At 53.7% G+C, this 254,393-nt stretch overlaps 6 protein-coding genes across 18 annotated transcripts; 3 read left to right on the top strand and 3 right to left on the bottom strand.

Moving 5' to 3' along the window:
• Positions 1-13,496: 13,496 nt before the first annotated feature.
• On the top strand, positions 13,497-24,678 carry P2RX4 (purinergic receptor P2X 4). Its single transcript, XM_004595391.3, has 12 exons — positions 13,497-13,753; positions 17,120-17,267; positions 19,069-19,140; positions 19,215-19,287; positions 19,537-19,633; positions 21,621-21,701; positions 21,794-21,935; positions 22,040-22,176; positions 23,440-23,530; positions 23,634-23,699; positions 23,917-24,012; positions 24,329-24,678. The coding sequence occupies exons 1-12, from the start codon at positions 13,620-13,622 to the stop codon at positions 24,353-24,355; spliced, it is 1,164 nt and encodes a 387-aa protein (XP_004595448.2). The 5' UTR covers positions 13,497-13,619; the 3' UTR covers positions 24,356-24,678.
• Positions 24,679-28,305: 3,627 nt separating this feature from the next.
• Positions 28,306-67,477, bottom strand: CAMKK2 (calcium/calmodulin dependent protein kinase kinase 2). 4 transcript variants are annotated; one of them, XM_058656448.1, is made up of 17 exons: positions 67,265-67,473; positions 55,189-55,718; positions 49,372-49,419; positions 48,652-48,705; positions 48,313-48,364; positions 47,330-47,463; positions 45,457-45,493; positions 41,545-41,566; positions 41,327-41,415; positions 40,226-40,425; positions 39,768-39,821; positions 37,754-37,827; positions 37,546-37,633; positions 36,413-36,541; positions 33,415-33,515; positions 33,002-33,044; positions 28,306-30,838 (listed from the first exon to the last, which is right to left on the bottom strand). In XM_058656448.1, exons 2-17 carry the CDS (start codon positions 55,657-55,659, stop codon positions 30,680-30,682), a joined length of 1,755 nt encoding a protein of 584 aa, XP_058512431.1. In that variant the 5' UTR covers positions 55,660-55,718; positions 67,265-67,473; the 3' UTR covers positions 28,306-30,679. The 4 variants fall into 4 exon arrangements, with proteins under 4 accessions (XP_058512431.1, XP_058512432.1, XP_058512433.1 ...); XM_058656449.1 differs by lacking the exon at positions 36,413-36,541 and having other exon boundaries at positions 67,265-67,477; XM_058656450.1 differs by lacking the exon at positions 33,002-33,044 and having other exon boundaries at positions 67,265-67,472.
• Positions 67,478-73,254: 5,777 nt separating this feature from the next.
• Positions 73,255-109,187, bottom strand: ANAPC5 (anaphase promoting complex subunit 5). Of its 3 annotated transcripts, none has more exons than XM_058656447.1 (17): positions 109,030-109,187; positions 97,497-97,576; positions 96,667-96,776; positions 95,409-95,586; positions 93,646-93,712; positions 91,345-91,446; positions 89,792-89,982; positions 84,899-84,980; positions 84,219-84,308; positions 82,602-82,783; positions 81,430-81,565; positions 78,303-78,377; positions 77,695-77,816; positions 77,175-77,282; positions 76,946-77,093; positions 74,099-74,261; positions 73,255-73,697 (listed from the first exon to the last, which is right to left on the bottom strand). In XM_058656447.1, exons 3-17 carry the CDS (start codon positions 96,764-96,766, stop codon positions 73,486-73,488), a joined length of 1,956 nt encoding a protein of 651 aa, XP_058512430.1. In that variant the 5' UTR covers positions 96,767-96,776; positions 97,497-97,576; positions 109,030-109,187; the 3' UTR covers positions 73,255-73,485. The 3 variants fall into 3 exon arrangements, with proteins under 3 accessions (XP_058512430.1, XP_004595369.2, XP_036352294.2); XM_004595312.3 differs by lacking the exon at positions 109,030-109,187 and adding an exon at positions 98,414-98,745; XM_036496401.2 differs by lacking the exon at positions 109,030-109,187 and adding an exon at positions 98,414-98,745 and having other exon boundaries at positions 82,602-82,744.
• A 359-nt stretch (positions 109,188-109,546) lies between these two features.
• On the top strand, positions 109,547-124,824 carry RNF34 (ring finger protein 34). Of its 3 annotated transcripts, none has more exons than XM_058656455.1 (6): positions 109,547-109,711; positions 117,201-117,419; positions 118,793-119,200; positions 121,195-121,299; positions 121,502-121,703; positions 124,625-124,824. In XM_058656455.1, the coding sequence occupies exons 1-6, from the start codon at positions 109,706-109,708 to the stop codon at positions 124,813-124,815; spliced, it is 1,131 nt and encodes a 376-aa protein (XP_058512438.1). In that variant the 5' UTR covers positions 109,547-109,705; the 3' UTR covers positions 124,816-124,824. The 3 variants fall into 3 exon arrangements, with proteins under 3 accessions (XP_058512438.1, XP_058512439.1, XP_058512440.1); XM_058656456.1 differs by lacking the exon at positions 109,547-109,711 and adding an exon at positions 109,714-109,829; XM_058656457.1 differs by lacking the exon at positions 109,547-109,711 and adding an exon at positions 110,331-110,397.
• A 2,814-nt stretch (positions 124,825-127,638) lies between these two features.
• On the bottom strand, positions 127,639-239,870 carry KDM2B (lysine demethylase 2B). 6 transcript variants are annotated; one of them, XM_058656440.1, is made up of 24 exons: positions 239,797-239,870; positions 232,693-232,879; positions 220,403-220,547; positions 217,643-217,721; positions 216,462-216,508; positions 195,069-195,247; positions 194,719-194,825; positions 185,407-185,500; positions 184,335-184,488; positions 177,476-177,591; positions 171,458-171,584; positions 169,163-169,635; positions 162,790-162,876; positions 142,836-143,060; positions 138,647-138,790; positions 137,844-137,930; positions 137,452-137,712; positions 137,224-137,337; positions 136,635-136,673; positions 135,815-136,494; positions 134,962-135,125; positions 134,712-134,873; positions 133,636-133,854; positions 127,640-127,884 (listed from the first exon to the last, which is right to left on the bottom strand). In XM_058656440.1, the coding sequence occupies exons 3-24, from the start codon at positions 220,413-220,415 to the stop codon at positions 127,703-127,705; spliced, it is 3,753 nt and encodes a 1,250-aa protein (XP_058512423.1). In that variant the 5' UTR covers positions 220,416-220,547; positions 232,693-232,879; positions 239,797-239,870; the 3' UTR covers positions 127,640-127,702. The 6 variants fall into 6 exon arrangements, with proteins under 6 accessions (XP_004595373.2, XP_004595374.2, XP_058512423.1 ...); XM_004595316.2 differs by lacking the exons at positions 232,693-232,879; positions 239,797-239,870 and adding an exon at positions 221,598-221,826 and having other exon boundaries at positions 127,639-127,884; XM_004595317.2 differs by lacking the exons at positions 232,693-232,879; positions 239,797-239,870 and adding an exon at positions 221,202-221,271 and having other exon boundaries at positions 127,639-127,884.
• A 201-nt stretch (positions 239,871-240,071) lies between these two features.
• Positions 240,072-252,107, top strand: ORAI1 (ORAI calcium release-activated calcium modulator 1). The gene is made up of 2 exons (XM_004595319.2): positions 240,072-240,607; positions 251,124-252,107. Exons 1-2 carry the CDS (start codon positions 240,311-240,313, stop codon positions 251,721-251,723), a joined length of 897 nt encoding a protein of 298 aa, XP_004595376.2. The 5' UTR covers positions 240,072-240,310; the 3' UTR covers positions 251,724-252,107.
• Positions 252,108-254,393: the final 2,286 nt, after the last annotated feature.

The raw sequence follows: 254,393 nt of genomic DNA, 5'->3' as shown, positions 1-254,393 counted from the left end.
CCATGCATTCCCAAAGTGCCTCAGGAGCCCAGGTCTCTATAGAACACTCTAGAAGGGCTGGCCAGTGCATTCCAGCCCACATCATAAGGCCATGACTGGAAGCAACTGTGCTGTGCTGCTCTGAACCAGGATGTGCCTGTCCCATCCTGTCCTTTGCGGCCAGCCCAGACGCAATGTCACCAGCAGCCCACATAGACCTCCTTCCTCTGTGCCCGCGGGCCATTGGGAAGCCGAGTTGCGGGTCAGAGGGCCCGGCTGACGAGCGCCTTCTCGTGGTGTTCCCTTGTTCAGTGCCGGAGCCCACTACTCAATTCTGTGACTGCCAAAGAACCTGTGAGTTCATATACACATTCCAACGTGGCCCAACTTTGACACACTGGAAAAGCCAGCAGCTTTCTAGGCCTGTACTGATGTCAGTCATGAACAGAATATAAAAATCACACACTTTACACATTTTACAACCATATTCTCTTGACCCGAGGTTCCATCTGGCCTCCAACTCAGGAAGCAAGCTAATGGTGCCAGACACAACTTCTATGCCCGTTACCTTTTCACAGACACGTCTGAAAAGTCGGTTCTGTGTGACTTTTCAGAACTGTACATGTTAAGCTCTCTGTGTTTCAGCTGAGGACTCTACGCTGTCACGCCAGGCACCTCATTCCTCATGTGCCTCTGTCGCGTGTGAGGGCTGGTTTAGAGTCAAGGTCAGAATTTAGGAATGACCGATAATCACTTTACTCCCCTTCCCTCCCGCACCTGCCCGGGCTGTTCCTGGCGACAGCTGCCTGTGTGACGTCAGACACTCCCACAACAACCATGTCTGCATTCTTGTTTTTTACATTGACTGCATGGAACAGCGACCCTGGCAGCGGCGGTCAGAGTCACTGTGCAGGAGCGGTTTTCTTGGACTTAGAGCCACTTCCTACCAGGATAACTGCCCAGGATTGGTGGCTTTGTCCCCGTTTCAGAAGAGGCCTTGCTTTCTGGCCATGGATTGGCTGCAGAACTGGCCGTGGACTTGCACTTCTCTCTTTAAAGAAACCAGTTTTTTTAAAAACCTTGATACTACTCACTTGGCAATGTTTTTGCTTAGCTCTGCTGTTTGGACAATTAAGAAAAAAAAAAAAAAACCTGATGGCTAACTTGCCTTCCTGTTCCCATTACTTCCTTTTTCCAGATGGTCTCCAAATCACGACTGACTCAGTCCCTGCACTTTCTTTCAACACGTACTCCCTGGAGGCCAATGAGAAACGAGGCAGCTGCTCTCAGGGCTGGGGGTGGGATATGAGGAGATGAACACAAATCAAGTAATCTGAGCAAATGTCAGCTCGCAACTTGGGATGCGCGCCGCGGAGAAGGCGGCAGCAGGTACCCTGGGAGCCTGTGACAGAGGAATGTCATCTATTCGAGTTGCTCAGAGAGGTTCCCCCTAAAGGAATACTTCAGCCACAATCCACACAGTAAGTCCCAGTAAACTGGGTAGACAGGGAAGGGAAGAATGTTCTAGGTGTGGTAGGTTAAGTCACCACTGGAGTGTCTGCCTTCCATAGCGGAGTGCCTGGTTCCAAGCCCAGCTACTTCACTTGCAGCTTCCCGAGAGGCACACAATGAGGTTTAAGTAGTTGGGTCCCTGCCACCCATGTGGGGGACCAGGATTTAACTCCTGGCTCAGCTCTGGCTGTTATGGGCATTTGAGGAGCACGCCAGCAGATGGAAGACCTTTGTCTTTGTCTTTCAAAGACATAAAAATGTAAAAAACAAGTACTTTCAAAAGCTAAAGATCCCTCTGCTTGCTGCGTCAAAGTGCACTAGGAGTAGCCGTAGGTGTTTTTCGTTTCCAGCTTTCCCTGCTGGGTGAAACATCTGCTCAGAATATGCACCACGCGGACTGATTCTCTTCTCTCAGTTCCTCGTGGGAAGTCACAAAAAGGAGGAACTTCCCGGCACCCTTTGGTTTTGAGAATAGCCCAGTCCCAAGGGGCAGCGGGCATGAAACCACTTGCCCAGCTTCAGGCTAAGGCTGGAGCAACAGCAATGGAGTGAGGCAGGTGTTTGTCCTAGCCGTCCAATCACCAGCTGGACCACCCACACCTCATATGGGCATGCCTCCGTGATGGAATCCATGCAGTAGGTGTGAATAACACGAAGGTGTGAAGAGAACAGCTCCCTGACTGGCAGGGCCCGGGGAGCTACCAGCTGCTTAGCAGGGCTAAGTGGATTCATCTCTGACCACCTTGACACAGTTTTCACCCCCCTTCGCATGGGCACTCAACCACCCCACTAAGAATTTTGTAATCTATTGAGGCATTGTCTGCCCCTGTGAGATGGCTTTTACAACCAATGTGAGCTTAAGAGTTAACGTTACTGAGGATGTCCTGGTGAGTGGGCCTTTAACTACACACAGGAGTATAATTAAGTCTGTGCTGTTTACCCATTGCCATAAAATCTGGCCCCAGATATTTAGCATGCTTTCTGGGGAATGGCTTGATAAGAGGAACCCTAAAAGTTATCCTGTTGCTGTGACCCTAAAGGTCATTCTGCTATGACAAAGAATATAGTTACTGTGACCCTAAAGGCCATCCTGCTATGACGAAGAATATAGCTACTGTAACCCTGAAGCCTATCCTGCTAAGGCAAAAAATATAGTTACTGTGGTCTTAAAGGTTAGCCTGTCCTTGCAATTCTTTAGAATATAGAAAATGTAGTTGTTTTAGTTGTTTTCATAAATTTTAGCTAGAGGAAATACAGGATGATTTCACTAATATCATAAAGATATATTTTTTGCTTGGCAGCGTGGCCTAGTGGCTAAGGTCCTCGCCTTGATCCCATATGGCCGCTGGTTCTAATCCCAGCAGCTCCACTTCCTCTCTGTCTCTCCTCCTCTCAGTATATCTGACTTTGTGATAAAAATAAAAAATAAATCTAAAAAAAAAAAAAAAAAAAAGATATATTTTTGATTATTGTTTGATCACTTATGAAGTTGTAGAGCCTGCAGTTGTAGAGGAATGTAATGTTTATAACCTTTTGTCTTAGATCTTCATGTTTTTTCTCTCTTGATGGATTTCTCCCATTTAGTGATAGATAAGTTGAATAAGAATTGTATTAGGAGTGTATTACTGCATAAGATGTGTTGTCTACTGAGAAACTCTTGGTTGCAACGGTGGAATGGATAATGCCTTGTCTAATACTGAAACAATTTGTAGAACTGTCTTTGGGAACACTCACTCATCCATTGTAGAGTTGAAACTTATATAGAGTAACTTAGCTCATTGCTAACTGCAATTCTTTCCGCCGTTTTTACCCTTGCTTTACTTGTTTGGTTAACAAACTGTGTGAGCTTACGGACCTATGGCCAACTAATGTCAATAACCCCGATCCCCATAGACCAAGGCCCCAGTCCTTTTAACTCATACGTAATTCAAGGTAGGGGTCTGGTTGACACAGATGGCGCCTAGGTTATAGCCCAGACCTGAGGAGAGCAGATGAAGACTGGCAAGCCAAGATAAGCAAGGAATGTGGAATCCTTCCTCAATCATTTCTCAAAAAGTTGTAAATTGTGCCCCCCTGAAGCTATGTCAATATGCCCCTAAGAAAAAACTTTGTACTGCTTCTGTATAAATAAAGCGGACAGCTTTCTCGCTGGGTCCACTACAATCAAGGAATCCTGGTGGTCTGTCTCCTTTCTTTCTCTCTTCACGCCTCATCCACGCACCCTTCCCGGGTTCCGGACTCAGCTGGAGCTGGACTCCGGCACCTCCGAATCCTGGCTCCACTGATCCTAGCATCCTGCTAAGGGGCACCATGGGGTGACGGCCCCTAAGCCCACCACCCTTGTAGGGGATCAGATGGAGTTCCTGGCTCCATCACAAGCACTGGGAGAGTCTCTCTCTCCTGTTACTGAAGATATTGATTAAAAATGAAAACAGAGCAACAGAGTGATTTCTGAGAGAGGCCAGGAATGTCCATCAGGGAAATGGCATTCACTTGGAATCCGAGTGCCAAGGAGCAGGCCGTGAGGAGCTGGAGGCAGGGCGGGCCTCTAGGAGAGAGGGCCAGCAGGAACTCAGTGAGGGAGGACATGCTCCAGCCGTGGGGCCCGGCAGCCAGTATGACTGGGACCTGCCTTCTGGGCCCATCTGGTGAGGGACACAGGCTGGGCCTTACTGCCTCACACTGTGTGTGGCCCCAAGTCATAGACCCATATCAGCAGGCACAGTCTTTGGGGCTTTAGACCATCCCCGAGATGTAAGTGGGTCCTTGAGAGAGAAAGGAACAGGGCACACAGGTAGGATGAAAAGAAGTGGCCCCCATAGCTGTAACAGCATAAGCCAGGCCTAGGAAGCCATGGGCATGACACCTGCTGACATCACACACCTGACTGGCTGCCAGACTCATGAAGATCCTCCCGGAGGTGACCAAGCGGAACTTTAAAGTTGACCTTAAGATGCAAGGTCAAGATGGACTGGTTCCTATGCTGAACAGGAACAAGAACAAAGCAAAGACTGAAACATGTCCCTGGGTCAGGTGGGAGGGGGTATCCCGGAGAACAGTCACCATTCAGATGCCCACGTGGCTCATTCTGAGGGACGCTGGGGGCCTACTTAGCTGGTGGAGGTCACAGAGAAAGGAAAGAACTCATAAAAATTCCTTTTGGTCTAACACGCTAAGGAGGCTGCTCAAATACATTATGATACAAGTATGGAACAGAAGAGTTTGTGGCTATTAAACTGGTGTTGTGGGGGCGAGTTAAGCCACGTCTTAGGATGCCAGTATCCCATTTGGGGTACAGGTTCAAGTTCCAGCTGCTCCATGTCCTAACCAGCTCCCTCTAATGCATGCTAGGAAGCAGTAGGTGTTTAGGTCATTGAGATCTAGATGGAGCTCCTGGTTCCTGGCTTCAGCCTGGACCAGCCCTGGTTATTGCAGGTATTTGTAGAGTGAACCAGCAGATAGAAGCAATTAGTCAATCTCACGATCTCTCTATTCCAAATAAATAAAACTTTATATATATAATATATTATATATAACAAAACTTAGAAAACATGAATACAGCGAGTTGGCAGTGTGGTACGGTAGGTTAAGCCACCCCTTGCAAGGTGGACATCCCATTTAGGTACCACTTTGGAGTCCTGGCTGCTCCAATTCCTATCCAGGACCCTGCTAATGTGCCTAGGAAAGGCTGTGGAAGACAGCCCAAGTCCTTGGGCCTCTTCCATCCACATGGGAGACCCCGATGACGTTCCAGGCTGCTGTCTTCAGCTTGGTCCAGCCCAGCCAGTGCAGAACCAGCAGATGAAAGCGTGCTCTCTCTTTAACTCAAATCTTTAAGAAGAGAGACAAACTTTGGGTGATGGGAGCATAGCCCTGTCACTTTTTTGTTCTGAGTCTCAGACATGCTCTTACAAATGCAGGTGAGCCCCCAGCGGGTGGACAGAAGCCTCCCTGCTGGCTCGCTCTGGCTGGAATCGAGGCCTTCACCTTGCATGAGGCATTCTCTCAGCCATCACCACACACTTTCTACTGTTTTCGTGAGAGACTACAGCCTAACTATTATACTCATGAAGGGTTTTTGTTTCTTTGTTTGAGTAATTTGAAAATGCACTAAATTCTTCAGGGTTGTAACTATCACATATGTCCAGGGAGAACTATACTTTATTTTCTTCAAACCCTGAATCTAAGAAATTGACTTAAATTGGAAAAAAACACTGAGCAGAGAATGGTCTCTGATTTGAGAAAATCACTACATAGACAGTAATGTAATCTGTGACACCTGACTTGTCAAAAAAAGGAAAATTTTTACCTGTTATACCTGTAGCTATTAAGTACAAACACATAACACATTTAGGGTTCCTTTTAACTAACCTACACATTGGGCCACAGCTCACATTGGTCCCCACCATTCGAGGGGGAGACCGAGATGGGGTTCGCGGCTCCTTGTTTGGGCCTGGGTCCCGCCAAGGCATTTGTCTCTCCTAACACTCTTCAAATAAATAAATCTTCAAAAATATTATTTTTACTTTGAGACAAAGCTCTCATCTATTGGTTTACTCTTTAAATGTCTGCAACTGCCAGGGCTGGGCCAAGGCTGAAGCCAGGAGCAGGAAACTCAGCCCAGGTCTCCCACAGGTGGCAGGCACCCCCATGTCTGAGCCATCAGCACTGCCTTTCCTCATGGGCGGGAAGCGAGTCAGGCACTGGACCCAGTGTTGGGATACAGATGTGGTGCAGATGTGGCTCCCTAACCACTAGGCCACAAGCCCCCAGATGCATTTTTCTAAAGATGTATTTATGTGTGTGTTTATGAAGCAGAGTGACAGAGAAACAGAGGTCTTCTACATGCTGTTTCACTCCCCACATGGCTGCAATAGCCCAAACTGAACCAGGCAAAAGCCAGGGACTGCAGCCAGGAACTCTGTCTGGGTCTCTTGCCTAAGTGGCAGAAACCCAAGTGCTTGGGCCCTCATCTGCTGCCTCCCTGGAGGATTAGCAGGCACCTGGATCAGAAATGGAGCAGACTCCACACCAAGCACTCCAATACAGAATGCAGGTATCCCAAGAGGAGGCTTAACCCACGTACTGCAAAACACACACCCTAAGCCCTCAAGAACCTTTACAGGGGGCCCAATACAATGGCTCAAAGACTAAATCCTCACCTTGAAAGCACCGGGATCCCAGATGGCCGTTGGTTTTTGTCCCAGCTGTTCCACTTCCCATCCAGCTCCCTGCTTATAGCCTGAGAAAGTAGTGGAGAATGGTCCAAGTCCTTGGGACCCTGCACCCACGTGGGAGACCCAGAAAAAGCTCCTGGCTCCTGGCTTCAGATCAGATCAGCTCTGGCCAATGCAGTCATCTGGGGAGTGAACCAGTGGATGGACGACCTTCTCTCCCTGCCTCTCCTTCCCTCTGTGAAACCTCCCTTTCGAGTAAAAATAAACAAATCTTTTTTAAAAAATTGCTTTTACATGCTACGATTAAATTTAAAAAGCAAAGTAAAACAAAAGACAATAGTTTGCTATTTTCTATAAGGACAGAGACCATATTTACATGGAATTGCTATATAGTGTTTGCAAGAAGAAACTCCAGAAGCATGAGACAAAACTGATAAAAATGGTAATCACTGGGTAAAAGAAGAGAACAGAATGGAGACATTGTAAGGATAGAAACAAGACTGTAAATTAAGATATAAACAGACGCTGTAAATTAATTTATTCACTTGACTGTGGGGTCACAAATATATGTTCAACAAATTAAGTCAAAAGAGATATCACTGCTGCTGATATCTTATACATTAAAATTTCAGTACAGTGAAATGCTTTTAAAAATACATGAGCGTTATTAGCTGCTGGCTGCCTCCTGTTCGGAGTAGTATCAGCCCTGGTTCCCACACTTTATCTCCCAGCCCTCCTGAGCCTCCTGCGTTCACAGCTTTCTCCCCTACACACCCTCTGGCTCACGCCACCTCCTGAAGGACATGCTCGCCAAGGCCCTTTTACGTCCTAGCAAAGGTGCTGGGCTTTCAAGACACAGGTACAGGAACAGGTCCCACTCACCTCCAAGAATCTCTCATTTCCTCTATATCCATCACCTATAATCCGTCTCCCCAGCCTCCACAAACACATCAAATGGGAGGAAACTTACAGGTCATACATCTGATAAGGGACTTGTGTCTAAAACAGAGAACACTTTCAACTTAAAAAAAAAAAAAAGATAAACTTGTGAAAGGTCTGAACAGACATTTCCTCAAAGAGGTAGATGGCCAACCAGCACTCACATCACTAACCATGACAAAAACACAAACATATATGAGTATACACACTCACATATATGCGTATGTGTAGACCTATGATAGTCCATGTGAATTTGGATCAGGGTAACAGATGATACTGAAAATATTCTTAAGGGGCATTGGGTCTGCCAGGGCTGAGATCCCCTGACCCAAGCAGAGTATGTGACCAGCACCTTGCCTGTCTCTTAAGAATCAGAGTACCCCAGCCCCACAACCATCCACAACAAGTTCGGTTGCAAAGCCATAATAGAACTGCCATCTATTCCTTGACTTTGCTATCAAGCTGTTCTTCAATTAGATGTTCTGTTTCTAGAAGAATATATAGCTGCACATTGGCACCATATGTGTCTGTCACTAAGTTAGGCAATGATGCATTTCACAGTGTGCACCTGCCAGGTAAGTGAAGCTTCCTTCTTTAAATGCCTGGACACGTGTTCTGAACCTTTTGCTTTTCCACTGCAAATATTCGTGAACAAAGTCTGTGACCCCATTCCACTGGCCTCCTGCAACTCAAGGTCACTGAAAAAAACACATCAGCCTCACCTATTCTCATCAAAGGCTGCTGCTGCCCCAAACTGGAGCTCCCAACTCTGGTTATTTGTTTAATAAACACGGACTTGTCCCAGAGGCCATTCACCTCTTTATTGCTGCTCTTTATGTGGTGGCCTCGGGCAGCGCCTCCCACTGGTGCCTTCATACGTTTCATGGCACTTCTCCGTCTCTGGTGACACAGTCCCTTTTCACTTGTTGGCTCCCAGTGCCACTGTGCAGTCTTTTCGATGCCAGGCTTCAGGAGGTTACTAGCCAAAGCCAAAATACACATATTTCTCAAGGTTATAAGAAAATCTCAAGGGCAGAGGTGAAGCCGGGAAAAGCCGGAAGGAGACCCTCGCCAGGAGCCCCAGTCTCAATCACCCATGCCTCGTGGCTGTTCCGCGTCCTTCTTTGGCCTCAGCACACACACTCACCTTCTCCCTCTCCCTGATGGCTACACTGACTTGGTTCCGGTCACTGACAAAGAACAAAGAGGGTTCTCTGGTTGACTGGGTTTGGGGCAGGTTTCCAACAGTGGCCCCAATCAGCCAACCCTCTCCTGACGACGTCACAGAGGAGAAAAATGGCAGCTAGGCCACTTCCGGGAGAACTATGCGCCTACAGGATGAGAAGTCAGATCAAGGAATCCAAAGTGCATGCCAGGAACAAACAAGTTTGGCCGTAATGTTCTGTGGGGTGTACTTTGGTTTTTCTGAGATCTCAGCTGTTTTCACTCTCTGGTTTATTAGGATTATCATTATTACTATCGAGGTATAATTCACATGCCATAAAATCTGCCCTTTTAAAATGTGCAACTCAGGGACTCTCAGCATAAACACATTGAATCACAAATGAATAGCTTCTACTACTGTTCACTTCCAGAACATTTTCCACCACCCCAAACGGGCACCCCATGCAGACTCATTAACAGCCCTTTCCCCCGGTCCTTAGCAACCAGTAATCTACTTTCATTTTCAAGACATTTGCCTACTCTGGAAATTTCCTATAAGAGGAGTCGTCATGGGCATAACATAGCTCAATTTTCATTCCAAGCTCTTGCCTCCACAGACAGAATTCAAGCAGAGGCATAAATACAGCACATAAGCGAGCGGAAGACAGATTTAGAAGTGAGGGAGGAAACATTCATTCCCGTGTGAACATGGCCAGCCCCACACAGAAAGATATTATCGTGAGTGGACAGGAGAACTCCCCGTGAGGACTGAACGTGGGAGGGGACCAGAGAAGGACCCCAAAGCAGGAGCTAGAAGCCAAAAAGGCTGTCCTCTGTGGAACGGCTCCCTTTATAGGTAGCAAGCGGTGCCCTAGTGGGATATATAAGCAGGGCAAAGTCTGGTAGGGGCTAGTGTGTGTCAAGCATTCTGGCACTTCCAGACGTGGTTTAACTTCCATGTGGTCACAACGGAGTTTCTTCCTTCCCAGCAAGCAGCAGGTGCATTATGGGAAAGTGGGCATACTAAACTGACTTCTAATGGGTACAGCTATAATGCAGACACACACAAAAATATGAAAAAATATGAAAAAAGTTCTCTTTCCCCCATGTCAGGATCATGCCTTTCTTCACTCAGCTACCGTTTTCAGGGCCCAGCCATGGTTCAGGAAGTAATGATGCTCCAGTGCTTTTCTTTGGGCGTGTGTGTGGCCCATAACACGGCACTGTAGGACCATCTACTAAGAGGTGGACATCTAGGTCTTTTCCACTCCAGAGGTTAGCGTGCTACAAACTTTCCCCATGTTCTCTGGAACACATACGAACGGAATTGCTAGGTCACATGGTAATTTAATGCTTGACATTTTGAGCCCGTTTTCAAAAGAGGGTATGTCATCCAGGACTCCAGTTTCTCTGCACCATTTGCCATCGTTTCAGGTGCCCATTCCCTGAAGTCAGAGAGACACAGAGAGAGCGCAAGAGAGAGCTCCATCGGCTGCTGCTTCACTCTCTAAATGTCTACACTGGCTGGGCTGGGCAGGGGCTGGCCAGGCGCTGGGCAGGACTAAAGCTGGGAGCCTGGCACTCAGGCCCAGGTCTCTGACGGAGCGCAGGCACAACGGAACCATTATTGCCACACCCAGGGTCTGAACTAGCAAGAGTCAGGAGACAGATCCATGACGCAACCCAGGACACCAACAACTCCAACAGCATCTTAACCACGAAGCTCAATGGCCACTCTCATCTTTCCTTTATTATTATTATAATCATGTTAATGGAGAAGAAATGCTATTTCATGGTAGTTTTTTTCCTTCCATGAAGACGAGTAGTATTGGCCATCTTTCTATTTCTTCATTGGTCATTTGTGTCTCCTCTTCGGAGAAATGTCTATTCAAATATTCTCATTTGGGGCCTGATTCAAGAGCTCAAGTGACTAATCCTCCCCTTCAAGCTCCAGTTCGTATCCTGGCAGCTTCACTTCTCTTCCAGCTCCCGGCCTGTGGCCTGGGAAAGCAGTCAAGGACAGCACAAAGCCTTGGGACCCTGGACCCGCATGGGAGACCTGGAGGAAGCACCTGGCTTCGGATCAGCTCAGCTCTGATTGTTGTAGCCACTTGGGGAGTGAGCCAGCAGATGTAGGATCTTTCTGTCTCCCTCTCTGCAAATCTGATCTGCCTTTCCAATAAAAATAAATAAAATCTTTTTAAAAACTCAAATATTTCAATTTTTAAATTGTCATTTTATGAGTTGTAACAGTAGTTAAGACATTCAAGACCCTGAACCCTTATCAGATTATGATTTGCAAAAACATTTTCCCATTCCGGAGTTGTCTTTTTACTTTATCTCAAACACAAAAGTTTCAGATTTTCACAAGAAGTACAACTAATCTTTTGCTGCTTATGCTTGAGATGTCAGACCCAGAATAATGAATGCTTCATCCACAGACACAAGCGCTGGCCCCGTGCTTCGCAATGAAGACCTTTCCCGTTTCAGACCTGCGATTTAGGTCTCTGATCCAACATGAGCTAACTTTCACAATTCAAAATGTTAAAAGTCCAATATTTGCCTTTTTAATATGGATATCCAACCATTCTAACTTTATTCAACTGTATGGGAACCTTTACTGGAGGCTTGTTCCTTTTAAAAACTGAATACCCAAGGCTATTGGTTAACTGACCATACTGTCAGGCATACTATAAACGAAAAACAGCTGAATGCGACTAAGACGCACGCTCTGAGAATCCTACTGCCTTCCCTTCTCTGTGAGGTTGCTCTGGGTGCTGGAGTGCATGTAACTGCCACAATGATCAAACTGTGCTCTTCGAGGATCTGCCGTTTACTATACCCCAAGTCTACCTCCGTATTTCCGTAGAAGAGAAACTAAAGGTAAAAGAGTAAGAGAAGGAGCTTTCTTTTCCTAATCCTGTTTCAGAATCAGCCTCTCTGCTAGGGTGTAATGTTATGCTATCAACTAATAATTAAGAAAACTGCCAGTCCTGACCTTGTTCTAAAATGAAGCCAACCACTTAAAATCAGGATTCTGAAGGCAGGCATCAACTCATTGCTGTGTGGTATCAGAATGAGCAAGGACCTAAAATGTGCTTTCATTTAAGATTTTTAAAAATTTTTATTGGAAAGTCAGATATACAGAGAGGAGGAAGAGACGAAAATCTTCCGCCCATTGATTCACTCCCCCAGGCGGCCACAATGGCCAGAGCTGAGCTGATCCGTAGCCAGGAGCCACGAACCTCTTCCGGGTCTACTGTGCGGGTGCAGGGTCCCAAGGCTTTGGGCCGTCCTCCACTGCTTTCCCAGGCTACAAGCAGGGAGCTGGATGGGAAGCATGGCCACCAGGAATAGAACTGTCACCCATATGGAATTCTGGCAGATGCACAGTGAGGACTTTAGCTGCTAGGCTACCACACCAGGCCCAATGTGCTTTCATTTTTTTAAACGATACATCGTTAAATCCCCTTCTGACAAGAGTTTAGGAATGAGGCTTTTGCTTTAAATATGGAATGTTAAACTTCCAATGGCACTAGGCCCCGCTGTCACAGCCATCTGCTCACCTCCACAGAGAACTCCATCAAGAACTCGTCCACACTCAGGAAAAATCCACTATATGAAGGAGTAGAAGTCCTCCTAACCTATCCGTGAGACCATTTTAGACTGTCCGATCCTCTACCCCAACTCCATTTCTAGAAGCAGACGCTACTTCCCACAAATTTTTTCAGATTATTATTCACCTTATTTATTTACGTAGGAAAAATAAGGTTGACTACCTCAGGAATCTCCCGGGGAGGATATGAACTAAAAGGCACATCCAAGATGATGGAGACCAGGACCATCAGCCACACAGCCCGAGACAGTCCATGAACAGGACCACTGTGGGCCTCGCCTTGCATGCACTGGGATCCCATACGGGTTCTAATCCCGGCTGCTCCACTTCCCATCCAGCTCCCTGCCTGTGGCCTGGGAAAGCAGTCGAGGGTGTCCCAAAGCCTTGGGACCCTGCATCTGCGTGGGAGACCCAGAAGAAGCTCCTGGCCCCTGGCTTCGGATCAGCTCAGCTCTGGCCAATGCAGACACCTGGGGAGTGAACGAGCAGATGGAAGATATTTCTGTCTCCTCTCTCCGCAATAAAAATAAATAAATCTTTAAAAATAATTCTTAAAAAAGATGAGCACTACGACAAAGCTGCAGGCACACGGAGAATAAGCAGTGGAAACCAGAACCACCAACTATCACTGCCCTGGGAACCACTGCCTGCACACAACACCTCAGGGAGCCAGAGGCCCGCCCGGTTCGCTCACTGGACAGATTCCGGCACGGGGGATGCACTCAACAGTTCAGCGCTTTTCATGAAATATACCCTCTGCCCCGAGAATCAAAAACTACGGGCGTTCAGTTTTCCCTACACTTGGAACTGTCCCCACTCTCCCCCTCAAGGGCCAGTGGGACCACGGGAACACCTCCCGGGGCCTGTCCCGAAGAAGTTTCTGGAAGCAGCCGGGCTCCAGCCCAAGGGTCTTGGGTCACCTGGTGCTGAGGTAGCCCTCTCCCCGTGAGGCGCGCCGCACCTCCTGAGGGGGCGGGAGCTGGCGTCGTCCGGTTCCCCTCAGCCCCACCCGCCCTCCTGAGCGCCCGCCTTCCCCGGCAGGGGTCACTGCCCCCCGGGCGGCGCCCTGCGGCCCACGGCCCCTTCCCCGGCAATGTCGCTCGTCGCTGAGGAGGAGCTGACGCACGCCCCGAGGCCCGCGCCGCCCGCTTCCGGGCCCTCCCCGGCGACGGCGGCGGAGCCGAGGCGGGGCGGCCGCGGCCAGCCGGGCTCAGAGCGCGAGGTCCCGGGCCATGGCGGGCTGCTGCGCCGCGCTGGCGGCCTTCCTGTTCGAGTACGACACGCCGCGCATCGTGCTCATTCGCAGCCGTAAAGTGGGGCTCATGAACCGCGGCGTGCAGCTGCTCATTCTGGCCTACGTCATCGGGTGAGCGTGGCCCCGGGCCCGCGCGGGGGTCCCTGGGGAGGAGCCTCGGCTCGGTTCTGGCTGGGGGACCCGACGCGCGCCCCCGCAGCGTGGCGTCTCTCACCTCGGTCGGGTGTCGCCGGGCTGAACTCAGGAGCGTTTCCGTCAGGCGACGACGCGCGACAAGGGGTCCCTCCTCCTTCGGGTCCGCGGCGCGCGCCTGCCCACTGGGCGCCCTCCAGGTGTGTCCACCAGGTGGCGACCTGAGACCGACATCCACGCCCCCCTTCTGCCTACGCACTGGGGTCTGAGCTATGCATCTATTCACCGTGGTCAGGTCGCTAACAGCTGTCCTTGCGATCCCCAGACCTGTGACCTGTGGCCCCCAGGCTGTAAGCCCTGAGCCGGGCTATGTCCTAGGGCAGGAAGCTGCTTCCATGCTGTGCTTTGAGGGACCGGCGCCTTTTCTGCCACACCTTCTGCCCACTCCACCGACACCGTGGCAGTGGGGGCGGCTGGTCCATGAGCGGCTCAATCTTGGCTCATCACTTCCCATGCTTGTGTCCTGCTGACAGCAAGGTTTGGGATTTCCACTTCATTCCTCTCGGGTCTCGGGCTTCCCTCATTTCCTTTGAGCTCCTTGACAACTCCAGATAACAGAGAGGTCGAACTTCCAGAAAGCACTTAAAATTCACTTCCTTTGTTTGGTGGGACGGAGGTGGGGTGCCTGCCTTAATCTAAGGGTTCCCCAGGCCGCTGCGGGCTCGCGGTGGTCTCACATAAATGTTTCATTTGAGTGGAACACACTTGTTTGCAGTTGAGCACAACCCCAGAGATCAATGTTAAGTTAGTGTCTGCAGCTGCTGAGCCTGACAGTTGTGTCAGTCCTGTGACCTTGGGCGGCTGGCCCCCACGCTGCACACTCACTGAAAAGGGCCCAGAATCCAGAAAATTCTAACTACCACCCCATCCCCTGCCAGAGCTTGCAATTCCTTGCTTCAGAGTATGGTCACCTCCCTAGGGGATTCTGGGAGCAGGGCTTCCCACACTCACCTGATGATGGAAGTATCAGCTGAGGAATTAGTTGAAGGGTCCCCCACTTTGGGGTGGAGCTTGGAATCCCCTCATGCTGCCCCCAGGGAATTTGTGTGTCTGTTGCTTAGGGCTCAGTACCTGTCAGCCCAGGGGCAGGTACCCACAATATGCCAAGACAGCTCTGCAGGATGGAGGTCAGGGCCGACCCCAGCCTTGGTCAGCAAGGAGGCGGCTTCTTGCTAGACTTGTTTTCATTGTTGCGAACCACTCAGCTAAACCAGGCTGGTGCGCACAGCTTGTTGCCATTGTCTTTGCATGGAAGAAACTTTTCACCTGACTTAGCATACCTGGAAGATTCTGGAATGGGAGTCAACTGTGTGTTGTGCCTTAGGGTAGCCCCACTCATGCATGCCTACTTGAACTTTCCTTCCCTTCACACCTGGGGTCTAAAAACACAGTCCAAGCACACACACACAACAGTGCTTTTTCGAATTCAAAACGTGCCTAAAATATCCTGGCTATACTGAGGTACATAAATTGGGCCATTAAAACCAGTTTTTTCTGGAGTGGTCGTTAGGATACAGCTTAGGGCACCTGTACGCCATGACGGAGTGCCCGGGCTCTAGTCCCAGCTTCACTCCTTACCCCAGCTTCCTGTTGGAGGACACGTGAGAGACAACAGGGATGGTTTGTGTACTTGAGTCTTGGATCGCGTTGTGGGCTCTCAGCTTTGGCCTGGCCCAGCCCAGCTGATCCAGGCAGTTTGGAGAGTAAACTAGCAGGTGGAATTTGGCTTTCTCTGTCCCTGTCGTCTCTCCTTCAGAAAAAGGCAGCGAGCCTGAGCTCTGCCTTCCAGCTGTCAGTCACAGGATGATGAAGTTTATCACATGATGGGGACAGCCTCTGGTTTAGCAACTTACTGTCTTTGGTGGTCAGCAGTGGCCTTCCTGCCCTCAGCTCTGGGGCCAGACCGCAGCTGCGTTCCTAGAAGAGCTCTGCAGGGGAAGCCCATCTGTGGACAGGCCTCAAGCTTGCACACTGCTCAGATCAGATCAATGCTACAACGAGAGACTAACACCAGGGCGTTTCCAAGGCTTGGCCTTACCTTAGTGGTAAGGGAGACAGAACTACAGTTTCTGGATTTTAGACATGATAATAGCTTCTTGTAGGTATTAACAGCTCCGCTGGTGTCACAGTCCACATACAGTAGTCACGTGCAGGCGCACACTGTTGCAAGCATCGGACATCCTCCTACATGTGGGCTGCAACATTTGGAACCAAAATGAATATTCTTGTAACTTTTCATTAGTTGGGGGTTTTTTTGGCACACTGACTCATGTAACCTCACAACAATCCTTTTTTTAACTTGAGGGACACACAATTTACCTCTGTTCAGTCATGTCCCGTCTGCCCACCACAGCTAAGGACCTGTGGGACGCACCCCAGGTTTGCCCTGTGGACGGCAGGAATTCGGTAACTTGGACATCACCTGCTGTCCCTGAGGTGGATGTCAGCAGGAAGCTGAAGTTGAAAATTGAAGCCAGGCCTCCACTGTGGGACACAGCGTGTGTCAGCCATCAGGCTGACCGCCCACCACCCACCCACTGTGAACTCCTGTTCTCTGAGCCGCAGGCAGGCTGAGCAGCGCGCTGTTGAGCAGTGAGGGTTGCAGGGGCATGGGTGGTAGAGCTCGGCCTGCCGGCTCCAGCCGTTGCTCCTGGGTCCCCACCTTTGTGCGATGACACTTCTAGATTTCTGATGATTTCAACTGGGGCAGACATCCCCACTTCAGAGGAGCAAAGCATACGTGTGGCCTGAATTGTTACGGGGAAAGAAGCCGCTACAGACTTTTCCTCAAAAGGCAGGAGTTCCTGTTCTGAAAGGAGGCAAGCATGGTGGGCAACTGGAACCTAAGGCTTGAGTCCCATTCCTGACCAGGCCCCTCACTAGCTGTGTGACCTTGGGCCAATGACTTAACCTCTCTGTGTGTCCTTTGTAAAATGGAGATAATAACCACCCCTCAAAGTGGTCAGATTAAATTTCCTAGCAAGAGGTTAGATCAGTGCCTGGAACCTAAAAATATGCAGATGGGATCTATTACCATAATTTTCCTTATCTCATTGAAAGCACCCAGGTATCTAACAATAACAATGGCATTGTGTGTGTGTGTAGGAGCTGCTCAGGGTGCAGACTGGTCCTCATCATCCCATTCCTCTCCCACAAACTACCTTACGGCCACCACCCCGCACTCGCGGAAAAAACAGAGCCCCAGGAGCGAAGCATCTCTGTGAAGCCGCCTAACCAGCAGACACTCCCGGCAGCAGCTCAGACACCTGCTTTGTTGTCTTCTAGGTGGGTGTTTGTGTGGGAAAAGGGCTACCAGGAAACAGACTCTGTGGTCAGCTCAGTGACCACCAAGGCCAAGGGCGTGGCTGTGACCAACACCTCTGAGCTGGGGTTCCGGATCTGGGATGTGGCCGACTATGTGATCCCCGCTCAGGTAGGCCTCCCCCGTGACGTCTGTCCCATTTGCAAGCTCTGCTTCTCTTTCTCGCCTGGACTTGGTGCACTCGATCTGTGATCAGCATGGCCTGTGGTCTGTCTCCTCCAGTGCCCTGAGTGACTGTCTAAGTCCCAGAAATTCCCAACATGTGCTTCTTTAGCTCTGACCCAGGCTGGCTCTGACACAGGAAACTTTGGCTGTGGACACGCTGGTCTGTCTCAAGCCCTGGGAAGAGTTCAGACGGAAATATCACCTTGCCATATTTTCTCTTTGCTTCCCTGGCTGACACCCACAAGGTAAATCTTTACAGACAGCTCAGAGTGTCAGCAGCTGCTAGAAACCAAAACCCAAACACGCAAGCGGGGGTGTATGTGGGAGTGCCTCAGCCCCGTAGCAAGGACACCTGCCTCTCCCACCACAGTCCCTCGCTTGACCCCAGCTCTGGCTCCTGCCCCAGCTTCCTGCTCATGTGCATCCTAGGAGGCAGTGGAGATGACCTAGGCACTGGGCTCCTGCCCATCCCGTGGGAGCCCTGGACCAGTTTCCCGGCTCCTGGTCTCAGCCCTGGCCTTTAGAGGTCTGTGGAGGGCGCACCAGCGAATAGCTCCACGTGTCTGTCCTGTCTGCCTGCCTGTCCCACGCAGAAGGAAACAGCAGATTCCACTGGGGACAAATGTAGAGGAAGTAACTAGCACCCGTCTGTAGTCCGTGACTGCACTGAGATCAACATTGATCTGTAACCATGGGAACAGCCATGCACGCAGAAATGCTGCTTCCCACAGCTCCTGTGGGCCAGGGTCGCAGCCATCTGCTGGCCTCTGTGCTCCTCCAGAGAGGGCGCGGTCAGCAGCCGGCATCTCCCTGGCTCATCTCCAGGCGGAAATTCCCCTGAGCCCAGGGTAGATAAGAGGCAGAAAACCACCAGACATGCGGGACTGTTCCCATCGAGCTCCAAGTGCCCGCAGCTGCCTTCCGTCGACATCAGATGAGCATGAGCCAGGGAGTGTGGGCACCTGGGACAGGAGGGCATCGGCAGGCTCCTGCAGGTGCCTCAAGGTGGCCCCAGGACCTTCCGCCCTGTGGCACCTGCCTCCCCGCTGGCTGATGCTTCCTGCTCTCCTCCTCTCTGTGTATGTGCTGGCCTGGACATTCCTTTTGAATTCCTTCTGGAACCACTCACAGTGCGGCCCTGGCATCTGGCTGTCCCCCAGCACAGTAACACCCAGGTACATCTCTGGTAGTGTGTGGCTGAATCATGTCCCCATTTTGTTTCTCCCTACCAGTCCACAGACACTCAGGCTCTGTCCACCTTTTGGCAAATATGCCAAGTATCACTGTGGACATTTGTACACAAGCATTTGAGTCCTTGCTTTCAATTGAGAGGACAGTAGGCTGATTAGGTTTTAAACTTGTCATATTAGGGGCTGGTGTTACGGCACGGCAAGTTAAGCTGCTGCATGTGATGCCAGCATCCTCTGTCACAACACTGGGTTGTGACAGGTTCTAATCCTGGGAGCTCCACTTCCAGTCCAGCTCCCTGCTAAGGAACCTGGGAAGGCAGCAGACAGCCCAAAGGAGATCCGGGACGGAGTCTCAGATGAAGCTCTGGGCTCCAGACTGTGGCTTGAGCCAGTCCCGGCCATTGCAGCCATTTGGGATATGAATCAGTGGCTAGATCCTCCTCTCTGTCTCGACCTTCTGCATAAATAAACCATTTTAAAAATTAAGTGGATGACTTTCTTTGCTCAACTCCTCAGAGGGGGACATGACCCTGTTCTGCTGTTTGTGCACCCTGCAGGAGGAGAATTCTCTCTTCATCATGACCAACATGATCATCACCGTGAACCAGACCCAGGGCACCTGTCCCGAGGTAGGTCCCATGCTGAGGGCAGGGCTGGCCACGTGGAACACCAGGTTCCCCTCCCACCATTATTCCTTTTCCAGATCCCAGACCAGAATACTCTGTGCAACTCGGATGCCACCTGCATTTCCGGCTCCACAGACACCCACAGCACTGGTAGGGGCAAGTGGCCCTGGCTGCAGGTGCCTGGCTCGGGGAGGGCAGCCTCTGAGACCATCTCAGCCACAGGGCTTCTGATGGTCTCCGCCTCCATGGCTTGAGTTGGTAAACAGAGGTATGGTCGGTTTCTGGGCACTTCTAGTCCCAGAACTAGACTTGTTGCAGGCTAGCTCCATAGGGCGCTTTGCTAAGGCAGAAAACAGGACTTCCTCCAGGGACCCAGTCCCCTCCCCTCCGACCCTGCAGGAGTCTCCACCGGCAGGTGTGTGCCGTTCAATGCATCTGTGAAGACGTGTGAGGTGGCAGCCTGGTGCCCAGTAGAGGACGACCGGCAGGTACCAAGGTGAGTCCTGCTCCAGGGAGCCAAGTGCCCCAAACGCTGGCCTTGGGAGGAGAGTGAGGCCTGTGTGTTGGGGCTTTCTAGATGCTCTCTGTGCCTGTGTGGAGTAGGACTGCACTGGGCTGCTGGTTCTCAGCCACAGAGCAGTGGCCGTCAGTGACCAGGCAAGCCATGGTGTTTGGCACAGCAGTAAGGGTGCAGGTGACTTCAGCCCATCTGTACACACACACACACAATACAGTGGGGGCAGGCCCTGGTTCAACTGACCATACACATGCATACACACGTGTACACAGGCCATGGTTCAGTGACCACAAACACAGCACACGCTGGGGGCAGTCATGGTTTGGCTGACCAGAAGACAGCCCCTGGCTCCATCTGGTCTGACCTCTGCCTCATCTTCCTCCCAGCCTCTGTACAGGACGCCAACAGAGCACCAGAACGCAACTCAAGGCTTCTGTCCCCCAAAAGTTGTCTCCTTTCCCAGTGTGTGGAGATTCTAGGCCTGTCCATCCTCGTGTCACGCTAGCCTCGTCCCTCCAACAGCTGCCACGGCTAGGCTGGTGGAGTCTGTGTCACCTTGGGCCTGGGTCCTTGCCCACCTCTAGAACCCACGACTTACAGGCCACAGTGACTGAACGGGAAGCATGTGGCTTCTGAAAATGAGTTCAGTTAGCAGGAGAAGGAAACAGAAATGCCGTGTGTCTGCCAGAGGGTGTTTTATAAAACACCGCAGGTGCAAGGCATGCCGGGATGGTGTTCTGTTTTCAGATGTGGCCCTATCTGTCACTCGCTGCCCTTGAGTGTGGTCTCCACCTTCAAGATCAACTCCCTAGAAGCTTCTCTGGGTTATGTGCTGGGTGGTATTTGGAGAACTTGTTGGCATACCCTGGGTGTGTTTCACTTGCTTCCTCTTCCTTGTGGCCGCGTCTCCCTGGACAGTGCCATTATGGACCTGATCCATCGGTGGATGAAGTCTATTTCCATCTGCGTTTGGCCACTTTAAGTGGAGGAAGACTTCCTGGCGCAACTTTGATGCCTTTCTCTCACCTGCCAATTTCTGTTTCTAGAAAAGAACAGGTCCCAGGTTGAGTACCTGGGACCTACAGTAACATCAGCTACAACTTTTAGTGACCTGGCCTTGCTTCCAGTTCACATATTTAAACAGTGACCTCTGGCTCGTGACAGTGTTCCTTTATGGTCAAGAGGGCATTTCACATCAAAATGAACATCCGTTAAAAAGTGAGGTGAACTTAAAGGTGGAAGGAAACAAATGGGCCCTCGGTGCATGTGACCCGTGGGCGAGGTGGACTATGATTCCACCTTAAGGAGAAGGAACAAGGAGCTGACTCATCCTGCAAGGTGCATGCTGAGGGGAGCAGCTGGCAGGCCAGCCGGCAGACTCCCACTCCCGAGAGGTCTGCCACAGACAGACCCACCGGGAGGGACCCACCAGGGGCTGGGGGACAGGGAGGGACCAGCCACGGCTCCCCGCAGGTGTGGGGCAATGACAGTATTTGGACATACACACCGTGAAAGTTCTAAATGTCACTGCATTGGTTCACTTGGAAATGATTAATCTTAATGTGACTTTCACCCTTTTTTTTTTCCAAGCTGATCTTAAAAGGGTAGCATATGCAAAACACAGATGGGAGGGCTCTGGTGCAGGAAATGACAACAGTGAGGCCAAGTTTGAACAATTCTGTGGGGGTGGGGAAGGGACAGACTCTGCTGCGCCCAGGGAGGACCTGCTCGAGGCACTGCCTGGGGACAGAGGTGGGCTCAGCCCCCCTTTCCCTTCCCGTGGGCCCAGGAAGGACATGGCAGGCTCAGCCTACTCCCCATCAACTGAGTGTTCCCATGGAGGGAATAAAGGACTCAGCTAGGGTTCACATTGCGACGAGATGACATCATTGGTCTCACGGAGGACATCACACAGTGAGTGTGTACATATTTGGGCTCTGGCTAACGTTATCCCTTCTGCCCCCAGGCCTGCTTTTTTAGGGGCTGCAGAAAACTTCACCCTTTTGGTGAAGAACAACATCTGGTATCCCAAATTCAACTTCAGCAAGTGAGTGGTGCCGGGGGTGGGCCCGCCTGCGCCCCAGAGACCCTCCTGGCTCCTCTCAGAGGCTGACTCCCCAACCCCTCCCCCTCCCTCAGGAGGAACATCCTTCCCAACGTCACCACCGCCTACCTCAAGTCGTGCACGTACAACGCACACACGGACCCCTTCTGCCCCATATTCCGTCTGGGCAAGATAGTGGAGGATGCGGGCCACAGCTTCCAAGACATGGCCGTGGAGGTAGGCGTGGGCCCCACTCGGGGCACGGTCCTGGGAGTGCCTCTGCCAGAGTAGGCCGGGACGGGCCCTGAGACGCGGCCGGGGCCATGCCGCTCACCCTGCAGGGAGGTATCATGGGCATCCAGATCAAGTGGGACTGCAACCTGGACCGCGCTGCGGCGCTCTGCCTGCCCCGGTACTCCTTCCGCCGCCTTGACACCCGGGACGTCGAGCACAACGTGTCTCCCGGCTACAATTTCAGGTGGGCCTAAGCCCGGGGCCTGCTGGGCATCATCAGGTGGGACACGGCAGAGGCTCGGCCGACTCCTCCATGTCTGCACCCCACTGAGACTAGCACTGGGGCAGCCCTTTACCAGAGTGCCGTGATGGGCAGGGCTGTGCCGCCCAACCCGGGGGCAGCTCCAGGGCCAGCTTCCGCCTGGCCTTGGCCCCTTTGGAGGAGAGGGTGCACTCGAGCCTGGCCCAGGTACAGCCTGCCCCAGCTTCCCAGGGTGCTGGGGTAAGGGTCAGGCTCAGCAGAGACCTCGCTTACTGTCAGATGGGTCTCCTGGGTGACAGATGGCCACAGAGCAGCAATTCATTCTGCCAGTTGTGAAGGCCACAGGCTTGACACCCACCCGAGGGGAGGACCCTGCCAGCCCCTCCTGCCTCTTGTGGTTCCTCAAGCAGTCCTGTGCACTCCCCTGTCCCCCAGCACACCGGACAGACTAGGGTCAGACTAGGTTGGGACCAACCCCAACCCTAAGCTAACTGGATACCAGCATTCTTCCTCTCCCCACCCCAAAATAAACACATCTGCAAAGACCCCAGTTGCAAATAAGGCCACAGTCACAGGTGGGCCACCATGGAAGCCCGGTAACGTGACGAGAGGCTGGGCTCGCAGGTCCTGGAGGGGCGTCTCTAGGGGCACTCTGCTGCCTGGCCCTCACAGTTAACCCAGCTCTGCCAGGGACACCCAGGGAGCCGCTGCGCTTTCTGCTATCCCGGTCTCCCTCTAGTGGTGACAAGTGGAATCCAGCCCGTGCTGTCCCTTCTGAACTGCTACACTGTGTCCTTGTGTGCCTGGTTAGCAGCTAGCACTACAAGTTCAAGGCCCATCCATGCAATGGCCTGTCTATGGCCAGGCAGTGGTGTGGGTGAGCCTGTTCATCCATTGCATGGGCCAGTGCCACCCACCACCTGCAGTGTAGTGCTGGTCAAGATTGCCTCGGGAGGCAGGTGGCTTGGCTGGCATGAGGAGGATATTCTGGGCAAGAGGCTCCCAGCTTGCCCCGTCTGACAGGAAGGCCTGGTGATGTCAGAGGGGGCAGGCAGAGGCCTGGCAGCTCTCTGATGTGTGGCTTGTTGGCCAGGAGAGAGGCTTGAGGTGGGTCTGTCCAGTGGCAGTCTGTCAGCCATCACCAGCCTTGCTGAGACTGGCCGAGTCCAACTGCATGGCCTTGCCCGGCTTGCCGTGTCCCATGCCCTCTCGGCTGTGCCACCTCCCCCCCCTCCCTGCCCCCAGGTTTGCCAAATACTACAGCGACCAAGGTCGCGAGTACCGCACGCTCATCAAGGCCTACGGCATCCGCTTTGACGTCATCGTATTCGGCAAGGTAGCCTCGCAGCCCTGACCAGCCCGTGTGGGGTGTGGGGTCTCTGCCTACCCTTCCCCTGCCCCCGCACACACTCTGTCTTCCTCTCCCCTGTGGCTCGCAGGCTGGGAAGTTTGACATCATCCCTACCATGATCAACATCGGCTCCGGCGTGGCGCTGCTGGGTGTGGTGAGCGGCGGGGGCGTTGGCTGTCCTTAGCAGGGCCCAGCTTGGCTCGGCGAGACCTTGGCTGCTTTCCCCAGCCTCCTGTCCCCTTTCACCTCCACTCCCACGGGCCCCCAAGAGCTCTTGGTGGCATGAGGTTCCTGGCTTCACAGGAAGGCACACACCCACACACGGGGTGGCGGCTGGCAGCTCCCAGGGCTCACCGTCCCCTTCCCGGCAGGCCACAGTGCTGTGTGACATCATTGTCCTCTACTGCATGAAGAAGAGATTCTACTATCGGGAGAAGAAGTACAAGTTTGTGGAGGACTACGAGCAGGTGTGTACCTCCCGTACTCCCAGCAGGCAGCAGGTCACCTCCTGTCGCCCTGGGGAGGGTCCCTGTCAACACAGTTATCACAGCCACCCCATCCCACCCCTGCATCTCCGGACCCCAGGCAGGTCGCAGGACTGCCACGGCAGTCTGCATCCACCGTGTGGCAGGGACGGTGGGGTGCCAGGCTGGCTGACCTCACCCCAGCAGCCACTCGGAGCCAGTCAGAGGAGCCATCCAGGTGTCCCTCCAGCAACGTGCCCTGCCTTGTCTGGCGGGAGCGGGTGCTAAGTGCACCTCCTCTGCTCTGAATCCCACACAGGGTCTGAACGGCAACACGGACCCCTGATGCTGGCCCCACAGCCCCCACCAAAGCACACTGCACAAAGGGAAGAAGGCGGCCGCATCACCCCATGGCAGGTTCCGGATCCTGCCACAGGCTCCATGCGTGCTCACAGGGGTCCCACTGCCCCTGATGGGTGTGAAGGATTCGGGCACGCTGACATGTTGGGCCCCTGCTGTGACCTCGGCTGGATCTCCTCTACTGTTCCTGTGTGCAGGGTTGAGATCAGGGCGCCTCTGTCCGTCTCTGGCCCCCTTCCAGACACCCAGCCCTCCACGGCAGCACGGGCAGCTCTCAGTGACTGCTGGGAAGACTCCCTGGGATGAGCACTAGCCTTGGCCTGCCTGAGCCATTCCCCTCCCCTGGCCTGGGACTTTGTTCTGACCCTCGGGAGGCAGGGTCATCATCTCTCCCTGCAGAAGAGCATGACTGAGATGGCTGAGGACCAAGCATTAAAATAAACGATTTTTTGGGCCCAGAGTGATAGCCTAGTGGCTAACGTCTTCGCCTTGCATGCACCTAAATCCCATATGGGTGCTGGTTCATTTCCTGGTTCCTCCACTTCCCATCCAGCTCCCTGCTTGTGGCCTGGGAAAGCAGTTGAGCACGGCCCAAAGCCTTGGGACCCTGCACCCAGGTGGGAGACCCCGAAGAAGCTCCTGGCTTCAGATTGGCCCAGCTCCAGCTATCGTGGCCACTTAGGGAGAGAACCAGCAGACAGAATATCTTCCTCTCTCTTTCCTCCTCTCTGTATATCTGACTTTCCTATTTAAAAAATAAATACATCTTTTAAAAAAATATTTTTAATCCCTATCTGTTATCTCATTGCATGTGCTAGAACTGTCCTTCCCACTTAAAAGTAGAATCTCTTCATTGTACTATAGCAGGTTAAGCGGCTGCCTGCAATGCCACATCCCATATGGGCACCAGTTCAAGTCCCTGCTGTTCTACTTCCAATCCAGCTCCATTCTAATCTGCCTGGAAAAGCAGTGGAGAGGAGGGTGGCCCAAATACCCGGGCCCCTAACACCCCCCTTGGGAGACACAGGGAATTCCGGTTTCTGACTTCAGCCTGGCCCAGCTCAGGCTGTCGTAGCCATCTTGGGAGTGAACCTGGTAGACGGGCGCTTGCTCTCGTCTCTGTAACCCAAACCTTCTAATCAAACAACTTCAATAGAATGGGAGTCACTTTGGCCAAACCTTAGCAGAACAGAGTCAGGAGGCCACGGAGGAGGAAGGAGTCCTTGTGCACGTTTGCCCCGTACCAACTGTCAACGGCCTGCCGCACCCTCAGGCCCGCCCCTAAGGTCCTTCCGGGGGGGGGCACACCCCTGCCAGTCCTGACCACAGCCTGCAGCTGGGGTGGCTTCTACGAGGCCCTCCTGGCAGCAGCTGGGCCATGTGCACTCCGGCCTCAAGCCCTGGACCAAGGGAGCTCCTTTCACTCCTTTGTGATTTCAGAGGTTTTCCTGATGGCGGGCTGGGTGCTTGACCAGCCACTCCACAGGCTGGCTGGGCCACCCGCAGCCCACACTGGAGTGCCCAGGTTCGAGTCTCAGCATCACTGCTAATCCAGCTCACAGCTCTGGCCTGGCCCAGTCCCAGCCACTGCCACTGCAAGAGTGTGGCAGGTGAACTGGCAAACATGAATGTGCTCTGCCCATCAACCAATAGCTTTCTTTAGGGTGATCTTCTCCCTTCACATGTCTGGATCGCAGCCCCTGACGCCTCACCAGGCTCTTTGCCCACCCCTCATCTCTCAAAAGCCTAAGAATCTTAACTTTCATCAGGCCACGCACCTGTGCAGTATTTTCTTGACATATGTGTTATCCTCTAGGTAACACAACTTTAGGTACCACGGAAGTGGCTCATCTTCTCCTCTCTCCCCAGAGTCTTCAACAAAAAGCAGGCCAATGTGAAATGTTAACTGAGCTATTTCTGGCCGCAACTTCACACTGACTTAATTCTATGTGAAGTGTTCAGGATTCCGCAAAGGGAAGCAGCCTGCCCCTCACCTCCACCGTGAATTCATTTCCAGGTACCTGGGAGAAAGTGTTCTGCTTCGCGGTTGGCACTGTGGAGTGGCAGGTTGAAGTCATCACTCTCAGTGTTGGTGTCAGGGGCACTGGTTCAAGTCCCGGCTGCTCCACTTCTGATGCTGTTCCCAGCTAATGGCCTGGGAAAGCAGTGGAAGATTGGGCTGCTGCACCTAGGTGGGAGACCTGGAAGAAACTCCTGACTTAAAACTGGCCCAGCCCATGGCAGCTCTCTACAGAGAGAACCAGTAGATGAAGATTCCTTCTATCTTTCCTCCTTCCTAACTCTGCCTTTCAAATAAACAAATAAGCAAACTTTGGTTGGAGGGAGACAAATGGCCACCTAACGGTAGTTTACCACAGCAGGGTAAGCCATGGCCTGCAATATCAGCATCCCACAATGGCTCCAGTAACCCCTGGATGCTCCACTTCCAATCCAGCTCCCTGCCAATGATCCTGGGAGAGTAACAGAGGATGGCTCAATGCCTTGGGCCCCTGCACCCACACTGGATACCTTATGGAATTCCAAGCTCCTGGCTTCAGCTGACCTGGCCCAGCCCTAGTCGGTAGATAGAAGGCTGGCCTCTCTCTCTCTCTCTCTCTGTAACTGCCTTTCTTTTAAATCACTAAAAGGAAAATAAAATGCTCACCTGAACACATGGGTCAGGTGGAGCTGGAATGTGCAGCCATGGCGATATGGCCAGCTGCTTTCCAGTTTTGTTGTGGGGGATATGAGGTCCTGGTGCACCCTGGAATGGAGAGCATCCTCACCAGGCAGGCACACAGTGTACCTGAAACTTTGGTCATAGACACACCAGCCTGCAGAGCCATAGGTGCTGTTATAGCACTCTCCTGGCAGGCTAAGGAGCGAGTCGCTGGCCCCCGCTGGAGCACAGCAGCCTCTGACCTCCTTCCCAAGTTCGCGCCTGAAGACCAGCTGGTGACAGACAGGTGCAGGGGGCACAGGGACAGAGAGCTCTCTTGCCTTCAGCTATGTCCCCACCAATCTCACACCCACAGAAAGGCTTTAGGGAGACTTAGACACCCCCATAGCTCCCACATGGCTACCCCTATATGCACTCCTTTCCACTTTCATTAGGTTTCTGGTGAGCTCTTGCAACAGGAACTCTCAGCTCCTGATGGCTGACAGCCACTACTAGGAGGATACGTTGGCACTGCTGTGGAGTGACTCTTTCACACCTGGGCAGCAACAGGAAGAATCAATTTTACAGCCAAGCAAGCGAGGCAATGGGCTGCGGTCACCCTGGAAGCGCAGGGAGCCCTTGGCCTCTGGCCTTGGAGAAGCCCTGGATGCAGACTTCCCAAAAACACCACTGACGTTCGGGGGCTTTGAAGACGAGTTCAAGCCCCAGACAACTGACTCTAAAACTCTTCTGAGCCTCAGTTCACCAGCCATGACCTGCAAAATGAGCACCACCCTGCAGCTGATGTGACCTGTGGCAAGCCTGGCCACTTCAGGTGCCACTCAGCTGTCCACTAGCATCTTGTAATGACATGTGACACTACCCCACCCCACCCGTGCACCAAGTGTGGGTTGAAAACACTTGAGAAGAAAAGCCTGTACAGACCCCCTTTTCTGGTCATCATTGCTAGAACAACACAGCGTATCAACCATTCACATGGCACTTCCACTGTAGCAGGCATATGGGGAGATAGGCACACATCCTGTGCACCTGATGGGTGCCATGGACTGCATTTCCGACCCACTCCTGAGGGCTGCTGACGACAGGCTGATCCGAGAACCACCCTCTGAGCTGCCAAGTGCTAGGATGCTCTCCAAGGAAGAGATCTGACGTGAGCTCCAAGGAAGAAAGTTCAGATGTGAACACCTGGCCCTGTGGTCAGGCTGCAGGACAAGAATCGATCAGCCACCAGCAACAAGAACCCCAGAGGCCGAGGCTTCGCGGAGTTTTGCCATCTGTTTATTTCAAGTTTACAGAGAAGCTGAAACGTCTGTGGAAAAACACCAAAGGCTTACGTTTAAGTTCATGTACTTTTAAGTGATAAATACACAGTATTTAACTTTTTACACCTGATCAAAGGAAAATGCATAGTAGAAAGGGTCGGCCACAGAACAGAAGCAGGGGGCGTCGCACGAACCACACACGGGGAGTGAGCAGCCCCACGACCCGCCGGCTCTGCAGCGCAAGGGGACGGGGAATCAACGACCTCCCAGCCTCCCCTAGCACCCTGGAAGGCAGCAGAGGTCGGGGTTTCTATGAAGGCCCCCTGGGAAGGTGGGAGGACAGGCCTAGCCCACACGACTGAATGCCCAGGTGCTCTGCTCCTGGAACTGAGCCCGGCTGCAAGGTCAAGGCCAGGTCCACAGCGGCAGACAGCCTCAGTCACCCTAAGGACCAGGAAGGGGCTCCACAGGGCTTTCTGGAAGCCCCTGGCAACCTGCAGGACGGACGGGGAGGGGGAGAGGAAAGGAGCAGAGGAAAAGCAAGGTGGGTGCAGGGTCTGCGCACCCTCGGAGGCCGCTGATGCCCAGTGGGTCCTGAGGCAAGCTCCCACCGGCTTCTCCCCTTTCCTCCCGGGCCTGACTGTAGCCGGTCTGTGCTTGTGCTCTGACGGTGGGAGCCACGGCTCTCCCTCCTTCCCGCAGCTTCCTTTGGCACTGGTGAAGACAAGCCATCAACACGCACCTCCCTCAATCCAGCCGCCTGACTGCTGGCTCCCCATGAGGGAAACCTCTAATGGAAGCCACTGTGGAGGGGGAGGTGGCAGTGCCTGTGCTATGGCCGTGCTGCAAATGCAAGGGGCTCTCCGGCCTGCACAGACAGAGTTCCCGAGTGTCTGGCTGCAAACTCCACGCAGTGCTTATTGCAAATCACCCAGACCTCACCGGCTGCGGGAGGAGTGAGCTCCCCACGCATCTGCAGGGCGCAGGGCAACAAGAGACAGTAGACAGTCAGCTGCCCCTGCCAGTCTGCCCGGTGGTGTGCCCCTCGCTCTCCAGATTCAGCACTCCATTCCTGTCTGCCTGTGCAACAGCAAAAAGAAATCTGGCTAAACTACAGGCAAGAACTTACTCCTCCACATCCCAAAGGGAAAAAAAGAAAAAACTAGGCAAGCCATGAGCACCTGGGATTCTGCAATGGGCTGGGGAGGGGTCCCAAGCTTCAGTCCCCAGCTACAAGTAATCAGGATCTGTTGAGCCCAGGCAGCGACACTGCATCACATGCTGAAACCAGTACAGGAAAACCAGGTCCTCCTCCCTCCCCCTTGGGTCTGACACTCACCAGCAAGGCGTCTGGAAGGTGTTACACCTGATCCTCCAACTAACTCCCCAGACACTGGCCAGAGGTCGAAAAGGCCAGTCCTTCCTTCGCACATTTTTGGCTACAAAGGGAACTGCCTGAGCCACGTCCTGGAGCAGCCTCGAGAATGCACAGGGCCTGGCCAAGCTAAGCTGCTGCTATGCAGGCCTGGGATCCCCGGCCAGGTGTGTGATCACGCAGAAGCCACCACCCGTGTTCTGGGAGGGCCCTGGCCTTCAGCCTGTGTAGGAGATGGACAGGATCTTGTTGTCCATGTCACGGTAAGCCATGTAATGTACATGGAGGTGTAGGGGCTTCACCCTGAAGTCTTTGTGATTGAACAAAAAATGATGTAACTGGAGCCCAGTCAACCCCCCGTGAGCCTATGCGGACTGCCTTTCACAAATAAATGCATCTTCCAGGCCCTTCGGCAAACCCACTTCAAGAAAAAACTAAACTTCAAACCTTTCCTGTGTTCCCAACCATGATCCTACCCATAAAAAACTGGCCAAGTCCTTGCAAATTAGTGGCAGCCAGCCTCCCTGCAGCTATGGAGGGCCAACCTCACTGCCTCCTGGAGCCCTCTGCCTCAGGGTTGGGGTCTGTCTGGAAGGCATGCGGAACCAACCACGATCTCCGTTCATGAAGTCACCTGCCACCCACCACACCATCTGATCCAGACATGGTTCTCAACTCACGGCACAAGGGGTTTTGGCATAAAAACACTTAAGAAAGCATACACTCCCATAGGCCCATGGGCTGGGAGCTGCGACTCCTTCCACCTGCCCATCCAGCCAGCCAGCAGCCAAGGCAGACATCTTGGAGCCCAGTCCCCCACCCCCACCCCACCCCACCTTTTTTTTTTTTTTGTCCTCTTTTAAAACAACAAAGAAAAGAATGGGGAACCAGAGATGACAGTCATGGACATGTGCCCTGGGTCCGGAGGGCATGCTACTCTGGACGTGCAGGGCATCGTGGCCACACATGCGAGGTCGAGTGATTCGGGGGCAACTACTGGGGCTCCATTGCCTCCTCGGGCCACAACGGGTGCATGTGAGCAGGGCAGTTGGGGGCCGAAGCCTCCCAGCTCCCCACACGGGGCCCGGGCACCTTCACAATCCGGGGGGCAGGTCGGTGCCCTGAAGGCTGTTGTCGTCGCTGCCTTGCTTCCTGCTCGGTAAACAGAAAAGTGGCATTAAGGCTCAGCGAGGAAGGCTGGACTCTGATCACCCGCCTGCCCCATGTGTGGGCAACTCGTGCCCAGTGGCGCTGCTCTGCGCCCCCGGCCACCTCACCCTGTCCCATCAGAATCAACCCTCTCAAGTGTCAGACCAGCATTTTCTGCCAAAATTCGCAAAGAATGATAAAAACAGGTGTACAGCTGGGGCTCACACCCCAAGGAGCAAAGGCAAGGAAGGTGGGGAGCTAGGGGAGTGGGGGGCTCCACCCAGGGGGTCCTGCCCTCTGAGGTTTCCCGACTCCACTTGTCTTGGGTCACTGGACCCTACATCCTGGAGGACAAGGCATCTGGGAGATGCTGGCCATGAGAAGTGACTGCCATCAGTGACTGGTGGTCACCCAGGCCCAAAGGCCAGCCAGCGCAGAAGGAGGGAGGACGAGGGTCCTTATGTCCCTGAAGAGCCCTGTACTGGTGTGCCCATGGCAGGTGGAGAGACAAAGGACAGCTCTGCAGGAGGGGCTGTGCCCCTTGTCGCCATCCAGCAGGTGCTCCCTTCCACGGGGACGCGGGGCTGCTGCTTGTCATCCCCTGGCCAGAGGGGAGCTGTCCCTGGTGGAGGGAAGCCCTGACAGCTGTGCAAGCTCCTCCCACAGCCACCGGGTATGGCTGCCATGGCAGGTGTGGGCATCACAAAACCGCAAGTCCACTGGGCTGCTCACAGGCCACAAGGGGGCCCTCGCAGTTTTGATCACGCGAGAAGAAAGAGAAAATAAACAACAGAGCTGCTCCTGGCTGGGCAGAGGCTGAGGCAAAGGCCAGCACTTTAGCTCTCCCTGGTACTGCCCACCTCACCGTGGGAAGCTCACCGCTCAGGCAGGGGGCCCCCCCTCCCCCAGTCACGTCTGGGAACAGGCTGATCTCAGGGAAGACCCCACCCCCGGGGGACTGACTGCTGCTTCCCCAACTCCACTCTGGAGGGCAAGGCCTCTCCCAGTGGCACAAGGGCAAGGGCTGCTCCCACGGGACCCTTGTATGGACAGCCAATGCACTCGGCCCCCAAAGGCAAATCCTAACCAACACCTGCACGCCAATGTCCACAGCTGCATCATCCGCCACGCTAGACGGGCGGGGGGAACCGTGTCTGTCCAATGGGGGATGCGTGGACACTCAGACAGACAGGGGTGGGGAGGGTGTTCTGTTTAAGAAGGACATAACTCAGCCACAGGAAACACACAGCGTGGACACATGCTACCATGTGGGTGGACCAGCGCGCACAACACCAAGTTAGGCAGCCAGGCACAAGGGGCCACGTGCTATACAGTTCCATGTGTGCTATGTCCAGGACAGGATACACATGTGTGTCCCATGTCAAGATGGGCAAACTCACAGAAAACCAAGAGTGAATTAAGTGGGTAGTGGGGAATGGGGTAGCTGGGAAGGGCTGGCTCAGGGGGTACTGGATCCTCTCAGATGAATGAGATTGATGGTGCTGACAGATGTGTGGCTGCTGTAAAACAGCTAAAACCCTGAGCCAGACGGCCCGTGTGTATGTGTGCGTGGGTGTCCCTGAGTGGTATTTCAGCTGAACCAGGCTACTTTGTGGAAAGTAAGGAATGTCTGCCTGGATTTCCCAGCCAAAGGTCAGGCTCTTGGGCTCAACTCTCTGCCATAGCCACTTGGGGGCACCACAGCACCTCCCAGTCTCCCAAGGACAAATGTGCTCTCAGTCCTAGGAAGTGTGGACAAGGTCAGTGGACACCTCCAGAAGGAGGCTGGCCTGTTGGGCGCTGCTTAGGTGGGAGGACTCCTGCATCTCGAGACCTGAGAGGGGCAACGGTGGCAGCAGGTGAACCTCGGCAGGGCGCCATGCCTGGTACATGGCCAGATTCTGTGCATTCAGCCGACGGGCAGTGCTGGGGCCTGGGACGTGCATGGAGAGGCGGGCAGAGCGCCATGCACCCACAGCCCGCCCACATGCACGACCGGCCCTGGGGAACTAAGCCTCTCGAGGCCCCTGGTTTGAGCCCTGAGTGCGGGGATCCCAGGTGGGCTGGACATAGTGACCTGGGCTGGCAACACACTCTCCCCCTGCTCTGCAGCCAGCCTAAGCCCCAGCCCCAGCAGAGGCCACGGCACAGGCAGATGGGCATTACCTTGGACTCAGACAGGGGCTCACACTCCCTGGGTGGCTTTTTGCTGGAGGGAAAAGGGAAGTTGAGAAGGGACCATTGGGAGCCACGGGATGCCCGCCCCATCTGGGAACACTCAGACCCCAGGTGGCAGGGGGACCCCTCCCCATACGGCCACCGCACAGCCAGAAACCCTCCAAGCACTGGAACCTTCATGTGTCGAGATGTTCTCCCGTGAGGATGCATGGCCCACAGGAGAAATAAAACCCCCCAATGCAAGGATGGGCTGAGCCCAGCCTGGGTGAAACCAAGTTCCACAATGTCCCCAGGGTGCCAGGCAGGTCCCTTCTGAGTCCCACCAGGGATGGCCCAGGCAGAGTGGCCCATCCGGACAGTCACTGCCTGCCCCCACCTCCAGTCTCCATGTGGACACTCACGTGATCAGGTTCCCAGGCGCCGACAGCGAGCGCTCCTCCCGCTTGCTGCCCTCAAATGGGTTCCCAAAGGAGCGCTTGCGGATCATGGTCTTCACCAGGATCTAGAGGGACGAGAGGGACAGCACTGAGGCTGACTGTCCTGTAACCTTGGTGCCAGGCACCACTTGCCTCTACCCTCTCCCCAGGCCCTGAGGAAACACACTTGGAAAGTTTCCAACCCACGCAGCCAAGGCCAGCCCTGAACCTGACTGGGCCACTCCCTTCCTCAGAACTGCCCATAGGTCCAGACTCCTCAGGCTCAGGCAGAAGGCCTGGGACCATCAAACCCCAGCTGGCTGCCCTGGCCCAGTGTGGCTCCTGGCCATTTCGTGCTCACGGCCACCTGAGCCATGACTAGCGGTGCCCTCCTGGCACAGCAGCCCGCATCAGCTTCACTGCTAGTGGACCCTGCTTATCCACCCCCAACTGAATCACAGTGTGGCCTTTGGGTTTTGCCTGCTGTCACTCAGCACCAACTCTGAGCTCCACCCACACACAGCTGTGCCAGGGCCCCATGCCTGCTAAGATCTCGCCATTCCTGCACCTACTCTCCCACTGATGGGCGCTGGTCAGAGCCTTGCTGCTACAGCCACCCCCACGCACACTGCAGTGCAAGTAGCTGACCACAGGAGACCTTCCCATCTCTCTTGCATACAGACTCGGGGTGGACTTTCTGGATCCCTGGTGACTCCCTGGGGAAGACCACAGGATGCACCAGGCAGATCTCTAAGGCAGGTGAACTGACCGTCACCTCCCAGTGCAAGAAGGAAACAGCTTCTGGGGCTGAGCTGACAGAAGATGGCCAGGTCTCAGAGGTAACAAACTGGCTCAGTGGGCTGACAGGTCCTTCTGAGTTTGGGAGACGCTGGCCTTGCCCATGTGCCCTGGGCTGGGGCTGCTGCCTGCCCGAGGCCGAGACAGTCCCTGGAACCACTGCTCAGCCCCTCTCCTCGGGCCAGCTTCTCCTTCATGCCCTCCCTTGTCTGGGCCCCTGGCTAGTTCCGGAGGTGGGGAGTGAACGAGGGTGATGCTTCTGGCCGCCGCTTTTAAGAAACACCAATTTATGGCCAAGTGACAGCAGCAAGGGCCATCAGCTGAAAAACTGTGTGTGGGGAGGGGTCCATGGAGGATGGGGGCTGGTCCCGGGAAGGCAGGCAGCACAGACACTGGCTACAGAGGGGACAGGCTGGGACTGGAAGACAGGGTGCTAAGCAGAAGGCAACGGCTAAAGATGGCTTCCCAGCATGTGGTTCCCCTGGCTACCTCTGGCAGGGTAAGAGCCAGCAGTTGGGTCAGTGCAGAACAAGGGGCCAGCATCTGAGAAGGGCTTTAACAACTGCCCAGGCAGAAACTGTACACTAAATCCAACAGAATCATCTGCTTCACAACAGTTACTCCTCTGTGGAGTGAATGCTACCTCCACCAACAAACAGCAGAAAAGACCACCGACTCAGAGGTCATGGAGCAGTGCCTGGTTCTCCAGCCCTTGGGGCTGGCTCTGGCTGGACTTTGCTCCTCTGTAACCCTTAGCCTGCCCTTGCTGGATGGCAAGCGTATACACAGGGCCTGGACATGTAGCTGTCTCCCACATCCCATGCCAGCCAGGCACCTGCCAGCCTGGCACCTGCCAGCCCCCTCTGCTCCAGCTGCTGCAAACTCCACCCTTGCAGGTAGGCACGTCCCAAGTTCTAGGACTCAAGACCCTTGTGGGGTCCTCCCTGCACCTTCCTTGCCCTGGTGTCAGCAGCCCTGGCTTTGCAAAAGCTTCTGGAGGACTCAGCTCCTTCCCACCAGAGGACAACAATGCAAACTGGGCATCCTCCTCTCTTAGCTGGGTATGTACCCCCACTTATCTCCCAGGATCCCTCCAGCAGGGGTGCACCCCACAGCCCCTCTTGTGCTGCAGGTGGCCTTGCCATGAGCTCCGGGTCCCTCACTCATCACCACAGCCCCTGCTCCCAGCACAAGCCTGAGAGATCACCCACATTACTGTAACAGCTACTCCCAAGGGTTGCAGGGGGAAGGGGAAGGGACACATTTCTTCAGGACAATACCCTCCTAGGCCTGCCAAAGATGACCCCACACCCAGGCTCACGCAGCCCCAGTGTAGGATGTGGGGCCGGAGGTGGGGGAGCACTGTTAGTGAGTCAAGCAGAGAAGGTCATGCAGAGACCCCAGGCGGAGGAGGAGGAGGAGGAGGAGGAGGAGGAGGAGGAAGATGGTGACAAAGGCCCTGGGTTCTGAAGGAGCAAGTGCTGGGGTGCAGGGAGTGGGGAACTGTGCAAAGCAGTGAGGGAGATGTCGGTGTCTGGGCTCCTGAAACACCATGCTGGGCACTTTATCGACAACTTCTCAGCTTTCTCCGGAGCCTGGGGCCCTGCCTGCCTGCCTACCTGCCAGGGGATGGCGCTCGCCAAATACACCCAGGCGTTCACAGTGGCCGGGGGTGGGGAAGTGGCCCGCAGGTCTGTCATCCTGGCGCCTCCTGGACTCACACGTCCTCCTGGGAAGGGGACTGGCAACAGGGCGATTCCTGGAGCCCCCAAGGTGAGGCCCAAGGACTCCCCATTCTAGCTGCCACTGCTTCCTTAGGAATGGGGTCAAAATTCCAGACCGGGTCAAATGTGAGAACAGCTAGACTTCTGCCTGGGACGTATTGAGGATCCAGCTGGGGGTGACTCCAGTTTTGTGACTCAGGCTCTGGCTCCTACCTCTGCCTCCTGTCAGCCCTTCTCTGTCCTGCCCCCCTCCCCCACATGCTCAGGGAGGTGGGGGCTCGGCAAAGTGGCTGCTCCCTCCCCACCTCCACTCCTGGGAACCTTAGACCTGGCTCAGAAGCAGGGGCCCCAGGCATGACGTGCCACTAAGTCCAGAGGCCCGGGCAGGCCCCAAGCGGCCACCTGTGTCCCAGCCCGGCGCTGGCCAGCCCTGCTCTCAGCTGCTGGTTCGCCCGCCTTACCACGGTCGCCAGGCTGGGAATGTGTTTGACCGAGTTCTCGACCTCCTCTTCGGTCACCTCCACCAATGTGCAGTTCTCATCCTCGGACGGCAACGGCTCGGCCCCGTGCCTCGTGACCCAGGGGTGCAGCTTCAACGAACAACAGGGAGGGGTGAGGGGCAGGCGGCACCTGCTCCCCAGAAGCCCTGGCAGCAAGCGGGGCTGAGGAGCGCATGCAGTATGCGGGGGAGAGGCATGGGCCTGTGGTCAGGCGGGCGAGAGAGCCAACAAAGGGCAGGTGAGAGGCGGGCAGAGAAGGCGGGAGCTCTGGGGCTGTGATGGGTGCAGGGCAGATTCTCTGTCCAGCCCCTGGAATCTGGCATTGGCCTCACCCTGCTGCGTGGGGAGTAGTGCTCCCTTGGCCACTATCCCTGGCCCCTGGAGGGCTCATCTCAGAGCAGGTGGCCTCTTCCCCACTTCACAGAGGGAAGCGGGCTGAGGGAGAGGACCCAGGCCAGGGTCTGCCACCCTTACCCCTAATTCACGACTCTCAGGAGTGCTACGCCCCTGCAGGTGGCCCCAATACCCCTGAGCCAGGTCCCAGAGCCGGATCTCTGCTCTCTGCAATTCTCAAAGGGTTGGATGTGTGCCTGAGGCCATCAGCAGGGCTGAGTGGGGGTAGGGATGTGGGGGTAGAGGAGTCGGGTAGGGGTGTGGAGTAGGGTCCCACCCTGCAGTGTTTCTGCAAGGAGGCGGAGCCGGCAAGGAGGGGCTGAGCTGCTTGCTGAGCTGCTTGCTGACTACCTCATGGCCATTTCCCAAAGGGCCTGGTCCACAGCTCCCACAGGGACCCAGAGGATTGGTGTGAGCCGAGAAGCCCCAGGTTTGTTGTGTCGGGAATGGACACCATTGGCCTAAGCCCAGGCCGCCCGCCAGCTGCTCAGGGATCCCACTCCCACAATCACAGTGAACACAACCCCCATATCCTCTTCCCCATCCCGTCGCCAGCAGCCAGGAGGGCTGCGGGGCCCAGCAGGATGTGGGTAGAGCTGCAGAGGCAGGGGTGTGGTGGGCCGAGCCAGATAATCCCAAGCACTGGACACAGACCTTGCTGCTGGTGCCGGAGCTTGGGCCCCACAGTGACCCCCAGGTACCTTGATTTCCGGCACTACGATCCGTGACTCGGGGTTCTTGTCCAGCATACGGGTGATCAAGTCCTTCAAGTCCTCAGCTATGTCGGGCCTAGGTGAGGCAGGGGACATGTATCATATCATGGGTTGAGGGTGGGGGTGGAGGGGACAGCTGCACAGGCTGCCAGAGCCTTGGGCAGGGACAGGACCGGGACAGGCGGGCCATACTTACTGGTCTGGGAACTGCAGGGCCTGGCTCTTGATCTTGCTGTGCAAGCACATGATGCGCTCGTCCATGAATGGGCACTGCCAAGAAAGGCCAGCGACAGCGCGGGCGTCAGCGGGCACCGCCACAGCTGCCCTTCAGGGTCTGCCTGTGCTGTGCCACTCCACATGGGTTGCAGGAGAAACTGACAGCTGGGCCCACAGGAAGTAGTTGCAGGGCCCTGGGCCAGCCCTGGCTACAGTGGCCATGGGGGTGGGGGTGAATCAGTGGATGGAAAATTCTCTGTCACTCTGCCCTTGAAATAAACCAATCTTTATTTTGTTTTTTAAGGCAGACTTTACAGAGAGAAAGAGGCAGAAAGAAACAACTTCCATCTGCTCATTCACTCTCGAAGTGGCCACTCAGCCCACAGCTGAGCTGATGCAAAGCCAGGAGCCAGGAGCTGCTTCTGGGTGTCCCACACAGGGGCATGGTCCAAAAGACTTGGTCCACCTCCTGCTTTCCTAGGCCATAGAGAGCTGGACTGAAAGTGGCACAGCCGGGACGTGAACCGGTGCCCATATGGGATGCCAGCACTATCATAGGGAGGATTAGCTTGCATGCCACTGCACTGGCCCCAAAATAAATCATTTTTTTTTAAAAGATTTATTTTATTTTTATTGGATAAAATATACAGAGAGGAGGAGTCGGAGATGAAAGATTTTCCATCTGATGATTCACTCTCCAAGTGACCACAATGGCTGGAGCTGAGCCGATATGAAGCCAGGAGCCAGAAGCCCCTTCCAGAACTCCCTCGCTTGGGACCTGCAGGGTCCCAAGGCTTTGGCCCATCTTCTGCTGCTTTCCCAGGCCACAAGTAGGGAGCTGGATGGGAAACAGGGCTGCTGGGATTAGAACTGGCACCCATATGGGATCCTGGCATGTGCAAGGCGAGTACTTTAGCCACTAGATTATTGCACTGGGTCCAAATCATTTTTTAAAAAATGAATAAAATGGAAGGAGGGAGGGATGGATGAGCGGGCCAGTACACTGTGAAGCCAGCACAGGTAACCACCAGTCACGTTGGAATCCAGCTGAGGGGCTGAGGGGACAACTCTCTGTCGTACACCTCAGTGTTTCCGAACCCAGTTTGTTGGCTGGCTTTGCGTGAGCCCAGTGGCTAAGCTTCCCTTGACCTGGAACATGCACTCACACACCTGCACTGTTCACATAACCAGACTGAGATTCAGAGTTAGAAAGTTCCCAATTGCTGGGGCTGGCACAATAGCTCAACTGGCCAATCTTCCACCTACAAGAGCAGGTATCCTGTGTTTTTTTGTGGGCGTTAGTTCATGTCCCAGCTGCTCCACTTCCTATCCAGCTCCCAGCTTGTGGTCTGGGAAAGCACACAAGGACAGTCCAAAGCCTTGGAACCCTGCACTCACATGGGAGACCCGGAAGAGGTCTGAGGCTTCTGGCTTCTGGCTTCAGATCGGCTCAGCTCTGGCCATTACAGCCACTTGGGAAGTGAACCAGTAGATAGATGATCTTTCTCTCTTTCCTTCTCTCAATAAATATGCCTTTCCAATATAAACAAATACATCTTTAAAAAGAAAAACAAACCCTGTTTGTTAATGCTACCCAAGCAAGAATAAAACAGCAAGCAGAAAGCACTCTCCAAATCAATGATGCCAAATGCAACCCTGCCCTGAGGGCACTTCAGAGAGAAGAGCAGCAAGCTCAGGGGAAGGAGTGCAAGTATCGATTAGCGATGTCTGCCTCGGGCTCAGGGATGGGTGGAGGTGCCATGTCCAAGGCCCTTGCCCAGACTGGATTATCAGCATTTTACAGTCTCCAGAGCTTCTGCCGATCTCTCTAACAGGTCCCTGTGCCACAGACAGGACTCCCATAATGCAGATGTGCACAGCAGAGGGAGCAGCCCTCCACTGTCAGATCTGTCTGCAGGAATAAAACAACAGGCCTTCCGGTTGGCTCGGGACCCCTGGGAGCAGTCGGGGGGAGGGACGCCCCACCCAGTTACCTGGCCGAAGACAAAGCAGTACAGAGTCACGCCCATGGCCCACACGTCCAAGGCCTGCAGAGAGGGGAGAGGGCTTCACGTGAGAGGTTGAGGGGCAGCAGAGGCACTGGCAACTCCTGCCTGCCCAGCATCTAATCCTCCAGCTTGCCCTGTCCCAGTCCTGGAGGGGGTGGGGCTGAGCCTGTCCACCAGCTTCCAGAGGGGCGCATAACCCGGGTCTAGCCAAAGATGATGCGACTTCCCCCAGCCCGTGAGTGACTCAAGGATGGACACATGACCCATACCAGGCCAAGGTCTCTGCTGGACCAGTTCAGGAATGGGCGTGCTCCTAGGGGGTCTAGAGCGGCTGGTTTCTGCCATGGAAGATACATTAAGGAAAACAGAACTGGAAGCCAGAGACAAATGGGTTCCCTGAGATCCAAGGGGTATTCCACAGGTGGCCAGGTGGCCGCACCCACCTTCCCAGAGAAGATCTTGCGGGTCTCGGAGAGCGACTCGGGCGCCATGAAGGCAGGCGTGCCCACAGTATTGGAGAGCAGTGCGTCGCTGCCCTTGAACTCGTTGCTTACACCAAAGTCGGCGATCTTGATGTGCCCGTCTTCTCCGACCAGCAGGTTGGAAGGTTTGATGTCCCGATGGATGATCTTCTGGTAGTGCACTGGCCGGGGAGTGGACACGGGCAGCAGAGAGGACACCGGGGAAGCCATGAGCACCTCTGCGGGGCCTCAGGCCTTTCCCCACACCCCCTCCTGCACAGCTGCTGGGCACCCACACGCTGCAAGGGGAAGTTCCCAATCCCATTCTCAAAAATGAACATGGAAACTCTACCGCCAGACCGTAACGCTACTGCCCACGTCCCAGGCGACAGCACACAGGAACTGGGGTGGTGGCGCTGGCTCCCAGCTAGCTAGGAGCCGGGAGACTCAAGGATCAGCGAGCCAACAACGGCCACACCAAGCTGGTCCGCCACAAAGCACACCTGGGCGCCAGCCTGCCTGGGCGTTAGCCAGCGGCTAGCAAAGGACAAGCCGCCATCTGGAAAACCCAGCTGGGATGAGGATGAGGACGATGAAGATGGTGGTTATTGGGCAGGAGAGTGCCCAGCGAGGGGCCCTGCCCTGCGTGCAGTGTCTCTCATTATCTCAGTGAGAGCCTCTCCAGAATCTGACACGACAGGAGCACAGGAGGCCAGATATTTACCAACCAGGAGAGAGGAAAACATCCGTCAGGCAATGAGAACTGCCTGCACGGCCGGCCCATCTCAGTCCCAGAGACATCCCTGACCCCCACTTCCCAGATGAGGAAACTTGAGTTCCAGGAGGCCAACAGCATTGTCGTTCCCCACCCCAATCCCAGGGCTGCTGGGTACAATCAGCCCTCTCAAGCAGGACCCCTCACCGTGCCTGGCACCCACAGCCAAGCCTAGGTGGAGGGTCAGCACTGCTGCTCTCCGTCGGGGGACAGCCCCAGGCTGGCTCTCTGCAGCCTCCCCCCACACGGCCTTTCTTCCTGCCCCGTCCTGCCGCTCCAAGGCTGGCCAGCCCCAGCGCCCTGCTTACGGTACTCGATGCCTTTGATCAGATCCTGGAAGTAGAACCGGGCCTGGTCTTCGGACAGCGGCTTGAGGGTGGGCACCTCCATCACAGGCCTACAGGGCCAATACCCGCGTGAAATGCAAGTGGATGCGGGCACGCGGCCCTGCCCTCTCTGGCCAGCGGGGCCAGTGGTGCCTCCCTTGACTTCGCTGCATCCCACGCACCGGGGGCTGCACACTCACCCTTGGTTGACCAGCTCGAAAACTGTAGAAAAGGCCAAGGGAAGGCCAACAGTTAATCTGGGGAACCAACCGGAAGCTCATCTGTCTCCCCCAGAAATGGCCCAAAGTGTGGAAATGGGCGTGGCAGCTCAGAGGAGCGACAGTCCAACCAGTCCTGGATACTCAAGGTCCTGCTTTGCCAAGTTCCCATCGAGAGTACAGGACCAGGGCCAGGGCAGGCTATGCTGTTCCTGGGACCCTGTTCAACACTGGCCACAGAAACCTTAGCAGAGGAGACGGGACCCCATCTCTGTTCCTGCCTCAGAGGTGCCAGGGTCTGACTCATGCTAACCTCTGGCCTCTGGCCACAGCCAGGTCCTCGAGCACACGCACAAGGCAGGGCAGCTCTGTAGCAGCTGCCGGCTGCGGCCAGGAGTTCCAGCCCTCCCTGCCTTGATTATTTCAGGCTGCCTGTATGTCCATACCTTCCTCCTATCCACCGTCCCACTGGCACCATAATTCACGCAGCATGAGGAAGCCAGCCCACCTGCTGCAACAGGCTGCTCTGTCCCTCCCTGGCACGGACATGGCTATGGTTGGGCAACAACACAGTTAGCACAGACAACCGCACCCCCTCATCAGCTGCCTCGGGAAGGGAGAACTCTGACCATGAACCTGCTGGCTTGGAGAGCTTGGGAAACCGTGCTTTTAACTTACGTCACACTCCCCAATCTTTTTTTTTTTTTTTTAAAGATTTTATTATTATTGGAAAGCCGGATATACAGAGAGGAGGAGAGACAGAGAGGAAGATCTTCCGTCCGATGTTTCACTCCCCAAGTGAGCCGCAACGGGCCGGTGCGCGCCAACCCGATGCCAGGACCAGGAACCTCTTCCAGGTCTCCCACACGGGTGCAGGGTCCCAATGCATTGGGCCGTCCTCGACTGCTTTCCCAGGCCACAAGCAGGGAGCTGGATGGGAAGTGGAGCTTCCGGCATTAGAACCGGCGCCCACATGGGATCCCGGGGCTTTCAAGGCGAGGACTTTAGCCGCTAGGCCACGCCGCCGGGCCCCCAATCTTCTTTTTAATTAACTTTAGCTTTACTTAAAGGCAGCAAGGCAGTCCCGGCACAGTAGCCTAACAGCCAAGTCCTCGCCTTGCACTTGCTAGGATCCCATATTGGCACTGGTTCATGGCCTGGCTGCTCCATTTCCCATCCAGCTTCCTGCTTGTGTCCTGGGAAAGCAGTAGAGGATGGCCCAAAACCTTGGGACCCTGCACCCACATGGGAGACCCGGAAGAGACTCTAGGCTTCTGGCTTCGGATCAGCTCAGCTCTGGTCATTGCAGTCACTTGGAGAATGAATCAATGGATGGAAGATCTTCCTCTCTCTCTCCTCCTCTCTGTATATCTGACTCTCCAGTAAAAAAAAAAAAAAAAAAGCAGTGAGGTACTGTCACAGATTTGCCACTTTCTGGTCCACTTCCCAGATGTCCACAGTGGTCACAACTGGGCGAAGCCAAACTCAGGAGCTAAGAACTCCATCCAGGTCTCCCATGTGGTTCTTAGGGGACCAATGACTGGAGTTATACCCTGCTGCCTCCTGCCACTTCCCAGGGTGCGTGTCAACATGGAGTCAGGGCTCAGCGTGGACTCTGGACTTGACCTCAGGCACTTGGATCTGGGTCACGGGCAGCCCAGCAGTGTCCTGCTAGGCCACACACCTACTACCCACCCCCAGCTCAGAGCTGAAGCCTAATTCTTACCAGGTGGAAACTCGGCACCCCGCCAGCCCTTGGCCCACTGTCCAGTCCAGCGCCTACTCACTGGGACATTCTCCCAGGAGCGATGCCACTGCCCAGCCCACACTCGTCCTAGCCAGCTTCTGGTTGCTCCTAGTGCTGTCCTCCTTCACCACCTTGCACAGCAACCTCTGGATGGACTCAACACATCCTGTAAACGCCGTCATGGGAGCGAGGCTGTCGCTGGGTCCTGCTGTAAGACAGTGTAGCGCCATGGTGTGCTCACAGCAGCGTTCAGTCCATCCTGGCATGACTACAGACACTTGAGGGATGCCTGGACGCCGTGGTGTCACTGGCCCCAGGAGGTTTGCGTCTGCCCTCAGAGCAGGCAGCCTGCGTGGCCACAGCCCTGCTAGGTGGCTCTGGACCACAGCCAGGCATTAGTCCGGAGAGAAGGGACGCAAGAGCAGCATCATAACCAGCCCGGTGAACAGCTGCACTGGCGGCACGCGCAGCAGCTGAGAGCCACACACTCAGCCAGGACGGTCCCTCCGACCCCAACAACTGGACACTCTGTGGTTTCTGCCCAGTTTGCCACATCTGCCCCAGATGCCGACCAACTAGCCCTCACGCCACATCAGTTCTTGTTTATGGAACGTTTTCTTTGAGTCGACTCCCTGCCAGTTTAAGGAACTGGTTACAGCTCCCCCATACAGCACTAAACCACAGCCAAGTAAAGCTTCAAAATGTCTTCCATGTACCCCACACCAAACCACCCCCTATGCCTCAAATGTCACAGTGCGGGTACATGGCATAATGATCAGAATTCACTTGGGACCCCTGCATTTCCTGAACCCCAGTCTGAGTCCCAGCTCTGCCCGGCTTCCTGTGAATGCCCCCGAGAGGTAGCAGGTGGCAGCGTAAGTTCTAGGAACCCTGACACCCTGTCGGAGACCAAGCTGGGGCTCTTGGATTCAGCCCAGACTGCTGCAAGAATCATGGCACTGTCATTCTGTCTCTCAGTCTCTTTTTGACTCTCAAATAAAAACAAATTCTTTCAATGATAACATTGTATAAAAAAAAAAAAAAACTGAGGGCCCGGCGGTGTGGCCTAGCGGCTAAAGTCCTCGCCTTGAAAGCCCCGGGATCCCATATGGGCGCCGGCAGCTCCACTCCCATCCAGCTCCCTGCTTGTGGCCTGGGAAAGCAGTTGAGGACGGCCCAATGCATTGGGACACTGCACCCGCATGGGAGACCCAGAAGAGGTTCCAGGTTCCCGGCTTCGGATCGGTGCGCACCGGCCGTTGCGGCTCACTTGGGGAGTGAAACATCGGAAGATCTTCCTCTCTGTCTCTCCTCCTCTGTGTATATCTGGCTGTAATAAAATGAATAAATCTTTTAAAAAAAAAACTGAGTTTCTATAACATTCACATTTTTATTAACCTTTCCGAATTTTGTCTAATTTTTATAGCAATATGTCTAGAGAGGACAGAAAGATCTTCCATCCATTGATTCACACTCACCAAGCAACACAACAGCCAGAGCTGGGAGCTAGGAGCTTCTGGATCTCCCACGAGTGCAGGGTCCCAAGGCATTGGGCCATCCTCAACTGCTTTCCCAGGCCGCAAGCAGGGAGCTGGATTGAAAGTGGAGCAGCCAGGACTCAAACTGGCACCATATCGGATACCTGTGTTGCAGGCATCGGCGCCCACGCTCAACTGTTACTCTTAAAAACCTTTAAAATGGGGCCAGCGTGATAGCCTAGTGGATAAAGTCTTTGCCTTGCATATGCCGGAAACCCATATAGGAGCTGGTTTGTATCCTAGCTGCCCCACTTCCCATCCAGCTCCCTGCTTGTGGCCTGGGAAAGCAGTGGAGGATGGCCCCAGTGCTTGGGCCCCTGCACCTACATGGGAGACCCAGAAGAAGCTCCTTGCTCCCAGCTTCGGACCAGCCAAGCTCCAGACATTGCTATCATTTGGGGACTGAACCAGTAGATCAAAGATCTCTGTCTCTCCTTCTCTTTGAAAATGCCTTTCAAATAAAATGAATTTAAAAAAAAAAAGAGTGTGGGCCACCCCAGATGCTCTAAGGGAACTAGCAGTATGTCCTCGTGTGTGGCCTTCTGCACGCTCACCATGGCACCCAGTGGACGGGAAGTCACCTGTGGAAGGTCGCCCAGGGCTCCTTACCCATGTACAGATGGTCCTCATTGGGGTCGTCCAGGACCTGGTAACATAGGCACGCCGAGGGGCCGGGCAGCAGCAGCGGCAGGAGGGAGAGAAAGAGCCGTGAGTAGGGAGGAGGCGCCGTCCACCTGCCTGCCTGCCCTCCCGCTGCTGCCCACAGGCCTGGGAGAAGCACCCAGGACTGAGATCTGCCCAGTCTAGGCCTCAAGGGCCCCCACAGCCCAGGAAAAACAGGCTAAAGCACCCAAAACTCAGGCAAGAAACCTGCTGTCTGCAGGTGGTGCTGGCCTCAACTACAGCGTGAAAATTCAAACTCGATCTGGACTCAAGCGCTCCAGGCAGGAAAGGCTGCCACCCCACTCAGGAAGGACAGCAACAGTACCGTGTCCTACTTGGCCGCCTCAGCGGTCCCCAGGGCTAGGGCACACAGCAGGTGCTCAAAAAACATGAGTAACCAACAGACAGGCCAGCATAGGACCTTGTTGGTTGGGGAGGTCAGAAGCCACAGGGTGCTGGGGACAAGGGAGACTGGCCTTCCCAGCCAGGTGCATCCACAGCACAAAAGTTCTGGGAAAGGGAGGCAGAGCCAGGCCAGGGCGGGCAGCCTGGGGCCTGGAGCCCTGCTCTACCCTATGGGGAAGTCAGACCCAAGGCCGAGCACCCCGGCTGCCTGTCTGCAGCCCTTGGCACACAGGGCTCCCTCCCCACCACCACATACTGTCTCCTTCTCCGAGGCGGCCTTCCCAGCCCCCATGGGGGAGCTGCTGCCCCACTCCACATTTGCAGGCCATAGGTACTACCTGGTGCTTCCAGAGGTCCCCCGGATCCTTTGGGGTAGTCCCCAGCAACACTGGTCTTTTCCATTTTCATTGTCTACCAACACAAGGGGACTTCCAGAGACTGCCAGACACGCGGAGTGGCCAACAGGTTGAGCACAGACATAGCTCCAAGAACCAGGAGTCATCAGAAAATTCAGCAAAACCTAAGCCCACATCACTCTTGTGCTTTTTCCGTTCCAAATATATTTTACATGAACATATATTACTTAGGGGACAGCACTGTGGCTTTAAGGGGTAAAGCTGCCACCTGCAACGCCTGCAGCCCACATGCGAGGCAGTTCAAGTCCCGGCTGCTCCACTTCCTATCCAGCTCCCTGCTTGTGGCCTGGGAAAGCAGCAGGAGATGGCCCAAGTCCTCGGAACCCTGCACCCACATGGGAGACCCGGAAGAAGCTCCTGGCTTCTGCCTGACCCAACTTTAGCCACTGCAGCCATTAAGGAGTGAAGCACTGGGTGGAAGATCTGTCTCTCCTTATAACTCAGCCTTCCAAACAAATAAATCTTTAATATACATACGTATATTATAACATTAACCAATAATAGGTTTACTGTTTTTAAATAAATTATCTCTAAGCTTTCGGCACCAATTCTGATGTGGTAAACATCACTCAAATAGAACCCACGAGAGCAAATGTGCTCTGTGGTCTCCCATGGGCCCCAGGAGCATGGAGGGGTCCTGAGAAGGGAAAGGCCGGCAACTCCGGGGGTGGTGGGGGGCGCCACCAAGCTCACTGACTGGCCACTGCTAGCAACACAGCACTACTAGAGTGCAACCCAGTGGCCACATGAAGTGGCGGCTGCTGCGGCTGCAGAGTCACTTGCATGTGTAGGAACACCAGCTTTAAGGGGACAGAACCAGGTGGAAAACGAGCCCCAGGAGGCTCAGCAACTCCAAGAGAGGCGTGGGCTAATGGGACAGCGGCGGAAGGGTCTGGGACAGGAACCCCAGAGCCCTGGGGGAGTCAAGCTGCCAGCTGACCCTGGCCCTGGAGCCCACAGGCCAGGGCGGACTGCCCTCCCGACGCCTGCCTCCTCACCTCCACCAGCTTCACCACGTTGGGGTGATCCAGCTTCTTGAGGATGGCGATTTCCTGGTAGACCTGTGCGATGGGGCCCTGCGGCTGGACGCAGCCCCCTGGTGCTGGCCGGGCACCTCGGGGCGGGGGGCGACCTGCAGCAGACACCAAGGGGGCCTCTCCTCAGCAGGGGATGGCTGCGCGTGCCACCAGAGAGGTAGGTCTTAGCAGGTCTGAAGCAAGGGACACAACCCAGGCTCCTTCTGGGCTGTTGAAAACTTGGGGAGGCCTTAGACTGGCGCTGGCATGCACAGCCTGGCCACTAATCTCCCCTTCTCCCCCTCTGCTACTTGTGGTCGTGGAGACAACAATGCATGACCCTGGCCCCTGGTCAGCAGATGCCTTGCTCTGGGCCTCCCAGCAGGCAAGGAGCAGCTGCTGATCATACCCCCTGTCCCACCGCCAGGCCAGGGCACTGCAGACCAGCAGCCTGAGCTGACAGGAAGTGAAGAGTGGTTTAGGAAGCAAAAGCAGAAGCAAATATCAAAAATGGTGAAGCCAAAACAGAGCGGCCCAAGCGTATGGCCTGGCCCGGACAGAGAAGCACAACAGGGGGGGATGCGGGCCTCTGGCACCAGCCCTCCGGGTCTCTGGCTGCAACTCCCAGCACGTTTCTGAGCAGTCACCATTGAACCCTGCATACCGCAGTGGTCCTGATACCCCCAGGAAGCAGGGCGACCGTCCCCTCCATCACCAGCACACGGCCACTGTAGTTCCCACCCCCGGGGTATGCGGCAGGAGTGGACGTGCCTAGTCACAAGTCACGTGGCAACCCGTCTTTAACTGTTAATGGGTCTGCACTCCTGGGTGGAATGTCTAAATGACCTCAACAAACATTTTGAAGCAAAAACAAAGGAAGTCTTGGAGGCCGGCACTGTCTGGGGGCTCTCGGTACGGGACGCCACCAAATGGGCTCTGCCTGTCCCCCGGCCTGTCACACTCACGCGGGAAGCCAGCCTGGCGGATCAGCTTCTTCTTGGACAGCACCTTCATGGCCTGCAAGAAGACAGAACCGATGAGGGACAGCGAAGGGAGAGCCCCTTCTGCACCAGGCCTGCCTGAGGCCCCGCCAACTACAGGCAGCCCCCCAGTGACCTGCAGGTGGGGCTCCCAGAGTCCCTGCAATCCTGAACTGCTTTCTCAAGATTCCCGGTCAGCTGTCAAACTCATGAGCCATGGGAGCTTCCCCCGTGTCCTTTGCCAGTCACAGAATGAGCGAGTCAGGGCTACAGGCAAGCAAGGGGCAGGCGGGAGCAGGGGAAGGGGACAGGGTGGGTACTCACGTAGTAGGTGTTGTCATCCTCATTGTAGGCCAGCTTGACCACGCCGTAGGAGCCCTGAGCAAGGGGAGAGGCCCAAGAAAATTACAAGCTGCACCACGATGACCCCAGCATGCAGGTTGCAAACCAATAAGTCACCGGTCAAACCTGCCCACTGACCGCATTAAACCAGACTCATAGCTTTTACAAAGGGGGAACTGCCAGCATGTAGACTGAGTTGACATAAAAATCCAGCCCCACAGCTGCTTTGGCGGAAGGGCCAAGGACCAGCTGCCCTGGCCTCACGGCCTCCCACTTCCCAAGCCTCAGGACAGCCGGTCCGCACCAGCCCCTGCTGCCCTACACGCAGCCCACCTCGCTCCACCGTGGTCACCCCGTGGGACACCTGCGGTGACACTGCTCTATGGCTAAGACAAAAGCAAAAGGAAGAGTCCTTCAGGTGGAAAAAGCCAGGCTGGAATAGGACCATCACCGGGACAACACTGGATTCCTCTGGAAGCTTGCTTGAATTTTTTTTGAAAATTCCCACCCACAGCAAAACGTTTGATGTTTTAGACACATTCAACAAAGTTGTTTCTGCTTTTGCAAACCCGAGATGGACAACAAAACTCTCCCCATCCGTGCTGTGGTCCGAGTGTCCTCATTGGCCACACCCGGCCCTGCAGGCCCTCCAGAACACCCGAGCCACCCAGAGGCAGAGGAGCAGTGGGCCCCGGCGTTTACCTTTCCAATCTCATCCTTGAGCGTGTACTGGTTCAGCTGCACGCAGTCCTGAAAGGCAAGCAAGACACACGGGATGACAGCGCTAACGCAGCAACTAGAGAAGTTTCGCATAAGCCACACCCACCCACAGCCAAGACTCAAACCCAAGAGGTCACTCCCATTCCCAGAAAGACCACCGACAGCCACCCTTGCCATGGTGACCACCCTGACCTGCTACGGCACTTCATCATAAATGTCATCAGGGATGGCGTTGTGGCGTAACGGGTCCCAGGCTGCTCCCTGCTAGTGCATGCGGGAAAGCAGCAGGTGGCACAGCACTCACAGCCTGTTAAGCTGCCCTCTGCAACACTGGGATCCCATATGAGCACCAGCTCAAGTCCCAGCTGCTCCACTTCCCATTCAGCTTCCTGCCTGTAGCCTGAAAAAGCAGAGGATGGGTCAAGTGCTTGGGATCCTGCACTTACACAAGACATCTGGAAGAACCTCCTGGTCCCTGGCTTAAGATCAGCCCAGGGCCTGATGTGGTAGCCTAGTGGCTAAAGTCCTCGTCTTGCATGCACCAAAATCCCATATGAGCGCGGGTTCATATCCCATCACTTCCCATCCAGCTCCCTGCTTGCGGCCTTGGAAAGCAGTGGAGGACGGCCCAAAGCCTTGGGACCTTGCGCCCTCGTGGGAGACCAAGGGGAGACTTTGGGCTCCTGGCTTCGGATCGCCTCAGCTCTAGCTATAGCGGCCACTTAGGGAGTGAACCAGTGGACAGAAGATCTTCCTCTGTCTCTCCTCCTCTCTGTATATCTGACTTTCCAATAAAAATATATAAATCTTAAAACAAAACAAAAGATAAAAGCTCAGCTATGTTATTGTTTTCATCTGGGAAGTGAAGCAGCAGATCTCCAAGTCTACCTTTCAAATAAAATTAAATATGTCTTTTTAAGTCTTCAAAATAGTAGTAAAAGTTCATAAAGAAGAAGAAGAAGAAGAAAAGGCAAGCCCCAGCCTGAGAGAAATAACTCACAATCACCTGTAAGCCAAAGGACTAGGATGGGGACAGGGAGCAGGACCAGGGCCAGGACCAACACCAGGGCCAGGACCAGGGCCAAGACCAGAACCAGGACTGGGGCCAGGGCCAGGACCAACACCAGGGCCAGGGCCAGGACCAGGACCAGGAATGGGACTGGGGCCAGGACCACGACTAGTACCACGACCAGTACCTATTATCTACAAAGAACCCTTATTACTCGCTAACCAGATAACCAGCCACTCAACTGAAACGCAGGCTGAAGATGGAAGAGACATTCTTCACACACACGAGTGGTCCAAACCCATGGAAAGCTGCTGAACCTCAATGCTCTCTCCACCTCTCAAACAAGCTGCCTGCCCCCACAAAAGAAAAAGAAATCAAAGAGAGGGTGTTTGGCCCAGAGTTTAAGACACCAGCTGAGGTGCCACACTACAACACTGGCTGAATGGCCAGTTGCTGCAGACATGAGGGAGCAAACCACTGGATGAGGGGCTGGCACTGTGGTACACCAGGTTAAGCCACCACCTGCAACACCCATACCCTTATCAGAGCCTCCACTTGAGTCTCTGTCTCACTCCCTCTCTGGCCCCTGCTAACATGCCTGGGAAGACAGAGGAAGACGCTTGGCCCCTGTACCCACAAGAGAGACTCAGGTGGAGTGCCAGAGAGTGCCAGGCTGCTGGCTTCAAACTGGCTCAGGGTGGACTACCACGGTCATTTGGGGAGTAACCCAACAGATGGACAGTATTTTTTTCTGTTGTTCTGTTTTTCAAACAAATACAACAAACACGGCATCTTCTGTTGCTTTCCCAGGCCCATGAGCAGGGAGCTGGATCAGAAGTGGAGCAGCCGGGACTTGAACCAGCGCCCATATCAGATGTTGGTGCTGCGGGCGGCAGCTTAACAGACTGCATGACAGAACCAGCCCGGAAGCTTGTTTGTTTTTGTTTTAAGATGCATCCATTTATTTTAAAAGCAGAGTTACACAGAGAAACAGAGAGAGATAGATATCTTTCATTCACTGAGTCACTCCCTAAAGAGGAGCTGGGTTAGTCCAAACCAAGTGACCAGGAGTCCTGAAGGTCTCGTACGTAGGTGTAATGGCTCAAGCACTCCGGCCATCTTCTGCCACTTTCCCAGGCCATCAATAGGGAACTGGATCGGAAGTGGAATATCTGGGACACAAGTCGGTGCCCATATGGGATGCCGGTACTGCAGGCAGTAGTTTAACGCACTATGCTATGCAGCAGCCCCAGCAGTTTCTTTACATACAGCTGCCACCCCTCAAGCAACGCAGCCATTCAACACGCACCTCCCTTATGTGCCAGCCACTCCGCTTCTAAGAGAAATGTGCTTACAAAGAGGCGCCTGAGTCAAAAACTGGAAGGGAACCAAACATCCACCCACAGGTGAACGTGAAAGCCAATGGTGACACCCCTGCCACGGGATGCCCCTGAGCAGCGGCAAGGAACAGCCTGACAGGCAACGGGGACCACCTGCAGGAAGCTGACTTACAAGAGCACGTGCTAAACAGGCCCACTTGCACAATTCCGGGACCGGCAAAGCAAGCTCCAGTGAGCACAGGAAGGCAAGTCACCGGTGGCCGGGGAAGAGGAAGTACGTGAGAGCAGGGTCGCTGTGCAAGGACTATCACGACAGAACTAGTCATGGTCTACACTCGAGAGACAAACAGTGCTTTAAACAACAACAACAAAAAAAACCTGAACCGTCTTGGGGCTGGCTCTGTGCCATAGCAGAGGAAGCTGCCACCAGCAAGGCCGGCATCCCATCCTGCGGCGCCTGTTCCAGCCTGATCTCTCCGCTCAGAGCCGGGAAAGCAGCAGCAGAACTGCCAAACCTGGATGGAGTCCCCGATTCCTGGATTTGGCCTGGCCCAGACACAACCAGCACAGCCACTGGGGGAGCGGACCAGCACGTGAAAACTGGATACTTCTCTCATTCTCTCTCTCTGTTTCATTTCAATTATTCTCCTACAAAGTTTAGGGGAAGTAAACCTGGAGCGGAAACATGACAAGGACCCAAAACTCCGTGTATCACAGACCAAGCCAGCGCTTCTCCTGCCGACTCCCTAGGCTGCTGCGTGCGCTCCAGTGGCCCACGCCTTCACAGCTTCCTCCCCAACTGGGTGCTGTGAGGAACCTCAGCAGGTGGGCCCCCTAACAGTAGCTCTCCCAAGAAGATTGTTGTGAAATCCTAGCTGGGCCACATCTGCTTTGCCAAATGGATTCCATCAAGGCCACAGCAACGGGAGCCTCCAGAAGGGGGGGAGGAACAACACCCTGCCCCAAGTCCTCTCTCCCTGAACTCAGGAATTAATCCAGTGTATACCAGGGGAGGGGAATCTTTTCTTTTTTTCTGCCAAAGGCCATTTGGATATTTACAAGATCATTACAGACCATGCAAAATGATCAATTTAAAAATTAGCCCTCTAGGTATCATGGCGCAGGAAGCCTGTGACACTGGCACTCCACACGGGCTTTAGTTCAAATCCTGGCTGTGCCACTTCCAACCCCGCTCCCTGCTAACAATCTGGGGGAGCAGAGGAAGACAGCTCAAGCGCTTAGGCCGCTGCACCCACAAGGAAGAGCCAGGTGAAGCCCCAGGTGCCTGTCTCGGCCTGGCCCCGCCCCGGCCACCACAGCCAGAGCCAACCAAGAGATGAGAGCACTCTCCACTCGGCCTTTCAAGTAAATACATATTAAAAAAAAAACAAAAAAACAAAAAAACCAGCATGCTGTAGACGTGCTGAAGCTTGAGTGCCACCTGTGATGCCTCGATAGGCAGAACACACGAGCCTTCCACAGCCTGAGAGCCACCCACTGCCCACACTAGGGTGCATACCTGCAGGTGTGGGCTCAGTAATACGCATCTCCAACAATGCAGAGTATCACCGTGAACGGGGGGGGCCAAGGGAGGCACCATAATGTCACACTGACTCCTGCCCCAAACTCCCTCTATTCTCAGCAAGGTTGCTGGGATGGCTCCCGGTCAGCACGTTGGTCTGCTCAGCCCCAGCACAGGCATCAGTGGCACAGACCCCTGCCCACACAGTGAGTGATAGGGTTGCCTGTACTCCCCTGAGACCCGGAGAGACCCCAAAGCACACCGGGAGAGGGGAGTGGGCTCCCAGAGACCCAGCCGCCTCTTAATCCATTCCCCTCAATGTTGCCAACTTCACCTCCCGAGAGGCCGATAACCAGGGCAGCCCCACATGCCACTGCCTCCAAGCTCAAGGCTGACGCCACAGCCCGGCTTTCAAAGCTCTCCATGGCCCTGACGTTGGCAGACTGCCTTTCCTTGCCCATGATGGAACCCTGCCAGGCTGCACAGCTGGCCGGGGGTTGCACTCTGGCTGAGGGTGCTGTAGGCAGGTGTTGGGTGCAGCTCCCAGCAAGGACTCACAGGGAGACAGAGGCTGCTGGTCCTCATCCCGCCTGCAGGCAGCTGAGAACCACATGGGGCCTGTATGGTCAGGCTGCAAGGGACTCTGCATGGACAAGCAGCCCAGGTCTGTGACAGTCCCTGCTGTTACTCCAAGCTGCCCCATCTTACAGCAACACAAACCCAAGCTGTCCCCCGCTGCCCACGGCCACCTGCCTGGGCCTGAGCCTGGGCCACGCCATACCACACCATGCCACACGGGCTCTCCATGCGGCCATCTCCACTTGCTTGGATTCTACCCGCCTGCAGAAGTGTAGCCCCTTTCGAAAGCGGACCCAATTGCAAGTTCTCTCCCAATTAAACTTAGCATTCATGCCTCCAACAGATGTCTCCTGGCTCCTGCTCTGCCCCAGGGACATAGGGACGGAGCTCACTTCTAGCTCAGGGGCCAGCACTGGCTCATAGCTGGCTAAGTTTCCACCTGCAGCACCAGTGTCCCATATTGGCCATGGTTTGAGTCCCAGCCACTCCACTTCCAACCCAGCTCCCTGCTCATGTGCCTGAGAAAGCAGCAGAGGGTGGTTTAAGTGCTTGGGCCCCTGCACCCTTGGGTGACCTGGAAGAAGCTTCTGGCTTCAGCTCGGTCCAGCCCTGGCCGTTGAAGAGGGAACCATTTAGAGATGAACCAACAAATGGGAGAGCTCTCTCTATAACTCTTCCAAACACAGTAAACCTTAAAGTAGCTGGGTGCAGAAAGGCAAGTAGCAAATAGCTGAACACACCCCCCCAGATAATCACACGTCAGTGCGCACTGCGGGGCAGCAGAGCCGCTGACCAGCAGGGGGGAGCTGCTTCCCAGGGTAGGATGCAAGGATCCGAGAGGAGGTGGTGACTGTTCTGGGATGTGCGTGTGCAGAGGTGGCAAGTTCCCAGGGGCCGGGGGAGGCTCTGAGCTGAAGGAACAGAACCCCAAGGAGAGAACGGGCTGTGGGTGGCCAAGGAACATGTGGAGGACGAGCACGGGCGGAGTTCTGTGAGCCGGCAGTAGCAGTAGAGCAGTGGCTGGGAGGGGCATGCTCAGCTTTAACCTGCTTGTAGATGCTCACGGCAGGAGCAAGAGGACTGACAAGCGCTGGATTCAGATGGCTGACGCCTTGCCAGGGCCCCGCCTCTGCACCTCTGGGCTGCAGCCTCCCACCCACCCTGGAGCTGTTCTGTCCACTCTCACACAGGCTGTCCCGCCCGCCCCAGGTGTCCCTAACTGGTCTGGCAGCGAACAGTAACCAAGTGACGACATGACCAGTCCCTCCCAGCACCACCTCAGTGCTGCACCTAAATCCCTCAGAGACCCTTCAAGGCCTGGAGGGCAGCCAGGGGCCCAGCTCACACACCTGCATGCCCGTGATGGAGACGTGGTGAGACTCCACTGTTGGCCGCCGGGGCAGCCGCGGCGAGGACTGCGGGGAGCTGGCGGGCGAGTAGGGCAGCGAGGGGTAGATGCAGCGTCCGTTCATGTCCAGGCTGCTGCTGGCTGCTGGACCTCCCTGAGACCGCTCCTGCAGGGATAGCTTGCGACCGCAGAGGTGGGGCCGGGTCTGAGACCCAGAGGGAGGACCTGATGAGGCCTCTGGGCCATTGGCCTCCAGCGGTCGGTCCTGGGCCAGGCTGAGGTCCTCAGCCCGGTTCGGTTCACACTCTGTGACCACAACGAAGGACTCCATGCCCAGGCAGATGCTCAGAGACGAGAGGCCTTGCAGGGCCTCACAGGGCTTCTGGCCTTCGGTGCTGCTGCCCCCGCCCCCCAGGGCATCCTGGAGGGCGGCCTGGTCACGGCTAGGCTGGCTAGAGACGCATGATGACATGATGTGTGTGCCAACAGCATCCGGGACTCCAGGGCACTCCCATCCGGCAGTGGCGGCACCTGTAAGCAGGGGAAGAAGGGTCAGTGGTGTCCACCCCAGGCCAGGGGGCCCACAAGGAAGGGAATACGTCTCCTCCCGGCCCAGGCTGATCTCATTCCTGTCCTGGATTGGCTCTCTGAGATCTCTCTACGGCAAAGCATACTCCGTACCCCCTTATTTGATTCTTTTAACTTGGGAGGCAGAGAGCGACAGTGAGCTCCAAACTGCCGATTCCCTCCCCCTGAAGCCCAGAAACTCAATCCAGGTGTCCCACGTGGATGGCAGGCAGTGAGCCATTGCAGCCGCTCCTCCTGGGGTTTACATGAGAGGAAGCTGGAGCCAGGAGCTGGAAGTAGGCACGACACCTGGACATTCCAAGAGCAGACCCAGGCCTCTTTACCACCAGGCCAAACGCTTGTCACCCTTGCCCTGCTGCCCCAGTACCTCATTGGTTTTTTTGTTTCTTTTCTTTCAGCTTTTTATTTAACAAGCAGAGCAACAGCCAGAAAGAGAGGTCTTCCATCTGCTGGCTCACTCTCTAAGTGCCCACCACCGCCAAAGCTGGGTCAGGCAAAGCCAAAAGCTGGGGACTTCATCCAGGTCTCCCTCGTGAGTGGCGGGAACCCAAGAACTCGAGGCAGCACCAGCTCCCAAGCAGGGTGCACGTCAGTGGCAGGACCTCGTGCCCCGCACTCCAGGGTGCCACAAAGATGTTCCAGGAAGTGCCTTCACCTGCTGTGTGCCCACGTCCAGCCTGGAGCCTCCTTAACTGAAAAGCATGGTCAAGATCCCCCCCCCCCAATTCCTCCTGAAACTAAGCCTGAGGACAACGCAGGGAGGGCACCCTGCCCCGGCTCTCCTGCTCTCTCTCCTTCCCTGGGCATCCCCAAGAACGTCCACTGGATCCTCGCCACGCTGGACAGTAGCAGAGATTTTAAAGATCCTGAAAGCCAAGCTGGTGCCTCCGGGCTGTGCTACTGCCCAAGATCCAGGCAGCACTTCACAGTCCATAAAACACCTTCCAGGGCGGGCACGCCAACGCCTCAAGGAGGGCTCCTGGGCTTCTCATCCAGCACCCTGGGAGACCCCACCCAAGGGGCTGCCTGCCTGCCAGCCACACAGAGATCCAAACAGAGAGCCAGGCTCTGGTTTTGGCTTAGCCCAGCCCCAGCTGCAACAGGGTTTTAGGGAGTGAATGGGCAGAGCAAAGCTCCCTCTTGCCCTCACTTTCAAATCAAATGAAAATACAGGCAAAAAAGCACATGGTGTCCAGGCTAGTACAAGCTCATCTGAGCTATGAGAGAGAGGGGGCGGAGGGCCCGGTGGCATGGCCTAGCGGCTAAAGTTCTCACCTTGAATGCACCGGGATCCCATACGGGCACCGGTTCATATCCCAGCAGCTCTGCTTCCCATCCAGCTCCCTGCTTGTGGCCTGAGAAAGCAGTCAAGGACGGAACAAAGCTTTGGGACCCTGCACCTGCATGGGAGACCCAGAAGGGCTTCTGGCTTCGGATCGGCGCAGCACTGGCTGTTGCGGTCACTTGGGGTGTGAATCATTGAATGGGAGATCTTCCTCTCTGTCTCTCCTCCTCTCTGTATATCTGACTTTGCAATAAAAATAAATAAATCTTAAAAGAGAGAGGAGCGGGCGTTGCTGCACAGGTTCCTTGCCACTTGGGAGGGCCTGCTTCCAGTCCCAGCTACAGCCTTTCCCGCACACCTACCTGCTGATGTGCCTGAGAAAGCCCAAGTCCCCAGGTCCCCATATCCACCAGAGAGACCTGTGCAAACACAGTTCCCGACTCCAGGCTTCCACCTGGCCCCGCCCTGCCTGAGCAAAGCACCTGGGGCATGAATTAATCCACAAGAGAACAATCTATTGGTCTCGCTCCACGGATCTTCCTTTCAAACAAAAAGCAAGCCAAACTATCAAATTATAAATGGCTCATTTTGTGCATTGCGAGCTTTTATCTCAACTGAGAAAGAATGAACACACGGCCTCAGACTGCCACTTCTTTCTGTCTCTGGGACAGAATATTAACCTTTGGAACTTGTGTTTGACAAATTCTGCTTGGACAAATGCCACAGGAACTGCTGAAATGCCAGTTCACCAGACAGCAGGAGGTCTCTCCATGCAGCTCCCAACACGGAGGGCCTCTGGAGCCAGGAAAACAGTGGGTGCTAGGCAGAGGACTGGTGGGTGCCAAACATGTCACAGGGATTCAGGGTGGCGGCGGCAGGGGGGACAGGTGGCCTGGCTCTCAGGAGCCCATCCTCCCAGAAGTTATTTCCAAAACATCCCACTGTGTCAAGCAATACATCAGGGAAAAATCCAGCGAAAAAAGCATTCAGAAGGAATGGCTGTCTCCTAGTCCGCACGGGGGTCCAATGACACACACGGATTCCAAGGTAAAAGAACCACAACACACCCACGCAGAATGCTTGGCCGCTTGCAGGTGGAAAGGGAGCAAAGGGCTCCGTGGTGGCAGTCCAGAGACTACTCCAGGGACCTGCACAGGCTCCTCCCCAGCTGTGGCCCCTGACGGACTGAACGCAGAGATGGCCAACACCTGTTCACCCGCATCCACTGCAGCAGCGTCGCGGTCAGCAAGGGGCAGAACCCATCTGACTGTCCACTGCCAGCTGACCACAAGTGTGAAAGTGGACAGAACTTCACCTCAAGCAGAAAAGTCAGGGCTCAAACCTGCACCTACAGGGATGCTAGCATCACTGACAGGGGCTTTACCTGCTATGCTACAATGCCAGCCCCCCAAAATGAAGTTTTCAAAGAAAAAAAGCAGGCTTAGAATGATAAGGCCTAAAATGCTACAGGACTGTACTGGGCAGGCAGTGGGGGAGGCCAGCATTGCAGCCCAGGGGGCTCAGCCACACCACTTGGGATACCAGTATCCTTCAATAGCACAGGTTCAAGTCCTTGCTGCTCCACTTCCAATCCAGCTCCCCGCTTAGCAGTCTGAGAAAGCAGGGGAAGATGGCCCCTGTGCCCATACAAGGGACCCAGACGGAGTTCCAGGCTCCTGACTTTGGCCTGGCCCAGTTCTAGACGTTATAGCTTTGTTAGGGACGAACCAGCAGATGCAAGCTCCATTTGTGTGTCTCCCCCTGCCTTTCAAATAAACCTTGCATACATATAGACAGGAGGGAGGAAGAGCAGTTCTACTGAAGGCTACAGTGTTCCATCTCAGCTCTTCCCCGTTGGGGAGGAAAAGCGGTGAACCCCGACACTCTCCAGGCCCCATCAGCCATGCCGTCCCTCCACCTCATCTTCCTGGAGTTTGGCAGTGAGGGTTCAGCTCAGCTTGCCTCACAGAAGGGCCTTAGCTTCTCCCAGCCTCCACTTTGTCTTCAGTGAAATGGGCGCGCCCACCCAAGGTCATGAGAATCATGTCTGGTACCAGTGAGATGCTAAAAAAGGAATTTTTCCAACAAATGTCTGCCAAGTGCCAATGACCAGTCAGGCTATGGTGCAGAAGGTTCCCAGGAGGGACCTACATCCTGCAGAGCTGGCCGGCTCGTGTGCATGGTGCACAGCCCTGGCCGGGTGGGCCAGCCTCCTTCAGGGAGGGGACCAGCCCCAGCCCCTGTCCTCCCTCCCAGCATTGCCTCTGACCCAGCGACAAGGGTTCCTGAAAAGACACTGACACTTGGCAGTCCCTGGGCAGCCGATACAGAATGCCTTCCTTCTCGCCCACAGAGCAACACCTGCTTATCGATCTCCGCTCCAGGCCAAGGACAGCGTGCTGCCCGCCCCAGCCAAGCTGCTTTTAATCAGTCTCCTTGGCAAGGTGGTATCTGCCTGGGCCTCCCCAGCGGGCTCAGAGCTGGGGCTGCTGAGTGTGGTGTGGGAAGGAAGGAAGGAAGGAAGGAAGGAGAGGAAGGAAGGAAGGAAGGAGACCCAGGGAGAAGCTCCCTCCTACCCCCCCGGCCCAACACGTTGAGGTCATGGCTCTGAACAGACCCCTAAGATCTGATGACCACAACCAACGCTTTCTCCGAGAAAAAAAAATCGTACACACATTCAGCACAAATATGATGACAGCTCTATTCACCTGAGCACTCCCAACACCAGACCCAGAGCAGAGTGCCCTGCCAGCTCATGGGACCCTCACCACATACGCCCTTTGCAGGGCACAAAGGAGGTAGGGTACCGAGAGTGACAGGCGCCATCCTGGGGTCCCAAAGCACCAGGACCTTTCGGCACAGCTGCTCCAGACTAGCCAAAATGCCAAGAGTCCTCGTGCCTGTGCCAGGCCTCTCCCTCCCAGCCCAGGCGGCTCGGGGTGGCCGCCAGGTCCTTCCGGGAGCAGATGGAGTCGGGAAGCCAGCCAGGAGGGAGGGCAGTGGGCCTGCCTCCACCCAGGCCTCAGGAAACATTTGCCCATCTTCTGGGAGCTGTTTCTAGCCTCACGTCTGCTGTTCACCAGATACACAGCCCCCCCACACAAAGAGCAGCCGTGCAGGGGGACACAGCAGGTGCCTGGGAACTACCTCAGACCCCAGCCCCACCCAGTGCAGGATGCCAAAGGCCCAGCCCCTACAGGACACTGGGGAGGGTCTGCGAAGGCTCCCTGGAGCCTGCAAAGGGCGGGACCGGCATCCACACCCACAGTGAGAGCCTGAGGAAAGGCACTCTCACACCAGCTCCTTCAAAACCAGCAAGGAGAGGGACCAGAGAGTCTTCTGGCGCAGGGCTCTGTGGAGGCGGCGAGGGCTTGGGAGGAAGCTGAAAAGGAGAGGCCCACTGTCATACCTGGAATATGACACATTTAAAGAGCATAATGATGGACTTAGGGTTGTTTTTGAAGAACTATATTACTGTAATAATACAGGGGAATCTAGTGGGGAGAGGACAGCTGGGGAGGGGAAGGGGAAATCCTCAAACCTATACAACTGTTATCATAAAACAAACGCAAACACACACAAAGGAAAGGCCAAAGCTACAGGAAACCTCCAGACTTTGCCAAAGGAACAGGGGCCCCCTTCCCCACAAACAGGCTAGGGTCCCATCCCTCCACACCCCTCTCTACCGCACTGGGCTGAGGAAGACAGGTATTTAAAGAGGTGATTATGTGCAAATGAGGTCATTAGGAAGGGCTCGGGTGTGCACCCAGCGTTCTCGCAGAAGGGGGAAAGTGGGACACCAACTCAGACACACACACGCAGGGCGTGTGACAGTGGGGGCAGACAGGGGACCACGGGTCTGCAAGCCAAGGATGACCAGGGTCACAGGCAGCCCCCTCCCCCCACAGGCGAGGAGAGAGACTGGGACAGACGCCCCTGTCTGAGCTCCTATCCTGATCCCATGTTGCAGCCGCCCGGGGATGACCCAGAGGCCAGGCCCGGGAGCAGCCGGCTGCGGCCAGGAGCCCCCCTACTCTCCGGACCTCAGCAATGAGGGCTGTGCTCCTGGTCTGGGGGCACTGGGACTGAGGGAATTGCAGACATCACCACTCCCTCCACACCCCATTCCTGCCACAAAGCAACAAGTCTTAGGCACCAGTGGCCACAGATGTATCACGCGCAGCCTCCATGACACTGGACACCATCCAAGGGAGACGCCAACGTCTCAGGGCCAGAATGGCCAGAAGAACTGGACGCCCTAAAAGCACTGGGCCTGCACGCTCTGCTCGGCAGAGTACACACAGCAGCTAGTACACCACCATCCTCCTCGCCCCTGCCCAGGTGCTCCCAGCGCCCAGGCCCACCTGGGATGGCACAGAAGATATGGCCTGTCCTGAGTCATGGGGTGTGGGCGTAATCACCTGCTCCAAACGTCAACATTTTATCAAAGGAAAAATGGCCCAAGATTTGCTCAAAGCCACACAGCGCTTCCAGGTGTGGCTCCAAGAGGTCTGAGTTTTTCAAACAGCAGGCCCAGCCTGGCAAAACCACAGGACATCCTCCAGCCTGAGACCTTGGCTCGTGTGCGAGAGGGCAGCGAGAGTCAGCGTAGCATCTCCAGGTACTGAGAAAGGACATGCATGGGACCCGGGCACGGATGTCCATCTCGCCTGATCACAGTGTGCCTCCCCCATGTGCCGTGATCTCCAGGTACTGAGAAGGTTCTAGGACATTGTCCCCACTCGATTAACACTGGCTGGAGGTCACTGTTTATCGCACCACCCACCCCGAGGCCCGTCAGAGGTCAGCAGCTCTCTTGAGCTGGCCTAGAATCCACGTTCCCTTTGTCTGATAACCACAGGCCAATTGACACAGTGGCCCGTGATCCATGTGTCTCAATCCCAGCCAGGCGGGCACCAACTGTTGGGTCTTACAATTGATCCAAATCTAGACACGTGACCTGGGTCAGCCCAGTGGGTCTTATTTATGCTAAGATTCTGAGTGTATCGGTGGAGGGGGAGTGTTGAGAAAGAACAAGCCTCTTTCTGTTGAACTCAGCTACAAGGACTCGCCCACAGAGACAGCAGGCAGGGCTGGTGAGAGCTTTGCCTCCTCCAAGGGAAGCCAATCCAAGACACAAAGGAGGCAACAAAGAAGTTGCAAATACTGCGTGGGCACCCGGACCCAGCCTTGTCTGACACCCACATACCCCGGAAGCACACCTATTAACTCCCACTTCTGCTAAAGCCAGTCTGTGATCAGCTTTGTCACTAACAACCAAGGATCCTGTCCTGCATATGGCTGCCTCAAAGCTACGGGACAGCCAAGCTTCTCCACCAGGCAACCTGAAGATGACTTCTCTGCGTCATCTGGGCCAAGCCTCCTGACACCTGCCGGTTGCCTGGCAACTCCCCACAGCCTTCACCTTGACAATCAGGTAGCAACGAACCTTCCAGGGCAGGGAGCGAGCTGCATTTTAAGATTGACTGATTCGAAAGGTAGACAGCATGAAGGAGAAACAGAGCGATCTATCCTCTGGTCTGAAGCCAGGAGCCAGAAGCTTCTTCTGGATCTCCCACACGAAGGCAAGGGCCCGAAGACCTGGTCTGTCCTCTGCTGCTTTCGCAGGATGTTAGCAGGGAGCTGGATGGGAAGTGGAACTGCTGGGAAAACCCCCAAAACAGATGTCAGAGCCATTTAAGCCACCGGCCAGCCTCTCTCTCTCTCTCTTTCTCTCTCTGTTACTGGTTTCTTTTTTTGTTGTTGTTGTTGTTGTATTTTTTTTAAAGATTTATTCATTTTATTACAAAGTCAGATATACAGAGAGGAGGAGAGACAGAGAGGAAGATCTTCCGTCCAATGATTCACTCCCCAAGTGAGCCACAACGGGCCGATGTGTGCCGATCCGATGCCGGGAACCACTGCCGGGTGCAGTGTCCCAATGCATTGGGCCGTCCTCAACTGCTTTCCCAGGTCACAAGCAGGGAGCTGGATGGGAAGTGGAGCTGCCGGGATTAGAACCGGCGCCCACATGGGATCCCGGGGCTTTCAAGGCGAGGACTTTAGCCACTAGGTCACGCCGCTGGGCCCCTTAATTGCCTTTCAAATGAAAAGAAGTAGACCTCTAAGGAAGGAAAGAAGAGAGGGAGGGAGAGGAGGACGGCCCTTCCCACAGCTGGGCATACGCAGCCAGGTGTGCACACCGAGGCAGGACACATGTGAGAGGGACAGCGGGTGTGTGCTGGCCGGGGAACTTGGAAACGAAAGGCAGCGATCAGCTCACCTTTGCTTCTTCCACCGAACCCCTTCCAAGCAAGGAAAGAGGCAGGCAAAGAAGCAGATATTGGGGCTGGCATGTGGCGTAGCAAGCTAATCCTCCACCCGCTGAGACTTGGGGAGAGGGCTGCCTTGCCCATCCCAGTCCTTTCCACATCTCTTCCCCGCCCTCCCGAGGCGGTGCCCACTCCCAAACCCTTCCCTCCCAGCGAAGACAAGGAGGACAGGGCAGAGTGAGGCACAGCTCAGCAGTCTCCCACCCCTGGACACAGGGAGCCAGAGAACTGGGAGAAACCTAAATAAAGTCTTCCTCCGCCTCCCCCTTGAAGGCACCACCTAGAACACTTGAGAAAACCCAAAGGAAAGGGAACTGCTCCCCGTCCAACCCACAGGTCAGCGCCCCACCTCTTGCGAGGCAGGGGAGCCCTCTCTTCCCCTTTTCCAGGTTGGGATTAACATTTTTATCTCAGCAACTCCCCCATATTTACAGAAGCTGCAGGGATAAAAAGAGACAACACAAAAATAGTTGCTCAGCAGTGCTGGGCTGGAGGCGGGGGCACGCTAGAATCTCTCCTTTTCCAAAGGAAATGGACGGAGGCAGGAGGATGCCAGATTGGCCCATCTCTTCCCAGAGCCCTCCCTCACCCCACCCTGACACTTGAGAAAGGCCCCGGAACTCCTTGGGGACCAGGACCAGGTCCCAGAATGCCTTGGGTCTCAGGGCAGGGCCAGCCAGTCACCAAAAAAGGGTCTGTCACACCCCCCCTCAATAAAAGAGGGTTGAGTGAATCAGAGATCCAAGGCCAGGAGTGGGTGAGCCTGGCACCCGGCCCTGCCGCATCCCTGCCCCCTCCCTGGGCCTCCCCCCAGCCCTTTCACCATAACAAGCCAGTGCACAAAACACAGCAAAACACAACCCCAGCTCTTCTCTATGCTGAAAATGTTTCGTAATTGGGCAAAATATAAGCAAATAAAAAATAAACCAGTGGCGATACAACAACAGGATAAAGATGTAGACATTGGCAACTAACAATCCTGTGCCCCCTTGGGTGCCAAATGCCCCTGGCTCTCCAGCATGGCGTGTGGGGGCCAATGGGGACATCAACGTACACATGAAATGTAGGAAATGTCCCTGGAGACCCTGAGCCTCCCACCATCCCCATCTACAAAGTGGGACCCTGCACGGCCAGGCATCGAGCACACACTCAGTCCACCGACGGGCCAGTGAGGGCCAAGGGGCCAGTGGTTCTGGGCTCCGTCCCAGCTCAGCCCCAAGGTGGCACAGCTCTCAGGGATTGGGGTGGCTCCACATGTGGCCCCAGGGCTGTGGCACTGACCAAGGAGCTCAGCTATGCTTGCTAGAGCCACATCTCACAAAATGTACATGAATAAAAATCGCAGCTAAGACCTCGGCACACCTGCAAGGAACGAACCTGAATGCCCCCTAGCCTGTCCCCAAGAAACCACACTCGCAAGAGAGCAAGAACCAGGAGCTAACTGGGGGTGGCGGAAGGGGGCAGCCAGAAGTCAGAAGCCAGGAGCTTCTTCTGGGTCTTCCACGTGGATCCAGGGACCCAACTATTGGCCCATCCTCTGCTGTTTTCCATCAGTAGGGAGCCAAACAGCAAGTGGAGCAGCAGGGGGCTTCAACCTGTAACCCACACGTGGCAGCTGGGCTCACTGGGCCACAGTGCCAGCTCCACTTCTGATCCAGCTTCCTGCTGGGAGGGAGCAGTGATGGCTCAGGTACTCGGGGACCCTGCCAGCCACGTGGGAGACAGGATGGGCCTGGCTGCCGGCATCAGAGCAGTGAAACAGCAGATAAAAGATCATTCTTTCTCCTCTTCAAATAAAAATTTTTATCTACTGAGGTTTATGTTCTGTGAACTTATAAAAACTTTAAACACACACACAAACACACACACACACACAATGTGGCCTCTGCCAGCACAGGGCCACCCAAGAGGCCCACCTCAGCCAAAATTGAGCCCTTCCATGCGGTGGGTTTACAGTTGGGCTAGGTGTCTTGGTCCCTACAGGAACAGGTGTGGCCCCCCACCCAGCCAGGCCTGCCCCTCCACCTAGGCCTTGAGGCCCCAGAAGGGAACCTGGGTTTCATCCACAGAGCTCCCTGAGCCAGGTCACATCCTCCTTCCCCTTCCCCGTCCCATGTCCATCTGGTGTCCCCTTCGAGACCCAGCACCAGTGACACTTATTCAGGGAGCACCCTGGATTCATGCTGGCCAGGAGGAATTCTCCAGCACTTCCACTGTCCTTCATTCCACCTACTCCTGGTGCTCCCCTCCAGGCCACCTAGGACGGAGGCAATTCTGCCAGGCCTGGCACAGGCTAGAGGACAGCCCAGCTCCTGGCCAGCACCATTCGGAGCCCCACCAAATCCCCTGCAAGCTTTTCCCAATGCTCATGGGGGGAGGTGGGTGCCTGAGAAGGACTGCCCGGCAACCAGCCTGGCTGGAAGGCAGGACAAGCCCAGGGCCCTCACCACCCCCAGAGGGCCTGCCCTCAGACACCGCTGGCTCAGGTGGCAGCTAGGGCCAGCATCCTGCTGCAACAAGTTACTAGAGCACAGACATCCCATGTGGGCTCCAGTTCGAGTTCTGACTGCTCCGCTTCCAATGCAGCTCTCTGCTAATGAACCAAGGAACACAGCAGAGGACGGGGCCAAGTCCTTGGGTCCCTGAAGCCAGCTCCAAGACCAGGAAGAAGCCTGTGGTTTCAGTCAGGCCTAGCTCCAGTGAACCAGTGAGTGGAAAATCTCCCCCTTGTAAATCTTGCAAATGCGGGGCACCCTTGCCAAGTCTCGACTGCCTGCTCTCTCTACACGGAGGTTTAGGCAGGACCTCTGATACTGCGTCTACACCGCAGGTACAGTGCATCCTGAAAGCAGGCTGAGGAGGACCTAAACACGCCCAGCCCACCGCCTGCGGCAGGAACACAGGTGCTACTGTCTCTCTGGAACAAAGGTGCACACCACTCACTTCCCACCCCCAGCACATCTCAGCTGAAAAGTTGCCTGAGGCGGAGGGGAGGGTTTCAGGTCCCACGCAACACCCCCCACACAGACCTCCCCCTGATGTCCCCACCCAAGCTCCCCCTCCACCCCACCCACCTCAACCTTGGAGAGGCGGAGGGCACTCAGGGCAGCCAGGGCTGACGGGCAAGGCTGTGATAACACCCTGCTGGCAGTGCAGGACGTGAGGTGCAACGAGTGGCACCCCAGGGCCCCAAGAACCAGCTCCAAGTCCGGACTGGGCCCAACATCCCAGAGCCGCACTTGGCAGGTGCCACGGAGAGCTCCTCGCCGCATTCCCAGCCTGCTGCAGCTGGAGGTAAATTTAGGTCAAAAGGACCAAGCCGGGGAGGCTTCTGGCTGACAGTGGCGAAAGGTGATCAGAGGAAACACGAGGGACCGCCCGGTGGCGGGGGTCCCCACACCTCCTAGGCTGGGGTCCTGTTGCCAGGTGTCCAAGTGGCCAGGGCCTGGGCTGGCCCCCGACCAGCAGGCGTGGGCCCCAACTCCCCTGCACGACCCGAGTTTCCCCGCCCGGTCAACGGCAGGGGCTGGGCCTACGCCGCCGCCGCCGCCTCCTTCTCCCAGACCCTTGTCAGTCCCCCGTCCCCGGGGACCTCCGCTCCAAACTATGGGACCGTCCGCGGCCACCCGGGCCGGCAGCAGTAAGGCCGGGGAGGATATGGCGAGGAGGCCGTGGGCGCCCCGCGGAGGACGAAGGGGCGCTGGGGAGGGGGATGCCGCAGCCCTCCACGTGGCGGGGCGTGGGGCGGCGCACGTGGGGGTCCCCTGAGGGAAGGACAGCCCGGGGCTTTGTCCGCCATCCTGGCGGAGACCGCTAGCCTCGAGAGAGCGAAGGCGCCGGCGCCCGTCCCCTCTCGGCCCCCGCCTGCTCACCTGAGCTCCGCGCTGCGCCCCCGGCTCCACTCGGCCGGTCTGGCTCGGCGGCCGCGCGCTCCTCTCCGCTACCCGGGGAGGGGCCGGGGCGGGAGGAGCGGCCGGAGGGCCCGGCTCGGGCGCGGCGCCGCCTCGGGCTGCGCGGGGATTGGCCGCGGCCGCCGGGAGCCCGCCACGCGCCGCTCCCTGCGCGCCCCCGCCGGCTCGGCCCCGCGCCGGGGCGGGGAGGGGAAGCGGGCGCCGGCGGGGCGCGGGGGAGGGCAGGGGAAGTGAGGCGCGGGCGGGCGGCGCCCAGACACCGGAGGCCGCGTCGCGGCTCTGCCCCCGCCCGGCCCGCGGCTGCGGGCGCGCACCTGCCGAGGGAGGGTGCCCCTGGGCGGGCGGGCGGCGCTCGCTTTGTTCCGCCGAACGCAGGGCGGCGCCTGGGGTCGGAAAGTTCCGCGTGCCGACTGGCAGCCCCGGGTCCGGGCGCGTTCGGGGCCGGCTTTAGAGGCTGCGGGTAGCGGTGTCTGCCCCTGTCACCTTCCCGCCGGGATGCGGCAAATTGCTTGGAACCCATTCAAGAGCTGACTTTTCCAGAAGACTGTGTGGGAGCTTGCTCCCCTTTGGGACGCCTAGGTGGGGATGCGCACTGCGAGGGGCCGGGGAAGTGGGGGAGCTGTGAGTCAGACCTGCCTGAGAAGCCCCCCCATGGGCTGGTCCCTGGCCCCTCCAAGAAGCCACTTGGAGCTTGGCAGCTGAGAATAGCCGCGCGACCCGTTTTATCAATCAGATGGCTCCAAGTCATGCTGCAGGGCGCGGACTGCCTTCTGTTGTCCCTCCAAGCAGGCCCGCGTGGGAGGCCTTCTGCAGTGTCCGTGAGCGCAATGGAAAGGCCTCCCTCCACCCTGGACTGGAATGCTTGTACTAGGACATCCCAAAACAGAATGTTGGGGCCGTGAGCAAGCTGCACAGTGCAGTGTACGGCACAACTGGTATTTATTAGTCAGCTGTCTTGCACGTCTTCAGCGGATTGCAGGAGCCCAAGCCCCGGGGCCCTCAGCTGCTGAACCAGACCCGTCAGCCGGGACACCAGACACCAGCAGCCCCTACACGGGACCTGACATCTTGGACAAGGGGTTTAACCCTTATGGCCCCCTACAACCCTCATAATTCGTGTTGCTCGGGAACCCAAGCTTCCATCCTGGTTGTTTGGAAGTAGGAGAGAATGAGGGCACATTCATTTCATGCCAGTGGACCAAAAGAAGGCGCAAGGGCAGAGAATCCAGGGACATAGGCAATATTGTAAAATGTTCCTTTTCCTTATTGTAAGTGACTGTAAAGCAACCTATAAAAATGTTACTGGTCGGGCCCGGCGGCGTGGCCTAGCGGCTAAAGTCCTCACCTTGAACGCCCCGGGATCCCATATGGGCGCCGGTTCTAATCCCGGCAGCTCCACTTCCCATCCAGCTCCCTGCTTGTGGCCTGGGAAAGCAGTCGAGGACGGCCCAATGCATTGGGACCCTGCACCCGCGTGGGAGACCCGGAAGAGGTTCCTGGTTCCCGGCATCGGATCGGCGCACATCGGCCCGTTGCGGCTCACTTGGGGAGTGAATCATTGGATGGAAGATCTTCCTCTCTGTCTCCTCCTCTGTGTATATCTGGCTGTGATAAAATGAATAAATCTTAAAAAAAAAAAAAAATGTTACTGGTCAGTTTGAGTGGTGGCTTCATAGTTCTGTATTCTCCTTTCTGTCCACTCCCAAAAAATGCACGTGGGGGCACTGATAAATCTTTAGGCACAAGTTAGCAACTGTCTTTTCTGTAAAGAGACAGCAAATATTTCACAGAGTGGCAAGCCATACCCTTTCCTTTTTTTTTTTTTTCCTCTTTCCTTTTTCTAAAACTTATTTCAAAGGTAGACAGACCTTCCATCTGCTGATTCATTCCCCAAACACCTGCAGCTGTGGTGGCTAAGTCAGGCCAGCGCCAAGCACCCAGACAATGGGGTCTCCCAAGAACTTAGCCCATCCTCTGCTGCCTGCCAAGGTGCACATTAGCAGGAAGCTGAACTTGGGAGTAGAACCGGGACGTGAACCCAGGCACTCTGCTACAATATGCAGACAGCCCACCTAACCACCGTGCCAACTGCCTGCCCCAGGCCACACTGTCTACTACAATTCTTCAACCTGCCACTCCATCAGCCACAAGCAACAGAATGGAACAGGCAGCGCAGTGTTTCAATAAAACTTTACAGTTGAATTTCATGTAATTCCCACACATCACAAAGTATTTTTGGTTTTTCATCAACTGCTTCAAAAGATAAAAAAAAATCACTTTAGCTAGCAGACCATATATTAGAAAAACAAGCAGGTGGTGGCCGGGTTTAGCCTACAGGCAATGAACAGCAGAGCAGTCCTGCTTTCTGAAGGTAACTAAAACGGCGTCTTGTCTTGCTGTTTGTAGAAACAGATACTCCTGCTTGTTTCCATCATGGTACTGCATTGTCCACGTTTATCACAGAAGCCTCCATGTACAATGATGACACACAGTGACGGCTGGTAGCAGGCATGGTGGGCACCCAGCCCTTTTCAGGGTGTTGGATTGAGCCCGACTACTGTGTTCCCATCCAGCTTCCAGTTCCTGAAGGTGCAAGGCAGCAGATGGTGGAGCAAGTGTTTGAGTCCCTGCCCCATGCCCCAAGCAGCTCCTGCCTACTGGCTGTGGCCTGGCCCAGGCCTGGCTGTTCTGGGCAACTAAAGAGTAAACCACAGGTGGTACTCTCTGCTTTGCCCTTCCATTCTTTTAAAAACAAATACATACATAAATCTGCCTTTAAAGCCAGTTAAGAAAGTGCCCATATGGAGCTGGCATGATGGCTCAACTAGCTAATCCTCCACCTGCAGGTGTAAGCATCCCATGTGGGCGCCGGTTCTAATCCCAGCTGCGCCACTTCCCATCCAGCTCCCTGTTTCTGGCCTGGGAAAGCAGTAGAGGATGCTCCAAAGCCTTGGGACCCTGCACCCACATGGGAGACCCGGAAGAAGCTCCTGGATTTGGATCAGCTCAGCTCTAGCCATTGCTGCCTCTTGGGGAGTGAAGCAGCAGATGGAAGATCTTCCTCTCTGTCTCCTTCTGCCTGTAAATCTGCCTTTCCAATAAAAATAAATAAAAGATTTGATTTATTTATTTGAAAGGCAAAATAACAGAGAGAGTTCATCCATCCACTGGTTCACTTTCCAAAGGATTAAGCTGAAGTCGGGAGCCTGGAGCTTCCCCTGGGCCATCCACGCAGGTGCAGGAGCCCAAGCACTTGAATATGGGATGTCGGTATCCCAAGTAACACCCTAAGCTAAGTCATGGAACCACAATGCCGACCTCTGGGTCTTCTTTTGAAGAAAACAGTCCAGTGGGGAGAAAAGGGGGGCCGGAGATCTCACGGTGAGGATGGCGGCATCGAGTTCCGCGTGGCTGCTGTCTTCCTTTCTGAGCTCTTCACTCACTGCCACGTTGCATGTGCCAGGCCTGAGCCACCCAGAGACACACAACTCTACACAGCTTCATTTGCTGGATCCTTCCCTGTGCCGCAGGACAGCAGAAAAATGCCGACCAAAAAAAGGCCTGAGAAGTTTCCCCTTCAACGGCCATGAGATGAATGGGTCTGTGAGTTCCAAACACAAACAACATCATAAAAGGAGAAGCTGGCAAGGCCCAGTGGAGGAGGCTCTTCGCTTGCCATTGGCTGCATGTGCCAGGAAGAACTGGGCTTTTGGAGCCTGGATTGCTGGCCTGCTCGGTGGGGGGGGGGGGGGGGGGGGGATGCGATGTAGCTTGCAAGCGTGAGAGGGGGCAGGTGTCGAGGCTCCCTGCACAGTGTCTGGCTCCCATGGGACACTGGCAGACAGCTAACATATTCAGTTAAGCGTTAGACAAACCAAAGAAGTCAGGCAGCTCCAGACTCATCAGGAGAGAGTCCCAGCTCTGTGTGACCCACCAGATGTATAGGACCTTCACACTCACTGCCTTGGGCCTCAGTTTGTCCCTCTGTTAAATGTAATAAAAGCCACTGCCTAGACTTTAGGATTGGTGAACAATACAGGGAAAGAGCTTATAACAGGGCTTTCTGCCAATGCTGGCTCTCTCCCCACGCACCCCATTGCTGGAAAGAAACAACCCACAGCCTACAGGATAAGCAATTTCCACCAATTTTCACCTCCTTGGAGGATCCATCCTCGAGGATTATGGTGGAGAACAAATGCCTAGTGTCGGAGAAGCTTCACTTCCCCGTTCACCCGCCCTCTTCCCGTGCAACTGGATCACTGGTTCTCACAGCCCTGAGTTAAATCACCCACAGTAACAGCCTCATGCAGTTACTGACTTTCAAGGACGTTAGCTGTCAGGCAGTTTCGGGGTCACTTTGATGATCCCACTTGTCCACAGCTCCCAGAAAAGATACAGGTGACACAGTCACAGATTTCCTCTGCCAGCTTCAGATCCAGGCTCTGCTCTGTGCCCAGGGACAAACAGCCACCTGAGAGCAGGGACTAGCAGGCAGACCTTGGGTTGCAGCTCAGCTTGCTGATGAGCAGCTAGTTCTAGGGGTGCAGCTGAGAGCAGGGATGGGCAGGCAGCTCTGGGGGTACTGCTGAGGATGGCAATGGCCAGGTAGCTTGGCAATTCTCAACTGTGCCAAGCTCTGTGCTCCCAAGGGCACCGGGACTTGGTTTCAGGCTCCGTTGTTGATGTTCTTATTTTTTTAAAAAAATGATTTATTTGGGGCCTGGCATGACAGTCTAACGACTAAAGTCCTCGCCTTGACCGTGCCAATATCCCACATGGGTGTTGGTTTGTATCCCAGCTGCTCCACTTCCCATCCAGCTCCCAGTTTGTGACCTAGGAAAGCAGTAGAGGACGGCCCAAAGTCTTGGGACCCTGCACCCACATGGGAGACCCAGTTTAAGCTCCTGATTCCTGGCTTTGGATCAGCTCAGCTCTAGCTTCTGTGGCTACTTGGGAAGTGAGCTAGTAGATGGAAGATCTTTCTGTGTCTCCTCTCTGTAAGTCTGATATGCCTTTCCAATATAAGTAAAACTTAAAAATAAAAATAGCTGATGATATAAGAAAGTCAGTCCTTTTTTGTGTGTGTGTGTGTGTTTTTTAAGATTTTTATTATTATTGGAAAGCCAGATATACAGAGAAGAGGAGAGACAGAGAGGAAGATCTTGCATCCGATGTTTCACTCCCCAGGTGAGCCGCAATGGGCCGGTACGCGCCAATCCAAAGCCGGGAACCAGGAACCTCTTACGGGTCTCCCACGCGGGTGCAGGGTCCCAATGCATTGGGCCGTCCTCGACTGCTTTCCCAGGCCACAAGCAGGGAGCTGGATGGGAAGTGGAGCTGCCGGGATTAGAACCGGCGCCCATATGGGATCCCGGGGCTTTCAAGGCGAGGACTTTAGCCGCTAGGCCACGCCGCCGGGCCCGAAAGTCAGTCCTTTCAAAGTGATAGAAATATGCTTGTACATTTCTTCTTTTCTGCATTAGAAAGGCAGCGAGATCTTCCGGCCGCTGTTTCAGTCCCCACATACCCCTAAGAGCCAGAGCTGGGAAGGCCAAAGCCAGCCTGGGGTCCCACGTACATTAGCCAGTGGTGCCTCAGCATGTGCACACTGCCAGGAAGCTGGTCAGAAACAGAATACCTGGGATTCAAACCAGGCTCCCTGAGGTGGGATGCTGGCACCCCAAGTGGTGACCTCGCCGCTGTGCTGAATGTCTTGTCACTGGTTCCAAAGCTTACTGATAGGAACCAATAGGTGTTGGTCCCACACACCCCAAGCACCATCTCAGCTCCTCAAAGCAGGAAACTTCCAAGGGAAGATGCGTATCCTGTGAAAGTGGGCACCATCCCCCAGGGACCCCTGGCTCCTCTGACGGCACCTGCCACACTCACGTGCTAATCACACTCCGGCCATGCTGAGAGTGCACCATTTCTAAGAAAAATTCTGGACCAACTTATTAGCCAAACAGCCTTTCATTAACAAACCGATGATGTCCCATGCGGCCACAAGGAGCAAAGAGGAAGAACAAGACAAGTGTGTCCTCAGAGCCACAAGGCGGACTGGCCAGAGGCACTTTACCAGCGAGGCAGACATGGTGTCACCAGCATGGTGCGTTCCCTGGAGGAAGCAGAGGAGCGAGTTCCAGGTCTGACGCTCTGCACAGCAGCCGGGTGGCACATTGGCGCTAGATGTGGTTGATCAAGGGCACGGCATGAGAGGGCAGCTCCTGGTGCAGCTGCCGGAAGAGCATGGCACAGCGGTTCCTCTCCTGTGTCTTTCCCAGCACGTGGTAAAGTCTGGCCTGGAAGTAATAGACGTCCCTAATGCGCTCTTTGCTGTCGACCTTGGCAAAATAGTTCTTGGCTTCATTCAGGTTCTCGATGGCGGCCTCCAGGGCTGGGGAAGGGAAACAGCACCTACAGTTACAGCAACACTCCACACCGTTCTCAAAACTTGGTATCTAACTGTAGTTGTTCAACCTTGTACTGGAAACTTCTGCATCCTTTCCTACTTGAGATGGAACCCACTAAAATGAGATTTTTTACCAAGGACCTACTCCATGGGGTTAAAATAACCAATGGTTGACACTCAACCCTCTGGTCAGGCAGAGATGCGAAAACACAGTAAATGCTGAACCAAAGTTTAAAATACACTTGTAAATAAATACATCATAAAATTAAAACCAAACCAAACCATATGCCCTGAACACTCAGAACCTCAATGCGTCCCCCAGCGTCATGTCCCTCCTCTCCAGGTCCTCACTTCCTGCACACCCACCACTTCCACACAGCTCCTACCTTCTGCTTTCTTCACTGGCTCGTAGGAACCTGCCGAAGCCACCTGGCACTTGGCCACGAGGAGCATGGCGCGGCCCTTGTCCAGGATGGCCCCGTCGGCCAGGATGGGCTCGATGGCCATGTGGAGGAGGGTCAGGGCCTGCTCTGGGATGCCGAGGAGGAGCTGAAAGAGAAGTGTGACAGCGCGCTACGTGCTCACAGGCACCACACTCCTAGAAAACAAGACTTCGACTGGGACGGGAGCGGGGGGCAGGGCTACACCATACTAGGAAAGGTTTCCGTCTTGACAGAGAGGCACAGTGTGCACCTCCTGAGATGGAGATTCCGAGGGGAGAACCAGCTGTGTTGGGGTCGCTGGGGAAGGGCGACCAGGGAGACCACAACGCAAAAGGATAAAAACAGAGAGTTAGAATGACATAGAAAAGAAAGGAGTCATGGAAAAATGAAGAAAACCTAAAAAGGGCTCCTTAGCCTAGTGGATAAGATGCCAATTACAGGGCCCAGCGCAATGGCTCTGTTGGCTAATCCTCCCCCTTCATGCTCCTGGATCCCATATGGGCACTGGTTCTAAACCTGGCTGCTCCACTTCTCATCCAGCTCCCTGTTTGTGGCCTGGGAAAGCAGTGGAGGATGGCCCAAAGCCTTGGGACCTTGTACCTGCGTGGGAGACCCAAAGGGAGATTCTAGCTCCTGGCTTCGGTTCAGCTTAGCTCTGGCTGTTGTGGCCATTTGGGAAAAAAGACGCCAATTACTATGCCCATGTAAGAGCTGACATTATGCACTGAGGATCACACTTATGCTCCCTGGGAAGGCAGGCGAAAATTGCTCAAGCGGGAGACCAGGATGCAGTTCCTGGCTCTTGGCTTTGGCATGTAGCAAGCACTTGGAGTGAACCAGCAGGTAGGCTCCGTCTCTGTCTCTTCCACAATGACATTCTACCTTTCAATAAATGAATAAATTATCAAACATTTAAAACAATGCTCATGTATGCTATTAGCTTGCTGGGTGCGGCCTGGCGGGTGGTGATAAGGACTGCAGTGACATGGCTCATGCCACTCCAGTCAGAGACCTGGATTCAATTCCCAGTTCTCAGCCTTGGGCCTGGCCCGGCTCCAGCCACTGACAGCTGTCAATCAACAGACCAGAATATTTCTGTCTCTTAAATAAAAATAAAAGAACTGAAGATAGGAAATACAGGAAACAGGTATCAAAAGTTTTTCCATGAATTAAATGTGCCAATAAGAGACAACGGCACAGTGGACTTAGAAATTATCCAAATGTGCTATCAACAAGACTCCGTTTAGACTAAAAGATACAAACAGGCAGAAACTCAACAAGAGAAAATGCTCTATCGAAACAGCAGCCCAAAGAGAGTACTAATGTTTACACTAACACTAAACAAAATGAAGTTTAAGTCAAAACTTGCTACAAAAAGGGCTGGCATGTGACATTATGGGTTAAGCTACTGCCTACAACGCCAGTAATCCCATGGGTGCCAGCCTGAACACAACTTCCAATCCAGCTCCCTGCCAATGCACCTGGGAAAGCAGTGGCAACTGGCTCAAGGATGGGGGCCAGCTCATGCTCTCCCTGTGTGGGAGAGTCGGAGTTACAAGTACCCAGTTTCAGCTTGGCCCAGATCCGGCGGCCATGGCCACCTGGGGAAATCACGTGCAGAAAGAAGATCTCTCTCCTTCTCTTTCTCCTTCCCCCATAACTTGGCCTTTAAAATTTTTCTTTTAAATCTTTGGAAGCAATAACAGTTGAATAGGACAGTTCAAAATTCCACTTTTCAATAATGGATAGAAAAAAACACATGACTAGCAAAGAAAACAGAAAATTTCAATGATATTACACACGAACTAAACCTAACAGGTATAATGCATGGGACCCAACAATATCAGAACACAAATTATTCCCAAGCACACATGGGACATTTTCCAGGACAGAGGAAAACATTAAGCAACAAAATCATATCCAAAAAATACAAGAAGAATGAATATGAATGATTTCTTTGACTACACTGAATGATATTAAAAATCAGTGCCACAAAGAAATTGGAAAATTCACAACGTAAGGAAATCCAGGAACACAGACTTAAATAACCAGTGGGTCAAAGACAGCATTATGAGAGAAAGTGCTCTTGGGTGTCTAGACAGCGGCTGTGAGACTAACGGTAGAGGCGGCGTCAGGCAGCGGCCACAACGCTCCACAGCACGCGCCCGGGCTCAGCTCGGCTCGGCTCGGCTCCTGCAAACGTGCGCTCTTGGGCAGCAGCTGACAAGCCTGTGCTTAGGGTTCTTCCACCCACACCAAGACCCTGTGCAAGCTGCAGATAGTGGCTTAATGCACTGCACCGCAACACTAGTCCCCAAAATAATTTTTATATTTATCATGTAATAGCCAGTTTAGAGAGTCTCTGCTTCGGTTAATCAATTCCATCAGTGAGTTAAAAATTGCCTCATCCGTTCAGTGGTGCTTACTGAAGGTCTGCAGAGCAGGTCCCACTAGCTTCCAGAGGACACGGTCCCCTCCTTCACAGCCTTCACTTGGAGCACAAAGAAAACACATCTGGCTTCCAGTGATGCCCCGGCTTGCTCAGTTCCTTGGTCACAAGGCTGCTCAGCTCAATTAAGCCACACTGTGTGCCAGGGTCCTCCCCGATGAGGCGCATGCCTGTCCTGGATACAGCCCAGGATAGCCAAGTCCCTGAGAGGCAGCACTCACCACCATCCCGACAGCTCTCTGCCTTGCAGGAGGGCATGACCCTACAGACTGCCTCGCGAGACTTCTCCATCATCCTCAAGACTGACTCCGTGTGTGTCCTCAAGACAGAGACCCACTTACCTGGGCAAAAGCCAAGTTGAGCACTGTTTCAGAGGCCAGGTACTGCAGCCGGTACTCCTTGGAGAGGGCCAGGGCGTGCAGGAGCAAGGGCATCGCGATGCTCGGGGAGGAGGAGCGCCAGTACAGGCCTGCCACCGACAGCAGCACGCTGGTCACAGGGGGTGGGGGAGAAATGGGCGTGAGCATCTCCACGGGCACCTGGCGGCGGCGCGTGCGCACGAGCCCTTACCTAATCACCATCTCCGTGTTCTTGAGCTTCTCGCAGTGACTCAGCAGCTTCTGCAGCAGCTTATGCGCCTCGGACATCTGGTTCTGAGCTTGCAACACGACCGCTTTCCTGCGACAGAACACACACACAGGGTCGGTCACACTGATGCTGCACATGTCCCTGAGCCTCAACCATTCTGAGGTGAGCATTTCTGCCTCTTCAATCAACTGGCAACACCCCAAGGAGAGAAACTACGCCTGATGTGTCTCCTCTGTTAAAGGAAACAAAACACACGCATGTCTGTTAAGCATGTTTAGGAAGTACATGCATGTGCAAGAAAGCCTGGAATTCTAGGCATCCGGATGTCTGTGATTATCTTAGAGAAATCTATTTTGTTTAGTATTTATAATTTCTTATTTACTAAAATAAACAAGAAAAATATTTTTCCTAAGCTAAAGGAAATAAACACATGTAAGAACATAATGAAGACATCGGAATGTGAGTTGGCTCGAGCTGGGCTGGAGTTTGCAGAGCTGCCTACCTGTACACGCCCTCCATGCTGTTGAGAGCTGTGATCCCTGTAACGAGCGAGTCGGCCAGATGGTATTTGCCATCATTCATTGCTCTGTCAAACTGTATTTTCTGCTCACACAGCATCCATAACTAGTATGAGAAAAAGTACAAAATGACAAATGCTCACGCTGTTAGTTTGTGGAGATGCGCAAGTGTCTTTACAGTAAGTCACATATTCTTTATGAGGCTTATAAAAAAAAAGTTTAAAATATCTCAAGTACGTAAAAAACCATGGAGAATAAAAGTGCAAATACATGCATGCCAGTGATCAAGTTCATCAACTCACACATGGCCTCTGTCCTGAGAACTAACAGCTACTACTGAAGTCCTCTGTAGCTCCCACTTCCCTTTGTTCAAGGTAAACAGGTGCTTATCATTCCTATTCATGCTTACAAAATATTTTTATCATATATGTACCTATCCTTAAACAAATCATGTTTTCCACCATTGGGTAAGTTATGCCACCTCTGACAAAGTCCTTTGTGGCTGGAGAACTCAGCAGAGACACCCCATGTTAGGCTGCAGTGAAGCCCTTCTTCTTAGCAACAAACCCGGTGCCCGGCAGAGGGAGCTCACCTGCGCATGCTGGGTGTTGGGGGGAAATCGCTCCTTCAGGTGCTTCAGCACTTCGGCAGCTGCAGCGAAACAGCCCTGAAACACAGAGACGGGATTCAGTGGGCACACTGTCCCCAGGTCCCCTCTGCTTCCCAGCAGGCCACCAGCCACGGTTCACCCGCTGCAGACCAGGGAACCTGCCATGCACTGAGCAGAGAGAGGCCAATTTCAAAGGGCCATTTTTTTAAAGTTTCTTATGAATTTTGTTCACTTTGAAAAATGACACATGCAACATGTTTACTCTGAAAACAATCTACAAAGTACACATAAACAAAAAAAGTGTTACTTATCAACCTACTGAAATTACTGCTCATGTTTTAACGTATATCTCCTTTTATGCACATAAATATTCCAAGATATACAAACTATTTTTATAAATTATGATGCTATATATCACGTACTAGACACTCAGCAAGAATTTTTTAAAAGATTTGTTTTTTTCTTTGAAAGGCAGAGTATCAGAGAGAGAGGGAGAGAAAGAGATCCTCCATCTGCTGATTCACTCCCTAGATGCCTGCAACAGCTGGATCTGGGCTGGCCAGGTCAAATGTGGAGTCGTGGATGGAGCTCCAGCCCCAGCTCGGCCTGGCCCAGCCCAGGCTGTTGTGGCCATCTGGAGAGGAAATCAGCAGATACAAGGTTTCTGTCATTCCTTTCAATCTGATTCTGCCTTTCAAGTAAATAAATAATCTTTTTTTTTTAATTAGAAAGTTAGATTTATAGAGAAGGAAAGATCTTCCATCCACCGGTTCACTCTCCAAATGGCCACAATGGTCAGAGCTGAGCTGATCCGAAGCCAGGAGCTTCTTCCTGGTCTACCATGCGGGTACAGGGTCCCAAAGCTTTGGGTCATCCTCGACTGCTTTCCCAGGCCACAGGCAGGGAGCTGGGAGGGAAGTGGGACAGCCAGGATATGCACCAGTGCCCATATGGGATCCCAGTGCGTGCAAGGTGAGGACTTTAGGCACTAGGCTACCACACTGGGTCCAATCAACTTCTTTAATTCCATTTTCCCACAGACATTTTTGAAGTTCCCTGGATAATGTTGGACTCAGGAGGAACAATTCTACTTCAAAAACCCACCAGGCGACACTTCCAACAGTTGATCTGTGTGGCCTGTTTACTTGATGTCAAGTTGTTGGAGGAGTCCCAGGTGGATCCCACTAGACACACAACTCACAGTGCACCAAACACCCCATGAGCCATGCAGCAGGTGAGGATAAGCTGTGACGCTAAAGACAGTTCTAGAGACCAGTGTTGAGGAGCCTGGAGGACAGCAAGCAGCAAGTCTGGTCGGTCTGCTGTTCTGACAAGCAGAAGCTTGGGTGGCACTTCGTGGGCATGGGAAACAAGCAGCTAACCAAGTGCAAGGGGAACTCACCAACCAAAGGCCACCACTCCCTCCACTTACACAACTACCTACAAGAGTTAATGGGGTCAGGGCCCGGCATGGTGGCCAAGAAGCTGAAGTCCTCGCCTTGAACGTGCCAGGATCCCATATGGGCGCCGGTTCTAATCCCGGCAGCTCCACTTCCCATCCAGCTCCCTGCTGTGGCCTGGGAGAGCAGTGGGGACAGCTGAAAGCCTTGGGACAGTGCACCAGCATGGGAGACCTGAAGGAAGTTCCTGGCTCCTGGCTCCAGATCGGCACAGCACTGGTCGTTGCGCTCACTTGCGGAGTGGATCATCAGATGAAAGATCTTCCTCTCTGTCTCTCCTCTTCTCTGTATATCCAACTTTGTAATAAAAATAAATAAATCTTTAAAAAAAAAAGAGTTAATGGGGCCAGCACTGTGGCAGAGCTGGAAAAGCTACCACCTGCAATTCTAGCAAACCAAAGGGTGCCAGTTCAACTCCCAGCTGCTCCAGCTCCCTGCTAACGCACCTGGGAAAGGCAGGGGGAAATGGCCCACTCACGTGGGAACCCTGGCTTTGGCCTGGCCCTTGTGGCCATTGGGAGTTGAACCACTGGATCAAAGATTTCATCACTCTCTTTCAATGAACAATAATAAACAAATGAATCTTTACCAAAAAAAAAAAAAAAAAAAGTCGTAAAATGCTAAACTATGTTCATTCAAGAAAACTATTTCTCTCTTTCTAAAAGGGAGGGAGGCAACAAGCCAGGTATCTTTTGGTGACATGGTAAGGAACACTGACTGTTAGGATGCAATCTAACAAGCACAGGAACCACAAAGAGGCCACGAGAAAACAGAGTCATCACGCATCCCTGCTTCCAAACAAAACATGGACTCCCAATGAAACTGCTGGACACATGCAGACAGTGGGACGCTGGCCTGACACTGTCTGTGCCAGCAATGTCGGGGCACACTTAGATAAGAGACTGATGGAATTATGACTCCTTATGAAGGACTGTACTATTGTAGCAACGAGGGGGAAATCTGTTGGAGGGTGGGAGTTTGGGGGGAAATCCCAGTCTATACAAAATTGTACCACAAAATTCAAAACAAAACAAACAAAAACACACACACACACAGATCCAGGACTGTGTTCCATGAGACGCAGAGTCAGAGAGAGAAAGGCTTAGACAACATTGGCTGATCTTCCCATCAGCTGGTTTACACCCCACGTGATCCCAATCGCCGTGACTAGGCCAGGCCTGAAGCCAGGAGGAGCCTGGCACTCCGTCCAGGTCTTCCCCTTTGGAAGCAGGGATCCAACCACTTGGGCCAGCAGGGAGCTTGATCTGGAGCAGTTGGGACTTGAACTGATGCCCCTATGAGTTGCCAGAATTACAAGCAGCGGGTTAACATGCTGGGCCACAACACCAGCCCTAATCATGCTACTTCAAAAAACAGCTTTCCTGGCTCTCTTCTCCTTAAAAGATATTTCTGGGTAAGATTAAAGTGTGGAGTCCTCAGCTATATGCGATTCCCTTTGCCCTTCTTGGGCCTCCACCAGACACGATGCTCACCGGGGCCGGAAGACGCCCACGCATGGCTGATTTGACAGGCACAGTGCCCCTGCGGCGGGGGGAGGGTGTCACTCTTCAGCCACCTGTAATCAACCAGACCCAGGCAAAGCAGGCCCAGTGCCTTTCACAAGCACAAGGCCTGGCCAGCCGCCTTACCTGTTCTGCGTGTAGCTCTGCAAGGTGGCAGAGCGCCACGGCAAATGACTCGGTGTTGTTTTGCTGCACGCCAGAATTCACCGACTCCAGGCTGTTCATGCTTAGCAACATCTGAGCTTGCTGCAGGGCCATGGTGCTGGGTGAGGAGAGGGAACAGGAGTCTCCCTCAGGCAGGAGTCGCTGGCTGCCCCGCAGCCACACCCTCCTGCTAACTTCAGTGGAAACGCACGGAAATCGACCCCTCTGCAGGCTTTGGCTTTGCGGAAGCAGCTGCTTCCCAAAGCCGGCTCTTGCCCTGACGACAGGGAGAGGGGAAAAGCCCAGGTGTGCAGCCCGCGAGGAATCAGGGAATGGTTATGACACGACCGGAGCGCCATGCTTCCAGACGCCCACCCCGCCCCCGCCCGCTCCCCTTGCAGTCACAGCATGTTAGTTAAGTTTTCACGGGCAAATTCAGACCCGATGCCATCCTGGCACCGGCTGCTCTGGCAATGAATGCAAGCAGTGACCAGTGTCTGCAGCTGTTTCAGAGCACACCGTGCCAAAAAATTATCTGAAATACAAAAACAAGACTGGTAAAATAGGCACGTCCTTTCATCACTGAATTCCTAGAAACAGTGGGGTGTCTAGGGAAGCACGAGGCAGCGGCAGGCCCCAGGGTTAAGTTCTGGTTCAGAAGTTTGCTCCCATGCTCAAGGTGGCTAACTGGACATATTGCAGAGAAAACACCTTGCTTAACCAAACAGCACCTTTCTTTAAACAGCAACAGTGGGGTCCAGGGGGTGCTTGGCTTGGACACCTGGACCACACCTCCTGCACACAGGAAGAGGGGTCCTTGTCCCGGAGCTGAGGGGCAGGGCGTGGGAGCCGTGAGCCCTCAAGTGCCAGTGCTGAGATCTGCTCAGGATCATGGGCAGGTCAGACACGTGAACCAGAAAGGAGATCACCCTCAGGCACCTCACGGGACAGCTGGGAGGAGCAAACCGAAACATGTGTGTGGGGGGAGCAGCCAGGTCCGTGCAGAATACAGAATGTGTTTATAACACAAAGCATTTGCTTGGAAGGCCCGCCTGAACTTGCACGAGGGGCAGTCCTTGCGTCTGACGTCTCAGAGCCGACTTTCCCGGTGCCTGCTCAGGGCCGCAGGTCCCCGCTGGGGCCTGGGAACTCACCTGCGCCCGTACAGCCTCCAGATGGCCGTTTTCTGGGCTATGCTGATGTCGATGAGCTCCGACAGGCTGTGCTTCCAGTGCAGGAGGTCGGAGGCCTTGAGGGCGTCCATCAGCTTGTTGGCCGTCTTCCCGGCGAAAGCTCTCTGTTGAACAAGGGACTGTATTCCCAGGGAGGCGAGGTACTAAGGGGACAGATATACCCACGACCCAAGATAGAGATTACATGACAGAATTTGTTTGCTCTTCAGAAATGTGGTGGATTTCACATTTCAGCACATGCACAAGTGACTACTTAAAAGGAAGGGACCTACAGCCTGACCTTAACCCTGACCCTCTGGGGCTGAAGGAGAAGCAGAGGGTGCATGGGAAAGCGCCAGGGCTCTGGCATCAGGGGGACCTAGACTCCAACACTGCCTCTGCTACTTACTGTGTGACTCAGGGCCAGTCCCTCAGCTTCTTAGCTAAGCCTCAGCTCCCCCACCTCAACAATGGGCATCAAACCTATCATAAAGAAGGGGCGAAACGATATATGTCAGACAGTGCTGGGCACAGCGTGGGACAGCAGACCAAAAAGGACACCCATCGTGACCAGCACAGCCTCTTTTGCTTGGCTGCTGGTGCAGTCGTTCAGGACGACAGCAGGAGACCAAGTCGGCCTCCATCCACTTCAGCAGTCTATCCATCAACTCCAAGGAGCCGGTTTTGTCATTATGCTAATTCGGCATGGGTAAGCTTCCTTTCCCAGAAGTGAATCACACAGACAAGCTACACCTTTAAAAAGCATCACACAGGAGACGCTTCAAAGTTGTGGGAAATGAAATGGTAAGCGGACTGTGGTGCAGGAGTTTTATTCTAGATCTATGCACCATTTTCTCATCATACACATCTCTTCCCGAACTTTCTGAAGACCTCCTCATGTTGAGACCCTCACTGAAGCCTGCAGACTCCCCGTGACAGACAGTGCGAGCCACGCCCCGTCTGCGGCCCGGTGGTCACCACGTCCATAGGTAATGAGGACTGTACCTCGGGTCCTCCTCTGTCGCTCAGAACAAGGACGGACACATCTGTCTGTCAGGTTTCCTGGCACGTCACTAACTGTTTAAACCAAGGATCAGCAAACTGGTCCTTTCGAGAGCCACTTGGTCTTGCAGGCCATGCTGCTTCCTGACGCACGTTCCTGCGGGCTGCTGCTTCTGCCCATCACTTAAAATGCAGAACCCATTCTTAGGCTGGCCGCCACACGTACGCAGGCAGCAGACCACACGCGCCTGTGCGGGGTCAAGTTTGCCAATCTCCGGTTTAAACACCAGCCTTTCTTACCACCTCTGAGAGCAGGTATGTGCTGGGTTAGTGTGGCTCAGTAAGCTAAAGAAAGGTCTCTTATCCAGTTGATAAATGGAGCATCCACAGATGTTATTAGGGTAAAGCGAGCAGAGAGAAACCTACTGAGCAGGGTCAAGTGGTTTCATTAGTAATGAAATCCAGTGAGACACCAGGAGTGAGCGCACACACGGAGGCGCCCGCTCTACAGCTAGCACTGGTCAGGACAGAGGCGGGGGGAGAAGACAGAGGCTCAGCGCCACGGACTCAACAATCTCACAGAAAGGCCAGCCTTACCGGTAACCCAAAATGCACTGCCTTCTTCACCGAGTGCTCCAGCAGGACATAGCTATCGGCTCTCTTCTGCCCCAGCACATAGAGCCAGCTCTGGCGAGAGACAATCACCAAAGGGCGTCATAACGGTGGCAGTGCCTCCACATTCCAGCCATGTCAGCGTGGCCCAAAGGAAGGACTAAGGGCAAAACACATCCTCTCAGATGCTGTCTCACCAGGTAGGAACCTCCGTGAGACCTGCCCAACACGGGAACTAGACCGAAATAATCGCGCCGTGGGCCTGCTTGGCCTGTGCAGGCTGTGCCTGGCAGGTGTCCACAGCACAGCAGATGCCCCACAGGAGAGTCTCGGGTGACGGTCGGGTAACGTATTTCTCTGATCTACTTGGACTGATGACCGTGCTTCCCAGGGCACTGTGCGCGGCACACACGGGGCTGTTCATGCCAAAGTCAGAGTATTTTGTGGCCTTTTCTAAAGGCAAGTTAAACATTTGTAGACAAGAATTGTCCCAAAGAAGAAGAGACATCATGATTTAAGATCAAAGATCCAATAAATCAGGGTTGTCCTTCCTGGTTTCCTGGTATACCTTCGCTGCGAAGGCCCTTAGATCCCGCTGTGACAGGGGCCTCCGAAGGCCAACTCAACCCATGAGGAAAGCTCCCGAGCCCAGAGGACGGCCTCACCAAACAGTGCTGGAGACACACGTGGTCGTTGGACTCCTGGGCAATCCTAATTGCCTCCTGCAGGGCGAGCTCTGCCTGTTGACTAACGACAGACTAAACATTAATATCCCATCAACAATCACAAACAAGCGCACGCACGGGCGGCGGAGGCCGCGGGGACACACTTCTGAGGCTGTCGCTACGGGGGACACATCCTCTCAGAGCTGAGCTGCAGCCCCAGCCAGGGAAACTCCCTACAGGGAAGACAGGACAAGCCCTTCCTAAGGCGAACCGCTATTCCAAGGGGCAGGAGTCGGCTTTGATCTGTGATCCTAAACGTTTATTCTGGTTGTTGCTGCTGAGTGGGGTGAAAAGATCTAAGCTGTTCATTTCATTCCCCATGGATTAGTTGTTTTCTGCATGCTTTTGTTTGTTCGCTTATTTGTTTTTAACCTGTATCACTTTTTCTGGTCTTAAAAAGTATTTTGGGGCCTGGCATGATAGCCTAGTGGCAAGAGTTCTCACCTTACAAGCCCAGGAACCCACATCCGTACCAGTTTGTGCCCCGGCAGCTCCACTTCCCTCCCAGCTCCCTGCTTGTGGCCTGGGAAAGCAGTCGAGGACAGTCCAGAGCCTTGGGACCCTGCTCCCACATGGGAGTCCCAGAAGAAGCTTCCGTCTCCTGGCTTCGGATCAGCTCAGCTCTGGCCGTTGTGGCCACTTGGGGAGTGAACCATCAGATGGAAGATCTTCCTCTCTGTCTTCCTCTCTATATATCTGACTTTCCAATAAAAATAAATAAAAAACTTTTAAAAATTATTTTGAAGATTCCTATTCTGAATTTTTTTCCAGACCATGTGGTTCCACCTCTGATTTTAACTTGGCCTCACTGATCTCTCATTTCTGAAAATACCCACCAAAATACTGCCTGTCCCTCAAGCTGCACTACTTACATATACACTCCCGGGTGTAACTCTCCATCACTTTGGGTACATTTTACACCCGCTGGGTCACAGGGTTAGTGTTGTGGCACAGCGTGTGAAGTCACAGCCTATAATGCCGGCGTCCCAAATGGGAACTTGTTGAAATCCGACCACTCCACTTCCATGCCAGCTCTGACAGTACATCTGGGAAAGCAGCAGAGGATGGCTATGTCCCTGCTCGCCCCCCCAGATGGAGTTCTAAGGCCTTGGCTTTGGCCTGGCCAAGCCCAGGCCACTGTGGCCATCTTAAGAGTGAGCCAGTGGAGGGAAACTGCCTCTCCCTCTCTCAGTAACTGCCTTTCAAATAAATGTATTTGAAAAGGAGTGAGGCGTCAGTGGGACCAGAAACTCTTGAGTGTTACCCAGAAACTAGACCCCTTTTTAACTGTTTTCTATTTCTTTCACTTCTGTATTTATGTTGAGAATCAAGCCATGCACTAGACTGAACCGCTTGAGGGCAGGCAGCACTTCCTCAGACAGCCTTAGCAAGCGTCAACTCATTTCACTTGATGAACATTTGACAGCCAATGGTAATTGCTAGGAAGCAGAGCTAGACTCTTAGCTTGCTAAAACCAGGCCAAAGAGCTTTGGGGAGAACTGTAGACGCAGTCTGCTGAAACGGGACTCAGCACACTACAGTTCTCCAGGCAGGAAGACAGGGTAGGTCACCAAGACAGAGTCCCCCGGGGAACATCGGTCCCTATCACTGCTATTCAGAAAACCCTCAGAGGAAAGCCTTCTGTGACAGGGCAACAAACGGGTGATACCATCTCAAGTGGATTAAAGGCCAGTGTTCTAACTGCCAGAGCAAAGACTGGCACCATGATGTAGCCAGCCAAAGCCTCTGTCTGTGACTAGCATCCCAAGTGGGTGCCAGCTCAAGTCCTGGCTGCTCCACTTCCAACCCAACCCCCTGCTAATGGTTTAAAATAACCAATTTTAAGACCAACAAATAAAAAAATGCCCGAGCATAGGGTCCAACTTTGTGGTTTAGTGAGTTAAGCAACCATTTGTGACATTGGCTTCTCATCTGAGTTGTTCTGTTTCCCAGCCAGCTCCCTACTATCGCATCTGCAGAAGCAGGGGAAACAGACCAAACACGTGGGCCTCTGCCACCCACATGGGCAACCCAGATGGAACTCCAGGCTTCTGGCTCCAGGCTGGCCCAATCCTGGACATTGGAGTCATTTTCAGAGTAAACCAGCAGATCGAAGATCTCTGTCTCTCCCACTTTCTGTAACTCTGCCTTTCAAACAAATTAATCTTAGGAAAAAAAAAAAAAAGAGCAGAAAGGCCTGCAGCCTCCATACAATGGCTTCACTCAGGGCAGGTCTAGGGCAAAGTCCTCAGCCGGCCTGTGCAAAGCCAAACGCTGGGCCCCTGCCGCCCGCAGCTCTGACCTCACTCTGCCTCCGCCTGCTTCCAGGACTCCGGCCCCACCTGCAGCTCACTGTCGGGGCACCTTCGCAGCTCATTCCTCCCATTTCCTGAAGAGCAGAGCCCAGGAGTGAGGCTGGCCTGCTACCTGACGTCTGCATACCTGGGGGATGCTGCCTGCGTCCCACGCTGCCGTCCCTCACCCTCACTCCTGCCTGTCTCTCACTGCCTGACACGCGAGAGCCACAGCTGCGCTCAGCCCTGCTCACCATCTCCCTCCCTCCCACTGGCAGCTCCACAATAGGATTTCTTCTCTTGTTCTACAATACTCTATCCCCCAGCATCTATAACAATGGCGAGTACACATGAGGCGTTCGACAGACGTCTGTCGACATTTTAAAGAATTCTCCACTGTCCTTTTGGCTTCAGACCCAGGACCAGAAACAAAGGCGCCTGGACCTGAGTCAGCCAGGAATTAGCTAGAACAACCACCTCTCCCCGCCTGCGTTCCAGGCCACTAGCTGCCTACCCGGGGACAGTACTGTAAACACAGAAACGACGGACATCTGGACACTCCAAAAGTTTCCAAACAGGGCAGTCAGTAATTTCTTAACGTGGAAGCAGGCTACTGGTGATTACAGAGGACACTGTTATTAGCTAAGAGTACATAAAAAAATGAAACACACTAATTAAGAATTTTTTTATAGCTGAGCAGAAAAAGTTAGCCACCACCACAGAACAGAGTCTGGGGGTGCTCTGAGCATCAGCAGGTGCAACCTATGGTCTGTGGCGCTGCTGGCCGAGCCGAGCACTCCCCAGCATCTCTCCGACAGACGCCTTCCCTCTGCTCTGCCCTCCGCCTCGGCTCACCAGCACTCGGCCTTCTCCAGCAGTCCACACCCTTTTCATGTGAACCTGCATCAAAGTATCAACTACAAGCCTTCCCCCAGCAGTTACTTGGTCTGGATTCTAATGTCTCAACATGCTGAGCCAGTGACCCACAGACAAGTTGTGGCTCGGACTACAGCCCTTCTAAAATCAAACTATCAGAAAACACAAGTCACTAGGTACTGCCTGGCCCACAGAGCAAGAGAATCTCATACAAACTTCAGACAGGGTACTTTCCTTAGTACTAGGGCAATCCAAGATGTGTATGGAACAGATGTGCTGGGGCAGGCCCCGGGCCCAAGGGCTGAGCTGCCCACAGCCCGCCTGGGAGGGCCTGGACTCCTGGCGTCAATGGCCTTCACACATGGACACAGGGAGGTGACAATGGCGAGTCCCACGACTCAGGGACTGGGCTTCCTGTCACCGATGAGATCTACCACCATGTTCCCGGCTCTGGCGGGGCCCTGCGCCAGCGATCTGGGGAGTGAACCATGGGATGGAAGCTCTTTCTCTCACTGTCTGCCTCTCCAACAACAAACAAACTATATACACACAGGTGTTTATTTTGGTGCCAAAATATGTCTGATGTCCATGCACAGGATGGCTATTTAGACAGTTCACAGAAAACGCATACTATGTAGAAACTAGGCATAGGCTTCAAAAAATGTCATGTAAAAAAACCTCGTTTTTAAAATCTATTTTTCAATTATTTATTTCCATTTTTATGGGAAGGGTAGGAAGACAGACATTTGTCTACTGGCTCATTCTCCAACCGCCTGCCACGGTGGGCTGGGTCAGACCAAAGCTAGAAGACAGCAACTCAGTCTGGCTCCTCAACGCCAGCAGCAGGGACCCACCCACTTGCCATCACCCGCCTGTCGGGGTGCCCATTAGTAGGAAACCAGAATCTGGAAGTGGAGCCAGAACTCAAACGTAGGCAATCCAGTATGGGATGTACCCCCTCAAGGGTCCTAACTATTGTGCCACATGCCCACTCCAATTCCCTTTTCCATTGACTTTTGAAAAATAGCCTCCTGGGCCCAGCTCCTCTAATCTGCTATGCCCACCTGGCAAGAAGCCATGGGAGGGGGGTGGAGACACGGGAACTCTGAAATGAGTACTTTGTGGCCTCTCACCTTTAGTCACATTATTACATCGTTTCCAAAACATCCTGCTGATTCCAAAGTCCTTTTTAAATCTACCTGCTTAACAAGTAACAATTTCTCACTTACCCTTCTTTACTAATTAAAAACACAGGATTGTCTAGCAACAAAATAAGCCAATGTTACCTCACTGAGCTCTACGGATAACACCAAAAGCAAAACTTCATCTTACAAAGGCACAACTTCTTTTTGTCTGTCAAATACTTAAAATAGATTTTGCATCCCCAATATCATCACCTCCCAAACATCCTTTTGGGACTCTCCGGCCTAATGAGCCCATTTCCTGTCATTCAGCCCTGCACCAAGACAGCAATGCTAAATAGTGACACCAGGGGGCGGCCTACTCAGGTAGATTAACTTTCCCTCTGGGAAAGTTACTGATGGCTGCAAGAGAAGGGTCTGCTTATTCTTCTTCCTTTTTCAACGAGACTTTACAAAAGGCATCTCAGTCAGGGGCAGAGTTAGTGTCCTCCACGTGCATCGAGGCACACCCGAGAACTTACTAGTGGCCGAAGCGGCAGTGCAGGGCAGCCAGGTTGAGAGCGGCGTATCTCAGGCTCCGGCCGTAGCCCTCCTCGCCGTTGCTTTTGCCCTCGGCCCCGGTGAGAATCAGGCGGTCGAAGTAGTGCAGGAGGCTGTGCGTGGAGCTGAAGACGTCCTGGACGCGCAGGTTGTTCAGGTAGCTGAGGTAATGCTAGGGCCAGAGACATGACAGGTATTCGAAGGGCCACACTCGCCCTCAGCCAAGGCTAGCAGAGTCCTGGCGTCTGCACGCATCCTCTGATAAGTAAGTGGTCGGGGCTGGGTTCACCTTTTCCCTACAGGCAGGCAGAAGGTGGGCTCGAGTCTAAAGCGCAAACAAGCCCCTTAGTGTCCACGTCCACTGTGCACCCAGGGGTGGTGGGAAAGGGCCCACTCGCCAGGATTCAGGGAACATGTCCAAGTTCAAATCCAAAGCCTTTACAACACACTGAGGCTACTTCTGGTTTATTATTTCATAGTAATAAATATTAATATAAGTTAACTATTTTCCTTTACTTTGCTGAATTAAAGCTGCATCTAAATGGGCAGATTCCAGGTGACACAAAGAAACATCATCGATAAGGAAAAAGGAGGACCTGGCGCAATAGCCTAACGGCTTAAGTCCTTGCCTTGCACGCACCAGGACCCCATATGGGCGCCGGTTCAAATCCCGGTAGCCCCGCTTCCCATCCAGCTCCCTGCTTGTGACCTGGGAAACCAGCGGGGACAGCCCAAAGCCTTGGGACCCTGCACCGGCGTGGGAGACCAAGAGGAGGTTCCTGGCTCCTGGCTTCAGATCAGCTCAGCTTCAGCCACTACAGCTGTTTGGAGAGTGAATCATCAGACAAAAGAGCTTCCTCCGGCTTTCCAATAATAATAAAATCTTAAAAAAAAAAAAAAAAAGAAAAATATCTTCTTTCTTTTTTTTTTATTGGAAAGTCAGATATACAGAGAGGAGGAGAGACAGAGAGGAAGCTGACAAAAGAGCTTCCTCCGGCTTTCCAATAATAATAAAATCTTAAAAAAAAAAAAAAAAGAAAAATATCTTCTTTTTTTTTTTTTTTATTGGAAAGTCAGATATACAGAGAGGAGGAGAGACAGAGAGGAAGCTCTTTTGTCTGATGATTCACTCTACAAACAGCTGTAGTGGCTGAAGCTGAGCTGATCTGAAGCCAGGAGCCAGGAACCTCCTCTTGGTCTCCCACGCCGGTGCAGGGTCCCAAGGCTTTGGGCTGTCCCCGCTGGTTTCCCAGGTCACAAGCAGGGAGCTGGATGGGAAGCGGGGCTACCGGGATTTGAACCGGCGCCCATATGGGGTCCTGGTGCGTGCAAGGCGAGGACTTTAGCCGCTAGGCCACGCTGCCGGGCCCAGAAGATATTTTTCAACCTCCCACGCAAGGTTCAGATTGCGAGAGAATAAAGGGAAACGTGAACAGAGCTCGGGGAGAGCGCACAGCCCAGCCGCTGTCTGCACTGAGGGTCCACACACAGCGGGCGGACCAGGCCAGCCTCGCCCGGCGCAGGGAGCACTCACCGCCTCTGCGAAGTCAGGATTGAACTTGAGCAGGTTGTTCAGCTCCTTCTGCAGCGAAGCTGGGGTGAGGGCTTTGGTCTCGTCATTCTTCAGCAGAGAAGCCTGCAATGGAAGATTGACAACTGTGACCGAAAACGGTCAGTGGACACATATACACCACGTGCTTCAAAAAAAGTCACAGAAAACTGAGAATTAAAGCCTAAGATATTTTGGTGCGAAAAAAACAAACAAACAAACAAAAAAAAACAAAAAAAAACTCACCTAAAATCCACACATACAAAAGGCCTTCAAGGGCCTAGCATGACAGTCTAGAGGCTAAATACTCACCCTGGTACACGCCACCATTCCAATTGGGCACTGGTTCGTATCCTGGCTACTCCACTTCCCATCCAGCTCCGTGCTTATTGTCTGGGAAAGCAGTCGAGGAGGCCCAAAGCCTTGGGACCCTGCACCCATGTGGGAGGCCCAGAAGAAGCTCCTGGCTCCTGGCTTCAGATCAGCTCAGCTCCAGCCCTTGCAGCCATTTGAGGAGTGAATTAAGATCTTTCTCTCTGTCTCTCTCCTCTCTGTTAAATTTGTCTTTCCAAAAATAAATTTTAAAAAGTATCCATTATGAAAAACTAATGCATGAATTTTCAAAATATTCTGCACCGAAATAAATGCATCTTGAAGTCTATTTTCCCATGAGCTGTGTAAGGTGTGCTTGACTCTCTTCCCTGGAGAGCGCCCCTCGGCACCCCAGGGCTCCGTCCCCTGCTAAGCACATTTCACTCCAATATGACATCGAGTAATAACAATTCCTAATTTTATTTTTAGTGCATTATATCAATACAGAAAATTCTAAGTGTAAAGTAAAGAAGACAATGTTTCTATCCTCACCACTGGCAGTAACACCGTGGGCACTTGGGTATGATTTTGTACCCATTTATGTGTGGCTACGTGTGAACATACAAGATCAGAATATATAATTTCACTTCCTTTTCTTCTCACTCAATACTATAAAATGTGTCTCACAAGTCTTTAAAATGGCTTCTAAAACATAAGTATTAATCCTTTCACTGTCAAATTTATTCCAAATAATTTTTTCTATTTCTTTGTCTACCTTTTAATTTGGTGAGAACTTGTTCTGACATGTGACATAAGGTCTTCTTCCACAGCTTTAATGTCGGGAAAGTCATTCCCCACCAGACAGTGTGTAAAAGTTAATATGTAGTTTCCTCAGTCTAATTATGGTTTTAAGTACTTACATTTAGCCCTTTCATCTGCCTGTAATGTGCTGAGGTGTGAGGGCGACTACAGAGCACCCCCCTGAGCCCCCTCCACAGGTGACCAGCTGAGCAGTGCCACTGGACGCCCCCTGCACGGGTGACCCACTGAGCAGACAGGCCTTGTCATCTCCCTGACACTAACCTACAGGAGTTGACTTCGTAACTTTGAAATAAATAAAGTCGGGCCCGGCGTGATAGCGTAGCAGTGAAAGTCGCCCATCTGCTGGTTCACTCCCCAGATTGGCTGCCACTATCAGGGCTGGGCCAGGCTGAAGCCAGGAGCCAGAAGCCTCCTCCAGCCATCCTCTTCTGCTTTCCCCCACGCACACCAGCAGGCAGCTGGGTCAGAAGTGGAGCAGCCAGGGCTTGAAGTGGTGCTCCTACCATCCCATCACTTTTATCTTAACATTACATCTTTATACAAAAATAAACCTAGTAAGACAAATCAAGGAATACTAGAAAAGTCGAACAGAAAATAAAATTCTGTACTGAAAATAACATAGGAAAAATAATATTCACTTTATGTCATCAAGAAAATGAAAAAAAAGAAAAAAAATGGCCCTAAAACAGCAACAGGATATGTCTGGAGCAAAGCACACTGTTGCTGAATCCACTGGGTCACTTCGCCAACGCCAGGTGCCTTAACTGCGGGCAGGGCCCCGGGCACCTGGGTCAGGAGCACACCAGGGCTCCCACCGTGTACTCTGACCTGGTGATGGGGCATCCTCATGATGACCTAATGACAGCACTAAGCACCCACCCCTCCAGCTGCCCTGACACACGCTGTGAGAAGCAAGAAGTGAGCCTTCTACGTGTGTGTGTGAGCTGCCAGGCACATACTACTGAGAGAAGAGCGCAGCTCGTCCGAGAAGCAAACACCTGCAGTGACGGGGAAGGACATGGCCGCACTTGCACTGTTGGTGAAGACGAGAGGAATAGAACGAGAGGCAACGGCGAGTCCTCCACCATCTACAAGGGGACAGGCACGTGCTGGGACACAGAGTGGCACAGGACAAACACAGGATTCACCTACCTGTTGAGAAAGAAAAAATTCTGCCTGCTTCTGGGATAGAGGCCCACTGCAAGCTTCCTCCTCTTCTCTAAGAAAAACAAAAACAGTAAAGAGTTACACCAGAATGAACCCAGTCATGCTTATTATATATACTTTCTTACCAGGATGCTCAAAATTGAAATTAATTCTCTCTTCGCAAACAGGCACCCTTCAAAGATGACTTCAAAAATGGAACTATCCTTTTTCTACAAGCTGCCAGGATTCCTGAGAAACAGAGATCCACCTCCTACTCTGAACAAGACACACTGTGGACTCCTCTCCCAGCACAAGTTAGCAGAATACTCCATTCCATGACCTGAACCTTCACATCATGTAACCCAGCTGCACTGGGATAATCTAAACTGTTTCCCTGATCACTGTTCCACCAGCTGACTCCTCTCTGCAAACTAAATGACAGTAACACTTTATCCTGATAATGTCTTTCTGGCTTATGCCTATTCTAATTAAGTACATATATATTTTTTTCTTTTAGAAGTACCGTCAAGATTATATATATATATTGGGCCCGGCGGCGTGGCCTAGCGGCTAAAGTCCTCGCCTTGAACGCCCCGGGATCCCATATGGGTGCCGGTTCTAATCCCGGCAGCTCCACTTCCCATCCAGCTCTCTGCTTGTGGCCTGGGAAAGCAGTCGAGGACAGTCCAATGCATTGGGACCCTGCACCCACGTGGGAGACCTGGAAGAGGTTCCTGGTTCCCGGCATCGGATCGGCGCACATCGGCCATTGCGGCTCACTTGGGGAGTGAATCATCGGATGGAAGATCTTCCTCTCTGTCTCTCCTCCTCTCTCTGTATATCTGACTTTGTAATAAAAATAAATCTTAAAAAAAAAAAAAAAAAAAAGCCCCGGGATCCCATATGGGCACCGGTTCTAATCCCAGCAGCTCCACTTCCCATCCAGCTCCCTGCTTGTGGCCTGGGAAAGCAGTCGAGGACGCCCAATGCATTGGGACCCTGCACCCGCGTGGGAGACCCGGAAGAGGTTCCAGGTTCCCGGCTTCAGATCGGCACGCATCGGCCCGTTGCGGCTCACTTGGGGAGTGAATCATCGGACGGAAGATCTTCCTCTCTGTCTCTCCTCCTCTGTGTATATCTGGCTGTAATAAAATGAATAAATCTTTAAAACAAAAAAAAAAGATTATATATATATGGTCAAACGATTTTTGACAAAGGTACCATGATCACTTATTCAATGAGAAAAGAACAGTCATTTCAAAAAAATGAAGCCAGGTAGAGGAAGATCCACATACAAAAGAATGAAGCTGGGGCCCAACGCAGTAGCCTAGTGTCCTCACCTTACACATGCTGGGAATGTATATGGGCACCAGCTCACATCCCAGCTGCCCCACTCCCCAGCCAGCTCCCTGCTTGTGGCCTGGGAAAGCAGTCGAGGACGGCCCAATGCTTTGGGACCCTACACCTGTGTGGGAGACCCGGAAGAGGTTCCTGGTTCCCGGCATCGGATTGGCGTGCACCGGCCGTTGCGGCTCACTTGAGGAGTGAGTCATCCGTCGGAAGATCTTCCTCTCTGTCTCTCCTCCTCTCTGTATATCTGACTTTGTAATAAAATAATAAATAATTCTTCAAAAAAAATAAATTAAAAAAATATATAAATCTTTTCAAACAAATCTTTCTCTGTAAATCTGCCTTTCCAAATAAAAATAAATAAATCTTAAAAAAAAAAGAAAACTTCAGAAGGATGCCACCCATTAAACCCAAGTCACCTCACAGACACATCAAGATCTTCTTTCTCCATTTTCCTTTCTCCGTCCTCCATATCTGTGTCCTCCACTGCCTTTCTCTCGGCGCTGTGGAAATACTGCTGAAGGGCAGCGTACAGCTTATACACTTGACTGAAGGAAAGCTTGCTGTAGGCCAAAATCATGTGACGCAGAAACAAGCCTGCAGAGGAGCAGCGGGGAGGCCGAGCGTGAGCGCAGGCGGGCTGAGTCTGCCCCTGCAGCGGCCATGTCCGCCTTCTGGAATGTTCTTCTGCCATCCTTCCCAAACCAAGACTCTATACTCGGAGCTGGGGCCTCCCAACCCCCCTGCACCACCTCTAGCCCTCACCACTGCCTGTCTTCTCTTCACGGCTCTTGACCCTGACACGACCTCCCATATTTGCTTCCTGCTTTCCATCTGAGCCCTGCACTGCATAATCTCCGTAGGACGGGCCACGTCTATCGTGTACATGCAAGGCCTGGCAGCCAGCAGATCCACACACTGAATGACATAAAAACTACCATGTAAAAATTAATAAAAAGAGCCAGAGGGACTGAAGGAATGTGGAAAGGCATGAAGCAAGCATCATGGATATCCTCCATATTTTACTCTCCTCTCTCCGCTGGTAGGCTGCTGGCCCTCCCCCCAAGCTGGGTAACGCAGGCATGAGATCCCGCGGACTCTGAGAAGCACCTGGGGAGCCCCAAACCCTGGGCCCACACCCTGACGCTGACTGGTGTGAGCGTAACACAAGGTGTTTTTTTGACAAGGCAGTGATTTTAATACGAAGCACATCGGCAACGTAATACAGACAAGCCACACACCCAACACCCCTGCCCTGCCAGCCGCACGCCAGAGTAACGACGGATGGCACTCAGCTGCCCACGCTAAGAGACATGCCGTTCCTCTTAGCAGAGTTACAAGGCCTGGCACAGTAGCCTAGTGACTAAATCCTAGTCTTGTAACCACCGGGATCCTATATGGTACCAGTTCATATCCCTACTGCTCCACTTCTCATCCAGCTCCCTGCCTGTGGCCTGGGAAAGCAATGAGCTCGGCCCAAAGCCTCGGGACCCTGCACCCGCATGGGAGACCCAGAAGAAGCTCCTGGCTCCCGGCTTCAGACTAGCTCAACTCCTACTGTTGCAGCCACTTGGGGAATAAAACAATGGACAGATCGTTCTCTTTGTCTCTCCTTCTCTCTGTAAATCTAACTTTCCAATAAAAATAATTTTTTTTTTTAAAGAAACAGTTCCATACCTACGACACTTGTTTTGTGAACTTCTGGCTCAGTCCCAGAAAAAGAATCCGAAAGGTCATCGAAAAATTGTTCCATATCCTTCAATTCACCTTCAGCCATCAGTTTGATTCTAACGGAGAAAATCCAGGTGTACAGTTTCAGATCTTTGAATATCCCCCCATATACATTGCCTATTCCTAAAGTCTAAGTCTGTTGTAAAGGTAATTTGTGGTGGGAAATAAAACAAAGTTAATAATCCTTATTTTTGAAAAGGATCATTGCTGTTTTCTTGATCATAAAATCTGTCAAAGACCTACATTGAGCAATAAATTTGGGAGTGGGGACTAGGAAATAGTAGGGGCAATGCAATGGCTCAATTGGCTCATCCTCCTTCTGCAAGTGCCAGCATCGCATGAGGGCAGAGGTTCATGTCCTGGCAGCTCCACTTCCCATCCAGCTCCCTGCTTGTGGCCTGGGAAAGCAGCTGAGGACGGCCCAGAGCCTTGGGACCCTGCACCCACGCAGGAGACCTGGAAGAAGCTCCTGGCTCCTGGCTTCAGATCAGCTCAGCTCTGGGTGTTGCAGCCACTTGGGGAGTGAACCAGTGGATGGAAAGTCTCTCTCTTCTGTGTATATTTACCTTTCCTATGAAACAAAATAAATCCTTTTTTTAAAAAAAACCTATTAAAGTATGCTTAACATCACCCACTTTCCAAAATAAACAGTACTACTGAAAAAAACAAAAAAACACCCTAGCACAGCAGGACGCAGATCTTTGCAGCACGCCCACACTGCCTCACGTTGCTCACTGCTCACAGCCTTCTCACACGCAGGGGAGGAGGCGGCTTACCTGATCTGCACTGAATTTGCCAGCTGAGGACAGCAGTCTTCAATTAACTTGTAGAGTTTGGACAGCGTGATATCTGGGCCCTGAATAAAAGACAAACAGAAAAATTACTTGTAAATCTTAAGGTGTTAGAGACTAACATTGAACGACCAGCCAGCATATGTATCAACGCTTTGCTCTACACAGGAAACCTGCAGTCTGGTAAGGCCCAGTACTGACCAGTGCCAGCGACACAGGAAGTCCCTTGTACAGAGAAAGGTGAGACCCGAATGGTTTAAGGAACTGGCCCAAGCGGCAGCTGCTGAGCCACGGAGCTGGGACCCAGGTCTCCAAACCCACAACATCTGTGAGACACTTATCAAGGCCCATGGTCAACCTCACATGGTGGTCACCACCGAGAAAGGCTCTCCAGCTCCGAGGACAATGTGCAGCCTCAATGGACAAAAGTCCTGAACACACGACTGTGCACTAACCACTCAACCAGTACACCCTGCCACCAGGCAGGGGCCTGCCAAGAACTGCGTCAGGGGACGCTGGTGTGAGGAGGCTGGCTGTCTGCATTTCTCACTTTCCTCCAAAGCGGGAAGAGGACATGCTGCACCCCGAGTTCCCCGCCCAGGACAGTGGGACCAGCCCGTCGCTGCACCCCGAGTTCCCCGCCCCAGGACAGTAGGACCAGCCCCTCGCTGCACCCCGAGTTCCCCGCCCCAGGACAGTGGGACCAGCTCCTCGCTGCACCCCGAGTTCCCCGCCCCAGGACAGTGGGACCAGCCCCTCGCTGCACCCCGAGTTCCCCGCCCCAGGACAGTGGGACCAGCCCCTCGCTGCACCCCGGGTTCCCAGCATCCCGCGGGCAGTGTTTCCGGAACCCCACTGCACCCTGCGTCCCCGGCCCCGCGAGCCCGGTCAGGCCCGTTCACCTGCAGCAGCGGCAGCAGCAGCTGGTTCAGCCGCCGCCGCTCCAGCAGGCTGATGGCGTCCTCGCCCGCGTGGCTCATCTCGCTCAGCAGCACCAGCACGGCGATCTTATAGGGCGTTACCCAGTCCTTGATGCCAAACACGCTGGCGTGCACCACGCCTTGGTTCATCATTGAGCTATAGTAGAGGCCTTCGTGGACGCTGGCCATGGCGGGACCGCCAGGCGCAGCGCCCACCGTCGCCTCAGCACATCTTGCCGGCCGCCCAATAACCCATCAATCCGTCCGGCCGCCCTGCGAGCCCGGGAAACTGGCACCCTCGCGGGCCGAGCCACACGCCGGCCAATCAGAAAAGGTTCCTTGACGCACGTGGGCGGGTTCGACCAATAGTAGCGTCCAGGAGTGAGAAGACGGGCGGGGCGACCGCGGGGCGCCAGAAGACTGAGTCCCTACAGAAACTCTTGTCGATCAAGAACGAGTTCCCCCGGCGACGTGGCCAGTGACCGGGTAACCCGGACAATCTGTGCTTGGAGCCGGAGCGTCCAAGCGGCTTCGCTTTTATACATTTAATTTGGAAAAAAAAAAAATCAGATCGAGCTTTACAACAGTTGTGCTTAAAAGCCGTGTGGTTGGGATCGGCGCCGCGGCGTAACACCTTAAGCTTCCGCCTGCGGAGTGGACATCCTCGATGGATCTCGGTTCGCGTCCCGGTTGCTCCAGTTCCCGTCCAGCTCCCTGCTCGTGGCCTGGGAGGACGACCTACGTGCTTGAGCCACTGCGGCTACAATGGGAGACCCGGAAGATGCTCCTCCTGCCTTCAGGGCCGCCTGCTATCCAAGCCTGGAAGGAATCATGCTATTAATTCCAGCACGTTCTCATCACACCCCCCCAGAACCCTGGGCCCCATGGTCAGTTACTGCCCATCCTCCCACCCCACACCACCCGATCTGTGGATCTCGCTCCGCACACTCCCTGGGAAAGGGGCTCCGTGGGTGACTGCCCATGAGGTTCCCCCACGCGGGGACATGACCGGTGGTTGTGTCTCTCTGGGCCCGGGCCCTTCCCTCCCACAGGCTGGCCACACCGGCAGGAATGGACAGATGGACACACACACACTTCTGTGTGAACACGTGTCCTCTTGGTTATAAACCTCCCGGGCCGTGTGGCGGCTGACGGTGCTTTCCAAAGCAGTTGCAGCATTTCCCGCGAGCCGCGAGGGGTGTGGACCCCGAGCCGGGTGGGCCCCAAGTCGGGTGGGCCCCGAGCCGGGTGGGCCCCGAGCAGGGTGGGCCCCACACACTCAGCGCTGCAGACGGAGGCAGACGGCCTGCCCTGGGAGCGTGGATTGTGCCGGGCCACGAAGGGACGCGGCGATTCCAGGGGTGTGGACGCTGAGCACAGGACGGCTGTGCTGCTGACGGCTGGCTCTCGCGTTCTGCTCACGGGATCCCCAGACCCCAAGTGTGGACATGGCCCCTGCTGCTCCAGCCGCAGAGGGAAAGGGCAGGGGCACATGTGGGGAGTGAACCAGTGCACGGGAGATTTCTGTCTCTCCTTCTCTCTGTAAATCTGATCTGCCTTGTGAATAAAATTAAATCTTTAGGGCCCGGAGCAGTAGCCAAGTGGCTAAAGTCCTTGCGTTACAAGCGCCAGGATTCCATATGGGCACCGGTTCGGTGTCCCAGTGGCCCTGCTTCCCATCCAGCTCCCTGCTTGTGGCCTGGGAAAGCAGGAGAGGACGGCCCAAAGCCTTCCCTGCACCTGCGTCGGAGACCCAGAAAGAGGGTCCTGGCTTTGGATCAGCTCAGCTTCAGCCGTTGGAGTGAATCATTGGACGGAAGATCTTCCTCTCTGTCTCTCCTCCTCTCTGGATATCTGACTTTCCAATGAAAATAAAATAAAACTTAAAAAATAAAATAAAAATAAATAAGTAAAATAAATTCTAAAAATAAAGAAGCGTGCTATTTTTTCTTTCTTGCAGAGATAAATGCAGGACTGGTCAAGGCAGCCTTCCTCATCTCTGCCTGCTTGGCTTGGTCGTCTGCCAGTTGACTTGCACTGTGCCTGTCTGGTTGGCTGTAAATGCATGTGAGCGTCAGCCTGTCTGCCTTGGATCACAAACCATCAAAAGGCAAGAGGCAGAGTTGGGCAAGTCTCTGTGTGAATCATTTACTATGACACTATGACACAGCACCGCTCGCGGCTAAGGGGTTTAATAGACACGTTCTTTATGCTCTTTGGGATGAAACTTGCTCCATTTACTGTCTCTGTAAAATCTTTCTTTCAAATAAAAATAACTAAATCTATGCAACTTTTACTTACTCTACTTGAGAGAGTTACAGAGAGGGGATGGAGAGACAGAGATCTTCCAACCACTGGTTCATTTTCCAAATGTCTGTGATGGCCAGAGATGAGCCTGGCTGAGACTGCGGTCCGCGAGCCTCCTCTGGGTCTCCCCTATAGGTGCATGGGCCCAAGGTCATGGGCCAGCCTCTGCTGCCTTCCTAAGCCACCAAGAGGGAGATGGGTTGAAAGTAGAGCAGCCAGGACTTGAGCCTGCAGCACGAGCAGAGGATTAGCCTATTTGCCACTGTGTTGGCCCCAGATTTTAAAAAGTGTTCATTTACTTATTTTTGTTTGACTTGAAAGGCGAAGAAGACGACTTCCATCTGCTGGTTTGCCCCCTAGATGCCCACCAGAGGCGCAGCTGGGCCAGGTCAAAGCCAGGAGCCAGATGCTCCCCCAGCACTCCCATGCAGGGGGCAGGGTGGACTTGAGTGCCTGAGCCTTCCCTACCTCCTCTCAGGGGTGCATTGGCAGGAAGTGGAAGTTAGCCCAAGGTGGGCATCTGGTACAGCCATTCCGATGTGGGATGTAGCTATCTTAGCTAGCACCATAACTGAAGGCCTCAACATCTGCTCCAGTTTCCATGTTTTCAACTAGTCCAAAATCTATTTTGTATTACATATGGAATAAATGTAAAATGCTCTTTCTCAATTTTTCTAAACTATGTGTAACTCCTTGGTATGGATGTGTGGTAGTTTGGGGTATTTCTGAGTTTGTCTGGGCACAATTCTGCAAAGTGGCGTCAAGCAGTCACCAGACACTCTTGGCCTTTGAAGTCTGGATTGACTTTCAACTTGGCATTAAAAAAAAAATTAGAGTTTTCCCAACCTGCCAGTAACAATGCATAAGCCTGAGAACCTAGAGTTGGCTTCTGGCTTCAGGCAGGTGCACCATCCTGAGCACGGTGGCCTCTGCTGAGGGGTTTGCGTGCAATAACCTGGAAGACTCACACTCCTTCCAGCTCCCAATTCTGAAATTCGGCAACAAATATTCATGAACTCAGCTTTGAATGCAGAATTTCTAGCCTGTGCTAAAACTGTGAGATCATCCTATGTCATTCTACGAGACAACCAGGAAAGACACGGGGCAGTGGCTGACTTAGAAAGATTCGCTCTGATTACTATATCTGTATTGGCAGGCATTCATACTGAGTGCACCAAATCCAGTGTCTGCTGCAAATAAGAAAGCACGCGATCGCTCTTACAGCCTAGGCAGGGCGGCTGAGCTGCCAGCAGCCGGGAAGCACTCACCTAGTGCGCCAAGTCTCCCAGCTTGAGCACTGCCAACCCTGCCTTTTTCATTCACATGTCACTGATTTAGTATCACATGTGTCTTTGTTGCTGGTGGCCTCAAAGTGACCCTCAGCACAAAGGCAGGCCTTTGGCGTGGTGGTTAAAGCAGCTGCTTGGGACCCAAGTTCTAACATACTGGAGTGCTTAGGGTCGTCATGGCTGGGCTAAAGGACACCCATGGAAAGCAACCGACCATCACCCAAGTAGTTGGGTCCTGGGAATCACGTGGGAGGTCTGGGTTGACTACCTGGATTTTTGTTTTATCTTTACCAACTTTTTTTTTTTTTTAGAAAGGTAGCGGGAGAAAGCAAGCAAGCTTCCATATGCTGTTTCAGTCACCAACAGCCAAGTCTGGACCCACACCTGCATCTCCCACGTGAGTCACAAAGATTCACGTCCTTGAGGCATCACCCGCTGTCTCCCAGGGTGTGTGTGAGCAGGAAGGGGAGTCATGAACCCACACACTCCGATACAGAGTAAGGGAGACCCAAGTGGCAGCTTTTGTTTTTAAATTGTTTCCCTTTTTTTCCTTTAATATATATTTCTTTTTATCTATGTAATAGGGCAAGAGAGAGGATAGAGAACCCTCCTTCCACTGGTTCACTCCGCACCCCACCCCAGACGCCTGCTTCAACTGGACCAAGCTGAAGTCAGGAGCTCAGAATTCCATCTAGGCCTCCCTGTGGGTGGTGGGGGCCATCTGCCATGCCTTCCCGGACACAGTAAGCTGCATGGGAAGTGGATATGGCCGTCTGTCATGGGCTGCTAATACTGGAAGGGACCGCTTCACCTGTTACACAACACTGGTCTCCACCCTTCCCTTTTCAATGTACCTATTTTTTTATTTGAAACGCAGAGTAACAGAGAGACGGAGGGAGGGAAGGAGGGAGAGAGAGAAAGGCTTCGATGCACTGGTTCACTCCCCAGATGGCCACAACAGTTGGAACTGGGTCAGGCTAAAGCTGAAAGCTTACAACTCCATCCTGGTCTCCCACATGGGTGCCAGGGACCCAAGGACTGGTCCTATCTTCTGCTGCTTTTGCAGGCACATAAGCAGGCAGCTGAACTGGAAATGGAACAGTCAGAACTCAAAATAGCACTGACATGGGACGCCAGTGTCACAGGATCCAACCAAGGACAAGTGGCTTTGGCCTGGCCCAGGCTCAGTGGCTACTGGCATTTGCAAAGTGAATCAGCACATGAGAGATCTCTGTCTATACGTTTTCAACCAAATAGTTTTAAAATTTTAAGGTGCTCTCATCATTTGACGACAGTATCGGCAACACAGCCATTTTCCATAGGATCGATCCTAGCCAAATCCAGCTTGTTCATCCCTATTTCTAAGTGCCAGTCCGTGGGCCTTCTACCCAAAGCATGTGGGCTATGAGAATAGGCAGTGCTTTCTTTGGCCAGAGCACCAAAGTGAGATTCTGAGTTCTGAAGAATACATTCTTTATCACTGTGCTGGAGGAGGTCAGAAGTTGTTCTCAGTCAGTTTTGGTTGGGACAATAAGAATGTGTGAGAAAGCGCATTACAAAGTCCGGAGGTGGGGAAACTTACTTTTATTTGACTAAAAAAAGACAAGCCCGGGCCCAGCGGCGTGGCCTAGCGGCTAAAGTCCTCGCCTTGAAAGCCCCGGGATCCCATATGGGCGCCGGTTCTAATCCCGGCAGCTCCACTTCCCATCCAGCTCCCTGCTTGTGGCCTGGGAAAGCAGTCGAGGATGGCCCAAAGCTTTGGGACCCTGCACCCGCATGGGAGACCCGGAAGAGGTTCCAGGTTCCCGGCTTCGGATCGGCGCACACCGGCCCATTGCGGCTCACTTGGGGAGTGAAACATCGGATGGAAGATCTTCCTCTCTGTCTCTCCTCCTCTGTGTATATCTGGCTGTAATAAAATTAATAAATCTTTAAAAAAATTTCATTAAAAAAAAAAAAAGACAAGCCCACTAGTGTCTTCCAACACAGGCAGGGTGAATACAATTACTTTGGAGCTGTGGGATTTGGTCTTAGAGAATGAGAGGGTGGAACATGTACTGTACTCCTCTCCCTTTAACAGTCTGGCCACTTGCGAAGGCTTGCATGGTGGCCCTCTGAGAGATCTGTCTCCCAAGAACCTGGGACTAGGACCTTCTTGGGAGAAAGGGGCTTTGCAGACGGAATCCAGTGAAGGGTATCAAGGTGAAGTTCACCCTGGATTATACAGGTGGGTCCCAAATCCAGACAGGAGTGTCATCCTGTGAGGAAAGAACAGACGCAGAGAAGGCTGTCTGCAGGCAGAGGCACAGTGACAAGTCCAGGAACTACCGACAGAGGCGAGGCAGGGGTCCGCTGGAGGCCCCGGGGGGAGCACAGCCCTGCCCACACTTGACTTCCAGACCTTGGGCCTCCAAAGCTTGGAGAAGATACTCCAGCTGCTCCAAGTCCCTGGCTTTGTGGCAATGTAAATACTGCAGTCCTGGGAAAGCAGTCCACCACTCTAACCCTGTCCTTTATCTCTGCAGTCTGGGTTCCATAAGGAGAGGGGCTGTGTTCCTTTTTATTTTGAAATATTTATTTTATTATTACTAATTTTGGGGGGATGGAAGGTAGATTTATAGAGACAGGGAGGGAGATAAAAATCTTTCATCTGCTGGTTCATTCCCCAAATGGCCCCACGGGCCAGTGCTGGGTTGGTTAGAAATTAGGAGCTTCTCCGGGTCTCCCATGCAGATGCAGGGTCCCAAGGTCCTGGGCTATCCTCGACTGCTTTCCCAGGCCACAAGCAGTGAGCTGGATGGGAAGTGGCACAGCTGGGACACAAGCCCTTACAGGATTCCAGACATGCAAGGTGAGAATTCAGCCACTGAGCCATTACACTAGGCCCTGTGTCTCGCTCTTTCCCACCTCCCCCCGCCCCCAAGTGAGTACTCAGGGATGTAAGGCCTGAATTGTAGGCTGCAATTGTCTGAGCCTGTACTCCACTTGGAGGAAGCTGACCTCCCAATTCCTGGTGGGTACGTTTACAAGACCCATGGAGAGGACCGACAGGAGCATAGACTTACTGGACAAGAATGAGCCAGTTCTGCAAGCTCTGCCTCTTCATTAGAACAGTAACACAGGTGAGTATAACACCATGAGGAGGCTAGGAGAGTTGGCAGTTCTCACTTTCATCACTGCCTCACTCTAAGCCTTGGGCAAGAGAGTGCCCTTCTGTGACTCACTTTACTAAGCCACAAAAGGAAGAAAGTCTTGTCCCCTTTCTGCTTACTAAGGAGGATGGGTGGCATTTTAAATGCTGCATCTTTAGAGAAATATCAACTAGTCCCCCCTTATTTGTTTTACTCTCTGGAACTGCGTGAAAGTTCTGCTGCCTTTTTCTTCCTTTTTTTTTTTTTAACTTTCAGGATTCTTCAAGCCTTAGTTAAGTCTCGGTTTTAAATCTCCAGTTCACAGTCACAATTTTTGGTGTGATGGCTCAAGAGGCTAATCCTCATCTTGCAAATGCTGAGATCCCATTCAGGTGCAGGTTTGTGTCCCGGCTGCTCCACTTCCAGCCAGCTCCCCACATGTGGCCTGTGAAAGCAGTTGAGGAAGACCTAAAGCTTTGGAATCCTGCACCCGCACAGGGGACCTGGAAGAAGCTCCTGGCTCCGGATCAACTCAGCTCCGGCCATTGTGGCCGTTTGGGGAGTGAAATAGCAGAAGGAAGAACTTTGTCTCTCCTTCTCTCTGTAAATCTGCCTTTCCTATTTTTTTTTGTCTAAATCTGCCTTTCTAAGACAAATAAATAAGTCTTTAAAACAAACAAGTCACTATCTTTTACAGATGGAGAAACTGAAGGCATAAGATTGTTTGTTCAAAGCGACAAAGTAATTCACCAGTAGAATTCCAGAAAGCTTCTGTGGGCCCAGGGCTAAGTGACTCTTGGGAGTCCCAACATCTGCAGCTGCAGAAATGGCTTTGTGAGGGCACTGAGGGTTAAACCGCTGACACTGTAGTAGATGTTGGATTGGAAGTGCAATAGCCAGGACCGTAAGTACTGCCCAATGTTGCAGGTGGTGGCTTGGTGTGCCAAGCCACAGTGCAGAACCTAACATAGTTATATTTAAAGTGACTGTAGCTCATCAGGCTAATCTTCCACCTGCTAGTGAGGCATATATATGGGCACTAGTTCGTGTCCTGGTTGCTACATTTGCCATCCAGTTCCCTGCTTATGACCTGGGAAAGTAGCAGAGGATGACTCAAGGCCTTGGGCCTCTGTATCAATTCACATGGGAAACTCAGAGGAGGCTCCTGGCCCCTAGCTTCAGATCAGCTTAGCCCCGGACTGATGTGGTCCTTTGGGGAGTGAACCAGCAGGTGGAATATCTTTCCCCGTCTCTCCTTCTCTCTGCAAATCTTCAAGTAAAAAGACAAATAAGACTTGGCCAATCAGATTCAACTCTCAGATATTTTTGTCTGGCTCACATCTAGGCAACCAAAACCATGCGCTAATCTAATGATGAAATGTAACTCAGCTGCAGATGGCTGGGGAGTGGGTAGAGACATACAAGAGCTGGAGATGAGACGAGAATAACAGACTGTAGAGTGCTGTTAAGATTGGGTGATGAATGCACGAAGGTTCATTATAGTATTCTATCTACTTCGTGTGTCTTTGAAATATTCCAAAGCAACAGTTTAGTGCTGTAAGTTGCTAACCAACTTTGCACAAAGTCCATACTGTCTTCCTCCCATTACTTGTGATCTCTGAGAGCCCATCAGTAGAACTGCAATTGCTGTCCTTTCATCTGATTGTTTTATGAATACACATGTTGCCAAGGGAAATATATTATACAGTAAAAAGTTTTAAAAATCTAGACAAACTTTTTCTTGAGAGGTTTTGAAATTATTAAATTGGTGACTGTAAATTCAATAAAGTAACTTTTTCAGGGATTAAAAGAACCTCAGAGAACAACCCACTACATCCTAAGCAAGCAGTTAAGCCACAACCACAACCAAGGATCCCATGTGTGGTCATCCCACTTTTTTGTCGCTGAAATACAGTATTAGGATGCCTTCATTATAAGTTGGCAAACACATCAAACTTTCTTGAGCCACAGTTGGCATAGTTAGCTCACAACTCAAAGAGGTTTCTCATCATGAAAAGTTTGAAACAAAGACAAATATTTGGTTGTGTAACGCACCCCTTATTAGAAGAGTATGATGGAGACCATCAATATGGCGGAGTGGGTTAAGCAGCATCCTGTCTGGGAGCACAGCTTCAAGTTGAGGCCATGCTGATTCCAACCCAGCTTCCTGCTAATACGCCTGGGAGGGCAACAAAGGGTGGAGAGTGGGCTGGACTCCTGCCACCCCCATTGGGAGGACTGGACGGCACTCCGGGCTCCTGGCTTCAGCCAGGCCCAGTCATGGCCATTCCACCCACCTGGGAAGTGCACCAGTGGGTGAAAAATTCTGTCTCTTCCTCTATTTGTCACTGTGCCTTTCAAACAAGCAAAACAAATCTTAAAAAAAGATGAACCAGCATGATAGCACTATGCCCTCTTTGTTTCGGCCATTTGAGGAGTGACCCAGCAGATGCAAGAGCTCCTTCTCTCCATCTAGCTCACTCTGCGACTCTTTTCAGCGAAAAAAATTTTTTTAAAATAAAGCACTATCAAGGAACATCACAAAAAAAGAGTTAATACAGTTGCAGAATGGGTCACCAGCAGGCATTTAAAGCAACCATGAGTAGCGAGAGATTTCAGCATTGGGGAACATTTTCTTTTAAAACAGCTTGGAAGAGTTACAGGGAGAGGGTGAAAGACGGAATCTTTGATTCACTGGTCCATTCCCCAGGTGGATGCAGCTGCTGGGCCTGCGTCACATCAGTCAGGAGAAGCGTCTTCCGAGTCTCTCACTTGGGTGCCGGGGTCCAAGCACGTGGGCCATCTTCCACGGCTCCCCAGGTGCATTAGCACAGAACTGGATCAGAAGTGGAACAGTTGAACACGAATCAGTACCTATGTAAAATGCTGGCATCAAACCGGTGGCTTTACTCACTGTGTCACAAAGCTGGCCTTGTCGGGAACATCTTTCTTATTTATTTTTCTTTATTTTAAATTTTGATTTATTTATCATACAATTCTGTATAGTCTGGATTCCCCTCCCTGTGGAAAACATCTTAAACAGTGTCATTTGGCGCAGCATGGCAGCCTAGTGGCTAAAGTCCTTGCTTTGCACATGCCCGAGTCACAAATGGGCGCCGGTTCTAATCCCGGCAACCCTGTTTCTCTTCTGAGGTGGGTGGGCATTGTGCTCAGCTGTTAAGAGCACCACCTGCAACACATTCGGGCTTGAGCCTGGGTTCAACTTCCCAGCCCAACTCCCTTCTAACGGGCACCCTGGGAGGACAGGAGAACTCGGTTATTTGGGTTCCTCCCTCCCATGTGGACTGGATTCCAGTCCTGGGCTTCAGCCTGGTGCAGCCCCGGCTGGTGGGGACATTTGGGGAGGAAAGCAGCAGATGGGAGCACTCTGTTTCTCTGCCTTTCAGAGAAATTAAAACAGACAACAATATTAAAATCCTTTTTTCTTCCAGGGAAGCCCGGCTGTTTCCTGACAGGTGAAAGGCTTTTTTGTTGTTGCTGTTTTTTTTTTTTTTTCCAAAGAAAACTGAGGACTCTCCTGGATGAGAAATTACATTATTTGTGCATCGTTTGCAGCAAGAAAAATAAGCTGGTGTATTAGTTCCACTTAGGAGAATGGCCCAGCTTTGTGATTTAATCACCTGACATAGTAAGTCTAAGAAGGACCTTAAGAAAAGTAATAACCACAAGTCTCACATTGAAATTTTTTACACCCCAGTTGAGTCACAGGTGAAGATGTGCCTGCACACCCACTGAGCGCCTCCCAGTGCAGCTGAGGACTTCGGCGCCTCAGTGCACAACCGTCATTTCTCTGCTCCAGAAACATCCATTCCAAGGACCCACGCGAGTTTTGTGTTTTTGGTTTTTTTACCTGAAATCTTCTAGTAAGCTAGGAGTTGGGTTATTTTTGCTGGCGCTTTAACGGGGTCGTCAGGACTTGAGAGCCCTCGGTTCCCCGAGTGTTTTCCACAAACCTCGTTTCTCGGGCGCGGCCGAGAGCGGGAAGCTGCCGCTCCCTGAGGGGATGCGGGCCAGGAGCGCGTGAGGGGCAGGCCCTGGCTCCGACGCTCCTGACGAAAGCTTGCAAACCACGCACGCGTCGACCTCCCGCTTCAGGGAGCCGAGGCTCTGCGGCAGCACGCATTTTGGGGAACACAGACTCCCCACTCGTGTCGCCCACCCGACAACGCGGCTGAGGAGACGGCCGCCCGCCACGCCACGCCACGCCCCGACCCTCCCGTTTCGCTTCTCTCAGCTTCGGCCGCGTCCACCCAGCGGCACCGAAGGTACCGCCCCCTTGCCGCCATCTCATTGGCTCCGGCGGCTAGCCCCCCGAGCGTCGACTCTCGATTGGCTGACTCGGCCGCCACTCGGCCTTCCTCTCTGGGGCGTGCGGCGAGCGTGTCCCCGCCCCTTACGTCCGGACGCTCGGTGGCCTCGGGAGGCTCCATCATCGCCGCCCAGAAAGGAAGGAGGTCAGCGGGGCGAGGGGCTGCTATGGTGCTGCGTTCCCCGGCGGAGCCGGCCGAGTCGGGGCGGTCGCGGCCATGAAGGTGAGAGGCCCGGGAAGCCGGGACAGGCCGTTGGTCGCCTGTCCTCGTTAGCTGGCGCGCCTCAGCGGTCCCCCCGCCACAGCACCCCGGAGACCTCCGCCGAAGCCGGGGAGCCGAGGTGTGGAGGGGGGTTCCTTAGCGCTTGTCTGGGTTCTCCTGACCGGCGCAGCGAAGGGAACCCGGGGTCCCGGCCCCTCTCCAGCTGCCATCGGCGGGAACGCGGAGTAGCGGGAGGGGGACGAGGCCGGCACCCCCCGCGCGCCTTCGCTTTGGGGTCTCCTCTCTCCGGGCTGGCTCCGCGCACCTCCTCCGGGGCCCGAGGCAGGAGCGCGGGGTGCTGGCCTCGGTCCAGCCTTTGCCGAGGCCGGGCCCTCTCCCGCCCTCGGGAGTCCTTGAACTACTGTCGGGAGCATCACGGGACCCCAGGGAAGGAGTGATGCGGGGAGGCGGGCTGACACTAGAGTGTGTGCATGTGTTTTTCTTGGGGGGGGGGGTCTCTACTCAGCAGGAGGGCTCTCTGTGGGCTTGGCATGGGGGGTTCGTGACCCAGGGTCGCTTGCGAGGAATTTGGCAGTTTGCAGTTTCTCCCCCTCCCGCCCCTCGGGTGGGAGTGTTGCTGGTGAGGTCAAGGGAAACGGGCCGATCCTTGCCTTTCCTCTCGGGGTCCCCCGCGGCCAGTGGAGGAGGTATGGCTTCGTTGGAATGAGGGTTGTAGGTGACACCTGCTTTACTCCAGGTGAAGAGGGGTGCCCGGTGTGGGTATGGGAGACAACTGAGCGGGCACCCTGACGGTTCACCGTGGGAGAGGGTGGTGTCGAGTGGCTAGAGAAATTGAGGAAATAATTTGTGGGATGTTTCTTGTGTGTCAGACGAGGGCGAGGGGATGAGAGAATTAATTCAGAATGCTCTTCTGTGCTGTGGGACAGAGACCTTGTAGGGGACAAGGGAGAATGTCTATGCAAGAAAAAAATGCAAAACCGGAGGTACTGGCAAGGGTGACTCTGGCTGCAGGGAGCAAGTCGCTTTTGAAGTGTGCCTGGAAATACGAGAATATTGTAAAAATTTGCTTTTTTAACTTTACAGTTATATAAGATTTTGTGTTAGAATATTGACTAAAATGTCTGGAAGTAGCTGCTTTTTAAAAGATGTATTTTATTTGAAAGAGTTACACAGAGAGGATGAGAGAGACCCTTCGTCCATTGGTTCATCCATTGGTTCACTTCCTCATGGCCCCCACAGCTGGGGTGCATGGCGTGAGTCAGGAACTTCTTCCAAGTCTCCAACATGGGTAGCAGGGGCCCAAACACTTGAGTCATCACCTGTTCGTGTCATGGCTGCTCCACTTTCCATCCAGCTCCCTGCTTGTGGCCTGGGAAAGCAGTCGAGGACGGCCCAAAGCCTTGGGACCCTGCACCTTCCTGGGCAACCCAGAAGAAGCTCCTGCCTTCTGATCAGCTCAGCTCCGGCCATAACTCAGAGTGCCAGTAGCTTTATTAATACTAAATTAATAGTGTCTTGAAGAAGCTGAAAAGTGAGGGAGGATTAGGGACAGAACCAGGGTTAATTTCTTCTTCTTTTTTTTTTATTGGAAAATCAGATATACAGAGAGAAGAGACAGAGAGAGCTTCTGTTTGTTGATCACTCTGCAAACGGTCGCAGCAGCCAGAGCTGAGCTGATCTGAAGCCGGGAGCCAGGAGCACTTCCAGGCCTCCCACCTGGGTGCAGGGCCCCAAAGTTTTGGGCCATCCTCCACTGCTTTCCCAGGCCACAAGCAGGGAGCTGGATGGAAAGTGGGGCAGACAGGATTAGAACCGGCACCCATATGGGATCCCAGCGTGTTCAAGGTGAGGACTTTAGCCACTAGACTACTGCGCTGGACCCCAGCGTTAATTTCTAAATGTTTTAAGAATGGACAAACTTTTGGATTTAAGTGGGAGATACTGCTAAGTTAGAGAAATAAATCCTAGTGATAGTTGGAAATTGGAGAAGGTAATATAATTTGCAGAATGAAGAGCTGAGTTGCTGTTCAGCTGTGTGAGCAGTGCTGCTTGCTTTAGTACTTCGTGGACCGGTGGGCATCAGCAGGCAGTGTGCAGGCTGCTTACCTGTTTCTTTAGGTTGGTTTGTACTGCAATTGTTCAGTTGCGGAGGTGCTTACTCCGACCTTACTGGGTCCAGATGTTTTGGAAAGCTGACATCTCAATGTTCTTACAAGCCAGTACTTCTTTGGGTGGAAGGAGGATTTAAAGGCTAAGTAATTACATAACCACATCTTCACTCCAGCCTAGGACCAGCTGACTTGAGGATATGTGTGGAAGGGTTTTTTTTTTTTTTAATTGTTTTGTTTGGAGACTGGTGTTTTGAAATAAGATTACCTCTCATCCATATAATTGTTTATCCTTGGAGCTGATTAACTCCCTGTAAGGCATTTTTTTTTTTTAATCCAAACTGTTGTCCTGTTTAGTTTAATGTTTGGTTTAATTTGGTTTGTCCTGTTCGGTTTAATGCTTCCTGTTCTCCCATATTTATATTGATTTCACCCTTAACTGTGCTAATCACATTTATCTTTCCAACCTCAAAATGGAATAGCAAGGAGACAGTAATTTACTAAATATAATTTCCTTTTCGTTTTTTTTTGTTTGTTTTTCCTATAAAAGTTTGAGCAGTGGTGGTAGGAGCCAAGTTCATTATATAAAAGAAAACCAAGAGATAAAGAAAGGGACATTTATGAGCTAAAACACCCACTGCTGTAAAAATCTATCATTGTGTCCAATATGTAGTTTTAATTTTTTAAAAAAGATTTATTATCTTACTTGAGTTACGGAGAAAGAGGAATAGACAGATCTTCCATCTGCTGGATTACTCCCCAGATGAGTGCAACAGCCAGAGCTGGGCCAGTCCAGAGCTGCGAGCCAGGACCTCTCGCTGGGTGTCCAGCATGAGTGCAGAGGCCCAAGGGCTTGAGCCATCCTCTGATGCTCTCCCAGGCTGAATTACAGACTTAAAGAGAACCATCTTCCATTAGTGGGTTCACTACCCATATAGCCATAACGGCCAGTGAGCCAGGAACTGTTTGGGTTTTCTCACACTATGGCTGGGTCCGAACATTTGGACTGTCTTCAGCTGCTTTGTCTAGAGCGCTGGCGGGGACCTGGGTTGGAAGTGGAGCAGCCAGGTCTTGAACTGGTGTGCACAAGAAATGCAGGTGTCACAGGCAGTGGCTTTACCCGTGACACCAGCCCCCCCATACTGCTTTTTAAAGATACACATTTGTTTTTGCACCTGATTAATATCCAAATAGCAATTAGAGAATTTTGGAGGTATTGCTAGATTTGCTGACTACCAGGGAAGGAATAACTCAGCTGAATATATAAAAAGAATTTAGATGGCCTTCCTTTCAGGGAACCAGTCACGGGCTTCCCTTCCCCATGCAGCAGACAGACGTGAAGGAGTGGGCGGCAGAGGAAGAAGAGCGCGGAAGAGACCAGGAAGGGGCTTTCTAACTCTCCTTGACACGGAAACCAAGACAGGGTTGCCTCGGGCCTTATTTGGTGGGGGGATATGGGTTTGTTCCCCTCATTGGTGCAATGGTGGCTTCACAGCCTGAGGAGCCCGCCAGAATTCCACCATCCATTCCGGGTTTGGTTGGAGGCAAACTCCTCCCTTCTCTGGTTACTGTGGTAGCCATCAGGTATAATTTCTTCCTTTGTCACGCCAGCCCTCCCTTTATTATTAAAGATTTATTTTTTATTGGAAAGGCACATATACAGAGAGAAGGAGGGACAGGGAGAAAGATCTACTGTCTGCTGGTTCTCTCCCCAAGGAGCCGCTGTGACTGAAGCTGAGTCGATCCGAAGCCAGGAGCTTCCTCCAGGTCTCCCATACGGGTGCAGGGTCCCAAGGCTTTGAGCCGTCCTTGACTGCTTTCCCAGGCCACAAGCAGGGAGCTGGATGGGAAGTGGAGCAGCCAGGATTAAAATCGGTGCCCATATGGGATCCCAGCACGTTCAAGGTAGGCTACTGTGCTGGGCCCTCTCCAGGCGCTTCTTAAACTTACTTGAAAACCAGTTACATTCCTATTGGTCCTTTGAATTGAGCACTCTGAAGTATTGTCACTACCCTTCGTCCCTGCTTGCCTCCTCTCTCAGCCTCAATACCTAAGCGAGTCCAAGAGTGCATGAGTTCACACACACCCAGACACTGAACCTTGAGGCAGCGTTGGAAAGTGGACACAGTCTGGGAGCGTGCTAAGCTCTGTGCTGCCGGCGTCCTGTGACAGTCCTGGATGCTCCACTGCTCCAGCTGCCTTCTTTCCGTATGGGAAAGCAGCAGAAAATATCTCAGGCGCTTCAGACCCTGCACCCTACACGTGAGAGACCCAGCAGCAGCTCCTGGCTTTGGGTGGGTCCAGCTCTGGCCTTTGCAACCATTTATGGAAGGAAGATATGTTTTTCTTTTCTAACTCTGCCTTTCAAAATAAAAAAATCTTAAAAGAAAGAAAATTGGCATTTTACAAGAAAAAGGACTAGGCTGTTGTTCTTGCCAAGAAAGGGATACAGTTCCTCCTGCTTTTGACGTAAGTGGTGTGGCCCGAGCAGGTGGTCCGTCCTGCTGGAAGCTCGCTTGCCCTCTGGCAAGTGATTTAGGTTTGTGGCCAGCATTTCTCCGCCCCGCCCTCTGCAGAGGGCAGGGAATTCATTCTCCTGAGGGCACAGTGCAGGGGAGCCACAGGGAAAACAGAACTTGGTAGTGTTGGTTTTTGTGAGAGAACTGCACATGTCAGGCTCAGTACTTTCTGGAACCTTCTCAGTCCTTCTCTAGGTGGGGAGAGCATTCTGGTCTCCCCTCCACCAAACCGCCCTGAAGCAGCTGTGTTGGGGAGTGGTGATGCATTATTAAGATCAGGCTAGTTGGCTGCAAAGCTACAGGCCTGAAGTCTGTTCCCTAATCGGTGTTAAATGAAAAAGCAAACATTAAAATGTCCTTTGACTTCTTTTTTTTTTTAAAGATTTATTTATTTATTTTTTAATACAAAATCAGATATACAGAGAGGAGGAGAGACAGAGAGGAAGATCTTCCATCTGATGATTCACTCCCCAAGTGAGTGCAACGGCTGGTGCTGTGCCGATCCGAAGCCAGGAACCAGGAACCTCTTCCAGGTCTCCCACACGGGTGCAGGGTCCCAATGCATTGGGCCATCCTCAGCTGCTTTGGATGGAAAGTGGAGCTGCCGGGATTAGAACCGGTGCCCATATGGGGTCCCAGCGCGTTCAAGGCGAGGACTTTAGCTGCTAGGCCACTCCGCCGGGCCCGTCCTTTGACTTCTAACACGCCTCTTTGGAACCAAGGCATACTGTTAACTCAGGGAACTTAATGCAAATTACAAAGCCAAAGGCTCTAACTACACTTGCTGGAAACTGGCTGTGCTGGAAAACCATGAAGGAAACACAGTGATTGGGGAACTGCGCTGCAGTCAGGACTGGCAAAATGGAAAAACACCTGCTTTCTTAAAGACATTGCTTGAAAGCACTCAGTAGAGAATCTTCCATCCACTGGTCACTGGCTCACATCCCAATGGCCAAGGTAGCCCGGGTTGGACTAGCCTGAAGCCAGGACCGAGGAGCCTCTTCTGGGTCTCCCCAGCGGTGCAGGGCCCGAGCACTCGGGCTGTCTTGCATTGTTTTCCTAGATGCATTAGCAGGAAGGTAGATGCCAACTAGAGCAGCCGCAGCTCCACATGGTTCTCATCTGGGATGCCAGCGCTGCAGACAGCAGCTTTACCTGCTACTCCACAGTGCCGGCCCCCAAATCACTTTTTAAAAAGCCAAAACCAACCCCTTCACCATTCCAGACAAAAATGTGATTCTGTGACACAATATTTGGTGTTAATTCAGCCCTACATTTTTGTGGTTAACCAAAGACAGCAGCAGAATGAAGACTCTGGGAAAAAACAAAACAAAACAAACAAAAAAACTAGGTTGCAGCCTCATTAGGATCTGTGAATTTAATTTGGCCAGTCTTCCAGAAGAGAACTCTCCCGCTGAGGGGATGCTCTTCCAGTGTGACGATACTCTGAGAGCAGCATTTGGAACACTAACCTTAACGCTTCAGAACTCAGGAACAGGGAACCCCAGAAACCAGTGTTATTTGAAGTATTTTTCTTACCAGCCTAACGTATGTTATCTTTTCTCAAGATGTTGTAAGTATCCCCTGTGCCAGACATTTGAAAATACAAGAAAATCATTTTTTTTTTCCAGTTATTTCGAAACTACCAGCTCCTGGCTTTGGATTGCCTCAGCTCTGGCCATTGAGGCAGTTTGGGGAGTGAACAAACAGATGGAAGATCTTCCTCTCCTCTTTGTCTCTCTCTAGCTCTGTTTGTCCAGTAAAAAGTCAGTTAAAAAAATTGCTTTGGTATCTGAAGAAACATTGGTTGCGTATTCCCGTTTAAGAAATGTTTGAGTGGGCCCAGTGCTATAGCCTAGTGGCTAAATCCTTGCCTTGCACACAGCAGGATTCCGTATGGGCACCAGTTCTAAACCTGGCGTCCCCACTTCCATCCAGCTGCCTGCTGGTGGCCTGGGAAAGCAGTAAAGGACGGCCCAAAGCCTTGGGACCCTGCACCTGCATGGGAGACCTGGAAAAAGCTCCTGGCTCCCAACTGGCTCACTTCACCCATTATGGCCACTTGGGGAGTGAATCAGCAGACGGAAGATCTCTCTTTTTCCTTTGTAAATCTGTCTTTCCCATGGAAAAAAATGACTTCAAAACATAACTTTTGTTTAAAAGGGGGGCACCACTGTGGCATAGTGGGTTAAGCCAGTGCTCACATGCTGCACGAGCATCAGTTTAAGAGCTTGCTGCCCGATTTCTTTTTTTTTTTTAAAGATTTATTTTATTTTTATTACAAAGTCAGATGTACTGAGAGGAGGAGAGAGAGAGAGGAAGTGGAGCTGCCGCGATTAGAACCAGCAGCCATATGGGATCAAGGCGAGGACCTTAGCCACTAGGCCACACTGCCGAGCCCTTGCTGCCCGATTTCTAATCCAGTTCTCTGTTGCTGCACCTGTGAAAGTTCGAGAAGATGGCCCAAGTGCTTGGACTTTTGGCTTTGGCTGGGCACAGACCTGGCCATTGCAGCCACCTGGGGAATGAACCTGTGGATACAAGATGTGTGTGTGTGTGTCAAAGAAATCTTAAGAGATAACAAACTTAAAGAGAAACAGAATGAGCTCCCACCTTCTGGTTCATTCTGCAGTTGTTCACAATAGCTAGAGCTAGGCCCCAGCCAGGAAGCCCGAGTTCAGTTTAGATCTTTCCTGTGGGTGGCAGGGACCCAGCTCCCCGAGCCCTCCCGTCTCCCAGCGTCTCCCAGCGTGTGCAGCAGCGGGAAGCTTGTGTTGTATGTGAGCACCCCGCAGGGTGTGACCTGCTGCGCCCAGCGCCTATGCTGCCCTCTCCAAACCGACACTTGTATTCTTTTTGCAGGCGGGGGCCACGTCTATGTGGGCTTCATGCTGTGGGTTGCTGAATGAAGTCATGGGGACTGGAGCTGTGAGGGGCCAGCAGTCGGGATTCGCAGGAGGTACCGGTCCATTTCGATTTACAACAAACCCTGATTTTTCCGCCTACCCACCAGCAGCCGCAGAAGGACCTACTATAGTTTGCAAAGCCTGTGGACTTTCATTTTCAGTGTTTAGAAAGAAGGTGAGTTCGATGAAATGTACATAAAAGACATGGATCAGAACTCTTGTTGGAGGGTTATTTTGAAGAGTTAATGGATTTTCAGTTTGTATTAAAAACCCGAAGTTCAGGGCCTGGTGCAGTAGCCTGGTGACTAAAGTCCTTGCCTTGCATGTCTCAGGATCCCATATGGGTGCCCGTTTGTGATTTGGTGGCCCCACTTTCCATCCAGCTCCCTGCTTGTGACCTGGGAAAGCAGCCGAGGACCACCCAAAACCTTGGGACCCTGTACCCACGTGGGAGACCCAGAAGAATCTCCTGGCTTCGGATTGGCTCGGCTTGGCTCTGGCCGTTGCAGTCACTTGGGGAGTGAATCAGCAGGCAGAGGATCTTCCTCTGTCTCTCCTATTCTCTGTATATCTGACTTTCCAATAAAAATAAATCTTTAAAAAACAATTCCAAGTTCAGTCTCGTTAAACATTTTCCCCTTTGTAAAAGTACTGAGAGGATTCCGCCCATGTGTCCCGAGTGGACACGGCGTTCCTCAGTGCGCTCAGGCGCTGCCTTCTCCTGGATCTGGCTGCTCAGTACCTGTTTCATCTCTCCCTGATAAAATTTGTGTTTTGAAACAAGATTTAGTTAGCTGGCAGTTTTATTCAGAGATGATTACTGAGTATTTTATGATCTCAAGTTTCAAAATAAAAATTATCTCTGCCCAGGTTCTTAACTCTACAATGAAAAGCTGAGTATAAAAAGATAACTACAGCTCACACATTCAACATAAAACACTGATTTTTCATTGGGACAGAAAGTCATTCGTAGAACCACCTTATCACTAGGCCATCTTGTCATCTTCGATAGTCACTTCAGTCCTTTAAATACTTAAGGGAGAGAATGTTAGCTTGTGGTTAAAGGGCATCAACAAGTGACCACGTTGTGTCCGCCTGGTTGTGACCAAGTCCTGCATCCCTGGGGTCATCTAACTGCTCAGTGCCCTCGAGACCTGCTGTCTTTCTTTGTCCCTGTCAGGCTGTTCTCTTCCTCTTTAAATGGGGAAGTTGTTCACAGGAAGAGAACGAGCTGCTCCCTGTGGTCCCGTCAGCTGTGCTCTGCTAATTACATGTTTGTGCCAAGGGGTGGGAAGGCTTTAATTCATTCCCGCAGGGTGTGTGTGTTTCCTGAAGCACTGTATTTCCACTTGTGTGACTCCACACTGCCTCGGGGTGCATGTTTGCCTGTCCATGGCTTCTGGAACACGGAGATGCCCATGCGTGCACTTGGGTGCCCTGGAGAGCTTCACAGAGAAACAGCATTTAAATTGTAACAGAGGACAAAGGAACATGATTGTTTCCAGCAGGGCCCATCTCTTCCTCTCATCGGGTGCTCTTTCCTTCCAGCACGTGTGCTGTGACTGCAAGAAAGACTTCTGCTCCGTTTGTTCAGTCCTGCAAGAAAACCTGCGTCGATGCTCTACCTGTCACTTACTGCAGGAGACAGCCTTTCAGCGCCCCCAATTGATGCGCCTGAAGGTGAAGGACCTGCGGCAGTACCTCACGCTCAGGAACATTCCGACGGACACTTGTCGCGAGAAAGAAGACCTGGTGGACCTGGTTCTGTGCCATCAGGGACTGAGCTCCGACAACCACCTGGACACAGGCAGTCTGGACTCGACGCGGTCCCAGGCGTCTAGCTTTTTTACACACTCGTTTTTTTCAAACTCTACACCCCCCTCTGCTACTGTGTCTTCGTTTCAGGGAGAGCTCATGGACGGAGACGGGGCCTCCAGGTCAGAGACGCTGGCACAGGTATGAGGGTGATTAATCACCGAGGGTCTGGCACACTTTCTCGTGGCCATATATGGGGGCACTTTAGCACTGATGACTTCAGTTAAGTGAGCGGTTCTCACTTCCAGCTTGACTTGGCCCTGGCAAGCTGTCCCGGGCTTTGATCTCAGGGCTTCTGTGCCAGGGAACCTCAGAGTCCACTGAAGGATCCAGAAATACTTCATCAGTCTCTTAACCTCAGTTGAAATGACGACTGAAAAAGGAGCATCTCCACGTTTGTGGGACTGCTTGTACAATATCAGTGACCATGAAAGAGTAGGTGGCTGGGCTCCCCCAGCTGTATAAGGACCTTGGTCTGGGTCCTGTCTCCCCTCCAGTGCAGCGGGGAGGCAGCAGGTGGTGGTTCGAGGGCTGGCGTTTGTCACCAGCATGTAGGAGGCGAACCAACAGACAGGTAGGTGTCCTCTCCTGCTGTCAAGTTGTCTTTCCAGTGCATTCAACAACTCCTAGAATGTTCTTGTCACATACTGGAATGCCAGTTTGAGTCCGGCCACTCTGCCTCCTACCCAGCTCCCTGCTGTTGCATCTGGGGAAAGAGTGGAAAACGGCTGAAATACTCAGTCCTCTGCTCCCCACGAGGGAGACCCAGATGGGATTCCTGGCTCCAGTCTTAAGGCTGCTCCATCCCTGTCTGTCGTGAGCATCTGAGAGTGACAAATCAGTAGTGTGAGTTAACCTAGCACACAGTTACTTACTACTTATAATTGCAGTATTTCAGGGCTACCATTATGATGTAACAGATTAAGCTAGTGCTTGCCCAAAGAGTGCCAGTTCAGGTCTTTCCATTCAGCTCCCCATTAGTGTCCCTGGCAAAGCAGTGAGAGGTGGCCTGAGAGCTTGGACCCCAACCCCACGTGGGAGGCCGAGGAGTTTCTGGCTCCTGTTAGTTCAGTCCCCAAAGGGCCCCAAGAGCCACAGGGGTACAGCAGCCCACACACTTGCTGCATCATTTCTTGCCTCCCAGGTGTGTGAGCAAGAGCCAGGACTGGAAGGAGAGCTGCTTGAACTCTTAAGTGGCACTCCAGTGTGAGATGCCTGCCCTGCCCATGGTGGCTTCACCTGTGCCACAGTGCTGGTTCTTAAAGACCTGTGCAGCGGATGCCTGCCAAGGAGTGAGCTGAGCTGTTTGATACTGGGGACTGACCTAGGCTGTCGTTGGGTTATGAACAAAATACAGTCAAAAGAGGTAACAAAAAAAAAAGCTGCAAACTGAAGCTGAAGAATTTTTGAAACTAGAGCTAGCTTGAGACATCAGTGAGGCAGCCTAGAAAGCACGATTGTCTGTTAAGCCGGGCACCCCAGGCACTTGGGCAGGTTTTAGCCCTGCATTCATGAGGCCTCAGTGACCCAGCCATTTGTACGTCCCTGGATGAGGTGTAATATTTTACAAATTCATGCATTCAGGAATTTGTCACGAGATAACTTTATGGGAATTAAAAAAACTTTGAAGACTTATTTTTATTGGAAAGTCAGATACACAGAGAAGAGGAGAGACAGAGAGGAAGATCTTCTGTCCAATGATTCACTCCCCAAGTGGCTGCAACAGCTGGAGCTGAGGCGATCTGAAGTCAGGAGCCAGGAGCTTCTTCTGGGTCTCCCGTGCAGGTACAGGGTCCCAAGGCTTTGGGCTGTCTTCGACTGCTTTCCCAGGCCAGAAACAGGGAGCTGCATGGGAAGTGGGGCTGTTGGGACACGAAACAGCGACCATATGGGATCCTGGCGTGTGCAAGGTGAGGACATTAGCCACTATGCTATTGTGCCGGGCCCGAAAATGAATTCTTTATGCAATCACGTAGGGCCTAGCTGTTCAGGAGGGACAGCTAGCTGTGGCATCCGAAGAAGCTGTGGCATGTCCTGAGCCTGGGTCGTGTCCTGGTGAGGTTTCATTTAAGGCTTTCCTCTGCTGATAAACGCGGCTTGCTACTGAAGACCAAGAGGATGCATTGTGTGTGCAGGTACAAAGTGAAACGGCTTCAGCCAACACAGAAGATGATGATGAAGACGAAGATGACGAGGACGAGGATGATGACGACGAAGACGAAGAAAACTTGGAGGAGCAGGTGAGACCTGTGAAATTGGCTTGCTCTGACTTGTCAGTCTGGCAGGAAGGGAAGGTTTCCTTGTGAGCTTCCTCTCAATTCAAAAACAAAAACCTTCCGGTCTGAATGCAGGCTAGTCCCTGGGAACCCTTCCGGGCGCGTGGGGCCCAGGGGCTGTGTGCACTGGTGGGCGCAGAGGTGATGGTCGTTCTTGTGATTGCAGACCCCTGCGCTTTGTAAGAAGAGAGTCAGGGCCTCGCTGTCGGACCTGTCCAGCCTCGAGGAGGTGGAAGGGATGAGTGTGCGCCAGCTCAAGGAAATCCTGGCTCGGAACTTTGTCAACTATTCCGGCTGCTGTGAGAAGTGGGAGCTGGTAGAGAAAGTAAACCGCTTATACAAAGAGAATGAAGAAAACCAAAAGTCATGTAGGTTCTTTTTTCCCCTATTTTCCCTCCTGTTTTTCGCTTCCACAAAGCGAACCATTTTGTCTCCAAATTTATTAAAATTTGCTTGAGGGGTAGGGAAGGATCTGGTTCACTTCCCAGATGCCTGCAACAGCTAGGGTTGAGCCAGACCAAAGCCAGAGACTTAATCCAGGTCTCCACGGTCTGCTCTAGTGGTAGTAGGAAGCTAGCCAGCAGCTGGAGTACTGGACCCAGGTCCTCCACGGAGGGCCTTGGGCACCGCGACAGAGGGAGAGTGAGCGTGTGAAAGCCAGACAAGGACCTAGAGGCCTTCATCTGCTGGCATGCTCTCCACGGTGCTGGGTAAGGCTGAGGGGCCTTCCAACTCTATCTGGGTCTCGTACATGCATAGCAGGGCCCAAGCACTGTGCTGCCATCTGCCGTCTCGGCTCTAACGGCACTCCAGCAGAGGGTTAATGCACTGCACTGCTGTGCTGAGCGTCTCTCTTCGGCTTCTGATCATGTAGGATTGAGTTAGGACCCTTCTCAGCTGTTCACCCTGTGATGTTTGCTCTGAGACCGCCAAGGGCATGTGAGTTAATTATTTGTTCAGTTTGATTTTTCTTACTGTATTTGTTGGAATCCTAATGAAACTCGTTGTCTGAAAAGGGCTTGTTTCTAAGTAACTCCTCTGCCAGACAAGTTACTTGGTTATCTGCAGGGTGGCTTCTGAACCCTAACAGTGGGGAAGGTTGCCACAGCCTGTTAAGTAGTTCTTAGCATCAAGTATTCTAGGTTTTGGTGAATCTATTTTTTAAAAAAAGATTTACTTATTTTTATTGGAAAGGCAGGTATACAGAGAGGAGGAGAGACAGAAAGATCTTCCATTTGCTGGTTCACTCCCCAAGTGGCTGCAACGGCAAGAGCTGAGCTGATCCAAAGCCTGGAGCCAGGAGCTTCTTTAGGGTCTCGCACACAGGTGCAGGGTCCCAAGGCTTTGGGCCATGCTCCACTGCTTTCCCAGGCCACAAGCAGGGAGCTGGATGGGAAGTGCAGCCGGTGTATGAACCAGCACCCGTATGGGATCCTGGCAGATGCAAGGTGCGGACTTCAGCCACTAGGTTACTGTGCTGGGACCGTGAACCTACTTTTTAAACAACAACTTCTTTATTAGTAAGCTGTGGCACAAAAATACTCTCGTAGCTGTTAACAGTGCAAACCCATAGTGTTTATGGGCAAAACAAAATTCATTAGCTTCCAGACTGGTGACATGCTCTTGTCTAAACTTAAACAGTCTTTTATCATTAACTTTTATTATCTTGAATTTTTTCTTGCTTTGTAAAGGTTATTTTAAAGGTGAGGAAATGACAGGCACATGTGGGCCACATCCAGGGACCATGAGTAAGGGGGGGAAGGTGGCAGAGAGAAGTTTGTACTTTCATCTTGGATCTTGGGGAACAGAGTGCCTCTCTGCTGCCTGGCCAAGTTTTCTTTGGAAGCTGGATTTAGGGGTTCTTGGGTTGCTTGCACGTCCAGTGGCAACAGACCACATGCCCACAGATACCTTTCAGATGGCTAGTGTGTGCCCCAGCTGCTCTGATTCAGCTTCCTGCTGATGGATCCCAGGGGGCAGCAGGTAGTGGCTTGTGTCCCTCCTTGCAGCCCATGGGGGATGCCTGATGTTGACTTTAGGCTCCTGGCCCACCCCTGTCTATGCCAGGCTTGGGGGAATGAGCCAGCAGATGCAAGAGCTGTTACTGTGTCTCCTTTCCCTGTTGTTCTGGCTTGCAAGTACATGAAAAATAAACACAAAGCCATTAAGTGTTTTTAAAATGCTGGTTATCGGGCCCAGTGCGGTACCCAGTGGCTAGAGTTCTCGCCTTGCACGTGCTGCTGCCCATGTGGGAGACCCAGATAGAAATCTTGGCTCCTGGTTTTGGCCTGGCCCAGCTTCAGTCTGTTGCAAGCATTGAGGAAGGTGAACCAGTGGATGCAAGAAATCTAAAAATAAAGTTAGCTAGGCTCTTGCAACTCTCCCTCTGCACAGGGAGAATTGTGCTAATCCACACAACTCCCTAATTTATTTAGAAAGAAAGAAAGAGCTTGGACCCACGCCCGCCCTGCCTTCACCTCAAGCCGCTTCTAGCACAGCTCCACAAGTCCTTCCCTGCTCGTGTCTTGGCTCCTTTCCCTGGGTCGCACTGCAGTCATGAGCCTGGCACTGCATGACTCTCACCAGATGGCTGGTGGGGAAGTTCTCCTTGAATCTGGAGCGTGCTGGTCCCTCCAAGTGGATCCCACTCCCGTGCTCCTCAGGATTGCCAGCAATCCCCACAGGCCTGTAGAAACGGAAGCTTCGGGTGTCTCTCTCCCTCCCCTTGTGGGAGGCACCCCACCTCCCGGCTCTTCGGAGGTGCTTTCCCCTTCCTCTCCCTTCCCTGCTCGCCTGGTCCCTTCGCAAATAAATTTATCTGTCTGCAACAGAAAAAAAAAAAAAAAGAAAAAAGAAACGGAAGCTTCACAGACCATAGCTCTGGTCAGATCTCGGCCCAAGATGAACTTTAAACTCATTCTTTGCCATTGTTGCTCAGAGCAGGATCTCCTTAGAACCTAAATCTGGGCCACAGGGCGAGGAAGGCAGTTCTTGAGGGAGACAGACTCCAACAGGGACATGGATGAGATGCTACTAGGGCTGGGGTGCGTGTCGGGCACTGCAGTTACCCCAGGCTGTGACCCGCCAGGTCACCGCGGAAGTAGAAGTTCTCCTGATCACAGACAGCTCGTATACAAAATCCTAAGAGAGTGGCAGCATTTGTTGGCCAACTCTAGGCTAAGGACTTACTTACTGCTTGTCCTTCACCTGGCAGTTTGGGGCCTGTAGCAGGTCTGGGCCAGTGGGTGGGCCGATGGGTCTGCAGCCCCAGCTCGTGGTTGCCTTCCAGATGGCGAGCGGCTGCAGCTGCAGGACGAAGAGGACGACAGCCTGTGCCGGATCTGCATGGACGCCGTCATCGACTGTGTGCTGCTGGAGTGCGGGCACATGGTCACGTGCACCAAGTGCGGCAAGCGCATGAGTGAGTGTCCCATCTGCCGGCAGTATGTGGTGCGAGCCGTACACGTGTTCAAGTCCTGAGGCGGGGGCGCTCCCAACTGGATCCCCAGCACTTCAGTGCGCAGAGGGGATTGGGAATTTCCCGTTCAAAGGCTGAAGCTGTTTCTGAACTGGGAGGAGAAATGCTCACCCTAGGTTGTGGATACTGGTCAGCGCCGTAAGCTTCCTGGGGTCTGCCCGCGTTTGTCAGGCATCCCCAGGACTTGATGGGGCGTAGCATCAGCCACTGCTTTCGCTGGAGGATATCCTGTTCTCTTGTTGGACTGAAACCACTTGGAGATTTGGAACTCTGTGCTGTTGGAATGAGGTCACCGTCCACAAGTGGCCAGCACGGAACATGCCTGAGTGGCGGCCACTGTGCTCGTGGATTGAGTCATGTGTATTTAAGAAGCTGTATTTGATGAATGTAAGTTTCCACATTGTTGCTATTTCTGCAGTTAAACATAATTGGGAACAACTGACATTCTGTAGTCAGCTGCCAGGGCCTTAGACTAAACATGTCCATTTTTGTTCAGGTACAGCTTTTATAGTCAGGGCTGCATCCAGCTTCTTCCTTTAGAAGTGTGTGTGTGCTAAATTCTTTATTAATGTGTAAGCAATTTACACTGTTTTGTATGGTGAAGGTGTATTTTAAGTGCTACCTGCTAGCTAATTTCAACTTTAGAAATAAAATTAGATTAAAACTGTTCTTTGTCTTCTCGTTCCTGGTTGGATCAGATGAACGGAAGGTTTCTGCCGTCTGGTCTAGCACCGTGATGTCAGGTAACGATGAGGGGGGAGCACTGTGATGTCACATTTAAGCCTAAAGAGGGGCTGCGTGCAGCAGGCTGTCTGCTTTGCCCAGAGGCCGTCCTGGAAGCAGCAGCCTAAGCCAGATACAGGCAGCCATGTCAGAGTCTGAACCTTATCCATGTGACAAAGTTTCCTTTAGGAACCCCTCAACATGCGAAACTGGAGGCCTCAGCTCTCAGCTTATGTCAGGATGTGCCTTCAGCAGGAAACCAGCTGAAGGCCACACTGCTTGCAGGTAGCGATGCTCATCAGCGCCTCACAGCGGCGACTCTGCAGTAAGGCGAGCGCATCCTCAGGTGCCCAGGATCGGCCTGTCCAATCAAGGGCCTCGGGACAGCCTGGAGTGCTGGGAGTGCTGGGAGTTCAGGGCCAGCCTGTGAGCTGGCACCTCAGGGTCCTGGCTGCTCTCTGACCTGTAGAGCCAGGGCTGGCTGCCCATGGCCTCAGCCGAGCATCTCTCCTCTTGCGCCTGCCTGCACAGCTCATGACGCCAGAAACTTAACATTTCCTCCCAACCTGCTCACTCGTAGTCAGAAGTCTTTAGACTCCAGCCAGCAGGTGGTAGTAAGCAAACCTAAAGAGAAGCCAAGGAACTGCTGCTAATTTCTCTAAATCGGGAAACTCAGTTTTAATTTTACATAGCCTCAGCTTGGAACAGTTTAGTATTTCCTCTTGGTTTGCTGAAAAGCACAGTTGCGCTCAAGGTAGCTCCAGGGAAGAGGAGACTGGGGAGCACTGTGTGAGGTAAGCCACGTTCCGTTAAGCCAAGCACAGTGTGACTCAGTGGTTGCTTGTTACATTCTGGGGTGCTGCTTGCAGGCTCACATGTCTGCTCCGACTCAGAAGTGAATAAACAGGCATAGTTCTGGATTCCACTGTTTCTACTTTGCACGGGTAGGGGAGAGAAGGCGAAGACCTAAACAGCTGTCAGCAGGGGTGGCTGTCCCACGGGCCCAGTGATCTAGTTACCTCTCACTGCTGTCTGCCTGCCACGTGGGGAAGCTTGTCTTGCAGGACCAGGCCTTCTCACGCTACCTCCAGCACACAGTCCTCACCCTCAGGTGCGGCACAGCCAGTGAGGGCCCCAGCTAACCTGCCTGCCACACCATGAGCCCACCCCCCGCTCCTATGGCGCAGTCCTTTCTGTGGCCATGTTAGCTGCGTGCCACCCACCTCGTGCTTTCCTGGAACAAAGACCCTCACACTCTGCTTTTGTACAATTGTTTATACAAATTCAACAAAGGTAAAACCGCGCCAGGGAAGGTCTAGGAAACACCACCGTACAACAATGGCACTTATGAGAGCAGAACCTTACGACTAGGAGTAGCCATGGTACAAACCTACACGAGGACCCACCCCCGACTTGTGGGGGCAGTCTGGGGAGGCGATGTGGGAGCTTAACATCTTTACTCACTGGCGGGGCACACCCTCCCGCGTGCACAAGGGCACGTCGGGAGTTCCACGGAGGAAACTTGGCTCAGTGTCCACCTCTGACTATAATTTACATGAATCCACAACATGCTCAGGTGACAACGTACGACGGAGGCTCCCCGCTTCCAGCTCCACATGCTTTGACCTGGAAGGTCTCGGCCCACTGTCAGATCTGGGCACGTTGGTGGGCGGGTTGTGTTGATAAAGTACAGGTCAAGTTCTACCTTAAGGACACTGGGAAAACTGGTCATCTCCGAACAATAAAAACACTGGTGTGCATTCAAACCTTGCATAAATAACTTTTAAACAATTTGTACAAAAATAGTTCTGCATAATGTCCGATGTAAGAAAATCAAAACAAAAGGTGTCGAGACGGCAGCAGACGCGGCTGTGGTCCACTGGAGGCTGCCCTTGGGGACCTCAGGGTGCCGAGCTCACGCTCAGAGAATTGCCCCCACGTCCTTCTCGGCTCCGCCTCTGAGAGCCTGGAGCAGTGCCTGTCCGCTCACTCATCCCCTCAAGCCAGCGAATGACGGCGCCTCCCTTGGCAAGACTTGCAAACGGGATCATTCAGTGGTTCCAAGTCCCAAATGGAAAATAAAAGCCCTTGCGGGTGTAAAGCCTCTCCCCTCCCCCGTTGCACCCCATCCCCCTCCCACCCCGTATTTACATACTTGTCCTTGGACTAACTCAGTTTCTGGAGGAGCTTTTCTTCCACTTGCCCAAACTGGACACTCACAGACATCTCGGCTATGAACTGCTCACAGCCCTCCTTGGTGACTTGCTTGCAGTACCTCAGGTCAATGTGGCAGATGTTCCCACAGCGCTTGAAGAAGGACAGGCACTGGTCAGTGACCTTATTGCAGTCTGCGGGGAGAGGATACCGTGTGAGCGGCCAGGGCTGCCACCTGCTGGGGACAGCACAGAGCTCCAGTCTGCTCCACCCCACACTGGCCTGAGGAAAACAGCTTTGGCTTACAATGGGGAGTGGTTTCCTCCGCTGGTTACAAAGAGTGATACTTGCTGAACAGTGTTCTGACAATGCCCAGGGACGGTCACTTCCAGCGGCCTTTACGAGGCAGTGTGGGCTGGTGTGCAGAGGATCACAGTGCATGCAGCAGCTGCTTTCTCCCATCTGCAGGTGGCTGTTTACTTCCTTGTCAATGCCCTGAGGTAACTGCCGGGGGTCGGGGTGGGGTTACCTGCCAGGTCATTTAGAGCTGCTGAGCCTGTGTGCTGGATGCCCCCTGACCTAAGGCTTAACCACGCAAGATGCCAGTAAAGCTGGAAGAGGCTGGAGCCGTGTTCTGTCCACACAGCAAGAAATGGAGCTTGGATCCTTCCGGCCCTCACTTTGACACACCCCTCCACTATATCTCTACCCATTATTTCCTTTTCAAACTGAATCCACAGGCACTGGGCTTAAAATGCAGACTGATGCCCTCTGGCTGGACAAATGACCCCTCCCTGGCCGAGTCCACCGAGTGAGACGAGTGACCCCTGCCTTTGGATCTCTGCTGATCATCACTAGCGCCAACACCAATTATTCCATTAAACTGAGTGAGCACAGACACAGGGCAAGCTTGTGCTACGAAATATCAATCCTCCAAGTCCCTGCAGGCCGGGGACAGTGGTGACCGACACCAGCGACCAGCTGACTCCCCATCTTACACAGCCTTGCGGCCAGATCCAGGAATGAAAATTCTGTCTTAGTTTGTACAGGCAGTAGAAACTCGTGACCTCGGGCACCCATGACCTCCCACTCAGGGACTGAACCAGTAGAAAGATCTTTGTTTCTCCTCTTCTCTGCAAATCTGTCTTTCCAATAAAAATAAGCCTTAAAAAAAAAAAAAAAGCTAAGATTATTATGTTATGGAAGAAGCCCTGAACACTTCACCAAAAATACCCAAACCAAAAGCAAAAACGAAGAAAAATGTATCAAGTTGTTTTAACTGACACATTCAGCAAAGCTGTGAGATCCAACCTCAGCACAAAAGTGAGCGGCAGTTCTAAGTGCTGGCAGTGAACAACATGAGAGAAAAACTAAGAAACACAACACCAAAGTGCTTAGAAGCACATTTAATCAAGGAAGTAGAAGACTTGTGCACCGATCTGGTAAAACGCCGCTTAAAAAAGAAAAAAAAAACTGGGCCCGGCGGCGTGGCCTAGTGGCTAAAGTCCTCGCCTTGAAAGCCCTGGGATCCCATATGGGCGCTGGTTCTAATCCCGGCAGCTCCACTTCCCATCCAGCTCCCTGCTTGTGGCCTGGGAAAGCAGTTGAGGACGGCCCAATGCATTGGGACCCTGCACCCGTGTGGGAGACCCGGAAGAGGTTCCTGGTTCCCGGCATCGGATCGGCGCGCACCGGCCCGTTGCGGCTCACTTGGGGAGTGACTCATCGGACGGAAGATCTTCCTCTCTGTCTCTCCTCCTCGTGTATATCTGGCTGTAATAAAATGAATAAAATCTTTAAAAAAAAAAAAAAAAAGAAAAAGAAAAAAAAACTAAAGGAAGACATCCTGTGTTTGTGTTGATGTTAATACTGCCCGTTCCAAAATCCCTACACAGCTTCCCAGAACCCAGGCAGGAAACGAGCAGACCCCCAACTGCCTAGTCCTCAAAAACAAACAGAAAACCCCTCACCTGCTAATGGCACAGCTTCCTACGAGGGCACTGGCTTAAGGACAGGTGGGAAGGCTTCAGCCAAGGTTCCAGCCCCACTCAACGAGGAAACCTTCCTGTCAACAGCCAGTGCCAGGGAAACTGGACAGCCACACGCCTGAGACTCCGAGTGGATCACCACACGAGTGTCAGGGACTCAAGTACTCTGCCCTCTTCTGTGTACCAGCGAAGAGCTGGGTCAGAGTGGAGACGATGGGGGCCAGCATGATGTCACGGCACATAGAAGCCACTGCCCGGGGCAATCCGCACCCCAGCTGCTCTCCACTTGCGACCAGCTTCCTTGTTAGGAAAAGCGGCTGCAGGCACGTGAGGGGAACAGTGGATAACCCAGATCGGACTATCCTGGATCTACACACATAACACCAGAAATGCAACAGATTTCTGCATGAGTTGATTCACTGAAGGAAAACTTCTAGGAAACAGACCAGACACCTAAGTGGGGAAAAAAAGGGGAAGAAAGGAAGAAAGAACACGCCAGGTGAGCTGAGGAAGAGAAACCCTGAGAGGAAGGTGAACAAGACCCAAGGACTGCTCCCAGCACGGAAGCTGCTCATGCTCGGCCAGCGGGCAGCTCGACAGCGGCCCCATGGCTCCCAGACCACAGACCCCAGAAGGCAGCTGGCAGTGGCTCCGTTTCCTGCAGCACTTCTCCCAGCCAGGAGGCATCCCCGGAAGCAGCCCAGCACACAGAGCTGCTGGTGCAGACGGAGCTAGCAAGAGCAGCTAGTCTGGGGGGTGGGAAGGGGCGGAAACAAAACTCCAGTCTGGTATATAATTTACTCAAAAATACTGTCCAGCTAAAAACCAAAACCAAGCCAGGGGCACTGTGGCACGATGCGCTAAGCTGCCACTTGCGACACACCACTTGTGACACTCAGGTCACACATTGCAGGGCCAGGTTTTTTTTTTTTTCTTAAATAGATTTTATTTTTTCTTCTATCTTCACTCGTCACTCCTTCATTCCTCAGCCAAAGCTGGGTCAGACTGAAGCAGCCTGGAGCTGCCTCTAGATCTCTCGCATGGGTGGCAGGAATGCAATCAGTGAGCCACCCAGGACCAGGTTCTGAGTCACAACACCCTGCCTATGCACCTCAAGGCAGTGGGTGATCGGCTCCCTGCCTCCTGGTCACCTCTGGATGTTCTGGGCATCTGGGGGAAAACCAGTGGATGAAACATCTGTTTTTCCCATCTTCCATACCCTCCCTCCCTCCCGTGCTTTCCAAACAAACACAAAAGAAAAAACAGGGCTAGTGCTGTAGCACAGTGGACCTAGTGGCCAGCTGCAACACACCAGTTCACATCCTGGCGGCTCAGCTTCCGATTCAGCCTCCGCTAATGCAGAAAAGCAGTGGTTGAGGGCCCAGCGGCGTGACCTAGCGGCTAAAGTCCTCGCCTTGAATGCCCCAGGATCCCATATGGGCGCCGGTTCTAATCCCGGCAGCTCCACTTCCCATCCAGCTCCCTGCTTGTGGCCTGGGAAAGCAGTCGAGGACGGCCCAAAGCCTTGGGACCCTGCACCCGCGTGGGAGACCCAGAAGGAACTTCCTGGTTCCCGGCATCGGATCGGCGCAGCACCGGCCCGTTGCGGCTCACTTGGGGAGTGAATCATCGGATGGAAGATCTTCCTCTCTGTCTCTCCTCCTCTCTGTATATCTGGCTTTCCAATAATAAAATCTTTAAAAAAAAAAAAAAGCAGTGGTTGACAGGGAGTACCTGGGCTCTGCACCCATGTGGGAAATCCGAATGGAGTCCTGGCCCTGTCCTTCCATTGAAGCATTTGGGGTGTGAGACAGCAGGTTGAAGACACTTCTTTCTGTATCTTCCTCTAATTCTGCCTTTTAAGCAAAAAAATTCTTAAAGATTGATATTTATTGGAAAGTCAGATTTACAGAGAGAGAGAGATACAGAGAGAAAGATGTATCTTCTGGTTCACTCCCCAAGTGACCGCAATGGCTGGAGCTGAGCCAATCTGAAGCCAAGAGCCAGGAGCTCTTCCAGGTCTCCCACACGGGTGCAGGGTCCCAAGGTTTTGGGCTGTCCTCCACTGCTTTCCCAGGCCACAAGCAGGGAGCTGGATGGGAAGTGGGGCTGCCGGGGCACGAGCCAGTGCCCATATGTAATCCCGGCACATACAAGGTGAGGTACTTTAGCCACTACGCTGCCGTGATGGGCCCAAACAGACAATTAAAAAAATGCAAAATAAAAGAAATGTTCACAAACGGTTTGGCTCTGCAATGACCAATACTGAACATAAAATATATACTTAACAGAAATGACATAATAAAATAACAAAACTTGGAATAAAATGCAAGAGACTTAATCAACGGCAACACAAAGTGTGGAAAAAAGCACATTTTAGGACACTATTCATGGGTTTCCAGAATGTTTATACCAAATAAACTTAAAAAAGACTGATTAATAGGGCCCAGTTTGTATCCTGGCTGCTCCTCCTCTCATCCAGCTCCCAGCCTGTGGCCAGGAGGAGCAGTCAAGGACAGCCCAACTCTGGCCATTGCGGCCACTTGGTCTGTCTTCCCGTGATCTTAGCCAAAAGGCTGAGAAGCGACTGGGGGCTCTGTCTTTCCTTTTCACTGTATAAAAATCTACTTTTCAAATAAATAAATAAGAGACTGATTCACTTAGAAGGGAGATCTAGCAATAATCTTCCATCTGCTGGCTCCCTCTGCAACGCCTGCAGGATGGCGCTAGCCAGTAGACTGCTGACCTCATCTTCCCACGAAGGAGCCTCAGCAGGCCTCACAGGTGACTTGGGAAGTTCAGCTCTGGGTGGGATGGTGGGACCTCAGGTTTCCTCTGATGCCCCAGAAAGAGCTACTCTTCATTTCTGGTTTACAAGACCAGGGTAATTAGTTATACTGCAAGGGCCTTCATTTCAGTACTCTCTCCTTAGGCTACAAACTGGTATTAGGACAAAAATTACTAGGAAAGATGGCTGACCAATAATGATAAAAGGGTGTTTAACTATTTTAAGTTATGGGGCATCTTTTCTAAGGCTAATTATGTTTTTAGTATATTTAGGGGGTATGTTGGTGGTGTTTGTTTATACAAAGGCAATGGCCACTAAGCCATAATCATAGGTTCAAACTTCAACACTCAAGGGCTCAGGAGCTTACGGCGCAGCCTCGGGTGGAGGCGAGAAAGCAATAGCTGTGAATGCGCCACCAAGCTGTGACAGAGCTGTGATGGCAGCCGGAAGCAGCTCCACCTGATTGGGCAGGTGGTGGGAGAAAGGGGCAACTCCTGAAACGTGCCAGCTTTCAACGAGTGCGCTCAACTAGCCACGCCAACACGAGGGGCACAGTCCACGGAGGACGCGTGCCAGGAAGCGATCGCAGAGACCGCACAAGTGTTGCCTGTGAACACCCAGCATACAGACAAGGAGCCTCATGAAGCAATCACTGGACCACCACACCTGGCCTTCGTGGGGGTGCGGGATACCCAGTGCAGACTGTCCCCGAGCTATCTGAACACAACACTCCGGCAGTGGGAGGGGCAGCTTCTGTGCACTCTGCTGTATGGTCCAGCCCCAAGTCCTTAAGAGCTGAGCCCTGACTTGTCAGCGAGTGACAACAGAATTAACTGGGCCGGGGGTGATTCTTTCTCTGACAACAGGCTCTTTGACAGTAAGGTCATGAGGGGGACATGTAAGTGACCATAGAAGCCCTGAGCCGCTTCCCCAAGGACTGAGCCCCTGCCTGCCATGGGCACCCTGGATGCTGCGCACTGGCCCCCTCACCGTCCTCTGGGGTCACAAACCACTGCCATGGGCTCCACCGTTTCTAGTAGCCATAATTACAATTCTGCTAATGGCTCATTTAAGGCGTATGCCCTCTAGGCAGTGTGGTTTCTCTGCTGCTACATCCCAGCACGCAGTGTTCTGACTGGGCGCACAGGGCAGCCTGGAGGCCCCTTTACCTGACAGGTTGATCTCAGTTAAGGAGTCTCGGGTGGTGGTACCAACGGCGGTCAGCAGGTTGATGGACTGGTCGGTGACGTGGTTACAGTAGCTGAGGTGCAGCTTGGAGAGCAGGGGCATGTGGCGGATGATGAGCCGCAAAGAGGCGTCTGTGATGTCCAGGCCCGCCAGGCGCAGCTCCACGATGTTCCGGAGCTTGCTCCGATTGTCCATTTGACCTGGGAGGAGGTGACAAACCATCAGCCTGACTCGGGGGAGTGGGGTTCTGAAAGTCACCCCAACTTCCTGTGGCTGTAAAGCCCTTTCCCTCAAATCATACTGTTTAAACATCACAAGATTTGGGCCCAGTGGAGTAGCCTAGTGGCTAGAAGTCCTTGCCTTGAATTCCCATGATCTCATATGGCATCAGTTTGTATCCTGGCTGCTCCACTTCCCACTCAGCTCCCTGTCTCGCCTGGGAAGGCAGCGAGCACGGCCCAAAGCCTTGGGACCCTGCATCCACGTGGGAGACCTGGAGGAAGCTCCAGCCTCCTGGCTTCAGATCAGATTGGCTCAGTCCAGCCGTTAGGGCCACTTGGGGGGTGAACCAATGTATGGAAGATCTTTTCCTCTGTAAATTGACTTTCCAATAAAAATACATAAATCCTTAAAAATAAAAAGATTTATAAAATTCCATACTAAAATCTGGATTCCTGGGTTGACTGAAACCTCACATCCTACCCAGTAGTGTGTGGCCAGAGAAGCGTGGAGCTGGCCCAGCAGCCCTGGTCTCCAAGGTGCTTACCCCATAGAGGGCCCTGCCTGTGAGCCCTCTCCAGCCACAGGGTGCCGCTCAGTCCTCCTCCTCCCCCCACCTGATCACCCAAAGGAAATGACAAGTTGGGCAGAATGGAGGCTTGGTATTTGCAAAGAGACCTGTCTCTCCCCAGACCCTCCCCGACCCCTTCCCCTGGCCGTGCTGACCACAAACAGCTGGGGTCACATGCAGACTGTGATTCTACCCAGATTGGACACCTGAGCCAGTGACCTCTCCCCAACATGACAGTCCTTGGCACAGCCCCAACAGGTGACTCACCTGGCCTGTTATCCGTGGGTGGGGACAGGAGATCACGCATTTGGGCGTCCTTCAGTCCTTCTACCCACTGGACATCCAGGGTCCGGAGCAGTGGACAACTGGAACTACAGAGGGCTGAGACTGCAATCCACGAGCAGCCCGACAGCACCAAGTCTCGGAGACCTGGGAGACAGAACGGGGGTGTGGGTCAGGCGGCTGGCCCCACTGCCCAGACTTACACGCAGAGAGAGAACTTTGTTCTAGGGCTCACCAGGCAACCGGTTGATGAGCCAGCTTAGCTGCTTCTTGGAGATGTTGGTCCAGCTGAGGTCGAGGGAGACGGGCTGCCGCCGGATGATGCCACTCAACATGAGCGGCGTGATGGACTTGCAGTGGTTCAGGTCAATGCGGGTCCACAACCGCTTATCGCAGCACCTGGGGCCGGTGCGGGGATGGTCAGAGGCAGAACCCCCCAACAGCTCTGACTCCTCTACCCACCACCCTCGAGGGAAACCCCTTAACCTGCCCTACTGCTGGATGACATCTGCTTCCTGAGGCCCATGCGGCTACCCTCTGCCCACTAGTGGCCACACCGCCACATGACACCTCAGGTCCACAAGCTCACCAGGCCCTAGGGCTGGGACTGTGATGCCAGGACTTGCGCCATCCTGTCTTGTCTCTCAGGCTGACGGCTTTACAAGGATTATCAGGGTGGCGGTGGGGCACAGCAACTCAAGTTGGCGGCCACTGAATCCCTGTGCCTAGGTTTGAGAACCAGCCTCATTTCTGATTCCGGCTTCCCACTGCCATGGGAGGCAGCAGGTGACAGCCCAAGCATTTGGGTTCCCGCCACCCACAGGCAGACCTGGTTGAAGTTCTGTCTGGCTTCAACCTGGACTCCACTTGGACTGAATCAGCAGACAGGGCGTTCTGCTTCTCCCTCACTTTACCTTACAGGGAGTCAAACCAGGAGAGCAAACAGGACACCCTGCCTTGGTCAAAGCCAGACGGGCAGACCACCATCACCTCCTGGAATCTTTTGTGGAGGATAATTAAGTTGTGCTGGGACTTAGAAGGAATAATCCATACACCCAACTCGAGGGGCGACCCTGGCAGCCCCTTACCAGCGGTTCCAGGTCCTGCAGACCCGCATGCAGACACACAGGTCCTGGTGGCTGAGGTAGCTGAAGACGGCCATCCACACCTCCCTGTGCATGACGTGGGCCGCCCCATCATCCAGGGGCAGCGAGTCGGGCGGGGGGCTTATGGGGGGCGGCCGGATCACGTGGCGCTCCATCTGGACGCACTTGGGCGGGGACACGGAGGGCGGGGGCCGGGAGATGACGCGGGGCGGGCTGCGCAGGCCGGAGCCCGGTGGGTGCCGCAGCTCGCGGGGGGTGCCGTTGAGCCCCTTGCTGAAGCGGTGGGGGCGCTCGCAGAGGCTCGGGGGCCGCTTGGGCTCCTCCTGCTCACTCTCGGGCTCCGACTTGATGGGCTGGTGGTTCTCGTGGGCCAGGCTGCTCTCCGTCTTCTGGATCTCATGGTTCAGCTCCTTGCTCAGCTCCTTGCTCAGTTCCTTGTTGGGGAGACGCCGTTTCCGACGCATCTTGACCTTCTTTTTTTCCTCGGGGCCCTCGGCGCCCTCAGTGCTGGGCCCGGCCGTGGGCGAGCTGGAACGCGAGTGGTCACTCTCTCGGCTCTTGGGGGGTGCCTCAGGCAGATCATCCTCCGGTTCCTGCTTGAAGCGCCGGAGGGGTTTGCTGGCCAGCGCCATCCGGTCCTCAGTGTTCTTCCAGGACCTCCGCTGCCGCGGGGGAAAGAGGGAATGCAGGTGGGTCCCGTGGGTGCTCTCAGGGAGGCCCACCCAAAAGCCCTAACCCTGCCCAGGACTGTATCTCGGCAGTGGGCCTGGGGGAAGGGAGGAAGGAAAGAGGTGCATGGTACCTTTTTCCTGAAAAGCTTATCTTCTTTGCCAGGCTTGAGCTGTGACAGGAAATAAAGGGTATGGAGCTTGCTCCCGGGGATTGGAAAACTCGAGGTCCCCTCTCCTTCCAACCCCACGACAACAAGACCAGGGCAGGAGCTGAACGGATGCCTTCCCCACAAACACCCTTTCCCTCATGGCTGACTCCACAGACAATCCCTGCCTGGCGTTCCAGGAGGAAGCAGAGGATGGCAGCGCTGTCACTCCCCAGTGACACCCCTTCCCCAAACCTCTGCCCAGCCGCCCCTTCACAGGGCTCCCGGAGCCTGGGTTAGCGCTTCGGGAAAACTCCAGGCGCCACCTTGCGGCAGGCGGCAGCAAAGCCAGCCGGCGGAGCAGCGCCAGGGGTTGTCCTCCCTCGGCTTCTAAGAGACAGCTTCAGCTCGGGTCTGGCAGTTTCAGTCAGAGTACTGCCCAAGCAGGAGATCTGGGACTGAAGCCAGGGCAGCCACCGGGAACAGGTGCCCCGAGTCTGTGGTAACTGGCTGTAGGTGGGGCGGGGTGGGGTGAGGCCAGGTCCTGGGCCGGGAGGGCGGGGCGTGGGAGCACCTGCTGCTGGAAGTAAGTGAGGCTGGATCTCCACCAAGGGCTGAGGCTGCTGCCTAGAGGGGGCCTCGGCGAGAGGTGAGAGGAGGAACCCGGGGACGTCTGAAGCGTCGAGGCCTAAAGGGGGTGGGGAGAGGAGTGACTCGCTGATTTGTCCCTCCCTGCTTTTGGGTCAGGACTTAGCCGGACCGCGGCCCATCCCCCTCCAGCCCACCGCGGGCCCTTCCGTACTCGCTTTCGACCGCTCAGCTCCTGGGGCTTCTCGTATTTCCGCTTCCTTCTCAGGTGCACGTCTTCTGACTTTCGGCGCAGGATGCCGTCTGGGGGCGCCTTCTTGGGGTGCTCGTCTGACCTGCGCCGGGGCGCCTCCTCACATTCACTCCTCCGCTTGGCAGGCTCCTGCCCTTCCTTGCTGTCGCGGTTCATCTTCTGCTCCTTGAGCAGGGAGCCAGGTAGGTTGGAGGCGTACTTAAAGCCAGGGCCACGTTTTTGCTTGTTAGCCAAAAAGGGGGAAAGGAACAAAAGCAACTGTATATCCTTGGACGGGCCCTCCCGCGGGTCTGCAGGCCACTGAGGCCGCCCTCTCCCACCACCGACCCAGGGCCTGGAGGTCCAGCACTCACTTTCCCGGTCTTGCCGGCGTGGTTACACTTGGGACACTCCCAGCAATTGGGAAGCTCGTCGTTGACCACACCCTCTGACTCCTTGATCTGGAAAGGACACATGGGGACGGGCTTGAGGAGGGCCAGCCCTGTGTGGAACACCTGTGTCCCCACCCTCACTTGGCCCAAAGCAAGCAGGTTTTCCAGGGGACGGTTCTGGGGATGACGCTGCTGCCTGCTGGCTGAGGGGTCCCCAGGAGCTGATGTCCTTGTCCCTCCAACACTAGGTCAGGATTCCGTCTCATGGTGGGCTCGCGGAGCTCAAGGGCTTAGCAGCCCAGGCCTGGCACATGGAGGACACACCACTTTGGAGCCAGGTGTGAGTCACCCGAGGCCAGCCCCGCCTTCACGAGACAGCAAGGGGGGGGGTGACAGGGAAGGTAGTCCTGGGGTGTGTCTGTGTGCCTGATGTGACAGGGAAGCCAGGGCCAGTGCAGACGCCCCTGGGCACTGCCAAGGGCCAGTGCAGCTGCCTCCCGGACAGGCCCCAGAGGTCTCTGTGAACCACACACAGCACACTCTCTCAGGACAGGAGGTGTGTGCTAGCCAAGTGTCCCCTTCCTCTCACCGGGGAATCAGCAGCCCGGGACAGGCAAGCCCAGCACATACCCGGGAGGAGGCAGCCCTGCCCTGAACACAGAAACACAGGAGGCAACCACTTTCGGGCCCCCGGGAATGTACCCACTCCACGCTGCACCACCACCAGGGCCCAGTGCCATTCCATCCAGCCGCACAGCCAGGGCCCTGGGGGGCCAGCCGCTCACCTTAAGGCATCCAGGGTGGATGATCTCGTTGCAAATGGAGCATTCCATAAGCATGAGGTTAAACTTGCCTTCTTCTTCCTCCACCGTGTCTTCCTTCCCTGCCTCGCCACACACGAGGCACACGGCAGTGTGGGGCAGCACTGGCTGGAAGACAGGGAGAACAGGACCAGTCAGCGGGGAACGGGGTCAAGGGTAGGAAGCCTGGGCCTGCTGGGAGACCTCAGAAGACAGCCCAGCACTTCTGTTTGCTTGGCTACTGCTTCCACGTGCCAGACACAGATATTCTAAACACCAGGAATGGAATTCTGAGCCCAGTGAGGTGGGAAGGCTAGGGCCAGGGAGTAGGGCTAATGTTAAATGTTGGGGGCATTACACCTGGGGTTGGGGGCCTTATACCTGGAAAAGAACTGAAGGAAGTGGCCCACAGCCACACAGGGTTAAGGCTGCGCCACAAAAGGCCGGGGACTCCAAGGTCCCCAAGATTCTGTCAGGGAGGTCTGTGAAGTCAAAACTGTCCTCAGGGCCTGCACCGCAGCACAACACATACAGCCACCACCTGCAATGCTGGCATACCACAGGGACACGGGTTTGAGTCCCCGCAGCTCCATTTCTGATCAAGCTCCCTGCCGATGTGCTTGGTAAAAGCAGCAGAGGATGGCCCAAGCATCTGGGCCCCTGCACCCATGTGAGAGAACCGGAGGGAGCTCCTGGGTTCACCCAACCTGACCACCATTGGCTGTTGCAGTCCTCTCGGAAATGGACGAACATATGCAAGATCGCTGTCTCCTCTGACTTTCAAAGCAGACAAATCTTCCAAAAAAGCAAAGTACAGAAAACTGTCTTCAGGAGTACCCGACTCATGGCTGCACTACAAGGCAGGAAACCACTGGTCCCTCAGCGCCTGCCATGCTGGGCCTCCATGTCCCTGGGGCTAGTGGTGGCCATGGAGGCATTACAAAGCTCCCCAGTCTCCTGTAAAGCAGTGAAGTGACGAGTTTAAGAAAAATTCAACCCTGTGCACGTGTGCTTGCCAGACAGGAAGCAGCAGGAGGCCTGGGCCTGCATGCCCAGGAGGTGGTGTCTGAAGATCCAGCCCTGGCGGGACCAGGCTGCCTGCTCAGCAGGCCACCTACACCACTGTGTGACGCCACGAAGACCCCGAGGGCGCCGACCCTTGCTCCTGGTGAAGGGTGCAGCCTGTCACCTCCAGGACACAGACAAACAATACTGCTCAACCCGCAGTTTCAAATCCAAGTCAGAATTCTGAAAAACCCGAGAGCCACCACAAGCTCAATCTCTTCCCCCACCCAGAGGCTCTGCTGCCGACACTGGTGGGGACACAGACGCGTGGTTACTGAGGAGACCCACGTGCACTCACATTGGGAGAACCTGCTAACCCAGGAGCCACAGCTCTCCTAACCCCAGGCAGCAGCAGGGAGGCCCTCGACAGAGTTTCAAATTCCATGTTGCAACTAAACAAGAAGGTACTGCCTCCCCCAGGGAGGCTACACCAGCCCTCACAGCCGTCTACACCAGCACACCACCACGCACCGGCCCTCACAGTCCGTCTACATCAGCACACCACCGAGGGTACATGGAAGCAGCTAGGAGCATCCTGGTCTTTTCCAATGAATTGGAAACAAGAGATTCACAAAACCATAAGACAATGAAAATCTGCTTACTAACCCTTAGTACGGAGGATAAGGCGGGACCCACACCACTGAGGAGCAGAGAGGTCTGCTAAAACAGACAGCTGTCATTCACTCAACAAACACCTAAGCAGCACCGGCTGGGCCTGAAACAAGGCCCTGGGGAGAGCAATCAGAAATGCAGCATCAGGGGCTCATCTCAGGGGGGCTGGGAGGCCAGGGCAGGCAGCGGGGCCTCAGGGCGAACTAGCAGCAGGCCGGAGGGGATCAGTGGTAACAGCTCCAGGTGGCCAGGTGGGTCTCGGGTAGGTGGGGGGTCTGGGAAGGAGGGGAACTCGGCAGTTAGCCCAGAAAGGGCCCAGCTGCTCACAGCAAGAGGGAGTTCAGCCCATCAAGAGAGGAGGGCAGTTGCAGCAAGTGGACAGAATGTGGGTGGACATGTCCTGCCCAGGCAGAGATGCTGGAAGGAGTGAGCAACAGTCCAAGGATCAGCCCAAGGAGCCCCATGAGGCCGGAGAGGAGAGGAGGAGACTCCCAAATGAGGTTCCCTCGTATCAAGACTGACACCGGGCCTGGTCCCAGGGCTGCAGGGACCAGGTGGCACCTGACAGGCCTCCCGTCCCTGAGCTGGGGAAGCCAAGGATGGCCCAGGAAGGCCGGGCAGCAGGCATTTTCAGCTCTGGGAAGCAGGGTCCCCAGGACTTGCATTTCTTGTGTGGACGCATCCCACGGGCACAGTCTGCTCCCATAGCCTGGGCTTGAGAAGCCAGCGGAAAACACAGGCGGCCAAATTCAAGAGAATTCTGCAGTAAAATTAAAGAGTCCACGAAACAGAGATGGCTCCCAAGATGGGAGAACATGTTTATATACCACCCATTTCATGAGGTGTGATGCCCAGAATATGTAAAGAAAACAGAAACAGGGCCAGGCACAATAAAGTGGTTAAATTCCTTGCCTTGAAGACGCCGGGATCCTATTTGGGCACCAGTTCTAATCCCGGTGGCCCCACTTCCCTTCGAGCTCCCTGCTTGTGGCCTGGGAAAGCAGTTGAGCACGGCCCAAAGCCTTGGGACCCTGCATCCGTGTGGGAGACCAGAAGAGCTCCTGGCTCCTGGCTTCGGATTGGCTCAGCTCCTGCCATTGCGGCCGCTTGGGGAGAGAACCAGCGGACAGTAGATCTTTCTCTGTTTCTCCTCCTCTCTGTATATCTGCGTTTCCAATGAAAATAAATAAATCTTTACATATACATATGTAAAAAAAGTCTGCAACTGAAGTAAAAAACAACTACCATGTGACCCAACGACTTCACCCTGACCGTGTGTACATGTGCCACAGAACTGAAAAGGGGCTCAGTGGGACTGTGCACACCCCCCTTTAGGCCAGCACTGCTCACCACAGCTCAGTCGGAGGAGGCAACTGGACTGTCCACCAGGAGAGCAATGAAAAACAGCACAGCACACGCACACACACAGGCTGATGGAGAACTTGTCACTCATGAAAAGCAGCCAGGCCTGGGCACAAGCCTTGGGGTGACTCACAGACAGGTGGCGTGGAGAGCAGGGAGAGTGCAGAAAAACAGTGAACGGGGTCACCAGGCCTGGGAGGAGGGAGAGGAGGACTGTTTGGGGGACGGAGGTTCAGCTAGCTCCACAATATGAGGCCAACATGTGCCAGGCTCATGTACAGCACCACACCTCAACATGGCTGGGAAGTTAAATTTTATGTCACTTAGTTTTTGACCACTAGTTACAAAGCCAGCAGTATAGGCTCTGTGTGTGTGTGTGTGTGTGTGTGTGTGTGAGAGAGAGAGAGAGAGAGAGAGAGAGAGAGAGAGAGAGAAGCGGGTAGGGGGGCCTAGGCAGGGTGTGCATAGGTATAGAGGGGCATGTGTGTATGTGTGTATGTGTAGGGAGAAGGTTAGGTATAGGGGATGTATGTGTGTGCCAGGCTGGGCCTGAGATGAGCTCACCAGGCCCAAGGAATCCTGTCACTCCAGCCAGGCTGGCTCTTCCAGGGGGCAAAGAGGTGGCCACTCCCACAGGGAGGACAGCTGGGCTCTGGGGAGTGGTGCCCTGGAGAAGGGGAGCCTGTGGGTGGGGGGGAGCCAGGCCGAGTGGATGAAGTGTGCATCCACGGCCTCATCCTGCAGCAAGCCCCGGAGCCCCAGGTCACAGCACAGGATGAGATGAGGGGCCAGCCGGGCTCTCAGGGTCCAACTCCTCAGCACTATAAATTACCTCCTGGGTCTGACCTTGCACCCCAACCTCTGACTCCAAAAGCAAGACACGAAGGAAGGAAGGAAGGAAGGAAGGAAGGAAGGAAGGAAGGAAGGAAGGGAGGGAGGGAGGGAGGGAGGGAGGGAGGAAAAGACAGGTCTAGAATTGTCACAAACCGCATCATGGATGCTAGCAGCGGGGTCACAGACAGGAGAGTACTTCACAGCTGACTCCAGAGCGCGTAGCCACCCAGGGGGGAGAGGAGCCATCAGCCCAGGGCTGCCCCCCACACCCTGCCACGGACGGATCCGTGGCCATGCTCACCGCGATGCACTGGCGCATGATGCAGCTCTGCTTCATCCGCCCAGGGCCCCCGAACTTCTTCATGTCCTTGCAGAAGTGGCACTCTCCACACTCGGTCCGCAGGCAGGCCTCGCACTTGCGGCATCGCGTCCGGCGCCGGCGGGCTCCTGCAGTCGTCCGGTTGGCGGCCAACTTCACTGCCGAGGCCGGGCCCAGCTTGCCTTTGGGCCGACCCACTGCCCGGTTCTGCAGAAGACAGAGCTGGTAAGAAAGTGGCTGCGGGGTGGTCCGAACCAGAGGACAAGGTGTTACAGACTGGACTGTGTCCCCGGGAACAAGACTGTGGTGTACGAGCCAAGAAATGTCGTGACCACCAGCAAATGCTGGAAGCTGGAGGAGGGCTGAGGGGTGGGGGTTGTCCTGCCAGCCCTTGTCCTCCCTGCATTTGGACTCAGGGCTTCCAGACGGAGGGGTAAATATCATTTCAAGCACAACTGCATGGCAGCTCTAGGAGACTGCTCCCATGTGCACCTTGTTTCTGAGGTCCAGACCTGCCTCTTGAGTGCCCTCCTGTTTGCAGTCAAGCTGGGCACCCCCAGAACAACTGGCTTCTATTCTTCCTACCCGCCACAGCCCCAGCCCCTGGCTCAGCTGTACGTTCTGCAGGGCCAGTTCACACACAGCTTCTTCCTGGGCATCCTCCCTGCCCCATCATGGCCTACAACTGCCAGCGCCTGCTTCCACACTGTCTGTCCCTGGACCTGGCACAGGAGGGCACCGCTGCAGGTCCACTGCTGTATTCTTCCCAGATGGCCTGGCTCACGGGATGTGCTCAGCTCACCAAATCCACTCTAGCCCCCGCAACAGCTAATTCCCAACAGCCCCCCTAAAAGGGCCACAGAGCTTCTTTCCCAGGGGCTCTGGGGAGAACAGACACACTGGGTGGGCAGGAAGCAACCCAGTGAGCAGAACGTTCTGGCTCTCGGTCCTGGTTGCCAGCCCCAAGATGACAGAGCCCCTAGGCCCGCTGCTGGAGGACACTGTCCCCTGCCTAGTGTGGCTGAGGTGGGAGGACCAGGACAGTTTGCAGCATCTTTCAGAAGAGCATGGTGAGTCTGTAGAAACCAGCCAGCAAGGGCACCCAACCCCGGGTCACCCTGAGATATGATCTGCCTGATGCTTCGAGGCCAAACACCCTTCAGTTGGTGCATGATGCCCTGTTGTCATTTGTCACACCCAGATTCCCAAATAAAACCCACTCTCTGACTAACTTGAGGGCCCGGAAGAACCACTACTGAGACCATCACAGTCAAGAGGGGTCCACCCCTCCTCCAGCACACAAAACTCTAGTGATACCCCCAAAACCTCCAGCCACATCAGGCAGGAAAGTGGTGCACCACTTCTGCAGGACTGCCTCTGAGTGTCCCCAACAGGGCAGGGACAGGCCACACCCCTCTGGTAGCTAGCCACCCCTAAGCTGACGCTTCTCAAGACTTCCTGAAGAGTCTCGGGCAGAACCACTCCTCAAAACCTCCAAAAGGAAAGGTCAGCTGGTCCCGGGGAGCCGCCTCTGAGACATCCCAGCCCTCATCGCGAAGGAGGGTCAGGCAGGACAGGGGCTCAGGACAAGCCAGTCTCCCACCTGTTGTTCACAGGGACATCTGGGTGGCCCTGAGTCACACCCATGAACAGTTCCACGCGATCACACCATTAGCAGGATGCAGCAGCCCAGGTCAGGTGTGGCTGCAGGCCAGGACATACAACGAGATCATTTTCCAGAACTTTCTGGGTGGAGGATGCTGCCTATGTAAGGGACTGTGGCTCTGGAAACCACTTAGCACCAGCAAAAATGCCGAGGAAGCAGCGGAGGCGAGCGGGACAACAGGGGAAACAGTGGCAGGGGCCAGGCTCATCACTTCACGTTTATTGCCTAATTCTCCCTAAGAGCAACCCTTTTCAGACAAGGAAACTAAAGCTGTAAGTTATAGTGCCCTGCCCAAGGTCACAAACTCCGGAACCACGCCCTGCACCTACGTACCAGGTAGAGTGGATGGACACACATGCACAGGAGGGCAAGAGGCTCGCTGAAGCTGCCAAAAATGTCACGGCCCATGTGAACAGCACCAGCAAAGGGAGACCCCGGAAGGTCCCCCAACCACCACCATAAACCTGTGTGTCCTGAGCCGGTGCAGGGTTCATCTGTAGGGCACCCCTGGAGGAGGCAGGGCTCAAACTCAGCCCCTGGGAACTCAAGATTCAAAAAGACCAACCTCTGCAGTGAACAGCTGAAGAGACGCCAGCAGTTGGAAGGCGCGTCAGGTGCCAAGCCCACCGGGTACCGCTGGCCTTCCTGGCTTAGGACCGAGTCGGAGGAATTACACGAGTTGGCCCAAATCACGAAGCTCTCCTGCCACCACGAAGCCAGCGCACCTTCCTAGTGGGAGCAGCGCTCTTCCACTGACCTACGGTGAACAAACCCACCGGCACCCTGATGGCAGCAGAGCTGTCCTAGAAGATGACACACAAGTGACAACATCTGGAAAGGAGGCTGTAAGAAGCCACTGTCGCTGAAGACCTCAGTGCTGCCTGCCCCTCCAGCTAGAACAGCTGCTGTGGTCATGGACTGCTCAGCAGGGGGAAGTGAGGCACTTGCTGGGGCAGCAGCCACTTAGGACCACAGGAAAATCCACTGGTGATGCAGGCCTCAGAGGGTTGTGGCAAAAAAAAAAAAAAAGTCCCACCAGGACCCCGAAGAACCAGCCAGGAAATCCCGTGATGGCAGAATCAGAGAACGTTGACCGACCAGGGGCCACACTTGGCTGACGGGGAAGGCCAATTAGCCCAGGCCTTTCAATGTGCCATGAAGCTCTGCCCCAGGCTCACCCAAGTGCCACCTGAAGCTACAAACACAGGTTCTAGATTCTACCCGATCCCACCCTTGCCTTCAGCAAAGGGGATGACACATCCTCCAACGGTGGTTTGGAAGTCAACAGCTCCAACCCCAAGGTCACTTGTAGATTCTATCAGCACAGGAGCCGCACACTCAGCTCCTTACACTGAAGGTGACTGAACTCTGGGACACACGCCCACCCACTGAGGGAGCCCCACACCTCTTATCTATCACAACACGGAACATCTCTCAGACAGCAAATGCTGTCACCGTCCGTCCTTCAGGCATCCTATCCAAAGTGACTGCATCTCTTATCTATCAGATGATATACCCCCCCACTTGCCGCCGCAGAAAATCCATGGGTGCAACCTCCTCAATCCATCGTCTTAACAATACTGGGATTATAACAAAATGAATGGGACTCTATAGATGATGCAGCTAGGCCCTCTGCAGATGCCACGCCACCGTGGCCAAAATCTCAACTGGCTCTTTTGCAGAAATCGCCAGCTGATGGTTAACGACTCATACTTCCCTATTCCAAAACTTACCAAAAGCTATAGCAGAGAAGACAGTGTGGTCAAATGTGGACATCACTGGACTAGAAGAGTCCAGAAATGAGCTCCTGTTTTTGACCAACTCGTTCTTCGTAAGAATGCCAAGACAGGGCCATTAGGAATGCGCTCCAACACACAACGCTGACACAGATGCCGCCAGCCAAGGGAATGGAGGCAGAGCCCATCGCCTCACACCATTATATCCACACCCATAAAACTACAAAGCAAACAACAAAAACCCACAGGTGTGAACGCTCACGAATCCAGATTGGGCCTAGGTCTCTTTCTCGAATATGAAACCAAAAGATCAATTAGGCTTCCCCCAAATTTGAAACATGTTGTGCTTCAAAGGCCCTCTGAGATGGAAAAAGCTCCACCGAATAGAGAGAGAATTTGCGAGGTCACCTTATTCCAGGAGTGGCCAGAATCCAGGATCTATAAAGAACTTCAACAGTTCCACAACAGAAAGACAAGTGCATCTGCTTAAAAAATAGGCAAAATACATAAATACCCCCCCAAAGACATACAAATGGCTAAGAAGCACACCCAACACAAGCCAAAACCCTTAACATCCACAGCCATTCATCAGCCCCCTCATTCACACATTCTCCCACCCACCCTCGGTGTTTCCTGCTGGGATTATGCAGATGCAATGCGATGAGTAAGCTGTGCTCTTTACTCTCGAAGACACTGCAGGCTGGGGATGAGGACGCAGTGCAATACGCTGGCACTCAGGCTTCTCAATACTGATACCCATAACCTCCGAGGCGGGAATCCCTGTCAATGTGGAAACTGAGGCACAGCACAGCTCCCATCACCCACTCTTCATCCCGTGCCAACTCAGGAAAATCACAGACCAGGCAAGGGGGCCCAGAAGCGTTGATCCCAAAGTGGTGGCTGGAAGCACAGGAGGGACCCCAGGAAGTGCTCAGCAAGGTAGCCACAATGGAGGCAAAGGACACCATAGACCAGGGGTCGTGGGTGGGGTTAGAGAGCAGATGTGCTAGGCAGAAAGCAGAGTAAGAGAGATGTGAAACCACATGACACATTCAAGGAACCAGCTCTGGAGCAGGTGGCACGGCTTGACCCTGCAGAGCTAAAGGTTTTCCAGGGAAGACACAAGTGGGAGATGAGATAGAGACAATCCAGGTAGAAGATGCAGCAGAGACTAGAAGAGGATCCTGGGCAGTGCTGGAGCCACACGGTGCCACAGAGGGGCTGAGTGACACGGGTAGGGGCACACAGGCAGAAGGGGGCACAATAAAAACACTGACTCTGCTGTATGGGATGCAGGGGCCGAGCAAGTAAACGGGACCATAACCAAGGCACACAGTGGGAATCAACATCACACAGGTGCAAGAGCTAGTGACGCCCCAAAGGGTTTGGGTGCGGGGATGGGCTGCGCGATCAGAGCCTTAGGTACAAGGCAAAAACATTCCTGGCCAGGTTGTGGGTTTCACAAGAGTGGGGCAGAGGTCCAGTGTCTCGACTGCCATGACAACTGAGAAAGATGCTGCCATAGGGTGGCTGTGTGTTCCTACAACGAAGACAGCTCCAGGCTTCCCACCCAACCATTCCTCCCAACAGCAGCTGACCTGCCTCACCTCACTGCCTGAGGCAGCTGTGGGGCTCTCCGCAGGACAGGAGGGACACCTGGGAAACCTGGATCTCATTTGGCGACACGGCCCCTGAACACACAGGGCACACAGGAGCAGGAGGAAGTCCCCCGTGCTGTCACAGCACCGGGGAGAGAAGGCGCTGGTACACATGCATAAGTCACACCACTTGGGAGTTTATTTTCAGGAAAGGTTCAGGTCCCTTCATTTTAAACTTACACCACCTCATCAGCTGTGGGGGTGACACAGGGGCTCTGAACACATTCACCTCTGATGCTCCGACTTCCTAAGGACCACAGCCATTCCCAACATTTCAGCTGCAGACATTCGATAGAAACAAAAAAGATCACATTCTCACTTGAGGGATTCCCCTCCAAGAAGTCTTCCTGCTAGCAGTTCTTCTTTAAAGAGCTACCTCCCCAAACTGGAAAGCGAAGCTCAACAAGTTTCAGGCACACTCTGAACTGGAGTAGCAAATGAAGTCCCGGGACCGTTCACCTGCGAGCACTCCACCCCCTCGCTGCTGCTGTCCCATGACCCGCCACACGCACACGGGGAAACCCAGGCAGCCAGGCCAGGGGACAGCTCGGCCCGGGCCAGGCCAGGTGGGCTGGGAAAGCGCGGTGCTCAACAGCTCTGACAGGTGGATGTGGGCTCCCCAGCAGGGCCTCATCCTTGGGGTCCCTGCAGCCATGGGTTAGGCTTAGAGGTACAGCAGACCTGTACCCCCACACTCCTCAGAAGGCCCTTCCTCTCCTATTCCTCAGGATGGGGCAGAGAAAACCGGGATGGAGGAGATATAACGAAAGAGGCAGGGGCCACCACTGGCAAAGCTAGGCACGGTGCTGACACTCAACCTCTCTGCTGGGCCTCTGGGGCTGGTTTTGCTGTCATTTCCCTAAATACCCCCCAGTGAAAAGAAAAAAATCCCCTTCATGTGAATATAGCAACCTCCTGGGAACTTGCTTCTGCTGCAAACCACTACTCAGGTGCCCCAATTTGGCAGCTCACAGGAGGAAAAAAAAAATCTAGCTTCAGGCAATGCAGATCCTGCCTTAGTGAACTCAGTGGGGGCAGAACCCCAAAACATGGCTTTAAAACCACACAATTTCTGCCTGGCGTGGCAGCCTAGTGGCTAAAGTTCTCACCTTGAACATGCCAAGATCCCATACGGGTGCTGGTTCTAATCCCGGCAGCCCCGCTTCCCATCCAACTCCCTGCCTGTGCCCTAGGAGAGCAGTCAAGGACAGACGAAAGCCTTGACATCATGCACCCACGAGGGAGACCCAGAGAGGCTCTGGGTCCCTGGTTTTGGATTGGCTCAGCTTCAACCATTGCGGCCGCTTGGGGAGTGAATCAATGGATACAAGATCTTCCTCTCTGTCTCCTCCTCTCTGTATGTCTGACCTTCCAATAAAAATTTTAAAAAATATTAAAAAAAAAAAGACCACACAATTTCTGTCTTGTCCCTGCAGTGTCAAAGATATCACAGGGACTAAACAGAAGACAGGAGGTTGGCACTGTGGCCCAGTGGATACCTGCTGGGGCCAGAATCCCATACTGGCATTGGCTGGATTCCCAGCTGCTTCATTTCTGACCCAACTCCCTGCTAACGCGCCTGGGAAAGCATCTGAAGATGGCCTGACCTGTCCTTCACATGGGAAACCCAGCAGTAGTTCCTAGCTTCTGGTTTCAGATTGGCCTAGTTCTGGGAATGGCAGTCATTCGGGGGAGGTAACCAGCTGATGGAAGATGTCTGTTTCTCTAATTCGTCCTTTCAAAATAGACAAATCTTATGAAAGGGAAAAACAAAACAAAACCAGGTAACAGGACCCTCCATTCTGACACATGGAAGCCCAGGTGACCCCCACCACCAACACCCCGTCAGTGTCCTCCCACATGTCTCCGCCCAAGTGGGCAGCTCCCAAGTTCAAGCCTGGACCTGGACCAGGTGTGAAGCAGCCACACTGGGACCTGAGAAGAGTCTTAAGCCGGGTTTACCTCAATTCCAAAAGCCCGGGAAGGAGGGGGCGGGAGGGGCATTCAGGAAGCCTCCGGAAGGGCCTGCTTCAGGAAAATGCGCGGCAGAACTGAGGGACACTGGCACACACACACACCATCTACCTCCAACTCCGCTAAGCAATCAGCGCGAGCCGAGGGAAGGGCAGCACGGTCCCACTTCCTCAAGGACGCACCCCTTCAGGGGAGGAGAGTTCCCACATTTCGGCTCCAACATTCCTAAACATCTTACTCGGCAGGGGAAACGCACCCGCATCCTAAAGAAGCATCTTGGGGTGTCCCCCCGCCTCTCTGGTCTTGGGTACCCACGCGGTAACACGACCCACTTCATCCCGACAAGCCCACCTGGTCCGCGCCCCCGCGCCGAGCAGGTTACTAAAGTCGGTAACACCCCCAACTTTCTTCCTCAGCTTTCTCCACGCGAGCCTCCCCGGAGAGTCAATTCACGCCGTAAACACACCCAGGGCTTTGTTTTACACACCAATTTCTCCCCACCCCGGTCCCCAGCGAGGTTCCTTTCCTTCTAGATCCACCCGAGGCCGAGCCCCGCCATCCGGGGTCACAGCTTCCTCCGCGCCGCCTCCCGAGCGCACTCGCCCAGGTTCCGGATGGCCCGCGCCGGCCGCGGCTCGCACCCCTTCCTGTCTCCGTCTGCCCACGGCGGGCGCGCGGCGCCCAGACAAAAGCTCGGGCCGTCGGGCCCACGGGCCGCGGGCGTCCGCCAGCCCGGAGGCCAGGGGGGTCCCGGTGCAACTTTGCCAACAGAAAGGAAGGAGGCGCCGCGCCCGCAGCTCCGGGTGCTCCCGACACGCGCGTGGGCCGCGGGTGAGGGCGCCGCGCGCGCGCGCCCCGCGACCGCCCGCAACTTGGCCCCAGCGGGCCGTGGCCCGCGCTCGGCAGGCCCGCCCGACGGCGAGGCCCGGCGGCCCACATTGTCCCCGCGGCGCCCCGGCAGCCACCCGAGCGCACGCACCACCGCCCGCACACGCCCCCTGCCCGGGACGGCTGCGGGGGCCGTCCGCCTGCCCCGCTCCCCTCCACGCCCCGCTCGGGCCCGGCCCTGGCGGCCCCGCCGCCGGCGGCTGCTGCAAAAACTTTCTCCTCATCGCGGCGGCGGCGGCGGTGGCGTCGCGGCCGCCCTCGGCGCGTCAGGCAGGCGGTCGGGAGGTCGGGCGGCCGGTCCCTCCCTCAGCCCCACCCCGGGCCGCCGACCTGGTCCGGTTCGGATTCATAGTCGTCGTCTTCGGCGCTCACGGACATGGCCATGGCTCATGGTGGGCCCAGGCTCGCGCGCGCTGACATGGCTGGAGCGGCGCCGCCGCCGCCCGCCCGCCCGGAGCAGGCTCGGCTCGCCCCGGCTCGGGCTCGGGCTCGGGCTCGGGCTCGGGCTCCCGCTGCCGCGAGGAGGGAGCCGCGCCGCGCGCCTCGCACGCCCGCGCGGGAGGGGGCGGGGAGGGGCCGGCGGAGGAGGGCCGGGGCGCTCATGCATATGCATGAAAGGCGAGCCAGGAAGGGGCTGGCCCCCCGGGCGGGCGGGCCAATAGCGCGGCCGCGGTGCTTGGGCCGCACACAAAGGGAGCCCGGCCTGCGGTGACACGGGGGCGGGCCCGCCGAGGGCGGCCCCTCGCGCCGGGCGCGCGGGGACTGGGGCTGCGTGGGGGCGTGCCCCGCGCCCCGCCCGGCCCGCGCGCCGCGGGATGCACATGGGTGGCTGCACGCCGCCACCGCTGCAACAGGAAATGCGCGCCCGCCCTGGGGTGGGGTCTTTTGTGTGGTCCTGTGGGACATCTCCCGGGAGCCCCGGGGCGCACGGTGGGGCGGTGGCGGAGGGAGCAGAGGGGGTTAGGGGCGGCTGGCCCAGCACGCGACGCCTGACTCAGGTCCCCGCGTGCCCCCTGCAACGGGCGCTCTGGGCTCCCGGCTTGGCGCACGCTGCGGGAGCAGCACCTGGCACCCGCCGAGCCCCGGAGCCTACAGGCCGGCCGCCGGCGGCCTGCAGGAGATCTGGCAACCCGCGCTTCGCGGGGCTGGGCCGCGCTCCTGTCACTGTGCAAGCTGCCCTCGGGCTCCTCTTTCCAGATCCACCGTCAGTGCAGAACGTGAGGTGGTGCAGACCGGGGCTGGGCTGGAGCCGCCGGACCGGGGGGCTGTCAGACAGCCTGCCCTGGACTCTGCCTTGCGCTGGGTGTCCCACCCTCTAGAACCCTGGAACCACCCTGCCTGCAGCGCTTAGGAACGGATCTAGACACTGGCAGGCCGCCGCGGGGGAGGGTGTGGGGTTCCTGGTTCCTGAATTGGTGAACAGGTTCCTGCCCACTCCCGCGGAATGCCGCGGCTATAAATCCAGATCCACCGTCTTCCCCAAATCAAAGTGGGGCCTGGGCACCCTCAGAGTCTTCCCTGAAAAACAGCACTAGCCGAGGAACAGGACTGGTTCGGCTGGGCCAGAGGGACAGGGCCTGTACCTGCCCAGGACAGAAGCGGAAGGATGTACAGGAGGGAAGACGGATAGGTGAATCCTGTGAAGAGATCAGGGCTTTCCCAAGAATAAGCCCATTAGCCGTGAGATCAGGTGACCAGCCGCCAGCTCACTATCACCAGGAATCTAACAGCTGGAGCCTAAGGCACTGGCAGGCAGATCAGGGGAAGCTGAAAGGGTGCTGGGGACCTAGCAGGCAGAGGGCGGGGAAAGAGGGAGCAGGGACGGGAGTGCGGGCGCAGGGAGGCCAGCTTTATTCAGAAGCCAATAGAACCTCTACACCCTCCGACAGACAGGCTCTGATGAAAACCTAGTTAGCTGTTCTGAGTTTCCTTCATCCCCTTGTATAATTTTCACAGTTCATGCAGGGTTACAATAAACACACACAAAAAAATACCGCCGCTGCACTCCTCAGCTCACTCGGTCCCCAGAGCAGCCTGCTCTGTCAAGCCTTACTCTATCTAGCCAGTCCAGCCAGCAGGAGCGCTAGAAAGGGGCTGATAAACTGGTCATCGGTCCCCCTCCCATTCCCTTCTAACTGGTCCCAGCCGCCTGAGGTCAGGCACCCCCAGAGGTCTGCAGGCAGGACTCACACACACCCTGCCCCCGCACACGCTGATGAAGTGAACTGGGGAGCTCATGTCCATTAAGGATGCCAAGAAGCTCACTCCTGTCTGCGAGCACATGGCTCCTCAGCCATCCTGGCCCCAAGAAGAGAACGTGTGCTCAAACATGCCCCCTGTGAACATCCTTCCTCCCACAAGGGGCCTTGCCAGAGCACCCCATCTCACGGTGAGGAAACAGCAGCCCAGCGAACCGTGGAGAAAGTCTCCAACCCAGATTGTTCTTGTTTGTACCCCACCCGGGGACCAGGCAGCAGGCCTCCCAGGCAGTGTGAGGTTCGGGAGGCGTATGAGACAGGTATGCTACCACCAGGAAGTCAAGGGGCCTGGGCTCTCAGCCATCCCACGCCAGTGCCCTAGGCCAAGACCAGAGGACGGACTGCGTGACCAATGTCGTCCTCCAGGTGAGCAGAGAAACATGCAACCATGCTTCCTCAGATTCCGTCAATGCTGTACTCCCTGCTTCACAGGTTCTGACGGCCGACTGCCAAGGGCCAACTGCGGGCCCAGGACAGTGCTCCCACCAGCTGGGAACCCAGGACCAACCTCCCACATAGCCATCTTCCGACACTTGCAGGAAGAGCTTCCGGCCCTCTCGCCTTCCCTCGGTCAAGTGTCCTTTAGTGCACTGCTGCCCACAATTCCCCAACATCTGTTTTGTATTGATGGTGCGCCTGTTTATGAAGTACAAGTGATGCCACCCTTGCCTGGGAGAACTGTCACCATGCGATCTGTCACTAATGCTGTTCCTTCAGCTGGCCTGTCCTTCCACCTGGCCTCCTCTTGGAGTGACTGAAGAGTGGCACACTCTCCCAGTTCCACTTGGCTCACATTCTAGAGAGAGTTCCCCAGAGCTGATGCCCCTTGGGCAGCTGGTGCTCGCTCTGAGCCAGGAGGATCCAGAACTTTCACTACGCAATGAAGAAATAAACAAAAACAGATGGAAGTCAAGTCCTCTGCGGTCACAGTCGTCCCTCCTTCCCGCTTTCTTGCGGAGTGTCATTTAGTTCTCGGCAATGCCTCATCACATCAGGAGACCTCAGGAATGACACCCCAGCCGCCAGACTCAACCTCGGCCTGGGGAGGGGTCAGGCGTGAAAAAGAGGGGAGAAATAGGGTGCCCAGAAAGGCGGAGGCTGCGTGTAAAAAGGAAACAGCACAGCCAGCAGGACCTGCGCGTGTCACAATGACAAGACAGACAAGGCATATCACGGAGTTCACCAGGTAGGGTGTGGTGGGCATGTGCAAACTGCCATTCCGTATTACATCTGTATTATAACACTTTAAGCATCCTGTTGACCCATGTCTTACATAGGGATGAATATGTGAATCTCTGGCAAAAAGGAAAAAAATGGAAACATCCACTCCAAAGTGACTAAGATGAAGAATGAAGGTAACAAAGGCCAACGAAAGGGCCGGGATTGGCAGGCAGCAGCAAGGGGGATTATAATCTCTCTCTTGGCAATTCTTTATCACTTTTAATAATATGTATGTGTGCACATTCTTTCTAATGCTAAAATTAATAAAAAGAAAGCCATCATCAAGATGTCTCCATATTGGCCTGGCTTCTCCCCGCCCCCCCCCAAAAAAACCCTTCCATCTGGGTCTCTCACATGATTGGCAGGAACCCAAATACTTGGCCCTTCCTCTGCTGCCTCCCAGGAGCCTTAGAGGAAGCTGGCCTGGAGGCATGGAGCATGCAGGACTTGAACTAGGCATTCTGACACAAGATGCTGGTGTCCCAAGTGGCAATCCAACCTGCTGAGCCACAGGTCCAGCCCCCCAAAATGACTCACTTATGTTGGGTAAATCTTAGTTTGAACAAAGCATCTCTTTCTCTTCATCTATCAATGAGGGGACTTTAAAAAGCTCACAGCAAAAATGGGATTAAAAGATAAATTTATTTTTGTGCAAAAATTTTTTTTTTTTGTGCAAAGTCCATATATAGCTTTCTCACAGAAATCATTTCCCATGAACTTTTGGAAGACCTCTCTTACGTGACAGATGTGTGTGTGCACATTTGGACACACACCTACGTACACATGTACCAGCCAGCTTCTGTAGCTGACCACACACTGCTCCAAAGTGGAGGCACGCAGGCTCTAACCAGCAGGTGGAGAGGAGGAGCCCTCCCCACCCCCACCTGGGCCTTCACGGCTGGGGGCACCTCTCTCTCTGTCTCTCTTCCTTCAGGGATTCCTATTGCTGAAAGCCAGTCTGCTTAGAGACCTGGTGAGGCCCCAGGCCCTGGGACCTGACAGGGGAACCCACCTCTCTGAAATGAGCTGCTGATAAGTCATTCTTGTGAGAACAGGAGGTGGTCTGACAGGCCCTGATAACACCTTAAGACTTGCAGACCCCGTGGGTTCGTGTGGCCAGGGCCTCCATGTGGCCACTTGAGGAAAGCAGAGAACACTGGCTGCCTGTGCGGCCCACTGCAGCCCCCGCCCTGCCTGGACCTGTCACTCTCTGGCTCTCTTCCTCTAGCCTGCCAGGGGACCTGCTTCATTTACTGGCCTCCTGCCTTAAAACTGGCAATTAAAGGGCCCACTTGTCTCTCAGACCACCTGAGTTCTTCATGACCTTCCAAACAGGAGACACCTAACACAACTCCTCTGCCTCCTTGTGGAGCAGCCGTAACGTCCTGAGGCAGTATTTGGCAGAGAGATCAGGATGCCCCTTGGGGTGCTAGCCTATGACATCTGGGAGGTGGCAGGTGGTGGCTCATGTTTGGCATTCCTGCCACCCACGTGGGAGACCTGGGTTGAGTTCTGAGCTCCTGGCCTCAAGCTGGTCCACCTCTGCATGTCTGCAGGATGTGGAGTGTGAGCCAGTCAGACGGGAGCGCTCTCTGTCTTCCAAAGAAATCATTTCTGAGCATAGAGCAGACCCTGGCGAAAAACTGAACACAGAAGTACCTGTGCCCTGGCACAGGCCTCTCATCCAGATGGCCGTGAGAGAAGAAACCCAGGGTCCCCTGAGAGACAGAGAGGAAATGTGGTCTCCCCATATAGCTCTACCTACCGAGGGCACCCCAGTCCTGAAGGCATTACCCAAAGTGACTGAGACAGCCACCAAGCAGGAACTGGTGGGGACACAGTGGTTAATGGGAACAAACAATCACCCGTGGGTTCTCCACAACTCTCACTTCTCACCTACTTTATTTTTGCTTTTGAAATTAAGGATTTATTTTTACTTTTTTAAAGAAAATGTATTAGTTATTTGGAAGGCAGAATTACACAGAGAGAGCAGGAAAGAGAGATCTGCCATCCACTGGTTCACTCCCCAGATGCCTGCAATGGTCAGGGCTGCCAGGCCTAAGACAGGAGCCTGGGACTCCACCCTGGAGCAGCTTCTACCACGCATCCTAAGCATCAGCAGGAGGCTGCATGAGCAGCGGGGCATCCAGGACTTGAACAGGCCCTGCCCCAGGGTAACTGATATCACGAGTAGTGGCATTACCTGCAGTCCCACAGTGCCATCCCTTTGCTTTTTAAATTTTTATTTCTTCATTTTCATTTCATTTAACAGGCAGAGAGACAATGAAAGAGAGACTAAGAAAGATCTTTCATCCCCTGGTTTACTCCAGGGCATAGCTGAGGCTGGACCAGCTTGAAGCCAGGAGCCTAAAACTTAATCGGCTCTCTGAGGTGAGAGGCAAGGATGCAGGTACTTGGGCAAACCTAAAAGAAGCCGGATCGGAAGTGGAAGGCCTCAGACCAGAGGCTGGCACTCTGCTGAGGGGTGTGGGCAGGCCACACAGTGACTTACCCACTCAGCCACATGCCCGTCCCTTCACCACCTGCTTTCTTAGAGTATAATTAAGGTTCTCCTTACAAAATGCACTCCTTCTCCCTAACTCTGGGACAGGAAGCAAAAATCAAATGGTAAGACTCTTTTATTCATCCCTGGCCAATCTCAGCCTTTCCTTCCCCTCAAGACCACCTTAATTTTGAAGGACAGAATATCTGCCATCATTGGAACACACATCTCCCTAAGGACAAAGTCAAATTAGACAAAGGGGGAGGAAAAAACACAACTTAGCACCAGGGTCGACGATCGAATGTCCTTGAAGATGGGGAACAGACGATCACAAGCAAGGCCGAACAACTGGCCACCGTCACAAGGACACAGCAAGTGGCCCCGGAGGGCACCTGCCGGGCTCGCCAATGACCCCCAGCAGAGGCCAAGGTCCTCCAAGTCTCATCGCCTTCCAGGAATTTGTCTTCAGCATTAATGACAATGGGGCAGGCTGTCAGCCCAAAAAAGAAGTCTGTGGCTGAAGGCTTTAATTACAGGTTATGTCTGTTGAGCACTGTCTTAAAGTCCCAATAAAGCAGTTGTAAAATGACAGAAGCAGTGGTGGGGGAGCTCCGGGAAAGATTTCACTCAGGCCAGTGGGACAAAGGGGGAACCTCAATTTGAGGGACAGAGGGTTTAGGGGCGACCAAAGAAAGTGTTCACACTCCCCGTCCAATTAGCAGCTGGCTGGGACAAGGCCACAAAGGGAAGGTGGGCATGATGGTCTAAATCCTCGCCTTGCATGAGCCTGCTCCTATACGGGTGCCAGTTAACGGTCCAGCTGCTCCGCTTCCCATCCAGCCCCCTGCCTGTGGCCTGGGAAAGCAGCAGAGGACGGCCCAAAGCCTTAGGACCCTGCATCCGCGTCGGAGACCTGGAAAACGCTCCTGGTTTGGATGGCTCAGCTCTGGCCACTGCAGCCATGTGGAGAGTGAACCAGTGATGGAGAATCTTGCTCTCTGTATCTCTGTCTTTCCAATTAAAAAATAAATAAATAAATCTTAAAAGGGGGAGGAGTGGAGGAAGGCTGTCACCAAGGAACATTTTGGGGGACAAAGTAAAGGAGGACAAAGAGATGCTGCTGGTACCATGAGTCATCTTCTAGAGGCTCTGAAAGGTTCTAGATAGCGTCTTGCTCACACATTCAACCGATCTTGCTGACGTCCTGGCTGGCTGACAGGATACAAACATGGACAAGGCAGACATTAGCAAGCCATGCACCGGTCCCAAGAAGGGTGTGTTCACAGTCAGTAAGGCGGACAGTAGGGCTGGATCCCTGCACAGTGATGGGCGTCTGTACCCACAGCACAGTGACTGGGTTCAAGTCCAGGCTCTGCACGACTGCAGATTCCTGCAGCTGTGGACCCTGGGAGGCAGGAGAGTGATCGCATTGTAGGCTGTGTGGGAAATAAATCAGCAGGTTGGGAGATCTCTGTTTTTAAATCAATTAAATATTTTTTCCAGAAAAACAGAACAGAACATGAAAGTCCAGTGGGAAAGGAAATTGGGCTATTCGGTTAGGACAGGAGTGGGAGATAGCCCAGCACCTGGTGCCCACACCCTGGGTCAGAGAGGGGAGTGTAACAGAGACAGAAACAGGGCTATGGGAAACTAATGAGGCCCAGGGGTGCTCCCCCGAATTCCAGGGCCAGAGAGAGGAAGGTCATTCCTCAAGTGCCAGGGTCTCCCTCAGCAGCAGGAATCGACCACCCTGCAACACACTCAGAGGGGGACGCTGTGGAAGTTATGTGCTCTAGCGCCCACCTCACATGCCTACAAAGGCACTTTCCACGGGCTCAGCCTGATCAAGCCAGAGAGCCAGACAACCCTTGGAGGTTGCCATGCAGGCTGGGCAGGCCTGGGGGTGCAGCAGGGAGAGCTGGCTGGGCCTGGAGGGGCGGGAGAAGATGGGAACTGGCAAGAGCTGAGCCACGGAGACCACAGAGCATTGTGGGTTTCGGAGTTTTGGATTGGGAATGCGCCGACTGTACCTGTTGTACCTGCCAACTCAAGGTCGACAGCTCCGGAAGCACTGCTCCTTAACACCTCTGGATGTGTGCATGTGCGCATCATAACCTCGGGTTCAGGAATAACACAGAGCATCTTTGCCCCACAGGCGGGGCAGCTGCAAACAGCAGAATCCTTCCTGTACAATATGCAGATACAGCCATTCTCAAGTGTGCGAGGACACAGGAGGAACTACAAGATGGGGGTGCAAATCATACTTTAAGGACAGGAAACATCTCTCGCCAGTCAGGGTTATCGTTTACTCATAAACCATTATTCTGAAAACCTCTGATGATTCCCCTTAGTTGGTGGCCTCCCAGCGAGGCACAAAGGACAGACAGCAGATGGCGGGGCCCCCTCAGCAACTTACAAGGGAGGTGCTCCAAGCCCCTCCCGGGGGCAGTGAGAGCAGCTTAAGAGCTGCTGGAGACCCCAAAGCCATTCAGACCTGCCACCAGGATTGAAGCCACAGGTGGAGCTGACCCAGAAGAGCTTCCTGCTCATGCCCGAGAAGGACCTAGAAGTTTTTAAAGAGCAAGCACCCCAACCTACTGAATCAGAGCCCAGGAAGCCGTATTTTTCTGACAAACGCCCCAGCAGAGCTGCAGACAACCCAGGGCCCCCAGACTGGTCCTGCCTAGACCACACCGACTTCCTGGGGAACGACGGCCCCGGAGGGCGACCGGAAAGGGAGGCCACTGTCCCATCACCGGTCTGCACAGCACCAACTGAACTCTGGGGGCTGAGAAAGGCAGAGTCGGACAGCAAGCACCGCAGCCTCAACACAGAATGGAGTGCCATGCTGTGAGGGCCAGGGGCCCCTGACAGGCAAGGTCTACCTGACCACGGGCAAGGAGGGGTCGACAGGGGAACCGGGTGTGTGTATCACTTCCTGCACAGGTTCTGTGAGGCCTCAAAACAGTGAAGAGAGTTAACCCTGTACCTCGGCGGGGGCTGCCCCTACACCCCAGCCTGTTGGCTCCGCTGCTCTGGAAAGTGTCAATCACTCAGAGTCCAGTGGCAGCCTGGCTTGGGCACAGAGATACCCCAGGGAGAGTACAGGTGTCTGTGGGCTCGCTGGCCAGGCACAGCCAGGACACAGTCTCTGCTCCTTGGCTGTCTCCTCTGGCGGCAGCAACCTGGCGAGCCGGCCCAGCGTCTGGCTGGTGAGTACAAGATCAGCTCACTAATCATGCCAAGGTCAGAGGCCGGGCCTCAGATAAGCTCAGTTCCCTGCCTCCCCTCGCGATAGCACCCCGTTCCCCAGATCCTGCCACCTGGTCATAAAAGGAAGCAGCCAGGGTATGGACAGATCAAAATGGTGCAAATAGCCGGTCAGGTGACCGCTGATGGATGAGGACATGGTAGCATCCTGCGTTTGAAGGACAGCACATCAGAAATGACCTCATGGGCACCTAATGAGTTCCAGAAAGGAGCTTTGTTCTCCTGGAGACAAGGTGGGAGATCAAAGCATTTCTTGCTAATCGCCATTGAGCACTAATGACTTGTTAAGTAACCCGACTCCCACCAAATCCCACTGCCCACCTCGCATCCTGGAGGCCTCAGGGAGCGCCCTTGATCTTTCAACCCAACCTGCATCCAATCGGGAGGAAGCCGCCTGCGAACCTGGGAACCTGGGCACCTCCGGTGGCCCCGGCAGTCAGTGGTTCGGTGAGAGCTTCCTTGGCTGTTAACTTTTTAACCTCACCAGTCAGGAAATGGCACAAACACAGTACAGGCCTCCCCACCCCTTCCCCGCAGCCACATTCCTGGGGGACTCCTGACAGAAGCAGGCAGATCTGGGGGCGAGCTGTGTGACCTCAGGTAGGTGGGTGTTCCTCTCTGAGCCTGCAGCTTCCTGACACCATCCACAACCCAGGATTCAGAAAAGTCTGCTCTGGTACAAAACCCACCAGAAACCTGTGCGACCAGAGAGAGGGCCCACGGAAGAAACTCACGGGTCAACACCTGCACTTGAGCTGCTGGTATCCCGAGCTACGAGGAAATCAATGTCTGCTGTTCAAAGCACTTGTTGGAGGACTCAGCTAAGGCAGCCCCAGAAAATTAATGCAGTGCTCCGGGCGTCTTCTAGAAAACATCACTAAATTGAAAAGAAAAGGACTGCACCTGACAGATCTATAATCAACAAGACACATGGTCGGCATTGGCAGGGACTCGGAGGAGCGGGCGCCTGCGTGCAGTGCCGGGGGAATGTGAAGCCGGGCAGCCACCAGGAAACACATGCCCAGAAAGCCCACACACGGAGAACACCCCACAACCCAGAAAGGCCCCCCGCAGTCTATGCTCAAGAGAAAACATGTTTCTACAAAGGGGCAAGCATTTGGTACAGTAGTTGGGACACGGCTTGAAATATCCAGGGTTCCCATTTCAAGGGTGCCTAGAACTTGAATCCCAGCTCCACTTCCCATCCGGCTTCCTGCTCACATGCACTGGGGGAGTGGGAAGGGGAGTAGCAGGTGATGGCTCCGGTACTTGGGTCCCCACCACCCTCAGGAGTGACCTGAATTGAGATTCAGGGCTCCTGGCGAAAGCGACCCATACCCGACAGTCACGGGTATTTGTGATGGGCAGCAGCGGTTATGGCTCTCTCCCAGTGCATGAATGTGAACGTGACTTTTCATCTCTGTTGATGGACACTGAGGCATTTCTACCTTTGCGTGGTGAATCAGGATTCACGTGCGGGGTGGATGTCTGACCCACGTCCTTCAGAGGCTGGAGTTCCGTGGGGAGTCCCAGCTGCCAGCTTACACACACAGAGCCAGCAGTGAGGACTGCTGTGCTTGGCTCCTCCCTCCCACATGGAGGCCAAGCTGGTATCACAGTCTCGCCCTAGCTGCGTGCACATCTAAAAAATGAACTGGCAAATGGGAGCCCCTGCCAACACCTCAAATAAATAAATGACCCGCATGGAAACAACGCACGAGCCTCCCAACAGGTGGCTAAACACAGCGTGGCCTGTTGGCAGCGGATGGAACCTCACTCAGCCACAAGGTGGAACGCAGCAGTGGAGCAGCTGGACGACGCTCAGACACATCACACTGGGAAAGCTGTTCGCAACAGCGGGACGCCCCAGTCACGTGGGATGTCCACGCCCCAGACTGTGGTGCCCTCGCAGGTAGACTGACCCACTCCTACTCCTGGGCCCACGGAGTCCTGGGCTCCTGGGCTATCAAGAGCTTCCCCACCCCAGCATTCAGCAGGGTCCCCGGCCGAAGCCCTGGGCCCTCCTGCCCGGCCCCCAGCGTTGGGGGACTTTTTTTTACCAAGCACTCGATCTCCGCTACTTGGTTACAGCAACAGAAAACGGACTCAGACAGAGGCGAAGTCAGCCCAGGAAACAGCAGGAAGGGTAGGAAGGAAGAGGGGCTGGGTGTCATGGCCTAGCATTTAAGCCACAGCTCGGGTGCCCACATTGGGTATGAGAGCCTGGGTTCTGCTCCTCGATTCCAGCTTCCTAACATGCACCCCTCGAGGCAGCAGTGACAGCCCAAGAGGGTCTTTATGCTACCCAGATATTCTCATAGTTCTTAGTTCCCGGCTTTGGCCTAGTCTAGTCCCAGCCGATGCCGGTATTTGGATAATCGGGGATGGCAGATATCTCTGTCTCCTGGCTTTCAAAGAAATAAAAAGTGAAAAATGTTAACTTCTTAGAAAACAAAATGAAAAGGAAGGAAGAGAAAAAAGAAGCAACAGAGTAAAGAAAAATGACGCGTCTGACTACAGGGAATGGCAAGACACCACTTCCCCACAATTTTCTGTGTGACCACCAGGGGGCACTGCTTGCAAGTTCCACGCTAAGTAAAATGAAACTTGACAGTGAACACATTGCCAAAATCATTCCTCTTAATGCTGGTCCCCTATCTCAGCACCCCTCAACAAGACAAGCTGCCAGCATCCACCGTACAGAAGGCATGAACGGTCTGGGGGTGAAGTGGCCCACCGGCCGCGGGCAGGCTGCATCCTACCTTTGGAGTCTTCTTTGGCCAAGTGACCACAGGGAACCCAGTGATGGCCAGACTGGGGTCGTCGTCCGCATGCTCCTTCAGAACATTCTGTGGCCAAACAAAGAAGCCATATTAGCCCGGGGTGATGGGGAGGCCTCGTAAAAGGGGCTGGAGGCTGGATCTAAACCAGCACAAGTCGACACCTGCGTCACCCACCTCACACACATACACCAGGTGGTGCCTGAGCCAGCAGGGGCCTCTGCAGCCACACAGCACATGGCATGGCCCTCTGCAAAGACATCAGCAGAAAGCCAGTAACGCCCCTCTGCTGCTCACGAGACACCAAATGCTTGCTCGGTGCCTCATCCGCACAGTCCTACACACCCCGGGAGGGCACAGGAGCACAGTGATACTGGCACCATAGGTCTCCTAAGGCTTACAAGCTGACTCTGCACGCACAGACACAAATAAGAGGGAGGCCCCTGGCCAGAGACTGGCCACATGGAATAGCGGGCCATGTGAGATGCACTGAGAGGCTCCTGGCCAAAGGCTGGCCACGCAAGACAGCAGGCTACATGGGACACACTGGTCTCCCACTGGTCTCGCGCTGGTCCTGCAGGTCTGTCAAGGGTAACTGTGCCTCCCTGGGTTTCGACCCTGGACAAAGCCAACTCTAGGCCCTCATCCAGGTCCAAGATGCCACTAACCCATGCCAGGATCACAAGTGAGATGGCCAAGGCTTGGAACAGGCTCCATGGATGTGGCACCTGTCCAGAGCAGGAAGGGCAGCGCCTGAGCCTGCCTCTGGCAACCACACTTGCTATTCATGGCCACGACACTCATGGCTTCCCATTCACGTGTTTTCTGAGCTACCCATAGAGCATTCTATCCAAACAAAACAAAAACCCTCCTGTAGGGACACAGCGCCCGGGTCTCCTCCAAGCTTGGACTGCAGAGGAAACGTTCTTCCAGGGGGCACTGGAGAGCAGAGTCAAGCCCACAGCAGCACTGAGCAGCCCGGAACGCTACGGCGAGCATCTAGCCAATAAAACCGATGCAAACAGCATTCAGGCAGACAAATGTCCAACGAGCTACGCTCAACCAAACCCCGACTGGGATTCTTTGAGACCCTCAAAGTCAACAAAAGCGGCCAGAGGAGAGCCTAAGGAGGTGGGAGAACTGAGCATAGTGTGTGTTTGCAGGGTGGGGTCCTGGCACTGAAAAGGGACTTTAGGCAAAAGCCGAGCAGAATCAATTCTCTGTCGAGGCGGACTCGTCAGCCCTAACAAATCTACTTTCGGGAAATACACGTAGGAGCGATGTTTGTGTGGGAGCTCAGTGCCACCTGCTGAATTCTCCTGCAAGCTGAAAGCTGCTCTAACTCAAAGTCTATTAATAAAAGATGTTGCAGAAAATGCTAGACAGTCCTAACGGCCACGAGAAAGCAGCACGGAAGGCAGAGGCCGCCAAATTTCCTAATGTATAAGCGGCATATTTAAACACAAACACAGCAGCAGGCTTTGGGCCTAGCAGCCACACAGTGCCGGCTAGGATGCCCGCATCCCACACTGCAGTGACCATGACCGAGTCCTGGCTTCATGCATGATTCCCCTTGTGTCAGTGTGCACCCTGGGAGGCAGCAGCTGTCAGCTCCAGTGTCTGGGTTCTTGTCACCCACGTGGGAGGCCTGCACGGTGTTTCTGGCTCCACTGTCACGTACAACCTCCTTGACTACCCAGGGACTATTAGCATTTCCACGGCACAGGTGAAGGGACCTGCAGCTTGGGAGAGAGGTGGGACCTGGGCCGAGTCAGGATCAAGGAAGCTCGGAAGCCCTGTCCATCAATCGGGGGTCACTCTAAAATGGCAAGGATGCCCATGTTCCTGACAGCATGACTCACAGCTGACACCAGACAAAAGCCACCCTACGGTCCCCCACCCCATAGGTGACCCTATGTATACATAGGTATGGCCTGTGGATATATGGGATGGTGGTATTACAGCCGTGGCTTAACCTGCTATGACAAATTGCTGGGCCCTAGATTTTTTTTTTAGTTACTTATTGTTATTGTAAAGTCAGCTATACAGAGAGGAGGAGAGACATAGGAAGATCTTCCATGTGATGATTCACTCCCCAAGTGACAACAATGGCCGGAGCTAAGCCAATCCAAAGCCAGGAGACCAGAGCCTCTTCCGGGTCTCCCATGCAGGTGCAGGGACCCAAGGCTTTGGGCCGTCCTCGACTGCTTTCCCAGGTAGGCTACAGCAGCGAACTGGGTGTGAAGTGGAGCCGCTGGGATATAAACCAGCACCCGCATAGGATACCAGTGCTTGCAAGCAGTTAGGGCACAGCACTGAGCCCTAAACTTTTTTTTTTTAAGTTCATGGAGAGACCAGTTTGGAGGCAAGCAGCTTAAGTCCCTGCCCACAACAGCAGCATCCCATACATGCCGACTGGAGTCTAAGCTGCTCCTCTTCTGATGCAGCTCCCTGCTGATGTGCCTGGGAAAGCAGCCAATACCGGCTCAGGCGCTTAGCCCCTGCCACAAGGATGCAGGAGACAAGCCTTGATGGAGCTCCCAGCTCTGGCGTTCAGCCCGCACCAGTGCCTGCTAGAGTGGCCATTTGCGGGGAGAGAACCAGTGGCTGGACTATCTCTTTTTTGTCTCTCCTTCTAACTCTGCCTTTCAAGTAAATAAACAATGGAATTAACAAGTTAGATCTGGTGCAAAAGCGCTTTTGGAATCCACACAAAGCTTTCGGAATACCATGCATTTTCCCATTAAGCTTCCAGAGGTTCCCTGTATACATACTACTTCAAGGTATTTGGTTTCAAAACAAATTCATCTTTTCTCCATTTTCCCACCAACTTTTAAGTTCCCCTAGCCGGCCACCAGAGGGCGTTCTGAGTCCTTTCCCTTGGGGAAGCATTTCCGCGTTAGAGGCTACAGGAAAAGGGGAATTACTCTAATTGGAGACTTTTGCCTCTGAAATCTGGAGGGTCCTGGAGGCGATCACAGTTGCCAGACATGGCCTGAATTTATGCACAGACACGAGGATGGTCTCCTCTAAGGTCACAAGCCTGCCTGGGAAAGCCCGGGGCAGGTTTTCTGAGTGTTTCTGCCGGAAACTGCCCTGTGTTTGACCTAACCAGACAACCACAGACAACGGATGGCTGCCCCTCGGCTCCCCATCATGCCAACTTTTCTCCAAGAACTTAATTCGTTCACAATGGGTTGCTCTCCAGGGTGGGGTTTAATAATTAGAAACTCCTGTCCAGGCAGAGACTAAAAATACCACGGTTGGGACCACAGGGTGGAGGCCGACGCCTGGACAGAAGCGCCAGCCACAGGCTGCTGGAGACATCAGGGCAGTCACTGCACAGAGCGGCTCAGACTCTTCCCAAGGGGCACCTGGCAGTCTCGGGGAGCCCCCGTGGTGCAGCTGAGGGACCCTTTGGGCATCAGTGCACCCCAGGTCTCCCAGCAGCCTTCCCCCACCCCGGTTCCAGCCTGTCCTGTGGCTACAGGAAAAAAACCATTGGCAGGGGTTGTGACTGTTTTGCCCAAAAAGTTTTGTCCAAGTCTCCAGTTACCTGCAGTGTGAGCTTGCATGGGGAGAAAAAGCCTTTGCAAATGTCCTAAGAATCCTGAGCGGCAGTAAATCCAATGACTGTAAGAAAAAAGGGCTGGTAGCAAATCAAGCCACCACCTGCAGTGGCAACATGCTATAGGGTACCAGTTCAAATCCCAGCTGCTCCACTTCCGACCTAGCTCCCTGCTAATGGCCTGGAAAAACAATGGAGGGGTGGCCCAAGTGTTTGGGCCCCTGCACGCATGTGGGACAGCCAGAAGCTCCTGACTTCTGCCTGGCCCTGACCCGGCGATTGTGGCCATTAGGGTTTCGCTCCTTCTGTAACTCTGCCCTTCAATCACCAGCCAAGGTGGTCCAGGAGCTGCAGAGAGCCTCAGGGCGCCAGAGGAAGGATCCTCCCCACATTGACTTTAGAGTCGCGGCTGGGATCCCTTACAGAGGAAGTTCATGCTGTCTGAAGCCAGGCAGCTTACAGCCATTGGTTAGGGCCGCCTGGGACCCACACACCAGACATGTCAAGCATCTGGGCTGAAACTCCAACAGGCTGTGTGGGTCTGGCCAAAGCAATGCATCTCTCTGCTTCTTCACCTACAATAACACAGGCCCCACTTCTCCGGATGGCTGGGAGATATCTACAAGAAAGGTGCTTGGCACCCAGCAAGGCTGCCAGGCACCTTTTCCTTGGCTAGTGTCGGGACGTCCCTGCCCGGGCCGCTGACTACTGAACTCAGTCACCCGACAGGCCCCAGGCCATTTGCTCACACCCACGGAGCGGTCTGCCCCGGGGCCTCCACCTCCTTTTCTCTCAAGATACAGCCGCTGAGGATGAGGCCCATGCAACTGGGGACATTTTCCTCTTATATGTGAAATCTGGTGTTAAGAAATTCCACAAGGCGCCATAATTCCATGCAATAAGAAGATACATTGGGAATCCTGGGAAGGCGGGCACGGAGCTGTGGGCATTAGGAGCAGGGCTCACGAAGTAGCTGCAGAATCACCTTGCACAGGGGAATTTGGCAAAAAATACCCACTTTTAGTCTTGGTGGTCATTTCCTGCACTGGCCCATGCCCTTGACAATTTGCAATACATCGTGTTATTTTCAAGTTACAGCTGTTTGAGGGGACCTGCTCCCAAACAGCCACAGGCCTCCTGTGCCCCCATGTCTCAGGCTCCTGGGTTCTAGCTGGGTACAGAGGTCTCTCGGCAGGACAAGCCCCAAGGCGACTCCTGTCCTCCGGTGTGTCTACTGACTGAGGTTGTCAACCCCAGAGAGAAGGAGAGAGAGACACGGGCTCGAACAGGTGCTGCCCTCAGCCACATTTCCCCTGCTGTCAAGGGTGTGGCCACATGGGGGGGTCCCCAACTTAACCAGGGGTCACACTGGATGAGTGACCGCACATGGGGAGGCAGCCATTGGCTAGCAGTCCGAGAGATGGCAGTGGTAGGGCAAGTGGCCAGGAAGGCCAAGGACAGTGGGCAACAGCTGCAAGAGACAAGGACAGAGGCCCCACAACCCCCCGACACACACCCCCATAGAATCTCCTGATTCAGAGGGGTTTTCTTTTAAGTCACCCGGTGGTGGAGGCCTGTTCTGCCAGAAAACGAATGCAGATGGGGAGAAGGAACCGCGGCAAGGGTGGGACGAGGACCTAAACCCAGGGGGAAATGGCCCAAGGTTCCTGAGCCACATGCAAAATTTTACTGTCTAGAAACAAATATTGGAGGAAATGGAGAAGTTCGTTATTTTCATAAAACTCCCCTAAAAAGATCAGCAACGGTCCAATCCCCCAAGAAAGGTAAGACCCAGTGAAATAACCCCTCCACTGATGGAGCCGTGTGGTCTAGGGGCCCCAGGACTTGGCTCTCGGCACCGGGAGACTGCTGGGCGCTGGGCCAGGAGCAGGGACTTTAGACTCCGGCGCCCTCTACTGGTGGCACCTGTCAGTCTCCTTGTTGCAGGTCCCAGTTCTCAAACACACACACGCCCACCCATTTGCCCACCCATTTGCCCGCCTGCCCAGGGTCACCGAGCCGCTGGCATGTCTGCATCCTGACACAAGGCCGCCTAAGTGAAGACATGAACAAGAGAACCGCCAAGTGCAAGAAAAAGCTAAAATGCAGGGTTCCTCGCAGCCCCCCCACTGGCTTCACTCGGAAACAAATGCTTGGGGGCCGCTGCACCAGGAGCTCTGGGGTTCCTCTTGGGGTCTCATCCTCCCTCCACCTCAGGAGTGTGCGTCACCCTCATTGAGCCTACCTACTCCTTAAAGGCAAGCAAGCGTCCTCCTGGTGTCTAGCCACTCTGTATCGAGCAGCCAGAGCTGAGCTGCCCAAAGCCGCGACATGGAGCCTGCCTGGGGGGTCCTCGGTGGCCTGGTGGCCCCCACCGTGGTTGGCTGTGGGCTGTACAAGCTGCTCCCAGGGGAGAGAGATTATGCTGTAAGCCTTCTTGACCAGGATCGAGAGCTCTGGCTCCAACACTAGCTGGCACCATAACTGCACTTGGCTGGTGAGGCCGCAGGACCTCAAAGGGTCCAATGATGGTGTGTGAGGAAAGACACAGAAACAGTCTAACACGCGGCGCGCACTTGGCCTTGTGGCTAGGATGCCAGCTGGGGCACCCACGTACCACCCTGGAGTGCCTGGCTCCAGACTCTGGCTGAGAAGGAACCTGTGTGGTTAACCACGCTAGCAAATTACTGGTGGCCTCTGCACCGACACCCCAACAGCCTTGGGGCACAGAGCTAACCCAGGTCACTGTACAGATCCTGCCCACCCCCCAGCCAGGCCCCTGCCCACCTTCACCCCCTCCAGGAGTGCCTGGGGGTCCTCAATGCCCTCGGGAACACACTTCTTGTTCTCGGGGAGGGCCTCGAGCTTCTCCACCAGAGCTTTCAGGCCCTTCAGTTCGAACTCGGTGAGGTGGGTCCACTTGGCAGAGACCTCCGTGGAGGGAGAGCCGCTGGGCGTCTTGGGGTAATCTGTGGGCATGCCTGTGGACTTGACACTCTCCTCTGACTCGTTAGACAAAGTCCTTTTGAGGAACCGCAGGGCAGAGGCCTTGGGCTTCTTCCCGGGGGCCTCCTGGTCCTCAGAGGGGGTGCTGGTGGGGGAGGCAGGGCACTCGGCAGGCGGCCTCAGGGCCTTCTCCACAGCCTCACCCTCCTCCTCTTCCTCCTTCTCCTCCTGGGGCTGCTGCTCGCAGGACTCCTCCTCCATCTCCAGCCAGGAGTCAGATGAGAAGCCGTCTATGCTGGGCTTCCGAGGGGCATCTGCGGGGGACACAGGAAACATGGAGATGAAGGCCCGGCACCCCAGTCCCAGGAAGCCCTCAGCACCTCTGCTCGCCACCCCACTCCTCTACACCACGGGGCCCACAAGCCCATGGACGGTCGGTCAGTCCTACAGGGCTATGCCTTCTGCCTGTTTCAGATCCCAGCCCCGTTTTGTGCCCGCTGCGTCTACATATCCAGGCGGCTTTGTTTCTTCTTTCTTTTTTTAATGTGTAAAAAATAAGGAAAGCATTCAAGAGGCAAATATGATCCCATTCATAAAAGTGACGATAGTCCAGAGCAGACTGGCTCTCGCGAGCGCTGGGGGACAGGCCTGGGAGGGGAAGAGGGGGGCATGGGAACTGAAGGGATGACGACTGTGGTGGTGGGTGTGCGGCACTGCACGAAGACCAAGAGCTGCTGACTCTCACGCTTCCGATGGGCTGACTGTAGGACAGTGGTTAGGAAGCCTGCGTCCCACATGACAGCGCCTGGGCTGAAGATTCAGCTCTGGCTCCTGATCTGAGCTTCCTGCAGGAGGAAACCCTGCGAGACTGTGCTGACAGGCCAATGGACAGGATCCCGCCACTCATGTGGGAGACCTAGACTGTGTTGTAGGCATTTTGGGGAGTGAACCAGGAGACAGAATAGCCCTTTCTCTGTATGTATGCCTCCCAAGTAAATTAAAATGTTTTCATCTAAAAAATAAAAGTTAATACCTAAAAAAAAAAAAGAGGCCGGGGTTATAGTGCAGTGGATTAAGACAGCATCCTACACCGAGTTTCGGTTATTGAGCACCCTGCTGCTCCACTTCCCATCCAGCTTCCCTCTGAGGCACCTGAGCAGGCAGATGGCCGCAGGAACTCCATCTGGGTAATCCACACGGGTGGCAGGGGGCCAAGGACTTGGTCATCCTTCACTGCCTAACAGGTGTGATGGCAAGGAGCCGAATCCAAAGCAGAGCAGCTGGGACTCGAATACAGGATGCTGCTACCCCAAGTGAAGGCTTACTCCTGCTCTGCCACAGTACCGATGCTGCCCCTTCATACCCTGTGGTGGAAACATGCTGGCATAATCGCAGAGGACTGCAGCCCATGCTCCAGTGCCCACGGTTGACCTGTCCTGCTTCCAATCCCCGCTGCTTGCTCACGTGCTTCCTGGGAAGCGGCAGAGCAGGGCACGAGTGCCTGGGTCCCTCTCACCCACGTGGGAGACCCAGAGGGAATTCCCAGCTCCTGGCTCGTGGCTGCAGCCTGGCCCAACTCCCACTCCTGGGAGCATTTGAACCAACACGTGCAAGAGCTCAGCCAGTACTAGTTTCAGTCTCCATAATGGGGGGTGGGAACGCAACAGGAAGGAAAGCAAGGAAAAAAAAAGAGACAAGAGGAGAGAAGAAAACCCCCTCAGCTCAAGGACTCTAGGCCTGAGGAAACAATTTTGGTCCCAGGGTCCACGCAGTGGCATAAAAGGCTCACCCTACACCTGCCAGCCCCAGCAGCCCATATGGGCGCCAGTGCATGTCCAGGCTGCTCTACTTCCCATCCAGCTCCCTGCTTGTGGCCTGGGAAAGCAGTCTAGGATGGCCCAAATCCTCGAACCGCTGCACTCATGTCGGAGACCCACAAGGAGCTTCCAGCTCCCAGCTTTGGACCGCCCCAGCTCTGGTCACTGCAGCCATCCTGGAGAGTTGAACCAGTAGATCCAAGATCTTAGTCTCTCCCTCTTTCTCTCTGTAACTTTCACTTTCTGAGTATAATAAATAAATTTCTTTTTAAAGAAAAGAGAAAGGCAGCCTTTCTATGGGCTCCACGGGTCCACTCACCAATGAGCATGGATTCCCTCTGGTACTCCTGAGTGAGGTGGGAGCGCTGGGTCACGCAGTACACATATCTCTCCAAGACATACCAGCACATCTCATAGTAGAAGGGGTAACGGAACTTAGGCTGCACCTGCAAGGAGAGGCCAGGTCAGTTTCCGGGGCAGCAAGGAGAGGAGGCAGGGAGGTGGGGAGAGGGGATCCCAGGAGTGATGGGGGGATGGGGGTCATTTCCATTGTCTTGGCAGGAGCACAGATGACAGCAGGGAGAAATGCTGTGGGGGCAGCACTGGAGCAGAGGCAGGAGGAAGACGCTGGCGGGGGGCAATGCTGGAAGCATGCACGGATGCGGCGAAAAGGGCGAGGGGAGAGCATCCCTTCACAGGTCGCTAGGCTGCAGGACCGGGCAGCCAGACCAGGTCCATGCTCCTGTGAGATGCAGAGAAACCGAGGTCTCCCCTGACTCACAAGGACCTACGGCTGGGGCCACACCACCTGAGTCCAGCCCAGCACATCGGCTCCTTGCACTTCCTAAAAATTCCTGCCCATACTTGGCTACTCTCCGTGCCCTTCAGGAACCAGAAATCAACCCCCCAAGCCTCACCACTTGCTGACGGGCCACAGGGCACCTGCCTACCCACAGGAGTGAGGCCTCATGGATGCCCCTCTTGGCATCCCAGTCCTTCTCCCCCACTACTGCCGGGCAATGCCCACTTCTCCCACCAAGACACCATGTTCCCGCCATGGCCCAAAACTGTCCCAACACTCCAGCCTGGACAGTCTACACGGAGTCTACATGGAGAGTCTCTCTTGGGAAGGAAAAAAAGGTGCAGACGGCCTTCGGGATCACAGCTGTCCAATGGCCTGGGCCCGGAGGGTCCCGATATGGGGGAGTGCAGCGTCCAGACAAAGAGAAGGCAACCAAGGAGGAGAGAAAAGGGGCACGTTGGAAGGCCTGGGCACCAAGGAACCTTCCAGAAACTGTACCCCAAGTGGGCAAGGGGGAGTGACAGTGTGGGAGGACGACACCTGCCTCCTCTGCTGCAGAGACCCCACGAGGCTCCACGCGCCCACACTCACAGCTGCAGCGAGAAGGCACAAGAGTGTCTTCTTAAGTCCAAGAACTCAGGTACCTGGATGTGGGCACACAAACTCCCCAGTCCCCCTGGCTGCCCTGCCGTCTGCTGACAACGAACATGGGACAAAGACAAACACAGACAGATCTAGGGCCTCTGCCTGCCTGAAGACATGAGCTCCTTCCAGCCACCTCTAAGTAGCTCCCGCACTGCCCTCCACTAGAGCCCAGCTTTCCAGCCACTGGTTTCCAGTTACAGCACACTAAGGGGGGCTTCGCTCCTCCCAGCTGCAGGATGGGTCCCCTGCACTTTTCCTGCCCCCCAGGGCAAGGATGGAAGGCTGTGGGATGAGAACAAGGCAGCCACATGCTTTTTAGCTCCAGGGCTGGGTAAGATGAACGGAGTTGGAATCACCATTGAGTGGTTTCCTTGGCTCCAGCCACATGGCTGAGAGGTCTGGTTTCTCTGGTGGGACAGCGTGAGGCTACATCTGTTTTCACAGTGCTAGATGGGTGCGCTCTGGAGTTTGAAACAGAAGAGCGTTCCCCAGCAAGCAGCACACCTGCTTAGGGACAGGGTCCTCCACTCCAGCCGTACTCCAGAGCAGGGGACAGTTTTGAAAAAAGTTGCTAATCCGTGAAATAGAGACTGAGATCAAGCCGACCCTGAGTCACATCTGAGCCACTTGACAAAATCCCCAGGTCTGGGCACCATCCGTCAGAGCAGCTGTGCCACTCACAGGCCCCATCCCCCTGGGGATCTACCGGGCAGGGGAACTCCCCTTTCAGGAGGAGAAGGCAGGTCCCCCTACTTTGTTGCTGAATCCAAGAGAAACCAGCTGGGTGACCACAAATGCTGATGAAGGAATTCCAATGCTTTAAACTTTGTCTTTTTTTTTTTTTTCCAAGAGAGGAAGGACTACAGGAGACAAAATTTGCAAAGAGGTGACTTACAAACGAGTTGCTGCCTTCCACCCTTCGCCTTCAAAAGCTTCTAGCCACATGCCTGGGAACATTAAACACACGACTGCTCAACATGACTTGTTGACAAATTTGGAGCCACACTGAGCTGAGCTGTTAGCCAGTCTGGACGACAGGCAGGGAAGTGACTGAGCAAGCGAGGCTCCAGGCCTGGAGGACGAGCACATCTCAAATGCTCCCTCAGAGGTCCAAGGGCTCAGGCCAGGGGCACCTGGCCTCAGGCCTTCCTTGGAAGGCCCGAGTGAGTCCATGTCCAGCCCCAGTGGCCTCAGGAGGCTGGACCTAAAGGTGTCTGAGAGCACCTAGAAAGAAGTCCCAGATCTCAAGCATCTGCAGCATAAACATATGAGCATGGTGGAAGTCTCTGAACTTTTTTCTCCTGGAAAAAAAAAAAAAAAAGCAATGGGGGTGGGGGAAGAAAAACATCCAGTGAGTGGCGGGGGGTGGGGGGGAGGGCCGCTGGCTGTGGAAGAGCAGGGTGAGCAGGGTTACCTCTCCAGGGAGGCTGCGTTCCCGGAGCCACGGGGGAGGGGGTGGAGAGAGAGAAACGGGAGAGATTCGTGAGTTGATGGAGCTCCCTGCCCCTCATTGAGCCAGGTGGGGTCAGCAACATGCAGCCCAGTGTATTGGCTCAGTTAGTTAATCCTCCCCTTGCAAGCACCAGCATCCCATATGGGCAGCCCCACTTCCCACCCACTCCCTGCTTGTGGCCTGGGAAAACAGCAGAGGACGGCTCAAAGCCTTGGGACCCTGCACCCACATGGGAGACCCACAGAATCTTCTGGCTGCTTGCTTCAGATCAGCTTAGCTCCAGCTGCTGCGTCCATTTGGGGACTGAAACAGTGGATGGAAGACCTTTTTCTCCATCTTTCTGTAAATCTGCCTTTCCAATAAAAATAAATCTTAAGAAGAAGGAGAGAAGGCATACAGTGCCTGGGGAACCACTACCTTCCAAAGCTGAAGCACACAGCACATTAGTTTTGGGGGGATTCTCCCCTCCCTCACAGGTCCGCAGATGTGTAAGGGAGAGACGGGACTGCATCGGCACAGAGGTGGCAGCAGAAACCCAGCAGTCCCCAGTCGCAAGCTGTGGGCAGCGCCACTGAGAGGGGAGGTCACCTACTATTTGGTCTAGGAAAATACAAGAGGCGGAGCAAGACGTGGCTTCCTTTATAAACCTAGGAGACCCCGGACTGCACAGGAGCTTCCCCACCCCCTGTAGCTCCTTTTCCTTTTTTTCTCTCTCGCTTTTTAAAGGTTTACTTATTTTAATTGGAAAGTCAGATATAAAGAGAAAAGGAGAGACAGAGAAAGATCTTGTGTTCGGTGATTCACTCCCCAAGTGGCTGTAATAGCCAGAGCTGTGCTGATCTGAAGCCAGGAGTCAGGAGCCTCTTCCACAGGGGTACAGGGTCCAAAGGCTTTGGGCTGTCCTCCAGGCCACAAGCAGGGAGCTGGTTGGGAAGCGAGGCTGCTGGGATTAGAATCAGCGCCCATATGGGATCCCGGCTGAGTGCAAGGTGAGGACTTTAGCTGCTAGGCCACCGTGCTGGGCCCACAGCTGCTTTTTCTAGAACAAACCCATACACAGGGCTTGGAGACTGACAGTTTGCTTCGTTGCAGGCCCTGCATTGGTTTCCAAGCAAAGCCATGCTTTAGCACTCTTTCAAAGCTCTTTTAAAATGGCTGTAACCTCTTGAAGAAAGCACACAGGAATGTGCAGAATTAAGCTGCTGAAAGCTGACCAGGAGCCCTGACATTTTCTCTAGCTTCCAGTGCTCGCTCATGCCCCAGCGCTGTTCATCCGCCCTCACTCCCATGACAGGAACAATTGGGCCTCTTGGCCAAGCCCCTCTATCAAAGACCACAAATCAAAGCAGATTAAGCAGTCTGCCACTGCTTCCAGCCCGGCCTGCCCACACCGGCTGCCCAGCCATCAACCTACTTCCGGGAAACCAGATGGGGTGCCCTCTGAGACAACAGGGATAGTGGCCTTGGGGGAGGAGAGCTGGGCTCCTCACATGGTGATGGGGCCTGGATCAGGGCCTTGGGAGTGGGGGTGGGGATGGCTTCCCCACAAGATGCCTCTGGAAACAGCAGCTGGACTCTGGCTTTCAGGAATTACCTGGAGTCACAGGCCCGACACCTTCCTGCAGAGTTCTCTCCATTCATTCCACAGCTGCTGTCTGCTCCCAGACACACCTGCTTGTTCTTCAAGGCTGGCCAAAGAGCAGCCGGCTGGAGCTCCACAGGCGGGCACTCAACACAGGCCGTGGGATGACAACCATGCCTTAACAGGGCGTTTCTCCTGAATGTCACAGGGCAGCACTTCCCTGATCAGGCCTGGGCTGGCCTTCACTGTGCCAGCAAGGTGGAGTGGAGAGCGGCCAAGCGGACAAGGCCCACACAGCTGGGTCTCTGCAGCTTGGGGCATCGGAAGCAATAACCAGCAAGTCACACACACCCCTTAATGGCTCATCCAACAGCCAGGGACAGCTCCAAGCAGCCTTAAGAGCCCCCTGGTCAAGGGTCCCCGGTGCTGGGACTGTTAAAAGGCTGAGATTGGGCCCAGTGCAGTAGCCCAGTGGCTAAAGTCCTCGCCTTGCACATGCCGGAATCCCATATGAGCACCGGTTCTAATCCTGGCTGCTCTATTTACCATCCAGCTCCCTGCTTGTGGCCAGGGAAAAGAGTAGAGAATGGCCTTGGGACCCTGTACCACATGGGAGACCTGGAAGAAGTCCCTGGCTCATGGTGTTCACTTGGGGAATGAACCAGCAGATGGAAGATCTTTCTCTCTGTATCTCCTTCTCTCTAAATCTGACTTTCCAATATAAGTAAATAAATCTTTAAAAAAAGCTTTTGAAGGGTGAAATTGACATGCAGTGGTTGGCCGACACCGATTCACATATATGATTTCACGCGAACCAAGGCCCAAAAAGAAGACCCAGAGGGACAGGGATCCTGGACACTTGGCAGCTGTCTCTGTGAGGTACTGCGTTAGGGCCCAGGCTTTTCTCTGAAGCAAAGTCCACAAAGAAAGGGTGAGGTCTTTCCGTACAAATACCACTCAGTCACAAAACCAATGAACTCCCAAACCATGATGATGTGTGGGGATGCCAGACACAAAGCCCACACTTGCACTAATGGCCAAGATCCAGAACCATCTATAGGGACAGAAAGAGGATTAGTGGCTGTTCAGGGCTGGAGGGACAGGGGCTGCAGACTGGAGAGCGACCTCCTGGGCTTTTTAAAGTGATAAAAATGGTTCTGAAATCAGGGACACGCAAACCCTGAACCATGCACTTTAAATGACACGTTTCAGGGTTAGGGAAAGATACCTAAAACTTTTTTTTAAGCTAGAGAATTAACATTTCAATAGCCACATTAACAAAGATCAAGAAATATGCCCTCTTGGCCCCAAGGCTCCGGCCTCTGGTCTCAGAGTGGGTCCCAGCACAGGAGATGGGGAGGTGAGGAATCTGGGCAGGAGGGCACATGTCCCAGGTCAGAGTCTCAGCCCGGGCACGGGGGCGGGGGAAACCCAATGTGTGAGAAACCAACAGTTACTGAGAGTGCAGATGGGGGACAACACCCACAGACAAACGGGACCCAGGGGCCTGACATGCACAGGCTTTCCAGAGTGGCGGGGGCAAGGAGGGCCACCAGATTGGGGGAGTTTCCAGGAGAACACTAGGCCAGGGCCTGACCTCAGGTCAGGAGACCCCCTTTCCAAGAACTCCAAGCCAAGGCATCAACACTCCCCCAATGCCTGCACACCCTTCTACCAGCTACCACCATGCCCCAGTGCTCTGTCCACACAAACACTTCCTCATTAATAACGGGGTGTTGGCTGCCACCTGCCTGGAGGTGACAGTGGGAGGCTGGAGTGAGGCTAGGGGTGGGAAAAGAAGAATTATCAAGGATTCCAGGAAGGCCCACCCCCTACACCCGCTGCGCCTCCTTACCCGGGTCCTGTCCTCAATTTCGTAGATCCGCAGCTGCATGGGCACGTTAAAGCTGTGCAGGATGTTTCCTCCAAACACCAGGGAGTCTACGGGCGTGTAGACCGCATGGATCCAACCTGGATGGGGTAGGGAGGGTGGACAGAGGATGAGCTGCAGGACCACTAGGGCGGGCTGTGGGTGCTCTCCCCTCCCCCAGGCTGCAGGTGGGGACCTCAGGCACACAGCAGAGGGTGAGGCCAGGAGAGCACCCAGAACCTGGAGTACCAAGTCTCAGGGGCCCGAAGCCAGTGAGGCTAACTCGAGTCAGGGATGGGAAGCTGCAGACCAGCCATGCCCCTGGAGAACTTGAACGTAGGCCTTCCTTCTCAGGACCCCTCTGCTGTGGCCAACCAAGAGGCAAGCAGCTTCTGGTCCCCACATCTGTGTTGGCCAGGGAGCTGGCCACGCCCTCCGAGGCTGCGCAGGCAACAGTAGAGCAAGCACCTGTGACAAAGGAGGGGCCAGACGCTCTCCTCCACCCAGGGCCGCCCTACTGTCCAAACGCTCCCTGACCTCTTTCTAGGTGGCCTTCTTAAACACGCTGCCTGCACTCCACCTCGCCTCTCTTCCGCTGTCCCCTACAGGCCCGCTGGCCGCTGACCTGCCTCTCTCCTGCAGGCCCAGGCTTCTCTCTCCCTAGTCAGCACAGGGATCATGACAAAGGTAGTGAACTGCCACCCCACCCCACCCGTGCCACACCTTGGCTCATGCATTCTCACAAAAAGCAAAGGATACCCCACTGTCAATCCTAATCCACGGGCAAGCACATTGAGCAACAGAAGTGGCCTCATCACCTGGGAAGTCTGTGTCTGCTTGGCAGGTGAAGGCCGGACACAAAGGAAGCTGCCACACTCAACTTCAGGCCGAGAAGCCTTTGCCAAAGTGCTTGAGGCCAAACCTCAGAGCATGGACTTTGCTCTGGTTAGGATTTGGTTTATTTGAAGGGCAAAGTTACACAGGAAGAAATAGAAATCTTCCATAGGCTGGCTCAGTCCCCCCAGATGGCCACAACAGCCACGGCTGGGCCAGGCTGAAGCCAGGAGCCAGGAGCTTCATCAGAGTCTTCCACACGGGTTAGAAGCCTAACGTCGTGGGCCATTCTCAGCTGTTTTCCTGGGCCATAAGCAAGGACTGTACAGGAAGCAGATGAGCCAGCACTTGATGCTGGGGTTGCAGGCAGTGGCTTAACCTACTACACCTCAGTGTCAGCCCTTGGAGTTCATTGACTTTTTTTTTTTTAATTTTGCTTTGTTTTGAATATTGGTACAGACTTCGCCAGTTGAGCATCCCCCCTCCCTACCTGAAAATCCAAAATGCCCCAAAACCTGAATCTTTGACCATGAATGTTCATAAAGTTTCAGATTTCAGAATTAGGGAGACAGCCTGGACCACATCCCAGTGCAGACGGGCCATACTGTAAGTGCTCCGGGGACCTACGAGCGGCTCCTGGCGCCAGAGTGGACGGCACAGAGCCAGCGGTTAGGTAGCTCTATAATCAGCTCCAATTTATGGAGGCTGAGGCTGCTGCTCGGGAGAGGAACACGGCTCAAATAATGAAGTCACAGCTGGCAAGAGGCACCGCTCTGTTTTTAGCTGCTGCCTTGCACTGCGTTTAACGCATAGCAAGACCCCGCCAAGCCCAGGGTGCAGGCCTGGAAGCAAACAGGGAATGTGGAAAGAGAAGCATGGCATGGAGGTCAAAGCAGGCCAGAGACAGGCACAGCAGAAGGCAGGGGGCCAGCTACAGAAAGTGAGAAAAGCAAGGACAGCAGTGACCCGAGCCCCGAAAAAAGACCAGGACTCGGTTCCAGCCAAAGTGCCTGCTTCTGCTAACAGACACACTTCCGAGCCCCAACCCACCTCTGTCTATCATCCTCCCCGAGGAGTGCTGGCTCCAAGTCAGGGGTGGCTACTGCTGCTGGTGCTTGGGGGACAGCGAGAGCAAGCGCATCCCCAATGATGCCCCTTCCGGGACTCTGGCTTGCCCCCGCAGACGTAACTGCTGTGTAGGCTTGGGGTGCCTCCGCAGGGCACCCTGCAGCTACCTGGGCTGCCTTCCTCCCTCCTTCAGCCCTCTGTGCAGAACAGGCAGCTGCACCTTGAAAGGGTCTTGTGCTAACCATGCCCACTCCCCGCACTGACATTTCTGTTTCCACCAGACAGAATTACCTAACCCGCGGCCGTCAGCCTTACTCCTGGAGGGGTGGGGGCCCAGGACCTGCTAGGGGTGCAGGTGCCTGAAGGGTCAGACCCTCTAATCCCCCAGCGCTGGCCATCACAGGACACGCAGCAGTGACAGGTAAGAAGTGAAAGCAAAGCCAATGGTGCCCCCTTTCCCCAGCGGCAACGTGGGTTAAGAACTGGTTAAGAGCAGTCACCCACGGATGGTGGGGGCTCTAGAGGAGGAAGGCGCTCAGGGAAAATGTAGTCTCCAGCCCCATCCCCTCCCCCCCATCCTGACAGGTGGACAGGCAGACAAGCCGGACTTCCATCTGTCGTCCTAATGCGGGAACACAGCAAAACAGAGGAGAGTTGCTGATGCAAATGGAGGGGTGGAGGAGGCAGGGGCTCCCCTCCTTCCGAGCCAGGGCCTTTTGGGCAGCTCCCAGCAGCAGAGCAGCTCCAACTGCCTGCCTGAGCCCTGCTTGCCATGGCTCTACCCTCAGGGAGAGGAAGTCACCGCCTACCTGCATCCCTGGGTCCCAACCATACCCAGCCTCCGGCCGGCGTCTACTTCCAGGAAGTACAGGAGCAGGTGTCCCCAGCTGACAACTGGGCAGGGGAGGCTGGCACCTGCTGCCTCTGCTTCCAGGCCAGAGTCATCGACAGCAGAAGGCAATAAACAGAGGCTATTCAGGCCAGGCGGCCAGGGACAGATGCAGACACGGATGGAAAGCGGCGTGACCCACAAAGCCTCCTGAAGGGGTGGGGTAGGTGTTCTCAGGGACCTCCGCAAGGGCTGCGGAGCACAGTGGGGGTACATGGAGTCCCACCCACAGCCCCAAGGCTCTGCACTGGAAGTCCAGGTGCCACTTCCCTGAACTGCCACCTTTGTGGCTGCTGTAGGGACAATGCCAAAGTCACGAAACTCAGGGGCACCCCACTGCTGATGAATGCTTCTATGCTGGGGCCAGGCCCTGCCTCCCACCCAAGGACCTCATGGCTGGCACCAGGGGCTGAATCTGAACAAAAGCAAACCTGGGCTGCCACAGGCCCAGGGGGACTATTTATGTTTGCTTCACGTTACAAACACAGGGAAACCACATATAACAGTCAGAATCTTCAGAACCGAAGTAGTAACACACCAGGTTTCATTCTCTCACTGGTTCAACCCAACCAGTAACTGCTTTCCATGGCCTCACACCACTGCACCCATTTCACAGATGGCTCCTCTGAGGCCCAGGGAGGTTATACCTTGAAGGAGCTCCTGCTTCCGATTGGCCAGCAACTGAGAAACACCATGGGCCATCAGGACAGGTAAGGCCTTGGATGATCCTTACTACACGAGACACATTCAGGACAGTTCAAGTCCCTGACCCCAGGGCACTTCTCCAGCAGGTGCTCAGGCTGGGCCCCGTCTTCCTGACTGCCATCGGATGGACCTGCACTCAGGAGGGGGCAATATGCTGTGTGTCCATCCGGGCCGCACTGCCCAGCACCTGAGGGGCCCTTGAGGAAGCTTGCATCCCAGAGTCTCATGGCTAAGAACGGGGACCAGGTGCTAGTCTCCTATTCCTGGGGAATTGGTGAGCCAGGCACACTGCTTCTGTCATTTACCAACTGTGGATCTTGGGTCTCACTCAGGTAGTTTCTTCATTAAACAGTAAAAAAGGCGAAGCATGGGAAATGCTTCCATGCTCAGAACTATTAGTTAAACCACACCTGGGCCGAGCTCTCAGTGGGTTAGGCTGCAGGTAGACAACGCTGCCTGGTCCCTCTGGGTGCTGTCTGGGGATGATCTTGGCCCCCAGCTGTAATGACTCCAGGACCATCAGACTGCAACTCAGTCACATCCTAAAACTCCAGGTTCCTCACTTCCTGTCCCTCACACCGGGCCCAGCAGCACAAAACACAATCAAGCCTCCCTCCAAGTTGTCCTACACCTCGGTCCCCTTCCAAGTCTTCCTCCTCCTCCTCTGGGCGGCTCTCCTGGCTGAAGAAGACCCAGAAAACACTGTGGATGCCAGTCCCATCACCTGCAGCCATGGGCAGGAAAGGTCAGCTTGTCCTGTGGGACTCCTGAGAGCTTTCAGCAGGGATGAGAGATGGAGAGACTTGCAGCCAGTACAGGGACCTAGAGTCACCTGTGAGCAGGAAGGCCCAGCTCTGAGGTGGAAAATACCAGAAGAATATTCCCAGCTTCAGGGTCCTTCCTGAACCCCTCCCCGACCCCCAAGGCTTCCTCTCCACCCAAAGCCAGAAGCTGACCACCTCCCAGCTGGGCTGTGGGTCCACGCGGCTAAGAGACAATCCCAGGCCCTCAGAAGGACCTAAATTTTTCATCATGGTTGTGAATGCCAAAGCCCCACCCTGTAGTTTTCACTGTGCTCACAGAGTGATAGACTGAAATAAAAGTGTAGATTTTCATAAAGTCAACCCTGACATTTAAAGGAAACCGAGTATAGGCAGCACGCTATGTCCAGGTATTCCACATTGGTGGATTTTGTCAATCAAGAATCAGAAACATCAGGGTAAGCGGCTGTGTCAGGCTGGGTGTTCGGTGCAGCATTTAGGCCACTGCTTCAGATGCCTCTGGCCCATACTGAGGTGCCAGGGTCATGTCCCGACCACTGCCCACCACACTTTTGGTCTAGCTTCCTGCTGGTACACACAACTTAGGAGGCAGCTCAAGTCTTTGGGCCTTAAGACACCCAGGTGGGGACCCAGATGGAGTTCTGGGCTCCTGGCTTTGGTCTGGCCCAGTCCTGGGTGTCGTGGGCATTTGGGAAACAAACCAAGAGAGCTTGCTTTCTGTCTCTAAAAGAAAATGGAAATAAACAGAAAACTGTATTAACCCCGAACATGTATGAACGTCTTCCCTAACATACCAATGACATCATCATAGGTGTTACAACTGATCCAGTGGTGGATTGTGGATTCCTCGTGCGGGACTAATTACCCATGGATCCCAAATACAACCATTCTCAACTCTTTGGTGTCAAAATAGTCTTAGGGCCACTGCTGTGGTACAGTGGGTAAGGCTGCTATGTGCGAAGCTAGCATCCTCAGTGGGTGCTACCTCGAGTCCTGGTTACTTTGCTTCCAATCCAGCTTTCTGCTAATATGCCTGGGAAGGCAGCAGAAGATAGCTCCAGGAAGAACCTACTGGCCCATGGCTTCAGCCTGGCTCCCAGCCTGGTGCGGTTGGTCAATGGCTAAAACCTTGCCTTGCAACTACCAGGATCCCATTTGGGCGCCAGTTCATGTCCCGGCACCTCCACTTCCCATCCAACTCTCTGCTTGTGGCCTAGGAAAGCAGTGGAGGATGGGCAAGTCTTTGGGACCTTACAGCTAAGTAAGAGACCTGGGAGAAGCTCTGGCCATTGAGGCCATCTGGGGACTGAATCAGAGGATGGAAGATCTCTCTGTCTCTCCTTCTCTCTCTCTGTAATTCTTTCAAGCAAAATAAATAAGTTTTTACTATTTTTTTAATTCACTCAAGGTAACAACTGTTATCAACAGGTACACTGGGCTGGAATTTGACTTTAAGAAAATTATGACTATTGGCCACTTGGCACAATGGCTCAATGGTTAAATTCTCCCCTTGCAAGCGCTGGAATCCCATATGGGCACCGGCTGTCCCAGCTGCTCCACCTCCCATCCAGATTCCTGCCTATAGCTTGGGAAAGCAGTTGAGAACGGCCCAAAACCTTGGGACCTTGCACCCACGTGGGAGACCAGGAAGAAACTCCTGGCTCCTGGCTTTGGGTTGGCGCAGCTCTGGCAGTGGCAGCCACTTGGAGAATGAATGAGTGGATGGAAGATCTTTCCCTCTGTCTCTCCTCCTCTCTGTATATCTAACTTTCCAATAAAAGTAAATAAATCTTTTAAAAATTAAATTGTTGATAAAGAAATAAATCTTCTTTTAAAGATTTATTTTATTTTTATTGGAAATTCAGATATCCAGAGAGGAGACACAGAAAGATCTTCTGTCTGATGATTCACTCCCCAAGTGAGCGCAATGGCCGGTGCTGAGCCGATCCGAAGCTAGGATCCAGGAACTTCTTCCAGGTCTCCCACAGGGGTGCAGGGTCCCAAGGCTTTGGACTGTCCTTGACTGCCTTCCCAGGCCACAAGCAGGGAGCTGGATGGGAAGTGGAGCTGCCGGGATTAGAACCATCGCCCATATGGGATCCCAGTGTGTTCAAGGCGAGGACTTTAGCCTCTAGGCCACACCGCCGGGCCCTAAAGAAAAAAAAAAAGAAGTCTGGCTTCCTGCCCATGTGCATTCTGGGAGGCAGCAGGTGACAGTTCATGACTTGGGTCCCTGTTACCCACAGGAGAGACCCGAGCTCTGGGCTCCTGGCTGCTGCCTGGTCCAGCCTTGGGGGTTACGAGCATTTGGGAAGTAAACCAACAGGTAGAAGATCACTGCCTGTCTCTGTCTCTAAGTCTCTCTGCTTTTAAACAAAATAAATACATCAAACATTTTTCATAAACAACAATCTTGGAGCCAGTGCTGTGATGTAGTGGCACTGCCAACAGCCCCAAGAAACCCTCACTTGGCCTAAAGCCCTGGCGGTAGCCACAGAGCCTGCCCGGGTGCTGTGGGCAGACGGAGTCCAGAGAGAGCTATGCACCCAGCCCCAGCAGGACCTACCGGAAGGGATGAAGAAGGTGTAACCCTGCTTCAGCTCAATTCTCTGGCATCGCTCCACACGGTCTCCCAGGAAGATGTCGCTCTGCTTGCCCGAGAGCACCCACTCCTCATACAGGGCCAAGTTGTGCAGGGTCGGGGGGATCAGCCAGAAGATCTGGGGAGACAAGCGCAGCAGGGGGGTTGCATGTTGAGGCCAGGGCCAGAGACCAGCCTCACCCATTGGGTTAGGGGGGTACAGAAGTGAGCCGGCGTCACACATAGAGCCCCTTCTGAGGCAGCGGTGGCAGGGCAATGCCTCCAGGCACCATTCTGACTGAGATGCCAGGGTGGAACATTCTTGCTCCTGAACCACAGACCTGCTTGGGAGAAGTAGAGAGCAGGGCCTTTTCCAAGCTGTAGGATGAAATGATCCCATAAATCAACCCAGCCTGTGCTCACTTTGGAAAAGTAAGAAAAACATCCGGAATCAAGTGGGCTGACTTCCTCCCAGAACCTCTTCCAACACATTCAGCTAAAACATATGCGTTGGCAGACCCAGACACATGGGGTAGCGGTCAGAGTCGTCTCCAGGAGTGCTCACATCTGCGCAGGGACACCTGTATCCCACCCTCACCCCAACCCCCAGGGAGGGACATGCACACAAAGACATGTCCGAATCCACCCCCTGCTTGCTTTCTCCAAAGGGAGACCTCTATCCCAGGCATGAAATGCTCTTGGGGTCTTGCAGGCAGGCTGTGTGGCCACTGGGCTCTCAAGTTAGAAGGAGCCCGAAAACCAGGAGAAATGAATGGTAGAGGCTCCTGGCAACCAAAGGGGCCTACAGAGTTCAGCACCCTGGCGCTGGCCAAGGCAACGGATAAGCCTATCCCTCTAGGAAGAGGCAGAGAGACGGAGCAGTTGTGGGGAGTCACAGGGGATGGGGTGGCCCTAAATTTGAAACTATTACAGGGCAGGGGCTGGCTGGAGGTGGACGGTGGAGGACAGCAGAAGCAAGAGGTAAGGTGGGGAGAGCCTAACCCACACAGCCAGGGGAGATCAGGAAAGATGAAGACACACGTCCAGCAGAACTCACCTTCCCACCTCGGAAAACATGGTACCAGACGGAAGTGCCACCAAAGTCAATGTGGAAATCAGTGAAACATCCTTTCACACTCATCAGACAGTACCTGCAGCACAAGGGTCAGGGCAAACAGGTCAACACCTGTGTCCCAAGGTTTAGCCAACCCTGCAGAGGCACCCAAATGCAGAGGTACTCTGAAAAAAATGTTCTTTCTTTTATTAACCGAAGCCCCTGCCTACCGCACCAAACACACACACAGACACACGTGTGCGCACCCAGGAGTAAATTACATGCAAACGGGTACTGCAGTCAGAGGATGGGTCTCAAGCAGCAGCTACCTGCCCCCAAAGGCTGTGGGCACCATTTTTGCTTCCAGCCTAGTTTTTGCCCTTGCTCCGCCCCAGCCCTCAGAGGAAGAAGCATCCTTTCTGCTCCTGCACCTGCAGTTCCCTCAAGCTGCCAGCCCCTCTGGCAGAGGTTGGGCGGTCTGCAGTTTGGCCTGCCAACCATCAGTCCTCGTTCATTCGACCACTGGTTCAGCCCTGAGCCACGGGTGGCACTGAGTGGAATGAAGATGGCATAAAGACCCCTGTCCCTAAGGAGGTGCCACTCCAACAGGGCAACAGCACAGAGGCTAATCAGCGTGACGAATGGCAAGTGGCTACCAGGTCAACATCACGGCTAACAGGACAGGAAAGCCAGCGACAAAGGACTCCATGGTGTATGTTCCATGTGCAGAAACTGCCCAGAACAGGCACATCTGTCAAGATGGGGAGGACATGGGCAGATGGCTAAGGTGTACAGGCTGGGGGTGTGAGCAAGTTACTGCTAATGGTAAAGGGCTTCATTCTGGGGTGATGAAGAAATGTTCCCAAAGAGACTGTGTGGTCGTATAACTCCACGAACACCCTGCAAACCCCCAGATTGCACACTTTCAATGGCTGAATGCTAAGTAAATTCACATTTCAATAAAGCTGCTGACAAATTTTAGGAAGGTAAAAAAGATTGAGAAACCCTGAAGCCACCTGGGCAGGTGCAGAGCCCCTGAGAGCCTCACGGGGGATTGGGATGGAAGGCACTTCAGGGAGAGAAAGAGCCCGCCAGTGGGGGTGGCTGTTCTTCCTCTGGGTGTCAGTAGATGTTGGACAGCACGCCCCTCCTGCGGGGACCTGCTGGTCCCAGCTCCCCATCCCAGCCACTGCCTTCTTAAGGATGGGCAGAATGAAGGAGCAAGGGGTCACAGAGCAGATTCCACATCCAGGCCTGGCAAACAAGGTGCCAGAGTCCCCCTCCCTGCCAGGCACCCCTTCCCACAAGAGCCCCCAGGGCACCAGGGAGTGGGCAACCTCCCCACCGCTCATGCCCATGCACCTTGGCACCTCCGTACCCACATACATACGCTTACCCCACTGACCTCTTTTCCCCCGCTGCACTTTGCTTTTCCGAGATTTGAGGGGGGGGGGAAGAAGGAGGAGGAACGGGGCGGGGACGGGTAAGGAGGGGCCAGCAGCAAGCCCGAGAGCAAATAACAGGGACGCTCGCGCAGCGTTGAGCTGGCTGGAAGGTGGGAGGGCTCCAGCGCCCCCCCGCCCGCTGCCTTTTGCACCTCGCGTTCAGGTGGACTCAGCGCTAGGCAGTATGCAGGCGGCGTGCCTGGCGTCCCTCCTCCCGATAGGCTGGAAGGAGCCTTGGCCATGTGTCTGCAGGAGGCTGACAAATCAGAAGGCCTCCCCGTACATCAGAGCCCCGCTGCCTAGCAACCCCATCGGAGGGGTGTAGTTGACAGCACAGGACACAGACTGTCACGAAGCTGGCACCTGGGCTGCTGAAGTCCTGACTCGAAGCTCCACGCCCTCCCTGCCCGCCAGTCCTGCGCTGCCCAGCCTCAGTCAGGCCCCCGCCTGAAGGCCTGAGGGGGAGCCTCTTCTCTCCAGGGAACTGGAAGCAGCATGCGGAAGGAGGGCAGTGTGGGGAGGGAGGAGACCCTGAAGCCCTAACCCCCGCCACCCCGCAGATCACAACGGCATCTTCTCATTAAATAGCACTTCAAAATATTAGTCCTGGTTCACACTCACACACACACCCTTCTCTTCATTGTTGTGGCTTCTTTTCATTCTTTTTTATAACCTAGCCTTGGTTTCCACCCCCTTCCGGGCTTGAGCTGAGCACAGTCGAGGGAAAACAACTTAAGTGCTTCTGGGGTGGAGCCTGGAGGACTAGCCTGTCTGGCTGCAGCCTGATGCCCACCGTGAATGGGCAACAGGAAGGACCAAGCAGGGGGGAGACTCCGGGGCTCCAGAATCAACGGGAAGGCCGCGCAGTCCCACTTCCATCCTATAGCCGCCAACACCAGGCTCCCCAGCACTTGGAAAATCGGGATCCCGGAGGTGCTGCCACTGCATGCAGGGAAAGTTCTCCAAGTTGAGATCCTCTGGGATCTGCCCAGCTGGTCACCCTGCAGATGGCACTGAGGACCCCCCCACCACCACCACCACTGCAGCTCCCCTGCTGGCCCAGGAGCTCCCAGCCCTCTCTCCCCTGAAGAGGCTCCTCTTTCCAGTGTGGTTCATTTTCTGGCAGCAGGGCCTAGGCCGCCCCTCCTACCGGCCCCTCCCACCCCAGGCAGCCTAAGTATTGAGGCCCACCAGGACGGGCTACTACAGGGCGAGCTTTCTCCTGGGCCCTGCAGCCAAAGACCACCCCTGGCTCCGGCAGGCCCTGACCTCGGGGCCTCCTTCCCGCTCACTCTGGCGTGACGCCTTTGCACTGACCTCTACAGCTTCCTCCTCCCAAGCACACCGCAGTCACATGGGCACCCCGGCTCCGTGCCACGGCAGCTAAGCTCTCCCTGCTGCCGGCCGACAGCCGCGCTTCCGTCTCAGCTTCGGAAACCTCCGGCCATGGAACACCGGACCACTGACACCACCACCTCCCAACCCAGCTGGCTTTTGCGTAGGAGGGAACCCTCCAAGTTGGTGGCTGAGAATCAAGAGCCCAGGAGCGAAGCCCTTGGTGGTGGTGGTGGGGAGAGGGGATTCCCGCCCTGCACGGCCCCGACTGGCTGCCAGGAGCGTGGTAGGAGGGGCTTTGCACCTGCAGCACCAACTTTGGGGGGACGCTGCCTCAACTTGGAGAAACTACCCCTCCCTTCCCGGCGGATGGCTGGCGGCAGCGGGGCTGTATGCTGGCACTAGAGGTAGGCAGCAGCGGCGCGCTCCACACTTGCACAAAGAGCCACCCTCCCCCGCTCAGCCCGCCACAAAGGAGCAGGACAGCGCGGGACCGCCCGCCCAGCAGCCCGCAGTTACCCTAGGCGGCGGCATGGTTCCCTGGCGGCCCCTTCGGTGACAGAGGTGGCTCGACGCGCGTCCTCCACGGCGCTGCCAGGCCCCGGCCGAGGACACTGGGGTGGCCCCGCTTTCTGCCTTCCGTTCTCGGGGAGCCGGTTGCAGCCTGCGCTCATCCCAGTGCTGAAACTGAACACCGGCGCGGCGCGGTGGCCGCCAGGGAGGCGGAGGGAGGCCGCGGAAGCGACAAGGAAGCGCCGGGCCAGCGCCAGGGGACGCCACAGTCGCCCACTCTCCTCGGACGCGTGAGGGCACCCGGGCAGCACCCCCCACCCATTGCCACCATCACCACTGCCACCACGCTCGCTCCACCAGTTACGGCCCGAGGACCTTCCCTCCCGAGTTTTGCTGGTGCATTGATGCTGCTCCCCGTTGGGGTGCAACCCAGCAAGGCATATTCCTTAAACAAGCAGCAGCGGGGACTGCTGTGGCAGGGACCAGAGGGCTTAAGGGAGCGGTGGCCTGGAAATCCCAGGAACGCGCCTGGATCCAGAACCCAGAACCAGACAGGCTGCATGATCTTGGGCGACTTCCTGCGCCTCTCTGAGCTGTTCCCTCTCCCCCCCGCGGGGACCCTTGTAAAGGTCAAGGAGGTGACTCAGGTTCAGTTCTGCCTTCTAAGATGCCGTTACTACCCTTACCCCTATCCGGTGGCTTAGTGGCTAGCCATAAACCCCACAGCATAGAACTGCTGTGAGAATGCACTGAGCTAAGTACCCATTAGCCAGACACTAGGGTACTTAGCATGGCAAAGCCAGCCCCAGGACTGTCCATTGTTCAGATAAGGAAGCGGAGGCTCCCAGCTTGCCCTCCCCACCCTGGTCACTAGTGTGGGCTGAGGCAGGACTTACCCAAGTAGCCTGTCCTATGGGTCTTTCAGCCCTTCTCCCCGCCACTGCCACTGCTACCCCCACCAGGGGGGTTGCAGGCAAACCTCAAAGATTTCCGGCTGAAGGAAGGGATCCAGCTCAAATCAGAAGTTCCACCTTCGGGTCACGAGGGCCACCACCCGCCTTCCACTCTGCCATGCCTTGCCCCCCAAATCCACAAGCAGATAGAAGAGGGGGTGGTCACTGAGACTCCGCAGGGGCCCACAGCAGGTTTCTCCCACCTCTGGCCCAAAGTGACCACAGGGCGTCCCAGCAACCCAATTCTGAGGCAATAACTGGTCAGCAAAGGACTACTTCTGCTCTAGAGCAACCCAAGCGCCCTCCTGGTGGGGACAAGCACGCAAGGCAGGTTAAAGGGAGCGAGGGCCCAGGCAGGGTGCTGCTTCCTGGTGTCATTTATGGATGACACCAGCCCTGAGCACGTACATCCCCAGTGGCCTGTCCCCCACAGGAGACCATAAACTCTAGAGCTGCTTGAGTTTCTTATGTGTGTCTGTGTGTTTGCTTATTTTAAAGACACATTAACTCAGGAAGGGGTCCTTTGTCACACTAATAAAATGGGCTGTGGGGCTCTGTGAACTGGGAACAGCCCAGGCCCTCTACAGGAAAGAACTAAAAGTCACAAATACCTGGACTTCTAGAAGGCAAGGCCCATATCCGCATGGATTGTGTGGACGAAGCACCCAACCACACACTGAAAATGCCTGTGAGCGGCCGTGGAGCACCACTGGACCACTCTCCTCTTCCTTCCATGGACTCGGCATCCTCATGGAGAACTAGCCAGGGTCTGCTCATTGACTGCGGCATGGGTCAGGCCAGGACCCGGAGGTGCTAGCTTTGGCCAACTCAGGCTTCCCACATGGAGCTTCTGAGGCCCTGCCAGCCCCTCCTAGAGCACCTCCAATGCTCCATTTCCCACACAGAACCTCTATGACCTGATGAGCTGGTCTCCAACATGAAGACTTTGGCACCTACCTCCAGAACTGCTGAGGGGGGCATGCCAAGCATCTACGACGGCTGGCTCCATGCAAGATGGGCACAAAGCATCCTGGCTTGCTTTCTTTGCTTCTCTTTGGAAGAGGAAGAGACATGGCCAGGCAGCCAGAGGCCCAGGATCTGGTGTGTGACCCATGGCTTTCTGCCTGTTGTCACTTTGCCCACCATATCTATGACAGGGGGATGAGTGTCCCGTGATGCCAACAGCCCCATAAGGACATGAGGGAGGGCGGGTTGAGAAGCAGAATGTGCCAAATGCCAGCGAGGCCAGATGGACAAACATTTTGTCCCATGTGTGGCTCACACCTCACACATCACACTTTGCACAAAAGGGAAGCAGGGCAGGGATGGCAGACACGTCCCCAGCCTCTAAAGAACAAGAAGGGGTCTCCTCTGGGAATGGCCTGCCCAATGCAGTGCCCACCTGCACCCTCTGCGCTGTTGTTACTCCCGCTGACTCTCAAGAAGCATATTGGGGAGCAGGAGACACTCAACTCTCCATTTTCTGGAGCCCAACATATGCGCTAAGGTGGAACCTCCTTTGTGCTGGGCAGTTACCCTCCTTCACCCAGTTGTCAGATTTCGCCTGGCAAATCTCATTTCTGCAAAGCCTGGGAGCTACAGGAGCAAAGGAGGAAGAGGAAGGCAGGACGTCCCCTCATCCCCTTCTATAAAGTTCTACCATCCCTCATGCTGCTCAATGAAAAGGGGCACACTCATCACAGATCTAGGTGGACCCAGCAGCTTTCAGATGCACCCACAAATCCTTGGGTCACTCCTGCTACAGGAAGGGGAGCTCAATCACTGCTCCCCTCAAGTACAGGCTGGACCTCCTACATGACTTTTAATCTGTATACACAGAGTGACCTTCAAAATGAGGCACGGTGGCTTCCCCCTGGGTTTGTCTTCAATCCCTTGCTTGGTCCTGTCCTGGGGACTCAGGAACCCTTACGAAGTAGTCCAAATGGTGGGTGACCGGGGTCTCCTGCCAACCACCTGTGAGTGCAGCACCTGCCCGACACAGGCTCCTACGAGACCCAGACCCACGCCGAGGCTCCAGCCACACACACTGCTGCAGGGCTTCTGATGCGCAGAAGCTGAGACGATGCTCCCCGTTTTAAGCTGCTAAAAGTTTTCTATGAAGCTTAGGATACGCAGCAATAAACAAGTAAATCATAATCAGTATAGCAAATTCTACACGGCCAAAGGGATTATCCAGGGCAGGGCTCAAACCAGTGCCCATATGGATGCCAGCTCTGTAGGAAGAAGCTTTACCTGCTATGCCCTGTAATACATATTTTCCATGAAGGTTTTGAGGCAGATATTTGGCAATAAAATGCAAAAAATCTGTTCATCCCAGTTTCCTCGAAATGTCAATGTCTTGTGTCTCCTATGAACCTGCTGTGACTCCCTAGACTACAATCACCATGCCCTGGCTTGAAAATGCCTAGGCTCCTCCCACCCACTGACCAGAACCAATTCTGGAGCTGGGAGGACGTGGTCGTGTGTCTGCAGCACTTGACCTTCCTCCAGTCATGGAAAAGGTGAGCCGGAATAGGCAGTCTCCACTGTGCAGGCGCCTGCAACATGGGGGCCCTGTGAGATCCAGGAGCAATGTGATTTTCGTTAAATTCACACAAGTATTCTATGGTCCCCGAGGACCTCACTGTGCTCGGATCTTTCCCTTCCAGATAACTGTGAGAGACCTTTTTAGACAAACAAATGGGACGATGTCCGAGGTTTCAGGCAGTGACCTTCCTACTGAGGTTCAAATCCTGGAACGAGTTCTTGTGGCTGCTGACAGGCTTTATAAATCTGTCTGCCACACAACTGAAGCAACGTGCCAGAAACACGTGGTCCGAGGGGGAAAGAAAACCGTACGTGAGCCCTTTTGTTTCCCGGTAAATCAGACAGGATCCTAAGTGTATTAATAGCGCTTACTATTTCAAGGACTCTGAGAGCAAAGATGATACTGAGTATTTCTGTGAAGCAACACAGACATCAACTAATTGAAATCTGTGTCCCCTCCCATATGCTACTGCATAGTCCCAAATATGTCATCCCTGTCCTCTCCCCGCCCCATTGTCACCGTCTCCCTGACCGCGCAGCAGCCTCTGCACAGCCACTCGGCCCCACCCCCTCCAACCCACCAGGCGGCAGCAGAATTTGCAGAACACAAACCTCAGCACATCCCTCTCCACTTCAAATCTCAGGAGAAGAACAGTGAGTCGGGCCCCACAGCCTGTCCCCCTCACCCTGAACCTGCTTTGGCAGAACCCCTCTCCCCCACCTAATGCCTGGCCATCCCAAGTCCTCCACACCCAGTCAGGGAAGCTTTTCCTGGTGTTCCCCACCCAAGAAGCCCTAAGGCCCTTTAGCCCAGGGTGGGAGAACGGATGCCACCCCCAACTGCTAGGGCAACACAAGTCCTCTGGCCTGAGTTCCACAGCCCTACAGGCCTCTTGCCTGGTGGCCTCATCACAAGGCGAGCTCCCATTACGGGGTTGGTATTGTCTTCCCCTGGACTGGAAGCTCCCTTCAGGAACGGAGCCTCATGTGGTTCTGTCTCTCTCTTAAGCTCCCCAGTGCTTGGCACCAGTTAGGCATTCCACGCTTAGCTGCTGAATGAATCTGTCATCAATCGCTCGATGGAGGGAGGGGGCCATGAGCGAACCTCTGCCTGGATCACCTCTGGGTTCCAGGCCCTTCTCCTTTCCCCTGATTCTTCCCCTCTCCCAGCATCTAAACCTCACACCCACTCTCCCTTGTTCCCCACTCCCGGGAAAGGCTACCCCACCAGCCAGAAAGCCCCACCTCCAGGGGGCGTGGCCTTCTGGCGTCCCCATCCCAGGGCTCTGTAGATTGTGCTGGCTTCCAAGCAGAACAGACCCAAATGGACAACACAACCAGCAACCCTCCCTGGCCACCGTGAGCCCACGCTGTCCATGAGATAGCCCAAATCCAGCAGGCGGGGGAGATAGGAAGCTCTGGCTTTGGAGGGCAAGAAACAGGACCGCAAAGTAATCTGAGAGACTGCCTGAAAACAACACTCGGAACGAGAGCCCTGGCTGGCGTGCTGGCCTCCCTGACAAGGCCTGGCACACAGTCACCACTCAATAGGCACTGAATGAGGGCCGAGTGAATGAGAAGTTCACAGCCTCGAAGCTCCTGGGGGCACTGCTGGCAGCGAGTCTCAGCACAGAGGATGCTAATGGACTTGAGGCCGCCAGCGCCAGCTCTTCGAGGAAGCCCAGAGCACCAGGCCTGAAAGCCAGTGTCTCCTTTCCTCTCTGGGGATACACAGAAGGGCTGAGAAGGTGAGAGTCCCGAAGGAGACTTCCTCCTCTTCCTGAAGGGGACATGCATGCAGAGGCTGGCAGGTTCCCCCGCCCAGCTGAACAAAGCTGCAAGCTTCAGCAAGGATGTCTCTGCTACAGCCTGGGCTTCCTTCTTTACCCAGGACCGACCTCCTGCTTGGAGAGTAACACTTAAGCTAGGACTGGCCAGGAGGAGGCCCTTGGCCTTTCACTGAGAGAGGTTGTACCAGAGGTCTCCGGGCTCAGCACCAGGGAGCAGGACAACTCCACAGCCCTTCCTGTCCATTGCCAGAAGCAAAGGATGGTGGGGCAGGTCCTTCTGAAAAGGCCCATTCTCAGAACAAGCAGTCATCACATGGAGGAAAGATGGATGTCTCACACACACGGTGCACGCACACACACACACACACACACACACACACACGTCTCTTGTCCCCTCTTGCCATCCTGCTGGGTGAGGAGGCCCACATCCCATTTCAGTGGAGAATCCTGGCATTCCAGACACCAACCTGCCCACACCAAGCCCCTGTCCTATGGGTGCCAGCTGTGCCCCTGCAGGGCTGTGGCCCAGCTCAGCATTCAGCCCTCTATTTCTGATGAGGATGGCGGCCAGATAGCACTCAGACCAGCAGGGAGGGCCAAGGAGCCCCTCACGGTCTGCGCAGGGCTGTGGCTGCCCTCCCCAAGCCCTCCTCTCCACTCCCCGCCTAGCCAAAGGGCCTCCCCAGGACCACACCCCCTCCAGCCCCCACCACTCTTGGCCAGACACCCTACTTCTTCACTTTGGGGTACTTCATCTCTGCGATGGCATTCGTGGCTTCCGTCTGCTTCTCCTTCAGGTGCTGGGGCCACATGTTGTCCACCCAGTCCACCAGGTCCACCTGAAAGCCAGGCTGCTGTCAGCACTTGCAGGCAAGACATCAACGCCACTCCCCCACAACATGCACCTTCACGCTGGGCAGTCTTCTGGGGGCCTTAAGCTGGGCCCCTAGCCACTCTTGTTGCTTTAGTCTGTAGTGGAACCACAACTCGCCTAGCTTCCCCTCCCACCTCCCCGGGGACAGCACAAGAGGAAGGCAAGGCTAAAGGACAGGTGTCGGGAAGGGCCTGCCCCAAGGGCCTACCACAGTGGGACGCTTGACCAAATGCTCCAACTTGGTGTGGCTGAACTCGAGGCTGATGACGTTGTAGAGCTTGTCGCGCTGGGCCTCGGGGGTCTCGTAGTAGCGCACAAACTGGGACATACTCATCTCTGTGCCTTTCTGGGTGTTCACGTCCATCACGTCCACCAGTCGCCGGCTCCCTGGAGACAGAATCCACATGCAGCTTGTTCAAGGTGGTGCCCATGCCCAGCTATGCCCGTGTGTGCTTCAGCCCTGCTCAGTGTCTGCCTAATGACATGGCCCTGGCAACTGTCCTTACCTGGTCTCTCCAACACCGGGCTGCTTCCCTCCACACAGCTGTCCACTACTACTGCTCGGTAAGACAGGCAAGGGTCATCTTGCCAAAAGGTCCCTGGCTGTACCTCCTACTCACCTACCACACTGCTACCAGGGTGGACTTTCTGAAACCCAAGAACCCCTTAGCACAGCGTTCCAGGCTTCTCTCCTCCAGGACTTTATCGCTGTAGAAAATGAGCTGCTTCACTGTCTCTCTCCCTTGTCTGAGATACCAGCAAAATTATCTGACTTCTCTGAATCTCTAGGTCTTTATTGTGACCTCTGCTCTGACGAGCTGGCGGGGTTCACTCTCAGGACAACTATGGGGAGTATGGACATCCATGAATGAGTCACCCCTTGTTTTCCAGCCCTAGCCACAATCCCTAAGGTCCATACCTCTGGTGTCTACCTTGTTTCTTCCCTGTGTGTTCTAGTGTGCTTTATTTGCCAGGCAGAGTGATGGAAAGCACGGGAGAGACACAGAGACGGCTCTTCCGTCCACTGGTTCACTCCCCAGTTGGCTGCAAGTCAAGGCTGGGCCAGGCCAAAACCAAGAGCCTGGAACTCCACACGTTTCCCAGGTGAGTGGCAGGCCACCAGGACTCGAGCCACTCTCTCTCACTTTCCTAGGTACAGTAGCAGGAAGCTGGTCAGGAAGTGGAACAGTGGGTCTCCACCGGGTGCCCTTATCTAGGATGCTGGAGTTACAGTGGCATCTTCACCCCTCTGCCTCAATGCCGGCCTCCTCCCTACTATTGTGTGAGCACAAGAGGGTCTCCACTGTCTTGCTCACTTCTCCATCCCACTGTCTAAAGCAGACCTAGCACATGTGAAGACTTTCAAAAAGATTACAGAGGGCCTGGTGCAGTTGCCTAGCTGCCAAAGTCCTCACCTTGTATATTTCAGGATCCCATATGGGTATCGATTCGCGTCCCAGCAGCCCCACTTCCCATCCAGCTCCCTGCTTGTGGAATGGGAAAGCAGTCAAGGATGGCCCAAAGCCTTGGGACCCTGTATCCGCAAGGGAGACCCTGAAGAAGTTCCTGGCTCTTGGCTTTGGATCGACTCAGCTCTGGTCATTGTGGCCCTGGGGCATAAACCAGCGAACAGAGGACCTTTCTCTCCGTCTCTCTGTATATATTTCAATATTTATTTTTATTGGAAAGTCAAATTGGAGAGGATTTTAGCCGCTAGGCCATTGCAACCCCCCCTCAAAAAAATTTTTTGTTTAAGAAAATTACAAAAAGTAGAATTAAAAGGTAACTTTATTTTGGTACAAAAAAAATTTTTTTTAATCCCTGTAGTCTTCTCCTAACACGTTTCCCATGAATCATTTGAAGCCCCCTCATTGAGCCTTTGCGGAATAAGTGAGCAATGCACGTGGATGTCTCGCCCAGCACATGCCTTGTGGTCTCACGGGTGAAAGGCAAGTCAACAGAAGACAGAGCTTCCATCCGGTCTCAGCTCCCCCATGAGGAAGGAACAGGGTCCAGACTAGCAGTCGGGGCCTCCTGTACCCGGCCCAGAGCTACCTCTGACCAGCCGACCCTTGAGGAAACGACAGCTTATTCTGGGACTCTGCTCCTCCGTGAAATGGGGGTAACTGTCTCTAGAATTTCAGCCAGGAAGGAAGGAAGAACCCAAGCTAAATCAAGTGTTGGAAAGAGAAGAAAACAGACTGATAAGGTCTGGGTTACTTACCATGAAAGCTGACACCTGCTGTGTGTATCAGTAATAGTAAAATTGAAGACGGCAGTGGGAAACCCACCACCTGGTACAGAAAGATCCTGACTCCCCACTAACTCAGTGACAAACAGGCGTTCCACGGAGATTCAGAAAAACTTCAACAAAAAAAGGGGGGAGACCCAAAACCAAGAAACCCACCTTCACCTGATCCTCCCCTGTAAGTTGCTGGGACCCAAGCACCTGACCATCTTCCTCTGCTTTCCTGAGCGCCTTGGTAGAGAGCTGGATTAAAAGTGAGCAGCTGGGACCCTAACCAAGGCTCATATGAGACGCCCGTGGTCCAGGCAGCAGCTTAATTGGACCTACTGCAAGTCCAAATGCCAGGTCCACATAGAGCATGTCCCTGGCACCCAGCCAGGCCTCAGGGCTTTACAGATTCTCTGGGGCTGCTTCCTGCTACAACGGCAGATGCAACCAAGCCCAAATGGCCCACAGAAAACCAACATACACCCTCTCTGGCTCGTCACAAAGTGTACTCACCCTTGTACCAGACACACTCTCAGTGCACTTGGGTACTGGCAGGTCCCCAGCTACGTGCCCAGCACGTGGCACAGAACCTGCCTGCTAACAGGCGCAGGGTCAATATTTGATGAATAAATAAATACAGTGCCTTCCCCAGAGGAACTGAATAACCTAAGTAACCCTTGAGTGTGTGTGTGTGTAAGAGAGATATCTTGGGGCATTTTCATTGGTTGGGCCCAAAAGGTAATTTTCACCACAACCCTGGGAGGCTGGTAGGACTCTCTGTTTTATGAATGAGAAAACCAAACACCAGCTCCCCAAAGCCTCTCTGTCTCCCAACCCTAACCATAACACTCACTGGATGCGCCAACACAGGTCACCTTGTGACACAGCGTTCTCATCTCAAACGCTGAACATCACAGGCAAGACATTAAACCTCACTCTGCTAACACATCTGTGACAGCAGTGGAAGATGGTTCAAGGACTTGTGCCGCTGCCACTCATGTGGGAGACCCAGATGGAGTTCCAGCTTCCTGGCTTCGGTTTGGCCCAGCCCCAGATGCTGTAGCCATTTAGGGAGTAAATGAGCAGATCTGCTTCTCCTTCTCTCTATAACTGAAGAAAAGCTTGTTTTTAAGAAATCCACTTCTATTATACTCATCTGACATTTACCGAACAGCAGACCTGAGATTGGATGCTAATACAGTCAAATGCCAGAACCTAGTTCTTAACCTACCCCTTGCAATATGGAATCCTGATCATACGCCCCCTCTAAGGCAGAAAAACAGATCCAGCCTTGAGGGCCTGCCTCAACATGAGAACATGAGCACCTGAGCCCCTTCCCAGGTTTTGAGTTGCACCAGGGTGCAGCTCCACCAGGGGGCAGTCCCAGCCCTTGCTGGAAATCCTGCCTATGCTGTGGCCAGTGCTGGCTTTTTGGGCTCTGCTCCAGTTTGTCAGGAGCCCACTTACCAAAGAAACTGCTGCTGCAGCCCTCAAGTCCTGCCCCATCTCTAGCCACTCTCCCACCTCTGGCTTCCTCCCCTCTATAACCTTGCTCAAAGTCAAAGCCAAGAGGGTTTTATGGTCAGGTAAGAAATGGGATAAGGGGCAATGGAACCACTGCCCAGAGGCTCCTGTGTGTCAGCACTGAGAGCCTGCACAAGACAGAATTTAAGCCAAGATATTGTAGTTTCAAATCCCAGCTGTGCCCCAAGCCGTTGCGTATAGCATCTTAGATTCTGGGAATGTGGGTTTCCTCATAACATGAGAGCAAAACCAGTAACTCCACGGGGAACTGTCCTGAGCCTTACTGGATTAATGTTCATCTGCAGACAGGTGGGGTAAGGCAGATGGTGGTAAGCTTAGAGACTTACTCAACTGGACCCAGCAAAATCCTTAGAATCCTATAAACTCAATCAAAATGACCAAGGAGTGTGAAGGCTTTATGGGGAATAATGAAAATATACTAATTAAAAATATTTTTTGATTGATTTGAAAGGTAGGTATACAGAGAGCAAGATCTTTTATTTCTTAATTTTTCTTTTCTTTTTTTTTTTTTGTTTTTAAGATTTATCCATTTTATTACAGCCAGATATACACATAGGAGGAGAGACAGAGAGGAAGATCTTCCGTCCGATGTTTCACTCCCCAAGTGAGCCGCAACGGGCCGATGCGCGCCGATCCGAAGCCGGGAAACTGGAACCTCTTCCGGGTCTCCCACGCGGGTACAGGGTCCCAATGCATTGGGCCGTCCTCAACTGCTTTCTCAGGCCACAAGCAGGGAGCTGGATGGGAAGTGGAGCTGCCGGGATTAGAACCGGCGCCCATATGGGATCCCAGAGCGTTGAAGGCGAGGACTTTAGCCGCTAGGCCACGCCGCCGGGCCCTATTTCTTAATTTTTCTAAAGATTTATTTACCCTCATTAGAAAAGCAGATTTACAAAGATAAGGAAACAAAAAGATCCTCCACCCAAGGGTACACTCTGCAAGAAGCTGCAACAGCCAGTGCTGGGCAGATCCAAAGCCAGGAGCCAGGCGTCTCTTCCAGGGCTTCCACGCAAGTTCAGGGTCCCAAGACTTTGAGATATCCTCTGCTGCATTCCCAATCCACAAGCAGGGAACTGGATGGGAAACGGAGCAGCTGGGATTAGAACCTATGTCCATATGGAATGCCAGTGCTTGCAGGTAGAGAACGATCACACCAGCTCCAAGAACAAGATCTTCCACCCACTGCTTCACTCCCCTAAATGGCCATAATGGCTGGGGCTGGGACTGAGCCAGGACAAAGCCCGAAACTGCAATTAGGTCTCCTGTATGGGTGGCAGGAGCGGAAGCACTTTAGCAGGAAGCTGGATCAGAAGTGAAGCTCAGTCAACAAATGCACTGTTTCTTCTAGAAGAATCTTCCTAATGAAGTCTAGCATCAGGGCCAGTGCTGTTGCAGCATAGTGAATTAAGCCACCACCTATAACGCTAGCATCTCACAGGCGCCCTGTTCATATGAGTCCCCAGGAGCTCCACTTCTGCTCCAGCTTCCTGCTAATGCTCCTGAAAAGGTAGCAGAAGATGCCCAGAGGCTCCTGGTACTCAAATAAGATACCTGGATGAAGTTCCAGGCTCCTGGCTTTGGCCTGGTCCAGCGACAGCTGTTGCATCTACTTGGGGAGTGAACCAGCACATAGAAGACCTCTGCATTCCTCTCTGTAACTTTCCCTTTCAAATAAATCAGTAAATCTTATATATAAAAAAGTACTCTTAGGGCAAACATTGTAACAGATGACACAGAGCAGAGCTGGGACTACCAGAGGCAGGGCTGGGAGCAGGCCAACGGACAACAACTGCTTCACAGGCTGCAGGTAGCCTTCAAAAATATTCTTCAAGTAGCTGGACACAGCAGCTGCACAGTACTGTGACTACGTTAAATGCCACTGTATTTTATGTGAATTTAGTAAATAATCTTAAAAGAAGCAATTATGTAAAACAACGTGCTAAATCCACACCCTCCTGCCACCCTCAAACACATGTTTTGTTTCCTCAGTCACGCTCCTCTCCCTAAGCATGACATCTCCTCCTTATGGCTGCTCTCCCTTAGCTTGGCACAAGTGTCACTGTCTCCTCCTCCCAACCTTTTCTGTACTCTGGACATTACAAATTCCTACCTCAAAAACAATTCTGGGGCCTAGCGGCCAAAGTCCTCACCTTGCATATGCTGGGGTCCCATATGGGAACCAGTTCTAATCTCAGTGGCCCCAATTGCCATCTAACTCCCTGCTTGTGGCCTGGGAAAGCAGTCAAGGACGGCCCAAAGCCTTGGGACCCTACATCCATGTGGGAGACCCAGAGGAGGTTCTAGGCTCCTGGCTTCAGACTGGCTCAGCTTCGGCCATTGAGGACACTTGGGGACAGAACGGAAGATCTTCCTTTCTGTCTTTCCTCCTCTCTGTATATCTGACTTTCTAATAAAATAAATCAATCTTTTTAAAAATTATGAAAAAATGAATTAAGAATAGATATTCAGAGGCAGGTGTTTGGCATGGTGGTGCTCACAAGGAGGAGTGCCTGGCTTCAAGTCCTGCTCCATATCCGATCCCAGCTTCCTGTCTGTGTGCTCTCCTGGAAGCAGCAGCGTCAGCGTCCACCCACTCACATGGGCACACCCAGACGAGCTTAGCTCCTGGCTTCAGTCTGGCTCTTGCAGGCACTTAGGGAGCGAACCAGGAGATAAAAGATTGTTCTTTCCTTTGCAATACATGAGAAGATATATGAACTAATCCCGGATACAAATGGAAGACACCCAATGTGGCATGACACCTGCCTGTGTAGAAGCGCAAGGCAAGTAAACAAACATCCCGTCCCATCCCGCCAATCAGAGGCAGCAAGCATGGACAGGCCGCTTGGCTTTCACAGCAATCTGGCTCACTAAAACCCGATTCCCAAGCTTGCAGTGATTAAAACAAGCAAGAAAAGTAATTCACAGTAAGTTCACAGTCATAACTACCACAAGCAGCAAGTCACAAACTATTTCAGTGGTGTTAAATAAGATTATATAATTATTAAAAGGCATATCAAATGGACACCAGTTCAAGTTCCGACTACTTTACTTCCAGCGCAGCTCCCTGCTGGGAAAGCAGCAGCAGACAGTTCGTGTTCTTGGGGCTCATGGGATGGAATTCCAGGCTCCTGCATTTGGCCTAAGCCAGTCCCAGGCACTGTGGTCACATGGAGAAAGAAATCAACAGCTAAGGGGTAAGCTCTCTATCCCCGTTGCTACCTCTGTATCTGTACTCTGCTCTCAAATCAGTAAATAAACCTTAAAAAAACAATTTCTTGGGCCCGGCGGCGTGGCCTAGCAGCTAAAGTCCTCGCCTTCAACGCTCTGGGATCCCATATGGGCGCCGGTTCTAATCCCGGCAGCTCCGCTTCCCATCCAGCTCCCTGCTTGTGACCTGGGAAAGCAGTCGAGGACGGCCCAAAGCTTTGGGACCCTGCACCCTCGTGGGAAACCCGGAAGAGGTTCCTGGTTCCTGGCATCGGATCGGCGCGCACCAGCCCGTTGCGGCTCACTTGGGGAGTGAGACATCGGACGGAAGATCTTCCTCTCTGTCTCTCCTCCTCCCTGTATATCCGGCTTTCCAATAATAATAAAATCTTTAAAAAAAAAAAAAAACAATTTCTTCCAAAACCAAGTTAACGTGGAACTGTTATGATAGCATGGGAAGCTAAATGCCAGCATCCATTCTAGTCCCAGATGTTCCATTCCCAGGCAGCTCCCTGCTTAGGGCCTGGGAAAGCAGCAGAGGACGGCCCAAGGCTCAGAATCCTGTATCATACAGAGACCTAGAGGCAGCTCCTGGTATCAGACCATGCTGCTCTGGTCATTGCGGTCTATTGTGGATGAGTCAGCGGATGAAGAGCGAGCTCTCTCTCTAGCTCTCTCCATAATTCTGACTTTCAAGTTAAATCATTCTTTAAGAAAAAAAAAAAAAGAGTCAATCTATCAAATTTGGATAGTGTAACATACAAAAGATATTCAAAAAATTCAGGGGAGGGGCCCAGCACAATGGTTCAATTGACTAATCCTCTCCTTGCATGTGCCAGGATCCCATATGGGCGCAGGTTCATGTCCTGGCTGCTCCACTTCCCATTGAGTGCCCTGCTTTGGGTTTGGGAAAGCAGTGCAGGCTGGTCCAAAGCCTTGGGACCCTGTACCCAGGTTGGAGACCTGGAAAAAGATTGTGGCTCCTGGCTTTAGGTCAGCTTGGCTTCAGCTGTTGTGGCCATTTGGGAAGTGAAGCAGCAGATGGAAGATCTTTCTCTCCTCGTCTACATAAATCTGCATTTCAAATAAAGATAAGTAAAACTTTTTAACTAAATTTTTTTAAAGATTTATTTATTTTTATTACAAAATCAGATATACAGAGAGGAGGACAGACAGAGAGGAAGCTCTTCCATCCGATGATTCACTCCCCAAGTGAGCTCAACGGCCAGTGCTGTGGCGATCCGATGCCAGGAGCCCGGAACATCCTTCCAGGTCTCCCACAAGGGTGCAGGATCCCAAGGCTTTGGGCCGACCTTGACTGCTTTCCCAGGCCACAAGCAGGGAGCTGGATGGGAAGTGGAGCTGCTGGGATTAGAACTGGCGCCCATATGGGATCCCGGCACATTCAAAGCGAGGACTTTAGTTGCTAGGCCACGGCGCCAGGCCCAAGTAAATTTTTATTTAAGCTCAAGAAAATGCGACCTGGCGTGGTAGCCTATTACCTAAAGTCCTTGCCTTGCACATGGTGGGATCCCACAAGGGCACTGTTGTTTTTTTTTTTTTAAGATTTATTTATTTTTATTACAAAGTCAGATATACAGAGAGGAGGAGAGATAGAGAGGAAGATCTTCTGCCTGATGATTCACTCCCCAAGTGAGTGCAACGGCCGGTGCTGCACCGATCTGAAGCCGGGAGCCAGCTAGGCCACACTGCCGGGCCCAAGGGCGCTGATTCTAATCCCGGCAGCCCACTTCCCATCCAGCTCCCTGCTTGTGGTGTGGGAAAGCAGCAGTTGAGAATGGCCCAAAGCCTTGTGACCCTGTACCCACGTGGGAGACTTGGAAGAGTTCCGACTCCTGCCTTCGTATTGGCTCAGCTTCGGCTGTAGTCCAAGCAGACATGAGGCAACAAGGTTTAGGGTCGGCCCCAATTCAATGACTGATTTTCTTATAAGACAAGGGATAGCTGGCCCCAGACAACAGAAGGAAGACCCTCGCCCTGGAGAGGGTCCCAAGGTGAAGGAGGCAGGGAAGCAGCCCCAAGAGGGGGCCCAGGGCCTGTGGTGTTAACCCACCCAGGCTGCAGCGCGCATGTGTGGCAGCTTAAAAAAAAGGAAGATGGGGCCAATGACAGAAGTACTGGGGAAACTCCCTGTTCCATCCGTGCCTCAGCCACCTATTGGTCACCTCCCCCATCAAGGCTGGGACAAGCTGGTCACAGGGTGACACCCTGGGGCCCAATGGAATTCTGCCATTTACCCCACGGCTTCAGCATGAGGAAAGACATCCTGGCTTCTCACATCAATGCTGCATTGGTTTGTCATTTGTTTAACTTTGCTCTCCACTCTACCCCGAGAGCCTGGCACACATATTAGGGGTTTGCTGAATTATTAACAGACAACAACTGAGGGCCGTTGTTTTTCTGTCCTGTCTGGCGTTCTGACACACGAGCTCACATATACATGATCAGCTGCACGGAAGAAATGGATGGCCGTGTGCACCCGGACACACAGTCCTGAAAGATCAGGAGTGTGTCTCAGGATGGGACACGGAACATGTGTTGGGGAGCGATCTGCTTGGCACAGCGTTACACCACTCCTTCTGCTGCCCACATCCATGCTCTGCCTACCCCACTCCTGATGAAAGGGTGAACCCGCTGAATTCCTTCCACTGCAGGGCCGGGCTGCGGGGAACAGCTGGGGCCAAGGCTGAGTGACTGCATTAGGAGCCCCCAGTTGGAACACTTGGTTCTAAGAATAGCTCCCTTGAGCTCCCCAGGTGTCCTGGAAGCTGCAGACTATGGGAGGTGGGGAGGGATGGAGGCAGGGAGGCAAAAGGGAAGTCAGTGCCGAAGGACAAAGGGCCTGTGGACCACATCCCACACTCACGCACTCTTCCAAGGTACGGCACTGACCCCTAAGGAAAATAGAAGTGATCACGACACATCTGGGTGCAGGGTCAGCCCTGAACCACACAGCAGGTGAGCCACATACACAGATTCCATCCAGTCAATGACAAAGGAATGACAGCCTTAGCCTCATTAGGACTAATAAATGAAGCAGGGCATTCACTGGACATCAGGGGCAGTTTAACCCAACACACCAGGCCGGCCCCAGCACCCAGATTGTAACCAAGATGCACTGCGGCCCCATCTGGACCCCATGCTCCCTACAAAGACCCAGACTGCAGACGCAGGATCCTGAGGTCTCCCCAGCACTAACACGAGCCATGGGTGCAGCCGACCCAGGGCAGCCATTTTCCTGGTTGAGCTGCATGTAACAACAGAAAGAAGTTAAGTTCCATGCCCTTCTTTATTCCCTCTCTTTCTTTGCTAAAGAACTCTTTATTCAAACAGAAGCATTGACAAGGGCCAAATCCTTAAGTAAAAGCAAACAGCAGAGGAAGCAGGCAGCGCTCGGAATGCAGACCTGTGTTCTTGGGATGTCCCTTGGAAGTTCCCTGCTTTGGGTCACTTACATGTGCTCACTAGGACTCTAGTTCCACAATACTGAGAACGCGTCCTGTTGATGCAAATGCAGGAGAGCTTAGCTCGGGAAGGGAAATGGCGCTGCTTGCCGGAGGGCCCCCATGGGGCTGTGTGGGGAGCATTCCCTCTTCTCAGGTTCCGGCCTCACTCGCCACTGTCTAAGGGGAACAGGGCAGAGGGGCCGCTGGGTGAGTGGCTTAGCATCTGATAGTGTGTTCAAGCTGTCAGTGCCCAGCTGCAGCAGCCGCAGGTGATGGACACCTGCTGCCTGTATGGACCCCAGGGACCTCTGAGGCCCTGAAGTCAGATTTTTCCAGCTGGGAGCAGTGCCTGGAGTTCCTAAGTAAGCCAGCTGCTTCCTCCCTCCCTCTCCGGCTCACTGGGTCTCTGGGCTCACAGCCCGCGTGTGCACACACGCACACACACACATACTCCCCCCCCTCAGCCCCCTAGATTCCAGCTGTAGAAATTAATCCATGGCCTCGTGGTCTTTGCTTTGAAGACTCAGCAGTCGGCTCCAAGAGCGGAGGAGCTGGAGCTGCAGAAGGCCGCTCAAAGTCACCTTGAAGGCTAACAGGAAGCTCAGAAGAATGACTCCCAACTCCTCCTGGACCTTGTTCTTTAGAAGGGCACAGGACTGCTCCAGATCATGGTTCTGGAATGTTCTCGAATGCCCTCAAGTTTCTGGACTAGCTCTTTTATTCTGCCCCTTGAGAGAGTTTCATCCACAAGGAGCAGTCTCCTTCGTCAAACGCAGGCCTCGCTTCCCGCGTCATGGACTAGAGCACAGATGCAGAGGTAATGGGTCAAGTAACGGGGTCTCTGCCACTCATGTTCTGGCTCCCAGGCACTTAGCGAGTGTTGAACCAGCAGGTTGAGAAAGTTTGCCTCTCACTCTACCTTTCAGACTTAAAAAAAGTATTCATTAAAAAGAAAGAAACAAACCCAGACTAACAACACTTGGGCTAATGTCCACCAGGCAAGAGAAGCAGAAAAAAATCCCTAAGCCGAGAGTCACAGGTCTTGGCTCCATCAGCCATGGCACCATGCAGGGGGCAAGGGGACGGGCACCTAGGCGTGACAGATGTGGGTGGGCACAAATCGCCCAGTGCTCAAGCGTTTTCTGTAATTGAGACAAAACAACAGATCTTGGTGAACACCGGTGCTGAATGCCCCTGCAGAACATCCCTCATCTCACAGGGTTCAACCCAGGGTTCTTCAGATTTCCGGTGTTGCTGTGGTAAAACGCATTAGGGACTTCAGGCTTTGAAATTCGATCTTTTCCCAGGTTGGTGCTGCGAGGTCAGATCCTTTCCTGCCACTCTGGGGGCGGCCCCCTGGTGAACCCCAGGATCCCAGCCCTCTGCACAGCACGTGCTGCCGAGCCCAAGTTGCCTAGTGGGGGTGGGGGCCCATCATAAGGTAAGCAGCAGCTATACTCCTATTTTAAGGAGCTATCCTCACAAGAGAGTGGTTCCCATTAGGAAACAGGGGTGGGACGGGAGAGGGTGCAGCTCCCCCGGGACCCCAGCACAGCAGAACTTCAGCTTTCAAGGCACCAGCTTTCCAAAGAAACAGAACCACCAAGCAAGAGGTGGGCAAACAGAAAACACACCTGACGGCGGGGTAACGGAAACCTCTCAGGGCTCCCAATCTGCTCTCCGGACTCCACACGCCTCCAGCCCCGCCCCCCCCCCCCCCCCCCCCGCCAACATTTCCATGGCCTCCACCAGCTGGACGCCTCCCCGACCTGCCCGCCCAGCAGACTGCTCTCTGAAGTCCAAATTCAAACACAACCACAACCACCCCTACTCCCTTTTCCTCAGAGGTGGTGTTAGAGGCTACACCGTCCCTCAATTACTGAGAACTGCGCCATGTGTGAGCTGGACAACTAACAGCACACTCATTTCTCTCCAGGCCTCCACTTTCCGCAACTGCTAAATGTGAAGCAGACCAAGAATTCAAAGAACTGAAGTCCGTGTTGTGGCACGGCACGTTCACCTGCAGCCTGTAATGCATTCCATATGGGAACCCATTCAAGTTCTTCTGTTCCAGTTTCTTCTTCTTCTTCTTCTTTTTTAACATATATTTTATTTCTATTGGAAAGTCACATATGCAGAGAGGAGGAGAGACAGAGAGGAAGATCTTCCATCCAATCATTCACTCCCCAAGCAGCCACAGCGGCCACAAAAGCAGGGTCCCAAGGCTTTGGGCCATCCTCTATTGCTTTCCAGGACACATCAGGGAGCTGGATGGGAAGTGGAGCCACCGGGATTAGAACTGGCACCCATATGGGATGCCAGCATGTGCAAAGCAAAGACTTTAGCCACAAGGTTACCACTCTGGGCCTCACTGCTCCACTTTCAATCCAGCTCCCTACTAATGTGCCTGGGAAAGCAGCAGAAAATGGCCCAGGTACTTGGATCCCTATACCCATGTGGAAAACACAAATGAAGCTCCTGGCTTCTGGTTTTATCCTGGTCTACCCATGGAACTTGTGGCAAAATTGGGAATAAATCAGAGGATGGAAGTTCTCCCTCTTTCTCTCTGTGTAACTCTGCCTTTCAAATGAATGATTCTTTTTTTTAAAAAAATGCCAAAAGAACTCCTCTGTCAGGACACAGTCCCTGCAGGTAAGCATAAGAACCAAGATTGGAAGCAAAACAGTCATCATACGTGTAGGCCAGCTCTGGCGGTGGGCCAACTGCGCCAGTTCATTGCACCCACTGGCCAATATGAGAGCTAGGAAAGGGTACAGGACAGGCTGGGTCAGGCCACAACACCAGCCAGTTCACATTAGGGCCACCACTAGGGACTGGCAGGGCTGAGCTAGCCTGCAGCACCCACCAGCATGAGCTGGAACTCGGTGAGACTGGACCAGGCCAGGCTACAGCATCCACCAGCAAATGCCAAGGTGAGACAGGTCATGCTACACTGGGCCACAGCTCCCACCAGCACACGGGTGACCGTGCAGTGGGATGCAAGTCCTGCAGGGGAGCTACAGGGAGCTCCCCTCCTGAGGCACTGCTCCCACTGATGAATGTGAGAACTGGGACCAGGGGGCAGACTAGGCTGGGCTGGGCTACAACACCCATTGGCCGGCATGAGAACTGGGTCAGCAGGAGAGCCAGGCTGGGCTAAGCAGCCATGTCCACTGTGCATGCATGATCCAGAGTTAAATGTAGGCTGAGTGGGCTTTGCTGCAGCTTCAGCTGGCAAATACTGGGACTGGAGGCAAGTGCTGTCAAGACAGATTGCAGAACCATCTGGAGAGTGCAAAATCCAGGACTGGGAGTGGGCACAGTAGGGAAATGGTGAGCACTTCTCTGATGGGCTATAACTCCCTCCATTGAGCATGAGAACCAAGGCTGGGGGCAGGCCTGGTTAGACAGGAGGTGGCACCCGCCAGCATGAGTGTTACAACACCCATTGGCCTACGTAAGAGACAAAACTAACCCAGCAATTGCAACTACCAGTGTGTGTAGGCTGATGGATTAAGCCAAACCCCATACTAGCAAGTACATACAACAATCAGGTCTAGGATTACCTTAGACAAGGTCTCTTTGGGAATCCCCACAACTGGACAGCTGGACTCAGAACTGCAACCATGAGAATTTCAGGATCTGTAGCCCGACTGAGGAGCGCATGTGCCAGAACTGGAATTCCTCAGTTGCTGAAGACAGTACAGTGGACGATGCCCAGATGCACACTGGGATATTGCAGTCCCCTGGGGCCTGTAAAGGACATCTGGTACCACAGCAGAGGATGGAGGGTAGAACAGATTGGACAACCCTACCAGCTAAGCATTGTCAGCAAATATCTGGGTGAATACAGACCCCAAAGTGGACTATGTCAGCCAATGGACCTTGGAGGGATTTGCTCATCCTTGGAGAAGTGAAATCAACAGCATTTCAGAACTATCAAAACCACTTGAACAGAACCTCAGAGCGTGCTCCACAGCAGGGACCCTGAGATGACATCCGGTGACTATTCCCCATCCCTGGATACTGAGATGGTGGAAGGCACAGTGAGGCTTCTACCCTTCTTTACCTGCTTTCCCCAGATACAGGGATAAAACTTTGGGAAACAATGGTCTCATCCACTTTCCCCTAATCCTCTAATCTTCCCACCCTAGTCAACTATGTAGACTTCATCATAAATAAAATTAAAAAAAAAAAAAAAGAGTCAACCCCACTGGCCCCTTGATCTCAAATCTGTAGCCTCCAGTACTATGAGAGCAATAGTACCCAGCCCAGCCGAGCTCACTGGGGTACCCAGCTGACCCAAGCAAGCTAACACATCTTACAAGCAACAAGAGACAACTATGGAGAGAAGACTCATTCAGACATTTCACAAGAGATGATAGCTAAAAAATCCATTAGATGTATGAAATGGAGTTCAATTTCACTAGTCCTTAGAGAAATACAAACCAAAACCACAGTGTGATACTACTCCCACCAGCACCGGGGCGGAGCTAAAATTAGAGGCATGGAACATTCCCTACTGATCAGGACGCAGGGACAACGCAACACAGAGACATGACCTATGACCCTGCAGATCTTCAATCTTAAATACATGCCTGACATCCACGTGGTCCCCATGCCCACCCTATCTATGCACCCACATTTGCCATGTTCACCATGTATGCGTACACATGACCACCCAACACATGTTCTAGAATGCTCATTGTAGCACTCTATATATAGACTCTAAATGGCAACCACTCAAAGACTCACTGACCACAGAATGAATTTTAAAATGTTCACATAATGGAAAACAATACAGCAAAGAAAGTAAATCTACAACCACAGAAAACAAACAACTGCTTTGAAACAAAGTGAAGTAGAAAAAAACAAAACCAGCAAGAAGACATTTGGTATGATTTGGCAGGAAAAAAAAAATAAGAGAATGGGCATCATTCCACTGTGCTATTAGAAGTCTGGAGAGCAGTGAAAAGCAGTTTCTACTTTCTGATTGCTTTTAATTTTTTTTTACTTTGTTTATTTGAAACACAGAGAAAGAAAAGAACAAACTCCACTATCCAGTGACTTACTCCCCAAATGCCAGCAACATTCTGCCCAGGCCTTCCACATGGGGGACAAGGAATAATTCCTTCAGTCACTGTTTCCTAACATTTTCATTAGCAGCGGGCATGGTGTGGCGCCAGGATCCCATGTGGGTGCCAATCCGTGTCCCAGTGGCCCCACTTCCCATCTAGCTCCCTGCTTATGGCCTGGGAAAGCAGCTGAGGAGGGCCCAAAGCCTTGGGACCCTGTACCTATGTGGGAGACCCAGAAGAGGCTCTGGGCTCCTGGCTTGGGATTGGCTCAGTTCCGGCTGTAGCGGCCACTTGGAGAATGAATCATTGGATGTAAGATCTTCCTCTCTGTCTCTCCTCCTCTCTGTATATCTGATTTTCCAATTAAAAAGAAGAAAAAAAGAAAGATCGAATGATGGAATATTTCCCTCTGTTGTTCTGTTTTTCAAATACAACTCATCTTTTTTTTAAAAATATAGTATTTGTTTTCTGTTTTAAAAGATTTATTTGTTTTGGAAAGGTAGATTTGCGGAGAGGAGATACAGAGAGAAAGATCTTCCATCCGCTGGTTCAACCCTCAAATGGCTACAACAGCCAAAGCTGAGCTGGTCCAAAGCCATGAGTCTCTCATGTGGTTGCAGGGTCCCAAGGCTTTGGGCCGTCCTTGACTGCTTTCCCAGGCCACAGGCAGAGAGCTGGATGGGAAGTGGAGCTGCTGGGACATAAACCAGCACCCATATGGGATCCCTGGCACTTGGAGATAGATTGGCCAGTTGAGCCAATGAGCCAGCCCATTTTACAAAATTTAAAAACATATATTTAATGATTTATTTATTGGAAAGGCAGAAAAACACTGGCAGAGAATCCTCTACTTAGTGATTCACTCTCCAAATACCAACAATAGGCAGGGCTGGACCAGGTCAAAGCCAGGAGAACGGCTGGATTAGTTAATCCTCCTTCTTCAAGCACTGGGATCCCACATGGGCACGTTTGTGTTCCAGTTACTCCACTGCCTTTCCAGCTCCCTGAGAAAGCCATAGAGGATGGCCCAATGCCTTGGAACCCTGCACCCACATGGGAGACCCAGGGAAGGTTCTGGCTTGGGATCAGCTGAGCTCTGGCCGTTACGGCCACTTGGGGAGTGAACAAGATTGCTGACAGGGAAAAGTTTCATTCAGCACATCAGAAGCCAGTCTGTGGCCCCCAAGTTGTGCCCTAAACCACACCACCAATCTGCACCATTACCCTTTACAAACAACCACCTCCCAGGACCTGGCATCTGAGACGAGGGAAAGAGGCCGAGACCCATGTGGGAGCCTTGGCAGAACGTCCCTAAGAAAGCAGAACTCTCAAATCTATTTTCAGCGTGTGTTTCTGTCACTGAGCAACCCCGGACAATGACTGCTTCCCCATTCTTGGACCCTGAGCTCCTGCCACAGCTGACCCTGGCCACCAGCCCTAGCTGGGGTGGTGCCAAGCCAGTGACAGCCAACCCCACCACACTGGCTGGGACAGCTGAGGGGTGGGGAGGGCTGTGGGAGGCCAGCCTGGAGAACTGCTGGCTCTTCCCCCTCCTCCAGTAAGAGACACCTGCTCCTGAGTAAAGGAGAAAGTGAAAGCAGGAGAAAATAGCATCCGCCTCCTGAGATGCCATGGAGCCCCTCACCCTGGATGTGCCTGGAGGTGACACCCTGCACCCAGGATGCAAGCCAGCGAATTCTGCTGCACTTACATCAGCTTGGGCTACATTTGTCACTTCTGTCACTGATGACAAATGTGTCTGTCACCACTCTCCGGAAGCCTGTATGTTTTGTGTGTGTGTGTGTGTGTGTGTGTGTGAGAGAGAGAGAGAGAGAGAGAGAGAGAGCGTGCGAGCGCGAGCCTCCATGCAGGAACAGTGACTAAAATGGACACAAGAATGCTCAAGGCTCATTGTGGGCGCACAGCTCGCCACACCTTCACAAACCACTTCCACATTCACTCCGGAACTCGGTCATCACGGAAATGCCCAGAGAGGGCAGCACCATCAGCCCCGTTTCCCCGTTTCCCAGTCCAGAGCTAGCCAGGACATGCAGACTGTCTTACTGGGTTCTCTTGTGTCCCCTGTGAGAAAAGGAGGCTACGGAAGGGTCAGGCAGCCTGGACACAAGGCTTCCAGGGCTGGTTGGCTAACATCGCCCAGGAAAGCTGCAGGTATGGGGACTGCAGTGTGGCAGCCTGGCTTCAGTCCTTGTACATCGAGAGACTTTCATGGGATCCACGCTGGGTTGTTCTAATAAATAGTGGGGAACACACCTCACGCATCATCATGCCAAGCAATCATTCGTTCATTTTGGTTTTTAAGATAATATTTCTTTTATTTGAAAATCAGAATCAGAGACATACCTTCGACCAGTTGGTTCACTCCGCAGATGACCATTACAACCAGAGCCGGGCTGACCTGAAGCTGGGAGCCTAGAGCTTCTGCCAGGTCTCCCACATGGGTGTAGTGCCACAGGCACTTGGGTGTCCTGCTGTTCTCCCAGGCCATCAGCAGGGGGCTAGATCAGAAGTGGAGTAGCCAGGCCTCAAACTGGTGCCCAAATTGAATGCTGGTACTCCAGGAAGATGATTAGCCTATTATGCCACAGTGCCAGGCCCTATTCATTCATTTTATTATACAGAGGGTCCCCGACTTACTAACAGCTTAGTGGATTTCATTTTGTTTTTGCTTTTACTTCTTGAAGATGTGAAAGCCACAGAAGGAGGCTCACTTCATTAATTGCCCCGAAATATACAATTTTTACAACTTCGCCTCCTGGGCCCGGAGCAGTTGGCCTAGCGGCTAAAGTCCTCGCCTTGAACACGCCGAGATCCCATATGGGTGCCGGTTCTAATTCCGGCAGGCCCGCCTCCCATCCAGCTCCCTGCTTGTGGTCTGGGAAAGCAGTCAAGGTCGGCTCAAAGCCTTGGGACCCTGCACCTGTGTGGGAGACCTAGAGGAGGCTCCTAGCTTCAAATCAGTGCAGCTCCAGCCATTGCGGCCACTTGGGGAGTGAACCAGTGGACAGAAGATCTTCCTCTCTGTCTCTCCTCTCTGTGTATTTTACTTTGCAATAAAAAAAAGTAATAAATCTTTAAAAAAAAATAAATGGACAATATCCCCAGCTGTAGGAAACCGCTTAGGCTGCCTTGTACCTAGGCAAGTGCTGCTGGGAGTAAAGCAACCAATAGCTCGTGAGCATCCTGGGCCTGGTTAATCCCAAATTTATATCAACTATACCAGTGTGCCAGCGAAGTTGCCTACTCTAATTTTTTTTTTAAAGATATGTGGGAAAGGTGGGGAACACTGTGCCAGGATGCACCACCCCAGCCCACAGGGAAGGGGTATAGGGGAGCTATAGATTGCACAGGGAAGGGGGTTTAGGAATGTATTAGAGTAGGAACAGCCGAGAGCATGTTTGACAGGGGAAGAATGACTTCTAGGGGCTTCCACACATCAGGCCACTGCACTTACGGGCAGGCGAGGGAGCAGGCGAGGCAGCTGAGCTTGGTTAGAGGCGTGTAACCTGAGGGCATGTCTAGATCAAGCCAACGCACCTGCCCACATGGGAGACCTAGGCTGGACTAAGAAGCATCGCCTGCCGCACACGGCGCACATGAATGCAGGGGCAGGAGGGCATGCCTAGTTGGGCTAGGCCACAGTACCCACATGCAAGTGTTGGGACAAAGGGTAGGTCACCTCAGGCTGGGCCACAGCAACAACCAGAATTCAAGAGAACCAGATCTGGGGGCAGATTCTGTAAGGCACTTGTAGGCTCACCTCTCTGAGACTGCAGCACTTGTTGGATTACGCAAGAGCTGGGGGACGGTCACAGGCCTAGCTAGCAGAATTCACCAGACAGGAACTCACCTGATACTCGCCTAATTTGGGGTTGGGAGGAAGCAGGGCTTGGCCAGGCTGAGAGCTAAGCAGTAGAAGCCATTGGTAAGAGCCAGAATGGGAGCAGGCCAGTCAAGCCAGGCCACAGTATCTGCCAGTGAGTGCCAGGACTAGATGCTGGCTATGGCACCCACTGGCACAATCAAGACCAAGGGTGGGGAGCCTGTCTGTGGGGACTCTGTACAACACGGTCAACATTCTGAAACCACTGCATTGTGCACTTTAAAATGGGGATACAGTGCATTGTATCATATGGGAATTGGAACTCAATTTTGGAAAATGCTTTAAACTGCCTCGCCCCAAGAACATGCCGAGTTCACAGGTATCCCCTCAAACAAAACTTATCACACAATAAGTCACATCCACATCCCATCCCAAGATCCACACAGCCCAATGGACTGACCAGGTAGCATTGTCATCTTCTAGCACTTTCCTCCACTCACACTCAGATCCTTACACAGCAAGTTCATCCCTACCTCCTGGCCTTCATATTTGCTCAACACTCAGCTTAGAATGTTCTAGATGGGGCCCAGCGCAATGGCTCAATGATTAAATCCTCACCTTGCAAGCGCCAGATTGCCATAATACCAGTTCTTGTCCCAGCAATTCCCTTCCCATCCAGCTCCCTGCCTGTGGCCTGGGAAAGCAGTAGAGGATCACCCAAAGCCCTGGGACTCTGTACCCATGTGGGAGACCTGGAAGAAGTTCCTGGCTTCGGATCAGCTCAGCCCCAGCTGTTGCAGCCCCTTGGGGAGTAAACTAGTAGATAGAAGATCTTTCTCTCCGTATCTCATTCTCTCTGTGAATCTGACTTTCCAATAAAAATAAAACTTCAAAAAAATGTTCTCAATATTCTTTCCTGCATTGAATGTTTGTGACTTGTCTCTGTCTAAATACCCTCCCTTCACCCTATACAAATTGTCTTTTACAAGTATAATGAACAGCTCCACCATCCTCTACCCTGCACTATTGTTCCATGGCTCTTCTCACCACTGGACAAGATAAATTCTAGAACTATGCCCCAGAAACCAATGCTCTGAGCTCCTGACTTCGGCATGGTCCAGCCCTGGCTCTTATGGCCATTTGAGGAGTGAACTAGTGCATGGAGGATCTCTTTGTCTGTCTCCTCTCTCTGTAACTTGGCCTTTCAAATAACAAAATAATAACAATAAAAAAAAGTTTCCTTTGGGGCAGGTGTTTGGCACAGGAGTTGAAATGCCACTTCAGACACCCACGTCCCATATCAGAGTATCTGGCTTGAGTGCTAGCTGCCTCTGCTTCCGATCCAGTTTCCTGTTAATGTGAGCACTGGTAAGCAGCCGTGGATGGCCCAAGTACTCACATCTCTGCCACTCACATGGAACACTAGGATTAAGTTCCAGGTTCCTAGCTTAAGCCTGGCCCAGCCTGGCTACTGTAGGCATTTTGGGAGTCAGCTACAAATGTCTGCGTCTTTAAAAAAATTTTTTTTTAGCTAAACCATTTTCTTCTTGATTCCTGATTGGGCAACCAAGAGTGTAGGGACCTTGTCTATCATGTTCACGGCTCTGAACCTGCCTGCTATACGGCAAAAAAGGGTTTTTCTAAAAAGAAGAGATTTATCAAAGACTTCCAGGGAGGACTGGGACACCACCTGCCTCTCGGCCGAGGCGGGAGGAGTACTGAGTCACCAGCAACCTCCAGAGGTGCAGAGGGAGTTAAGACACTTGCTCAGCACCAGTGGCCAGCCCCACCCTGGGCCTGTGACAGCCCTGAGGAAACAGCAGGAACAACCTCTCCCTTCCAAAACCTGGAAACCTTCTAGGGGTCACAAAGCGCCCAGTGTTTACCCAGCAACCCACAAACAAACGCAGCGCAGAGATCTAAGATTGTGGTGCTTGATACTCAAGTTGCAGGCTGGGGTCCAAGTCAGGCTCATAAAACTGCTGTGGACAAACGCCCTCTGAGCCGGCTGCTTGTGACTCCGCAGCCAACCCGTTCTCCTGAACAAGACGGTTGCAGCTCACACCTGTTCCAGCCTCCTCCTCTTCCTCTGGGGAACTTTCTGCTCCAAGACATTAAAAAAAAACCTCCACAGGCAAGTGCTGAAGGTCACTCTCCCCTTCCCAGCTCCGCCTCCCTAGGTCAGCATCCTCCTGAGCCCCGCACAGGGCCAAGAACTTACCCACTAGGAGTTTGACATCCCGGACTGTGAAATCGGGGTCGGGCATTCTGGGGAAAAAAAAAATAAAGAGGAGTGAAGGCATTCGGTGAGAAGTCACAAACAAGGGAGCAACACCCTGAGCCCATGATGAAGCCATGTTCCAACAGGGGTTCCTTGTTTTCAGTTTGGGAACCCTCAAGGAAATAATCCCGAGGGACAGCAGGTGGCCCCCTGCTGCTTGCCCCTCCTGAACCACAGTTCCCAATCAGCACACCAAACCTGACCTGAGGAGAAGATGGACCCTCCACACTGCCCAACGCCCAGTTCCAGGGAAGACTGGTGGGGGGGGGGGATGGACAGGAGAAGGGAAAGTGATATGAAGGACCAAACACCTGCTTTCTTTTAGGGTGAACAGTCCTCTATTTCTTTCACCCTCTAGAACTCTCCCCATAAAAACTGTATAGAAGGCGAGCAGTCCTCCCTGAGAGAAGTACTGGAAAAAAACACGCATCACACCAACTCCAGGGCTCTGATACGCTGGCCATCCGGACAGTGGCAACGTCCACTGTTCTTTAATGATGGTGCCGAAGGCTGAATTCCTCCTCACGGATCAAGCCTGGCAGCAGATGCTGCAAAGAGGTAGTCCTGGGATGACACCCCTAGCCTCCGCCCTACCCCTTGCCCAAGGGGTGGAAACCTGTTCTTCCAGCCTGCCTTCCGGATCTTTCTCTCCATCAGCCCAGTTGGCCCGGGGAGCTCTCACAGATCCCAGCCAGAATGTACTCCAGACTGAGTGAAACAGCAGGCTGGGGGACAGGAGGAAGAGGCAGAGAAAGGGGAGACGCTGGCACCCTAAAAACATGGCTTTCTAGAAAGCAGGGTCGACGTCCTGCGTGGTGGGAGTCCTTGGAGAAAACATACATCCACGTACCCGCAGCCTGGGCTTAGAGGCTCAGAGCTTGGGCTCTGCCTCAGTTTCCTGAAGACACCACTTAAATGCCCCACCCCATCCTCTGCCCAGAACTGCTGAAAAAAGATCCATCTTTGGAGCATCTTCCCCCTTGTGAGCTCTGAAAGATGCTGTCCCAAGGTCCCAAGATCCTTGTGGGAGATGAAGGGTGGACGGAGGGTGGAAGACATCCATCCCAACACAGGCGTTAGAGAGGGAGGCAGGGAGAGGACAAGTAGTTCCAGCAACTTACTTAATTCCCAGTCCATCCTTTTCTGGAAATACCAGGGGGACCCTGAGGGCTTCTCTCTGTACGTACTCATAGTTGAAATCTGTTCGGATATTTGAATTAAAACAAGTCGGTTAAGTTAGGAAGGCAGTGAACCACAATCCATGGGTGAGGGGAAGAAAAAAAAATCACGCAGCAAGGGGCAGGGGAAGTGCCTTCAATGCCAGCACCAGCTGGATGGCAACACCTCCCTGCACGGCGACAGGCAGACGGATTTGGCATAGCCCCAAACAAGCCACGCCAAGCATCAGCCCTCTGCCTACTCCATCGTTCTCTGCATGCCCCACGGGTCCGAACTTGTCAATGAGGGCTCCTGAGCCCTCCAGGGATGGGGAGGGAGGTTCCAGGAGGCCCACCACCCGAAAGAGTCCCAGTGTATCAGACAAGAAAGAGGGATGGACAGAGGAATGCATCCCAGGCTGAGCTTGGAAAAGGAGAGGGGACACAGAACCGATGGCCACCTGGGAGGAGTGCTCTCCCTGTGCCTGAGCATCAGCAAAAATCTTATTGTAATATCCTGCATTGGTGATGGGGCGGGGAGCCGGTTTCCCTGGAAACTCTGTACTTAGTGCCAAAATAATGAGAGAACTGGGCACAGACAGCCTTGTTGTCTTCACAGAGGAATGTTGCCACTGTAGGTTCAGCCATTCCAATGCCTGCTTCCCCAGGATGCTCCAGGTGAAGACAGGGAGAAAGAGGGTGGAGTAAGGTCACAGAATAGCCACAGGATTGACTGCGGTCTCGGAGTGGTCTGGAGCAGACCCCCAAAGCCTTAGCCAAAGCCCTACACAGAATGAGGCCTTACAACTAAATGTTTTTCCTTCCCCAATTCCAAAAGCAATGGGTCTGACCTAACGGTATCCCTGAATACAAGAAGAATGAGGAGGAGCAGAGTCATCCTCCCAAAGTCTGAAGTGACTAGAGCAATGCACAAAGGCCCAGGCCCTCCTCCAGCTGGTCAGCAAGGAAAGCGAGGAGGCCTCAAGCCAGTGCCCCAGGCAAACGGTTCACCAGGCAAGTGGGAGGGGGGGCGTGAGGAGGGAGGCCAGGGGCTCAGAAGAGAGGAAGAACAAAACCAAAGCCGGGAAAGCCCTGACCTCAGCGGATCAGATCCCCAGGGGCTCCCAGTGAATGGGGATTCCTCAGGACTTAAAGGAAGAGAAGTTGAAGAAGCTTCTATTTTGAATCCAGGCTAAGAGCTCCTCCCTCAAGTATTGGGACCAGATCTGAATTAACCAGCAGGCCCCTCCGGCCTCCTCCTTCAAAAGCAGCCTGGGCTGCAGACTGAAGGCTGTATCTCCAGACCCCCCAAACTCCTGCACGCCTGAAATGCAGGCTAAGCCCTCACCAGCGACTAGGATGCACCTATGTTTTGTTTTCTCATAGGATCTGCTAAGACTTAGTGAAACAGGGCCAGGGGGGCGGGGAAAGAGGAGAGGGGATTCAAATGCAAGTGAGACAGCACCCTGCTCCGGGCCAGTTCAGGCCAGGAGAAATCTCTACTCCACCCACCCCCACCCCCAACCCACCAGGGCCCCGGGCCCCAGGGAAGCGGGGAGCACAAAAGAAAAACTTCCAAAACGCAAAGCCTGGATGAGTCCCTTCTCTCTTCTAAGGACTAACCCACTGGCTGCAGCCACTCAACCAGAACCTGGAGGAGGGAGGCTATAAGCTGCCGGTGGGACGGATGACTTAGCCAAGGGGAGGAGAGATCAACAGAATGGAAACTGAGTGAGGGGAAAGGAAATCCAGATGCATAACCCACACAGCCCCGGAGGGACACTGGCCCCACCAGGTGAAGCTGGGCTGAGGGGGGCCAAGGCTCTGGGGGCCTCAGACTCAAGTCAAAATAGCACCCCAATGAACTGAGGGCACTGCACGTCCCACGCCCCCCCCCGTGTGTGTGAGGGAGTATTTCAGGTTAAGGGGTGCTCCCAGGCCACCTTCTGTTCTCCACTGGAAGACAGACCGATGCGCAGGAAAACCTCAAGTTTCCCAAAAAGATGTCCCAGCTCTTCATTCCAAACGGCCAGGTAGCAGTCAGTCTCAGAATTAAACCTGAGAGGTAGTCCACAGTTTACCCCACACCGGTTGAAACAGTCAGGGCTGTGACTCCAGAAGCCCGGCACTTAACTTAGGGGTGTCACCTGGTCCTGGCTCCAATGTGGATGAGCCCAGGCAGAACCCAAACTATGCAGACCTCCAATCTGAGAGGGCATCACCCCAACAATCTAAAGCATCCCATCACCATTTCCCAACCCGCAAGACCCTGGGTTTAACAAGGACTGGGAGGTTTCAGGCCTGGGGGATCCCCACCCCAACGTCCCAGATGCTCCCCAGCTCGGGATTGACTCCAGCCAGGCAGCCGCACCTCAGGCAGGAGACAGCATGATGGGCTCCGGAAAGGGGAGGACGCCACGCTCCGGCCTCTGGTCCCTCTGTCCGGCCCCCCGGCTCTACCCATTCCCGGGGGTGGTGGTGGGCGCAGGCCGTGTCTTGGCTGGCGCCGGCCCGCTTCCAAACCAGCCTTGCTCCATCGCCAACCCCTTTCCACCCCACCCCACCCCATCCCACCCCACCCCCAGTGCTCAGCCTCGTTTCGTCACCGGATCCCCTGGAATGGGGGACGCGGGCGCGAAATACGAACCCAGCCACCGGCAGCTCCCTCCCCACGTGCGCGCGGGCCCGCGGCGCGGAGAGCAGCCCAAGGAGGGGGCGCCTCACCTTTGCCCTCCATGGCGTGCACGAAGTCCCCCTGGTAGAGCTGGCTGCGCAGCTTCTCCTCCAGGCTGAAGCCGCGGACACTGACGATCTCCTCCACGTCCGACAAGTCTTCGTTCTCGTCGTATCTCTGGCGGTCAATCGGGCGCTGAGGGGACCCAAATCAGAGAGCCCGGAACATTACTGGGAGCCCTGGGGGTCGCCTCTAACCCTAGGCCCGGCCAGAACAGGTGCAGCTTCCGCGCGCCCCCTGCACCCCACCATTGCAATCGAGAGCAACTTTGAGCAAATGCCAAAGATGTTGAGAAGCCGAGAAAGCAGAGGTGCCAGCACCCCGGGCTCCAGCCGCGCGCGTCCCTCCTGCGTCTCCAGAAGACAAGCCAGGGACATCTTGGGGGGGCTCCCCCTTGCCCTCCGCTCCCCTGAGACGTGTTGGCCTTCACCCGCGCGACCGGGAATCTTGTTATGTAACCCGCGAAGGGGGCTCCGGGCACGGGCTGGTGGGGTAGATGTAGGCCCCGGGAGGAGCCGCAGCAGCGCCCGGCTCGGCGGTAACAGCAGCCGCGGCGGCCGTGGCTGCAGGGCCGGCGAGCCGGGACCGGGGCCGGCGGCATTAGGAAGGCTGGAGCTGCCCCCGGGCTACCCAGGAAAGCTGGAAAGCAGAAATGGAAGGACCGAGACCCCAGCCGCCCGTGCCGGCCGCCCGCGAGAACAGGAGGTGGACGGCGGGGGGGCAGGTTTGGGGAAGGGGAGAGGCAGACCGCCCACCACAAAACTACCCCTCGGAGACCCCAAAACGCACCAGCAACTGCCTCATCTCCCCACCGGCGCGCGTGCACACTCACTTCCTAAGGAGACTCCCCCACCACTCCCCACATCCCCCTGGCTTCCTCCCTCCGCCGCCCGGCCGCGCAGCCCCCAAGATTCCGGGGCGAACCCCGAGCCCGCTCGGCCCCTTCCACCCCTTTCCGTGCTACCACCTCCCCACTCAAGTGCCTGAGACTCTGAGCCGCACAAGGGGACTGGAAGAGTAAGCTGCCCGCTTCCTTTTGCATGCAATTTATTATATTTTTCCGGTCCTCTTGCAAAATACAGAAAAGGAAGAAGAAAAGGCAGCAAGAAACAACCAAAAATAAATAAATAAACAAAAAGATCTATGAGATACAGATTTGGGTTAAAAAAAAAAAAAGCTACACACCAATCTTCTTCCAGAGTCTTTCTCTGCCTCCATTTTTTTAGGAGAGTTCACCAATTAATTGTCAACACTCCTACCCCCTGCATTTTGGCCGAAGGGGGAAGGAGGGAAGACCAAAGAAAACAAGCTAAAAAAATAAATAAAGCAAGCCAGAGCCGAGATCTACAAAGTTTTGCACCAACACTTAGGCAGATCCGTTTTCAAAGTCCTAGGAAACCATTTTCAGCAGTTGTGGGGGGGGAGGCGTCGACGTCATAATCCCCGGAACGTAAACATTGTTGCCGATCGCGCCCGGAGCCCGCGGCCCGGCTGGTTGTCGGGGGTGGGGGGGTGTTGCGCTCGGACCGGGATTGGGGGGGCGGGGGCGGCGGCCCGAGGAGGTGTGGGGCAGGGGAGGGGCCCGGGAGGCAACGGGCGCCGAGAGCGCCCGGCTTCGCTGTTTTGTTGTTGGGTCACGAGTGCGCCTCTGCACGCAGGCGCCGCCGCCGCCGCCGCCGCCGCCGCCGCCCGCGAGTTGGGTGCAGAGCTGGCTTTTGGAGGGCTGAGTAGCCGGCGGCGGGCGCATCCCGGAGATGGCGGGTCAGGGAAGGAGGGAAAGGCGGAGGGGGTGGGGAGGGAGGTGCAGATTTGCACGGCTGGCCTCAGCGGGAGGCGCGGAAATGCAAGCCGAGCTTGCTAGCGTGAAAGCCCCCGGGGCCTGGCAGCCCCTAAAACCACCCCCCCTCACCTTAGTCCCTGCCCCCATGGCCCGGGGCTGCCCCTTTTTCTTTTCCTCCAACATTCACCTTCTAGGCCGACCCAAATTCAAAGCATTATGTGTGTTGTGTGTGTGCACACACACATACATAGAACATATGGGTTGCTTGAGATTTTTTCTTTGCTTTTTCTTTTTTTGCGTTGCACGTTTTCGTGGGGGGAGGGGCAACCCTCTCCAGACCCCCCCATTCGCGTACCCGCCATATGGAAGAAGCATATGGGGGTGGGGGAGCTCTGAAGAAAATGAGCACAGATCCGTAATTGAATGAACTAGGTAACTTTCCGGGGCTCCCAAAATATGGATGAGAGCCCCGCATCCTCACCCCCACAGGTACAGGAAATACAGCCAGACCAGAGCCTTTTCAGGCTCGCAGCTGACCGGAAGACGTAGCCTTTCATTCATTCATTCTGCCCGCCTCTGAGGAGTTCTTTGACTGGGTAAAGAGCCCTGAAACCCAAGTTGGACGTTTTTAAAAGATCCTGCGCGCTCGGCGAGAGGAGACAAGGGATGCTCCGCCGTGAGAAACCCCAAGAATCGAATCCGGCGCCTTCTGACGCAGCTCATAGACAAGCCTTGGGGAAGCTTATTCTGCCGTTCACTGCAGAAGAGCCGGTGGAAAGGTGCGTGGCTCTCGGGGTGGAGTGAGGGTAACCCCGATGAATCCTGTAGGGTTTCCTGGCAGACCGAGCCCCCCTGTTCACTGCTCTTGTCTCTGGAACTACCGGCCGACGAGGAACGAGGGTCAGGTGAGGAAAGAAACTTTACTGCAACCCAGCTCCTGCCACCTGCTAGGCCTGACCTGGGCGGTACAGGTCTTGGTAACCTCAGAGCTACAACAGGGGTCCCTGTAGCTGGCTCTTTACTCCTACTAACTACATGCCCCCCGCAGGGGGGAGATAGTTGGAGCAGGTCATTTTGTAGATGCAGATTTTTTTTTTGGTAGAGGTGCAAAGTTAACCAGTCTCCCACATGTGTCAAAAAGCAGGCAGAGGAACGCCAAGGCCAAGTGGCTTTCCCACCTGAAAATCAGATGGGGACGTCACCTAAAGTCGTGACAATGTAGGCTTGGTCACCCCAGGAGACAGCTGGCCCTGCTCCTTAACCCTGCCCCCCCCATCTTAAAGTTTCCTGTCATCTGTCCGTGGTCTTTTTCCATCCTCTAGGAAGAGCCAGTCTATAATTTGGTTTAATCTGGGTTCGCTCACAGTCTTCTAAGGAAGAGTGAGGCTGTGGCCCAGGTTTGTGCTGTTTGGTCCCATGATGCAACCAGGGTCTCCCAAGACCCATTTAAGGGAGAGCATCTTTGTTACTCTGCACTTAGCAAACAAAGACGGGGCGGGGGGGTGGGGGTCAGGAAAAGTCACTGCCCAGCCCAGGATCACATGGCTTATGTGAGGGGCTGCTCGGCTCGACCTCCACTGACCAGCTTCCTGACTGCCGCGCTGATAAATAAACCTCCTGGGGGTCAAAGGCAAGTTAATTGGAGCAAAAGCAAAATGTGAAATAAAACGCCTGGTCTCCATCTATTTTTGTGTCTGCGTCCCTCCTCTTTCCCAGTGGGGATCTCATGGAATCCCCTAAACACAGCTACTTAAGAAAAAGTCCCATGGCAGCCCCCTTGGAGCCCATCTATCACCTGGACTGGGAGTTCCTGGCCTGTGGGAGAGGGAAGGAGCTGGGGAGCTGCCTAATTTAATCCCCTCCCTTTACAAACCCCCCAGGAAACTGCAAACCACAGAGAAGAATGGGCTAGCTGGGGGTCAGTTCCCCTTTGATTCCCCCAGAATGCCTGGCCCTAAGTGGTCACTCAATAAATGTTGGGCCCTTGATGGATCACCTTCTCCGACAGATTTGCATTTTCTCTTTATCAGTAATTGGCAGATGAAAGGCTTTGTCCTCCAGCTGAAAGAATTCCAAGCATTTGCTGCTAGTGGGGGAGGAGGTTATTTTGGGCTAAAGAGGAAAGGTCCCAGACCCTGGAGCTCCCGGGGTTGGCTAATCGTCCTGGAGCAGCCTAGGGAGGTGGTCAGAGAGGGGCCAGAAGCTTAAGGTGCTTCACAGAGAGATGGTCATTTTCTTCAAGGAAAACCACACCACCAGGCCAGTTGTGTTCCCAACATCATGATAATGACTTCCTGGACCCTCCTGCTTGCTCTTACAAAAGGCCCAGTCAGATCCTGCCTGGTTCCTCCCCCTCCACCCCCATTCATTCATTTCTTCATTTATCAAAGATTGATTGAACAGCTCTGTGCCCAAAGCACAGACAGAAAAAGATAGAAGGAACAGCTCCAATTAAAGGCATTCTCCGGGCTGGGCCAAGGGACGAACTGAAGACTGCCCAGAGAGAGAGCTAACGTGGACAGAGCCCTCAGGATCCAGGGTTCTCAAACCCATCATCTGCAGCTATTTTTCGCCTTTATGAATAGGGTACTTCAACATTTCCTGGGAAAGTGGAATCCAAGAAAATCTAAACCAAAGCCCACGCATAGGATTCTTTCATAGCATATATTTACCAGTGGTGTGCATGGATTTTGAAATTTTCTTTTTTTGCGCCAAAACAGTTATTATCTTTGAATTCCATTTCTATGAACTGTTGGGAGTACCCTACAATAATTACAATAGTCCTTAAATCCCAGGACGTCTTGATGTTTGAGCAGAGCCGCTTCCTCAGCAAAACCCTGTAAGGGTGGGCAGCCTTGATGTTCCCCACTTTGTAGCTGAGGCACAAAGAGAGCTCAAGGGGCTTGGTCAGATTTACAGCTATGGAACAGTCCTGAATTGGAACCCAGAGCTTGGAGGAATCCAGGGCCCACGCTGTGCCTCTCCTTGGGAATTTCTCTTTGATGAAAAGGGGGTAGGAAACCTTACCGCCCCAGGGCCATATGGATCGTTATCATTTGCAGCCATACAAAATTATCAGGTTAAAAATTAGCCTAGTGGCTAAGGTCCTCGCCTTGATCCCATATGGCCGCTGGTTCTAATCCTGGCGGCTCCACTTCCTCTCTATCTCTCCTCCTCTCAGTATATCTGACTTTGTAATAAAAATAAAAATAAATCTTTAAAAAAAAAAATTAGCTTGTTATGGATTTGTGGAATTTCGAGTCCAGCCTGTGACCATACGTATTTCAAAAAACTGTATTGCATAAGTTTAAAAACTCTTTGACATGATTAAAAAAAAAATTGCTTGCCAGAATTTATCTGACCCACCTTCCAGGATGAATAATAGAACTGAAAAATGAGGGATATGTGTTTATAGTATTTGAAAGACAGAGATGACTGGAGATCTTCCAACTGGTGGTTCACTTCCCAGATGCCTGCGACTGCCAAGGCTGCTTAGGGCAGACAGAAGCCAGGGGTGCAATGCCACCTGGATCGCGCCTGTGGCTGGCAGGCAGGGGTAATGATGGGTCTTGAGCCATCATTCTCTGCTACCCAGGCTGCACTAGCATAAAAGCAGGAAACCGGATCTGACTTAGAATTCCAGGCTGCACTCTGCTAAGGAAAGCAGCTGGAACACATGCTCACCTTTGAATTGATAACTTTACCCTGTTTACCCACAAACATGCCAGAAGGTCTTCATGTGTCTCAAGATCTTTGGAGCTGAGGTCTCATCCACCTTGCAGAACCACCTGTGGAATGAATGTGGGGTCTCAGTGGGAGGGGGACTGTGGATATCAGCAAAGGTTTCCCAGAGGAGGCAGTCTAGCACCACACAGAGGTTCACAGGGTCAGTCCTTGAGCCACTAGCTGAGTGCCTGCCAAGAGCAAAGTCAGATATACTGAGAGGAGGAGAGACAGAGAGGTTTTTCCATCCGATGATTCACTCCCCAAGTGACTGCAAAGGCCGGTGCTGCACTGATCCAAAGCCAGGAGCCTGGAGCCTCTTTCCAGTCTTCCACATGGGTACAACAGGGTCCCAAGGCTTTGGGCCGTCCTAGACTGCTTCCTCAGGCCACAAGCAGGGAGCTGGATGGGAAGTGGAGCTGCCTGGATTAGAACTGGCATCCATATGGGATCCCGGCACATTCAAGGCCAGGACTTTAGCCACTAGGCCACCGCACCAGACCCTAGAGTGTGAGATTTTTTTTTTAAAGCCATGCATGTGTGAATGTTTCCTGATGAAGGACCTTGTAAAGTTAAATTTCATTTTATAGGCTATAACGCCTTTGGAATTTTGTGCCTGGGAGATGTATTAGCTACTCAAAATACATTCCATTTCATTCATTTTCTTTGAGCCCACAAGGTGCCAAATCAGGCAAATCTAAACCAAATAAATATTACTCAGATATAAACATGTAAGTGGTACTGCATTAAATAAAAATAAGGGGTGTTTAACACACAGGCAGGAGAGCGGATGGGGTTTAGGGAGGTGCTGGACATTTTGCTTCTTAATCTACTTGATGGATGTCTGTGAGTGTTCTGTGTTTACAGATTGTGTTATTTTTTGTGAAATATTTCTTAAAAGTTATTTTAGGTCTATCTGCACGTGAGTCACCATCCCTGTTTCACCCTCCACATACCCATGCCCAGAAATCTTTTTACCTACTTACCCCAGAAATAGACCCTGCGCGTACAAATGTCCACAAGTTCTCTGCACAAACTGTCGTCCCTGAAATACAACCCCACTGTCCTGTGGGCTCATTTCTCACACTCTCTCAGAAACCTTTCCGTGTTCCACCCTGGAAAAGCTGCTAGATTCTGGCTTTGGGGTGTTTTTTTTTTTTCTTTTGTTTCTAGTTTTATTTTTGGTTCTTTCCCTGTTTACCACATTCTACAATAGCATTTAAGAATAAGAGAAACCGGGTGTCTCTCTCTCTCTCCCTCCTCTTTTGAGAGGCACCCCACCTCCCAGCTTCCTTTCCGGAGGTGCTTTCCCCTTCCCTCCCTTCCCTGCTCACCTGGTCCCATTGCAAATAAACTTTTCTGTCTGCAACAACAACAAAAGAATAAGAGAAACCGGGCCCAGCACAATAGCATAATGGTTAAGGTCCTCACCTTGAACTCCCCAGGATCCCACATGGGCTCTGGTTCTAATCTCACCTGCTCCACATCCCATCAGCTCATTTTCTTTGGTTTGGGAAAGCAGTCAAGGATGGTCGAAAGCCTTGGGACCCTGAACCTGTGTGGGAGACCTGGAGGAAGTTCCTGGCTCCTGGCTCCGGATCAGCACAGCACCGGCCGTTGCAGTCACTTGGGGAGTGAATCAATGGACGGAAGATCTTCCTCTCTGTGTCTCCTCCTCTCTGTACATCTGATTTTGCAATAAAAAATAAATCTTTAAAAAAGATAAGGAAAAGCAAAAATATACACCAACTAATTTTTAGGTTTTGACGATTTTCTCTTAGAATTCTGCATTTTATAGACTTTTTCATCCTGTAGGAAGACTGGAAAGGGGCCTTGGAAATAACAGGTGAGTTGATCAAAGGGTTAATGCCAGGAAGAGAGTCATAAAAGTTCAAAGATTCTTTCAAAACTTGCATCCATGGGTTGACGAACAAGTGTATCAGCCAATGATAACAAAAATGTAAGCATGACTTCATCACGCTCAGTTGTCATTGGTTGACAATCCCCAGGGGCCTGGACTACTAAGGCTTGCAGTTAACCCTTGCAAGGATGATCTCACCCTGGGCATTTATTTTGAAAGATGAAGTAGGGACAGATGAAAAACCTAGAAAAGTTCACAGGCCTCTGGTGCCACTTCTGGATCTGACTCCAGGGGCCAGGATGCATCCGCCCTCACCCATACCCGTCTCCCTTAAAAGGAGCACCAAGAGACACATTTCCTGCAGAAAAAAAATGTTTGCTCATCTTTTAAAACGGGGAGTCAGCTGACCCTGCTGAGTTAAAAGTCTGGGGAGGAGAGAAGCAGAGAAACCAGAATCACTGTTGGTGTTGTCAGAACAGAGGCCAGGGTTGGAGACCATCTCTGAGTCTTGCAGCGCCATCATCACAGGGGAGTTTGAATTGCATTTCCTGCCCAAAGATGCAAAGGCGCTGGACCTCTGCAGGGAACCTCAGCCCCCAGTTGGCAGCTGAGAGAGGAGGTGTCAGCCTTGAATTTGAGATCTCACCCTGCCCTTTGTTCATCATTCATAGGCTTTGTGCTCTGCTGCCGCTGAGGTTTTTGCAGTTGCTCACACTGCCAGCTTTTTTCTTCTTTTTTAACCGCCCACATCTTGCAACTTCTGAGATGCAAACTTTCTGTTTGGCAGAAAATAATATCTGGAGGTGCCTCGCAGAGGGAACCGGCATGCCCAGAGGGAGTTTCAAGGGGCTGCTGACTTTTTTTTTATTTAAGATTTATTTATTTTCATTGCAAAGTCAGATATACAGAGAGGAGGAGAGACAGAGAGGAAGATCTTCCGTCCAATGATTGACTCCCCAAGTGAGCCGCAACGGCCAGTGCTGCGCCGATCCGAAGCCGGGAGCCAGGAAATTCTTCCAGGTCTCCCATGCGGGTGCAGGGTCCCAAGGCTTTGGACCGTCCTCGACTGCTTTCCCAGGCCACAAGCAGGGAGCTGGATGGGAAGTGGAGCTGCCGGGATTAGAACCTGCATCCATATGGGATCCCGGTGCGTTGAAGGGGAGATCTTTAGCCGTTAGGCCATGGCACCGGGCCCATGCTGACTTACATTTTTGGCTTTAAAGACTGCACCTTTCTGGGCTCCCTGAATGCTGCAAGGAACTGGACAGAAACAGAAGCCTGATGAATCTGATAGTAATGCCTGGTGTTTATGTGGCTGCTTTACAAAAAAAGCTTTTACACCCATTGCCTCATGTTAAGGCACTGCAAACAAGCATTTTCATCAAAGGGACACGCTAAATCCCCGAGGGTGCAGGTGAGCCGGGCAGACGTTAGACGATGTCCCAGCAGAGCCTCAGTTTGCTTATCTGTAAATCAGAGGTCATGAAAGTGAGAGCTGGGCCCAAGTCCTCCCTTTAAACACGCCGGAATCCCATGTGGGCACCGGTTTTCAACCAGGCAGCCCTCCTTCCCATCCAGCTCCCTGCTTGTGGCCTGGGAAAGCAGTCAAGGACGGGCCCAAAGCCTTGGGACCCTGCATCCAAGTGGGATACCCTGAAGAAGTTCCTGGCTCCTGGCTTCGGATCGGCTCAGCTCCAGCCATTGTGGTCACTTGGGGAGTGAATCATCGCAAGGAAGATCTTTCTGTCTCTCCTCCTCATGTCTAAATTCCCAATAAAAATAAATAAAGCTTAGAAAAGAAAGAGAGCTGCATGTGCGAATGTTCCAGTGGAAATGAGAGGTGTACATTTGCCATTAGGGTTGGGATGCTCTCAGGTTGGCCTGCACCCCATCACAGAGTGCCTGGGGTCAGGGTTCCCAGCATCCTGCTAATGCAGACCCCAAAATAAAGTGGCAATCAATGAGTACTCTTTTCTGTCTCTTAAACAAGTAAATAAAATGGAGGTGCCTTCTGGGCTCCAGGCCCATGAGTGATCAGGGGAAATTCAACCTTCCACAAGGGGAAGACAGCCTGAAAGAGAACACCCCTGCTTGCTTCTCCACCCTCCTCCCTCTCACCTACCCCCAACTGGACCCCTTCCACTTGAGCACGCTCAACTCTGTATTTTGATATCTGATGAATCTGCTGTTTTTGTAGCCTAGGCCTTTGAATCCGAGGATCCTTCCTCCCCACCACTCTGTCCTGCCAACACTTCTCCCCTTCAAAGCTCTTACTTCTCTTGGGATCTGTTAGTTATCTTCTGCTTCCTGCCTCTTTGCATTCACCACCAAACCATCTGACCTCGGTGTCTTTGGGGTGTTGATTTCAGGATTCTTGTGAATACCAGAAACCCCAGGATACCTAAATCCATTATACAAAATACATGCAACGGTTTCTCACAATGATGACTTCTTGGCATGGGAAACCCACATCCTACACCAGAATGGCTGGATTCAAGTCTCCGCTTCACTTCCAGTTCCAGCTTCTGGCTAATCAGCAAGCTAGAAGGCAGCAGGTCGGTATCTCGAGCCACTCAGGCGGTGGACCAACACTGCTTTCGGGTTCCTGCCTTCAACCTCTGCCAGCCTCAGCTGCTGCAGGCACCTGGGGAGTTTCCCCAAGCAGCAGATTAACTCAGTCTGCCACAGCGGCTACCCCTTCTGTTTTTTTAGGTGACAAATAGCACTTGTAAATTGGCTAATGGAAGGTCTGTGTGTGTCTCTGCCTTTCAAATTTTTTAAAAATATAAAATTCTAGGGCTTGGCGGCGTGGCCTAGTGGCTAAGGTCCCCGCCTTGATCCCATATGGCCCCTGGTTCTAATCCCGGCGGCTCCACTTCCTCTCTATCTCTCCTCCTCTCAATATATCTGACTTTGTAATAAAAATAAAAATAAATTAAAAAATATATATATAAAATTCTAAAAATGGGGCAGACATGATGCCAAGGTTAAGCTGTCACTTGGAACGTCTGTGTCAGAGTACCAGTTTGAGTCCTGGCTCCCCCCTTTCCATCCAACTTACTGCTAATGCATCCTGGGGGCAGCAGATGAAACCAAGATACGAGTCCCTACCACCCATGGGGAAGGCTCAGAATTCCTGGTTCCTAGCTTTCCCAACTCCGCCATGGCTTATGCAGGCATTTCGGGATGAACCAACAGAAAAAAGATCTCTCTCTGCCTTTGAAACAATTAGAAAAGAATATGCTTTTGTAAAAATTGTTCAGGCTTAGAGCTGGCACAATGGCTCAATAGTCTAATGCTCTGCCTATCGGCGCCAGCATCCAATATGGGCACCAGTTCTAATCCCAACTGCTCTACTTCTGATCCAGTTCCCTGCTTATGCACTGGGAAATCAGCAGAGCACAGCTCAAGTCTGAAAGTGGCTCCTGGCTCCTGGCTTCTGATTAGTTTAACTCCAGCCATTGTGGTCATTTGGGGAGTGAATCAATGAACAGAAGATTTTCCTCTCTGTCTGTCCTCTTTGTATATCTGACTTTCCAATAAAAATAAATCTTTTTTTTTAAGGTACCTAGGAAAGCAGTGGAAGATGGCCCTAGAACTCTGTCCATGTGGAAGACCCAGATCCAGTTCTATACTCCTAGCTCCAGCCTGGCCCAGCACTGACCATTGTAGCCATTCGAGGAGTGAGCCAGATCTCTCTCTGTAACTCTTGTCTTAAAAAAAAAAAAAAAAAAATGAACATTGCGCTAGGAAGCACAAGTCAGGAGCTGTGGCTGAGACACCTCGCCTCCCATTTGCCAGCTCTGTAACCTGCAGGTGGTAATAAAACCTCCCAGGTGCAGTGTGAGGCTGGATCAGACTATAAACAGAAAAGTGCAGGTGCCTGGTATCTTAACAAGTGCTCAATAAACACCCGCCGCCATGACTCACTATAGTGGTCCTCGGAGAATCCATGTCAGTGAAACAGTTGCTAAGGGATTAGGTCACAGTCCAGTGAGCTCCCTAATGTCCACTGACCTGAATTTGTGAACTCCGAGGAAAAGACTATATCTACATTGTCATGATCTTGCCCCCAGAGGACGCTGATGTTAAAACATGCTGGGAAGTGGGCCAGCATTGTGGCACAGCACGTAAAGCTTCCACCTGCTCACAAACTGGGAAAAGCAGCAGGAGATGGCCCGAGCCATTGAGAGGGCTGACTGCATATGGAGACAGTCAAGGAAAACCATTCCTAGGAGGTGGTGCCCAGACCCAGACTCGGGGAGAAAAGTCTTGGCTGAAGCTCATGCTGAGGAATCTTGACACAGGTGCAAAGGCCTTGTGACTGGAGGAACCAAAGGAACTGAAGGAAGGTCCAGGTGACCAGGTGCAGTGAGCATCAAGCCCTCGCTGCTCCACTTCCAGGCTAGCTCCTGCTAATGTGCCTGAAAGAGCAGTTGAAAGATGCCCCAAGTACTTGGGTACCTGCACCCAGCTGGGAGCCTGCAAGAGGCTCCTAGCTACGGATCAGCTCATCTCCAGTTGTTGCTGCCATTTGAGGAGTAAACGAATGGATGGGAGATCTTTCTTCTCTCCATAGATCTTTCCCAGTAAAGATAAATCTTTTAAAAAATTTTTGATTGGCAGTAACTTATCTACTGGGGCTATCACCTGCTGCCACCCACCCCCGCCCCCACCCCCCAGGATGCACATGAACTGGATCCAAGATTCAAATCATCACACTTCAATATGAGGTGGGGACACCTTCACTACTGAGTCAAACACTGCAAACACCCACACTGCCAAGTTTATGCTTTAGCAAGCTTTTTTTCTGGTTGCTGCACAAAATAAGTTTTAGGAGGATCAACAGTAAAAGAAAAGAGTAGACGCAGAAGTGGGAGTTTGGCCTACTGGTTAAGACAGCTCCGTGTACTCACCTCCAGCACCTGGCTCAGGCACACCCAGGGAGGCAGCAGCTGAGGGCTTCTGCAACTTCAGCCTGCCAGGAGCCTTCGGGCATGTGTGGAATGAGCCAGCAGAGGAGAGCCCTGTGTCTCAAACAACAGATACAGCAGACAGACCAGGACAGGCTCCTGCAGACACCTGGGCAGCAGTGATGGCGGCCTAGAGGAAGATGGAAGATGAGAAGAGGAGAGGGTTTCAGGGAAACACTGAAGGGCCAGAATTGACTGGCTTTGTAGGTGGACTGGATGTGGTGGGGAAGGGTCCAGGAAAGGGAGCCCCTCAGAGCCACTCCAGGGCCTCACTTGGCCATGCAGCACTGGACAGGCCATTCCCGGGATGCTGGGCGTCTTATGTGATTAAGCTGGAACAGTTCTCTGGGAAATAAATGCCCTCGGCCTAAAGGGCTTTTATGAGGCAGGGCAGGGGATTAAAGGCAGCTGGGCTGCAGAGAAATCCCAGGGTCAGGAGACAGCTGAGCATGGAGACTTTTCATCTAAACCTTAAACGTTTTTATTTTTCACTCTCTGAACTCAGGGTGTCACTTTAAATACATGTTTGGCAACATTGGCTGTTCTATTTTTCTTTTTAATTATACAAAGAGAAATCCTGGAAGTGGCTCAGGCCCAGTCCTGGGGGAGCGGGAGGGGGTGCAGGGAGCTGGGGGGTGGGGGACAAGGCAAGTTTGGCGGCAGCAGTTGGAGACAGAGACACCAAATGAAAAACGCAGTGGATTTGAAATCCTTGGAGATTTCAAACTTCCAAACTTGCAAGTTCTCTGACGGGTTGTCGTGGAGACCAAACTTCCCACTATCCTGTGGCCAGTCCTGACTCGGGACTTCTAAAGGGAGACTGACAGCCTCACCAGCTCAGAATGGATAGAGGACAGATGGACACGTGTCCAAGATAAAAATATCAACAGCACCACCGCCCTACCTGGACCTTGAATTTATTCTGGGCCTCTGTCCTCCTCCCGCCTCTCACCCTCTGGGCAGGAAACTGCCTCCTGTGCCCAGTTCATTCTCTGCCTCCTGTGCCACCTTGTACACTGCTCTAAGACCACCATCAGCCCCATGGGAAACCGATGACCTCACAGTCAGTGGGTGTTGAGCAGTGTTAAGTACCTGCACCTAACCTTATCTTTTAAGTTCATGTTTTCATAATTTTTTTAAGCTCCCTCATATTTTTCTGAACAAAAAAGTCCTTCCTTCTCTCTTTCCTCCCTTCTTCCTTTCTTTCTCTTAAAAATTATTTATTTGAAATGCAAAGTTACAGAGAGGGAAAAACACAAAGAGGGAGATATCCCTCTTGTTGTTTTAGTCCCCAAATTGCCATGACAGGGTGGAGCCAAGCCCAGTCCAGGATCCTTGAACTCCATCCAGGTCTCCTGCATGCATACAGGGACTAGGGCTGAAGCCATCTTCTGCTTTCCCAGGCAGATTAGCAGGGAGCTTGATCAGAAGTGGAGCAACTGAGACTCGAACCAGTACCTATTTGGGATGTTGGTGTTGCAAGCAGCAGCTTAATGTACTGTGCCACAGTGCCAGTCCCTGGAAGAACTGTGTCTCTGTCTTTGCCACTCCGCTTTTCAGATAAAGAAGTAAATCTTTCGTAAAAATGAGTATGAGATGGATCACAGACCTTAACCCTCATGCAAAAAACTGGAAAACTTCTGAAAGCAAAGACAGGCGAATATTTTCATGACCTTGAGGCTGGCAAAGATTTTTCACCCAGGACACAAAAAGCACAACCCATAAAAGGAAGAATGGGGCAAAGATGCAGACATAGCCAGAGCTCTGCCTGCGGGTGGAGCAGAGTCCTGAAACCCGGGCTGTGGGTAGCACTGCCCCAGCAAAGGTCTCTATGTCTCAGTCCCAGACAGTCCCTCAGACCAAGCCTGAGTCCAGTAACCCTGATTCAGCCTCCTTCCCCCCAGTTCCTCAACTAAGAAGATGATCTCTCAGTGCGGCTGCCTTCCAGACGGCTGTGGTGTTGGCACCAGGCTAGCATGCATACTGTGTGACACACAGAGGTACCCGCTCCATAGAAGGCCATCTTTCAAGTTACTACTAGAAATAACCACTCCAGACATACACAGCTTCCGGCAGAAGTGAGCTTCCCACCACGAGTGGCATACAAGGCCTGTTCCAGAAAGGCATGAGCATAAAAAATGGTGGCTCTTATTTTAAATATGAATGAAGGGTTCTAAACTTTAGACACACCAGAGCTGAAAGTGTGGCTGGGACAAAGGAATACACAGAGGGGGCAACCATGATGAGCTCTCACAGCCTTCTCCTGAACTCCAGTGAGACAGGTGGCTTCTCTGAGGGCGCCTTGTGGCACAGAGAGGGGACCAGGGACTCCCCTTGAGATGGACATCAGATTTTCCTCCCTGACCACCTGATTGAAACAACGTCTGAGTGTCTAAGAGGACTGGGAGCCCACAGAGGCAAAGTGATTTGCGTAAGATCACACCAGTGCTAAGCAGCCAAACTGAGGCAGTGCAAAGGCTGTGGGTACTTAAGGACAAATGACCACCCGGCCGGCAGGTCTCAGGGAGCAGTCCACCCCTGGAGATTCCGATTAAGGACACAAAGATGACTGAAGGGGCAACAGTGAAATCCCAGATCCACCCAACCACCGATGGGCCTAAACCTATCCTGGGACTCATCCAGGCCTCATTTTTCTCATTTGTAAAATGGTGAAAATAGGGATAATGATCCTGACAAAAGAACATTTCTGGGATGTTCAATAATCATACGGGCCTGAAATTGGAGATGAAGAGAATTGGGTGAGATTAACCAACCAAGCACTGCACAAAAGGCTCTGTTCCTGAATGTGTTAAAATCTTAATTCAATAAATAAATAAATAAATAAATATCTTTTTAAAAAATCTTAACTCAGGGCCCGGCGGCGTGGCCTAGCGGCTAAAGTCCTCGCCTTGAAAGCCCCGGGATCCCATATGGGCACCAGTTCTAATCCCAGCAGCTCCACTTCCCATCCAGCTCCCTGCTTGTGGCCTGGGAAAGCAGTTGAGGACGGCCCAATGCATTGGGACACTGCACCCGCGTGGGAGACCCGGAAGAGGTTCCAGTTTCCCGGCTTTGGATTGGCACAGCACTGGCCCGTTGCGGCTCACTTGGGGAGTGAATCATCGGACGGAAGATCTTCCTCTCTGTCTCTCCTCCTCTGTGTATATCTGGCTGTAATAAAATGAATAAATCTTTAAAAAAAAAAATCTCAACTCAGATCTCCTGAGGAACCACTGTGAACAGCCGCTTACGACGAGATACCCACAAGGGACCGGTGCTTCAAGGACTGTCCTCTTCCCGGCCGTCTCATCTTCAGCCATGGAAGCATGTACGCTCTCCTTCCCCTGCCATCGGCAGCCCAGTGCTGTGGTGCAGCCAGTAAAGCTGCTGCTACTTGTAGCATCGGTCTGTCTTAGGGGCACCAGTCAGGACTGCTCCACTTCCCATCCAGCTCCCCGCTGGTGCACCTGGAAGAGCAGCCAGGCACAAGCCCTAGGCCCCTGCTTCCATGTGGGAGACCTGCAATAAGCTCCACACTCCTGCCTCTGCCGTGGCCATTGCATCTGGAAAGTGAATTCATTTGGAGCGTGAACTAGCAGATAATCTCTCCCTCTCTGTAACTCCTTCAAATAAATAAATATGGCTGGAAAAATGTGCTATGACTTCTGTGTCCAGCATTCTTCCGCTGTTGGTTAGCCCTGGATAGTGTCTCAATAAAATCCCATTTCAGGGCCAGCATGATGGTTCAAGCAGCTAATCCTCCATCTCCAAGCACTGGCATCCCACACGGGCGCCAGTGTGGCTCATGTCCCAACTGCCCCACTTCCCATCCAACTCCCTGCTTGTGGCCTGGCAAAGCAGTCAAGGACAGCTCAAAGCCTTGGGACCCTACACCAGCATGGGAGACCCAGAAGAGGCTCATGGCTCCTGGCTTCAGATCGGCGCAGCTCTGGCTGTTGTGGCTACTTAGAGAGTGCACCAGAGGACAGAGGATCTTCCTCTCTGAATTTCTGACTTTCCAATAATTTTTTTAAAAAATCTTTAAAATACAAATAAATACAAATAAATACAATTTTTTATTTCAAAGATCCTTCTATGGCAACAGGTTTGGCTAAAAAAATTATCATGGGGTTATTGTAAGGAATTCCTAGGCATATTTAATATGTAATTCTACATACCTGATATCAGGAGGTGCTTGGAATAGTGCCTGTTGTTGGTCAGTACTAGTAAGCGTTCACTCCCGTTTTCCCCTCTGCCCTGTCGAGCTTGCTGTCTCCCATGGTCCGCCCTGGGCTGTCATTGGCTACCACGGGCCAGGACGGCCAAAAGCCTTGGGACCTTTCACCCACATGGGAGACCCAGAAGAGCTCCTGGCTCCTGGCTTTGGATCGGCGCAGCTCTAGCTCCTGGCTCCTGCTGTTGTGGTCACTTGGAGAGTGAATCATGGGACGGAAGATCTTCTTTTCTGTCTCTCCTCCTCTCTCTCTCTCTATATATATATATTTCTGACTTTGCAATAAAAATAAATAAATCTTAAGAAAAATAAATTTTAAAAAAGCCTGCTGCCCCACCCCAGTGCTAAGTTGCCTTATGGGTTGCCACTCCCAGGACCTTTCATGCCTAAATTAGCAAATGTCCTCTCACAGCCTTACCCTCCAGAACTGTCTCCCAACACAGTGTGCACCCAGTCCTGGAGTGACAATGGACAGGAACTGAGTTCTCAGGAGCTTTATCTGCTCCTGGGGGGACAAGGACAGCATTGAACACAGCTGCAAAGACATCTGGGGAGGTGACAGAGCCAGACATGTGGGACAGAGGGGGGTTCTCACTGGTCATGATAAGATGGGTCTTTTATTTTTTATGATTTATTTATTTTTATTGGAAAGGCAGATATAGGAGAAGAGGAGAGACAGAGAGGAAGATCTTCCATCTGATGATTTACTCCCCAAGCGGCCACAATGGCTAGAGCTGAGCCGATCTGAAGCCAGGAGCCAGGAGCTCTTTCGGGTCTCCCACATGGGTACAGAGTCCCAAGGCTTTGGGCTGTGCTTGACTGCTTTCACAGGCCACAAGCAGGGAGTTGGATGGGAAGTAGGGCTGCTGGGATTAGAACCAGTGCTCATATGGGATCCTGGTGCATTCGAAGCGAGGACTTTAGCTGCTAGACTATTGCACCGTGGCCCCTTCATGAACTTCTTTACTTGCCCTCAAATTTGACCTGGGACGGATGTTAAGTGCAAAGTAACAAGTCTGGGCAGGCGTGAGGTATGAATGGTGAAGGCATCACCTGCGAGACAGGCATCCCATATGGGGCACTGGTCAAGTCCCGGCAGCTCCACTTCAGATCCAGCTCCCTGCTAATGCGCCTGGGAAGGCAGCAGGAGGGGCCATGCCTTTGGGCTCCTTCACCCATGTGGGAAGCCATGATGAAGCTCCTAGCTCCTGGTATGGAGCCTAACCCAGCCCTGGCAGTTGGGGCCATTTGGGAAGAGAACCAGGACTTTCAAACACACACACATACACACACACAATCGTTTAAAAATAGCAAGTCAGGGCCCGGTGGCCGTGGCCTAGTGGCTAAAGTCCTCGCCTTGAAAGCCCCGGGATCCCATATGGGCCGCCGGTTCTAATCCCGGCAGCTCCACTTCCCATCCAGCTCCCTGCTTGTGGCCTGGGAAAGCAGGAGAGGACGGCCCAATGCATTGGGACCCTGCACCCGCGTGGGAGACCTGGAGGAGGTTCCTGGTTCCCGGCATCGGATCGGCGCGCACCGGCCCGTTGCGGCTCACTTGGGGAGTGAATCATCGGACGGAAGGTCTTCCTCTCTGTCTCTCCTCCTCTGTGTATATCTGGCTGTAATAAAACGAATAAATCTTTAAGAAAAAAAAATAGCAAGTCAAAGGCAACCAGTGGAGTTAGATTGTAAATTCCAAGTTCCAAATTTTCATAAAAGCACCAAGAAATTCCGCTGGAGGAATCCCAGAAACTTTCTCATACCACGAAGTAGCTGGGTGGAGGGGGCGCCCTCCAGTGGCAACAAAAGTTTAATGTCGTGCTGTGGACCCGAAAAGCCACATGCTTGTGATCTATGGGTGTCCTCCGTCACCGTCTCTTACATTCTGCGTGTATCCACCATTCACTGAATTAAGAGTATGCGCCAGGCGGTGATGGGATAGTGGGCGTAGCGCTGTGAACCCGGCAGTCGAGGGGTCCGCTCTCAGCGCCCTCCTGACTTCTGCAACATTTGGACTTGGAATGTTCTGGGTCAACACCCCTCAGGCTCTGCATTTGCAGCAGCCTCCCGCCCCGCCCCCACTCTTGAAAAAAAAAATGTATTTATGTTGAAAGGCAGAGTTGCAGAAAGACTGGCAAAATCAGCTCTTTCATCAGTACACTGTCCATACGGCTGCCTCAGAAACAGCTGGCCTGTCCCCCATGCGGGTCCAGGGGCCGAAGCACCCGAGCCACGGTCGGCTGCGGCCCGGGCGCATTAGCAGGGAGATGAATCGGTGGCTGCGCAGCCGTCGCCCAAGTTTTAACTGGCTACACCACAACACTAAGCACCGGTCCCCTTAGCTGGCACGAATCTCCCCTCGACCAGTCAAGTATGGGCTTATTTATCACCTGCCCCTCTTCCAGACACACAAATTACAAGATTCCTAAAAAAAGACAGAGCCTATTCCTGGAACCCCTCAGCTCAGCACCTAGCAGGCGTCCGTCGAAGGCCATCTGCCCTGAACTCGCAGCCCCCCACACCACCCGGCCCTGGACCCCGCTTCGTGTCTTCCACAAGGTGACCACTGGCCACCTTTTTCGTCGTAACAATTCACTCCCCGGCGTTTGCCGCCGTCGCCAGAACGGCAGCTGCACCGTGTTCCCCACCCCACCTGCCCTCGGCGCCTACATGCTGTGTGTACACCCACAAGGCGCAGGTTCCAGCGAATTCTGACTGAATCACCTCACACCTCAGCCTGCTCCCTTCCCTCCACACCTGGCGCCACCCTTTCCAGAGGGAGACATGGGCCCCAGGAGGCGCTCAGAGGTGACCTCAGGCGGCTCGGTCCAGGCGTCCGAGCTCCTGGAGCAGAGCCATAAGAGCAGCTGCGGAGATGGGAGGCGCCGGAACCGAGCGCGAACGCCGCGAGGCCTGCGGCCATGAGGCGCTTCCAGGAAGAGGGAGGGCGCGGACGGTGGGCGGAGCCGGTGGGACAGTCACGTGGTGCTCTCCAACACGCCCCCCCGTCGCGGGTGGGGCTACTAGACGGGAGGGACGCATGCAAATAAGCTTGAGGAGGCGGGCCAATCGCAGCGCGCGCCGAGGGTCCCGGTTCTCGGATCGGACGCCGGCCCGCGCGCCGCCCCGGGGGCTTTGGCCTGCGGCTCAGCGGGGTCTGCTGGCTGGGGCCGCGGCTCGCGTCCTCGACTTCTTTTTTTCCGTCCCGCGCGGCAGGGCGGGGAGCGGCCCGGCCCTCGTGCTGGGGCAGGCGGAGGCGCGGGGCGGGGGCCGCTGCCTTTTTGCCGGCGTCCGGACCGGCCCGCGCCTTCGCAGCGTGTTCTCTCCATGCATCCGGAGCCCGCCCCGCCCCCGAGCCGCCACAGTCCGGAGCTTCCCCTCAGCAGCGGCAGCACCACCAGCGGCAGCCGCCGGAGCCGCCGCAGCGGGGACGGGGAGCCCTCGGGGTCCCCGCCGCCGCCAGCCGCCGTCAGCTACCCGGACTGGATCGGCAAGAGTTACTCCGAGGCGATGAGCCTCAACGAGCACTCGATGCAGGCGCTGTCCTGGCGCAAGCTCTACTTGAGCCGCGCCAAGCTCAAAGCCTCCAGCCGGACCTCGGCTCTGCTCTCCGGCTTCGCCATGGTGAGCCCGGGCCGCCCTGCCCTGCCCCCTCTCCTGGCCCGGCCGCTCCCGCCCCGAGCCCCGACGGGGCCCGCTGGAAGCCGGCGGCGGGCCGGGCCGGGGGCCGGAGGGTGGTGAGGGGAAGCGCTGGGAGATGCTGGAAGGGGGGCCGGAGGCACTTGGCTGAGGCAAGTGGACGACCAGGGGTCACCGGCGTGGCGCGGTGACAGGAGCCCCGACTGTGGGGCTCAGGTGCCTCGACTAGGGCACCGGGAGAAAGAGACCCGACGAGAACGGTGCAGCCCCCGTGTGGTCAGGGCAGAAGGCGATACCCAGGGCGGCTGGCCCATTGGGGAACAGGTGTCAGGAGGCCTGGATGAAAACTGAATCTCCCCTCAAGCTCCATCCCCCGTCCCTGGGAGCTGCGTGGGGACGCCCACACTCGGTTCTTTTATCAGCTAGTTGAGGCAATTTCCTGACACCCACTTTTTACCCCGCATTTTCCGGAGAGCCTCCTCAGCCTGGGGATTTGACAGCCACTGCCCCCTGGATGTGTGGGAGGAGAGAGGGACGAGTCCCCCCTGGGTTGGGCTTTGACGACACGTCTCCCCTGTCTGTAGCGGCAGGATTGAGAAGCCCAAGGGTGGAGTGGAACAGAGGAGTGGCTCCTGGGACACCTCCAGGCCTCGGGCTAGCAGCCTAACCTCTTCATTATCTACTGGCAATGACATCAGCCGGCCTGAAAGGGTCTGTCCCTGCCTGCCCCACCCCCCCCAAGATATGTAGCCTGGAGCCTCCCTGCTTCCCCCTTAGTGATCTGAGCCCTCGGCCTTGAGGAAGGGAGTGGCTGCACCCAGGATGTTTTGTTGGGAAAGGAGTGTGTGTGTGTGTGTGTGTGTACTGTGCAGCCTGAAGGTGTTGGAAGGCTCAGGGTGTACTGGGACTTCGTGGGTGCGGGAAGGGGAGGCTGGGAGCAGCCCTGTGCACCCCGTCTGGCTGTGCCCTGCCCTGCCTCTGGCCACCTGCCCTTGGGGCCTCCACTCTGGCCCTTTCTGGACCCTAATTTCTGTGGGAGTCCCTCAGAGAGGATAGTGTGTTAAAGGGTTTTAGCTTAGGTTCAAGTGACAGAATCCTGTTACTCGGTCCCTGAACTAAAAAGCCTGAACTCTGAGGATTGCCAGCGTTTTCCAAACCCTTGGCATGTGCAGGCTCTGGATGGGTTTCTCAGACTTCTGTGCCCACTCCTCCACTGCACAGTGAGGCAATTTTCTCTGAACTTATTTCCCAAGGCCACACGGCTAGGCTGCTGCAGGGGGACCTGAACATGTACCTGCTGGTACCAGAACTCAGGGAGTTACGTCCCTTGCGGCGTGCTGAGCTGTGCTCCCAGTGCAGCCAGGGATATGTCAGAGCTAGGTCTAGAGAAGGGGAATAAATAGAGCTCCAAGTGTTCTCCTAAATCCGTGAGAGCTTTCTGTACAAGTTGAGCGAGTCCCTGCGGAGCCCTGGGTCTCTCTCAGATGGTAGGCCTTTTCCTGAGCGGCCCCGGGAGGATCAGAGTGGTGACACTTTTGCTGCCTGCTCAAGTACTCTCTTCCTCCTGCACCAGGCAGGCCTCCCAGTCAGATGTCACCTCCTTCCTCCTCTCACTAAAAACAGGGCACGGAAGTCAGGAGGCATGGGCTGCTGATGGCCTCAGCTGGACCTTGGCTCAACACGGACCATCTGTTTTGCCCTCAACTCAGGCTTTCCGGCTCCCATGGTGGGTTCCCCTGGATTCAGCAAGATGGGAGATGTTGTACCCTGTCCTGAGGCAGTGGTTATAGGGGTGCCTGGCATTGCCATAGGAAGTCAGAAGACGGGGTCGGGGCAGAGTGGGAGGTCAGTGGGGCAGGGCCCTGGAGGTGCAGCCCCACCACAGACGCTTGCCTGGGCGAGGCTGGGAGCAGTGGGTGTCAGGCAGCCCTGAAGCCGAGAATGGAGTAGCAGGTTTCCTGGATTATTCTCCCCCTACCCTGTGATTCAGCACAACCAACTTCCTGTGCCCAGCAGGCTTCCTTCCTAGAAACCAAGAAATAAAACCCCAAGGAGCTGTTGACCTGGGGTCTCCAGGAACCCTTGAGCGGAATGAGGGGTTACTGCTCTGTGCTGGGAAAGGCCTGGCCAGGTGCCCGGGCAGCCCTGGGAAGGGGCCAGGAGACCTCTGGCATGTGGCTTTGCCTCCTTAGAGCCAGGTTCTACCCTGGCCTTGCTGTGTGAGCATTCTTGAGTGAGACTGGGTCTCTGAAGTGTAGAGGAGTTTTCAGGACGTGATGGTGTGCTCCTTGGCTGGACCCTGTGTTCTCCAGGACCCCCAGGAGGGTCTCAGCATGGTCAGTAACCCCTCTAGCATGCGACATCAACTGAGACCCCCAGGTCTAGCATGTGGTCGGCATCCTGCAATCCCCTGCTGGACTTTGCTTCCAGCCCTCTGCCTCAGTTTACCTCCTGACACTAGGCAGCCAGCCTTGGCCTGACCCAAATGTGCCTGTGGGGCGCACCCATGGGGCACGCAGGCTGTAACGTTAGCCTAAGCAGAAGATAATTGGGAAGGTCAGCCTGCTGCTGTAAACAAAATGCTTTCCGTGACCTGGACTCAATTATTTTTGGATTATCTGCCTCCTCAAGTTCTCTGCCCACCAGCACCCTTTGGTTCCCAGGGTCTAGAGCAGGTTCAGGCGTTGACTGGAAATTTCTGTAAAAATCCGCTGGAAGGAAGTGCTGCGATCCTAAAGCCTTGGTGAGCCTCTGAGATGTGTTCAGAGTTCAGGGAGTGTGGCGAGAACAAGAAACTGCGTGTACATGTGGTGCCCAAGCAGATGGCACTCACTGCTGTTAACTGGCCTCTCACTACCAGCGGCATGGGATGCACCCTCTCGTGTGGCCTTCCTGCAGCCTGGTGAGGGGTGGTGGTCATCGTGGATGCAGGACTTGCCTGAGGTCACCTGCTGGACAGCTATGACTCTGCTGTAGGCCTTGCTGTGGGAAGGAACCATCAGGAGGGCTTAGAGGCCAGCGCTCAGAGGCTCAGTTGTCACAGACCAGCAGAGAAGCGGGGCTCGAGCCAGCCAGCTTGGCTGTCCATCCAGCTCAGCCTCTTCATGCCTGTGAGACCTTGGGGCCATCTCTTCACTTCCCCAAGCCGCAGTGTCCCCGTCTGTAAAAGGTGTCCTCGAGTTAGCATTTACCAGCCTTGTCCTGTGGGGTGGGTTTCCCTGGGAAAAGCCCGCTCTTCCAGCTGAACCTTGAAGGGGAGGATTTGGAGACGAGCCTGCTTAGCAATAGAAATGGTAGGAAGAGCTACAGAGCTAAGAAGTTGGAGGCTTTGGGGAGTGGCGGCGGGCCTGGGATTCAGCGATAGGGCAGACCTCTGAGGCAGGATGCTGGAGGCCCTTGACTGGCCTTTTAGGAAGTTGGAATTTGTGTAGAGTTTGTAGAGGAAGCCATCAGAGGTTTTCTTTATTTGAAAAGCAGAGAAGCAAAGACAGGGAGTAGCCTGTGCATTCCCTGATTCACTCCCTCAAACGCCCTCAGCAGTTGGAGCTGGGCCAGGAGCTCAGGTCTTGAACCGTGACCGGCTGCCTCCCAGGGTGCTCACAAGCAGGGAGCTGGAATTAAACACAGAGCCAGGATTCTAACCAGGGCACTCAAGTGTGGGATGCGAGTGTCCTGGTGGCATCTTTACCATCACATTGAAGGCCCTTGCCTAAAGGTTGACAAGTTCAGGACCCAGCATAATGGCTTAGTGGCTAAATCCTCTCCTTGCATGCACCGGGATCCCATACAGATACCAGTTTGTATCCCAGCTACCCCGCTTCCCGTCCAGCTCCCTGCTTGTGGCAGCCAAGAATGGCCCAAAGCCTTGGGACCCTGCACCTTTGGGGGAAACCCAGAAGAGGATCCTGGCTTTGGATCGCTCAGCTCCAGTTGGTGCAGCCATTTGGGGAGTGAACCAGTGAAAGAATCTTTTTCTCTGTCTCTCCTCCTCTGTAAATCTGATCTGTCTTTCCAATAAAAATAAATGCATCTTAAAAAAAAAAAGGTTGACAAGTTGTGCAGTAATGATGCTGATTATGACTACTTTTTTGAGACAGCATCCTTTTTGTTTGATCTCCACAGCAGCTCTTAAAAATCTTTATGGTTAGAAAAGTCTGTATGGTTGCTAGGACTGTGGCTGCCATGTTAGCGGTTCAATATCAGAAGCTTTAGGGTCTTCCACATGTGTGATGGATTCTTGCACCAGACTTGCATGTGGGGCTGGTATGTGGGATTTTGCTGAGGGGTCCAAGGGAAGAGGCCTACCGCCCAGCACAAGGGGCTTTTGTGGAATTTCGCAAGCGCCTGCAGCGACTCTCTGGAACTTGCAGCCCAGAGCAGTGCCCAATGCCTACTGTCTGTCGGGTCCCTGGGTGGTGCCGGAGAAGTTTGCAGAGTTTTCCAAACAGATCCATGCATGGTGGGGACGGGGCAGAGTCCCCTTGAGAAGGTAAAACCGTGTGAAGTTTACATGCAGTCAGCAGATTTCTTGCTGATGGGAGAAAGGCCGTGTGAAGGGTTGGGGGCAAAGATCTTTCATTTGCTGGTTCATTTCCCCAGATGTCTGGCAACAGCCTAGGCTAGGTCACGCTGAAGCCAGGAGCCAGAAGTGCCATCTCAGGCCTGTCTTGTGGGTCCCTGAGCTGTCCCCCACTGCCTCCCAGGGTGTGCACTAGCGGGAGTCTGCATGGGGAATAACAGTGGGACTCCATCCCAGGCTCTGCTGGTGGGGACACGGGTATCCCAAGCAGCTGTTTAACTCTGTACCCCCCTATAACCACCCAGCCAGTGTTCTTTTTTTTTTTTTTTTAAGATTTTATTATTATTGGAAAGCCGGATATACAGAGAGGAGGAGAGACAGAGAGGAAGATCTTCCATCCAATGTTTCACTCCCCAAGTGAGCCGCAACGGGCCGGTGCTGCACCGATCCGAAGCTGGGAACCAGGAACCTCTTCTGGGTCTCCCACGCGGGTGCAGTGTCCCAAGGCCTTGTGCCATCCTCGACTGCTTTCCCAGGCCACAAGCAGGGAGCTGGACAGGAAGTGGAGCTGCCGGGATTAGAACCAGCACCAATATGGGATCCCGGCATGTTCAAGGCGAGGACTTTAGCCGCTGGGCCATGCCTCTGGACCCAGCCAGTGTTCTTTACATGCACCATAAAAGGGACCTCTCGGGCCTTCCTTCAGAGGCGCATCTTCTGGGCTCTTATTTTGAGGGTCCCCTCTGGGGAGCATTGGTCAGCCCAAGAGTTGACCAGCTTTTCTGCCCGGAGCCCATGCTCCCAGTGCTAACTGCTGAGCTCAGCCACCAGAGCTGGAAAGCAGCCACTGACCATCTGATGTAAGTGATGAGCATGGCTGTGTGCCAGGACAGCTCGATCTGCCACAACTACGGTCCTGGGCCCTGCCTTGCTGACCACCGAGCCCAACTGTGGTCTCTGCACTTTGGAGCATTCACTTCTATCCAAACGGTTTGGGGGCAGGCATTTGTCTCAGTGGTTAGAGCTAGTTTGGCTGCCTGCATCTCAGGTGGGAGTGCTTGTTTTCCATTCCTTACTGCACCCTCCTGCTCACCCACACCTCTGGAGGCAGCAACTGTGGCCTGAAGGATTGGGTCCTCGCCATGCTTGCCGAGTTCCTGATGGAGTTCGGGGCTCTTGGCTTCAGCCTGGCCTTAGCAAGCGTTTGGGGCGATGAATCAGCAGATGGGAATGTTCTCTCTGCCTTTCAGGTAAATTAATTTTCTTTTAAATTTACCACTCGCCTTATTATTTGTGTGCTTGCACATTATGGATGCCATCTAAGGAAGCGGTGTATAGGAGTGAGATCCGTGGCAAAGTGGATTGAGAACCACTCGGAACATCCATATCCTGTATTAGAGTTCCTGGTTCAAGTCCCAGCTCCTCTGCTTCCGTTCCAGCTTCCTACTAATGTGGATGAGGGTCTAAATACCTGGGCCCCTGCCGTCCACATGGGAGTACCTGGGCCCCTGCCGTCCACATGGGAGTACCTGGGCCCCTGCCATCCACATGGGAGTACCTGGGCCCCTGCCGTCCACATGGGAGACCTGAATAAAGTCTTGCCTGGCCCAGTCCCAGCTGTTGGGCGTGAACCAGCAGGTGGAAGTTTGTCTCCTTTCTCTGCCTCTCAAAGAAAAAACTTCTGCAATTATATACAAAAATGGAAGAATTGAAAGAACCAACCAACCAATAAATGGCATTAGGTCTCTTATGCTACTCAGGTTCCCAAGGGATCCCTGGGCTGTCCCCCAAAACACTGGAAGGACACAGAGGTCCCTGCCTTTGTTCCTCCCTCCACCTTTTTAAAAATTTTTTGAAAGATTTATTTATTTTCATTACAAAGTCAGATATACAGAGAGGAGGGGAGACAGAGGAACATCTTCTGTCTGATGATTCATTCCCCAAATGACCGCAACTGCCGATGCTGTGCTGATCCGAAGCCAGGAGCCAGGAACTTCCTCCAGGTCTCCCACATGGGTCAGGGTCCCAAGGCTTTGGGCCGTCCTTAACTGCTTTCCCAGGCTACAAGCTGGATGAAAAGTGGAGCACCCAGGATTAGAACTGGTGCCCATATGGGATCCCAGACTTCAGCCACTAGGCTACTGCATTGGGCCCTCCAGCAAAGATCTTGCAGGGTGAGGGCTCGGGAACATTTCTGTGAATGAGTGAATGGTTCTAGTTCTCTCCCAAGAGGCCAGGAAACATCGGAGCCTGAAGCAGTCAGAATTAGCCAAAGCAGAGCAAGTCTGGGCCCTCGCTTCCCTTACCTGCAGCTTCAGTCTGTCGTGGCCTTGAGTAAGTTGTGGCCAGCATTTTTCTTTCCAGTGAAGTAAGAAGTGAATGAAGAAAAAAGAAAAAAGCGGAATGTATTGTGTCCTGTAAAAGTCGACTTTGGCGTGTTTTAAGGACAGTATTGTTTGGTGAAACTGTTTCTGTTAAGAAAGTTCGAGTGTCTATTTATAGAAACATTGAAACACTGGCCTGTGGTGGTCGGAAGTGTCCCCTGCTGGCGTAGGCCTTGATGCTCTCTAAATAGATGACTTGTGTCTGATGCGGGGCCAGCAGGTTCAGACAGCTCTAGTATCCCTGCCATTTGAGTTCCAAGGCTGCAACTGCTGATACTCCAAAGGGGATGAACCCAAGGAAGACTCGGGGGACTGGGAGAGTGAAGCTCTGGATGCTGGGGTCAGGCCAAAGGTGCCAGGGGCTCAGGGTCTCCGTGGAGCCCAGCAGCCATGAAGATGCTAGTGTTGCCCTAGGCAACATGGGCAGTGCCTGGCAAACTCAGCTAGGCCCTGCCTTCCACAGAGCCCATCATCCTGTTAAATCTTGCTGGAGTTTCGTCACCTCCATGGGGGTCCCTGCACCCATCCGGGGTGGGCTGGAGCCTGTCCATTTCTCTTCCATTTCATCCTGCTGTTAGTACCCTCGTGGCCAGGTTCAGACGGGCCAGTGACCGGCTGGCTGGGAGCTGTTATTTTGGGCTCACGGGCCCAGCACTCGGGCTATATTTACTTTGTGAAGCTGCACGCAATCTGATCTGATCCGATCTCTCTGGGACTCTGCTGGGCCCTAGGAGTCAGCTGCCCATTTCTGCGAGGACCCACTGGCTTTTCCTCTCTTCCCTACCCATTAGAGACATTGCCCAAGCAGGGAGCATTCTGGAAAGAGCCAGTGGCGTTTGTGCTTCTCAACGGTTTTTATTAGGATCTGTGATTTGTGCCAGCTGTTCTTTTTCACTCTGAAATGGTCTTGGGTGCTACTGGGTGGCCTCAACTCCATCCCCAGTGTACAACTCGAGCCAGCCTGTATGGTGGAGTTATGGGAACTGTAGGGTCCAGAGGAGTGCTAGGGCTTCATCTGGGGTGGAAGCAGGCCCTGTTCCCTTCCTCAGAGGCCCCAAGATGTCCAGAGGCCTGGCTGGCTTTGGTGTCCCGGAGAAGGGGTATGTCCCAACAGCTGCTTTTTCTGGCCCCACACCCCGTGGGTGTGACAGATGGTGTATCGTGGGTTGAACTGTGTCTGGCAGAGGTGTCTACTTGCCCAGGTGTGATTTGGGGTGCACGTTTCCCTTCTGTTGAGGTCTGGAGCCAGGCAGATGACGTCCAGGGCGCCAGGGATTATTTTTCTCTTCCATTTCAAGCTCTGTGTTTTTCAATGTTTTATGGGACCTCTTCTGTGGCGGGCCTTATGTAAAACAGTTGACACACCAAACCCTCATTTAGTCTGCCCATGACCTTGAGAAGGAAGTACTTACTGCGGCCCTACTTGTGGCTTAGAGAGCCCTGGGGTTTGAGCTCCCACCACCTACTCCTAGCAGGGGAACCTGTGGGGGTGGCTGACAGCCCTGTCTAAGCCCCAACTCCTGTAAAGGAAGAACATACAGGTGCGAATCTAAGGCTCTCTCTACTCATTAACCCACCGGATCTTCACAGCGACCCGCAAACATAGACACAGGGAGGTTGAACTTGGCCCAGGAGGGGCCAGTTTATGGGGGCTGGTTGGATGGGGTACCTGGAGGAAGAGCTGAGCCCCCTTGGGGTGGGATGCGGGGGGAGGCCCATGTAGGCAGCAGGTATTACCTGCACACAGCTCCCTCTATGTGCATTCTCAGCACCCAGCTCCTGCCCTGTGAAGTGTCCTGGGAGCCTGTACAGCCCAGCACAGCCTCTCCTGCTAGATCCTCTCTCAGGTTTCAGGTTCCGGGACAACAGGTCCAGACAGGAAGAGGAAGTGCTGGGGGTGGGGAAGGGACAGCAGACAGCAGAGGCTGGATGTGGGCAGCAGGCCTGGCTTGCAGCAGAGACCAGCCAGCCAAGGGATGTGGCCCTTGACCTGCCTGTCCTGACGGCCTGCACCCTGCCTCTGCCCCTTCACCCACGTGTACTAGGACTTCTCAGGACTGGCCTCTGGCCACCAGCAATGTTAAAAACAGTGGAAACCCTCATGGCACTGCTCCAAATTTATACGAGCTTGAGCTGTTTTGCAAACTCCAAATCTGAAAAGGACATTGTCTCATTGGTTGTGGGGAATTTTATGGGCAAAATTCTGTGAATCCATTGAAATGACCCGAGAAGTGCGGTGAATCCGCTTACCTGGATGTTATATGGAGAGGGCCTGTGATTCCCACAGCACTCGGCTGTGACCTTGATCTTGACACTCCCCTCCTTCCCCAGAGAGGGGAAGATCTTGACCAAAGTCACACAGCAGAGCCCACACCTGCCAGTGTGGCCCTGGCTCTCTCTGCTGCAGTGTGCCTTCTATCCGGCAGCACTGTGTGGGAACACAATGGGTTTGCAGAGGTGTCTGAACTGAAGAATGACGAAGTTCACTTTTGTATTGAAGGCTTGCCGACTGCCGGGTACTACGTACGTTCTGTGAATTAACATTTAACCATCCTCTGAGGCATGTTCAGATGTGGCGAAGGAGGAAAATGAACCTGCCAGGGTTACACAGCTTCACAAAAGGCGGAGTTAGTCTGGTGGAAGGGGAGCTTGCCCCCTCCCCAGCGTGAGGCTGGGGGGCAGCTGCAGCCTTAGCCACCCCCTCTCTGCCATCATCACCCCTGACAGTACTGTTGACGTTGGTGCCAGCTGCCCTTGCTCCTCAGCCCATGCGGGCGGACCCTGGCTGCTTGCCCACCGCCTGCTGTTCCCCGTCCAGATCTGATGAGCTTGCTCCTGGGCATGGGGGCAATTTGCAAGGCCCAGGCAGGGGAAGAGGGTAGAGAGGGGGGAGGAGACCTCTGCAGCCCCTGAGTGTGGCAGACCTGGAGCATGTCCCTGGTGACCCCTGATGTGCAGGTTTCCTGGAACTGCAGAGTGACCAGCAGCCCTGGGGCTAGAGAGGAGGCAGGCCAGGCTGCTGGCCACTCGGCTCTCACCAGGACTGTGGCCCTACTCTTCGGGGAAGCCTCCCTGAGTTCCTTGTGGGTTTTGTACATGGTGTTCTCAGAAGCTGCTTGAGTGTGACCTGTCCAGCCCCTTTGCTGCTCAATGTCCCCAGTGCAGGACAGGAAGAAGGCCCTGCTTGGGCGGGAGAAGGGGGCTGACAGGTGTTATGGTGGCTGTTTTTTTCCTCTTGATGCATTTTGTTTAATTTGCCAGCTTAACCACTTGGAGGGGCAAATGTTACAGTGTAGGAGGTGTTTACTGTGAAGCACGGACTCTCATTTCATTGTTAAAATAACTAAGTGAATTAATGTATGCCTATTTTACAGATCAGAATATTGATGCTGAGAGAAGTTAGACGACTTTCCTGGGGGCTCAGCTAGTGCTTCTATTGTGGGGCCCTTGGCTCCAAGCCTGCTCTGTTTTTGTCCCCCATCTCCCAGCCCAGAATGGGTAGCCCTTGTTGTCCCATTATCAACCCCTGAACTTCCCAGGACCCCAAACCTGTTGAGAGGAGACATGACACTCATGACCTTGTCTGTCCCCCCCCCAGGTGGCCATGGTGGAGGTGCAGCTGGACCCTGAGCACGACTACCCCCCGGGGCTGCTCATTGCCTTCAGCGCCTGCACCACAGTGCTGGTGGCCGTGCACCTGTTTGCACTCATGATCAGCACCTGTATCCTCCCCAACATTGAGGCCGTAAGCAACGTGCACAACCTCAACTCAGTCAAGGAGTCGCCCCATGAGCGCATGCATCGCCACATTGAGCTGGCCTGGGCCTTCTCCACCGTCATAGGCACGTTGCTTTTCCTCGCCGAGGTTGTGCTGCTCTGCTGGGTCAAGTTTCTGCCCCTTAAGAAGCAGTCGGGGCAGCAGCGCCCCACTTGCAAGCCCCCGTTGGACAACGTGGCCTCCAACAACAGCTCTGGCATCACCCCAGGCCAGGCGGCGGCCATCGCCTCCACCACCATCATGGTGCCCTTTGGCCTGGTGTTCATCGTCTTCGCTGTGCACTTTTACCGCTCCTTGGTCAGCCACAAGACGGACCGGCAGTTCCAGGAGCTGAGTGAGCTGGCTGAGTTTGCCCGCCTGCAGGACCAAATGGACCACAGAGGGGATCACCCCCTGACACCCGGCAGCCACTATGCCTGAACCCTCTGCAGCCCTCCCTCAGGGCTTTGGCCTGGCTCCCTTCCCTGTGACCTTGCCCTGCCACAGCCTCAAGGACCGCCTGGGCGGGGAGCTGGGCTTCTTCAAGGGGTAGAGGGAAAAGGCTTTTTGTAAAAGAGATGGCTACATTTTGAAACTTTCCTCGAAGTCAGAGGAAAAGCACTTGCTGGTGTTGCAACTCCAGGCCCGCATATTGGGAGGAGCAAGGGAGGGCTGGTGGAGAGCCAGGAGAATCTGCCTAGTCCGCCCCATTCCCCGTGCCAGTAGCACCTGGGTGCTCCCTGCCCCTTCCATCTTGACTGCCTTTCCCCTTCTGCATCGAGCGTGTGCATGTGTGTGTGTACACATAAATATATTCCTAAGGGACGCTTCTTGCCTGGATCTCTTTCTTGGGTTTGGGGGTGGTTTTTCCCGGTTTTTTCCATCTGGGGGCCTCTAAGCAGAATCTTAGTTGTATGGTGTTTTGTTTTGCTCTTTTCAGCACTTTTTTTTTATTTTGAAAAATTCAAAGCCTAGCAAAAATGCATAAGTAGTAACTGGAATAGGTGAGGATACTTCAAAAAGCACATGAAAAATTGGAATTAAAAAGAACTTACAGTGGGTGCCCAAAAATGTCAAAATGTATGTAAAGGGTCATGGATAATGCATATTGTGAAAAAATAATGCCAAATTTTTTCACACTGAAAAGTTGTTTCATTCTGTTTTGCCACACATTTTTGAAGGACCCCGTGTCACAGTCCTGATTCTGTCTGTCCCTGTAAACTCTGGATTACCAAACACCGGGACCTGCTCCAGGGGGAACATGGGATTAGTTGGCTGCTGGCCTTTGGTCATGATGTTTCCACCCGCCCGTGAAGACGTGTCCTGGTTTTAGGTGTGTTTTGTATAAAGACATCTTTATATCATTGATTCACTGTCATTGAACTCCAAGCCAGTAGGACTGCGATTCAGGCCTGAGCAAAACTTGCCAAATGCACATGGTGCATCCAGGAGCACTCGCCTGCGCTCAGCTGTGTCACCTGGGGACCATTTTAAACAGCAGAATCACCAACAGGACAATTTGTGAAAAATGTGACACTAAATAAACCGTAAAAATGACACCCATTTACAATCACGGAGCTGAAACCAGACCAGGGCTGTTCAGCCTCAGTGTGTAGCGAATTCGCAAATACTGAACCGTGAATGATGAGGCCTTATGTGTTTATTTTCCCTTCTGAGCTATGGGCTTTTTTCTAAGATTCAGTTTTTGAAGCTTATTTGAAAGGCAGCACCATCAGAAAGATCTTCCATCTATTGGCTCGCACCCTAAATGTTTGCAACACCCGAGGCTAGGCTAGCTCAAGCCAAGAATCAGGCACTCACCGGCTCCCATGTGAGTGGCAGGGATCAGAGCACATGGACCGCCATCCGCTGCCTTGCAGCAATTCAAACCAGCACTTCAATGTGGAATCTTAGCACCACAAGCAGAGGGTTAACACACTGTACCACACCATCTCTAACAGCCACGTGTTTTTTGTTGTTGTTTTTGTTGTATTTTAAGGTTTATTTGTACCCTGGTGCAGTCCTGGCGATCAGACCAGAAGCTGCCACTGGGACCCACGTGGCAGTGGAAGGGGATTTAGATTCCCTGGGGAAGGGTGTTTGGGGATATGTGCGAGTGGGGGTTGCTGAGGGAGTGTTTGACAGGTGTGAAATGTCTTTTGGGAGACTCCAAGGACCAGGCCATTGCCCTCACAGGTGAGGAATGACAGGGAGGGGGAGCTCCCACGTACCAGGCCGCTACACTTGCAAGTCAACAATGGGATTGAGATGGAGTAATTTAGAAAGGGGAATTGGAGGGCATGTCTGGATCAGACCAAGGCACCCACCCACCTGGGAGTCCCAGATGGCTATGTAGCATCACCCTCCGCCCTCTGGCACTTGTGAAAGTTAGTGCAGGAGCCTACTTGGTAGGCCTAAGCCACAGAACCCACAGTGAGTATTAGGGCAGGGGGTGGGCTGTGCAGGGCTGAGCCATGGCAACAACCGACTCTATAGAACCAGGTCTGGGGACGGATTCTTTTGGGGACTTGTGGGCTTACCCTTGTAGCACTGCTAAACCTGTCTGTCAACCTGAAGCTAGGGGTGGTAATGCGTTGAGCCAGCCACAACCCCGTAATTCACCAACATTCACAGGAGCTGGGGTTTGAAGCAGGCTGTGTTGGTCCAGGCTGCAACACCAACCAGTACACCCAAGAACGAGGTCCAGAGGTAGGTTGGGCTGGGCTGGGCTACAGCAGCCACCAGCACATGCAAAGGCCAGGACTTGGGGTAGACTATGCCAGGCAGGGGTCTACATCCATTCCAGATCTTAATGGCAGGTGCAACAGCCCAGCCCTACTTGACCTACACCTGTGCCTAGTTCTCAGATGGATCAGCAGGGGCTGCAACATAGTCCATCCCATCACATACCCACTCTAGCTCTCACAAGTGCCATTGTATACTAGGGCCTAGCTCAGTCCAGCCTGCCCCCCGACCCAGCCCACATGCATGCTCAGGGGTGCTACAGCCTTGTTCGGCCTGGTTCTTCCACCACCCTGGCTCTCACACTCAGCAGTGGGAGCCATAGCTTTGCAGCAGAGTCTGCACAGTTCCCCCTACAGGTCCACTCCC

This window comes from Ochotona princeps, chromosome 29, assembly GCF_030435755.1.
Source record: "Ochotona princeps isolate mOchPri1 chromosome 29, mOchPri1.hap1, whole genome shotgun sequence".
Classification (NCBI taxonomy): domain Eukaryota; kingdom Metazoa; phylum Chordata; class Mammalia; order Lagomorpha; family Ochotonidae; genus Ochotona; species Ochotona princeps.
Note: the sequence above shows the minus strand (reverse complement) of the source record. Positions and strands in the feature narration are given on the sequence as shown.

Coding starts and splice junctions, on each gene's coding strand:
- P2RX4 (XM_004595391.3), top strand. CDS start 13,620: ATGGCGGGCTGCTGCGCCGCGCTGGCGGCCTTCCTGTTCGAGTACGAC. Junction 19,288..19,536: donor CACAGACACCCACAGCACTG/GTAGGGGCAAGT, acceptor CCGACCCTGCAG/GAGTCTCCACCGGCAGGTGT. Junction 23,700..23,916: donor GCGTGGCGCTGCTGGGTGTG/GTGAGCGGCGGG, acceptor CCTTCCCGGCAG/GCCACAGTGCTGTGTGACAT.
- CAMKK2 (XM_058656448.1), bottom strand. CDS start 55,659: ATGTCATCATGCGTCTCTAGCCAGCCTAGCCGTGACCAGGCCGCCCTC. Junction 40,426..41,326: donor GATCAAAGGCATCGAGTACC/GTAAGCAGGGCG, acceptor CTCCCCGGCCAG/TGCACTACCAGAAGATCATC. Junction 33,516..36,412: donor TTCCCAGCCTGGCGACCGTG/GTAAGGCGGGCG, acceptor TCGTCCCTCTAG/ATCCTGGTGAAGACCATGAT.
- ANAPC5 (XM_004595312.3), bottom strand. CDS start 98,620: ATGGCCAGCGTCCACGAAGGCCTCTACTATAGCTCAATGATGAACCAA. Junction 97,577..98,413: donor TGCTGCTGCCGCTGCTGCAG/GTGAACGGGCCT, acceptor TCTTTTATTCAG/GGCCCAGATATCACGCTGTC. Junction 95,587..96,666: donor TCACAAAACAAGTGTCGTAG/GTATGGAACTGT, acceptor GCTCCTCTGCAG/GCTTGTTTCTGCGTCACATG.
- RNF34 (XM_058656455.1), top strand. Junction 117,420..118,792: donor TTTCAGTGTTTAGAAAGAAG/GTGAGTTCGATG, acceptor CTTTCCTTCCAG/CACGTGTGCTGTGACTGCAA. Junction 121,704..124,624: donor TGAAGAAAACCAAAAGTCAT/GTAGGTTCTTTT, acceptor GTTGCCTTCCAG/ATGGCGAGCGGCTGCAGCTG.
- KDM2B (XM_004595316.2), bottom strand. CDS start 221,630: ATGGAGGCAGAGAAAGACTCTGGAAGAAGATTG. Junction 217,722..220,402: donor GCACGCCATGGAGGGCAAAG/GTGAGGCGCCCC, acceptor ATATCCGAACAG/ATTTCAACTATGAGTACGTA. Junction 216,509..217,642: donor AAGGATGGACTGGGAATTAA/GTAAGTTGCTGG, acceptor TTTTTTCCCCAG/AATGCCCGACCCCGATTTCA.
- ORAI1 (XM_004595319.2), top strand. CDS start 240,311: ATGCATCCGGAGCCCGCCCCGCCCCCGAGCCGCCACAGTCCGGAGCTT. Junction 240,608..251,123: donor TGCTCTCCGGCTTCGCCATG/GTGAGCCCGGGC, acceptor TCCCCCCCCCAG/GTGGCCATGGTGGAGGTGCA.